General features: G+C 46.0%; 3 protein-coding genes and 1 pseudogene across 7 annotated transcripts in view; 3 read left to right on the top strand and 1 right to left on the bottom strand.

The window, feature by feature from the left end:
* RNASEH2A (ribonuclease H2 subunit A) overlaps positions 1 to 5,829 on the top strand; it is a 31,396-nt gene extending 25,567 nt beyond the window's left edge. The window contains exon 8 of the mRNA XM_040346548.1: positions 4,983 to 5,829. Coding sequence (XP_040202482.1) covers positions 4,983 to 5,115 — 133 coding nt within the window. The 3' untranslated portion in view covers positions 5,116 to 5,829. The remainder of the gene's footprint in view (positions 1 to 4,982) is intronic.
* A 9,991-nt stretch (positions 5,830 to 15,820) lies between these two features.
* Positions 15,821 to 39,682, bottom strand: RTBDN (retbindin). The gene is made up of 6 exons (XM_040346547.1): positions 39,551 to 39,682; positions 31,069 to 31,219; positions 26,174 to 26,255; positions 22,691 to 22,819; positions 19,951 to 20,038; positions 15,821 to 16,498 (listed from the first exon to the last, which is right to left on the bottom strand). Exons 2-6 carry the CDS (start codon positions 31,211 to 31,213, stop codon positions 16,211 to 16,213), a joined length of 732 nt encoding a protein of 243 aa, XP_040202481.1. The 5' UTR covers positions 31,214 to 31,219; positions 39,551 to 39,682; the 3' UTR covers positions 15,821 to 16,210.
* Positions 39,683 to 69,266: 29,584 nt separating this feature from the next.
* On the top strand, positions 69,267 to 69,476 carry LOC120933921 (annotated as a pseudogene).
* Positions 69,477 to 92,350: 22,874 nt separating this feature from the next.
* MAST1 (microtubule associated serine/threonine kinase 1) lies at positions 92,351 to 257,558 on the top strand. Of its 5 annotated transcripts, XM_040346544.1 has the most exons (28): positions 92,355 to 92,421; positions 131,366 to 131,394; positions 159,993 to 160,084; positions 168,700 to 168,775; positions 181,451 to 181,532; positions 182,566 to 182,726; positions 198,732 to 198,807; positions 198,955 to 199,164; positions 199,359 to 199,460; positions 201,259 to 201,388; positions 203,639 to 203,703; positions 205,051 to 205,139; positions 206,983 to 207,191; positions 209,964 to 210,102; positions 213,512 to 213,644; positions 214,061 to 214,226; positions 214,478 to 214,579; positions 224,279 to 224,401; positions 225,535 to 225,644; positions 231,474 to 231,634; positions 231,739 to 231,926; positions 235,087 to 235,269; positions 238,431 to 238,660; positions 241,732 to 241,854; positions 241,946 to 242,082; positions 247,703 to 247,887; positions 254,488 to 255,885; positions 255,982 to 257,558. In XM_040346544.1, the coding sequence occupies exons 1-28, from the start codon at positions 92,383 to 92,385 to the stop codon at positions 256,884 to 256,886; spliced, it is 5,643 nt and encodes a 1,880-aa protein (XP_040202478.1). In that variant the 5' UTR covers positions 92,355 to 92,382; the 3' UTR covers positions 256,887 to 257,558. The 5 variants fall into 5 exon arrangements, with proteins under 5 accessions (XP_040202479.1, XP_040202478.1, XP_040202476.1 ...); XM_040346542.1 differs by having other exon boundaries at positions 181,454 to 181,532; positions 254,488 to 257,558; XM_040346541.1 differs by having other exon boundaries at positions 254,488 to 257,558.
* The last annotated feature ends 4,942 nt before the right edge of the window (positions 257,559 to 262,500 follow it).

Raw genomic sequence — 262,500 nt, 5'->3', positions numbered from 1 at the left:
ATATATATATATATATTAAATAAATAAATGAATGTGTATGTATGAACACTTTTTATTTATTTATTTTTTTTTGTTCCATATTTCCTTTTTTAATAGGATTTTTTTACCTGTACTGTTAGGCCTTAATCCACCAACAGGGGGCAGTAGCAGTGGGTAAGAATATCCACAGGGCCTTTCTCATCTATCTGCATGCAGTTACTGTAACGGTAGGTCATGGATTTCTGCCGAAGCTGGCCTTGGTTGGTAGTAACATTGGCGCTAATTAGCAGTGTCAGATTATGCCGGCTGCTGGAGGGGGGGGGGGGAGGAGGTCAGACAGACCTTGTGTTGTAAAGAGGATTTTCCTGCACGTCTTCTTCTCTCCATCCCCCATCCCTACTCACACGTCTAATTATCCACTTGTAAAATCACCGCAGATCCTTGAGTGTTTTCTGTGCCTCTAATTCAGGTCTCGGCTTCCTGTGGCCTTCTGTTTGATGGGAAGCTACATCTGCTCAGGCATTTATATGATCAGATGGGTCGGGCAAAAGTTTAATGTCTGTCGGCATCAGAAGACTCCACTTACTGATGGTGCTAGTGGGGAGAGATCATCCAAACGGGTTTGATAAATCTTTGCTGTTCACCCAAGATAATATGGTGACACATTTCTGCATGTGTCTTCATAGTATAAACTTGCCTCAAATCTGTCAAAAATGACTTTCCTGGTAGCTGGATTCTTCCACGTTGATTGGCAATCTTGAAGGTGCCCATAGATGTCTTTTCAACCATTTCTTGCCCATAATCAGCCTATATGAATAGGAATGTGATTGGCCAAAGACCCCCATTGGTACATATTTTAATCACTCCCGTTGTGCCTGCTTAGGGGCAACTATTGAGTAAATAGAGAACTCCGCGCTATGGTAATGTGAAATATATTAAGGAAGCTGCTCCCCTAAAGTGGTGTGAAAACAACTTTAGCAATGTGGGGGGTGTATAGTAATAAGGGGGCGCTAATAGTAGGTGATAAATTCCAAATTCTGGCGTTAAACAATATGTTAACTATAAGGTCAACAATGCAATAGTGGTTTAACCCTTTCATGCCTAAGTCTATTTATGACATTTGGTGTATACAAGTTAAAATCCGTATTTTTGGCTAGAAAATTACTTGGAACCCCAAACATTACATATATATTTTTTTAGCAGAGAATCTAGAGAATAAAATGGCGATTGTTGCAATATTTTATGTCACACGGTATTTGTGCAGCGGTGTTTTAAACGCAACTTTTTGGGAATTTTTTTTTTTTGAAAAAGTAAAGTTTGTCCAATTTTTTTACATAATGTGAAAGATGATGTTACGCCGAGTAAATAGATACCAAGCATGTAACGCTTTATAATTGCACACACTCATGGAATGGTGAAAAACGACGGTACCTAAAAATCTCCATAGGCGACGTTTTAAATTTTTTTTTTTTTTTTTTTTTTTTATATGGTTACCAGGTTAGAGTTACAGAGGGTCTAGTGCTAGAGTTATTGCTCTCGCTCTGATGATAGCTGCAATACCTCACATGTGTGATTTGAGGACCGTTTTCATATGCAGGTGCGACTTCCGTATGCGTTTTTCTTTGTTGTGCAAGCTCGCGGGGAGGGGGGCGCTTTAACATTTTTTTTTTTTTTTCTTATTTTATTTTTATAATTTTTTTATACATTTTGATCACTTTTATTGCTGTCACAAGGAATGTAAACATCCCTTGTGACAGTAATAAGTGGTGACAGGTACTCTTTATGGAGGGATCGGGGGTCTAAAAGATCCGAAAACGGCGATTCTGAATACTGTGTAATTTTTTTAATCCGGCGCCATTGGCAGCCGAGAAACCCGGAAGTGAAGTCATGACGTCGCTTCCGTGTTTACATTGCGGAGACTGAATCAAAGCCGTTTACAGCTTAGTTTCAGTCTGCTCCTGGACACTGGAGGCGCCGGATCGAGGATCGGGTCTTCCGGTGGGACGCGAGTCCCGGTCAGAGAGGCGGCGGGAGGATGTCCCCTCCCGCTACTCCGGCATAACAACCGAGGGGCTTTTAGCCGCATCGGTTGTTATGTCCGGATAGCCAAAAAAGGATCAGGTGGAGCTTTAGTACAGTTGGTGGCCTAAGGTCTGTACTGGTACCTGGATGGGACTGGCCAGGAATGGACTCCAGCAGAAGAAATTGCCATGGATAAAATGAAGAAAAACTGGCCATAGTGAAGTTCCGCGATTTATTATAAAACAGGTTAAAAACAAAAGCCAACTGGCCGCTTGCTTGTGCAAGTGCCGAGACCTTGGCACTAAGGAATCAAGCGTGTTACAGCTAGGTGTGACGTGGAGCACCAGGCGCACTGTGTCTCACTCTCGTGGGTAGGTGTAGCGTGCGTTCCACCGCCTCTCTGTGCCAAATCCGGAAGTAGCTGAACGTGACCAGGAACGCCTCTATTAGCACCCCCTTATTACTACACACCCCCCACATAGGGGCAACTATTGCCTGTCCATGCCACCATCTGGTATAGTTACTGGTCATATGTCAAATATACTGAAGATTGAGCTGTCTGCAGGGGGGGTCTGGTCTGCCCATATATGGACAGTTTTTAGACCGACCAGGGGTTCTCAACTTTTTTTGTTTTTGTTTTTTGGAGACCAGGGCCCAGTAAATTCTTCTAAAACCTTCCATACCCTAACAGCACAAAATAACGTTTTATACTCTCACAATAAAAGTATGGGAATGTAAAACCTTTATTGTAATGCTGGATGGGGTTTACTGTGGGGAGATGTGTGTTAGGGGACTCTGCAGCAGAGTTGGTGGCCCTGTAGGGAATGGTTTCTGGAGGTAGCTGGGGGCACGGTGGGAGGTTGATGGGCATTGTAAATAACTGGAGGTTCTGCAGCACAAAGATTTCCCAGCACACTTGCCAGCCGGCCTGCAAAGCTACCCACTTGACCTTGTTTAACAATTCACTTAAAAACAGAGGCTTTTGTTTGCACACATTTTCAAATATATGCGTATGCTGCAGTGCCCATGTCAAGGCTTCTCTGTGTACTGCGGTCCTAACGCTATAATTTTTAGAGTCTCCCAAGTTGGAGCACATATAGTAGTGGATAGATTAAGGGCATCTTTGCTTCTATAACAAACTGTGGCCCAGAGGCTGGATGCAGCCCTTTGCATGCCTTTTATGCGGCCCTTGGGGCACTAGTCCTTCCACTGACACCAACAATGGGGCATAATTCCTACCATGACACCTAAAATCGGGTACTATGCCTCCCCAAAATCAAAGATGGGGCACTGTTTACTCCCACCAGGACAATTGTTACCCTCACTGGTCACACAGTAAACTGGTCCTTTTTTTGTTTAGAGAGTTTGGAGACCCCTGCACATTCAAAGTCAGAAGCTGATTGGCTGCTGTGGACCACCAAGACACTACTTTTTGACAATTACATGTTTAAATTTGGTCTCATCCTTCTAGCCCCCAGTCAATCCCCTAGAGCAGGGGGGTCTCCAAAAATTCTAAACAAAGGGCCAGTTTATTGTCCTTCAAAATTTTGGGGGGCCGGACCATGGCCATTGGGAGTAGAAAATGTCCAGGTGTCCAGCGGGAGTAAACAATACCATATTGTTGGTGTTGGTGGGAGGACTAGTGCCCCAACGTTGGTGTCGGTGGGAGGACTAGTGCCCCAACGTTGGTGTCGGTGGGAGGACTAGTGCCCCAACATTGGTGTCGGTGGGAGGACTGGTGCCCCAACGTTGGTGTCGGTGGGAGGACTAGTGCCCCAGCGTTGGTGTCGGTGGGAGGACTAGTGCCCCAGCGTTGGTGTCGGTGGGAGGACTAGTGCCCCAACATTGGTGTCGGTGGGAGGACTGGTGCCCCAACGTTGGTGTCGGTGGGAGGACTAGTGCCCCAGCGTTGGTGTCGGTGGGAGGACTAGTGCCCCAGCGTTGGTGTCGGTGGGAGGACTAGTGCCCCAACGTTGGTGTCGGTGGGAGGACTAGTGCCCCAACATTGGTGTCGGTGGGAGGACTAGTGCCCCAGCGTTGGTGTCGGTGGGAGGACTAGTGCCCCAGCGTTGGTGTCGGTGGGAGGACTAGTGCCCCAACGTTGGTGTCGGTGGGAGGACTAGTGCCACAAGGGCCAGATAAAGGCGTGCAAAGGGTCGCATCTGGCCCCAGGGCTGCAGTTTGTAGATCCCTGCCCTAGAGGGGGGTGTTTATTAAAAAAAAATAAAAAAAAAACATGTACTTGCCTTTTTCAGAAATTTCCTTTCAAGTCATTTGACACTTCTCATGGTTGGCTCATTTCATCCTTGTATGTATGCAGGGTGCTGTAGTGATGCCCCCTTAGGGGAACCCATGACGCCCTGTACTCACAGGATCTCTGTGATTGAATAACACTGAGTGTCATGGAATCTGGGAAGACGGAGGACATCTTTTGGGTTCAGGACTTCACTGGGGATGTGATTTATCCCGTGAGACTGGTGGCAAGAAACCACAGCAAAGGGACAGCTCTGAAAAAAGGGATATATTACAACCAGGGTCTTTTTTTTTTAATGTAAATAGCTGATTTTGCCTTTATCGACTTCTGATAATCCATTGCTCAGCAGCACTCAGGCTGGGTGGTGGGGGAGCAGTGAGGGGAGACAATCCGTTGTGCTGTAATGCTTCTTGGCAAAAAACACATAGCAACAGAGAGCGAGCAGAGTGATCTCATGGAGGATTCGTGGTCTGCTGCTGTTTTCATTGTCCAATCACAGGCTAAGGGCAGGGAGGGGGCTGGGCTGTATTGCCTACCTGCAGCAGAGCAAAGGCAGGCCAGCAACCTGGCTGTACTGCCTGTCTGTGTATATCTATGGACTGGATAGACAGAAATCCTTTTTTGCAGGTAAAGCACCTTTCATATATGCATATCAATGGTATATTATACTGTTTCTCTGAAGTTCAACTTTTAATATTTAAATCTTGTTTTGGTATCTCTTTTGCAGGGATGATGAAGAGGAAGACGCAGATAAGTCATCTAAGTCGCTACTGTCGTTCTTCTCTGGAACAAAGGAATCCAAACCGCAGAGGCACCGATTCTTTCTGGAGAGACACCTGGAGCCTATGACTGATTTATAGGAGGGATCAGCCCAACGTAACCGATATTAACTAGTTTTATAGATCATCAATACCGCTGGACAGATAGCAGAGCGAGTCCTCCAAACACAGCTGCGTCCTTCAGACAGATATACCAAAATGGCATCCCTAATAACAAACACACTTTTTTTTTTTTCTTGTGATCCAGTCTGCACTTGGAAGTTCCTTGTTTTGTTGCCTAAAAGATTGTATTTTTTATTTTATTTTTTCTTAATTGAATTTTGAGAAAAAGTCGAGGGGGGAAAAAAAAAAATGTACAGCAGTTTTTGAAGTTCTATTTACTCTTCCATGTGTAGATTAGATCAGAAATGACAATTTTAATTGTGATTTGTATTGGTATTTTTTTTAATTTTATTACTCCAACGCTTTAAAATCAAACCACCTTCACACTGTGGTAAAATGCACTTGTTACCACAACACATGGTAATCTGCAAAGGGTGGTGGTGTTCTGCAAAGGGTGGTGGTGTTAATTTTGAATTGCACTTTTTAAGCGGTGTTACAATAGCGGGCAATGCACCTGCACTGCACATGCTCTGTGTTTGTGGTGCGTTGTGTTAAAAAAAAAAAAAAAAAAAGGGGGTCATGTTTGACTTTTCGTGTGTCAGGTTAGGCTGCCAGGCCATTCAAAATCAGCAGGCTGCCTCAACTCTCTGCACCTTAAAGAGGAAGTAAACCCTCTAGAGATGTTCGTGGGGGGGGGGGGGGGGAAACTGCAAGAGAAAAGTATATTGAGCTAGTATGCATAGCATACTAGCTCATTATGAATGACTTACCTGAGATCGACACGCTCCTTGTTCCCCCTCCTCTGAGTGCCTTCTGTGTATCGCCGCTCTGGCGGTGTGACTGGCTAGAGCGGCGATGACGTCACTCCTGCACATGCGCGCAAGACCGGCAGATCACAGTCAAGACCCGGCACGCTCAGTGCGCCTGCGCCGTTGTCTACGGCGCGCATGCACCGTAGACATCAGAGCAATCTTTTTGACAAATATCTCCTAAACCGTGTAGGTTTAGGAGATATTGCAAACACCTTACAGGTAAGCTTTAATCTAGGCTTGCCTGTAGGTAAAAGTAGCCAGAGAGGGTTTACAACCACTTTAAAGTGTAACTATACGCATTGATTTAACTGTTTACCAAAGCCTCAGGGAGGCTGCTTATTGTAATGGGCCAGTAGGATTGTGCAGGCGTGTTCATTCCATGGAACTGTGCTGGATCATACACCCTTAAGAGAAAACACTTTTTTAAACTAGAAAAGGAACTCTGCTTTGTCCTAGTTAACTCGTTTATCAGTAAGTTACGTTTTTCTTTCTGTGCTTCTTTTAAAAGTAAGCCTTTAGGAACATTAAACTTATTATTTTGTAAATGCTTGTTGTGTTTTTTTATTTTAGAAATGTGTGACTAGAGGCTAAGGGAGTAAGGCAAGGGCATACACTGTGCAAATTTCTTTCCTGCAACCACGAGTCCCCCATCAACACACAGTGCTGACAGGGGTATCTCTCCTGCAGAGACATTGCTGCTGGCAGAACTGGCTAAGAATTGAACATTTTATACAATTTTCTTATTCAATTTCCTTTAGATTTACCTTCACCTATGTAGTGCAAGGGCCTGCCTGATTGCATACAAATTTAAAGTGTTTAGGTTTCACCTCATATTTATATGGTTATGGCAAATCTAAAGGAAAATTGTATAATGAATGGCCAGCCTAAAGCTGGATTTCTTCCCTTTTGCATGTTTGCTTGTTGCATTTTCAAATGAAGTACCGTATTTATCGGCGTATAACACACACCTTAATTTTAAGAGGGAAGATTCAGAAAAAAGTATATTTTTAAAATAAACAGCTTTGAAGCAATTTTAGGGTCAGTGCCCATCAATGTCCCCAGTGCAGCCAGACCACTGTCCCCAGTGCAGCCAGACCACTGTCCCCAGTGCAGCCAGACCACTGTCCCCAGTGCAGCCAGACCACTGTCCCCAGTGCAGCCAGACCACTGTCCCCAGTGCAGCCAGACCACTGTCCCCAGTGCAGCCAGACCACTGTCCCCAGTGCAGCCAGACCACTGTCCCCAGTGCAGCCAGACCACTGTCCCCAGTGCAGCCAGACCACTGTCCCCAGTGCAGCCAGACCACTGTCGCCAATGCAGCCAGACCACTGTCGCCAATGCAGCCAGACCACTGTCGCCAATGCAGCCTCACCTGCAGTCTCAATCAGGAAATCACGAGCTGTCATCTCCTCTCCATTCATCTCTCACGTTACACACGCACAGTCCCGCCTCCGCCATCGGCATTGGACCAGCTACTGTGATAGGCAGAACACTGGTCCAATGCCGGGGCGGAGGCGGTAGTGTGTGTGTGCGACGTGGGAGCCGAGGAGGCAAGTGGAGAGGAGATGAGGGCTCGATGAGGTACGCTATCGGCGTATAACACGCACCCCTGGTTTGCCCCCGATTTTCAGGGGAAAAAAAGTGCGTGTTATATGCCGATAAATACGGTAGATGGAAGCCAAATGTTTAGATCAGGGATCCTCCAGCTGTTGTGGAACTACACATCCCATGAGGCATTGTAAAACTGACATTCACAGACATGACTAGGCTTTATGGTAATTGTAGTTCCTGAACAACTGGAGGGCCGTAGTTTGAAGACCCCTGGTTTAGATGCTTGACGGTGCATGTGAAGAGACACGTTCATGCATTAATACGCCTTGATGTGTGTTATGCATGTAGACATTAAGTGTATTGCAAATGTGCAATAATGCAGATTAAAATATTTTGACATGAGTTTTGATGGCGTTTCCATTGAAAATATATTGGAAGGGAAGAACACATAGGTGTGAAACCAGCCTAAAGTGACATTGCTAATGGTTTAAATTAGGGATGTCCCGATACCGATACTAGTATCGGTATCGGTACCGATACCGAGCATTTCCCCGAGTACTTGTACTCGGGGGAAATGCTCCGATGCCTCACCCGATACCTGGGCAGGCAGGGGAGTTGCAAGTCTTCTCCCCCATGCTGTCTTTCCCCCATGCTCGTCTTCTCTCCCCCCCCCCCGCTCCGTGACAAGCTTCTCTCCCCCCGCTCCTCCGTGACCGGCTTCTCTCCCCCCCCGCTCCTCCGTGACCGGCTTCTCTCCCCCCGCTCCTCCGTGACAGGCTTCTCTCCTCCGTGACCGGCTTCTCTCCCCCCGCTCCTCCGTGACAGGCTTCTCTCCCCCCGCTCCTCCGTGACAGGTCTCCCCCCCCTCCTCCGTGACAGGCTTCTCTCCCCCGCTCCTCCGTGACAGGCTTCTCTCCCCCGCTCCTCCGTGACAGGCTTCTCTCCTCCGTGACAGGCTTCTCTCCCCCCGCTCCTCCGTGACAGGCTTCTCTCCTCCGTGACAGGCTTCTCTCCCCCCGCTCCTCCGTGACAGGTCTCCCCCCGCTCCTCTGTGACAGGCTTCTCTTCCCCGCTCCGTGCCCGGCTTCTCTCCCCCCTCAATCTGTCAGGATGGAGAGCGGCGGTAGGAGCCGCTAAACCGCTAAACCCGGCTCCTACCTTTTCAGAATGAACAGAGTCAGTGATCACTGACTCTGTCCATTCATATAACTGAGCATCGTAAACTGTGTTTACGATGCTTCAGTTTATGAATGGATAGGAGCCTCTGTCTCCTGTCCATTCATTTCCAGTGCAGCTGAGAAAGGGACTGGGGATCTGTGACCTTAGTCCCTTTCTCTGTCTTAAAGGGGAGACGTCAGAGGTCTGTTAAGACCCCTGATATCTCTCCAAAGACCCCCCAACAGGGCTGATTAAAAAATTGCAATAAATATTTAAAAAAAAATAATGTAAAAAGAAAAAAAAAAAAACACACTGACAATCCCCCTAAAAATAAATAAAAAATCACTGTAAAAAAAAAAAATAATAAAAAAAAATACTGCCACTGTCACATAACATTAAAAAAAAAAAGTATCGGTATTCGGTATCGGCGAGTACTTGAAAAAAAGTATCGGTACTTGTACTCGGTCTCAAAAAAGTGGTATCGGGACAACCCTAGTTTAAATTATTTATCACAATTAGGGCTGCAACTAACGATTATCTTCATAATCGATTAGTTGGCCGATTATTATTTGGATTAATCGGATAATAGCCTTAAAAAAAAAAATTGCATTTTTACATTTTTTTTAAGCCAATTTGTTGCCGGGCAGATTACAAAACACAAATTGCCACAAAAACACATTACTTGCTTTTCTGCAGCTTCTCCATTGGAGTATATTGAACCAAAAGAAAAAAAATAGCACCGTTATGCGTTAAAAACTCCTTGCCCTTTCCAAATACGCAGCAGCTGAAAAAAAATCATGGATGTGAACAAGTCCCATAGGAAAACATGTAAATGAACTGTAGTGTGTTTCTGCAAAAAGCACCAAAAAACAGGTGTGAACCCAGGCCTGAGAAGTTTAGTAACATAATGGAGGGTAAAAAAACAAAAAGTACAAAAAGAGCAAATAATCGCTACTGTAAGGGGTTCATTTTTCTCCCTCGTCTTCCAGGACGGCACGCTGAGAGTAGACTGGCCACCTGACAGGAAACACAATCAAAAAAAGAGGTTAAAAGGCCCCACCCTTCCCGTGTGCCTCAGTTTCTGATTGTGTTTCCCCTACAGCGAAACAGTTTTTTATTTTTCACCTGACCTAAGGCCTGGGGCTGGTGGTCCCCCCCCCCGGAGTCTAGACCACAGGTACTGGGTGCTTTTGGGTCCGGTCAAGGTGCTTGCACTTTCCCGGGGGGGTATCCCTTCTTTTTGGTCTAGGGAGGCTGAAAGTGCTAACTAAGAAGAGTGCCTCCCTGGACGCCAGAGCCTCCTAGCTAGCAGGGCTTCCCTAGTGCTCTGAGGCGGCCGTTCCTCTCTCCCCCCCCCCCCGTCTTCCCTCCTACCTTACAGGGAGACTTCCCCTCTGCAGCGTGGTGTCGGCTGGGCTGGGCGCCGCTCCGAGCGGCGCCGTCACTTGCTGGGCGCGTATTGATGACGCGCACGATGGCGTGACGTCACTCCGCCCCTACAAGATGGCGGCCTCCACCGACGGATGCCACATTTCGCTGCAGAGCACAGCAGAGGCAGAGCAACACGCAGCCGGGGAGAGAGAAGGGCCGGGCGCCCTCATCATGGAGGACCGTCTGACAGACCTGGCTGCTGAGGAGTCCACCCGGGGTGAGTCCTCCTTGTGTTCGGGGGTGGGGAGTTCCCCCCCCCCCCCCTCTTGTTGTAAACCCTCAGCTGTGAGAGTATGTTGCTAATGGGCCTTTCTATTTTACATTATGTTTTAGGAGAGGACCCTTCTGCCCAGGGGGAAGCCAGTAGATCTTCTAAGCCCCTTAAAAAAATTAAGAAATGTGGGAATTGTAATGATAAGCTCCCGACAGACTATAACAAACCCTTTTGCTCCAAGTGTATCCTTAAACTAGCTGGGAAAGAGACCTCGCAAATCATGAAGGATTTTCTCTCTGTGCAGTCGGAAATGCTCGCCACTCTCAAGGATTTTAAATCTTCCTTGAAAAGTAGGGAGTCTGATCCCCCTGTGCCTGGTCCTTCGTCTCAGGAGGGATCCACTTCTGCGCGGCTGGCCCGCCAGCGAACTAGGAAGGCTCCTTCCTCTGACTCCGAGGATTCTGAGGTCACTCTTCAGGACGAGGGCCTGGTGGAAAGCCAGGCGGAGGAAGAGGACGAGGATGCCAGGTCTGGAAAATATATATTTTCCGCAGATGATATGGAGGGTCTTCTCGCAGCCATTTACGCCTCTGAGCAGATCCAACATCCAGCGGAGCAGGTTTCAGCCCAGGACAGGATGTATTTGGGTTTAATTAAGCCTCAGTCTAAGACTATCCCAGTGCATCAATCCCTCAAGGATATTATCCGGAGGGAATGGGCTGAGCCAGAAAAGAAACTTCCCAAGTTTAAGACCTGGAAACGCCGCTGCCCCTTTAAAGATGAGGTGGAAGATACCTTTTTTAAAGTTCCTCGTCTTGACGCATCTTTAGCTCAGGTCTCTAGACAATCCGATCTCTCTTTTGAGGATGCAGGGAGTTTAAGGGATGCCATGGATAGGCGTGCTGATACCTCCCTCCGTAGAGCCTGGGAAGCCAATGCAGCCGCTTTGGGTCCTGCGTTAGCTTCAGCATGCGTCGCAAGGAACACTGCCGCTTGGACTTCCAGGCTGTTAGATCATCTAGCAAGTTCTTCCAAGTCTAGAGAAACTCAAGAGTCCCTCCAGGTGATCGGCAGTGCGGTAGCCTATTTGGCAGACGCAGCTATTGAGACGGTTCGCGCTTCAGCCAAGACTGGAGCACTTATCAATGCTTCTAGGAGAGCTGTCTGGCTGAAAACTTGGAGGGGCGACCTTGCGTCAAAAAACCGCTTGTGTGCGATTCCGTTTGAGGGTTCCCTCCTGTTCGGCACCGCATTAGATCAGGCCCTAGCGAGATCCTCTGAAAAAGGAAATAAATTTCCCTCCAGACCTAGAGCAAATAGGGGGAAGTTTTTTCGTCCCAACCAGAGGAAAAACCCCCCCCCAGGGAAGAAATCGGCGCCCGGCAGGCGCTGGGGGTTTGGAAAGGATAAGCCAAAGAGTGGGATCCTTTTTTCCAGCCCCAAGCCTGGTGAAAAGGATCCCAAGTGACGAGAGGGTAGGGGGCAGGCTCTTCAGGTTCCTTTCCGCTTGGGAGGAGATAACCAGGAGTCCTCACGTCCTTCAGATCATCAGGGAAGGTTACAGGCTAGAATTCCGCCAGTTTCCTCCCCCCATTTTTCTCCTCACACACCTACCAGACGATCCCCGCAAAGCCGCTGGACTTTCCCAGAACGTTGCCAGCCTGGCCGAACAGGGAGTCATAGTCCCAGTCCCTCCAAATCAAGAGGGCCAGGGGGTATACTCCCATATTTTTGTCGTTCCCAAACCACTCGGGAAATTCAGATTGATCATCAATCTCAGACCCCTAAACGTTCATCTTCAATACAAAAAATTTCGTATGGAGAATGTTTACAGTCTCAGGGGCCTCTTGTTAGAAGGCGTGTTCATGGTGACAATAGACTTGAGGGATGCTTACCTTCACGTTCCTATTTGTCCGGATCACCAGAGATTCCTCAGATTCGCCCTCACCTCTGCCCAAGGAGTTCAGCACTGGCAGTTCTCGGCCCTCCCCTTCGGACTGGCTTCCAGTCCGAGGGTGTTTACGAAGGTCCTGGCAGAGGTGATGGCTTTTCTACATTTAAAGGGGATCTCCCTCGTCCCTTACTTGGACGACCTTTTGCTCTTCAACCTGAGTCGGGATCAGCTCCTTCTGGACCTGGCCACTGTCATAACCACCCTGGAATCCCTTGGTTGGATCGTGAACAAGGAGAAGTCTTCTCTCCTTCCAGAACAAAGGAAGATGTACCTAGGTTTTCTTATAGACTCCCTAGAAAGGAAGCTTGTCTTATCCCAAGACAAAGCACAGGGTCTTATGACAGCGGTCAGGTCCCTAGTAGCGGCTGTAGATTCCTCTTTCAGAGAAATCATGAGGTTGTTGGGACGGATGACTTCGTGCATCCCGGCAGTTCCTTGGGCACAACTCCACTCAAGGCCCCTGCAGGCCTTCCTTCTCTCATCTTGGGGGGGAACGGAAGAGACGTTGGATACCAGGGTCAGTATCCCGGTTCCAGTAAAAGACACCTTACAGTGGTGGCTGTTTCCCCAGAACCTTTTAAAGGGTCGTCTGTGGAGTCAGGTCAACCCGATCAAAGTCACTACAGATGCCAGCAGCTGGGGGTGGGGAGCCCATACGGAGGAACTTCGAGCCCAGGGTTCTTGGAACCCCCAGCAAAGGCGGGCGTCTTCCAACTACCGGGAGTTATTGGCGGTTGGGGAGGCTCTGGAAGCCTTCGAGGAGAGAATTCAGGGCCGAGAGGTCCTAGTCCTCTCCGACAACGCGACTACGATCGCCTTTCTCAACCGGCAGGGGGGCACCAGGTCACACTCTCTCCTAGCCCTCTCCCTGAGGATCCTAAGTTGGGTAGAACAGAGGGTGCCCTCTCTTCTAGCGGTCCATATAAGAGGGACCCTCAATCTGGAGGCCGATTTTCTGAGCCGCCAGCCCATCCTTCAGGGGGAATGGGAATTATGCCCGGAGACCTTCAGCTGGGTTTGCCAACAGCTCGGTCGCCCAGAAGTAGACCTCTTTGCGTGCAAGGGGAACAAAAAGGTGAACAGGTTCTTTTCCCTCTCCCGAGAGCAGGGTTCACTGGGGGTGGATGCGTTGGCTCAACCCTGGAGATTCCGGTTGGCCTACGCCTTTCCTCCCTTGAATCTCATCCCAAGGGTTCTGCAAAAATTGAATGCCTCAGACACCAACCTGATTTTAATCGCTCCTTGGTGGCCCAAGAGGTCCTGGTTCCCCACCCTGAAACATTGGGCTCTAGCTCCCCCGCTTCCTCTCCCTCCCCGGGCGGGTCTTCTGCGGCAGGGGCCGGTCTCTCATCCGAACCCAGAATTCTTCAGCCTGACGGCATGGCTCTTGAGAGGTGGAACCTGCAGCAGAGAGGCTGTTCGGAAAAGGTGATAGGAACCCTGTTGGCTAGTCGCAAGAAAGTCACCAGACTCATCTATGCAAGAATTTGGGGGGTCTTTTCGCGCTGGTGCTCCGCGAAACAGATCTCCTACCCTGACATCCCCGTCATCCTGGATTTCCTCCAGGATGGGGTGGAACTAGGCTTAGCCACTAAGACCTTGAGAGTCCAAGTTACGGCCTTGTCCTATTTTTTGGACAGGAGCCTTTCTGGGGATCCTCTTATTAGGAGGTTTCTGACAGCTAGGGACAGACTTTCCCCTATAAAAGTGTCTAGAGTTCCCCCTTGGGACCTCTCCCTAGTCTTGAATCAGCTATCTAAGGCACCATTCGAACCTATAGATAGTATTCCAATTAAATTACTTTCTTTTAAATTTACTTTTTTGTTGGCTATCACGTCTGCCAAAAGAGTTGGAGACATGCATGCTTTTTCCATTAAGGAACCCTTTCTTCGGGTTTTTGAAGACAGGGTGGTACTGAGTCAGGATCCTCTGTACCTGCCCAAAGTGGCAACTAAATTCCACAGATCCCAGGAGGTAGTCCTCCCTTCGTTTTGCGCAGATCCCAAGAATGAGAAGGAGGCTACTTTTCATTGCTTGGACGTAAGACGTTGTCTTTTGATTTATTTAGAGAGGGTAAGTGAGTTTAGGAATTCCCCTCATCTTTTGGTTAATTTTTCTGGTCAGAAAAAGGGTCAGCAGGCAACGAAAGCTTCTATATCCAGATGGATCAGGCAGGCTATCTCTTTATCCTACACCTTAGCGGGTAGACCAGTTCCTGTTATCAAGGCCCATTCCACCCGATCACTGGCAGCCTCCTGGGCAGAAAGAGCAGGAGCTTCCATAGAACAAATATGTAAAGCGGCGACCTGGTCAAGCCAGAATACGTTCGTCAGACATTAGAGTCGAACTGCTGTCACCGCAAGATCTGATGTTTGGTAGGAAGGTCCTACAGACGGTGGTCCCGCCCTAAGGTAGGCCCGAAGATTGCTTGTTTTTCTCTCAGCGTGCCGTCCTGGAAGACGAGGGAGAAATGACCAGTTACACTTACCGGTAGCTGGATTTCTACGATGTCTTACAGGACGGCAGGCCTACTTCCCTCCCTGTTATTTACTGCTATTCGGAGTTATTTTTTTGTTAGGTCCTAGGACCGTGTTCTAATAGCGGTTACTTATCTACAAACTGAGGCACACGGGAAGGGTGGGGCCTTTTAACCTCTTTTTTTGATTGTGTTTCCTGTCAGGTGGCCAGTCTACTCTCAGCGTGCCGTCCTGTAAGACATCGTAGAAATCCAGCTACCGGTAAGTGTAACTGGTCATTTTTACTGTGGGACAGTGAAAGTAATATTTACAGTAGCGATTTGCTTTTTTTGTACTATAAAGGGCCAATTTTAGTTTTTTTTAACCCCATTATGTTACTGGCCGATTAATCGATTATGAAAATTGTAATCGATTAATCGACAACTAATCGATTATGAAATTAATCGATTAGTTGTTTCGGCCCTAATCACAATCTGGGAAATTACAAGAAAACAACAGGGTTCAGTTGCAATGGCTGCAACTTACCGTATTTTCCGGCGTATAAGACTACCTTTTGGACGCAAAAAAATTTTTGGGCTGCTTTTGCTGATTTCGTGTTGGTAAAAGTTTGTTGAGAGACGATTCGCGCTTTTCAGTCTGTTCCAGCGTGATGCATGTGCTATCTCCATTACAAATGCTCGTTTTACCAGAACGAGCACTCCCGTCTCATAACTTCTGAGCATGCATGTTTTTTCCCGTCGGTCAAGCCTACACACGACCGTTTTTTTTTTTTCACGACGAGAAAAATTAGAGCATGTTATACATTTTTAATGCCCATTTTTCACGTTGAGAAAAATGCTCTGGAACCCACACACAATCGTAATTAATGACCAATTTAAAAAAATTGCATTTTTCACGTCATGAAAAATGGTCGTGTGTACGGCATAACGTTTGGCTTGAGTTCCATGTTGCTCTAGCTCTGCAACTGTTCTATGTTATCCAGAATCCAGTCAGGACTAGGCAACTTCATAACATTTCTGCATCAGACCCCCTAATCCCATCGTTCTTTTTGGATACACACACGTTTACAAAAAAGAAAACTCAGGGATTACACTTTAATATATAGATTTATTTTCTTTGTATTGTTGGGGGGTACGTAACCAGCAAGAGTTTTGCTTCCCAACCAACAGCTTTGTTTCAAGTGCCCACATGCTGGTGAGAAGTTTAAAAATACTGCATTTATAAAGGGCAGAGTAAAATCATTGTAAAAGACACTTTATTAGTGTAGCAGTGTCATGAAAGATTATAAGCTCTTTGGCTCAGCTTGTGCTTGCGTATCTTGTTTCTGCTGTAGCTTGATCACCTGCTGGTTATAACTTTGGTTATATGGGCACTTTTAAAGGGTAGGCATTATGGGAGGGAGGGAAAGAGGTGGGGTAGCTTGTCAGAGGAGGGAGGAAGGTGGTTAGCACGAGTAAGAAAGGTTGCTGTGCTTCTATTATGCCCCCATGCCGCTGCCACTCCCTTCACCGTCTAAGTGGGCATGCCTCTTCCACACAGCTCTTCTCATCCTTCTCTTATGTGGGATTTTGTGGGGATCCTGGGCACACATCTCTGGGTATCCTGATGAGCCCTCCTGGGCAGCATCTAGCTCTGCGTGGGCGTGATCCTCTTGTAAAATATCCGCCCCTTCTTCTAGAGGGGTGATGCAGAAGCACTCCTCAGTTACTGCTGCAAAGGAGTGCCTCCAGATTGTGTCACACAGCTGTTCTCCCGATCCAAATTTCTGTAAGGCAATTGCAGATCATTAAACGAGCATGAAACTTTTTCAAAGGGGTTTGTAAAGGTACAATTTTTTGCATCCTTCGATTTTGCTTTTAAATGTCCTTATTTCTTCTGAGAAATCCTCACTTCCTGTTCTGTCTGTAACTCCACACAATAATGCAAGGCTTTCTCCCTGGTGTGTAGTGTTGTGCTTGCCCCTCCCTTGTACTACAGGAGAGTCAGGTCACTCTATGTTGCAGATAGAGAAAGGAGCTGTGTGTTAGTGGGTGTCCTGACTCTCCTGTGCTGTAAGGAGAGAAGCACTGTAAACCCCCCCCCCCCCCCCCCCCCATCGTTTTCAGCCAAGGAAGCTGCCATCTTTGCCTCTGTGTAATCTACAACTGCCATGCCGCTGCACATGTGATCAGTTATGACGCCAGCCATGGGACAGTTTGATAGTTTGGTTAAGAGCACAACCAATGGGAGTGTTACATTTCTGGCATGCGCCGGAAACAAAACTATTTTATGGATGAGTATACTTCCGTTTTAAATGACTTATAATAAAGAAAGAAAGTCACCGCTCAAGGATACTGATAATGAACCTGTTCACTCAATCTGAAGCCACGGGTGCTGGCAATGCATAAGATGATGCAAGGATAAAGGAGGGATGTCTGGACAGCCGCACTCCAAAAAAAGATATTGCTTTTATTGTAAAAGTAAAATAACAGGATACATGCCACAGCTAACCGGGAACAAGCTGACACGTTTCACACTAAGACTTGGCGCTTAATTATAGCTATCAGGGATCCTCAAACTACGGCCCTCCAGCTGTTGCGGAACTACACATCCCATGAGGCATTGTAAACCTCTGACATTCACAGACATGACTAGGAATGATCGGAATTGTAGTTCCTGAACAACTGGTGGGCCGTAGTTTGAAGACCCCTGGTTTAGATCAAAGCATATTCATGTGTTAGAATGGCCCAGTCAAAGTCCAGACCTAAATCCCATTGAGAATCTGTGGCAAGACTTGAAAATTGCTGATCACAGACGCTCCCCATCCAATCTGACAGAGCTTGAGATATTTTCCAAAGAAGAATGGGCAAAAATGTCCCTCTCTAGATGTGTAAAGCTGGTAGAGACATCCCCAAAAAGACTTGCAGCTGTAATTGCAGAGAAAGGCGGTTCTACAAAGTATTGACTATACAAATGTACCCCCCCCACTTTTCTCATATTTATTTGTAAAAAAAAAAATTGAAAACAATTTATAGTTTTCCTTCCACTTCACAATTATGTGCCACTTTGTGTTGGTCTATCACATAAAATCCCAATAAAATACATTTACATTTTCGGTTGTAACATGAATGGAAAAGTTCAAGGGGTATGAATACTTTTTCAAGGCAGATGGTGGATGTAAACCCTCACACACATATACCCAGTGAAGTGTCTGGCCACAGAGATGAAACAAATCCTCCTACATAATTTGGACCTCTCTATCTGCTGATAACCCTGTATAAGCTAATGCCACTAAACATGTAAAGTGCAGAAGGCGAGGCAGTCAGAGAGCCTTCACATTGATGGGATAAAAGGGTCTTGTAAGCCATTATTCCCAGAAGGTAAGAGGATCAATGTACCGTTCTCCCCTCCCCCACCTTGGGATAATTGAATCTTCACTAAAGGATTTCTGTAGTATAATTGGATAATGCAAAACCTTGTATATGATTGGGGTAAAAGCAATGAAATCCCCACTGCAGCTCCTGTCAATACACTAATTCCTCTGCCTCATTTATCCTCTTAGTTTTTTTTTAAGGGACATTGCAGGTGTCATCAGTGAGCTCATATGTTTTAGCTGATTCAGCTTTAGACTTATTATTTAAAGTGGAGGTTCCACCTGAAAAAAAATATTCCACCAAAAATGAAAAAAAAAATAAAAAATGAAAAAAAAAATTGTTTTTTACTCACCCTTAATAGCTGTTGCTATGCGAAAGTGCCGAATCTGCCTCTTCATCCTCCGCGGTGGATTCTCTTCCTCCTCCTACACTCGGTTTCTTCTTGTGAATGGGGCGCGCTGCCTTTTTGTCCCAGAAAGCAGCCGGCCCATTCACAAAGCGCCGCGCTGCTCGCGCATGTGCAGTAGGAAATGGGCAGTGACGCCGTACGGCTTCACTGCCTGTAACCCTTACTGTGGATGGCGGCGCTTGGAGCTGCTAGGATCGGCCTCGGCGATGGCCGACATCGCTGGTGGCTAGGACAGGTAAGTATCCTTATTAAAAGTCAGCAGCTACAGTGTTAGTAGCTGCTGACTTTTATTTTTATTTTTTTTTGTAATGGAACAACTGCTTTAACATGTCAATGCACAGCTAAGTAAAAAAGGAGCCTTTATGACACACTATATAATGTAGTGACAGATTTGCTTCAAGAAAAGATTAACCACTTCAGCTCTGGGAGGTTTTACCCCCTTCATGACCGGGCCATTTTTTTGCTCTTCCGCAGTGTGCTACTTTAACCACTTAAGGACCGCCTCCTGCACATATACGTCAGCAGAATGGCACGGCTGGGCACAAGCATGTACCTGTACGTCCCTCTTTAAGTGCCCAGCCGTGGGTCGCGGGCGTGCGCCCGCGACCCGGTCCGGAGCTCCGTGACCACGGCCGCGGGACCCGCGGACCCGATTGCCGCGATCGGTCCCCGGAGCTGAAGAACGAGGAGAGCTGTGTGTAAACACAGCTTCCTCGTTCTTCACTGTGGCGCTGTCATTGATCGTGTGTTCCCTGATATATGGAAGCACGATCAATGATGTCACACGTCCAGCCCCGCCCCCCTACAGTTAGAAACACATATGAGGTCACACGTAACCCTGATCACAGTGTAAACAGGAAGAGACGTTTATCGGCTTTTCCTCACTCATGTCTGACAGACACGAGTAGAGGAGAGCCATTTGATGGCTCTTCTGATGGGGGGGCCTGCGCTGATTATCAGAGCAGCCCCCCCCCGCTGATGCCCACACTGGACCACCAGGGATGCCCACCCGGTATGCCACCCTGGACCACCAGGGATGCCAATCAGTGCCCATCAGCAATACCTGCCAGTACCATCTATCAGTGCAGCCTTTCAGTGCCCATCACTGTAACCTATTAATGACCATCAGTGCTGCATATCAGTGCCCATCAATTAAGGAGAAAACTTATTTACAAAATGTATACCAGAAACAAAGAAAAACTTCTTATTTTTTTTTTTACTTTCGGTCTTCTTTTTTACTTGTTTAGCAAAAAAAAAAAAGCAGAGGTGATCAAATTCCACCAAAAGAAAGCTCTGTTTGTGGGAACAAAATTATTAAAAATGTTGTTTGGGTACAGTGTAGCATGACTGCGCAATTGTCATGACAGCGCTGAAAGCTGAAGATTGGCTTGGGCAGGAGGGAGGGGAAGTACCTGGCATTGAAGTGGTAAAATGAAGATTGAATGGGGCACTCACCTGTCTGTAAGTTATACAGCCTTTGCTGCAGTTGCTTTCAGTGCTTGTGTATCCAGAGCATATTAAATCCTCTTTACATGCGTCAAACCTGTGAAGACAATGTTAGTACAGTTATGTTTATGCATACATGTTAGTACAGTTATGTTTATGCATACATGTTAGTACAGTTATGTTTATGCATACATGTTAGTACAGTTACGTTTATGCATACATAACACAATCCTGAACCCTGCATTCTGTGTATAGCACACTCTTGAACTCTGTACGTAGCACACCCCAGATACAACTGGCCCTTTGAAGGCAACCATACTGATGATGGCTGCCAGCAAAGAAGCTTAACCCCCCCTGATCTACTAGGTACAAGGAGCTTCATTATAGATTATGCCTTCTGGTGCCTACACATAAAGACCATCTAAGATGGCCATTTTTATCAAATAGGTCCCATAAAATCCCAATTTCTAACAAGGCTTGTAAAATATTTAAAGGGTACCTCCTGGGCTCATTGGCATTATTAAAAATGGGAAGATGCCACTTTGTCCATTCTCTTGAATGCCCCACCCCTTCTCTTTCCAGCTGATACTCACCTTCCCTTTAGTCCCCCGCTGCTACATTCACCTGTGGGAGCCCTTGGAAATACCCGGTGTCCTGGGTCTATGGCAGCATTTGACCTTCTTTTACTCCTCCCAGGGTGCAGTGCTTGAGTCTGAGCAGGCCTAAATACTGTCTCATGGGGGGAAGGGAGCAGGTTGTTAATCCTGTGTAAGCTCTGATACAGAACCCTGCATTGCAGAATGATGCACTGCTGTCTTCTCTCAGTGCCGCCATGCCAAGCTGTTTACCTGAAGAGGAACTACACGGCATCTGAGCACCAAAAACCAAAGAGTGATATACGGTCCCTCAATACTTTTATCATTGAAAGATATGAGCCGGCAACTAGGTGGACTCAAACGTTGAAAATCGTTATTGGCTACATCCAGTAAAACAATACCAATGTGTTTCGTCTGCTGTGGCCTTACTCATCACTTCATTGCTATGAGTAGGGCCATGGCGGTTCCTTGCAGTGGTAGGTTTACAAGTTTTCCTCTGTAGCACACAGTCATCTTTCCTTTTGCTCCTCCGATGTTCTTTTCAGCAGCAAAAGAAACATCCGGTACTTCAATATATGAAGGAGCATGTGACTCACTCCATGTGACAGTGCTGGGCCAATTAGCTCTGTCAAAGGGGAGCCCATAACACTCTGTAAGCTACCACGCCAGCTACTCCCATCCAAAACAAGCAGAGGAGGAGCAAAAGATGGGTAGCTTAATAGAAAATGGCCACCTACATAGGGTGCTTCTGTCATGTCACACTCACAAGGTGGCCTACATTTTGTTATAGGACACAAAACAGCTATATTAATTGTGCTTAACCACTTAAGGACCGGACCAATATGCAGCTAAATGACCCAAGGGGTTTTTACAATTCGGCACTGCGTCGCTTTAACAGACAATTGCGCGGTCGTGCGACGTGGCTCCCAAACAAAATTGGCGTCCTTTTTTTCCCACAAATAGAGCTTTCTTTTGGTGGTATTTGATCACCGGTTGCTGCGGTTTTTATTTTTTTCGCTATAAACAAAAATAGAGCGACAATTTTGAAAAAAAATGCAATATTTTTTACTTTTTGCTATAATAAATATCCCCCAAAAACATATCTAAAAAAAATTTTTTTCTCAGTTTAGGCCGATACGTATTCGTTTACCTATTTTTGGTAAAAAAAATCGCAATAAGCGTTTATTGGTTGGTTTGTGCAAAATTTATAGCGTTTACAAAATAGGGGATAGTTTTATTGCATTTTTATACATTTTTTTTTTTTTACTACTAATGGCGGCGATCAGCGATTTTTTTCGTGACTGCGACATTATGGCGGACAATTTTGACAAATTTTTGGGACCACTGTCATTTTCACAGCAAAAAATGCATTGTTTATTGTGAAAATGACAGTTGCAGTTTGGGAGTTAACCACAGGGGGCGCTGTAGGAGTTAGTGTTCACTTTGTGTGTGTTTACAACTGTAGGGGGGTGTGGCTATAGGACTGATGTCATCGATCGAGTCTCCCTTATATAAGGGATCACTCGATCGATACGCCGCCACAGTGAAGCACGGGGAAGCCGTGTTTACACACATCCTTCCCCGTTCTTCAGCTCCGGGGAGCGATCGCGATGGAGCGGCTATAAACGAATAGCTGCGCCGTCGTCCCGGATCGCTCCCCTAGGGGATCCAACCGCCGCATGTAGCGGGGGGGGGGTCCCGATCGGACCCCCGACCCACGTCTAGGCAGGCACGTACATGTACGTTGATGTGCCTGTCCGTGCCATTCTGCCGACGTATATCTACATGAGGCGGTCGGGAAGGGGTTAAGAAAAACAGGTGTATAGGTGGTGCAACCTTCCCACATAACAGCTCTGCCCGCTGCTCAGACCTCAAGGCTGCCGACACCTCCAACGTACCAGAATAAGAAAAAGGATTGCTTGGCACTCAGGATGACATGACAAAAGCAGCCTACTCATTTTGGATATTAGTCCTTAGTCATGACTAAGGACCCATATCCGAAACGCGTAGACTGTTTTACAGCGTTGTACATGTCTTTTCAACAAAGGAATACATTTTTTTTGGATGTCATCCTGAGTGCCAACCATCCCTTTCCATATCAATTGTGTTTACATCTCCTCTACAGTAATAGCAGACCATAAGTGCATTCTTACCATTGGTCACAAAATCTGTCACAGAGGGGCAGCTCGTGTATCCCAGCGAGCGATCCAGGCAGACCCCACTTGGCGATGTGCGGGGAGCAGAGATACATACACTGCACACGGTTCACGTATTCTTCACACCTTGGAAAAATGAAGGGCAGAGTTTTGGTTGGGTTGTGTTCACCGGAGGGTACTGTAATTGTTGTCTCTAGTAACTAATTGGATTTTTTTTTTTTTTTAACAATAGATTTTTATTGAAAGTATTTACTTAACAGTACAGATTAAAATTGTCACATTGGGCCAGATCCACAAATATCGGGCGTAACTTAACTTTTCCCATTTAAGTTACACTGCCGCAAATTGGCCAAGTTAGTGCCCGATCCACAAAGCACTTACCTTGAAATTTGCGGCGGTGTAACTTAAATGTGTCCGGCGCAAGGCGTGCCGAATCTAATGGGGCGAGTCCCATTTAAATTAGGCGCGCTCCCGCGCCGGATGTACTGCGCATGCTCCGTCGGGTAACTTACCCGACGTGCATTGCGCTAACGGACGTCGCTCCGACGTCATTTTCTTAGACAGTAACGTAAATGGCGTCCAGCGCCATTCACGGACGTCTTACGCAAACGACGTAGAGTTTGAATTTTCGACGCGGGAACGACGGCCATACTTAATAGGGCTTAGTCAAATAGGACTCAGCCCTATTTTTACACGGCGTAACTCGACGTAAACGACGTAGATTTAGAGCGACGGGCCCGTCGGAGCGTTCGTGGATCGCCGTAAGTGTTCATTTGCATATTCTACGTCGGCCGCAATGGCCTCGCCACCTAGCGGCCGGCCTAGAATTGCATCCTTAAGATCCGACAGTGTAATTCAATTACACCTGTCGGATCTTCTGCCTATCTATGAGAAACTGATTCTGTGGATCAGTTCCATAGATAGAAACAGGGATACGACGGCGTATCAGTAGATACGCCGTCGTATCTCTTTTGAGGATATGGCCCTTTAATCCTTAGTAACCAACCGAGTTACCTTGGTTCATAAGATTGTTCTTATAACAGTACAGTACTTGGCATAGGTGTGCGCACAGGGTGTGCCAGGTGTGCCTGGGCACACCCTAATCACCCTGTGTGGTACAGATTCCCCCGAAATATACTGCGTTAAACCTGCACTAATGCACAGAAAAATACTGCATTAAACGGCACATAACACACTGAAATATACAACGTTAAACGTGCACTAACGCGCAGAAATATGCTGCATTAAACGTGCAGTAACACACTGGAATATACTGCGTTAAACATGCAGTAATACACAGAAATATACTGCGTTAAGCGTGCAGTAACTCACAGAAATAGACCCCTGATATTTCACCAAAGCTCCCTAATGGGGCTCCTAAAATAAAGTAAATATATAATAAAAATAAAAAACTACTGACACTGCCCACTGTCCTACTGACACCATCAGTATACTGTATATACACATGCAAATATGTTTGAGCTTTGGGGTGCACACCCTAATGCAATAGGCTGCGCACACCTATGGTACTTGGTAGCCTGTACCTGCCTACCCCTATCGGGTTCAATCTGTAGGCATGGCTAGGCCCCCAATTGAGTTAACTATTTGTATATCGAAAATCATAAATAAACAGAAAATGTATACACATACAGTATATACATGTTCTGCAGTTGAAGAACAAATAGGATCTGGTTTGATTTAGACCAGCCTTTCTCAACCAGGGTTCCTCCAGAGGTTCCTGGAGCAATGAGCAATTTCTGCTTCTTAGATAAGTAATCACTGACAGTATTGATCTCTTTAGCTATCTGTAAGAGGGGATTCTTCCCAATGATCACAAATGTAAGGAGTGTTCCTCCAAGTGACCATACCACTAATGAACATTAGCTGCAGATGGACTACTTATTTGCAGGGGTTCCTTGAGACCAGAAAGTATTTTTCAAGAGTTTTTCCCATGCTAAAAAGATTGAGAGAGGCTGATTTTGTGTCAGGAGCGTATGCGCTCCTGCTCCGTCATAGCTTCTGGTTCCAGCATCCTGGTTTTGGCTGTGGTATTCTCCTTGACAGGGCTTTTTTTCAGCAGGAACGCGGGGGAACGCAGTTCCGGCACCTCCCAAACTGAATGTATGTAATGGAAAGAGGTTCTGGGGTGTGCTGGAGATTCTATTGATGCTGGCTGCTGGGGGATCTATTGTTGCTGGAGGGGATATATTTTGCGAAGGAAGGGAGTCTGTTGTTGCTGGGGAATTCTTCTGTTGCTCGTGGGGGATCTATTGTTGCTGGGGGGTCAGTCATTGCTAGGGAGGGATGTACTGTTGAGGGAGGGGTCTTTTTTGCTGGCTGCTAGAGGGTCTATTGATGCTGGCTACTGGGGAATCTATTGTTGCTGGAGGGGATCTATTTTTGAAAGGGGGGGTCTGTTGTTGCTGGTGGGGGATCTATTGTTGCTAGGGGTGGGTCTTATGTTGCAGCAGGTCAATCGTTGCTGGGAGAGATCTGCTGGCTGCTTGAGGGTCTATTGATGCTGGCTACTAGGGAACCTATTGTTGCTGGAGGGGATCTATTTTTGCAGGGGGGGTCTTATGATGCTGGTGGGGGGGATCTATTGTTGATGGGATTGGGTCTTATGTTTCAGGGGGTCAATTGTTGCTGGGAGGGATCTGCTGGCTGCTGGAGGGTCTAATAATGCTGGCTGTTGGGAGTTCATTGTTGCTGGGGTGGATCTATTGTCACTGGGGTGTCCATTGTTGCTAGATCTATTTTACTTGTTATCCATAAATTCCATACAAAATACTTAGCACCACAAAAGGATACTTGTTTCTGTATTCTCTAAAAGGGGTGGTACTGAGGAGGTGAGTAAGGGGTGTAACCAAGGAATGGTGCTCGGAGGTGGGTGGAGTCAAGGGTGACTTGGAAGGGAGGAGTTCCTGCACCTATTCTATGAGAAAACACGCCCTGCTCCTTGACTGTCTGTTCACTTGCAAGGTGATTTATTGTGGCCAGGCTATGGGTGGAGACCAAACCTGATAAGCTAGCCAAGCATGCAGTCTCATGCTTGTGATAGTGTGTGAAAAGACTTGATCAAGATGCCTTTTTGTCTGTCCTGCTCTGCTGGATTGGATTTCCCTGTCTATGACCTTGGATCGGCTATCAGCTATTGTCTGAACTCTGCCTGCCTTTTACTTGGAATATCATTGAACCACTTTGCCTGTATGCCAACTGCAAGTACCTGTTTGCTTTGCTCAGTTTCTGCCTGCCCTGGCGTGGTGGCCAGGCACTATAGCATTGTGAATAAAACCTGGGGGCAACCGAGTACCGGTTGGCATGCTTGCCTTATTGCAAAGGGGGCTTCTATAGGTGAGGAACACAATAGCCAGCTATAAGTTCTGACCACCTGTGTTAGGAGTAAATGTGACATCTAGACAATTGAAAATAAATACTCTTTTGGACAATAAGATCAATCATATTCTTAGGAAATATCACCTGGGACTGAGGGTTCCACATCCTTCCCATGGGTAAGGGGCAAATGGTGGGGCATCTATGTGTTTCTGAGAGCAGCAGGAATCTGGAAACAAAAGGAAAAACATTAGATGATGGAGGCTATCATTTTTATTGCCTCTACTTAAAAGCGTATTGGGATTGTATATGTGTTTAAGGGAATTCCTCTCACTGCCTGTAGAAGTGACAGCGGAACAGGCAGCGAGGGGAAGTTTCCCCAACAGGAACACAGCAAGCAGTAAGTATGTTGAACTATTTTTATGTCTTAATAAAATATTTACATAGCCATTATTTTTTTTTCTTTATAAAATTGTAAATATCAATTTATAAGAATAGCTTGCTATGTATAAAAAATAATTGTAACCACTTTGCGCCCAGAGGCCATCATATGACGTCCTGGGCTTTGAGTGGGTGTATCTGAATGATGCCTGCAGCTACAGGCATCATTCAGATATCGGCAATTTTAGCCGGCGAATGATCATAGCGGCTGTTCCACTGCTTGATCGTTCTTACGGGCGGCGAAAGGGGACAACCCCCCCCCCCTCCCGCTGCCCTCCGGAAAGGCAATTTGCAACAATATAAGTGAAGATGGCGATGCTTTGGTCTGTGAAACCTAGTCTACAAGTCACAAATAAAATGGTCCCTTTTGGAAGTCAAGGAATTCAAGAAGTTTAAAGTCAGAATGAAGATGGAGACGACCAATCTCCAAGGCTAGGATCAGGGGCGGACTGACAACTCATGGGACCCCCGGGCAATAGGAGATTATGGGGCCCCCGGGCAATAGAAGATTATGGGGCCCCCGGGCAATAGGAGATTATGGGGCCCCCGGGCAATAGGAGATTATGGGGACCCCAGGCAATAGATTATGGGGCCACACAGTATACACACACACACATATAGTATACACAGTATACACACAGACACACAATATACATACACAATATACACACACACACAGTGGGCCATATTCTCAGAGAAGTTACGATGGAGTAAGTCAGATACTCCATCGTAACTCCCTTTTTTGGCCAGTGTATCTATGCTCCTGATTCTCAGAATCATTTTTGCATAGATACACTTAAGATCCGCCATCTGTAAGTCACTTACACTGGCGGATCTTAAATGCAATGACGCCGGCCGCCGCTAGATGGCATTTACGTGAAGGAGTCATTTGCATATGCAAATGATCCTTCTACGCCGATTCCCGAACGAGTTCGCGTCGCGTAACCGTCGCTAACGTCGTTTGCGTAAGCGGAAACTTACCCCTGCTATATGAGGGGTAAGTTTCCGCAAGTCTCGCGTAGGCCATGTTACGGATGGCGTCGGGTCCCCGTCGTGTTTTTTCGTCGGATACGTCGTTTACGTAAGTCGTTCTTGAATACGACTTTACGTCAATGACGCACACGTCGGCGTCATTGACGTTTTCCGCCGAGAACTGGAGCATGCGCACTGGGCTTTTTGCAGCCCGGCGCATGCCCAGTTCTTTTGCATCGGGGGCGCGCTTCATTTGAATAGAAGACGCCCCCTTGGAGATCCGCCAGGCTACGCCGGGACACTTACACTCCGCTGTCCCAACTTATGGAGCAAGTGGTTGGGGAATACAACACCTGCTCCAGTAAGTTGGGACAGCGGAGTGTAAGTGCCCTAAGCGAAGCAGGCGGAGATTCTTTGAGAATATGGCCCAGTATACTTATAGTATACATACACAGTATACACACACAGACACACAATATACCCACACAGTATACATACACACAGAATACACACTGAAAAGGTACTGGAGAGGCGGGGCAGCTACAATCTTGGGATTTAAAAAAAGAACACTTAGGCCCAGATTCTGAAAGGGCTTACGACGGCGCAACGCCATGTGCGCCGTCGTAAGTCCTGATCTGGGCCGTCGTATCTACGCGACTGATTCTTAGAATCAGTTACGCATAGATAACCATTAGATCCGACAGGCGTAAGGCTCTTACACTGTCGGATCTTAAATGCAATTTTTTTTTCGTTGCTAGGTGTCGCCTCCGTCGTTTTCCCGATCGAGTATGCAAATTAGCAAAATACGCGACTTCCCGAACGTACGCGCGGTCGACGCAGTGAAGACGACGTTTACGTTAGATTTGCGACGCGTAAAGTTGCCCCTGCTATATGAGGAGCAACCAATGTTAAGTATGGCCGTCGTTCCCGCGTCGAAATTAAAAATTTTACGTCGTTTGCGTAAGTCATCCGTGAATGGGGCTGGACGCCATTTACGTTCACGTCGAAACCAATGACGTCCTTGCGACGTCATTTAGCGCAATGCACGTCGGGAAATTTTAGGGACGGCACATGCGCAGTACGTTCGGCGCGGGAACGCGCCTAATTCAAATGATCCACGCCCCCTACCCGGATCATTTGAATTAGGTGGGCTTGCGCCGGGGGATTTACAGGCAACTACTTTGTGAATCAAGCACTTGCCCGTGAAACTTGCGGCGGCGTAACGTAAATGAGATATGTTACGCCGCCGCAGAGATGCGGCGATCTACGAGAATCTGACCCTTATTTTTTACATACTGTCCCCGGTTTTACTGAGGCTGGCAGCCCTGATGGGGGCCCCTAGTAGGATGGGGCCCTCGGACAATGCCCAAGTGCCCAAATGGTCAGACCGCCCCTGTCTAGGATGCTTTATGGAAAATGAAGATGGCTGAAAAAGTATGGATAAAGATGGGATCGGACCAATCCCTGCTGACTCATTTTCAAGTCCTCATTTGCATGGCTACGAGGCCCTGAAGGAGAACTACATGTACTTTACAATTGACCAATAGGAAAGCGGTTGTTGGGGGTGGGATGTTCCAAATTCTGTATAAAAGTGTGTTGTGTGCTTCCAATAAAGGTCTTCCGGTTTGCCTGGTGTTTGTTCTAATGGATTCCGAACGGCACATAGCTGTAGTTCGGATCCCGGAGCCTTGGATGACCGAACCATCAGACGTTGCGATCTGCAAGCTGACTCAATAGTAGCAGAGGAGTGTCGGGAGAGCGGAAGCGAGCGAGCAAGGGTCTCGTTACAATGTCCTAATGAAGAAAATGACTGATGGTTGGGTGTTTACCAATCTATAGCCAAGGCTAGAGCTGATGAATGTTTAGGTGGGGGGGACCCCTCTGCAAGTCTAGAAATTAAGATGCAGATTCCTGTTGCAGAAATAGACTACAGATTATTTGGAAGGCTATATGGCCAAATGAGAATGCTGTGATATAAGTAATAAAGCTGGGGATATGCAAAAAAGATATAAGATCAAAGGGCCAGATTCACAGAAGAAGTACGCCGGAGTATCTGCTGATACTCCGGCGTACTTTCAAATTTCCCGCGTCGTATCTTTAGTTTGAATCCTCAAACCAAGATACGACGGCTTCTGGCTTCGATCCGACAGGCGTACGGCTTCGTACGCCTTCGGATCGTAGGTGTAATACTTTGGCGCCCGCTGGGTGGAGTTCGCATAGTTTTCCTCGTCGGGTATGCAAATTAGCTATTTCCGACGATCCACGAACGTACGCGCGGCCGTCGCATTCTCTTACGTCGTCTCTAGTCGGCTTTTTCCGACGTATAGTTAAAGCTGCTTTTTTGCGACGTATAGTTAGATTTGCCATGTTAAGTATGGCCGTCGTTCCCGCGTCGAAATTTGAATTTTTGATTTTTTTTGCGTAAGTCGTCCGTGAATTGGGATGGACGTAAGTCACGTCTAAGTTTAAAAAATGACGTCCTTGCGGGAAATTTAGGGACGGCGCATGCGTGGTTCCTTCGGCGCGGGGACGCGCTTCATTTAAATGAAACACGCCCCCTACTCGCCGATTTGAATTAGGCGCCCTTACGCCGCAAGAGATACACTACGCCGCCGTAACTTACGGCGCAAATTCTTTGAGGATTCGAAGTTTAAAAATGTAAGTTACAGCGGCGTAGCGTATCTCCCATACGCTGCGCCCGTGTAGATCTCTGTGAATCTACCCCAAAATGTTTAAGTCAAAATAGGCCAATCTACAAATTCAGGCTGGAGCTGCTGGGTGTTAGGAGAAGGATAGCCACATGTTATGATCCGTACACACGATCGGAAATTTCTGATGGAAAAAGTCAGATGGACTTTTTCCATTGGAAATTCCGACCATGTGTATGCCCCATTGGATTATTTCCATCGGAAATTCCGAGGGATTCCGTCGGGGTTTAGATGTGATTTTGGTCGGACGAAGGCACGGCCGTGTGTACGGGGTTTTAAACTAGAGATGCTTGTTTCTTTAGTAAAAACCTGTTAAAGCGGGAGTTCACCCAATGAAGTTTTTTTTTCTCTTTTCCCCTTAGATTCCTGCTCGTTCGGTCTAGGGGAATCGGCTAGTTGTTTTAAAATATGAGCCGTACTTACCATTTTCGAGATGCATCTTCTCCGTCGCTTCCGGGTATGGGTCTTCGGGAGCGGGCGTTCCTTCTTGATTGACAGTCTTCCAAAAAGCTTCCGACGGTCGCATCCATCGCGTCACTAGTAGCCGAAAAAAGCCGAATGTCGGTGCGGCTCTATACTGCGCCTGCGCACCGACGTTCGGCTTCTTTCGGAAAATCGTGACGCGATGGATGCGACCGTCGGAAGCCTCTCGGAAGACTGTCAATCAAAATAGGAATTAGCAATAGCAATCTAAGGGAAAAAAGTGTCATGTACGGGTGAACCTCCGCTTTAAGAACCTGCTTCAGTAGAAGCCAATGATTAAATAGTTTGAGAAGGGTCCAGGACATATCTGAGCAGCAAAGGTTACAGATTTACAATAATAGATCAGCGGTGATATGACATCAATTCTGGCGTGCACAACATTAGTGACAACCCGCCACCAACACTCCTCCGTCTCCTAGCGCTACAGATCACACTCACGGCTAGAATACTGCTGGCACTTTGTTAGTCCGGATTCTGCGCTGGCAGCCGCCTTCTGCTTCCTCTCTACAAGACATCTGTCATGGTGTCCCCAAGATGTGGAGAATAGGAGAAAGGGGAGAAGGGAAAGTAGCAATGGTGACATCCTACCCTAATAGAGAAAGAAAAAAACAAAATAATTGTCTGGGATTAACAAGAAATTGCTTTCAGTTTTCTGTTTATTACAGTAACTATCTCCAGAATGTCTTTGTACCCTTTTACATCCTATTACAGTAACCCGGCTCCTGAGTGTCTTATTACCCCTGTAATATCTTATTACAGTAACCCAGCTCCTGAGTGTCTTATTACCCCTGTAATATCTTATTACAGTAACCCAGCTCCTGAGTGTCTTATTACCCCTGTAATATCTTATAGTAACCCAGCTCCCGAGTGTCTTATTACCCCAGTAATATCTTATTACAGTAACCCAGCTCCCGAGTGTCTTATTACCCCAGTAATATCTTATTACAGTAACCCAGCTCCTGAGTGTCTTATTACCCCTGTAATATCTTATTACAGTAACCCGGCTCCTGAGTGTCTTATTACCCCTGTAATATCTTATTACAGTAACCCGGCTCCCGAGTGTCTTATTACCCCTATAATATCTTATCACAGTAACCCAGCTCCTGAGTGTCTTATTACCCCTGTAATATCTTATTACAGTAACCCAGCTCCTGAGTGTCTTATTACCCCTGTAATATCTTATTACAGTAACCCAGCTCCTGAGTGTCTTATTACCCCTGTAATATCTTATTACAGTAACCCAGCTCCTGAGTGTCTTATTACCCCCCGTAATATCTTATTACAGTAACCCGGCTCCCGAGTGTCTTATTACCCCTGTAATATCTCATTACAGTAACCCAACTCCTGAGTGTCTTATTACCCCTGTAATATATTATTACAGTAACCCAGCTCCTGAGTGTCTTATTACCCCTGTAATATATTATTACAGTAACCCGGCTCCTGAGTGTCTTATTACCCCTGTAATATATTATTAGAGTAAGCCGGCTCCTGAGTGTCTTATTACCCCTATAATATCTTATTACAGTAACCCGGCTTCTGAGTGTCTTATTACCCCTGTAATATCTTATTACAGTAACCCGGCTCCTGAGTGTCTCATTACCCCTGTAATATCTTATTACAGTAACCCAGCTCCTGAGTGTCTTATTACCCCTGTAATATCTTATAGTAACCCAGCTCCCGAGTGTCTTATTACCCCAGTAATATCTTATTACAGTAACCCAGCTCCCGAGTGTCTTATTACCCCAGTAATATCTTATTACAGTAACCCAGCTCCTGAGTGTCTTATTACCCCTGTAATATCTTATTACAGTAACCCGGCTCCTGAGTGTCTTATTACCCCTGTAATATCTTATTACAGTAACCCGGCTCCCGAGTGTCTTATTACCCCTATAATATCTTATCACAGTAACCCAGCTCCTGAGTGTCTTATTACCCCTGTAATATCTTATTACAGTAACCCAGCTCCTGAGTGTCTTATTACCCCTGTAATATCTTATTACAGTAACCCAGCTCCTGAGTGTCTTATTACCCCTGTAATATCTTATTACAGTAACCCAGCTCCTGAGTGTCTTATTACCCCCCGTAATATCTTATTACAGTAACCCGGCTCCCGAGTGTCTTATTACCCCTGTAATATCTCATTACAGTAACCCAACTCCTGAGTGTCTTATTACCCCTGTAATATATTATTACAGTAACCCAGCTCCTGAGTGTCTTATTACCCCTGTAATATATTATTACAGTAACCCGGCTCCTGAGTGTCTTATTACCCCTGTAATATATTATTAGAGTAAGCCGGCTCCTGAGTGTCTTATTACCCCTATAATATCTTATTACAGTAACCCGGCTTCTGAGTGTCTTATTACCCCTGTAATATCTTATTACAGTAACCCGGCTCCTGAGTGTCTCATTACCCCTGTAATATCTTATTACAGTAACCCAGCTCCTGAGTGTCTTATTACCCCTGTAATATCTTATTACAGTAACCCAGCTCCTGAGTGTCTTATTACCCCCCGTAATATCTTATTACAGTAACCCGGCTCCCGAGTGTCTTATTACCCCTGTAATATCTCATTACAGTAACCCAACTCCTGAGTGTCTTATTACCCCTGTAATATATTATTACAGTAACCCAGCTCCTGAGTGTCTTATTACCCCTGTAATATATTATTACAGTAACCCGGCTCCTGAGTGTCTTATTACCCCTGTAATATATTATTACAGTAAGCCGGCTCCTGAGTGTCTTATTACCCCTATAATATCTTATTACAGTAACCCGGCTTCTGAGTGTCTTATTACCCCTGTAATATCTTATTACAGTAACCCGGCTCCTGAGTGTCTCATTACCCCTGTAATATCTTATTACAGTAACCAGACTCCCGAGTCTTATTACTCCTGTAATATCTTATTACAGTAACCCGGCTCCTGAGCTTAACCTGTTGCTCCTTATTGAGGCTTTATCCTGCAGATTAGCCTAGATATATTTATACTTAACCCTTTTCCTGTCTGCTCAGCTAGACACTCCATCTGCTCCTCAGTCAGACACACAACTCAGATTCCGCCAAATACAGGAAAAAAAATAAAAAATCCCCAGCGACTGCCAATATTCACCTACCCTTCTCTTCCCTAAAACTCTGTTTAGCCATCAGGGATGAAAAGAAAAACCCGGCACTTCCGGATTTTGAAGTGCATATGACAGGACAGCCCTGCATTCTGACCAGATCAATAGGTATTTCCTTGCACTTATCGCATACCTCCCAACATTTTGAGATGGGAATGCGGGACACCTACTAGCAAACGTATGTAGGCATGGGACACACCCATTGTCACACCCCCTTAAAGGAGAATTAAAGGGGTTGTAAAGGTAAAAAAAAATCCCCTAAATAGCTTCCTTTACCTTAGTGCAGTCCTCCTTCACTTACCTCATCCTTCCATTTTGCTTTTAAATGTCCTTATTTCTTCTGAGAAATCCTCACTTCCTGTTCTTCTGTCTGTAACTCCACACCGTAACGCGAGGCTTTCTCCCTGGTGTGGAGTGTCGTGCTCGTCCCCTCCCTTGGACTATAGGAGAGTCAGGATGCCCACTAACACACAGCTCCTTTCTCTATCTGCAACATAGAGAGTGTCCTGACTCTCCTGTAGTCCAAGGGAGGGGGGCGAGCACGACACTCCACACCAGGGAGAAAGCCTCACATTACGGTGTGGAGTTACAGTGAGAAGAACAGGAAGTGAGGATTTCTCAGAAGAAATAAGGACATTTAAAAGCAAAATGGAAGGATGAGGTAAGTGAAGGAGGACTGCACTAAGGTAAAGGAAGCGATTTAGGATTTTTTTTTTTTTTACCTTTCCACCCCCTTTAACCATGAAAAAGGTTAATTTAATCCGCAAGGGTTTTTTTTTTTTTAACCACTACTATTTCCTAATATTGGCTTTTAAAATTTACAAATGCAGCAATTTAGAATTTGTCTGAAAGAATTAGCACTGTGAAACTCTTTTTCAAAGATAAACAAATGCATTTTATGTACAACTATATGGATCAGACTAAAATGAGGGACAAATGAGGAGGAATGAGGGACAAGTGAGGAGGAATGAGGGACAAGTGAGGAGGAATGAGGGACAAGTGAGGAGGAATGAGGGACAAGTGAGGAGGAATGAGGGACAAGTGAGGAGGAATGAGGGACAAGTGAGGAGGAATGAGGGACAAATGAGGAGGAATGAGGGACAAATGCGGAGGAATGAGGGACAAATGCGGAGGAATGAGGGACAAGTGAGGAGGAATGAGGGACAAGTGAGGAGGAATGAGGGACAAATGAGGAGGAATGAGGGACAAGTGAGGAGGAAAGAGGGACAAGTGAGGAGGAATGAGGGACAAATGAGGAGGAATGAGGGACAAGTGAGGAGGAATGAGGGACAAATGAGGAGGAATGAGGGACAAATGAGGAGGAATGAGGGACAAGTGAGAAGGAATGAGGGACAAATGAGGAGGAATGAGGGACAAGTGAGGAGGAATGAGGGACAAATGAGGAGGTATGAGGGACAAATGAGGAGGAATGAGGGACAAGTGAGGAGGAATGAGGGACAAATGAGGAGGTATGAGGGACAAATGAGGAGGAATGAGGGACAAGTGAGAAGGAATGAGGGACAAATGAGGAGGAATGAGGGACAAGTGAGGAGGAATGAGGGACAAGTGAGGAGGAATGAGGGACGGTTGAGGAGGAATGAGGGACAAATGAGGAGGAATGAGGGACAAATGAGGAGGAATGAGGGACAAATGAGGAGGAATGAGGGACAAGTGAGGAGGAATGAGGGACAAATGAGGAGGAAAGAGGGACAGAGGGACATTGCTCCAAATCGGGGACAGTCCTTTGAAATCAGGGACAGTTGGGAGCTATGTTATCGGACAGATATAATGAAACACATTCAATGGTATATTTAATAGACCACAAAGCAGGAAATAAGAGAAGTACATTGTTAGGCTTTACATACACATTAACAGCCATTGAGATACAATATCAGCCACACGGGCAGAGCGTTGTTTTCCCTTGTGCAGCACTGCAAAGTAGGAATCAGGGACTGAGCACGTAATGAGCAAATACAGCTGTCCCCCAGGCACACAGTGTATATAATTAAAGGAGAAGTACAGCCAAAGCTTGTTTGGCTGTGCTTCTCCTGTGAATCACAGGAGTACATTTTGTTCTGCACTCATGTGACCCATTTTCAGCAGACAGCGGACTGAAGCCCACTGTCGGCTGACGTCACAGAGCCGGTGCCGGCTGGGGCAAGATCGTGACAATCAAGTCGGGATCCGCCTACAACCCTGGACTGGCACCTGGCTTAGCCTCTCAGCGGGGTGGGGGGTGAGTCACCTGCTCTCTGCTCAAGGGGCTCTGAGAACCGAGCAATCAGAGGTCTTTAAACGCTCGGTTCTCAGTCTTAGAGCTGGCGGGGGACATAAGCAATAATGTATTATTTACATCAGGTCCGACGTCCGTCTGTGGCTTCGGTGGTGTCCTCCTCGTCGGGTCCGGCGTCCTTCTGCGGCCACCGTGGTGTCCTCCCCGCTCGATCCTCACTTCCCGCGCTGAGTTTGAACCACTGCGCCAGCATATACCGAGCGCAGTACACTCGGGTATAGTCGGGCAGGCTCGGCTCCTCTCGCGGTCACATCCTGTGCGTCCTGTACGCCCAGGACGTGACCGCGAGAGGAGCCGAGCCTGCCCGACTATACCCGAGTGTACTGCGCTCGGTATATGCCGGCGCAGTGGTTCAAACTCGGCGCGGGTATCGGCGTATATTGCGCACCCACGATTTTGCCCTGATTTTCAGGGCAAAAAAGTGCGCGGTATACGCCGATAAATACGGTAGTAGAAGGAATAGTATCCAATCAAAGTTAGTGTGGAAGTAATGGTGCCCCACTGTTGATGAGGAGGAATTGTGCCTCATATTAGTGGGAGTAATAAAGGGATAAAGGCAAGCAAAGGGCCACATTTGGCCCTCGGGCCGCAGTTTGGAGACCACTGATCTATAGCAAAGGCTATAGGAGCAAATTTATAAAAGCGCGAGTGTTAAATCCATCAAATATTTATTGATGGTGAATTACTTTTTAGTATGTTACAACACATTCAATAGGATGATTCACCCGCATCAGATGTTTGGTGAATGGCACATTTGCTGCTTTATAAATATGCCCTATCGATACTATTTAAAGTGGATTGCAAGCTTTTGGGATCAGGGCCCTCCTAACCCTTTCATTTAAATTGTATTAGAACTGTACTATCGCCCTTTATTTTGTAAAGTGCAAACTGTTGGCGCTTTATAGTTACATATTTAATCAGGTTGAAAAAAGACACAAGTCCACCTAGTTCAACCATAAAGTAAATAAAATAACAAACACAGTACAATCCCATATACCCAATCCTTCACCCACAGTTGATCCAGAGGAAGGCGAAAAACCCCAGCAGAGCATGATCCAATTTGCTACAGCAGGGGGGAAAATTCCTTCCTGATCCCCCGAGAGGCAATCGGATTTTCCCTGGATCAACTTTACCTATGAATGTTAGTACTCAGTTATTTTATGTACATTTAGGAAAGTATCCAGGCCTTTCTTAAAGCAATCTACTGAGCTGGCCAGAACCACGTCTGCAGGGAGTCTGTTCCACATTTTCACAGCTCTTACTGCGAAGAAACCTTTCCGTATTTGGAGACTCTAGACGTAAAGAGTGCCCCCTTGTCCTCAGTGTTGTCCGTAAAGTGAATAACTCAACACCAAGTTCACTATATGGACCTCTTATATATTTGTACATGTTGATCATATCCCCCCTTATTCTCCTCTTCTCAAGAGTGAATAGATTTAGTTCCTCTAATCTTCCCTCATAGCTGAGCTCCTCCATGCCTCTTATCAGTTTGGTTGACCTTCTCTGCACTTTCTCCAGTCCCCCGATATCCATTTTGAGAACTGGGGCCCAAAACTGAACTGCATATTCCAGATGAGGTCTTACTAATAAATCCTGTATAACAGTAATAAACATAATACAAAAAAGTAGCTGGGAAAGCTACAGCAACTGCAGATCACGGATTGGCACCACAATGCTATCCAAGCTGTTGAAAAATTCGGCAGCCAGATACTTTTCCTATTGGGGGGGGGTTTTCTTGCAGTCACGTGACCGTTCAGCCTCCCTGCGTAGCCGATGAGTTGGGACTCTGCATCCTCCTCCCGCATAGGATTACATCTCCACAGGGCCAAATCACCTTGGGGGAGAGCTGACAACGCTGCCGCGGTCCCATCAAAGGTCTTGCAGCGTTGTCAGCCCTTTGTAAAGGAAGTGATTGTGTCTTGGAGAGAACGGGCAGGATCAACAGCGAGCATCTAATGATTTCCACACCTTATTGATGTGCAATATAAACATTTGCCTGGGGTATACACTTTAAATTTACAATAAGTTTTCCTGTAATTTCTACGCATTTCACATTATCCTGCAATTTTAAAACCTTTAACTACTTGCCGACCAGCCGCCGTCGTTTTACGGCGGCAGGTCTGCTCCCCTGCGCGAGAGCCCGTAGCTCTACGTCGGCTCTCTCGCAGGCCACTAGGGCTGCACACGCGCCGCCGGAGGCACGTGCCCCGCGCTCGCCCCCGACTCCCGTGCCCAGCGGGCGCGATCGCCGCCGGGCACACGCGATCGCTCGTTACAGAGCGGGGACCGGGAGCTGTGTGTGTTAACACAGCTCCCGGTCCTGTAAAGGGGGGGAAAATGCTGATCTTCTGTTCATACAATGTATGAACAGAAGATCAGTGATTTCCCCTAGTGAGGCCACCCCCCCTACAGTTAGAACACACCCAGGGACATACTTAACCCCTTCCCCGCCCCCTAGTGTTAACCCCTTCACTGCCAGTGGCATTTTTATAGTAATCCAATGCATTTTTATAGCACTGATCACTCTAAAAATGCCAATGGTCCCAAAAATGTGTCAAAAGTGTCCGCCATAATGTCGCAGTACCGAAAAAAAATCGCTAATCACCGCCAGTACTAGTAAAAAAAATATTAATAAAAATGCCATAAAAATACCCCCTATTTTTTAAACGCTATAACTTTTGCGCAAACCAATCAACAAACGCTTATTGCGATTTTTTTTACGGAAAATATGTAGAAGACTACGTATCGGCCTTAACTGAGGAAAAAAAACGTTTTTTTTTATATATTTTTGGGGGGATATATATTACAGCAAAAAGTAAAAAATATTATTATTTTTTTTCAAAATTGTCGCTCTATTTTTGTTTATAGCGCAAAAACTAAAAACCGCAGAGGCGATCAAATACCACCAAAAGAAAGCTCTATTTGTGGGGAAAAAGGACGCCAATTATGTTTGGGAGCCACGTCGCACGACCGCGCAATTGTCAGTTAAAGCGACGCAAAAAGTGCTCTGGTCTTTGGGCAGCAATATGGTCCGGGGGTTAAGTGGTTAAACACCCCATTCTGGAATAGCAAGCAAGCCATGGCTTAGTGGGGTAGTAGACCTGTCTAAGATCGAAGGGAAACACTGCGGCAGATAGAATGCGATGCTGCCATATATGGCTGGAAATTGACCCATATAGGTTTGAAGACTGCAGTGCAGTTACACTTATATCTGGTCCTCTTCAACCTGTTGATCCCTCTCTCTCTCTCACTCTCTCTCTCTCCCTCTCTGTCTCTCTCTCTGTCTCTCTCTCTCCCTCTCTCTCTCTCTGTCTCTCTGTCTCGGTGTCAGTCCTCTGCAATCTCATTGCCTTTTCCGCATACAAAATCCCAGACCAGCATCACCTTTCCTGCTTCTGTATCACTTTCTCCCATTATCTGCATCCTCCTCCCACCTGATCAATACACATTGCATCCCCTGCTTACAATCACCCATTATAATATATTTCATCCTAATATTCTCTTACCTATAACGCTGTGTTTCTGGGCCTGCGATTGTCACCTGGCTCCGTCACTGTGTGTTGTGTCTCCCTGTTGCAGTGATGCTGATGCTACGGATGTAAAGATTTCCTCTGATTCCCCCCCTCCTTCTTCTTCTCCTCCATCATATCTCATTATCTCCTCCCTGCGCCTCCCAGCCTTCCTCCCCCCCATAGGATTGGTCACTCCAAGTCATTGTGATTAGCAGCGCAAATGTTCCACCGTGGACACGCAGGTGACCTCCGAGCAATCTACGTCAATTGTACCAATAAAGAAATGCCGAATCTATTCCATGCTCTGATACAGCCGTACAACACGCCAATTATAACGCAGACGTAGCAGGAATCAAGAAGCGTCTTTTTTGTTTATGGTTGTTAATCTGTTGCTGCTTTTATTTTAAATACAATTCAGAGAACAGATTCGATTTTTTATTTTATTTTGGACACATTGGGCCAGATTCAGAAAGACTTACGACGGGCGTATCTGTAGATACGCCGTCGTAAGTTCGAATCTGGGCCGTCGCAACTCAAACTGAGATACTCTTAAATGTTGCTAAGATACGACCGGCGTAAGTCTCCTACTCCTTAACTGCATATTTACGCTGGCCGCTAGGGGCGTGTACGCTGATTTACGCCTAGAATATGTAAATCAGCTAGATACGCCTATTCACGAACGTACGCCCGGCCGACACAGTACAGATACGCCGTTTACGTTAGGCTTTTTCCGGCGTAAAGTTACCCCTGCTATATGGGGCGCAGCCAATGTTAAGTATGGACGTCGGGCCAGCGTCAATTTTTCCGTCGATTACGTCGTTTGCGTAAGTCGTTTGCGAATAGGGCTGGACGTCATTTACGTGCATGCGCCGTTCGGAAAAAGCGTCATTTACGTGGGGTCACAATACATTTACATAATACACGCCCACATCTTCCACATTTAAATTAGGCGGGATTACGCCGGCCTATTTACGCTAAGCCGCCGCCCCAGGAGAAGATGGAGAACTACAAGTCCCAGCAGGTTATAATATAAGGCTCTGAGGTGGATGGGTGTCCAGACATCCATCCACCTCGGAGCCTAATATTATAACCTGCTGGGACTTGTCGTTCTCCATCTTCTCCTGGGGCTGAGGTGCATGCAATCCACCATCTTTGTCCAGTTTTTCTCTCACTGCTGGGACTTGTAGTTCTCCATCTTCTCCTGGGGCTCAGGTGCATGAAATCCACCATCTATAGGACTACAAGTCCCAGCAGTGAGAGAAAAACTGGACAAAGATGGTGGATTGCATGCACCTGGGCCCCGGGAGACGATGGAGAACTACAAGTCCCAGCAGGTTATAATATAATGCTCCGAGGTGGATGGGTGTCCAGACGTCCATCCACCTCGGAGCCTTATATTATAACCTGCTGGGACTTGTAGTTCCCCATCTTCTCCTGGGGCTCAGGTGCATGCAATCCACACCCATCCACCTCAGAGCCTTATTGTATGTATAACCTGCTGGGATTTGTAGTTCTCCATCTTCTCCTGGGGCTCAGGTGCATGCAATCCACCATCTATGGGACTACAAGTCCCAGCAGTGAGAGAAAAACTGGACAAAGATGGTGGATTGCATGCACCTGAGCCCCAGGAGAAGATGAAGAACTACAAGTCCCAGCAGTCTAACTACAATAACAGGCTCCAAGGTGGATGGGTGGGGATAACTCCAGGACCAGTGCACTGCTGATGACTTTGGGGTCGATCAGAGTCAGACACTACAGAATTCCAATCAGTATTATGAATGAACCATGAGGCAGCTCTGCTTACCTTGGCAGCTCCACTCGGGCAGTGTAAAGAGCGGAGCTGCCGCGTAACGTCACGTCCGATTTTCGTCTATAAGACGAAACCCGTAAGTAACAGCAATAGCAATGCTCCCGGCACCCATAGTGGATCCGGACGCACGGGAAGCTAATCGGCGCTTTGCAATGCGCCGCAAGGCGGGATAAAAGCCTGCAAATGAAGCGCCACGTCTGCAATCTTGTGATTGCATTGACGTGGCGCTACCTAGGGCACTGGTGTCCGGCGCCTAATCTGATTTTATTAAAGAACATTTTTTTTTTCCTTAAAGGGGCCATTTAAAAAAAAATATATATATATATATATATATATATATATATATATATATATATTTTGTGCCTGCAGGAGGGGGGACGGCGCCGGGCGCCCCCTATGGGCGGGCTGCCACTGGGTTAGAGGATGATGCACAGAGAGGGTGATAAGAAGGGTGGGGGGCAATTACAGAAACCAATCCCCTGTGTGTCTCTCCCTGCAGCAGCTGAAAGTCAGCAGGAGGGAGAGGAGGAGAGGCCAGCTTTCAACTGATGCAGGGAGACACACACACAGGGGGTCAGTTCCTATATTTGCACTCCTGCTGCATCAATCACCCCCTATCCTGCCCACATCTGATTTCCCTGACGCTTGTCTCCCCCCCCCCCCCCCCCCCACTGATCCAGGCCCAGTGCACAGGAGGACTGGTGCTACCTCCTTATCAGGGGCCCTGATTACTTGTATTGGTGTGATGCAGCGCTGTTCACTTTGAATAGAACCCCAGCGCAACCTGCTGACAGACATGTATTACTGTGCAGCGCAATGAGCGGCAACGCACTAGTGCGAGGTGCACTGCAGAAAAGGTGTAGGTCTGTTTTCTGGGACATTGAGGTGTGTTGCCGGCCCATTTATTATAATACATACAAATAAAATAAAAGCATGTCCATTAAAGTGGTTGTAAACCCTTTACAACCACTTTTCACTACAGGTAAGCCTATAATAAAGCTTACCTGTAGCTACCGTGAATATCTCCTAAACCTACACGGTTTAGGAGATCGTTTTTTTTTTGTGGGTTTACAACCACTTTAATACAACATGCCTCAGCAGGAACTTGTAAACCTAGCTTTAGGCCTGGCCTTTTGCAGAAACACACTACGGTCCATTTAACATGGTTTCCTATGGGTCAGGTTCACATCTGTGCATTTTATGGAAAGGGACAGGGGCCCGGATTTAAGTAGCAATTGCGCCTGTGTAACCATAGGTTACACAGCGCAATTGCTTACTTGCCCCGGCGTTACGAATGCTCCTGATTCAGGAACATCGTAACACCGACTGCAGCCTAAAATCTGCGTGGCATAAGGCTCTTATGCCACGCATATCTTAGGCTGCATTCTAGCGATGACCGCTAGGGGGCGCTCCCATTGTGCTCAGTGTATAGTATGCAAATCACATACTAACACCGATTCACAATGTTGCGCGAGCCCTGAGTACACAATTTACGTTGTTTCCGTACGGCGTGTTTAGCGTAAGGCTGCCCTTTCTAATAGCAGGGGCAGCCAATGCTAAAGTATACCCGTCGTTCCGGCGTCGCGACGTTCGAATTTTACGTAATTTGCGTAAGTGATTCGTGAACGTGAATAGCGTCCAGCGCCATTCACGTTCACTTTGAAGCAAATGACGTCCTTGCGACGTCATTTGCCGCAATGCACGTCGGGAAAGTTTCCCGACGGAGCATGCGCTCTACGCTCGGCGTGGGAGCGCGCCTAATTTAAATGATTCCCGCCCCCTACGGGATCATTTACATTAGGCGCCCTTACGCAGGGCAAGTTTACACAGCGCACACGCAATTTACGGAGCTACTGCTCCGTGAATCGCGGGTAGCGCAGTAAATTTGCGGGGGCGCAGGGCAAAAACGCTGCCCTGCGCCTCCGCAAATAAGGGGCAAATCTACCTGAATCCGGGCCAGGGACTTTTTTCTGGTTTTTGGTTCCATAGACTTCAATGGATCAAAAGCGTGTATTTTCAATACCTGAAATATGCAAACTGTAATCGGGGCAGCCATGACAAATGTTGGGGCCCCTTACACAGCTTTAGGCAGGGCCCCCTGGAGCAGAGTACCGGGGGGGGCTCCTCACTCCTGCTGCGAGATAAGCAGGGGGGGGGGGGGGTTGTGGTAACGAAAGGGTCATCTCTTCTCTTCTCTCTCCTGCCGCAAGATGATAAGCGGGACGGGGAGGGTTGGTGCTGACGAACAAAACGACGTCAAGTCTTCTCTTCACTCTCCTGCCGCGAGTTGCTAAAGTCAGACAAAAACGGGGGGGGGGGGTTGAGTGGCCCCTGCCGCGAGTTGCTAAAGGTGGGGGGTGTTAGACAAAAAAAAAACGTCCGGGCCCCTTACAGGTGTAATACCTGTACCCCCCTGATGGCGGCCCTGACTGCAACCTGCATGGGTGGGAACCAGGCCTGAGTGTACATTTCCACACACGTAAAACAAAATCTGAAGGCTAAAGTGTAACTCCAGGTAAAATATATTGTCCCGGATTCACGTAGATGCGCGTATCTTTGTGCGGGCGTAACGTATCCTATTTACGTTACGCCTCGCAACTTTGACAGGCAAGTGCCGTATTCTCAAACCAAAGTTGCGGTGGCGTAGCGTAAATAGGCCGGCGTAAGCCCGCCTAATTCAAATGTGGTAGATGTGGGCGTGTGTTATGTAAATTTTATGTGACCCCACGTAAATGACGCTTTTTACGAACGGCGCATGCGCCGTCCGTGAAAGTATCCCAGTGCGCATGCTCCAAATTAACCCGCAAGAAGCCAATGCTTTCGACGTGAACGTAAATGACGCCCAGCCCTATTCGCGAACGACTTACGCAAACGACGTAAAACTTTCTAAATTCGACGCGGGAACCACGTCCATACTTAACATTGGTACGCCGCATCTACGCCTCATATAGCAGGGGTAACTTTACGCCGGGAAAAGCCTAACGTAAACGGCGTATATGTACTGCGTCGCTGCCGGGCGTACGTTCGTGAATTCGCGTACACGTCCCTAGCGGCCAGCGTAAATATGCAGTTAAGATACGACGGCGTAAGAGACTTACGCCAGTCGGATCTAATATAAATCTATGCGTAACTGATTCTAAGAATCAGGCGCATAGATACGACGGCTCGGACTCGTTCAAGATTCCGGGCCTCTGACTTTTTTTGTCATCAATGGCAACTCTCATTATTATCTCAGTATAGATTTCATGTAAGCCAAACTATTTAGTAAATGAGCACAGTGCTTAGCATGTCTGGTGTCACCGGTGATTGGCTCTTAGGCCGGGTACACACGAGAGGATTTATCCGCGGAAACCGTTCGGGGAACCGCTTCCGCGGATAAATCCTCTGGCGGATTTTGATCTCATGGTTGTACTAACCATGAGATCAAAATCCCAGCGGAATTCCGTCCGCGGTGACGTGTCGCGCCGTCGCCGCGATGATGACGCGGCGACGTGCGCGACGCTGTCATATAAGGAATTCCACGCATGCGTCGAATCATTACGACGCATGCGGGGGATGGATTCGGACGGATTGATCCGGTGAGTCTGTACAGACCAGCGGATCAATCCGTTGGAATGGATTCCAGCGGATCGATTTCTTAGCATGTCAAGAAATTTTGATCCGCTGGAAATCCATCCCCGGGGACAAAAATCCGCGGAAACAGATCCGCTGGATCGTACACACCAGGGGATCTATCCGCTGGAGCCGGTCCGCGGATCAATTCCAGCGGATCGATCCTCTCGTGTGTACGGGGCCTTAGCCTCCGGACACTTCAATCACAGAGCGCGCCCGCTGCAGAAGAGCGTTCACGAGAACCCATCGTATTGCGTCGTCCCAGAACTAGACGACCGCGGTGTAGCTGTCATTCGGCTATAGCGCGATCAGCAAGTGGTTAAAACTCTTATTAGCAAAATTGCCCTTGTAGTTCTTTTATATGTTCTCGGAAATCCGTGTAACATTATAATCTGGGATCTGTACAGCATGATTCTCTATTGGAACATGGAGCACAAATAATAACAATGCCAGTGTGCTAGAATGTAATAAATGGTACATTGTCACCACTTCACCAAGAAAAATGCTGATGAAGGGTACAGCAAGAAATATTGTTGCCACGCGAGGAATGTTCATGAAACGTGATTTATATAATATTGTGGAATGTAATCTTTCAGTGACAGATTTAGTCAGCTATGTAACTCCATCATTTAAAGCAGTGGCCTCCAAACTGTGGCCCTTTGCTTGCTTTTATTGGGTCTTTGGGGCACGTTTCCTCTCACTGACACCATCAATGGGGCATAATTCATGTTACTGACATCAACAATGGGGCACTATTTCTCCCAGGGACGCCAACAATGAGGCACTGTTCTTCCACTGATATCAGCAATGAGGCACTATTCCTCCCACTGACACCAACAATGGTGCACACGCTCGTGGAATGGCGCCAAACTTCGGTACTTAAAAATCCCCATAGGCGACGCTTTACATTTTTTTACTGGTTACATGTTTTGAGTTACAGAGGAGGTCTAGGGCTAGAATTATTGCTCTCGCTCTAACGTTCACGGCAACACCTCACATGTGTGGTTTGAACACGGTTTTCATATGTGGGCGGGACTTACGGATGCGTTCGCTTCAGGGGCACTTTAAAAAATAAAATAAAATTATTGTTAATTTTACTTCCTTTTTTTATTTTGACACTTTAAAAAAAAAAAATTTTGATCACTTTTATTCCTATTACAAGGAATGTAAACATCCCTTGTAATAGGAATATGACATGATCGGACCTCTTTACAGTGATATATGGGGTCAATAAGACCCCACATCTCACCGCTAGGCTGGGAAGCCTAAAAAAAAAAAAGCCCCAAAAAAAAAAAGAATAAGAAAAAATGATCACCGCTTCCTAGCTGAAGCGGCGCCGGTTTTTTTTTATGCAGAGGCCGGGCGTGACGTCATAACATCGCGCCCAGCCTCCGACGATCATAGAGACTCCGGCGACCATCTGGTCTGCCGGAAATCTCTATGGTCAATAACCGGGGCTGGCGGATCCTCTTCATCGATCCCTCAGGTGAGTCGGTAGAAGCACCAGAGGGCGGGAGCTGTCCCCTCTCGCCACCTGTAAGAACGATCAAGCGGTGAAATAGCCGCTATGATCGTTCTTATGGTGTAGGGAATCGCCGGCCGAAAACGGCAATATCTGAATGATGCCTGTAGCTGCACCCATCATTCAGATATCCTCACAAAGCCGAGGACGTCTATAGACATCCAGCCGTCGGCAAGTGGTTTATTTATTACAGGTACCAATATAGCACCATCAATTTACATATATATTATATATTCACATCAGTCCCTGCTCTCAATCTAAGGTCCCTAACTTACATACATATACTAGAGCAAATTGACCAATCAGCATGTCTAAGGAAACCAGAGTACCTGCAGTAAACCAACACAGGAACATGGAGCACATGCAAACTCCAGGCAGGTAGTGCTGTGGTTGGCATTTGAACCGGCAACCCAAGTGCTGTTAGGTGGAAGTGCTAACCACTTAGCCACTGTGCTGTCCAATTTATGCAAATAATCATGAAGTTTGTAAACCTACCGTATTTATCGGCGTATACCGCGCACTTTTTTGCCCTGAAAATCAGGGCAAAATCGTGGGTGCGCGGTATACACCGATACCCGCTTTCCCGCGCCGAGTTTTGAATACTGCGCCGACATATACCGAGCGCAGTACACTCGGGTATAGTCGGGCAGTCTCGGGTTCTTCCGCGCTCACGTCCTGAACGTACAGGACGTCAGCGCGAGAGTTGCCGAGCATTGCCGAAATACACGAGTGTACTGCGCTCTGTATATGTCGGCGCAGTATTCAAACTCGGCGCGGGAAACGAGCGGGGAGGACGCGAGGACGCCGCAGAAGGACGGCGGACCCGACGAAGAGGACACCCGAAGCCGCAGAAGGACGCCGAACCCGACGAAGAGGATACCCGAAGCCGCAGAAGGATGCCGGACCCGACGAGGCCGCTGATGGACGCCGCGCAAGACACCAAAACTGTAAGTACAAAAAAAACTTTTTTCCACAGGTTTGAGGGCGCGGTATACACGGGAGCGCGTTATACCGCGATAAATACGGTACTTTGTGAAGATCCCTCACATTTACTTCCCTGAATTCTGTGACACGTAGTCACTATGCCCTGTGAGTAGGCACTGCTGCTTTACAGATTTCATACCAGTGGACAGCAGCATTCAAGAAAACCCCTGCCCATTGGCTGAGGTACCCCATATACCCATAACCTGACCTTGAGTTGTATTTCTCATATCTAGTACCACCAAGTGCCCGGCCACCTAGAAGAAGAAGAGAAAAGTACAACAAGGCCAAACTTAGGGAGAAATCAATGGATCTCTAACAATTTAACTATGGTAGTTACCCCTGACAAGGAATTTGGGGAGGATCTCCCTGACTAAACCCCCAGGATGCTACACAGTAAACTGTTTTTTTTCCCCTTTTGGGATACAGGTTTTACATTAATTAATAAAAACTGACCATTGTAAGCACCCCTGTCAATAGTAAGTCTCAAACCTTTAACTGCCACTTTTGCTTGACAGCTTAGCCTGTTAAAGGAAGTTGAAAAATAACAGCATCTATTCTTCTTCTTGTTTAAGCTGGTGCCATGACTGCTGCCCCAGTTTTCCTGTGTCAGGGTGGCCACTTATTCTTGCAGTATCATATGGTGCCAGTGGTGGAACTACCAGGGTCGCAGGGGACACACTTGTAACCAGGCCCTGGCATCCAGCCACTCTTGGCCGGGGGCAGCGGGGTTGCTCAACCAGCTCTGAGCTGAGAGCTTCTCTCTCATACAGCTCAGAGCCTGCACTGACTCCCCTCTCCCCTCCTCCCTTGCATGCCTGGGAGACAAGAGAGACAATCTGCTCCTTCTCCCCCCCCCCTCCTCTTGTGTGCACACGCAGGAAGCGTGAAAAACATGAGTTGAATGATCAAATTCAGCTGCTGGGCTTCACACTGTAGTAGATGGTGTCAGTAGGTCAGTGGATGGTGTCAATAGTTTAATTTTTATGTTTTTTTTTTTACAATTTAATTTGTTTAAAAAAAAAATTCACAATGCTTTTTGGGAGGGAGGGGGTTGGGACTGTGGACAGCGTCAGTAGGGCAGGGTGGTGTCAGGCTTTGGTGAAATATCAGGGGTCTAAACAGACATATCAGGGGTCTAAACAGAAAAGGAAGGGTCGGTAAATGCATATTTGCCGCTCTCCATCCTGACAGGAGGGAGGCCGGCTGCGGGGGGGGGGGGGGGTGGAGGAGGAGCACACAGCGGGCCGGATGACACAGGAGCTGGAGGAGGCGGACATGGCAGATCGGGATAATGATCAGTGTGGCACTACGGCAGGGGGACAGCTGTGAGCACTGATCTCCCTGTATGGCATTTCAGCTGACTGCCGCAGGAGGTAGAGGAGGAGAAGCAGCTGTCTGAAAAGCCATAAAGGGAGATCGGTCCTTGCAACTGTCCCCCCACTGCACCGATCATCCCCGGCTGTCAAGGGATAATTATCCATGTGTGCAGGGTGGGTCACAGTGCCCTTTTTGGGGGCCTGTGTGCAGTGAACACCCTGCACACATGGATGATACGCCACTGGACCGCTGTGATTTGGCCCTTTACCATGATCTGTGATCAGCTGTGTCCGAAGGAGGATTCTGGGAGGATGTCCATGGATGCCCTCCCAGAAATAGAAGGAGGGGGGCCCTACACCAGGGCCCTGAAGGTTCTTGTTACGCCTCTGTCTGGAACCAACCTTGCACTAGAGTTGTGTCTCCCTACACTGGGTCCAGGGGAGGAAAAAAAAGAGAGGTGTGGGAGGAAACAAAACATTTTTTCATTGCGGTCAGAGTAAGGAAGGGTTATAACCCCTTTCATTTTTTTGCCATCTGTGTCCCACTGGGGAGATTTCCCTTCACTTCCTGTCCCATAGCCAAAACAGGAAGTGAAAGGAAATCCATGCAAAATGAGGAAATCCCTGGTTGTTACCAGAACTAGTGTCCCCATTGGAAGATTTCTCCTCTATTCCTGTTCTGGTGACAACCCAACATTTGGGATTTTCTTCACTTACACTTTCAGTTATAATGGCAAACAAGACAAATAGAGACGATGGATGAACCTCCCTAATGGGGATCTAGACAGTAATAAAAACCTGACAGGTGTTCCATTATATGGTTGTCGTCATCAGCTGCACCAGTACAGGCTAGTGCTACAAGAGCGTGCTGCGACTTGAAGCTTTATTACAAATACTGTATATGATTACAGGAACACAAGTAACATCACCCACAATTTTATATGTATTCTGACTGCCACCTGGTGGATACATGTGGAACAGAAGCCAAAGCTGCAATTTAACCACTTGCTGTCCTGGGCAAATTTTTTTTTTTTCCCACACGCATTTTAATAAGCGTATTTTTGTTTTGCTAGAAAGTTATTTAAAAACCCCAAACATAATGGCCCGGATTCACAAAGCACTTACGCCGACGTATCTCGAGATACGCCGCATAAGTGTAAATATGCGCCGTCGTATCTATGCGCCATGCCCATAAACTGAGATACGCCTGAAAATAGGCTTCATTCGACCGACGTAACTTTCCTACGCCGGCGTATCGTGGGCGCATATTTACGTTGGCCGCAAGTGGCGCTCCCATTGATTTCCTATTCAAATATGGAAATGAGGGAGATACGTCGATTCACGAACGTACTTGCGCCCGGCGCATAATATACGCGGTTTGCGTAAGTCGTACGTCCGGCGTAAAGTTATTCCCCATATATGAGGCGCAACTCATGCTAAGGTATGGACCAGGGAACACAGCCGTCGTATTTTACGTTGTTTACGTAGTACGTGAATAGGGCTGGGCGTAGGTTACGTTCACGACGTAGGCAGTGATCCGTCGTATCTTAGGGAGTAGTTCCGACATGATTCTGAGCATGCGCACTGGGATACGTCCACGGAACGGCGCATGCGCCGTTCGTTTTAAGTACTTGTATGGCACTCTGCCCATCATTTGCATGGGGTCACGCCTCATTAGCATGGCTCACGCCCACTTCCACGTACGACGGCTTACGCCGAGGGAACCCAGCGCAGTTTGGGAGGCAAGTGCTTTGTGAATTCGGTGCTTGCCTCTCTGCGCTACGTCGGCGTAGCGTATATTAGATACGCTACGCCGGCATAAATATGCGCCAATGTATGTGAATCCGGGCCTATATATTTTCTAAAAAGCAGAGCCCCTGGAGAATAAAATGTTTATGTTGCACAAAATGTGCACACTTGTTTATCGAACTCAAATTACTGTGAAAAAAATACACTAAATAATTTTAGCGCGAAAAAAATATAATATCCAGTATTTTTATTTAAATATAAAAGATGATGTTGCATCCAGTAAATAGATACCAAACATGTAGGTACTTAACCGCTTCCATACCGGGCTTGTATACACACATCCATACCAGGCCTATTCTGGCACTTCTCTCCTACATGTACAAATCATAATTTTTTTGCTAGAAAATTACGCAGAACCCCCAAACATTATATATGTTTTTTTAGCAGACACCCTAGGGAATAAAACGACGGTCATTGAAACGTTTTATCTTGCACGGTATTTGCGCAATAATTTTTCAAACGCCTTTTTTTTGGAAAAAAATTGTTTCATGAATTAAAAAAATAACAAAACAGTAAAGTTAGCCCAATTTTTTTGTAAAATATGAAAGAGGATGTTACACCGAGTAAATAGATACCTAACATGTCACGCTTTAAAATTGCGCACACTCATGGAATGGCGCCAAACTTTGGTACTTAAAAATCTCCATAGACAACGCTTTGAAATTTTTTACAGGTTACCAGTTTAGATTTACAGAGGAGATCTAGTGCTAGAATTGTTGCAGGCACTCTAACGCACGCGGCGATACCTCACATATGTGGTTTAAACGGCGTTTACATATGTCTGCGGGACTTGCGTGAGCGTTCGCTTCTGCGCGCGAGCTACTGGGGACAGCGGCGTTTTTTTTTTTTTTTTTACATATTTATTTATTTTTTTACACTTTTTTTTTAATTTTATTTTTTTTATTATCACTTTTATTCCTATTACAAGGAATGTAAACATCCCTTGTAATAGGAATGTGTGTGACAGGTCCTCTTTATGGAGAGATGCGGGGTCAATAAGACCCCACATCTCTCCTCCAGGCTGGAAAGCATGAAATCGGTGAAAAAAAATTCACCGATCTCATGATCAGTGTTGCTTAGCAGCCGCAATTGCGGCTTTGTTTACTTACGGGGACCCGGGCGTGTCTGACTCTCTAAAATGAGAGTCCACTATCTCTGGCTCTCTAAGAAGCTCTTTTTAGCCTCGTACACGCGACCGGTTTTCCCGGCAGGAAAACTGCGTGGAGAGCATTTGGCCGGGAATCCCGTCTGTGTGTTAGCTCCCTAGCAGTTTTCCTGTCAGGAAAACACCCGGGAATCCCGACAGGACAATATAGAGAACCCGGCTCTCTATTTTCTCGTTGGGATTCCCGGCAGAGTGTTTCCTGACGAGAAAACTGGTCGTCTGTATGCTTACCTGTGCGAAGGTAAACCCGCGCATGCTCGATAAGCCTTCGACACATGCATGGTAGCATACAAGGCATAGTGTAGGGTGTAGCAAGATGGCGGCGACGGCATCGTTGATGACGTCACCGCGTTCTTGCCATTCAAAAGAACGGCAGTTCTTTTGAATGGCCGTCTGTATGCACGGCTAGGCAAGCCAAGCTTACCAAAAATCCCGTCAGGAAAAACCAACGTTTTTTTTTCCTAACAGGATTCCCAGCCGTGTGTACAGGGCTTCTATGCCCAATCCCAATGTTACTGACCTGTTGCCAATTAAAGTCCTTCTAAAAGCAGAAGGTTTTTTATCTTAGCCACTTAAAGCGGAGTTCCGGCCACAATTTCACTTTTTAAATATAAATACCCCTGTAATACACAAGCTTAATGTATTCTAGTAAAGTTAGTCTGTAAACTAAGGTCTGTTTTGTTAGGTTGTTACAGCATTTAGACACTTTATAAAATAGAAATTGACTCGGGCCATCTTAAGTGTGGGCATCATGAAGCCAGACTGTATGACTTCCTGGATTTCAGCCTTGCAGATCACGCACATGCTCAGTGCTGCACAAGCAGTGTAATAGGTTTCAGATCAGGTTTCAGCACCTGTACTGTCCAAGTCACATGATTCTTCGAGACTTAGGAGTGCACAGACTCCTGGAAAGTTACACCCACTACATTCCCAGGAGTCTGTGCGGTGTAGGTTAGGAAGCTTAAGCACCTAGGTGCAGGAAGTGGGAAGATTAACTATTCTGCCTAGCAACAACACTTTGAAGGCATCTAAAAAAAATATTTTTTTTTCTTAAAGGACTAATGACATTTTTTTAAAACTACTGATGTAATGTTATATTTATGGGTGGAACTCCACTTTAAGGACTCCTTCACGCTGATATACGTCGGCAGAATGGCACGGCTGGGCACATCAACGTATATGTACGTTGTCCTTTAAGCCCAGCCATGGGGGTCGCGCCATCTCAATTCAGTGATTGCACAAGAGCCTCCCTCGACTCTCTGGGACTCTCCCTCTTGATTGGCTGAGACACACAGCGGGCTCCATTGGCTCCTGCTGCTGTCAATCAAAGTCAATGAGCAGAGAGAGAGGACAGGGCCGAGCTATGGCTCCATGTCTGAATGGACACACAGAGCAGCGGCTTGACTCGGGTGCCCCCATAGCAAGCCGCTTGCTATGGGGGCACTTGGCAAGAGGGAGGGGCCAGGAGCACCGTCAGGGGACCCCAGAAAAAAAGGATCTGGGCTGCTCTTTGCAAAACCATTACACAGAGCAGGTAAGTATAACATGTTTGTTATTTTTAAACAAAAAAAAAACGGAGTCTTTACTATCACTTTAACTTAATTAGTTGCAAAATATTAATGAGGGAGTGAGGGCAAAGGGAGCCCTGGATAGCAGTAAAAATCTGCCAGAAGTTCTAATCCTTTCCTATTCATGTCAAAACCAGAGAAAATGTTTTGGTCTGAAATACACTTTAATGGTACATCACGGCATATGAATTTTTCATTAAAAAGGTGCAGGTTTTACTTTGATGCATCCTTCAAGGTTGAGCTCATTACAGCAGCTAATAACGACTGCTTACATCCACCAACAATTCTGTCTAGGAAGAAATGTATACTGTATATAGAAAATTGAATCTAGAATTCTATAACTATGTTTATATATATCTCTGTTAACTGAAACGTGATCATTATCGATGTGCGGGGAGGTGCAGTGTGGTGTGATACAGTAAACACTCAGAGTCCAGGTGCAGAGAACAGAATTGTATTGAAAATGTAGTTCAGTAATGCGCAACATGTTCCTGCATTTTCCCTACTTATCTGAAATCCCTCCCTGATGCTAAGCACTGTCCCTGACAGATGGGTAACCTGTCCCTACACTACCCACATGCGAAATGTGTGCCAAACCTGGGAGCCAGGGTCTTAAATAGCCTCTGCCTGACCCAAGATGGCCAGTAATGTCACATGAGAAATTATAGAGGAATGAGGCTCCTCTCGACTTCCTCCTCCACTTGCATTGCCGCTTTGGTTGAGAGCCACCTGCAGTAGAGAAAATAGACTGCACCTGTCTACACTCCCCTTCTCTTTGACAGATGCTGTCCTGGCATCGCAACACAGGAAAGAACAATGGAAACTGCAATAAACATGGTTAAGGCAATGGCAACAATGTTTCAAACAACATAATTAGAGTACTTTACAGGAAGCTGACCATGGTCAGACTGCTTGGGGAAGCGAGCTTCAGTGTCTACCGTGGAATTTCCATTTGCATAGTCTTCTTCAGTAATTCCAGAGCTTCGGGTAGATGGAGGTTGTTAGGCGCAGCAACACTACCTTCACACAAGCTTGAAGCTGGCTCCTTGAAAGAGCCTAGACGGTCAGTTGGGCCTGCAGGGGCCTCGGGGATGTCTACAGACACTTCTTTCTTCTGAGTCTACTAGGGCTGGAGGCTCTAGCACGAGAGAAGGCAGGTACCATTCGTCGGGAACTTCTTGTACTGGTAAGACAGCCAAGGAGTCTGAGACTTCTCTATCTTTGGCAGGTTTGGAAGAACAATCATCACAGGGTTGCAACAGGTTGCGGTGAAGCCGTCTCTTGATAGAGTTGGGCCACTTCTCAACCTGATAGAGAGTGCTTTCCCACTTGGGATCTAATTTACCGCCTCTTTCGCTTTTGGTATTCTTCACCAGCACCCGGAACAGATGTTTGACATGTTTCTCAAAGGTTTTGGAGAAAACTATGATATTGTCCAAGTAGACTAACTCAGTCTCAAAGTTAAGATCTCCCAGGCATCTCTCCATTAGGTACTGGAACATACTGGAGGCATTACTCCCCGGTTAAACTTGAATAGTCCCAGGGGTGTGATAAAGGCAGTCTTTTCACAGTCTTGATCTCTCACTGGGACTTGGCAGTAGCCACTTGACAAGTCAAGGGTGGAAAAATACTTAGCTTAGTCCAATGCCATGAGCGACTCCTCCACCTGGGGTATAGGGTAGTCACCCCGATGAGTAACCTGCGGTAGTCCACACAGAATTACAGTCTTCTGCATAGGTGTGCGCAGCCTATTGCATTAGGCTGTGCACCCCAAAGCTCAAACATATTTGCATGTGTATATACAGTATACTGATGGTGTCGGCAGAGCGGGGGAAGGTGTCAGTAGGGCAGAGATTGGTGTCAGTAGGGCAGTGGACAGTGTAAGTAGTTTTTTATTTTTATTATATATTTATTTTAGGAGCCCCATTAGGGAGCTTTGGTGAAATATCAGGGGTCTATTTCTGTGCATTACTGCACACTTAACGCAGTATATTTCTGTGCATTACGACATGTTTAACGCAGTATATTCCAGTGTATTACTGCACTTTTATTGCAGCATATTTCTGTGCATTAGTGCACGTTTAACATGGTATATTTTGGTGTGTTATGTGCCGTTTAATGCTGTATTTTTCTGTGCGTTAGTGCACGTTTAATGCAGTATATTCCAGTGTGTTACTGCACGTTTAATGCAGTATATTCCAGTGTGTTACTGCATGCTTAATGCAGTATATTCCAGTGTGTTACTGCATGTTTAATGCAGTATATTCCAGTGTGTTACTGCACGTTTAATGCAGTATATTCCAGTGTGTTACTGCACTTTTAATGCAGTATATTCCAGTGTGTTACTGCATGCTTAATGCAGTATATACCAGTGTGTTACTGCACGTTTAATGCAGTATATTTCAGTGTGTTACTGCATGCTTAATGCAGTATATTTCAGTGTGTTACTGCACGCTTAATGCAGTATATTTCAGTGTGTTACTGCACGTTTAATGCAGTATATTCCAGTGTGTTACTGCACATTTAATGCAGCATATTTCTGTCTGTTAGTGCACGTTTAACGCAGTATATTTTGATGCAATCTGCACCACACGGTGTGATTAGGGTGTGCCCAGGCACACCTGGCACACCCTGTGCGCACGCCTATGGTCTTCTGTCTTTCACACCAGAACCTTGGGAGCAGTCCATGGGCTACGGTTCTATTGAATCGCCCTGCTCTGTAGCATATTGTGGAGCAAGTCCTTGACCTCCTGGCACAGGGGTGGGGGAATGTGTCAGTACCGCTCTAGGATAGGTGGAGAGTGTCCCCCATATGAATTTGGTAGGCAATGGCCTCTGTACAACATAGTCTTCTGGGCCGGTGGCAAAGACCAGTAGGTGTTTCTTTAGTAGTTGGGGAAGCAGCTGCTGTTGAGGTAGAGAATAGCCCTGGAAGGGGATGGCCAGCGGTTCTGGCAGTAGTTTGTATTGTGACTCATCTAACGAGGCCATGGCTGCTTGTAGTGCGGCGCAAATTACTTCTACCCCTGGTTGAGCCTTCAAGATGCAGTGATGGGGTACCACGTAAAGGTCTTCTATGGTAGCATGGTTGAAGAGTGAAATTGGGGTTATCCCCAGGTTGATGAGTTGTTCCAACACCTTCGCTTTGTGGACCTTGAATAAGGCAACCAGCCACTCTCCTGGCGTCACTTTCAGGGTTCCACCATTATTGTGACGCTTTGAAGCTTCTTGTAAGACCAGACTACCTCTTGGAGGGGTGTAAGGAGTAATTTTTGCTTGGGATGCACATTTACAGGATGCACAGTGATGCATAGTAGCAGTAGGTCCCCCAGGTGTGCCAACAGCATCTCTTTCAAGGGGCAGAATACGACTTGGCTGGTCTGTACCCAAGTAGGGAGGCTTCCAGGAAGGATGGCGTGTCTCTGCACTTTCCCTACTCATCTAGAACCTCTCCCTGGCACTAAGGGAACCATGATCTTGCCTGACCCAAGATAACTGCCAAAGTCACATGAGACGCCAGCACCTAATCGGATACTGCCTCTCTGTGACCAAGGAGATCATAGAGGAAGGAACAAGGCTGCTTTCGACTTCCTCCTCCACCTACATTGCCACTACAGTTGAGAGCCACCTGCAGTGGGGGAAATAGACTGCACCTGCCTACAGGTGTATATATACTTATAGCTGGATTCAGGTAGAGTTAGGTCGGCGTATCAGTAGATAAGCCGACCTAACTCAGAATCTACGCCGACCTATGTTTAAGTGTATTCTCAAACAGAGATATGCTTAAACATATCTAAGATACGACGGCTTGCGTCGTCCTATCTTAGGTTGCAATATTTCTGCTGGCCGCTAGGTGGCGCTTCCATTGCGGTCGGCGTAGAATATGCAAATCAGTAGATATGCCTATTCACGAACGTACGCCCGGCCGCCGCAGTACATTTACGCCGTTTACGTAAGAGATAGGCCGCCTAAAGTTATTCCATCAAATAGATGGAATAGTAATGTTAAGTATGGCCGCCGTTCCCACGTGGAAATTCGAAAATTTTACGTTGTTTGCATAAGTTGTCCGTGAATAGGGATTTACGTCGTTTACGTCCACGTCGAAATCAATAGGCCCGTGCGGCGGACGTAGCCGCAATGCACACTGGGAAATGTAGGCGCACGGCGCATGCACAGTTAAAAAAAACGTCAAAAAAGTCAGGTCAAGCCCCATTAACATAAAACACGCCCCCTTAGCTAAATTTGAATTAGGCGCCATTACGCCCGCCCGCTTTAGGCTACGCCGCCGTAACTTAGCAGGCAAGTACATTGTGAATCATGTACTTGCCTCGCTAACTTACGGTGGCGTAGCTTAAATGCCTTAAGCTACGCCGCCTTAAAGTTACGGGCATCTACGTGAATCTGGCTATTAGTATCATTATACAGTGCGGTGTGATCATTATCTGTGTATATATACTCGGTATCATTATACGGTGCGGTGTGATCATTATCTGTGTATATATACTCGGTATCATTATACAGTGCGGTGTGATCATTATCGGTGTATATATACTCGGTATCATTATACGGTGAGATCATTATCGGTGTATATATACTCGGTATCATTATACAGTGCGGTGTGATCATTATCGGTGTATATACACTCGGTATCATTTTACGGTGAGATGTGATCATTATCTGTGTATATATACTCGGTATTATTATACGGTGCGGTGTGATCATTATCGGTGTATATATACTCGGTATCATTATACGGTGTGATCATTATCGGTGTATATATACTCGGTATCATTATACGGTGTGATCATTATCGGTGTATATATACTCGGTATCATTATACGGTGCGGTGTGATCATTATCGGTGTATATATACTCGGTATCATTATACAGTGCGGTGTGATCATTATCGGTGTATATATACTCGGTATCATTATACGGTGAGGTGTGATCATTATCGGTGTATATATACTCGGTATCATTATACGGTGAGGTGTGATCATTATCGGTGTATATATACTCGGTATCATTATACAGTGCGGTGTGATCATTATCGGTGTATATATACTCGGTATCATTATACGGTGTGATCATTATCGGTGTATATATACTCATTATACGGTGAGGTGTGATCATTATCGGTGTATATATACTCGGTATCATTATACGGTGCGGTGTGATCATTATCGGTGTATATATACTCGGTATCATTATACGGTGAGGTGTGATCATTATCGGTGTATATATACTCGGTATCATTATACGGTGAGGTGTGATCATTATCGGTGTATATATACTCGGTATCATTATACAGTGCGGTGTGATCATTATCGGTGTATATATACTCGGTATCATTATACGGTGTGGTGTGATCATTATCGGTGTATATATACTCGGTATCATTATACAGTGCGGTGTGATCATTGTCGGTGTATATATACTCGGTATCATTATACGGTGAGGTGTGATCATTATCGGTGTATATATACTCGGTATCATTATACGGTGAGGTGTGATCATTATCGGTGTATATATACTTGGTATCATTATACGGTGTGGTTATTATCGGTGTACAGTATATAGTATACTCTGCATCATTATCTATCACTCTGCCTGGTTTCTTTATGTTCGTGTCAAATAGTAGTTATTTATATCATCACTTCCATCCTATAGCCAACAAAGGGGGGTGATTATTCCTCATTTATTTCCCATAGGAGAACCCAACCATGCAATTCCTTTATGCCTCAGTGACCTGCTAGAAATGCAGACGCTCTCCTCTGTAGCTCCGCCATGCAGCACTGTGTACAGTATATGTGTAGTCAGCACCATGGACAGCTCCATAATGACACTCGGGATAAATGCTGTAATGACTTGTGTCATGGCTCCAACCCAATCCCTCCGTCCCTCTTTCTTCTTCAGTTGTTCCTTTTTTTTATCTGATGTATTGACCTTTATAAAAAAAACAATATTTAATTACTAAAAATGTTTTGCTGGCACAAAATGTTTCATTCCAAGTCAAAATTTTTGCATTTGTTATTTTGAAAATCCAGAGGAGAGGTTATGGTAGAAAAAAAAAAGCCCTTGTGGGTTTAGCCAATCATTTTGCCTATGAATTCTTCAGGACCCATTTACACTATTGTGTTGCCTTAAAGCGGGAGTTCACCCGAAATTTTTTTTTAACATTAGATTGATGCTCATTTTGTCTAGGGGAATCGGGTAGTTTTTTTAAAAACGAAGCAGTACTTACGGTTTTAGAGAGCGATCTTCTCCGCCGCTTCCGGGTATGGTCTTCGGGACTGGGCGTTCCTATTTGATTGACAGTCTTCGAACAGGCTTCCGACAGTCGCATACATCGCGTCACGAGTAGCCGATAGAAGCCGAACGTCGGTGCGGCTCTATACGGCGCTTGCGCACCGACGTTCGGCTACTTTCGGAAAATCGTGACGCGATAGATGCGACCGTCGGAAGACTGTCAAGCAAATAGGAACGCCCAGTCCCGCAGCACATACCCGGAAGCGGCGGAGAAGATCGCTCTCTAAAACGGTAAGTACTGCTTACATTTAAAAAAAAACTTCCCGATTCCCCTAGACAAAATGAGCATGAATCTAAGGTTAAAAATTAACATTTCCCGGGTGAACCTCCACTTTAATGCATGTGCCACCACATGCCCTACCACCACTCGTTACATGCATTGGCGTAATGTGACGCCATTCATTTGAATGGCACTCCAATGCATCTTGCTGACGGGCATGCACCATTTTGTAGGCAGTGCACCGTGTGCCACATTAGTGCTTTGACAAGCAATGCATTGCACTGTAATGTCTGTACATTGCAAGGTGTGTTGGGTGGCATTCAGAATAAATGCAACCTCCTTGCAGTAACATATTTTAAAGAGGATCTTTAGTGGTCCCCCCCCCCCCCCAAAAAAAATCTAAATGCTACAAATGCTGTAGCTGATGACTTTTAACCACTTCAGCTCCGGAAAATTTTACCCCCTTCATAACCAGGCCAGTTTTTGCTATTTAGCACTGCGATATTATATTATTATTATTATTATTATTAATTTGGTTGCATTGATCAAAAGTGTTTTTTTTATTTTTGTGATCTAAACAAAAAAAGACTGAAAATTAAAAAAAAAAAAACTATATTTTTTACTCTCTGCTATAAAAAAAATCGAATTTCTTCATAAATTGTGTCCAAAATGTATTCTTCTACCTGTTTTTGATAAAAAAAAATCCTAATAAGTGTATTTTGATTGGTTTGTGTGAAAGTTTTAGCACCTACAAACTATGGTATATATGGTGTAGTGAGTAGCACTCTTGCCTAGCAGTAAAAAGGGTCACTGGTTTGAATCCCAACCATGACACAACCTGCCTGGAGTTTGCATGTTCTCCCTGTGCTTGTGTGGGTTTCCTCTGGGTACTCTGGATTCCTCCCACACTCCAAAGACATGCTGGTAGGTCAATTGGCTTCTGCCTAAATTGGCCCTAGTATATGAATGTGAGTTAGGGACCTTAGATTGTAAGCTCCTTGAGGGTAGGGACTCATGTGAATGTACATTGTATATGTAAAGCGCTGTGTAAATTGACGGTGCTATAGTACCTAAATAATAATATACTGTAATAAAAAAAAAAAATGATACTACTAATGGCAGCGATCAGTAACTTATAATGGGACTGCGATAGTGTGGCATTTAATCTGACACTAACTGATGTTGGTGGGAACTGGCTAACTGCCAGTGACATTAGATCAGTGATAATATTAAACACGGTCGCTTTAATGACACTGGCTGGGAAGGGGTTAACATCTAGGACGATCAAGGGGTTTAATGTGTGCTTAATTATGCGTAATGTAAAGTGTGCTGCTTTTTCTAATGGTTTGCAGGGATGAGAAACAGAGAGATCGTTCTCTCTTTACAGAGCTCTGTGTTGATTATCAACACAGAGCTGTGGGCTGTGATTGTACGCAGCCAATCAGCATGTCTCTGCCGTGATTCATTGGCCAGGACTAAGAGGCTCCCACTGTGTACAATCACAGCGGGTGTCGGGCGGTAGGTGCACATTGCTAGGGCCCTAAACCCGGAAGTAGACGGGTACGTCACTTTGCCTACACCAGCCGCCCGTCTGTAGTACATTGGAAAGTGGTTAATATAAGGAAACTAACCTGTCCAAGGATCAAGCGCTGTCCTAACCCAAGCCGGTTCTTCACCAGTCTTTGGGTCCCTTTCACGTTTACTCATGGAAGCCAACTGTGAGTCCTAGCGGCTTCACAGCTGGGTGCCTACTGCGCATGTAGAAGTTGCGCTGCACCTTGTAAATGGTCACATAGCTTTCTGGGACCTGTAAACATGACCTAGAACAATATGCCCTTAGAATGCCTAGGCAATCTGAGTGAAAGTGGGAGAGGGTACCTGTCAAAACTAGGCACCCCCCAAAAGTGAGAGGGTGGTATCGGTGGGTGCGAAGGATGCCGAAAAGCAGAACTTCCCCTTTTGGGTGAAGTTCTGCTTTAAGTGCATTGCATGTTGCAGCAAAGTGCGCATTACCACAACTCAATGCACTTCTGCTGGTGTTAAATTGACCCCTCATGGTCTGTGTAATTGGCAGAGGAGCATGAGGTTGTCCTTTGCTCACATACTTCCTGCTAAACAGTGTGCCTCACTTTTATCTAAGGAGATTGAAGGGTGTGCTGGTATGTGTAGCATGTCCGTCCAGCTGTAGAACGTCTAAAAGTGTCATTGCGGCCTCCCAGCCACCCTGAGACCTGTAGCTTCCCAACTGGAGGCTGCAACATAGAGCGCTCTCTGGGACTCATTTCTAAATCTGTGACCTAAGAGAAAACAGTCTGTTGTCATAGCAACCAGGCAGATGCTTGCCTTTGATTACGGGCCTGCTTTAGTTCGGTGCTGTGGGAATATCTTTAAAGGGATAGTTGACATTTACCACAAAACTGCCTGAGCAGATAAAGGGCATCTGTAGATAAAAATGAACTGTGCAGCTCTGACTAAAGAATAAAGCCCTTGCTATAGGTGTAGGCCATTTACATGCCTTATGAAGCCTGACTAGAATACTCCTAGGACGTTGCTAAGTACTACTAGGACGTTGCTAAGTACTCCTAGGACGTTGCTAAGTACTCCTAGGACGTTGCTAAGTACTCCTAGGACGTTGGACGTTGCTAAGTACTCCTAGGACGTTGCTAAGTATTCCTAGGACGTTGCTAAGTACTCCTAGGACGTTGCTAAGTACTCCCAGGACCAGCGCCGCCCCCTCTCGCACCACCACTGTATACAATACATAGATTATTCATGCATTGCATGAATCTATGTATTGCCGCTGCCGCCGACTATTCAGATGGCCGGCCCCCTGGCGAGCGCGGGCCATCTGAATAACGGCAGCTGGTTGGCTGTGGAAGTGCCTATCAGAGCCAGCGACTTACAGATGCTTATCCAAGGGACGCACGGGGGGTGCGTTCCTTGGATAAGACTGACAGGCGTCTCAGCCGGTAACCTGATTGGCTGAAGCATCATCAAGGGTGGGAGAAGACATTAAGGGATGGTAGAAGCAGGATGGCTGACCCCAGAAAGGTAAGTGCTAGGCAGGGGGGGGGGGGCATTTTACAGGGCACAGTGGCAGAATTTTACAGGGAACAGTGGCGAAAATTGATGGGCACAGTGGCGAAAATTGATGGGCACAGTGGCGACAATATTGCTGGGCACAGTGGCGACAATATTACTGGGCACAGTGGCGACAATATTACTGGGCACAGTGGCTGCATTTGTTGGGCACAGTGTCTGCATTTGATGGGCAGAGTATGTGAGGGCCTAACTCCCAACTTTTTGAGATGGGAATGAGGGACACCTATCAGCAAAAGCATGCAAGCTTGCATTGAATACACACATTCAGTCAAAAAAACGCTCGACCAAAGCACGGTGACTACCAACACATACGACGGCACTATAAAGGGAACGTTTCATTCAAACGGCGCCACCCTTTGGGCTGCTTTTGCTGATCCTCGTGTTGGTAAAGGTTTGGTGAGAGACGATTCGCGCTTTTCAGTCTTCGTGCTTTTAAGTCTGTTGCAGCGTGACGAATGTGATATCTCCATTACGAACGCTAGTTTTACCAGAACGAGCGCTCCTGTCTCATACTTGATTCTGAGCATGCGCGTTTTTTCCCCCCCTCGGAAAAGCATACACACGAGCGGTTTTCGCGACGGGAAAAAATAGAGCAGCTTCGAATTTTTTTGCAGGCAGTTTTCTCATTGGGAAAACTTCTATGGAGCATACATACGACCAGTTTTCCCGTCCAATCTAAAAAAAATAATTTTCCCGTCGGGAAAACCGGTCATGTGTACGAGGCATAGGAGCAATAGTCACAATTTTATTCAATGAATGATGAAGTGTTGAATCCACTGCAAAGCCTTTAGGTGGCCACAAGAGGCAGAAAAGGACCAGATTAAATTAAACTGTGTAAGGAAATGACAGCGGGGGGGGGGGGGGGGGCAGGGACCACAGAGAGGGTTGGTTCAGGTATTAGACTACAGCAGATCCTGTGGGCTGCGTGTGTCCCTGCATGTCTCCAGCCAAAGACATGCAGGGACACATGCAGCCCACAGGATCTGCTAGTAATATCTGAACCAACCCTCTCTGTGGTCCCTGCCCCCCGCTGTCATTTCCTTACACAGTTTAATTTAATCTGGTCCGTGTCTGCCTCTTGTGGCCACCTGCAAGCTTTGCAGTGGATTCAGCACGTCATCATTCATTGAATACAATTTTGACTATTGCTCTAAGTGTTATTTCAGGAATACAGGAAGGCTGAGACCCCAAGCGGATAACATCTCTTGAAGAAGCCCAATACATAGGGAGAAACATGTCTGGATTCAATTCCATGCCCTCGAAACAGTTCACGGACCACATTTATGGGTTTATTGAAGAGGAGGTCCGGGAAAAAAATAATTAAAAGCCAGCAGCTACACATACTGCAGCTGCTGGCTTTTAATAAATGGACACTTACCTGTTCTGCTGCCCCTCTATGTAGGGTTCCCGGCTTGAAGCCGAAAGGCTACACTGCCGCTGCCATTGCGGGTAAGGGAACCCGTCAGTGTAGCCTTTCGGCTTCACACTGGGAACCCTACTGCGCATGCGCCGCTCCTCTCTCCAATTAGCCCGGCTGCCAGGGGAGGAGGAGGGAGCCCCGCGGTGATGTCACTGCCGCATCACGGCCGCGGCTGGACTCCCGAAAGTGTAAAAGGATACCTGTCAAAGAGAGGTATCCTGTTCCCCTCCCCTGAAAGGTGCCAATTGTGGCACCGGAGGGGGGGAGGAATCCAATGAGCGTAAGTTCCACTTTAGGGTGGAGCTCCGCTTTAACATTCATCATATGGTTTTGAAATAGATTACCTCCTTTATCATCAGCGCCATCTAGTGGCCAAAATAAGCTATATTTTTTCATTTAGGTATTTAAAAATCTAGGCCCGGATTCACGTAGAGCGGCGTACATTTGTGCGGGCGTAGCGCATCTCATATGCCGACGTAACATAGAGAGGCAAGAACAGTATTCACAAAGCACTTGCTCCCTACGTTGCGCTGGCGTAGCGTAAATCGGTCGGCGTAAGCCCGCCTAATTCAAAGTAGGAAGGAAGTGGGCGTGATCCATTTAAATAAAGCGTGACCCCATGCAAATAAAGGGCCGAACGAACGGCGCATGCTCAGAATCACGTCGAATATACTCCCTAAGATACGACAGCTCAATGCCTACGACGTGAACGTAACCTACGTAACCTACGCCCAGCCCCATTCACGTACGACTTACGTAAACAACGTAAAATACGACGGCTGTTCCCTGGTCCATACCCTGGTCCATACCCTAACATGACTTACACCTGCTTTATGAGGCTTAACTTTACGCCGGACGTACGCCTTACGTAAACGGCGTAGATTACTGCAACGGGCGTAAGTACGTTCGTGAATCGGCGTATCTTACTCATTTACATATTGAACGCGTAAATCAATGGAAGCGCCCCTTGCGGCCAGCGTAAATATGTGCCCAAGATACGACGGCGTAGGAAACTGACGTCGGTCGTATGAAGCCAAAATTCAGGCGTATCTTACTTGCAGAATCAGGCCCATAGATACGACGCCGCATCCGTGCACTTACGCAGCGTATCAGTAGATACGTCGGCGTAAGTGCTTTAAGAATCCGGGCCCTATACATCATTTGGCCACTAGAACTAGAACCTGATGATACATGAGCTAATCTATTTGAAAACACATGGTGAAATTTAGTTCAGCTTGCACGATTGTTTATGACCATAATCTGGGCTAGATTCAGGTAGGGGCGCGCATTGTTACGGCGGCGCAGTGTATCGTATTTACGATACGCCGCCGTAAGTTAGAGAGGCAAGTGCTGTATTCACAAAGCACTTGCCTCCTAAGTTACGGCGGCGTAGCGTAAATGGGGCCGGCATAAGCGCGCGTAATTCAAATGAGGATGAGGGGGCATGTTTTATGTTAATTCTTGGTGACCCGACGTGATTGACGTTTTTCCCGAACGCCGCATGCGCCGTCCGTGGAATTTCCCAGTGTGCATTGCTCCAAAGTACGCCGAAAGGACGTCATTAGTTTCGACGTGAACGTAAATTGCGTCCAGCCCCATTCACGAACGAGTTACGCAAACGACGTAAATTTTTTAAATTTCGACGCGGGAACGACGGCCATACTTAACATTGCGTGCGCCTCCTAATAGCAGGAGTAACCTTACGCCAAAAAAGCCTAACGTAAACAACGTAAAAAAATAGCGCCGGGCGTACGTAAATTTGTGAATCGGCGTATCTAGGTCATTTGCATATTCTACACCGAAAACGACGGAAGCGCCACCTTGCGGCCAGTGTAAATATGCACCCTAAGATACGACGGTGTAAGAGACTTACGCCAGTCGGATCTTAGGCTAATGTCGGCATATCTTGCTTTCTGAATACAGAAAAAAGATACGCCGGCACAGCTTTGAATTTACGCGGCGTATCTATAGATACGCCAGCGTAATTCAATGCTGAATCTGGCCCACTGTCTTTATGTGCTGTAGCGTAAAAGCATATCTAAAATGTCAGCTAACATAGAGCAATAGGATGCAGAGAAAATGTGCATGAATGTCAAATATCAACATTTCTGTACTGGTATATATGCATATTTGTAAATTCCATGGCCTGCTCTTTTTCTGTTTTTTTTTTGTTACTATTTTGTTAAATGAGGAATTAATCAATTGTGAAACAGCTAAACCTCCTAGTAATATAGGATAGGATAGATAGGGAGGGAATGTTTAGTGCTGCTGGAGCATTGCAGAGTGTGAGGGATTACAAATATAAAAGAAGTAATTTAGCAGCAGATGACAGGGCTGAATAAGCAGAAATTGTCTGCTATGGATGGTCTCCCCCCTTTCCGCCGCTGTCCTTGTCACTGACCCCTCCAGCCATACAATGCTGGGGGGGGGGGGGGGGAAGACAGATAGGGGTCTGACCTTCTTTTGTCCTTTTAATGGCTGGGTCAAGAGTTGGTGGTCCATGACAGTTAGCTTTTTGGTATCATTCACTGGGCTTTGTGTGCTGCATTTATATATATATATATATATATATATATATATATATATATATATTGTATAATGTTAAGGCCCATATACACGATCGGATTTTCCGACAACAATGGTCCGACGGACGTGTTTTATTGGACAATCCGACCGTCTGTATGCTCCATCGAACAATTGTTGTCGGAATTTCCGCCAACAAATGTTGGCTGTGCATGCTCTCAAATTTTCCGTCAACAAATGTGTTACATCGGATCATCCAATCGTGTGTACACAAATCCAAAGTACAAACACGCATGCTCAGAACGAATGCTATGAGCAGACAAAAATAGCAGAAGTTGCCCAAAGGGTGGCGGAAAAGAGCTGAAAAAACACATGATTTGGTGTATAATGGATGAAAAAGTTCTGCCGTCTGTATGCAGAACAAGTTCATGGCCAACGCCCTTCGGACAAAAATCCACGGATTTGTCCGATGGCAGTCCGATCGTGTGTACGAGGCTTAACACATATTGCAGTGCAGAGTATGTAGGACCATTCACCTCCTATCATCACAGCAGCTAATGCCCTGTACACACGATCGGTTCATCCGATGAAAACGGACCGATGGATTTTTTCATCGGATATCCGATGAAGCTGACTTTCTTCAGTCTTGCCTACGTGTCAGAACGCGGTGACGTAAAACACAACGACGTGCTGAGAAAAATGAAGTTCAATGCTTCCGAGCATGCGTCGACTTGATTCTGAGAATGCGTTGATTTTTAACCGATGGATTTCCCCACAGACAATCGTTTTTTTTCGATCGTTTTTTTAACCATCAGATAATTTTAAAATAGGTTCTAAGTTTTTTCACCAATGGGAAAAAAACTGATGGGGCCCACACACGATCGGTTCGTCTGATGAAAACGGTCCATCAGACCACATTACAGTTGAAATCACATCTGCTGACTTGTTCTGTTCCAATGATAACTCAAATTCTGAATTTCCCATCATTTTCTCCCAACTTTGTGAGATGAAAGGGACATCCTTTATCACAAAGTACATATCCAAAGTACACACCTGCTGTCAGGCCCCAATTACCCTGAAAAATAATAATAGTTGGCGTTTAATCTTCTTATAGTTTGCCAGTGATATCATTGAGGCTGATCTGAGCTCTGAAGGTACAGGAATTGGGGCTGATCTAAGGTCTGAAGGTGTAGGGACTTGGGCTGATCTGAGATCTGAAGGTGCAGGTATTGGGGCTAATCTAATGTGTGAAATTGCAGGAATTAGGGAAAATTTGGAGTCTGAAGGTGCAGGATTGGGGCTGATCAGAGGGTGCAGGAATTGGGGATTATCTAAGGTCTGCAGGTGCAATAATTAGGGCTGGCCAGATGTATGAAAGTGCAGGAACGATGGCAGATCAGGGGTCTGAAGGTGCAGGAATTGCAGCTGATCTGAGGTCTGACGGTGCAGGAATTGGGCGTGGTCTGAGGTATGAAGGTGCATGAATTGGGCGTGGTCTGAGGTATGAAGGTACATGAATTGGGCATGGTCTTGGGTCTGAAGGTGCATGAAGTAGGCATGATCTGAGGTATGAAGGTGCATGAAGTAGGCATGATCTGAGGTATGAGGGTGCATGAACTAAGCATGATCTGAGGTATGAAGGTGCATGAAATGGGCGTGGTCTGAGGTATTAAGGTGCATGAATTGGGCGTGGTCTGCGGTATTAAGGCACATGAATTGAGCGTGGTCTGAGGTATGAAGGCGCATGAATTGGGCGTGGTCTGGGGTCTGAAGGTGCATGAAGTAGGCAAGATCTGAGGTATGAAGGTGCATGAATTGGGCGTGGCCTGAGGTATTAAGGTGCATGAATTGGGCGTGGTCTGAGGTATGAAGGTGCATGAATTGGGCGTGGTCTGAGGTATGAAGGTGCATGAATTGGGCGTGGTGTGAGGTATGAAGGTGCATGAATTGATACTGATCTGAAGTGTGAAGGTGCAGGAATTGGGGCGGATCTGAGGTGTGAAGGTGCATGAAATGGGCGTGGTCTGGGGTTTGAAGGTGCATGAATTGGGGATGAACTAAATATAATCATGATTTGTGTTTGCACCAGTTAATATATTAACTAATGAGTTTAACTTGGCAGTAGAACTGAGTGCAAAAATTGAAAACAAACTATGACTACAGCAGGCTATTGTTCACTGGCACGCAGGTTGTCTAATGCAGTGTTTCCTAAACAGGGTGCGGCGGGTTCCATGGGCTGCCATGATGTGATGTGAGGACTGTGGTGATGGGGGACCACTGACATGATGTTAATTTCATCGAGGTGGTTGTGTGCATCATCCCGCTTTCAGTTTTACCATTGATAAGTAGCATCGCTTCTCAGCTTTTTGGCTAAGATCAAGTGTAGTATCTGTTCTTATTAGTCATTAGGGAAAGAACCATGACCCCCTTCGCCAATTTGGGGGGGCCAGTTCTTTTTTCCTTGATGTAATTAGGTGGGTATGGTGGAAGGGTCCTTTTTCCTCCTGTGTTGATTCTGGCCTTGTGCACAAGGCTTGTCCCCAGTTGTAGGCAAGGCTATTCCCAAGCTCTCTTGGTAAGGATGGGGCTGCACTGATCTGGCCGAGGGCAGGGCTCTGAAAGAAGCCCGTGGTGTATGTCCAGGGGTGCCATAATTCTCAGTGTATGGGGTACACTTTGAGTTTATTGGCGTCATAATTGCTGCACTACCACACTTTTTTTGCACCTGCCTCTAGGGCTGGGCATTTTGGCTGAGACCTGAGGAATTTTTGATTCCTGGTGGTATTGCACCATCGCACTTTGCACTTATCCCCTTTCATTTCCCCTTTTTTATGTGTTTGTCACATTTTTCACGGTATACTTTCCCAGCATGATTAGCAGGGTGTGGGTCGCTGGTAGGGTTGCCACCTCATCCCTTTAAAAAGGAACACATCTGAATTACACAGATTCTGAGGCTAATTTAATGCAGATAAGGCACCAAGTGAGTTTAATTACCACCTTAATCAGCCACAGAACCTGTGTAATTCAGATGTGTTCCTTTTTAAAGGGATGAGGTGGCAACCCTAGTCGCTGGGCCTGCCCTGAAAGTCTTGGGAGGGGTGGATATGGCCTTCTGGCTTGGTTCGCCATCTCTCATGGGGTCTCCCTTTGGGGGAGCCCCACCTAGTACTTGGGGTTGGTCTGTTTTGGCAGACCTCCCAGAGGTCCGCCTGGTTTTGACTAGGTGGGCCAGTGAGTACCTCAGTCCCTGTTAGGTGCCTTGCGCCCCCGGGGGGTCAGGGTAAGGAAGGGTCCTTCCTCTTCAGAGGAGGTCCATGTGTACACCCTTTGCACTTTTTTGTGTTTTTACATTTTGTGTGTGCACTCTCTTTTGCATGGGTGTTAGTCTGAGTGTTTCACACACCACGGGCTTAAAAAATAAAAAATGTATTGATAAGTACCGTATTTATCGTATAACGCGCACCCCAAGTTTGAAAGGTAGTTTAAGAAAAAAAAAAGAAAACTTACATTTTTGCCCTGCGTCCATCGGCGGCCTTGTCTGGCGTCCGTCTGCGGCCTTGCGTGGGGTCCGTCCAGCCTTGTGGGTGTCCGTCTGCGGCTTCCTTGCGTGGGGTCCGTCCAGCCTTGTGGGTGTCCGTCTGCGGCTTTGGAGGTGTCCGTCTGCGGCCTCCATCCAGGTGTCTGTCTCCGTCCAGCGTGTCCATCTGCGAGTCCATCCGCACCTTGCCCGGGGTTGCAGTGGTGTTTGTTTTTTGGATTTGGCGCCTCGGCCGAGCCAAGAGGAGCCGGATTTCCTGTGTGTTCGGCTCCTCTCGCGTGGCTGCGGGGGGAGCCGAGCCTAACTGAGTGCGCAGTACACTCGGCTCTAGGCTGCAGCAGGCGGAGCCGAGCGTGGCCGAGCCTAGCCGAGTGCGCAGTACACTCGGCTTGGCTCTAGGCTGAGGCGCTCAGACAGCGGGGATTGGCGTATATCGCGCACCCACGATTTCCCCCTGATTTTAAGGGGAAAAAAGTGCGCGTTATACGCCGATAAATACGGTAACATTTACAATTTTTACATTTCAGACTGGGGTGCCTCAAGATTTTGCATACTTTTAAAGGGTACCAAAAAGATTAAGAATTGTTGATCTAAATGCTTTAAAAAATTACACTTATTGTTGCTGAAAATTTTCCATTTCTATCCAAAACTAAAAATTTTGGCTTGAGATACATTTTAAATTATAATAAGATAACCTTGCCTTTCCTCACTGCTACGTTCAACCTACGTTTTCTTCTAAATCATAACAGTTTGCCATGGATGGTTATGATAGAGAAGTCGGTGGTGAAAATTGGTGAAATAGAGAACAAAGAAGAATAAATTGTGCCACCTAGTGGGGTGTCCCATCTTCACCTTCTCTGAACTGATAGAATGCATTAGGCCAGATTTACAAGTGTTGTAAGTGATCAGCAACATTTTTGCTGACAAAACAATGTGAAATCTATAAAATAGACATCACTGGACTACTGAATGAGTGGAGGGTGCTGAGAACACAGGAAATACAGACAATTGATACAAAGGTAAGCTTAGTCGGAAAATGTATTACGAGATTTGCTCATCTTTACCTATATATATGGTTCAGCTTCTGAAGCCAGGACACATGGTTATATAAAATGTTAACAAGACCCATTGCTTAGAGTGAAACTCCACACAAAACATATATACATACACTATGGCCCAGATTCACAGAGAGCAAGGCGCACATTACGCCGCCATAGAGCAAACACTGTACGCTACGCCAACGTAGCGCGGAGAGGCAAGCATTCAATTCAGCAAGCCAGTGCTCCCAACGCTGCGCCAGCGTAGCATGATTTTCGGAGGCGCACACCGGCGTAGGTGGAAGTGGGCGTGAACCCATGCAAATGAGGGGTGACCCCATGCAAATGATAGGCCGAGCGCCAGACAGGTACGTATCACGAACTGCGCATGCGCCGTGACGTGGACGCAAGCACAGCACCCTCCTGCGCCTGCTCACAACCACGCCGGCACAACTGCCTAAGCTACGCCGGATCACTGCGTACGCCGTGAACATAACGTACGCCCAGCCAGACACACGTCCAACGCACAATACGCCGGCTTGTGTTCCCTGGTGCAGACCTGTGCATGTCTGTTGCCGGGTTGCACCTCATTTATGGGGAATAACTTTACCCCGGACGTACAACTTACGCGCATCTCGCGTAGCATGCGCCGGGCACACGCACGTTCGTGAATCGGCGTATTTCCCTCATTTGCATGTTTGAATAGCTAATCAATGGGAGCCGCACCATGCGCCCAGCCCATATGTGCGCCTACCCTACGCCGGCATGTGCAAGCTACGTCGGCGGGGTGTAGCCTGTTTTTAGGCGCATGTTGGTTTGTGGGTCTGCCGCACACATACGCTGGCGCACATTTGCACTTACGTCGGCGTAACGTGTTATACGTCGGTGTAAGTGCTTTGTGAATCTGAGCCAATATTTTCAAAAGTATTGGGACACCTTTACATGCACATGAAGTTAATGGCATCCCAGTCTTAGGCCCAGATTCTCATACATTAGCGCTGCTCCTGGGCAGCGTAATGTATGAGCTCTACGTTTCACCGCCGCAGGTCTACAGGTTTAAATCCTGATTCTCAGAACACTTACCTGTAAACTTGCGGCGGTGAATCGTTAGATTGCTCGGCGCAAGCCCGCCCAATTCAAATGGGGCGGGCACCATTTAAATTAGGCGTGCTCCCGCGCCGAGCGTACTGCGCATGCTCCGTCGGGTAAATTACCCGACGTGCATTGCGCTAAATGACGTTGCCCCGACGTCATTTGCCTAGATGTATACGTAAATGGCGTCCAGCGCCATTCACAGACGTCTTACGCAAACGACTTAATTTTTATTCAATTCGACGCGGGAACGACGGCCATAGTTAACATTGGTTGCGCCTGCTAATTAGCAGGGGCAACATTACGCGTCGGGTACGCTACGCAAACGACATTAATTCGCTGCGTCGACCTCGCGTATGTTCGGGAATTGCCGTACTTACCTCATTTGCATAGACGACGGGGAAAAGCGACGATGCGACACCTAGCGGCGGGGAAAAAAATTACTTTTAAGATCTGACAGCGTAACAGCCTTACGCTTGTCAGATCTAATGGGTACCTATGCGCAACTGATTCTAAGAATCAGTCGCATAGATACCCGGGGCCAGATGAGGAGTTACGACGGCGCTAATGGTGTTGCGCCGTCGTAACGCCTTCGAGAATCTGGGCCTATGTCTGTAGGGTTCAAAAGACAGCTTCAACTCTTCTGGGAAGGCTGTCCACAAGGTTTAGGAGTGTGTCTATGGGAATGTTTGATCATTCTTCCAGAAGCTCATTTGTGGGGTCAGGCACTGATGTGGACGAGAAGGCCTGGCTCGCAGTCTTCAGTCTACTTCATCCAAAAGTGCAGGCCAGTTATATTCCTCCACCCTGAACTCACTTATCCATGCAGGGCCGTCTTTACTGCGGGGCAAAAGGGGCCCAGTAATTGTTGGGGGGCCCAAAGCAGCTGCCCCTTTAATTCTGCGGTGCCCGCCAGGGTTTTGTTTCAGCCGGTGTTCAGCCACCTCCGGCGCTGCTCAGTTCTGTCACTTGTAAATACAGAAGGCGCTGCCTCTGCATTTACAAGTGACAGTGCTCCTCCCCCCGCGACCGCTCAAACCCCTCCCTCCTCTATACATCGATCTCTATGAGAGAGCAGAGGAGAAAGGGGCGGGGTAATCTACACAAGCGCCGAACGCTATAGGTGAGCAGAGGAGAGAGGGGCGGGGAATATACACAAGCGCCGAACTCTATAGGAGAGCAGCTCCAGTCTGAAATTTTCTAGGTGGTGGGAGAGGAACTGGGGGGGAGCTCTGAACTGGGGAAGAGAGCTTTGTACTGTGGGATGGGGGGGGGGAGAGATGTACACAGGCACCCCTCTGCGCACAGTACACCACTCAGCCCTGCACTCCGCACATAGTGCACCATTCAGCCGTGCATTCCACGCACAGCGAACCCCTCAGGCCTGCACTCCACGCACAGCACACCCCTCATCCCTGCACTCCATGCAAAGCGCACTCCACTCACAGCGCACCCCTCAACCCTGCACTCCTCAAACCTGCACTCCATGCACAGCGCATCCCTCAACCCTGCACTCCTCAAACCTGCACTCCATGCACAGCGCATCCCTCAACCCTGCACTCCTCAAACCTGCACTCCATGCACAGCGCACCCCTCAACCCTGCACTCCTCAAACCTGCACTCCATGCACAGCGCATCCCTCAACCCTGCACTCCTCAAACCTGCACTCCATGCACAGCGCATCCCTCAACCCTGCACTCCTCAAACCTGCACTCCATGCACAGCGCACCCCTCAACCCTGCACTCCTCAAACCTGCACTCCATGCACAGCGCATCGTACACACGATCGATGTTTTTTCCAACTTCATCATTAAAACGACGTTGCCTACACACGATCGTTTAAAAAAAAATGCTCTAGCAAAGCGCGGTGATGTACAACACGTACGACAGCACTATAAAGGGGAAGTTCCATTTGAATGGCGCCACCCTTGGGGTTGCTTTAGCTGATTCCGTGTTAGTAAAAGACGATTCGCGCTTTTCTGTCTGTTACAGTGTGATGAATTTGCTAACTCAATGACGAACAGTAGTTTTACCAGAACAAGAGCTCCCGTCTCATAACTTGCTTCTAAGCATGCGCGGGTTTTTCACATAGTTTTAGCCCACATATGATTGTTTTTTACAACCAGAAAAACGACATAGTTTAAAACGTCGTTAAAAAATGCAGCATGTTCGAATTGTTTTTTGTCGTTTTTCAGAACCCGAAAAATGATGTGAAGCCCACACACGATCATTTTAAATGACATTTTTTAAAAACTTTGTTTTTTAAATGCCGAAAAATGATCGTGTGTACGCGGCAAGAGTCTCCAATGTTGGAGCACATATAGCAGTAGGATAGATTAGGGCAGGTTTGCCTGGAAGGAGCCCACCCCTTTTTAAAGGCACAGGGACGGTGTTTTTCTGCAGCCAGAGTCACAGGTGGTGCGTACAGCCGGCCAGGGCCGCCATCAGGGGGGTACAGGCAGTACACCTGTAAGGGGCCCGGAGGTCCCCAGGGGCCCGGATGGCAACCCCCTCTAAAAAAAAAAAGTCCGGAGGTCCCCAGGGGCCCGGAGGCCTACAGGGCCCCAGGTGGCAACTCCCCTTTTTTTTATTTATTTTTTATTAAATAAAAAAAAAAAATGAATGAAAATGAAAAATGAAAAATTTTTTTTTTTTAGAGGTCCGGAGGTCCTTTTTTTTTTATTTATTTTATATGGATGGCAACCCCCCCTTTTTTTTTTATAAATGTTTATTTTATTTTTTTTATATATATTTTTTTATTTATATTTATTAAAGGGCTCAGAGGTTTCTTTTTTATTATTATTATTAAAGGGCCCAAATGGCCCGGATTGCGACCCCCCTTTTTTGTAATTTCTTTTTATAAAAAAAATAATAATAATTTGTATATATATATTTTTTTTTTATTTTTTTTATTAAAGGGCCCAGAGGTCCCCAGGGCCCCGGATGGCTACCCCCTTTTCTTATATATATTTTCCTTTAGTTCTTCTTTTTTTGTAAAGGTTCCCCCCCCCCCCGCTTCTCAATTTCAGGCAGCAGCACCCCTCCCCCCCCCCCCACCCCGGTTCTCTGCTCCAGGGGGCCCATGCCTGAATGAAGCTGTGTAAGGGGCCCAATAATTCCTGATGGCTGCCCTGCAGCCGGCCATAGAAGTACACGGCTGTAGACGCTTGTACCTGTGTACACGCTGATGATCTTTTGTATCTGCATGTACTGTGTATGTGCAGATGACGTATGTGCCCAAATGTGGGATGCAAAAGAGCACCAGAATTTACATGATTAAAATAATGGACAAGACACTTTAAAGGCTGGCTGTATGGATTACCTGCGACTCTCTGGCATGGGAAAACACCGGGGGCTCCTTTCACGCTCCATGTGCATGTGCCCTAGTATATTGTAGTTTTTAAGAACGTTTTTTTGCTACCACCAGGACATGCTGGAACTTCCCCTGCATTAAAGTGGACCTTTTCTTTAAGGCTACTTTCACACCGGAGCGTTGCACCGTTGGCAGTAAAGTGCCACTATTTTTAGCGGCACTTTACTGTCACTTATGCGGCGCTATTTGGCCGCTGGCGGGTCGCTTTTAACCTCCGCTAGTGCTGCTGCAGCGGCGCTCTGCCAGCAGTTCGGCGGTGCTGCCCATTGATTTCAATAGACAGCGCCTCAAAGATGCGGCTGGCAGGACATTTTTGAGCGTCCTGCCAGCGCACCACTCCAGTATGAAGGCCTGTGGAGAGCAGGGGAACGGGAGGCCGCGGCCAAGCAGGGGAAGCCATCGGTGAAGCGATGGGGTAAGTGCTACCGGGGGGTTGGGGGGTGTCGGTGGCATACTGCCTCCCCAAAAGAATTACCACATGCCAAAACTGGGTCCGGTGCGTCCCTGTTCTCCATTTCAGAAACAAATCAGGCCTGGATTTTTGCCTGAATTTGGACCTGAAATGGAGCCAAAGACACACAGGGGCCCCTGTGCAATTTGCTCCGCAGCCGCCCCAGAGATGTGTGACCCGGCTACATTTAGAGCCGGGCACACTATCCTGTCTTGCAAATTGGATGCGGAGAAACTCACATCCAATTCGCATAATTGTGAACCCAGCCTTACTGTAGACTTGGCCTTGTGGGCATGTGTGAAGCTCAATAAGGGAAAATTTATATCAAATACTTACCGTAATTTTCCTTTCCTGATGGACTCCATGGCAGCCTACGTGTGGGTTAATCCCGCCTCTCATACCTCATAGGACCCTACTCCCATAAATCTTTGCTTCTAGCCAGAGACCGTGTTCCGTAATATAGCCTACTCCAGCAAGGGAGGGAACTCCTGCTGCCATGGAGTCCATCAGGAAAGGAAAATTACGGTAAGTATTTGATATAAATTTTCCCTTTTCCTGACAGACTCCATGGCAGCCTACGTGTGGGAAATGACTAGCCATACACACCCGGGTGGGCAGTTGCTGGTTAAAGAAAAAAAGATTTAATTGACATTGTCAAACAGATAAAACATGTAAACCAAAATTAACCGACGATAAGGAGGCCGGTTCTACGCAATAATGCGTCATGAATGTATTTAAGGACGACCATGCAGCCGCTTTACAAATCACTTCCGGGGAGACGTGACGGGCAGCCGCCCATGATGTGGAGATGCTTCGAGTGGAGTGTGCAGTCACCACTTCTGGAGGAGCCAACCCCTTTGCTCTGTAGGCCATTTGGATGGCTTGGACGATCCACCTTGCAATAGTCCTGGAGGAAGCACGCATTCCTTTATTTTTCCCTTGAAAGGTGACAAGTAGATGATCTGATTGCCGGAAAGAAGTAGTAGCTTCAAGGTATTGTTTCAGAACTTCTCCAACATCCAGAGGATGAACACTAGAGTCCTCAGATGAACAAAAGGTTGGAAGGACGATCTCTTGATTCTCGTGAAAGACAGATGTTACCTTTGGGTTAGAACCCAACATAGGAATTAACACGACCCGATCCGGGAAGAAGGTGAGAAACGGTTCTTTGGAACCTAGAGAACCAATTTCAGACACTCTTTTAGCTGATGTGACGGCAATAAGGAAGGCCACCTTGAGGGAGAGATCCTTGATTGACAAAAGATTCACATGACTTTCTGAGAAAAAATCCAGAACCATAGGAAGATCCCACTTAGAGAACCTTGGTTTTCTTTGAGGTCTAAGTCTCACAGCACCCTTAAAGAATTGCCTGACAAGGGTGTGTCTTGCCCAGGATATGCCTGTGAAGGCGGAAATGGCTGAAATCTGTACTCTCAAAGAACTGACAGATAATGGTAAGTCAAGACCTGTCTGGAGGAACCCTAGAACATCTTGGATTTGGGGATCATCGAGAGAACCATTCACGGAAGAAATGAAATCTGAAAATTTAGACCAAATTTTCTGATAAACTTTATTGGTGCTTGATCTTCTGGCATTTAACAAAGTTGGAACAACTTTACTTGGGCACCCTAGCGCTTCCAGCCTTGCCCTCTCAAAAACCAAGCCATCAGATGGAGGTGTGTTGGACAAGGGTGAGGAGTTGATCCTTGTAGTAGAAGATCTGGCCTGGTTGGAAGCTGAATTGGATTCCGGAAGCTTAGTTGCACTAGTAATGGGAACCATGGTCTGTTGGGCCAGTATGGAATTATTGCTACTATCTCGACTCTCTCCCATCTGAGTCTCGCAAGAAAACGAAGAATGACAGGCGTTGGGGGAAAGGCATATGCTTTCTGGAACCTCCACTGGTCCGTCAGGGCGTCCACACCGAAGGCTTGAGGGCAACGACATCTTGTGTAGTACCTCTTTAGTTTGAAGTTGCACGTGGATGCGAATAGATCTACCTCTGGCGAAATCCCTAGAGATAGAACCCAATTGAAGACTTCGCTGTGGAGAGACCACTCGTTGTTGTCGAGCGTCTTTCTTGAAAGGAAATCCGCCTGAGAGTTCTGAACCCCGGGAAGATATACAGCTGTCAAGTTCATTAGGTGTGCTTGAGCCCAAGACATGATCGGATCCACTTCCTTCAGTAGGGAAAGACTGCGAGTGCCCCCTTGTCTCTTGATATAAGACACTGCTGATGTGTTGTCGAGTCTCAGGAGGACTGAGGACCCCTTTACCAAGTGAACGAATGCTTGTAGAGCGTTGAAAGCTGCTCGGAGTTCCAGGACATTGGACACTATTCTTTGGGATGGAAAGACCCACTTCCCTTGAGCTACCTCCTTCAGACAGAGTGCTCCCCAGCCTCTGTTGCTGGCATCCGTGGTAATCGTGATCCATGAAATGGGGGCTATCGAATGACAGTTGAGAAGGTTCTTCCGCAGAAGCCACCAAGGGAGACTTTCCCGCATTGATGGAGTTATCCGAACGAAATGATCTCGGGACTTCGGATCCCATTGCTGGAGAAACCCTTTCTGAAAGGGCCGCATCTTCCACTGAGCCCATTTCACCATGGGCGCTGTAGATACCATGGTGCCTATTATTTTGAGGCACTGCGAGGCTCTGAGGAGAGGAGAAGACAATGCAAGGTGAATCCTGTCTCGGATTACTGGGATTTTCTCCAGTGGTAGGGAGATTGTGCTCTCTACTGTATTGAATTGAGCTCCAAGAAAGATCAGGGATTGAGTGGGCTCGAGATGACTTTTCTCTAGATTCAGGAGCCACCCGAACTCCGTCAGGGTGGAGATAACTAGAGACCGATGTAATAACAGCTGCTCCCTGGACTGGGAAAGTAACAGCAGATCGTCCAGATAATGGTGTAAATGGATTCCCTTGGTCCTGATCAAGGCCACAATAGCCAGTAAGAGCTTTGAAAATACCCGAGGCGATGTTGTAAGCCCGAACGGGAGACATATGAATTGGAGATGAATGTTGTCTACCGCAAACCGGAGATATTTCTGGAACTCTACTGCAATTGGAACATGAAAGTACGCATCTTTCAGGTCTATGGAGACTAGCCAATCGTCTGGTTGGACTGTCTGACTTATTGTGAGTAATGACTCCATTTTGAACCTCTCCTTTTTTATGAATGTATTTAGGTGCGTGAGATCTATAACTGGTCTCCAAGAGCCGGACTTCTTTTGAACCATGAACAAAGGTGAGTATATCCCTTGGAACCTTTCGAGTGTTGGAACTTGTATGGCAGCGCCCTGGTTTATTAGGGAATCTGTGTAAGAAAGAAGAATCTGTCTTTTCTCCACCGCGCAGGGTAGGACTGTGGGTACAAACTGAAGTATTGGTGGTTTGATAAACGTCCAGGAGTGACCTGAAGAGATCGTTTTGACTGTCCAGTAATCCTTTATTGAGGCTGCCCAGACATGCCGGAACCCGAGTAACCTGGCCCCGACTTGAACCGTCTGAGCCGACCCTATATCAAAAGGATTTAGGGGCTTCACGACCCCCGGAAGGAGCTGCTTTGGAGGGTTTCTGCCCTGATGGCTGGTTTCTTCTCCAGTTTCGTCTAAAATCACGACCAGGCCTATAGCTACGAGCCTCTCTTGCCCGATCCTGATTATGTCTGGGTTGAAATCTCTTCTGACTCAGAAGGCGACGATCTTGGGGAAGGAACCCTGACTTACCGCCCGTGGCACGGGTAATGGCATTGTCAAGCTTATTCCCGAACAGAGAAGAACCCTGAAAGGGAATTCGGCACCATGCCTGTTTAGAGGCAGGATCCGCTAGCCAAGGGCGAAAACAACAAGGCCCGCTTGGCCGTCACAGAGGAGAGCATGACACGAGCCACCAGGCGAATAATGTCAAGGGAGGCTTCCCCCAAGAAGACTGATGCCATTTTCAGTTCATGAAGCGGCATGCTCCCGGCTAAATCTTCAGAAATGCTTGACACGGAAGAATCAATCTCGTCTGACCAGGTCTCCATTGCTTTGGATAAAGCTGCAAGGGCTAGAGCTGGCTTGCAAGTCATGCCCGCTGTGATATATATACGCTTGAGGTCAGTATCTATCTTCCTCTCTAATCCGTCTTTGAAAGAAACGGTATCTTCCAAAGGGAGTGTGACATGTTTCACTAATCTCATTAGAGCTGCATCGACCAGAGGGGCAGATTCCAGATGTTTCACATCTTCGCTCTTGAATGGATACATCTTTGCCACCTTTGAAAGTAGAGAATTTTTCCTTTCAACTCCAGTCCATTCGTCTGAAAAAATACCCCCGAGTTCTTCTAGAAAAGGAAAACTGGGGCGCTCCTTCTTAAGTTGTTTAAAATATTTCCTTTGTTTAGAAGGAGCCTCAACAGGTTCTTCCCACTTTAAGGCATCTTTCACTGCCTTAACTAGATTTGGTATTAAGGCAAAATCAAAACCAGATGTAGCGTTAGAATCTTCTACCTCGCACAGAGAGGATTCACTAGCGGAGCGGTAAAGTCTGGAGGGACCCGGAGCTTCAGCATCCGTTTGCATGGGAACTGGTGCTGGGTCAGTTGGAGGAGCAACTGGAGCAATGGGTTCAGATATATTTAAGGACTCTTGGACCACCTTTCTGACCATAGCCTCTACTTGAAGACTTTCATCCCCATTCTCTCTTATGGCCCGGGCATAGCATGGTTCACAGAGAGATTTTCCTTCTGGAATCTGGGTTTTACACCCCCAGCAGACTCTGCTTCTAGAGTGGCTGGTATGGCCGTGAGAGTGGTGCCCAGACCTGGACTCTCTACTATGATGTCTAGAGGCAGATCTTGGCCGTCTAGAACTTGAAGAGGAATGATGTTTTGATTTAACATTAGTATTATCTTCACATGCTGAATGCCTAGATTCAGACCTAGAAGGACTGTGGAAAAAAAGAAATAGAAAACACATCAACCAAGCTGAAAGAAAAAAAAGGGCACCCAATACCAAGCAGAAGGAAAATAATCCTACCTGCAGCGCAAGGGTTGGCCACAGGGGGGCGGTGAGACATCCATAACCTAAGGCTTGGTAGCTGTAAAAAAAAAAACAAATACAAAGTTCACCTATAGGGAATACAGATAGTCATCAGAGGAGGAAAAGGCAGCATAGCTTCCTACCTTAGCAGACACGATCGCAGGCACCGGGAGGCTGCTTGTCAATCCTGCAGGGCATCCCAAGCTTTAGCTGAATCTGACAGCTATTTAAAGCTTGGCGCCGCTGATGACGTCACCGCGCCCCCCTGGCGTACGTACGGCGTAGCCGACGTCGCCCAGCGGAGCCCGCGCGCCGCCGTGTCCGGGACTGCGCATGCGCGAAACCAAGCCTCGTTCTCGGACGAGGCACGCAGCTGTGCAGACACCCGGAAGACGCGGCAGGCTGAGACGCAATGCGCTCCAGCCGCCATAGAGGACAGACAAGTACAGACAGACAAAAATAAACACTGCTGCCATTAGAGGAATAAATATTTCATACGATACCAACAGTAAGGACTTGATCCAGCCTGGAATCTTGAGCCATCGCTGCACAGTCTGGGCGCATTTCAATAGGGAAGGGCCTCCTGCTAGTAGCTAGGACGTTTGGCCAAACTGCCGCTTGCCTGCCAATGGTCAGGACTGTAAGCTCTTCATGGCACCATAGAATGCCGCCCGAATCCACCCTGCTAATAACAGAGATTGCTGGACTTCAGGTAAGATTGAACCTTCATCACCATTTGTGCGTCAGGCTGAAAAATCTTCATCAGATGAGAAAAAACTTCTTGGTCCTAGGAGGAGGACAAAAAAAGGAACACGGTCTCTGGCTAGAAGCAAAGATTTATGGGAGTAGGGTCCTATGAGGTATGAGAGGCGGGATTAACCCACACGTAGGCTGCCATGGAGTCTGTCAGGAAAATACTTTTTCATTGATGTTGGCAGGTGTTGGAGCCTGGAGCTAGTGGTTATGTTGTGACAGTGCTTAGGCCTAGTCATTGGAGTTCTTCTTTAATAATGCAGATGAAAGGCCCTGCAAGAGAGTTTTTATTGTTCCCTCTCCAGTGGCCTATCTTCCTTCCATTTCAGAATGGAACACTTCAGTCATTTTAGATGAATAGGTCTCCCACTGTGCTCTGTGGTTCCTTCCTCGGACTCCACATCACTTCTGTACTACTATCCCTTACCTGGAACCACCATACAAGTAAGGACCTGTGACTTTACTCTGATTTTAAAGGGATGCATACCTGTTCACTGAAATAAAGAGGAAGTAAACCCATCCATAGAACAGTTTAATTTCCGTCATGTGCCGGAAATGTGAGGCCTCGTACACACGACAGAGATTCTCGGCAGAATTCGCCGAGAAACTCGGTCAAAACCCGGATTCTGCCGAGAATCTCTGTCGTCTGTACAGTTTTGGCTCGATGGAGCCGCCGAGGAGCTCGACGAGAAAATAGAGAACATGTTCTCTATTTTCTCGTTGGCCGCGTTGTTCTATAGGAGAAGGCGGCCCGCCGAGCTCCTCGGCGGCTTCATCCCAAAACGAGACGAGGAACTCGACGTGCCAAGCACGTCGAGTTCCTCTGTCGTGTGTACGGGGCCTCATACTCCTATTGGTTGTGCTCTCAACCAAACTGTCAACACCATCCAATTGCTGGTGTCATAAATTATCACATGTGCAGCATCATGGCAGCTGTAGATTGAACAGAGGCAAAGATGGTTTACTTACACTTTAAAGAGGAAGTAAACACTACCTCTTCTTTCTTTTTGGTCACCTGCAAATTAAAGGCATAGGGGCAGATTCCCGTAGATGGGCGTAAATTTGGGCGGGCGTAACGTATCTGTTTTACGTTACGCCCCGGAATTCAAATTCGGCGGGTAGGGGGCGTGTTTCATTTAAATGAAGCGCGTCCCTGCGCACAACGAACTGCGCATGCGCCGTCCCTGAAATATCCCGGCGTGCATTGCTCTAAATGACGTCGCAAGGACGTCATTGGTTTTGACATGGACGTAAATTACGTCCAGCACCATTCACGAACGACTTACGCAAACGACGTAAATTTTTTAATTTTCGACGCGGGAACGAAGGCCATACTTAAACATTGACTGCGCCTCATAGACCCAGGGGCAACTTTACGCCAGGCAAAGCCTAACGTAAACGTCGTAACTTTACTGCGTCGGCCGCGCGTACGTTCAGGAATTTGCGTATCTAGCTAATTTGCATACTCAACGGGGAAATCGCCGGAAGCGCCAGAGTGGGGCGATGTTGCCTGCCGTCCATGCCAGTTTGTGCTTGTGGCCCGAGAAAGGTGTGTGCGCTGCCTCCGTGTGCCCCCAATTTCCACCTTCCTTCCCCCCCTCTTTCCTCTACTCATTCTTCCCTCCCCTTCCCGCCCTTTCCCATTTCCTTCCCCCTTCTCTTTGTTTTGTTGCTTTCTCTCTCTGTTTCTATATGTTTGGGTATGTGGGGTCCCATGTGCTGCCCCCATACACCTGTACTGTTCTGTTATTTCTCAAAATTTTAAAACGGGGGCGGGATTCAGAGGAAGATACTTTTTGTCCCAGCTGGGGAAGGGGTTGACTGCAATCAATTAGGGCCCTTTCACACGTACGGACCGTATGTCTGCATTTTCATCCGTCCGTTTGCGGATGAAAACAGGACATACATGGGTCCCTATGTGATTACGGGTGTCAGCGGATGACCATCCGCTGACACCCAGAATTTGTCCGCCTCCGCAAAGATCCGCATTTTCGGACGGAAGAAAACCCTATTTTTCTTCCGTCTGCCGGATCGGATGAACACGGACATACGGTCCGTGTTCATCCGATTCCCCATAGGGGAGAGCTGAGGAAAGAAAGGGCGGTCCCTGCACAGTGTGCGGGGACCGCCCTGTCAGCTGCCAGCTCAGCGGGGATTTTACGGAGGATCCCCGCTGAGCTGTATGGACACACGGAGCGGATCATTACTGATCCGCCCCGTGTGAAAGGGCCCTAAGTCTCTCCAACTTGGAGATGTTGATGTTGAAGGTGGGTAAGATTATCGGTTCAAGTGTTTTCTCTTTTGTACTTTGACACCCTATCTATGGCATGTTATGTTGCTCAACTCATCTTACAGCGTTGTATCTTTTTCTTATGTTACCAAAGGATGTTGTATTTCGTGTATCCTTGCCCTTTAACCACGTGCCGACCGCCGCACGCAGATATACGTCGGCAGAATGGCACGGGCACGAAGTGACCTATCACGAAACGCGTCGGGCGGAGCGAGCGGCGTGCTGACGTCATCCCCCTCTATCGCAGTATCTCTACACGAGTGGCTTGCCTGTTAGCGTCCGGCCGGAGCGACAGGCTTTATGCTCAAATATATCAACTGAAATGTGAGTGTTCTGATTTAAAATTTGTCTACAATAAAGTATCCTCTGGTTTTATGCTATGTGAGGCCCTTCTTTTCCTTATATGATCCATGCCACCGAGTGATTTATGTGGTGTGCCTTTGATCTTTGCTCAATCCGGACACAGTTTTAACCAGTTCCCTGCCGGTTTTTCATGCTGTACTTGGTCCATAAGGACCTTTGGCTCTGGTAAGCAGACTTTGTGACTAAAGGTGGCGGATTCACAGTAGTTCTTGGGATAACAAAGCTTTATTAAAGCGGAGTTCCAACCACAATTAGCATTTTTTAAATGTATGTCCTTTCATCCTGCGTTTTTTATAATATAAATCCGGTCACTTACTATTTTACAATCTGCCGCCGATCCGCATAGATATTCAAAAAAGATAGTTTATAAAACTATATCTACACCGTTGTCATTTTGCTTGTGGGCATTGTGAAGCTCACAAGCACTTACTTCCTGGAAGTCTTGGATGGGGAGTGATAATTGGACAGCGCACTGAACTGCACATTTCCCAGGAGCATTAGAGGGAGATGATGTCAGAATCCTAGGTGGTTTCAAAGGCAGATTTTGTGGGACCGCATAGCAACAGGCATTTCCAGATGAGTAAAAAACATTTTTTTTTATTTTTTTTTTACTTTTTTAGGTCTAATGAGCACAATAATGAAAAAAAAAATTTGGGATGGAAACTCCACTTTAACCTTTGGAGTGTGCACGGGTGTATACCAGCTGTTCAACCAAGGACTTTCTATTCTCACTGGGACTTTAATCTTATCTTTATTTTTATTTATCCCTCCTGATTTCAAATTTTTGTACATCAATCCCACCCATCCATCAGATGGACTGGAACTTTTGTTTATATATTCACTAGGTGAAGCAGTGTCATATCTGCCTAATGTGGTGAATTGCACTTAAATGTCTGGCGTTATTTTGTCATTATATCTGAGTGTTTATGCTTTATAGATTTATGTCGTTGCTGTCACTTATATTTATTAACACCAGATCCACGTGGCTCAATCGGGCTAGGTGTTTATCTGATGTGTGTCTTCACTGATAGCACAATATATACATAAACAAAAATAGAGCGACAATTTTGAAAAAAAATTAATATTTTTAACTTTTTGCTATAATAAATATCCCCCAAAAATATATATAAAAAAAATTTGTTTTCCTCAGTTTAGGCCGATACGTATTCTTCTACCTATTTTTGGTAAAAAAAAATCGCAATAAGCGTTTATCGATTGGTTTGCGCAAAATTTATAGCGTTTACAAAATAGGGGATAGTTTTATTGCATTTTTATTCATTTTTTTTTTACTACTAATGGCGGCGATCAGCGATTTTTTTCATGACTGCGACATTATGGCGGACACTTCGGACAATTTTGACACATTTTTGGGACCATTGTCATTTTCACAGCAAAAAATGCATTTAAAATGCATTGTTTACTGTGAAAATGACAATTGCAGTTTGGGAGTTAACCACTGGGGGCACTGAAGGGGTTAAGTGTGACCTCATTTGTGTTTCTAACTGTAGGGGGGTGTGGCTGTAGGTGTGACGTCATTGATTGTGTTTCCCTATAAAAGGGAACACACGATCAATGACGGCGCCACAGTGAAGAATGGGGAAGCTGTGTTTACACACAGCTCTCCCCATTCTTCAGCTCCGGGGACCGATCGCGGGACTCCAGCGGCGATCGTGTCCTCGGGTCCCGCGGTCACGGAGCTTCGGACCGGGGGGCGCGCCCGTGACCCACGACTGGGCAATTAAAGAGGACGTACCTGTACGTGCTTGTGCCCAGCCGTGCCATTCTGCCGACATATATGTGCAGGAGGCGGTCCTTAATTGGTTAAAGCCTATGATAAAGCTTAGATGGTGACACGTGTCGTAACGCGTAGGGATTGGACGGGAGGACGTACACCTGGAGTGACGTATACAGGCGCTTGAAACGCCGCTCGTTTTTGAAATAGTTCCTTGCTGTATATTTTTAGATCACATGTAAGCGCAGCTTTTTCCTCTTTTAATAAATATCGGCTTGTGCTTACTACTTCACGATTGGAGTCCCCTCCTTTGTTTTTGTGTTTCCCCTGCTTTTTCTCCTGGGCACACTGACTGTTTGGATGGATAAGAGGACCCAGTCATGGATATCTAAGGAGGATTAGTGGAACATACATACGGAGGTCTGGTCGAGATACCTATAGTGGATGCACTTGATTGTCTGCGCGGAGGTAAGAGTCCCGGGAGCTCGGGGAGGGATTATTACACCCATCTGTCAACACTTTTTACTGGATTGCTTTGTGATCACATCAGCTACATTTCCTTTGGCAGCCTATGCTTATTTGAAGAATCACTACTAGCACTGGATCACCAGATTTATTTATTTATTTATTCATTTTTCATCCTATGAATGGACACTTTTTCACGGTTATAGACTCCACTATATATATTTATTATACATCTACTGTATATTATTACTATATATTATATATTATATATTTTTATATACATTTTATATATATTATTTATATTTTGATGTTTGGATATTTTCACTCTCTCACCGGATTGGATTGAGCTGTCATTTGCTCTTGTTTGTGATATCACTGATCAGTATTTATATTTATTTATTTATTTATACTTAGCACTTTCACCATGTCTGCGTGCTAGGATGCGCGGAACCCCTCACCTCTTTCATTTATATATTTGTGTATTGTAAACACTTTAGGTTTTGCAGCAACTTATTGATACATTTTGTTTAGGGTTTATTCATTGAGTGTCTATAGTAGCGCATAAGCACTGTCACTCTATGATAAAGCTTACCTGTAGGTACAGTGAATAGATCCTAAGCTTGTGCCATTCAGGAGATATTCGCAATTTGAGCATGCGCATTGCACTCCGCATTGACAGCGCACTGAGGGTCAGATTCAGATAGGTCAGCGGATCTTTAGATCCGCGTAACCTATCTGATTTACGTTACGCCGGCGCAAGTTTTTGAGGCAAGTGCTTTATTCAGAAAGCACTTGCCTCTAAAGTTGCGGCAGCGTATCGTAAATCCCCCGGCGGAATTCAAATTCCGCGGGTAGGGGGTGTGTAACATTTAAATCAGGCGCGTCCCCACGCCGAACGAACTGCGCATTCGCCGTCCGCTAAATTTCCCAGCGTGCATTGCTCCAAATGACGTCGCTAGGACGTCACTGGTTTCGACGTGAACGTAAATCACGTCCATCCATATTCGCGAACGACTTACGCAAAAACGTAAAAAATTCTAAATTCGACCCGGGAACGACAGCCATACTTAACATAGGATACGCCGCATATGGCAGGGGTAACTATACGCCGGAAAAAGCCGAACGCAAACGATGTAAAAAAAAAAAACGCCGGGGGGTCGTTCGTTTCTGAATCAGCGTAACTCCTCATTTGCATATTCCTCGCGTATACAAACGGAAGCGCCACCTAGCGGCCAGCGTGAGATTGCAGCCTAAGATCCGACGGATCTTAGGGAGATCTATGCGGAACCTGATTCTATGAATCAGGCGCATAGATACGACGGCCGGACTCAGAGATACGACGGCGTATCAGGAGATACGCCGTCGTATCTCTATCTGAATCCGGGCCAGAGTGTCTTGCCTGTTTTTTTCCTTCTTTGTTGCATCTCAGCACTGCTGATCTCCTGCAACCTCTTTGCCATCACTTCTGTCTACATGTATTACAGCTTGCATGCCATTTGCAGGGGGGGTTTCCTGATGGTGACAACAGAGGACCATTTCTGTGTAATATGTGTTGAAACAGCCACTTGTAGTCTCTATTGCAAGCCCATGTGACAGAGTGACAACACAAGAAAAGAATTGTGAGTCGGGGACAGAGCGTTGTCACCCTATAACAGAAAAAGCTTTAGCAAGGACCTTTATGGCAGAATCACCAGGTATTCTTTTATTAAAAATTGCAAATAAATAAAAGTGAAAATGAGTTTAACGTGTTAAAGATTATATGACAACTATTAAAAAAAAAAAAAAAAAGATTATACGATATTGGAGATATTTCAAGTTTGTGTTTACCATTGCAGCACAGTGGTGTAGTGAGTAGCACTTTCGCCTAGCAGCAAAAGGTTCGCTGGTTCGAATCCCAACCACGACACCCCTGCTGTAGCAAATTGGATCATGCTCCGCTGGGGTTTTTTGCCTTCCTCTGGATCAACTGTGGGTATGGAGTTGGGTGTATAGGATTTTACTGTGTTTTTTTATTTTTTGTTTTTTGTGGTTGAACTGGATGGACTTGTGTCTTTTTTCAACCTGACTAACTATGTAACTATGTAACTATCTGCCTGGAGTTTGCATGTTCTCCCTGTGTCTGCGTGGGTTTCCTCCGGGTACTCCAGTTTCCTCCCACACTCCAAAGACATGCTGGTAGGTAAATTGGTTCTCGTCCAAATTGGCCAAGTATGTGTGTATGACTGTGTGTCCCTAGTGTGTCATGATCCTACGGGGTAAAAATGACCGCACCAGCCAAGCAGATACTGGCTGGAAAAAGCGCCCAGAGGCAATTCAGTTCGCATGCGTTGCGCTATACAAGTCATTCATTCATTTCGGCTGATTTTCCATTTTTTTTACCAACATTTTGTGAAATGAAAATCTTATTTTTTGCTCACCCATAACCTTCAGAATGGGATTGGCAATGGCCGCCTTTCATGTGTCTTTCAAGAGAGGTCTGCTTCAGGCTGGGTGCAATCCCAGACATCGCATGTAATTCGCAGCGCACGCCTGTGCAAATCACATGCCATGTCTGTGCAGTGCCAATTCAGCCATACACTTTGTATGGCTGAAATCGCATTGCATCCGGACCAAAATGGTGCAAGACCCCCCGCACTGGGATCGAATCGCATGGATGTTCAGACCTATGTGATCGGATTCCATCCTATTTCCCAGTTCGCACTGCGTTCTGCAAACAGATTAACTTTATATTGACACCTGCAGCGGTTCCCTTAGAGCAGTGTGAACTGCCTGCGAGTCAGATGCGACGTGGGAACCCGCACAGGAATCGCTGTGGTTCCCGCATCGCACCGGTGTGAACCCAGCCTTAGTGCACTTTCACTGGGGCGGGGAGGGGATCGCCGGCTGTAAAGCGCTGCTATTTTTAGCGGCACTTTACCATCGTCTTAGTGGCACATTTTGGCCGCTAGCAGGGCGCTTTTAACCCTCGCTAGCAGCTGAACAAGGGTTAAAAGCGTTTGCAAAGCGCTGCTGCCGGTGCTTCGGCAGCGCTGGCCATTGATTTCATGGTGTATTCACCGCTCCCGCAACACCCCAAAGATTCTGCTTGCAGCACTTTTTTTCCTGTCCGGGCTTTCACACTGGGGTGGCAGGAGAGGCGTTTTTCAGGCGCTTTACAGCTGCTATTTTTGGCCCTTTAGCGCCTGAAAAACGCCTCAGTGTGAAAGTAGCCTGAGGCTACGGGGGGGCGTTAGCGGTAAAGCGCAGAGAGTTTTAGCGGCGCTTTACCATTGTTTTAGAGGTGCTTTACAGACGCTATTTTTGGCCCTTTAGTGCCTGAAAAACGCCTCAGTGTGAAAGTAGCCTGAGGCTACGGGGGGGGGGGGGGGGCGTTAGCGGTAAAGCGCAGATAGTTTTAGCGGCACTTTACCATCGTTTTAGAGGCGCTTTACAGCCACTATTGGGGAGCTTTAAATCTCCCCCACTGTGTTTTAAATTGAAGGTCTCATTCACATTAGGGTTGCCACCCAGGACACCTTTGGGTGCCCCAGGGAGAGTAGTAATGCAGTGCGCTATGTGGCAAACAGTGGGTGTGGCCAAATTGCTCTTGCTGACATCATCGCCCCTGTCCATAGACAGACTCCCGCAGCTCCTGGATGGCAACAGATTTGTGTGTGACTATCTTGGTTACTTGGGGAGCCACAACCCGGTCTGAATAATGTGTCCGGTTTCAGGCAGACTGAAACCCGGACACATGATTCAAATCTTTGACTGTCCGGGTGAATCCTGGAAAGGTGCCAACCCTAATTCACATGTGCATACCTATCTGTTCAGTTCAAACATGTGAAGGGTCATCTTTACCTGCACAGGGGCTGCAGACAGTCCCATTCATGCCTATTGGGATGCATTGGCTGCACTGACACAGCTGCTAGTCCCAATTTGACAGCCGCGTGAGTGCGCGTCCTCGAATGCACACTGTACCCATAAAATAGGGAGCAGCATCTCCATGCAGCCATTGGGCCAGATTCACAAAGAGTTACGCCGGCGTATCAGTAGATACGCCGACGTAACTCCGAATCTAAGCCCGTCGTATGTCTAAATGTATTCTCAAACTGAGATACACTTAAACATGCCTAAGATACGACGGCCTGCGCCATCGTATCTTAGGGTGCAATATTTACGTTGGCCGCTAGGTGGCGCGTCCATTGAGGTCGGTGTAGAATATGGTAATGAGTAGTTACGCCGATTCACGAACGTACGCTTGCCCGTCGCAGTAAAGATACACCGTTTCCGTAAGCGATACACGGCGTAAAGATAAACATGCCCCCTAGGTGGCGTATCCTATGTTAAGTATGGCCGTCGTTCCCGCGTCGAAATTTTGAAATTTAACGTCGTTTGGGTAACTCGTCCGTGAATAGGGCTGGACGTCAATTAAGCTTCAGGTCGAAACCAATGACGTCCTTGCGACGTCATTTAGCGCAATGCACGTCGTAAAATTTAAGGGACAGCGCATGCGCATTAGGTTCGGTGCCGGCAAGTGCTTTGTGAATCAAGCGCTTGCCCGTAAAATCAAGCGCTTGCCCGTAAAACTTGCGGCGGCGTAACGTAAATGCGATACGTTACGCCGCCGCAGATCTACGTGAATCTGGCCTATTATGTGCAAATAGAAATGAATAGGACTGCCTGTATGCGGATGCACAGACACCTGTCTATCCGGGTGTGGGCAAGGATGGCCCTTCTCGTGGCGGATGGGCACGCCTGTGTGAATGAGGCCTAAAGGTGGAATAACTATAGGGCTTGCCTACGCCTGATGGTTCAAGGTGTGTAGTCATGCAGGCCAACATCAACAGCAAATACAAGTCTGAATCCACAAAGCAAAAACACCAGGATAGCGATCCTTATTTAATAATAATAATAAAAAAAATGACAGTTATTTTCAGCTGCCATCCGACGAGATTGGAAAATGGCAGTCAAACGGGTAAAATAAGGATCTTTATCCTCGGTGTTAAAGCTTTGCCAATTGACTGGTAAATTTGTGGCCTCTTCATGCATCCTCCAAACAGCTGTCCTGTCGATCTTCCCTCGAAGGGTACCGTTTGATGTTGCCCATTTGTGCGGCCTGCCCACAATGGTCTTTTACCTGCCCTGTATTCCGGTAATGGCCCTGTGGGTTTGGTCGTCCATCCTCCCCCTCCTCCCTGTGTGCTAGTAAAAGGTAGCTGAGCCTTTGTGTTGATGTATTAAAGTGTAGCTGTGTGCAGCCTCCCTCCTCCTCCTCCTCCTCCTCCTCGTCCTCCTCGCCTCCCTTTCTCTCTCTCTCCCCCTCCCTGTCTGATCCTCTGTGTTCTGCACTCTCCATATGACATGGATGACTCTGCCATCATCAGACGCAGGAGGCTGCAGGTATGGTGCCACCTCTTCTGTGCCCTGGTCCCCCCCCTCCTACCCCCAGCAGTGTGCCCTATGCTCATCTTTTCTGTGCCACCCCTGTCCTGGCCCCGCTACATTATTCCTGTCTCATGGCATGTCTTAGCTTTCTCTATAAGATCCCCACTTCCTCCCTTCTCTCCCATTATCCTGTCTCTGTTTCTATAGCAGAAGCCTTCTACATCTTCTATAGCAACCTAACCCATACTCCAGATAACGTTTTCCCCCTATCACACCCCTTATTGCTCCGTGCCGATGTAGGAAAGCTGGAGCAAAAGTGCAGCTGTTGCCCATAGCAACCGTCCCTTAGAAAAAGGAAATGTGTAATCTGGTTGCTATGGGAACTGCTCCATGCTGCCCCTGTCATTTAACTGACGATATCGGACTAGTTCCTACGGGCAACAGCTGCCCTCTTTTTGCCATCTTCTGCCTTGTGTTTCCTGTGGGTTACTCCCTGTTTAACCCTTCTAAATGCTATAGCGACTCCTAACATTGCTCCAATTTAAATTTAAAGCGGGAGTTCACCCGAAATTTTTTTTTTAACATTAGATTGATGCTCATTTTGTCTAGGGGAATCGGGTAGTTTTTTTAAAAATGAAGCAGTACTTACCGTTTTAGAGAGCGATCTTCTCCGCCGCTTCCGGGTATGGTCTTCGGGACTGGGCGTTCCTCTTCCGACGGTCGCATGCATCGCGTCACGAGTAGCCGAAAGAAGCCGAACGTCGGCGCGGCTCTATACGGCGCCTGCGCAACGACATTCGGCTACTTTCGGAAAATCGTGACGCGATAGATGCGACCGTCGGAAGACTGTCAATCAAATAGGAACGCCCAGTCCCGCAGCCCATACCCGGAAGCGGCGGAGAAGATCGCTCTCTAAAACGGTAAGCACTGCTTCGTTTTTTTTAAAAAACTACCCGATTCCCCTAGACAAAATGAGCAGCAATCTAATCTTAAAAAATAACATTTCCGGGTGAACCTCCACTTTAATACTGTTGGGGCCAGATTCTCGTACAGCGGCGTATCTATAGGCGGGCGTAACGTATCCGATTTACGTTACGCCTCCGCAACTTAGACGGGCAAGTGCAGTATTCTCAAAGCACTTGCTCCGTAAGTTGCGGCGGCGTAGCGTAAATCGGCCGGCGTAAGCCCGCCTAATTCAAATGTGGAACAGGGGGGTGTGTTTTATGTAAAATAACCATGACCCGACGCGATTGACGTTTTTCACGAACGGCGCATGCGCCGTCCGTGAACATATCCCAGTGTGCGTTGCTCCAAATAGGACGACTTAGGCAAACGACGTAAAATATTCAAAATTCGACACGGGAACGACGTCCATACTTAACATTGGTACGCCGCATGTATGCCACCATATAGCAGGGGTAACTTTACGCTTTACGGCGTATCTGTACTGCGTCAGCCGGGCGTACGTTCGTGAATTCGCTTATCTAGCTGATTTACATATTTCTAGGCGTAAATCAGCGTACACGCCCCTAGCGGCCAGCGTAAATATGCAGTTACGATCCGACGGCGTAAGAGACTTACGCCGGTCGGATCTAATAGAAATCTATGCTTAACTGATTCTAAGAATCAGGCGCATTGATACAACGGCACAACTCAGAGATACGACGGCACAACTCAGAGATACGACGGCACAACTCAGAGATACGACGGCGTATCTGGAGATACGCCGTCGTATCTCCTTTGTGAATCTGGGCCTTAGTTCTAATAGGACAAACTGCAGTAAGCCATAGCAGCCAATCATAATACATTATGATTGACCTGACTTGATTAAAATCTCATTGGTTCCTATAGGCTACAGCGATATGTAAACAAAGAAATAGTTTGAAGCAGCTATTCTCAACCTTTTCACCATGGAGGAACCCTTGAAATACGTTTAAGGTCTCAGGGGACCCCTGGCAACAATGACTATATCTACAGCTCAAAGTACATTTGTTTGTACCCAATAATACCCATTGGTCAGTGGGGAGAATGCTCTTTACATTGGTGGTCAGTGGGAAGAGTACTTCTTACATTGGTGGTCAGTGAGAAGAATGCACTTTGCTCTGGTTGTCAGTGAGGAGCATGCTCCTTGCATTGATGGTCAATGGGAAGAATACTTCTTACATTGGTGGTTAGCGGGAAAATGCTCCCTTATATTGGTGGTGGTAAGAATGCATATATTATAATGGGAAGAATGTTTCTTAAATTGACGGTGAGTGGGAAGAATGCTCCTTGCATTGGTGGTCAGTGGGAAGAATACTCCTCACACTGGTGGTCAATGGGAAAAATGCTTCTTACATTGCTGGTTAGTGGGAAGAATGCCCCTTACATTGGTGGCCAGTGGGAGGAATGCCCCTTACATTGGTGGTCAGTGGGAGGAATGCTCCTTACATTGGTGGTCAGTGGGAGGAATGATCCTTACATTGGTAGTCAGTGGGAAAATGTTCCTTACATTGGTGGTCAATGGGAAGAATGCCCCTTATTTTGGTGGTCAGTGGGAAGAATGCTCCTTACATTGGTGGTCAAAGGGAGGAATGTCCCCTTATTTTGGTGGTCAGTGGGAAGAATGCTCCCTTACTTTGGTGGTCAGTGGGAAGAATGCTTCTTACATTGGTGGTCGGTGGGAAGATTGCCCATTACATTTGTAGTTAGTGGGAAAGTGTTTCTTATGTTGGGGGTCAATAGGAATAATGCTCCTTACATTGGTGGTCAATGGGAAGAATGTCCCCTTATTTTGGTGGTCAGTGAGAAGAATGCTTCTTACAGTGTTGGTCGGTGGGGAGAATGCCCCTTACATAGGTGGCCGGTGGAAGAATGCTCCTTACATTGGTAGTCAGTGGGAAAATGTTCCTTACGTTGGTGGCCAATAGGAAGAATACTCCTTACATTGGTGGTCAGTAGGAAGAATACTCCATACAATGGTTGTCAATAGGAAGAATACTCCATACAATGGTTGTCAATAGGAAGAATACTCAATACAATGGTGGTCAATAGGAAGAATACTCCATACATTGGCGGTCAATGAGAAGAATGCTCCTTACATTGGTAGTCAGTGGGAAAATGTTCCTTACATTGGTGGTCAATAGGAAGAATACTCCATACAATGGTGGTCAATAGGAAGAATACTCCATACTTTGATGGTCAATGAGAAGAATGCTTCTCACATTGGTGATCAGCGGAAAAGAATGCTCCTTGGATTGTGGTCAGTGTGAAATATTTCCCTTTACAAATAGCGAAAATGATCATTGGTGTCAGTGGTTATGTATCTGAGTGCCAGAAGTCGCTCCTTGCTCAAGAATCCCCTAGCAACCTCCGAAGGATACCTAGGGCTCCATTGACTGCTGGTTGAGAATATATATAAACCCAAAGTAGATTATATTTAGTTTGCTAAAGCAGCGTGTATCATAGACAGCTGCCAATTTTTATTAAAAATGTTCACGTTTTTTCATCCTTTGTGTGATCTCAGTGCTGCTGATCTGCTACAGCCCCTTGCAGCCACTGCTCATACACCTTCACTCCAGCGATGGCTGTATGGTATTTCTTAGGGCGGGTATCCTGATGGCGACAACAGTGGACTATGCTTTTGTGATCTGCATTGGCGTGGTCACTTGTAATGCCAATTGGCAGAGAGAATGAACAATTGGGAGACAGTTTTGGGTCTCTGTAGCAGGATGTGTCTGCATGAGGACCCCTTCATTGTAGGATTTCCATACATTATTTTAATGAAATTTCAATTTGAAAGTATTATTAATGACTTTTGAAATTACTTTAGGTTGAGGCTACGTGCACACAGGTAGTTTGGCCCCTCAGCATCAAATCCTGGCATTTTTGGGTACCTGGGAGGCACAGGTGGAGCATCCAGCCTGCTACCAAGAATTCAGAATTTGGAGTATACATCCCTGAACATATATGGCCCTAAAAGCTTGGTACAGCTTTTGACAGGTTGCTGGGCTAGAATCTGCACCTGAGCCATCCTGGTGCCCAAAAAGTCTGAATTTGACACCAATGGGCTAAATGCCTGTATTCATGACAGTGCCGGGGCAAGGGCATCCAGCGCCCAGGGCAAGGATGCCAAACTGCGCCCCCCCCTTCCCTTAGGGTTAGGTCAGGGCGCCCCCCCACCTCTGCAATAAACCATTACGCCCGGGGCAGCCGTCCCTCCTGCCCACCCCTTGTCCCTGCCCTGATTCATGATGTCTTTCACTGACTATAACACAATATACTATATATTACACTGCCTATAACTGCTAGACAGTGGTAAGTAGAATAGCACTATGCTACACTCAACCCCACTTAAAATCGCGGTCCCTGGGAAGTTTGCAGACTAAAGTTGTCCTGTGCAAAGCATTCAATAGGTCTACTGACATTGGGTCTCTGGGAGCACATCAGGAGTCTTGGCTCCAGATTTTAGGAAACAATGCAACGTGTCTCTGCCTATAGGCGTGTCAGTGGATGATGGTTTAGAGGGCTTCACAGCAGATGCATGGACCTAAGATGGGAGGCCAGTGTGTAACATTTTGCAGGATCCATGGCTTCTCCTGGTGGTCTTTGAGAAGGGGGACGAGACATCCCCGGTTTACGGGGACAGTCCTCGGATTGAGGACACTGTCCCCGAACCAAGTCTGTCCCTGGTTTCGTCCCTGGATTGAGTTTGAACAGGGGGTAGGGCAATTTGAAAGACGATCGGTGCAGAATAAAAACACCACCCGCTCCACTGCTCATACTAGGGGGTGTATTTTTTTCCATTATCTGTGCCCCTTTTTGATGATCATGTGCTGGTCCGAGCGGAGGGAATATTTCTTCAGTTTCGGGTGCATGCCCATTTAGCTCCGCTCGTATGTTCTTCTGCCTTGGCTCAAGTCCCCGCCAGTCGCCTGCCTATCTCCTTGCCTTCCTTGGTGGAGTAATCTTCCTCCGCTCCCCACCCAGTAGCCGGAGCCCCGAAGAGTAAGACTTAAAGTGATTGTAAAGGATCGTTTTTTTTTATAACAAACATATCATACTTTCCTCCACTGTGCAGCTCATTTTTGCACAGAGTGGCCCCCGAACACCGACTTCTGGGTTCCCTTGGCGGCTCCTCCCTGCATCAGATAACCCCCCCTAGGAAAAGCGATCTCCCGGGGGGTTACCTTGTGGGCACGCTCCCGAGTCATTCATTCGTGTCCATAGCCGCCGAATGTATGACTCGGGCCCACCCCCCGGCTCCCGCATCATAGGTTTTGATTGACAGCAGCGGGAGCCAATGGCTGCGCTGCTATCAATCTAGCCAATCAAGAGCCTGAGACCATGTGGAGAAATGGACGGCGTATCCCCCGCTGAGGTAATTTCGGGGCTCAGGTAAGTAAAATGGGGGACTAGGGGGGTGGTCACTGCAAGGTATTTTTTTTACCTTAAAGGAGTTGTAAATGAAAAAAAAAATTCACCTTAATGCAATCTATACATTAAGGTGAAAAAACATTGCATAACGCCGATTTTTCAATTATTAAGTTATAAAAGCTCATCGCAATGCAATACATATATATATATATCCCCCAAAAACGAGGCCTGCAAATACCTTTTTTAGGATGGTTTCGTTCTCTGTATTTCCGGGTATCTCAATCGCCATTCGTACTGCTGTTATGTGATTCCAATTATGACGTCGCTTACTGTGTCCCTGTTGGTAATCTCGCGCATGCGCCGTAGCTATTCATTGCTGTGTCTGTGGCTGCTTTTTTATTTCACTCCCCTTTTGTGACGTCTTCTTTAGTCACATGGGGGAGTATCAGGAAGAGTGGAGGGAGCTAAACACTGCAAGACTTCTCCTCTGTGCCGGACAGAGGAGAAGTTCTCACAGACTGCATTCTGGCAAGCTTTAAATGCCAGTTTAGAGGGGCTAATGTGCGCAAGCGCGGTGACGTCATGCAAATGATCAGCTGCCTGTGTTATGGGCTATTTTTTAAGACAATGTTGTTCCGAGGGTTTACATTACAACCACTTTAAATGACTGGCATATTATTGAAAAAACGTAAACGTAAGGGGCCCCTTATTGGGCAGGGCCCATGGGCTTGAGCCCAGTCAAGCCCAATGGTAAGTCCGGCCCTGCATAGGCCCCTCTGTGGTTCTCGACATGCTTGAAGAGCTTATGGTATAGGGGCCCTGTTTTTCTCGAGTACCTTCTCTCTGGATATCATAGACAGTCATATTTGGAAAAGGCTGTTATAAGACAACTCCAGAGAGGTCCTCCAATGGTGTTTGCACTTTTCCTTTCTCGTGTACATCTTTGCGTCAGGCTAGTCTCCAGGCTGTATGTTAATATTTGATAATTCTGACTCCCCTCGCTCCACCCATGACCAGTCATTAACAAACTGTTGGACTTCAGACGTTGTTTCCATTTTCAAATCCAAGAAGTCGGAGCGTGTTTTAGTTCTTCTGTGGGGACTGTGGCTCAAAAGTCTTTGGGCCTCTCTAGAGTGCAGACAAAAATACCAAGGTACCTCATCGTGGAATGCACCACATGGTTGTATTACCAACCGCCAGCCAATTAATAGGTCCATTTCCTTTATTTTCCATGAGCTAGGACTCTCAGCAGGTGTCAGGGCTGGCCTGGGACAAAAATTTGGCCCTGGACTTCATCCAGACCGGCCCACTTTAATTCAATAAAATTCTGCCCCCCCCCGAAAAATCACGCCCACCAAAAGGGCCCTACATCCATTATTGTATATCATGAGAGGGTGAGAGAGAGGGGAATGAGAGCGAGAGAGAGGGAGGGTTGAGGGAAGTGAGTGTAAGAAAAAGAGAGTGAGTGTAAAAGAGAGGGAGTGAGTGTAGGACCCCTTTCACACTGAAGCGGTTTTTAGGCGCTTTTGGGCTAAAAATTGCGCCTGTAAACTGACTGAAAAATGCCTCCGCTGCAGTCCCAGTGTGAAAGCTTGAGTGCTTTCACACTGGGGCGCTTCCTGGGCGTTAAAAGTCCTCCAAGCAGCGTCTTTGGGGGCGGTGGAGGAGCAATGTACAAACGGCTCCTGCCCATTGAAATTAATGGCCACCGCAGCTGAAGCGCCTGCAAAGCACTTTCGGCAGCAGCGCTACATGGGCGCATTTAACCTTGAATTCGGCTGCTAGTGGGGGTTAAAAGCGCCTGCTAGACGCCGAATAGTGCAGCTAAAACGACGTTAAAGTGCTGCTAAAACTAACAGTGTTTTACCGTCAATGCCCACCCCAGTGTGAAAGCAGCCTAAGAGTCAGGGAGTGAATGAGACAGAAGAGGGAGCTAAGAGACAGAGGGGGGGGGAGCTGAGAGACAGAGGGGGGGAGCTGAGAGACAGAGGGGGGGGGGTCTGAGAGACAGAGGGGGCTGAGAGACAGAGGAGGGGGCTAAAAGAGGGGTGGACTGAGAGACACGGGGACTGAGAGACAGAGGGGGGGGGACTGAGAGACAGAGGGGGGGACTAAGAGACAGGGGGGTCTAAGAGAGTCTCCGTTTTAAAAAACTGCCCACTGAGCCATCGGCCCACCGGGAAACTTCCTGTAGTCCCTATGGCCAGTCCATCCCTGGCGGGTGTATCAGGGTGTGGCTGAACCTCTCACATTACTTTGTGGGTGGTACAGGGTAGTATGTGACTTCTCAATGCCTAGTGAGGGCACAATTCTTGGAAGAACTCACTTTAAACATGGGGTCCTTGGTCTTAATTCATCTTCTGCAGACATTCATAAGAAAGGCAGAAGTGGCGGTCTGGTCAGTAACTGCCACTGCAAACTTGGTAAAGTGGTCCATCAAAACTAGAACAAGATGATATCTATCTTCTGAGATGTTGAACATAAGAAAGACGATGGTCAGTACTGCCAGTGGGTTAAATGTATGCCAAGTCGGAATTTCCGACAACAAATGTTGGGCTGTGCATGCTCTCAAATTGTCCGACAACAAATGTGTTCCGTCTGATTATCTGATCGCGTGTACACAAATCCGTTGGACTAAAATCTAAAGTACAAACACGCATGCTCCAAACCAATGCTAACCATAAGACAACATTAGCAGAAGTTGCCCAAAGGGTGGCGCTAAAGAGCAGAAAAACCACGTAGTTTCGTGAATGTTGGCTGAAAACAGTTCTGCCGTCTGTATGCAGAACAAGTTCACGGCCAACGCCCCCTCGGACAAAAAACCACAGATTTGTCCGATGGAAGTCCAATCGTGTGTATGAGGCTTTACTGTGAAGAAACCTTTCCGTACATGGAGGTTAAATCTTTTTCCTCGAAACATAAATAGTCGTTTTTATTTAGACAAAATAATGTTAAAAAGTCAGCCAATCGTTTACCACTTGCCCTTACGAAGGGAAAGTTTTGAGCCCCCAAAACATGTTGGCTCTTGTTGATTACTGTGTGGTTAACCCAAAAATTCTTACTTACCGAATCATGCTTTTTTGTATTGTCATGCTTATAATGGTCTACATATTATACTGCCTATAATCCCCTTTGCTCTATTGGCGTACTTAGGGGATTGCAGCACACACTGGGTACTGGCAGTCCGGGGGTGGCGGCTGGCTACCCAAATTCATTTTTTAATTATTTATTTAGTGGAATGCATCGAAATTAAAAAAAAACATGACTCGACATACAGATCGGGTATAGACAGACCAGAGCCAAGGGGAGGCTCCTCCTTGGCTCCGGTCACATGAAGCAGCCAAGAGGAGGACTTCCCCGTACTCTAATATCCCGCTGCCTCTGGTAGGGAGGTCTGCACTGAAGGAGGGTCTGTTCAGAGGGAGGGGGGTCTGTTCTGAGGTGGTCTGTACTAGGGAGTATCTTTACATAGAATTGTCTGCACTGGGGGGGTCTATACTGGGAGGGAGTGTCGGTATTAAGGGGGTTTGTTCCAAGGGGTGTCTGTGCTGGGCATGTCTGTACTTTGGGGTGTCTGTACTGCGGGGTCTATATAAGGGGAGGGACCAGGGCCGATCCCAGGGTCACAGATGCCTGGGTGCAGAAATATTTCTGGCGCCCCACATGGGCGTGGTCATCTTACGAACTCCTCCCCTTTACAAATGTTTCTATGGCTACGATTCAAACAGAGATGCTCCCCCAAGAAGTCTTCATTAGTGTCCCCCCATCAGAGTCCCCCCCCAGCAGGTGTACCCCATCAGAGCACCCCCCCAGCAGGTGTCCCCCATCAGAGCACCCCCACAGCAGGTGTCCCCCATCAGAGCACCCCCACAGCAGGTGTCCCCCATCAGAGCCCCCCACATCAGGTGTCCCCATAGATCAGTACTTGTCCAATAGATCCCTGTAGCTTGGGAGCCCTGGGAGCAGAAGTACATTACAGGGGGGGCGGGGCATATGTGGCATCTTTGGTCACTTGGAGGGTGGCACTCGGAGAGCATTTCTGGGAGTGTACGGGATGATTGGCAGCAGCTCCGGCCAACCCAGAAGCCTCTTATCACACCACCTATGGGAGAAGAGCCGACACACGCAGAGGGGGTGGGGCAGACAGGAGACTGGACAGAATTAATTAGTGGAGCCTAGTACCGGAACGTGTTCCGGTACTAGACTCCGCTGTGGTGCCCAGCCCAAATTCCGAGTATGCGCTCTTGTCAGTTGCCAGCGGAGAGAGCAAGCGGGATGGGGAACATGCGCTCCGCCTCTGGACACAGACAAGGAGGAGGGAGGGGAGCACTTTGGAGCTTCGGCACCCCCACCTCTGCGGCGCCTGGGTGCGGAGTACCCCGTGCACCTGCCTAGGATCGGCCCTGGGAGGGACAGTACTGGAGGATGCCTGTATTGGGGGCTCTCTGTATGGGGGAGTCTTTACCAAGGGGGTCTGTACTGAGGAGATAGGCTGAGATCTGTACTATGGGGGCGATATTTGTACTGACATATTTGGTTGTATTTTATGTAGTGGCCTGTGCACTATGCACTTCTGAGCCTCAGGTGCTAGATAAGCAAGGTGTAATGCTGCGTACACACGGCCGTTTTTCGGGATGTAAAAAATAAAAATTTTAATGGTCTAGAAAAAACGACGTTTTTTTCAACCAGATTGTTAAACCGGCCTTGCCTACACACGATTGTGAAAAAAAAATGCTCTAGCAAAGCGCGGTGACGTACAACACGTACGACGGCACTATAAAGGGGAAGTTCCATGCGGATGACGCCACCCTTGGGGCTGCTTTTGCTGATTTCGTGTTAGTAAAAGACGATTTGTGCTTTTTTAGTCTGTTACAGCGTGATGAATGTGCTTACTCCATTACGAACGCTAGTTTTACCAGAAGGAGCGCTCCCGTCTCATAACTTGCTTCTGAGCATGCACGTTTTTTTTCACGTTAAAAACGAGAAAGTTAAAAACGACATGAACATTTTTTAATGCCCATTTTTTACATCGTGAAAAATGCTCTGGAGCCCACACACAATCGTTTTTAATGACATAAAAAAAAAAACGTAATTTTTTACAACCTGAAAAACGGTCGTGTGTATGCGGCATAAGACCCCTTTCACACTGGTGCGTTTTTCAGGAGGTGCTTTAGCTTTAAATAAAGCACCTGTAAAACGCCTGAAAGAAGCCTCATCTGCAATCCCAATGTGAAAACCCTAGTGCTTTCACACTGAGGCGCTGCGCTGGCAGGGCGTCCAAAAAAGTCTTCTTTGAAATCAATGAGAAGCGCCTGCAAAGCACCTTGGCAGCAGTGCTTTGTGGGCGCTTTTAACACTTTATTCGGCCACTAGCAGGGGGTTAAAAGCGCCCTGCTAGCGCTTGAAAAATGCTGTTAAAGCGCCGCTAGTTTTAGCGGCGCTTTACCAGCGTTTTTTTAAGGCTCTGCCAGTGTGAAAAGGATTTTAAAGCACTCAGGCTTTCACATTGGGAGATGCAGATGAAGCTTCTTTCACGTGCTTTTTTTAGCGCTAAAGCGCCGGAAAAACGCCCCAGTGTGAAAGGGGTCTTAAACTCCCCATAACTCCTTCTATTGCTTCATATTACACAGTTCTTCCTAATTATCCCGGCTTTAACCCCTCCTACTCCAAATTTCTCCCCCCACTATAACTCGATATAACCTTTGATTACAGTTGCACATATGGCAGTGGACTTTTTGTAAGAGAACGGAAGGGGTGAGCGCCAATAAGAATACTGCCCTTGTTTCCCTATAGCAGTTTAAAGCGGGGGTTCACCCTATAAACCCAAAAAATAAAAAAAAAATTTCTTCTACCATAAAATTAGGCATTGTAGCGCGAGCTACAGTATGCCTGTCCCGATTTTTTTATCCCCGTACTCACCGTGTACTCGTACATCGAAGATACCGACTCCCCTCGGGGAATGGGCGTGCCTATGGAGACGGAGGATGATTGACGGCCGGCTCTGGCGCGTCACGCTTCTCCGGAAATAGCCGAAATAGGCTTGGCTCTTCACGGCGCCTGCGCATAGCCTGTGCGCAGGCGCCGTGAAGAGCCGAGACCTACTCCGGCTGTCTTCGGGGAGAGTGACGTGCCAGGGCCGGCCGTCAATCATCCTCCCTCTCCATAGGCACGCCCATTCCCCGCGGGAGCCGAAATCTATAATGTACGAGTACACAGTGAGTACGGGGGTAAAAAAATCGCGACAGGCATACTGTAGCTCGCGCTACAATGCCTGTCTCGATGGTAAAATCGTGTCACTGAGGGTGAACCACCGCTTTAACCACTTGCTTACTGGGCACATAAACCCCCTTCGTTCCCAGGCGAAATTTCAGCTTCCGGCACTGCGTCGCTTTAACTGACATTTGCGCGGTCGTGCGACGTGGCTCCCAAACAAAATTGACGTCCTTTTTCCCCCACAAATAGAGCTTTATTTTGGTGGTATTTGATCACCTCTGCGGTTTTTATTTTTTGCGCTATAAACAAAAAAGAGCGACAATTTAAAAAAAATATATATTTTTTTTACTTGTTGCTATAATAAATATCCCAATTTTTTTTTTTTTTTCTCAGTTAAGGCCGATACGTATTTTTTGACGTATTTTTGTAAAAAAAAAAACGCAATAAGCGACTGGTTTGCGCAAAAGTTATAGCGCCTACAAAATGGGGAACAGAATTATGATTTTTTTTATTATTTTTTGTTTTACTAGTAATGGCGGCGATCTGCGATTTTTCTTGGGACTGGGATATTGCGGTGGACGTATCGGACACTTTTGACACAAATTTGGGACCATTTACATTTATACAGCGATCAGTGCTATAAAAATGCACTAATTACTGTATAAATGTGACTGGCAGGGAAGGGGTTAACACTAGGGGGTGAGGAAGGGGTTAAATGTGTATCCTGGGTGTGTTCTAACTGTGTGGGGGGAGGGGGGTGACTGGGGGAGGTGACCGATGCTGTGTCCCTATGTACAAGGGACACAGATCGGTCTCCTCTCCTCTGACAGCACATGGAGCTCTGTGTTTACACACAGAGCTCCACGTCCCTGCTGTGTTACCGACGATCGCGTGTACCCGGCGGACATCGCGGCCGCCAGCTACACGCATCGGCTTCCCAGCGATGCGCCGGGACAGTGTTTACCCGCTGCGCGCCCCCCAGAGGCGCGCGCGGGTAATGCACTTTAAATGACGCCCAAAGACGTCCAGTTGGCACCTGAGAGCCGCGCTGTTGACATCTTTTGTCAATAGCGCGGGTCTCAAGTGGATAATAAAGGAAAACACCTCCCTAGTAGTTTTAAGTAACACACATTTCTTCCCTTGTCTTTGATATACAAGCCAAGATTCCACCATTACTTGTATCAGTTCCATCAATATGGTACATCTTTTGATTCTGTATCTGTTTCTAGGCAACCCCTGCATCATGACCCATGCCTGGCAGTGATGCCGCTGTGCATTATGGGCCTTGTAGTTCTTATTTCTGGGCTTGCAAAGCATTTTGGTGACATCCGTTTTCATATTTTCCTCGTGTCACAGTGCTTGCGGTAATGTGTACATAACTCCCTCCCCCCCTCACGTGCTTGCAATGAATAATGGGTAGCGGTAGCCTATCCCTCTTATTCATTGTGAAGAGCAAGGATCCTGTGATGTACAGTAAAATCAGCAGAAATACTGCAGGGTGTGTTGAGAAAAAAATAAATGAAAAGCAACTGCTAGTGTGTGTTTTATTACAAAAAAAGTAATTGCATGAGTTTTCCGTATTTTCAGAAATGTCTCAGTATTCGGTTTTAGCTCAGCAGTCTGTTGACGGTCATTTGCAGTGCATTGTGGGTGTTGCAGTCTTGCGCTCAGAAATGGTCAGCATGCTTTCTGCAGACTGCTCAGACTGGTGTCAATCCAATTTCCTCGGCTTTGTGACGTCGCCGGTGCTGTATGAGCTTATGGCTGTAGAATATATTTATGTTGTGCGCTAAAAGGGCCGCACTGCATTATGGATGGGGGCTGCGCTCCAGCTATTGATTAAATAATTGCTTTAACGGGTTGAATTAAATGAGACATGATAGCATAGACTCACCAGTCATTGTGATACTAAAAGTTCCAGCATGCCCTGAATCAGTTATTTAGAGGGGAGCTGCAGTCTTCTTTAGATATGGAGAGAGATACAGATGAACCGTAAAGGTTTCGCGGTTGCAGGCAATATTAAAGCGGAACTCCACTTTCCTTTTGTTGAACTGTTTACTCCAGGCCCTTCCTCCCACCTTTAAGACATTTGTAAACTATATTTAACCATATATTTTTTTTTTGGGGGGGGAGGGGGTAGCAAGTACCTTGGCCTTTTGGCTAAGATCAAGTGTAGTATGTTCTTATTAGTGTCCAGTAGGGGTGTTGTCCTATCATACTGGCTTTTTGACTAGGATGGCTGGCTATATGTTATCCCTGCTAGTATGATGGGGGTTCTGGGGGATCTTCCTTGTGGGAAAGAAACCAAATTAAGTGTGTACTGGGTAAGGTGGGGGTCAGGAAAATGTTGCCTGGTGTGGAGGATTGAAAGGGGCCCAGTGCCTCCTTAATTGAGTGGTGGTACCTGCTCTTGTTGAGGGCTGAGAAGGCAGACTGCCTGCAATGCCAAATGCCCCCTGGAAGTGGTGACCCAGGAGTGCCAGAACAGCACTATAGGTTTGGGGACCACACTGGAGGGCAGAAGCTGGATATCCATTTTAAGAACACTTGTCTGCAAATTGCTTGTATATGCACATAAGGGCAGCCATATTGCCAGGGCTCAAGTCCTGCGGGAACGTGTGGGAATGGAGTCCCTGCACTTTTTTCACAGCAGGAACGCAGTTCCCTTTGCAGGACTAGAGCAGCCAAGCTGCCAGGAGCCAATCCTTCACTAAGCGGCGATGTCCAGCTTGAGTCACTGTCAGGGGCAGGCGAACCTTAGTAATCCTTTATGTTACTGGCCGCTTCCTGTATATGGATTCATCGGGTAGTGTGCGGGGGTTCCGTCACTTCCTCGATGCCGCAATGTCTCCTGGGAGCTTTTGTCATTGTTCCCAGGAGACATTGCGGAGGTCTGCCACGAGTTATCATTTAAAGTTAACTTAAAGTTCTAAGTCCCGCGATAACTCGCGGCAGACCTCCGCAATGTCTCCTGGGAACAATGACATAAGCTCCCAGGAGACATTGCGGCATCGAGGAAGTGATGTTTTTTTTTTTTTTTCGATCCACTGTACCTTAGTAATCCTTTATGTTACTGGCCGCTTCCTGTATATGGATTCATCAGGTAGTGTGCGGACACTACCTGATGAATCCATATACAGGAAGCGGCCAGTAACATAAAGGATTACTAAGGTACAGTGGATCGAAAAAAAAAAAAAACATGCGGTTTAGTAATTATGCATATGAGCGTATCATTTTTTTTTTTTTTTGTGGGGGAGTGGATCTTGGGTGGGAGTTCCCACACTTTTTTTCCCAGGACTTGACCCCTGGCATATTGCCCATTACATTTGCAGGTTCAGCTTCCTACTTGGCGGTGCAGCACAGTGGTTGTACCTTGCTGAGCCTCTTATCTCACTAGTATTGTATAACAATGACAATGCTCCTGGTAGGCAGTGTTGAAAAGCTGCTGCAGATATGATTCTTACCAATCAAGATGGTGCTGGACACATGGCTGAGCCCTTCTTGCTTTGTTGGAAAACAACAAGAACACAGAGACAGGAAATTACATCATAACCACGTAGTTCCATTAGGGAGAATAATACATTATATAAGGATTAAACATAACACACACACTGCCTGTACATGTCCATGTACAGCAGGGGTCTCAAACTCAAATTACCTGAGGGCCACAAGACAAGTTTTCATATGCCATGGGGGGCCGCATGCAAACTTTCAAACTTCAAAAACAACCGTACTGGTGTCAGCGAACACATTATTAACCCCCAGCACTGGTGTCAGCGAGCGCATTATTACCACCAGCACTGGTGTAAGTCAGGGTTTGACAAATTTGCTTGGAATCTAGGAGCCAGCTAAAAAAGTTAGGAGCCAGAAAACGCACCCCGTCCCGACGAGCTTGCGCGCAGAAGCGAACACATACGTGAGCAGCGCCCGCATATGTAAACGGTGTTCAAACCACACATGTGAGGTATCGCCGCGATTGGTAGAGTGAGAGCAATAATTCTAGCTCCTCTGTAACTTAAAACATGCAACATGTAGATTTTTTTAAACATCGCCTATGAAGATTTTAAAGGGTAAAAAAGTTTGTCGGCATTCCACAAGCGGACACAATTTTGAAGCGTGACATGTTGGGTATGAATTTACTCGGCGTAACATTATCTTTCATAATATTAAAAAAAATGGGGATAACTTTACTGTTGTCTTATTTTTTAATTAAAAAAAGTGTATTTTTTTTCCCAAAAAAGTGCGCTTGTAAGACCGCTGCGCAAATACGGCGTAACAGAAAGTATTGCAATGATCGCTATTTTATTCTCTAGGGTGTTAGGATAAAAAATATATATAATGTTTGGGGGTTCTAATTAGAGGGAAGAATATGGCAGTGAAAATAGTGTAAAATGACATTAGAATTGCTGTTTAACTTGTAATGCTTAACTTGTAATACCAACGGCCACCACCAGATGGCGCCAGCTCATATCTGGTGGTAATAACTTGTAATACCAACGGCTCACCACCAGATGGCACCAGCTCAAAAAAAAAAAAATTTTTTTTTTTTTTTTTTTTTTTGCTCCCCTCACTTCCACCCTGTCTGAGGGCCATTTATAACTGGTCCGCGGGCCGCAAATGGCCCGCGGGCCGGTACTTTGAGACCACTGATGTACAGTATAGAATGACTAAGCATCTATCCATGATGTGAAACATGTTGGCTTTTTTGTCTCCTGTGTCCACTTTCTACCATTGATTGCAGTGTTGCATGAATTGTTGGATGTTATACAGCTTTGGATTTTATCCTTTGTTCATTTTGTTTCAATAAATCGCCTATCAGAGTGCGGCAGTCCAGGAACATTTCTTTTTTCTACAGTATAGAATGCACGCAATACTTGGTCGGGGCTCCTTTCGCATTAATTACTGCATCAATGGGGCGTGGCATGGAGGCAAACAGCCTGTGGAACTGCTGAGGTGTTATGGAAGCCCAAGTTGCTTTGATAGCGGCCTTCAGCTTGTCTACATTGTTGGGTCTGGTGTCTCTCATCTTGCTCTTGACAATACCCCACAGATTCCCTATGGGGTTTAGGTCAGGCGAGTTTGCTGGCCAATCAAGCACAGTGATACCATGATCATTAAACCAGGTATTGGTACTCTTGACAGTGTGGACAGGTGCCGGGTCCTGCTGGAAAATTAAATCAGCATCTCCATATAGCTGGTCAGCAAAGGGAAGCATGAAGTGCTCTAGAATTTCCTGGTAGAGGGCTGTGCTGATTGTGGACTTCATAAAACACAGTGGACCAACACCAGTGTCACAAATGTCACGTCTACCCCAACACAGGTGGTCAGACACTATAGCTGGTTACGATGCATTTCACCTATAGCAGCACCCTTTCCCTTAAGACAAGCAGGCCTACCGGTACTTGGTTGCCCCCAGGACTTAAACACAATGCTATAGAATCTGGCCAAGCCCACCCAGGTAGACGTGAACAGAGCAAACATATTACTTGCAGTTTAGCAGATAGCGTGGTTCTAAAACGGTCCAGGTAATAAGGCAGGTGGAGTTCTGGGATGGTCCGATATCCGATCCGGGTCATACACAGGGAGATCTAACAGCAAAGTAGTGCAGGCAAATGGAAGGCTTGATCAGAACAATGCAGGTCTCTATCTATATCACAAGTGAGGGATAGAGTGTTCAGTTTGCTTATATCAGGTGACTGACCAGATCAATCAGTCAATAGGTGAACACAGACAGGGAGGAAAAGCAACAGCCAACACCCGGGTGCTTGAATGAGGAACAGGGGCACTAAGTGATCATGAGAACCAGCAGATGACATGGCTCCCCAAATCATCATTGACTGTGGAAACTTCACACTGGACCTCATGCAACTTGGGAACTGTGCCCCTCCACTCTTCCTCCTGACTCTGGGACCTTCATTTCCAAATGAAATGCAAAATTTTCGACAGGCCATGAGATTTGGGGAGCCATGTCATCTGCTGGTGTTCGGTACACTGTGTTTTATCAAGTCCAAAGTCAGCGCAGCCATCTATGAGGAAATTCTAGAGCACTTCATGATTCCCTCTGCTGACCAGCTTTATGGAGATGCTGATTTCATTTTCCAGCAGGACTTGGAACCTGTCCATACTGCCAAAAGTACCAATACCTGGTTTAATGATTATGGTATCACTGTGCTTGAGTGGTCAGCAAACTCGCCTGACCTAAACCCCATAGAGAATCTGTGGGGTATTGTAAAGAGGAAGATGAGAGACACCAGAACTAACAATGCAGATGAGCGGAAAGCCACTATCAAAGCAACCTGGGCTTCCATAACACCTCAGCAGTGCCACAGGCTGATTCTCTCCATACCACGCCACATTGATGCAGTAATTCATGCAAAAGCAGCCCTGACCAAGTATTGAGTGCATTCTATACTGTACATGAATATACTTTTCTTTAAGCCAACATTTCTGTATTAATCCTTTTTTTTTATTTGTCTTATGTAATATTCAAATTTTCAGAGACACTGAATTTTGGGTTTTCACTAGCTATAAGCTGTAATCAACAAAATTAAAATAAATGCTTGAAATATATCACTCTGCGTGTAACACATCTATAAAAAATATATGAGTTTCACTTTTTTAATTGAATTACTGATTCATTGCATTTTATGAGATGCATCCATATGAGAATGGTTGTTGCACCTATCTCTGTGTTAACAGTGGGCTAGCTCAGAGATTGCGTGATCTTGTCTGCCTAGGCCAGGGGTGTCCAAACTTTTTTCAAAGAGGGCCACATTTGATGAAGTGAACTTGCTCGAGGGCCGACCATTTTGCCTGACATTCTTTGAACCATTAAAATTTGATCTAAGTGTGTTTGCCCGAGCACTAATACACTGCCCGACAATAATTATCTTGCCTTTGTAGCTGTGTGTGGTGAAGAGATGAGCTCAGGCATGTTATTTGGATATACTGTATATATCTCTTTTGTGGCCCCAACGAATCCCAGAGCGCTGCTCATGACTGAGGTTGAGCTTGGGCGTGTTATTTGTATATACCGTATTTATCAGCGTATAACACGCACAGGCTTACCATTGCCATGAATGCAGCCTCACCATTGCCATGAATGCAGCCTCATCATTGCCATGAATGCAGCCTTACCATTGCAATCAATGCAGCCTTACCATTGCAATCAATGCAGCCTCACATGTGCCATGAATGCAGCCTTAACATTGCTATCAGTGCAGCCTGATCGATGCCCATCTGCAGCCTCGGAGGGGACAGGGAGGGGGAGGGACGTCAGATTACAAACAGCAGAATTTCTTGTTTACTCCTGGCCTCTTTAATACAAAGTCCCGCCTCCTATGATAAACAGAACAGTCATCCAATGGCATCCCAGGAAACGGGACTTCCTATTACAGACGCCGCCGAGTAAACAGGAGATTCTCTTTATGTAATCTGACGGCGCACGTCCTGTCCCCTCTGAGGCAGCGCTGATAAATAGGGTATATATCTATTGTGCCCCCCAGGGCACAGGGCACATGTGAGGCTGCAATGGCTATATATATCCAAATCCCCAGGAGGGCCATATTAAATCACCAGGGGGCCGCAATTGGCCCCCGGGCCGGACTTTGGACATGCCTGGCCTAGGCGTTGGGAAACAGAAACAGGTTTGTATACATGGCAAGAAAGAGTAAATATTAATTTACAAAATGTGATTTGGTAATGCCGACATGTGCCATGCTGAAATGTGTTTAAGTGATAGTTATGGGAGGTGTTGAACATGGCTGTGCTTTTCGCCAGTATTTACCAAGAAAATCCCTGAGGTGCTCTAAAGGGCTGGTCTGCAACAAAAACAATAACAAAAAAACTGGTGTACACCTATTATTAGGGTTGTGTGCAGGTGTAAATGTATACTGTTATTTAATCGAATACTCTTCAATGCCTCCCTCCCTAGTAGTACAGGTAGTACTCACTTTTTACTTCACTCCCCACCTCTCTATTGAGACATCAGAAGCAAAGAAATTACCCAGGACTTCTAGGTATGGAGGAACATGTGAGGCCTCGTACACACGACCGAGGAACTCGTCGGGCGAGACACATCGTTTTCCTCGACGAGTTCCTTGTTAGGCTTGTCGAGGAACTCGACAAGCTTGCTTTGCGTACACACGCTCAAGACAAAATCTCCTCGTTCTCAAACGCGGTGACGTACAACACATACAATGGCAGGGGAAGTTCGATTCCACTGGCGCCAGCCTTGGGGCTGCTTTTGCTAATCTCATGTTACTGCGTGTTAAGTAAAAGTTTGGTAAGAGACAATTTGCACTTTTCAGTCTGTTACAGCGTGACAAATGTGTTATCTCCATTGCAAACGCTAATTTTACCGAAGGTGCGCGGGTTTCTTAGCATACACACACTCGTCGAAAACCAGCCCGACGAGGAACACGACGAGGAAATTGAGACTCCCGTCGAGGAAAAAGAGAACTTGTTCTCCTTTTTTCTCGTCGAGTTCCTTGACAGTTTCCTCGATGAAAAACGTACACACAACCGTTTTCCTCGGCAAAAAAGCTTCCCCACCAAGTTTCTTGATGGATTCTGTCGAGTTCTCGGTCGTGTGTACGAGGCCTAACTCAATCAACATGACAGAGTTGGTACTTTCGGATCGGCCCATTGGAGTCCCATTGGGGTTTGGAGAGTCCTTAGTAAAATGCATGCTGCAACTGGAGCAACATAGAGCTAGCTCAGGGCTTCTTCTTCACACAGCCAGTGGTGGAATGAATCAGTAAGGAAGTTTAGGAGAACTGAGAATGTGCTGCTAGTAAGAGGGGATTAAAGTGAACCTGATGCTTTTCTGTGAATGTACAAGACACTCCAGGAAAACACGGTTAAATCTAGTCTAGGCATGGCCAAAAATACCCATTCATGCAACGCTGTATCTTGGCCTAGGCCAACAAGCCCCAGGCCTAGGGCAGCACTTTGCAGGGGGGCAGCATGAAAAGAGTCCCCACTGGCTTGGGACGGCTGTGGCCTAGTCTTATGAGGTGGACAGGACCACAAGACAAATCGTTCTGGTGCCCCCATAAAGCGGCCGCACTGCTGCCGGTTTGATAGGTATGGTGCAGACACAAGGGTCACTGACATGGTCACATATACCTGTCAGGTAGGTAGTAGGACTCTCCTGCCTCCTTTGCTTGTGTCAGTTGTACATATTAAAGAATCTTAAAGGGGAGTTCCAGCCATTTGTATGTTTATTAAAAGTCAGCAGCAACAAAAAGTGTTGCTGCTGGCTTTTAATAAACAGGCACTTACCTGCTCCAGCGCTCCAGCGACGCGCCGGCCGGGGCTCCGCTCCTCTCCCCCCCTCCCCGGCCGGCGTCTTCATCTTCAGTGTGGGCACCCGGCCGTGACAGCTTTCGGCTTCACGGCCGGGCACCCACTGCGCATGCGCGAGCGCGAGCGGCGCGGCACTGCGCATGCGCGAGCGGCGCGGCCCGGCGCCGCGCCGTGTAATTGGCCAGGAGATCGCCTAGGACCTGTGACGTGTCCTAGGCGATCGCCTACAGCAGCCACTTCCTGAAGGCGACTAAGCTTAGTCGCCTACAGGAAGGAGGAAGTGGGACAGGAAGTCCCACTCGTGCTGAAGCCCCCACTCCCCCCCCAAAAAAATTACATGCCAAATGTGGCATGTAAGGGGGAGAGGAGTGGATTGAGAGGAAGTTCCAAATTTGGGTGGAACTCCTCTTTAATTTTATTTCTGTTGATTACTGCTGAGAAAAATAAACGGATGTATTTATTTGTTCCTGCCTTCAATCCTTCTTTTGCTCACCGCCTGGACCACATACAGTACCTTCATCACAGTGCTTTGTTTTCTGCTGCACCACTGGCATGGTTATATCCTCTTAGTCCTCCATAGATTTTGCAGAAATTTGTGCTCAAAGTAGAACTATAGGCAACACTTTTTTTTCCATAAGTAAGGGATGGTTATATTTTTTTTAGCCATCCGTTCATTTCTCTTTATTTCCTGCCCCATAGCCAAACAGGAAGTGAGAGGAAATCTCTGCAAATTAATGGAAACTCTCCCCCCCCTCCCAAGGCCCTCAGAACTAGTGTTTCCACTGGAAAAAAAGGTCTTAAACAGGAAGGGGTGTGGCCTTGACAGGAAGGGGTGGGTCATATTTAAATTGGAGGTTGCACGAGTTTAGTCAGGCCTAGGGCAGCACAAAACCTAAATACACTACTACATTCATGTGTCCACCTGCCTTTTCTCCCTGTTCTCCAATGGCTCCTCATGATATTTGTAGTGATCACCATACTGCAGTCTATGGTGTTTAACCACTTAAGACCCGGACCTTTAGGCAGCTACATTATGACTGCGACATTATGGCGGACACTTCGAACAATTTTGACACATTTTTGGGACCATTGTCATTTTCACAGCAAAAAATGCATGTTTACACACAGCTTCTTACACACAGTAAGGAGTCCTGAAAAAAACAACCGTTTTTAAAACTTTTTTTCCATTGATACATGTTCCCTGGAGCAAGACCCGGGTTCTCAAAGACGTTTTCACAGGCATACTATAGACACCCAGCAGTTACAATATTTAAAGGAATTTTTCATTTTTTTTTTTTTTTTATTTAACCACTTCCAGCCCAAGGACGTCATATGACATCCTGGACTTTCAGTGGGGATATCTGAAAGATGCCTGCAGCCACAGGCATCATTCAGATATCCATCTCTTTAGCCGACGAATCCCTGCACCATAAGAACGATCATAGCGGCGGTTCCGCCGCTTGATCGTTCTTATAGGCGGTGGGAGGGGACGCCCCCCCTCCCACCGCCATCCGGTGCTTCTCCAGGCTCTCCTTTGCCATCGGAGACCCGGAGAAACGATCCGCCGGCGTCCTATGGAAACCATAGAGTAGACTGGGAGTCATCTCTATGATCGTCAGAGGCCCGGGCACGATGTTATGACGTCACGCCCGGGTCCTGGAATGTAAACACAGCTGCAATCGCGGCTGAAAGCATTAGATCGGTGAATTTTTTTTCACGATCTAATGCTTTCCAGCCTGGAGGAGAGATGTGGGGTCTTATTGACCCCGCATCTCTCCATAAAGAGTACCTGTCACGAACCATTCCTATTACAAGGGATGTTTACATTCCTTGTAATAGGAATAAAAGTGATCAAAAAAAAAATGTCAAAATAAGTGTAAAAATAAAATTGAGTAAAATAAAAAATAAAATAATAAAAACATTTTTTTTAAATGCCCCTATCTCCGGTAGCTCTTAAGTACTGACATTTGGCGCCATTCCATGAGTGTGTGCAATTTTAAAGCGTGACATGTTGGGTATCTATTTACTCGGCGTAACTTCATCTTTCACATTATACAAAAAAATTGGGCTAACTTTACTGTTTTGTTATTTTTTAATTCACAAAACCATTTTTTCCCCCAAAAAAGGCGTTTGAAAAATTATTGCGCAAATACTGTGCGAGATAAAAAGTTGCAATGGCCGGCATTTTATTCCCTAGGGTGTCTGCTAAAAAAACATATATATATAGTGTTTGGGGGTTCTGAGTAATTTTCTAACAAAAAAATTATGATTTATGCATGTAGGAGAGAAGTGACAAAATAGGCCCGGTATGGAAGTGGTTAAGCATCATTAAAATCACTGCTCCTGAAAAAACAAAAATTTTTAAAACTTTTTTTTCCATTGATACATGTTCCCTGGGGCAAGACCCGGGTTCTCAAAGACGTTTTATGACAATAACTTGCATATTAGGCTTTAAAATGAGCACTTTTGAATTCGAACGTTCGCGTCCCATAGACGTCAATGGGGTTTTAAATGTTCTCGCGGATGTTCGGTCCGGTCGAAGGTTCTGGTGCGAACCGAACGGGGGGGGGGGGGGGGGTGTTCGGCTAATCCCTAGTCTCTAGTAAGTGGATAGGCGGTGTTCTCATGAATATAACGGGTCTCTGTAATCTCACTGGTCTTTAGTAAGTGGATAGGTCGTGTTGTCATGACTATGAAGGTCTCAGTGATGTCACTGGTCTCTAGTGAATGGATAAGCTATATTCTCATAAATATGAAGGTCTCTGTGATGTCACTGGTCTCTAGTGAATAGATGGGCTATGTTTTCATGTATATGAAGGTCTCAGTGATGTCACTGGTCTCTAGTGATTGGATAGGCTGTGTTTTCATGAATATGAAGGTCTCAGTGATGTCACTGGTCTCTAATGAATGGATAAGCTGTGTTCTCTGATAAGGAGATAGTGCCCCTGGAGTGGCAGTCCAGGGGTGCCATACATTGCACGAGTGTGTGAGAGGCACTCATCATTTGGCACCATGGTCACGATCTCCACAAACACATTTTTTAACACCTGCCTCTAGGGCCGAGCCTTTTGGCTAGGACCAGAGGAATTTTTGTTCCTGGCCGGAGGGCCGGCCATCGTATTGCACGGTGGCCACTTTCCACTCACCATTCCCACCTTCCTTTTCCCCCACTTTATTTTTTATTTTACCCCCGTTTGTCACGTTTGTCTTCTTTTTGTTTGGTACACTGCACTTTTAGTGTGATGAGTAGGGTGCTGGTCCTCGGGCCTGCTCTGAAAGTCTTGGGAGTGGGTGGACATGGCCTTCTGGCTTAGTTCGCCTGCTCTCATGGGGTCTCCCTTCGGGGGGAGCCTCACCGAGGAGGGTTCTGTTTCGGCAGTCCCTCCGAGGATGTTGGGTCCTTGTGGCTTTGGCTGCTTGGGCCATGGTGGGTCCATGTGGCTTCGGCTGCATTGGCCACAGTTTACTCTTTTCCCTGCCAGGAGCCTAACGCCCCGGGGGATCAGAGCTGGGCCCTTTTCGGAGGGCCACTTGACGATGCACCTGTCACAGTTTTTTTGTGTTTCACTCTTTATATGTGTGCACATTTTTTCCTGCACCGGGTGAAGTTTTTGGGTTGTGTTATGCACGCCACAGGCTTTTCAATTGAGCTGTGTTCTCATGAATATGAAGGTCTTAGTGATGGCACTGGTCTCTAGTAATTGGACAGGCTATTCTATCATGACTATGAAGGGTCTCAGTGATGTCACTGGTCTCTAGTGAATGGATAGGTTGTGTTCTCATGAATATGAAGGTCTTAGTGATGGCACTGGTCTCTAGTAATTGGACAGGCTATTCTATCATGACTATGAAGGGTCTCAGTGATGTCACTGGTCTCTAGTGAATGGATAGGTTGTGTTCTCATGAATATGAAGGTCTCAGTGATGTCACTGGTCTCTAGAGAATGGATAGGCTGTGTCCTCATGAATATGAAGGTCTTGTGATGTCACTGGTCTCTAGTGAATGGATAGGTTGTGTTCTCATGAATATGAAGGTCTCAGTGATGTCACTGGTCTCTAGTGAATGGATGGGCTGTGTTCTCATGAATTTGAAGGTCTCAGTGATGTCACTGATCTCTAGAGAATGGATAGGCTGTGTTCTCATGATTATGAAGGTCTCAGTGATGTCACTGGTCTCTAATGAATGGATAAGCTGTGTTCTCATGATTATGAAGGTCTCAGTGATGTCACTGGTCTCTAATGAATGGATAAGATGTGTTCTCATGATTATGAAGTATCTCAGTAGTGTCACTGATCTCCAGTTAATGACTAGGCTGTATTCTCGTGATTCTGAAGTGTAGCGTTGGAACACTACAGCCCTACAGGGGGAGCTCCTCTGAGCAGGGTAAGTTGGTTTGAGCTTTTTGGTGCATAATTTCTGTTGAGAAAACTGGCAAGGAAGAGATATCATTGGCAAATGTGTGCACACTGCACAGGCTGCCAGCTAAATCTCTCTAGTCACTTGTCAAAAAAAAAAAAGGAAGAGTTGTCTTGGAGATGACGATAACTAAGAAATGATGACTCTGTGGAGATTGCTGGCTTTCTGCTACAAGAGAGGAATAACCCATGAGGGTTACGTATTAACACTGCTGAAATGCGATTTAGCCATTATCTGAATTACGTAGTGAGTTACCTGCTCTCCTTGGGCCTTGCATCCAAAAACCAAACGAGCAGGCTCCATCTATCAGTTTTCTTCTGCAGGTCGGAAAGTGAAAAGAGGAATCCTATTGGCATTTAAATCCACTTCACAGTACAAATGGTACCACACCAGAGGGCCATGATGTTTTAACATGTTATATACAGTCTTTATAGTAACCCTTAGGAGATGTACGGGGATCCTTAAAGGGGATGTCATTATCCTGGTGGCCTGCTGTCTTCCTGATTGGTGAAGCACACCAGCGTATGTGGCATAGTGTCATATTGAAGTACAGTGTGCAAGGTTATGTCCGGGTGGGCTCCCGAGCAGTTGGTGGATTAGAAGGCACCATGGTGTATAGCATTGCTGGCTGTGTTTTCCACTTTGGAGTTGAGGCTTGTAGCAAAGATACTGGATTCTATATGTGGAGTAATAAGCCTTGGAGCCTTGGAGAAGGACTGTCTTACTATAATGTAAGACGGTCCTTCCTCTTGAAGGTAAGGTGTCACTGATATTGAGCAAAAACACATTGGGTATGTAGCGCCACCCCCGAAGGAGCCGCTGGTTGATTTTGGGATCGGCCTGCTAAGTCACCTTGGCAATGTCTAGGGGTGCAATTTGTGTGAGTGGAGGTCCAGACATTCAATAAAGAATTTTCAATGCTTTATTGCTCAGGCCAAACACGGCCAACATCAAGACAATTCAGGAAGGTCAAAGTTGATGAAGGAAGAAAGTAGAACCATGCGGTATCAGGCCTGGATGTAGAACTGAGCAATTCTCTGCTCTGCATTGAACCGATTATAGAACACACCGCCACTCGGAGTGGGTAAAGTGCCCCCAGACTGACCCCTATGGTAGGCCTGGCAGCCGGAGCGTCACTCTGAATACTACTGGGAGGAACAGGTCTCTCACGCAGACCTGTCTTTAGGCCTCTATCACAGGCCAACTTCAATAGAGAAACTTTAGTGAAATAAGAACACTCCCAGTAGACTGATTTAAAGAAGGTCCCCGGATGACAGCAAGCATACCTGTCAGCTGCCCGGACACCCGATCCCAAACAAGGATCCCGTCAATAGGTCTTGGAACCCAACGGAGCGCTGAGATTCTCCTTCTCAGCAGGATGAGGTCCCCTGCAAGGTTCGGTCCTGGCCAGGTGGGCCACGCTGGCGGGGTCCATGGATGCGCGTACCCTGAAGGTGGGTACCGCACCTGGAACGGGGACCCTGTGGGAAAAAGCACCCCGAACACCTGACCTCCCTCACGAATATACCCTCTTCCAGCATGCCCCGCGAGGGAAAACGTCCTCTGATTGGCCGCTGGAAGAAGATCTGCTCCGCCAGAACCCCTCTGGCGCCAACTGCTGACAAAAGGTGGTACTGCACTCCCTGACCACAGATTGACCCAGTGGACTTCTGAAACGACAGAGGTCCCAAATTTACCAAACTCTCAGAAGGGAGCAAAGTAACTCTCCCTTCTCCACTAAATTTAGGCGTAGTGCCCATGCTGAAAGCAAGGGGGCGATACAGGTAGGTTTACTAATAGACTAGGCACTTTACAAGTGCAGTTACTCCAGTATTTAGTAAATAAGAGGTAGCTCTGCTGACTTCCATCATCCAATCGCGTGTAAGCAAAAATATTTCTTTTTTCCTTGCATATGATTGGGTATTCTTTGCAAAGTGAAGCCTCGCCTCATTAACTAAGCTCTAGAGCTTAGGTCTCCAAACTATGGCCCTCCAGATGTTCAGGAACTACAATTCCCATCATGCCTAGTCATGTCTGTGAATGTCAGAGTTTTACAATGCCTCATGGGATGTGTAGTTCCGCAACACCCGGATGGCCGTAGTTTGGAGATTTTGAGCAACTGCATTTGGAGTTTGACCAGAGGCTACATGACTATAATACAACAGAGTTGTCTAGAGCTCCCAACATAGTGGTTCCAGGTCTGGTCTTTTAGAGGCTGACTACCTACCTGGCTCAAACACAACAAGGTCACTGGATTTTCTGATGCATGATCCAGACAGGAAACCCATTAACACTGCTGGGCGAGCTGACTCTCCTTGTCGCGTACCTGGTACCGTAGGAGTCTGAAATGATGAAGTTGGCCTCCCTTGTATGTCCAGCCCAAACCCCACTGGAGGTGGAACAGATGGTGGCTAGGGTCAGGAGGAACATGAGTGCCTGTAAGTGTTGTGTGCAGAACTTGTAAATGGAGTTGGAGGTGCAGGTAGAGCATTCGGTAAGGAGCTGGACCCAGGGAAGCTGAGAGGATGGACAGCCGGCATAGGCACTCTGAGACAGCGTTGAGCCAATCAGGAGACCGGAGCAAGGTCACAGGGATAGCTGGGTTCAGTAACAGGCAGGCAGCGAGGTAATCAATGTATAAGCAGAAGCAAGGTCAGATGGGAAGCCAGGATTAGGAACCAGTAATCAGAGTAATCAGAGTCCAAAAGCAGAGTCGTGGAAAGCCAAAGTTCAGCAACAGGAATCAAGCCAGGTTTAACAGGGTTCAGAATATCGGGACACAGCTGAAGACCAGTCAGCACTTGTCAGAAGTCAGAGCAACCTTTAAATAGGCCATCTGGCGCCAATTGTGGCCGGGGGGGGCGCTCCTGTGCGTGTACGCAGTGCGATGCGCATGCGCATTGGCACGTATGGGAATCTGCCGTTGCCTGTAAGTGTGCGCATTCATTTGAATAGCTGTAGTCTTTCCCACTGCGCCGCGTATAGACACTCCCCCTTGCTCGGGTGAACTGTCCAATCCCGAGCAAAGGGGAGTGTCTATACGCAGCGCGAATCATTACAGCTATTCAAATGAAAGCTGTGATGTTCCCCGCGCGTATTAACCAGTCGGCGGCAGCGGGGATGCGGCCGGATGCAGGTAAGGGGGACATGGCTGCATATGGGGGACATGGCTGGATATGGGAGACATGGCTGCATGGGGGGGGGGACATGGCTGGATATGGGGGGAGACACGGCTGGATATGGGGGGAGACACGGCTGCATATGGGGGGGACATGGCTGGATATGGGGGGGATGGGGGGGACATGGCTGGATATGGGGGAGACATGGCTGGATATGGGGGGAGACATGGCTGCATATGGGGGGACATAGCTGGATATGGGGGGGACATGGCTGCATATGGGGGGACATGGCTGGATATGGGGGGGACATGGCTGGATATGGGGGGGACATGGCTGCATATGGGGGGGACATGGCTGCATATGGGGGGGACATGGCTGGATATGGGGGGACATGGCTGGATATGGGGGAGGACATGGCTGGATATATGTGGGGGGACATGGCTGGATATATGTGGGGGGACATGGCTGGATATATGTGGGGGGACATGGCTGGATATATGTGGGGGACATGGCTGCATATGGGGGGGACATGGCTGGATATGGGGGGACATGGCTGGATATGGGGGGGGACATGGCTGGATATGGGGGGGGGGACATGGCTGCATATATGGGGGGGACATGGCTGGATATGGGGGAGGACATGGCTGGATATATGTGGGGGGACATGGCTGGATATATGTGGGGGGACATGGCTGGATATATGTGGGGGGACATGGCTGCATTTGAGGGGGGACATGGCTGCATTTGGGGACCCATTTAAAAAAAGTATCGGTATTCGGTATTGGCGAGTACTTGAAAAAAAGTATAGGTACTCGTACTCGTTCCTAAAAAAGTGGTATCCGGACAACCCTACCCCAGACCCAACATGAGCACCAAAGGGGTCCCGCAAGCGTACCAAAAGCCATGACCTGTAAAGAGGACCTGTCATCCTTAAAACCCCACCAACTTCAGTGGCCACTACTAAGCCAAGTAACAATGTTGTACCTTTTTTCATAATGTAGAATAAGCAAATTATTAGGGGTCCCTTTGTTACACATTGACCCCCTTTGTTATGGTCTAAAGACAGAAAAGTATGAGACCAACAAGAGATAGAATCTACCAGCCTGAAATCAAGGATTGCGTTTAGTTTAATGAATGTCATCACAGACTGTAGATGACATTATCCCTTATTTGATGTACAGGTAACAATGGATTTCCGCAGTTGCTGGGCTTTACTCTCTTAGCCGTCTGCCAAATTCTATTTGTTGCTGTCTTACCCCAGCCAGCTCAGTTTACCAGGAAGTAGCCAAAAGAGGTGTCTGTATTGTGACTAATTAGCCTGTGCCCATATTGTCTGTGCATCTCAATGAGTCTCGTGTATAAAAACGTGAATGAAAAACTGGATATGTGTCATAAAGAAATTCTACAGATGCCTGCTTTTAAGTGCACCTGGATTATAGTAGCAAACATCATAACGGGAATAGGAAGGCGGATGCTGCATTTGGCTCTTTCACTAAAGTATGCTTTATTCAATAAATAGCATACCAACGCATCACAATTTCCTACAATGAAGCTAGAGCAGTAACATTTGGAATATGGTTGTTATTGAATAAATGTGTTAGTACATTGTTTAGCCCGGCTACTGATTGTTCACATGTGTGGGCGGGTTGTAAAGCCAGGTTGTTGAGTAGCGGTAATGGTTTTACTGCCCTCTGAATAGAGCTGCACGATGCTGGGAAAAATTAGATTCTTTTGCATATAATGAAGATCACGATTCTCAAAAAAATTAATTTATTTAAAGTTATTTTCAACACAAAACGGAGCTTATGTGCTTAAATACAGTGGGCCATATTCTCAGTGAAGTTACGATGGAGTAAGTCAGATACTCCATCGTAACTCCCTTTTTTGGCCAGTGTATCTATGCTCCTGATTCTCAGAATCATTTTTGCATAGATACACTTAAAGTGGAGGTTCCACCTATCTAACAACTTAACCTTAAACACAAGGGCACAGTTAGCCTAAAAACCGTTCGCCAAACAAAAATTTTTAAAACGTTTGTTTACCTTTCTTTATGGTCTGTGAAGCAGGCACTTCCTGGTCTGTCTGAGTGGGGCTGGGTGTGTCTATTTCTTTCCAGCATAGGGCTTCAGAATGCCAGGAGCTAAGATGGAAACGTCCATCGCTGTATTTTATAACGTTTACTTTCTGATGAATTAAGAATGCTGGTGCCTAGATTCCTGGGACGGGTGAGTACATTATTGTACATGTACTAAGCGGGAGAAAGGATTTTTTTAAAAAAAATGAATTTCGGGGGAACCACCCCTTTAAGATCCGCCATCTGTAAGTCACTTACACTGGCGGATCTTAAATGCAATGACGCCGGCCGCCGCTAGATGGCATTTACGTGAAGGAGTCATTTGCGTATGCAAATGATCCTTCTACGCCGATTCCCGAACGAGTTTGCGTCGCGTAACCGTCGCTAACGTCGTTTGCGTAAGCGGAAACTTACTCCTGCTATATGAGGGGTAAGTTTCCGCAAGTCTCGCGTAGGCCATGTTACGGATGGCGTCGGGTCCCCGTCGTGTTTTTTCGTCGGGTACGTCGTTTACGTAAGTCGTTCTTGAATACGACTTTACGTCAATGACACACACGTCGGCGTCATTGGCGTTTTCCGCCGAGAACTGGAGCATGCGCACTGGGCTTTTTGCAGCCCGGCGCATGCCCAGTTCTTTCGCATCGGGGGTGCGCTTCATTTGAATAGAAGACGCCCCCTTTGGAGATCCGCCAGGCTACGCCGGGACACTTACACTCCGCTGTCCCAACTTATGGAGCAAGTGTTTGGGGAATACAACACCTGCTCCAGTAAGTTGGGACAGCGGAGTGTAAGTGCCCTAAGCGCAGCAGGCGGATATTTAGAGAGAATATGGCCCAGAATATGTAAATCTGACGGACTGTTTACATGTTCAATTTTAAAAGCAGCAGCAAACCTTACATATGCTTGCTAATGTGAAAGAACAGCTCTGATTTTCACATTTAACTAAATATGAAAATCAGAGGTGTTCTGTCACATTAGCAAGCATATGTAAGGTTTGCTGCTGCTTTTAAAATGTAACATGTAAACAGTCCGTCAGATTTACATATACTGTATTTAAGCACATAAGCTCCGTTTTGTGTTGAAAATAACTGTGAAACTCTGTTGGGTGTAACAAGATGACCGCTTGCTCCCTTCTCACTAACATTACTGTGCATGAGTGTGGGGTGGAGCAAGATGGCAGCGACGAAACGTCACTTCCTGACAAGACAGCCGCCGCCGGGTGTACCAAGATGGCCGCCGACCAGGAGCTAGGCCAAAGTCGGGGACTTTCCTATGGCCGCACCTGAAAATCGCTGGTCATCCAGCCTGGAGATCGTGCGGGGGGTGAATCAAGATTGCGATGTTTTTGCGATTAATCGTGCAGCTCTACCCCTGAACCCTAACATACAGCCGCTCTCAGCTGTACACATACTTAACCCCCATGTTGCTTTTTTGGGGGGTGATGCTTCTGCCAAACGCAAATAGTGCAGTTGTATGGGGTTGCCCTGCAATTGCAGTGCGGTGGAATGGCAGTTATCGGGTTAAATAAGGCAATGAGGAGGCGTCATATGACTGCTCAGGACAACAGATACCAGAGTTTGACCATGCTGCACAGTACACTCCCTGCTGTCAGAATACAATAGTTTAGTGATTGAACGAAAAAAAAAAAAAAAGACTTCCCCATCTACATACTCAAGGTGGATGGGGGAATCCCTTCCACTGTGCTACTGTAATCTAAGAGCAGGGAAACTTCCCTGCTGTCGGAATACACCCATCCCATCAGCACCGCTGGCTATAGCCAACAGTGCTGATTGAGCAAGAATTTTCCATCAGGCTGGTTTTACAAGAGTTGATCAAGAGATCCGTAGAGGATCAAAATTCATCCGATCCCTGCTGAACTTGCCAAATTTCGATCCATATATAGCCGGCTTTACAGTGCCGAAGTGCAGATCTTCTGATGAGGGAGAAATTAGTTCCCTTGCAGCAGAGTTTGACCTGTCACCTCTCCTGCTTTCATTTTCTCCCTTCTTAATCTTCCCTTAGTACAGTTTGTGCTTATAATGGTAAAATTCACCGTTATAAGCAATCATAGTGTGTAAAAAAAGGAATATATATATATATGTGTGTATATACTGTATATATATATATATATATATATATATATCCTGATCACCAGCGTACGGTGATACGGTGTTACTATTGTCACTGTATGTAAAAAAAAAATAAAGAAAATGTAATAAATTATTTTTTTCTTTACATACTGTCACCAATCAGTGTCCCCGGTCACCGCCACACCAGTTTTATGATGATTATGTACTGCACTGGTGACAGTATGTAAAAAATTGTGAAAAAAAAATATATTTTTTTTGATGTCATATTTTTTTTTTAAATTGTGACAATAAAATTACAACATTGGAATGCCTACTTTACTAAAAGGGGTCATTTGGGGGGTATTTGTACTGTCCTGGCATTTTCGGGCCCCAAGCAATAAGTACATCAGGATTGATCGATTTTCAGATATTTATAACATCTCTGGACTCTAACTGTACTACAGACCAAAAATTATGCTCTGATTTTATATTGATACTTTTTACCTAAGAACATTTTGGCCTAACGTTATGAAGAAAGATTATATATTTGCAAAATGTTGTAACTGAAATGAAAAAAATAAATAAAACATTGTGGTGATTAAATAGTACCAAAAGAAAGCTCTATTTGTGTGAAAATAATTATGAAAATTTAATTTGGGTACAGTGTTGCAAGACAGCGCAATCGTCATTCAAAGTCTGACAGCGCTGAAAGCTGAAAATTGGCCTGGGCAGGAAGAGAGTAAACAGAGGAAGGTGGTATTGAAGTGGTTAACCACTTCCTGCCCGCTGTATGCAGAATGACAGCCGCAGAGTGGCTCCGTTGTCCTGACTGGGCGCCATATGATGTCCAGCAGGATAAGCCTCTCACGCTCGCAGCACGGCGATCAGTAGCGCGGTGTGTCGCTCTGACACACTGCATCTCTGATCTTGGTAAAGAGCCTATGACGTAGGCTCCTTACCATGTTATCAGCTGTGTCCAATCTCAGCTGGTCACATATTCAGGAAGTGCCAGCAAGGCACAAATAGAGGAGAGCCGATCAGCTGCTCTCCTGACGGGAGGGTCTGCGCTGATAATCAGCGCATTGATTATCAGTGCAGACCCATCAAGGATGCCAGCCCGTGCCCACCAGGGATGCCAACCCATGCCAATCAGGGCCGTCTTAATAGCATCATGGGCCCCTGGGCAAAGTAATGCTCTGGGGCCCCTACAATGATGACAGTGCAGGTAAATAGACATTAAGGGGCAGATCCACAAAGCGAGTACGCCGGCGTATCTACTGATACGCCAGCGTACTTTCAAATTTCCCGCGTCGTATCTTTGTTTTGAATCCTCAAAACAAGATACGACGGCATCTGGGTTAGATACGTCTTCGTACGCCTTCAAATCTAAGATGCAATTCTTCGGCGTCCGCTGGGTGGCGTTCCCGTCGTTTTCCGCGTTGAGTATGCAAATTAGCTATTTCCGACGATCCACGAACGTACGAGCGTCCGTCGCATTCTTTTACGTCGTCTCTAGTCGGCTTTTTTTGGCGTTTAGTTAAAGCTGCTGTTTGGTGGCGTACTTAATGTTAAGTATGGTCGTCGTTCTCGCGTATCATTTAAAAAAAAAAAAATTTGTTTGTGTGCATCGTTGTTTGCGTGTTCGTCCGTGAATCGGGCTGGACGTAATTTACGTCCACGTCAAAACAATGACGTCCTTGCGAAATTTAGGGACGGCGCATGCGCAGTTCGTTCGGCGCGGGGACACGCTTCATTTAAATGACACACGCCCCCCTACTCGCCGATTTGAATTAGGCGACGTTACGCCGCGAGAGATACACTACGCCGCCGTAACTTACGGTGCAAATTCTTCCAGGATTCAAACCAAAAAAAGTAAGTTACGGCGGCGTAGCGTATCTCAGATACGCTGTGCCGGGGCAGATCTTTGTGAATCTGCCCCTAAGTAGATAGGAGGCAGACTGCCTCCCCTTTGCATCACTCTCAGTGCCATCATGGGGCCCCCAATTTCAGGGCAGTGTGGGCTCAAGGACCAGCTGCTTTTGGGAAAGTGCATGGGTCCCCCATGCAGCTGGGGCCCCTGGGCAGTGCCCAGGTGTGCCCTCTCATTAAGACAGCCCTGATGCCAATCAGTACACATCAAGGATGCCAATCAGTGCCCATTAGGGATGCCAATCAGTGTCCATCAGTAATATCTGTCAGTGCCTCTTCATCAGTGCTGCCCATCAGTGCCGCCTATCGGTGCCCATTAGTGCCACCTATAAGTGAGCATCAGTGCCACCTATGAGTGCCCATCAGTGCTGCATATTAGTGCCCATTAGTGCTTTATACCCGTGTCTCATCATCAGTGTGACCTCATCAGTTCTCGTCGGCGAAGGAGTACATTTTATAACAGAAACAAAGAAAAACGTTAATTTTATTTTAAAAATGTCAGTATTTTTTTATTTGTTTAGCAAAAGATAAAAAACCCAGAGGTGATCAAATACCACTGAAATAAAGCTCTGTTTGTGGGACGAAAATGAATGGTTTGGGTACAATGTTGCATGACCGCGGAATTGTCATATAAAGTGAGACAGCGCTGAAAATCAGTAAAGAATCAGTAAAGAATGTAAAAGAAAAGATTTTTTTTCGGTCATATATGATGTCTATATGTAGTATACGCTGTTTAAAATGAGATGTTTATTGGGGCCATTCCTGATAGGCAGCTGTCTGTACAGGAGAAGATATACAGTATAATCGTTTTCCAGATGTTATTACACGTAACATGGCAACATAGCCCTGATTGGCTGTGCTGTGCGCCGGGCCTGCGCCTTCCTCCAGAGTATATCAGCATTTTCCTCGTTGCTGTCTGGTCTCCGTAGTAACTGAGCTCCAATGCAGGGAGGTAAGGGAATTGAGGAGAGAATTTAGCATTAGAAGGGAGTGTGCTCCGCGTCTACACAGACAGATACCACAACTGTTCTTTCCCCTGACCGCGCTTGTAGGAACTGCCTGTGTTGCCTTCAATGACCAATCCGCTTCCCCTATTTCTAATATGAATAGCTGATCTCATTTGTGTGTGAAATAAGAACTCTCTATAGTGCCTAAAAGCCACCAATCAGATTAGAGCCTGCACTGGAAGGGAGGTCGGAGACTAAGGCCCAGATTCTCGTAGATCGGGCGTATCTCTGCGGCGGCGTAACGTATGTCATTTACGTTACGCCGCCGCAAGTTTTTCATGCAAGTGCTTTATTCACAAAGCACTTGCGTGTAAAGTTGCGGCGGCGTAGCGTAAATCACGCGGCCTAAGGCTGCGTAATTCAAATTCGGCAGGTAGGGGACATGTTTCATTTAAATGAAGCGCGTCCCCGCGCCGAACGAACTGCGCATGCGCCATCCGTAAAAAATCCCAGGGTGCATTGCTCCAAATGACGTCGCAAGGACGTCATTGTTTTCGACGTGAACGTAAATGGCGTCCAGCCCCATTCACGGACGACTTACGCAAACGACGTAACTTTTCAAATTTCGACGCAGGAACGACGGCCATACTTACCATTGGCTACGCCTCATATAGCAGGGGCAACTTTACGCTGGGAAAAGCCTAACGTAAACGTCTTAACTTTACTGCGTCGGCCGCACGTACGTTCGGGAATGCGCGTATATAGCTAATTTGCATACTCGACGGGGAAAACGACCGAAGCGCCACCTAGCTGGCAAAAAAAAAATTGCAGTTAAATCCGACGGCGTAAGAGCCTTACACCTGTCGGATCTAATGGGTATCTATGCGTAACTGATTCTAAGAATCAGGCGCATAGATACGACGGGCCAGATTAGGACTTACGACGGCGTACATGGCGTTGCGCCGTCGTAAGCCCTTTGAGAATCTGGGCCTAAAATTTTAGAAGTAATGATGACTGTGGAAGAAATCTTAGGACTCTTTCACTTGGGGCTGCTGGGGGGGGGGCAGTAAAAATAGGTAGCTGAGCTGCAGTTTTACCATCCACTTGGTCACCCACCAAAATTTGAATATTACAGCCAGACAGGGCTGTACACATGCAAAGTGTTGTGGCAACTTTAACGGGAGCATGCCTCAAAACCACAAGCCAAATTCTCGCTTTGCGGTTGCGGTGTGGTATTTTAATACAAAATCCCCCTTGGGATTAATAAAAATAATAATAAAATAAAGGATCACCTCCTGAATATTTGCCAGTTACTGCAATACCGTCTTCTGAAAAGCTATCGATCACTTGTAGGCAGCTGCAGTCTACTTTCTATCCTGCAGGTGGCACTCTTCCACAGCGACACTATTGTTGGAGAGGAAGTCAAGAGAAACTGAGTTCCTCTATGGTTTCCTAGGTCACTGGGGAGGCATCCAATTGAATGCTGCCGCCCCATGTGACTCTGACAGCCATCTTGGGTCAGGCAAAGCCTTTTTAAGACCCTTGTTTGCAGGTTTGGTGCACTTTTGCGAGTTAGTAAAGTAGGGACAGGTTCCTTGCCTGCTAGGGACAGTACTAGCGGTAAGGTAAGGGCTCCTGACGAGGAGAGAAGGCATAGGGACGTATCTTCTTTGGACTTCACACCGTTTGGGCACAAGACGACCAGGCCGCATTCTGCTCTTAACAGACGCTCTCAGTCCTATTGGTACCTTCCCTCTTCACATTACTGGAAACCGTGAGTGTACCCTGTTAGGCAGCCTTCCTGTTGGGTTTGTTGTGAATTGTTGCTGTACTATTTCCACTTCTTCACTGCACCTGACTGTGCGAATTATTATTGCCGCACCATGCTGCAACACTTTTCAGGGGATGGTGAGCACTGCCGCCTTTGTGAAAGAGCTCTAAGACTGGCCATAAACAGATCAGTTTTTCTTATATAGGCCAGAGAAATAGCGCTATATCGACCATAAAAGGTAAAAAAAAGCACTTGTGGCTTCAACCAATCTTATTTTTTTTGTACAATTCTCCTTTAAGGGGGTGTGACAAGGGGTGTGTCCTATGCCTGCATACTTTTGCTGATAGGTGTCCCTCATTCCCATCTCAGAAAGTTGGGAGGTATGCTCTACTGCTGATCATCTGCCTTGCCCAGTGGTGGTCCATGATCATCTGCCTGCTCACTTCCAACCACAGGTGCTGGCTCACCCAGTGGTGGTCCATGATCATCCCCTTAACCACAGGCAAACCACCTCTACCTCTGTCCTCTAACGCATACAATTGGCTTATTCAAAGAGACTAATGGTAGCACGGAATCTTATTCATGATGTCATTGTTTATTGCCCTGGAGTGTGTGGCTCTTTGGTACTTGTTGTGAGGTCCTCAGACCTCATCAGTCTGGGAGCATTGAAATGTAAAGGGGGAATATCAGTCATTTCTATTAGCCACGTGAAACACGTCTTTAATCTCTGATTGTCTCTTGCAGCATGTATCCAGTCTCCATCCAAGCCTATAGAATATCCACAGTCTTTGACTATCATTCCTTTAGTATGTCTGCAGTCTCTGACCATCATTCCTCTAGCATGACTGCAGTCTCTGACCATCATTCCTCTAGTATGTCTGCAGTCTCTGACCACCATTCCCCTAGTATGTCTGTAGTCTCTGACCATAATTTCTCTAGTATGTCGGCAGTCTCTGACCATCATTCCTCTAATATGTCTGCAGCCTCTGACCATCATTCCTCTAGCATGTCTGCAGTCTCTGACCATCATTCCTCTAATATGTCTGCAGCCTTTGACCATCATTCCTCTAGTATGTCTGCAGCCTCTGACTATCATTCCTCTAGTATGTCTGCAGTCTCTGACCATCATTCCTCTAATATGTCTGCAGCCTCTGGCCATCATTCCTCTAGTATGTCTGCAGTCTCTGACTATCATTCCTTTAGTATGTCTGCAGTCTCTGACCATCATTCCCCTAGTATGTCTGCAGTCTCTGACCATCATTCCTCTAGTATGTCTGCAGTCTCTGACCATCATTCCTCTAATATGTCTGCAGCCTCTGACCATCATTCCTCTAGCATGTCTGCAGTCTCTGACCATCATTCCTCTAGTATGTCTGCAGTCTCTGACCATCATTCCTCTAATATGTCTGCAGCCTCTGACCATCATTCCTCTAGTATAGTGATGGCAAAACTTGGCACCAAAGATGTTTTAGAACTACATTTCCCATGATGCTCAACTACACTGCAGAGTGGATGAGCATCATGGAAAATATAGTTCCAAAACATCTGGGGGTGCCAAGGTTCGCCATCTGCAGTCTCTGACAGTCCTCTCTAGAATTTTATATGCTGAACATTATTTGTGTTATGTGAGCCCCACTATGACACACAAGTTGTCAACCAGTGGTTTATGGTCATTACATGATTGATAATGGTTGTCTTGTTTTATCCCTGTTAGCTGGATTTTGGCTGGTCCTAACGGCTTTTCTTTGTTTTAACAGGATCTGCCCCTGCCCAGGAAGAGCAGTGGGTAAGTATTATTCATGTTTTGTAACCTATCCTTCTGTTCTCTGCGGATGCACACTTCCTGGCTCTTCAAAAAATCCTGCTGTCTCAACGTGTTTGTCCAGTTCTAGCTTATGTCTGTAGATGGTTATGAAAGTAAAGAACATGCTGTACTTTCTTGTTAAAAAATAAGAACATGCTGTATCTTGGGTGTACAGAGCCTAAAGCATTTAGAGATGGAAAGATTGGAAATATTGACTTAAGATAGATCTTGGGTAGCTTACATGGCAGTGGCGGCCCGTCCATAAGGGCCGCCCGGGCACCGCCCCCCCCCCCCCCCTCCTGTAGTCACAATAAAAAAAAGAAACGGGCCCTTTAAGAATTTTTATTTCGCTTAACCACTTAAGCCCCGGACATTTAGGCAGCTAAATGCCCAGGCCAGGTTTTGCGTTTCGGCACTGCGTCGCTTTAACAGACAATTGCGTGGTCGTGCGACGTGGCTCCCAAACAAAATTGGCGTCCTTTTTTCCCCACAAATAGAGCTTTCTTTTGGAGGTATTTGATCACCTCTGCGGTTTTTATTTTTTGCGCTATAAACAAAAATAGAGCGACAATTTTGAAATTTTTGCTATAATAAATATCCCCCAAAAACATATATAAAACAATTTTTTTCCTCAGTTTAGGCCGATACGTATTCTTCTACCTATTTTTGGTAAAAAAAATCACAATAAGTGTTTATCGATTGGTTTGCGCAAAATTTATAGCGTTTACAAAATAGGGGATAGTTTTATTGCATTTTTATTAATTATTATTTTTTTACTACTATTGGCGGCGATCAGCGATTTTTTTCGTGACTGCGACATTATGGTGGACACTTCATACAATTTTGACACATTTTTGGGACCATTGTCATTTTCACAGCAAAAAATGCATTTAAATTGCATTGTTTATTGTGAAAATGACAGTTGCAGTTTGGGAGTTAACCACAGGGGGCGCTGAAGGAGTTAGGGTTCACCTAGTGTGTGTTTACAACTGTAGGGGGGTGTGGCTGTAGGACTGACGTCATCAGGCCCGGACTGGCCATAGGGCACACCGGGCATATGCCCGGTGGGCCTCGGCAGCCAGGCCGACAGTTAACATGTCCCCATGCTCAGCTGCTTGGCCGGCCTCTCTGCGCTAAAATCGCGGCCGAATTCGCGGCCGATTTCCGCGGAGACGGCCGCATTTCTATTAGGCAGGTGTCCGGCCGGGTCCCCCCCCACACTCTGAGGCAGCGTCTGGGCTTCTCCCTGTGCTGGCATGGCTGCGCCGCTCACCACGGCAGGCTCCACAGCCGCCTCCACGGCCGCCGGCCAGCCTTCTGTTCTAGGCTTAGAAGGAAGGAGCAAGAAGGGCTTCAATACGTCAGGCCGGTCATGTGACTGTGAAGGGGGAGGATCTGCTGGAGGAGGCCTGGTGTCTTAAAGGGAGCTCGACGTCTAGAAAGGTAAGTGACACAGTATGGCAGCCTGCCAATGTTTTTTTTTTTTTTTTTAATAGCTTGCCTGTCAATGTTTTTAATAAGCAGTTAAATAAAAATGCCTAAACGACCCTGAAATCTGATTGGCAGCTGTGGAGAAATACCTCCTGCTAGTAAATATATATTTAATTTCATTGATATCATGAGACTTTCAGACTTCATCAGCTTCTTCTTGCTAGTTGGATCACTAGCAAGAAGAAGCTGATAAAGTCTGCCAGTCTCATGATATCAATGAAATTATATATATATTTACTAGCAGGAGGTATTTCTCCACAGCTGCCAATCAGAACTTGCTACTATCACACTGGATCGGTGCGCTGTCGGCGGTAAAACGCCGCTGTTATTAGCGGCGCTTTACTGTCCTTTTTGTGGCGTTATTCGGCCGCTAGCGGGGCACTTTTAACCACCGCTATCAGCCAAAAAAGGGTTAAAACCGCCAATGGGCAGGAGCGCTTTAGGAGCGGTGGATACACCGCTCCTACAGCGCCTCAAAAGATGCAGCTGGCAGGACTTTTTTGAGCGTGCTTCCAGCACACCGCTACAGTGTGAAAGCCCTGGGAGACGCTTTTTCAGGGCGCTTTGCAGGCGCTATTTTTAGCTCTTTAGCGCCCTCAAAGCACCCCAGTGTGAAAGAAGCCTAAGTGCAGAATCATGAAATCTGGTTGTTACAGGTTACGAAACTCTCCAAACCAACCAGCAATGCTCTTGTACCCCTTTCACACTGGGTTACTTTGCAGGCACTATACCGCTAAAACTAGCACCTGCAAAGCGCCCTGAAAGAGCCGTTCCTTTCACTCCAATGTGAAAGCCAGAGGGCTTTCACACTGGAGCGGTGCACTGCCACTCCTTACAGCGCCTCAAAGATGCTGCTAGCAGGACACCGCTCCTAAAGTTCCCTTGACCATTGAAATCAAAGGGGCAGCGCTTTGCGGCCGGTTTTAACCCTTCCGCGGCCGCTAGCGGGGGTTAAAAGCACCCTACTAGCACTTTTCAGGCACTATTTTTAGTTCTAAAATGCCTGAAAAGGGCTGAAAAGCGCCTCTAGTGTAAAAGGGGCAAAGTGATGGTGTCAGAGATTGTGTGAGAGAAGGACAGTTCTTGTACCCAAAAGGCGTCCTGCATTCACATTGGGCCGATTTGGCATGCGATTTGACATGTCAAATCGCATACCAAATCAGCGGCTATAGCCGGCAATAGCACTGTCCGAATCAGTGTGTCATCGACTTTGCAGCGCCGCACCAATTCCCAAAAGAAGTTCCTGTACTACTTTTGCTGACTTCGGGGGCAATTTGAATAGACAAATCTTCCCCCAAAGTCAGACTGCATTGCCGGTTTGAAATTGTGCGAGTTCATCTGAACTCGCATGATTTCAAACCGGCAATGCAATGCAGTCCGACTTTGGGACACCTTTTGGGTATATATATATATATATATATATATATATATTATATATACACACACACATACATATACACACATATATATACCCCCTCCCACCGCCGCCTTCACCAGGCTCTCCTGTGTGAGTGGGCAACCCAGTAAGGATGCAACTGGTGGCATCCAGCTCTAGGCACACAGTGAGAGGAACTGATCTTATTCCTCTTACCTTGTGACGTCAGAAACAAGGAGCGAGGGTTTAGTCGCTTCCTGTTCTGGCTCTTTGGTTACCTGGCCATTACCAATCAGACTGATTGGCTCCATTGGAGGCCAGAGGACAGATTTGATGTCTAATAGACCCCAGATCTCTCCATAAAAGAGGAACTGTCACGGCCCATGCTATTACAAGGGATGTTGTTCATGCCTTTGTAATGCCATTTTAACAGCAATATAGTTGATCAAAAAAAAAAAGTTGAAAAAATGACAAAAGGAAAAATAAATAAATGCCAATAGCACCACACATGTAAGGTATCGCCGCAAACATAGTGAGAGCAATCATTCTAGCACCAGACCTCCTGTGTAACTCTAAACTGGTAACTGTAAAGACTTTAAAAGCGTTGCCTATGGAGATTTATAGGTACTGTAATTTGGCCGTGTTCAATAGGCGGACGCAGGGAAATTGCCACTCCCGAGAGAAATTAGTTTTAGTTGCGGAATTTGGCACCAGAGAGTCTGAGCGGGCGGTTCAGCAGTGAGTGAGAGTCAGAGAGTGGGCGGTCAGCTGGTCGGCTCTGTGGGTGTGTGGGTGGCTGGCCAATCAACAAGCCAGCGGCCGGGGGAGCAGAGAGATGACATCATCTCTCACCGCCCCGTGCCCGCCTTGCATACCGGCAGTAATTTTCGACCCTCACTGTGCAGGCAGCAGGGAGATTACATCATCTCTCTGCTACCTGACTCTGACAAGCAAAACACCACCTTAGCAAGTGACAATCCGCAAGGTGTGGCAGGTGAGGTGGCAAGTGACAATCTGCATCTGGTGGCAGGCAAGTGACATTCCGCAAATTGTGGCAAGTGACAATCAGCAACAAGTGGCAGGTGACATGGCAAGTGACAATCCGCAACATGTGGCAGGTGACGTGGCAAGTGACAATCAGCAACAAGTGGCAGGTCACATGGCAAGTGACAATCCGCAACATGTGGCAGGTGACGTGGCAAGTGACAATCCGCAACTTGTGGCAGGTGACGTGGCAAGTGGCAATCCACAATGTGTGGCAGGTGATGTAGTAAGTGACAATCCGCAACTTGTGGCAAGTGACATGAAAGGGACAATCTGCAACTTGTGGCAGGTGATGTGGCAAGTGACAATCCGCAACTTGTGGCAGGTGACGTGGCAAGTGACAATCCGCAACGTGTGGCAGGTGATGTGGCAAGTGACAATCCGCAACTTGTGGCAGGTGACGTGGCAAGTGACAATCCACAATGTGTGGCAGGTGATGTGGTAAGTGACAATCCGCAACTTTTGGCAGGTGACATGAAAGGGACAATCTGCAACTTGTGGCAGGTGATGTGGCAAGTGACAATCCGCAATGTGTGGCAGGTGATGTGGCAAGTAAAAATCCGCAACTTGTGACAGGTGATGTGGCAAGTAACAATCCGCAACTTGTGGCAGGTGACGTGGCAAGTGACAATCTGCAACGTGTGGCAGGTGACGTGGCAAGTGACAATCCGCAACATGTGGCAAGTGATGTGGCAAGTAACAATCCGCAACTTGTGGCAGGTGACGTGGCAAGTGACAATCCGCAACGTGTGGCAGGTGATGTGGCAAGTAACAATCTGGAACTTGTGGCAGGTGACGTGGCAAGTGACAATCCGCAACGTGTGGCAGGTGATGTGGCAAGTGACAATCTGCAACTTGTGGCAGGTGACGTGAAAAGGACAATCTGCAACTTGTGGCAGGTGATGTGAAAGGGACAATCTGCAATGTGTGGCAGGTGACGTGAAAGGGATAATCTGCAACTTGTGGCAGGTGACGTGGCAAGTGATAATCCGCAATGTGTGGCAGGTGATGTGGCAAGTAACAATCAGCAACTTGTGGCAGGTGACGTGGCAAGTGACAATCCGCAACTTGTGGCAAGTGACGTGGCAAGTGGCACACTCGGGGCTCCCACTGATTCGATATTATGGTGAGTTGAACCAATTAATTTTATATTACAAGGTAATAATAGAAATAATGCTCTTCAATCATCCTGATACCATAACAACCATGGTGCCATGATCATTGAAGCGCTAACATTAGTAATTTCCCTGATAAATTGCCCCCCCAATTTTGGTTTTTAACAAAATGGGCTGCTCAGCTTAGAATGCCCGGGCCTATTTTTTGTCCCAGTCCGGGCCTGGACGTCATCGATCGAGTCTCCCTATAAAATGGATGACTCGATCGATACGCCGGCACAGTGAAGCACGGGGAAGCCGTGTTTACATACGGCTCTCCCGTTCTTCAGCTCCGGGGAGCGATCGCGACAGAGCGGCTATAAACGAATAGCCGCGCCGTCATCCCGGATCATTCCCCGAGGTAAGCCGCCCGCCGCACGCAGCGGGGGGGGGGTCCCGATCGGACCCCCCACCCGCTAGAAGGCAAGGACGTATATATACGCCCATCTGCCTGTACGTGCCATTCTGTAGACGTAAATAGGCGTGCGGCGGGCGTTAAGTGGTTAAAATGTATTTTTTAATTTTTAACTGCAGTGATGGCGGCCGTCTATAGAGAGCGCTGCAGCGCCACCCCCTCTCGCAAATAACATACATTCATGCATTGTATTGCACGAATGTATGTTATTGTTGGTTGCCAGCTGCCGCTGGTCTATTCAGATAACCGGACCTTGGGCGCCGGTTACCTGAATAAAGGCAGCTGGTTGGCTGAGCGGAAGTGCCTATCAGAGCCAGCGGCACAGTGGCAACAATTAAAGGGCACAGCACAGTGACAACAATGGGCACAGTGGCAACAATTAAAGGGCACAGCACAGTGGCATGCACAGTGGCAACAATGGGCACAGTGGTGACAATTGGCACAGTGGCTGCGTTTGATGGCATGGCACAGTGGTGACAATTGATGGCACAGCGGCTGCGTTTGATGGCATGGCACAGTGGTGACAATTGATGGCACAGTGACTGCATTTGATGGCATGGCACAGTGGTGACAATTGATGGCACAGCGGCTGCGTTTGATAGCATGGCACAGTGGTGACAATTGATGGCACAGTGACTGCATTTGATGGCATGGCACAGTGGTGACAATTGATGGCACAGTGACTGCGTTTGATGGCATGGCACAGTGGTGACAATTGATGGCACAGTGAATGTGTTTTATGGCATGGCACAGTGGTGACAATTGATGGCACAATGACTGCATTTGATGGCATGGCACAGTGGTGACAATTGATGGCACAGTGACTGCGTTTGATGACATGGCACAGTGGTGACAATTGATGGCACCGTGGCTGCATTTGATAGGCACAGTGAGGCTGCAATTATTTTATTTGTTTTCATTTGCGCCCCCCCAAAAAAGGTTGAGCACCAGCCGCCACTGTTACATGGCCTGGTACATACTAACAGTTTTATGGTTCAACCCTGCAGGCTGAATAAAAAAAAACTGTTTAGGAGCTGCTGTACTAACTATCTGACATCAGTACAGCAACCATGCTCGCTGAGCTATTGTGTTCTGGCAGGGGCATGCCCCCCCACCAGAACATTGGCTGAGAGCACTGATTGGGACTCGGGAGTCGATCGGCAGACCTTTTTTTGGTCATGCCCCTTCGACAGAAGCCAGCCACGGCCGGTGTTTTGATGAGAAAGGTCCCCCGTTGAATAATGCCCGCCCTGTACTGCGCAGGCGCAGCCCTTGCGCAGTACGAAGCACTACGGTGCCGCCGAAAGGCTCCGAACCTGAACAGATGTACATGGCGTCTGCGCACAGCAGACAACTTTGTGCCATTCGCTCCCGCACGCTCCCGATGCTCACAGGGCGGATATAATGTTGATTAAAGCGTGTGAGGGGCGGATGCCTACAGAAGAGGCCGTATTTAATAAAGATGGGCAGGAGCTGATAAATTGGGGGTGGATTTCTCAGTAAACTACACGGGCTTCTCAATAATACATCCGCCCCTTTGAGAAATCCACCCCCATCATATGAGCTCTGCCCATCATGATACAATACGGTCTCTTCTGTATGCATCCGCCCCTTGCAGAGTTCAATGAATAATACACCCGCCCCTTGCAGAGTTGCACGAGCATCGGGAGCGTGCGGCAGCGCGTGGCACAATGTCGTCTTCATTGTGCAGCCGCCGTGTGCAGCTGATCAACAGCTGTTCATGTTTGGAGACTTTCGGCGGCTCCGTTGCGCTCCGTACTGCGCCTACGCAGCACAGGGCTCGCATTATTCGACGGGAGACCTTTCTCGGCAGAACACCGGCGTCTGTCGGACTAGCTGCCTACACACGTGCCAAATGTCATCTAGTTTCTAATAAACCGGCCGTTGCCACCTGACATTCGGCCTGTGTGTACGGCCCTTTAGCATATTATGTCTAGAGATGGATGTGCAGTACAGAGCTTATCAGAGCATATTGTGTCGAGGTTGGTAGGCTGCACAGCTTATCATATCTAGAGATAGATATATAGCACAGAGCTTATCATCATGTAGGGACAACCGACAAAGGGGTCACTGGAATTAAATTGGGTTCCCCTTACCTGTCCAGAAACTTCCTGTCTGTTAAGAGATCGGAATGCGGCCTGGCCGTCTTGTGCCCAAACGGGGTAAAGTCCAAAGAAGATGCATCCCTATGCTTTCTCTCCTCATCAGGAGCCTTTCCCTTACCGCTAGTACTGTCCCCAGCAGGCCCGGGAACCTGTCCCTACTCTACCTACCCACAAAAGCACACCAAACCTGGGAGCCAGGGCCTTAAAAGGGCTCTGCCTGACCCAAGATGGCTGTCAGAGTCACATTTGGCAGCATCCAATTGGATGCCTCCCCAGTGACCTACGAAACCATAGAGGAACTTTGTTCCTCTTGACTTCCTCTCCAACAATAGTGCTGCTGTGGAAGAGTGCCACCTGCAGGATAGAAAGTAGACTGCAGCTGCCTACAAGTGATCCGCGGTGGATAGCTTTTCAGAGGAAGGTATAGCAGCAACTGGCAAATATTCAGGAGGTGATCCTTTTTTTAAATAATTTTTATTAATCCCAAGGGGGATTTTGTATTAAAATACCACACCGTAACCGCAAACCAAGGATTTGGCTTGTGGTTTTGGGGCGTGCTCCTGTTGACCTCAATGAGTAAGTTTAAATTGCCATTGCCGCAACACTTTGCATGTGTACAGCCCTGTCTGGCTGTAATGTTAGCATTTTAGTGGGCTGCCAAGTGGCGGTAAAACTTCAGCACAGCTACCTATTTTTACTGCCCCCCAGCCGCCCAAGTGAAAAAGTCTTTAGACTTCTTCCACAGTCATAACTACCTCTAAACTTTTAGGGCCGGATTCAGATACAATGGCGTATCTGTCCGGCATATCTCCGATACGTTACGCCGCTCTAACTTTGGGCGCAAGTTCTTTATTCAGAAAGAACTTGCGCCCTTAGTTACGGCGGCGTAACGTATGTGTTGCGGCGTAAGGCCGCGTAATTCAAATGGGGATGTAGGGGGCGTGTATTATTTAAATCTAACTTGACCCCGCGCTTTTGACGTATTATTTGAACGGCACATGCACCGTCCGTAAAATATCCCAGTGTGCATTGCTATAAATGACGTCGCACGTGAACGTAAATTACGTCCAGCCGTATTCGCGAACGACTTACGCAAACGACGTAAAATTTCAAAACTCGGCGCGGGAACGACGGCCATACTTAACATTAGCTACCCCTCATATAGCAGGGGTAACTATACGCCGGAAAAAGCAGAACGCAAACGACGTAAAAAAAAAGCGCCGGCGGTCATTCTTTCCTCAAAAGCCTCAAAAATAATGCAGAGGGGACAGATAGTATATCCAAGACCCTTTGAGACCCTATGAGAGCAGTCAGTCCTTAAAGTGGAAGTAAACCCTCCTATCGTTTTCAACCAAGGAAGCTGCCATCTTGGCCTCTATTTAATTTGCAACTGCCATGATGCTGCACATGTGATCAGTTATGACACCAGCCATTGGATGGTTTGACAGTTTGGATGAGAGCACAACCAATGTGACAGCTAGCATTTCCGGCATGCCGGGAATGTTAACTGTCTTTTGAAACTATCAAATCGATGGGTTTACTTCCGCTTTAAGCAGCAAGCAACCTCTGGCGTCCGTCTCTTCCTCAAGAAGGACTTCCACACCTGGAGCCACAATCGAAAAAGCGCCATCCTCCCCAGCCAAGCTTCCACAAGCCAATCTCTTTCAAGTAAGTCTTCAGGCCCTCAGCCCATAGCACATGCTGAGGCCTAGTAGCAATAATTTCCAGGAGGTGAGAGCTCTGATCAGATCCTCCAAAATATTTATCTTCTCCCTAGCCACATCTTCTGGGCCAGCCTCCCAAGGATTGGATAAGATCAGATAATTATTCATAATCCACTGACTGATCCTCCCACACTATTTCTGGAACATGCAATCAATCAATCACCAGGTTTAGGGACAAACCTGATCGAACCTAAAAAGTAAATTGTAGCTTAGCTAACTAAAGCAGAGCTACAACCTAAATTTAGCCAGCTCAGGACAGAGGCTCTTTAATTTCCAGAGGTACAGTATATTTATGGTGCAAAGTTTATTATGTCTAGAAGCGAATATAGGATGCATAGCTTAACATGTCTAGAGGTGGATATAGGGTACAGAGCTTATGATTTGTAGAGGTGTACTGTACATATGGCACAGAGCTTATCATGTGTAGAGGTGTACTGTACATATGGCACAGAGCTTATCATGTGTAGAGGTGTACTGTACATATGGCACAGAGCTTATCATGTGTAGAGGTGTATTGTACATATGGTACAGAGCTTATCATGTCTATAGGTGTTTATAGGTTACAGAGTTTATGTCTAGAGATATATATAGGGTACAGAGATTACCACGTCTAGAGGTAAAATAAGAGGATTTGGAGCTCAATGTGTTTGAATATGGATATAGAATGCAGAGCTTACACTATCCAGAATAGATGGAGTATAGGGTACAGAACCTATTTTGTCTACGTGACTACAGAATTTATGATATCTATGGGGTACAGATCTTAAGGTGTATATGGGATATCAGAATACAGATATAGATATAAGGGATAGAGAGTTAAGTGTGTCTAGAAATGGATATGAGGGTGCATAGCCTATAATGTCTAACAGTATATATAATATGAACTACAGAACATATGTCTAGAGGTGGATATGAGGTACAGAGATTACTAGGTCTAGAGGTGGATATAGGGGTACAGAGATTACTAGGACTAGAGGTGGATATGGGGTACAGAGATTACTAGGTCTAGAGGTGGATATGAGGTACAGAGATTACTAGGACTAGAGGTGGATATGGGGTACAGAGATTACTAGGTCTAGAGGTGGATATGAGGTACAGGGATTACTAGGTCTAGAGGTGGATATAGGGGTACAGAGATTACTAGGTCTAGAGGTGGATATGGGGGTACAGAGATTACTAGGTCTAGAGGTGGATATGGGGGTACAGAGATTACTAGGTCTAGAGGTGGATATGGGGTACAGAGATTACTAGGTCTAGAGGTGCATATGGGGTACAGAGATTACTAGGTCTAGAGGTGCATATGGGGTACAGAGATTACTAGGTCTAGAGGTGGATATGGGGTACAGAGATTACTAGGTCTAGAGGTGGATATGGGGTACAGCGATTACTAGGTCTAGAGGTGGATATGGGGGTACAGAGATTACTAGGTCTAGAGGTGGATATGGGGTACAGAGATTACTAGGTCTAGAGGTGGATATGGGGGTACAGAGATTACTAGGCCTAGAGGTGGATATGGGGTACAGAGATTACTAGGTCTAGAGGTGGATATGGGGTACAGAGATTACTAGGTCTAGAGGTGGATATGGGGTACAGAGATTACTAGGTCTAGAGGTGGATATGAGGTACAGAGATTACTAGGTCTAGAGGTGGATATGAGGTACAGAGATTACTAGGTCTAGAGGTGGATATGAGGTACAGAGATTACTAGGTCTAGAGGTGCATATGGGGTACAGAGATTACTAGGTCTAGAGGTGGATATGGGGTACAGAGATTACTAGGTCTAGAGGTGCATATGGGGTACAGAGATTACTAGGTCTAGAGGTGGATATGGGGTACAGAGATTACTAGGTCTAGAGGTGGATATGAGGTACAGAGATTACTAGGTCTAGAGGTGGATATGGGGGTACAGAGATTACTAGGTCTAGAGGTGGATATGGGGTACAGAGATTGCTAGGTCTAGAGGTGGATATGGGAACAGAGATTACTAGGTCTAGAGGTGCATATGGGGGTACAGAGATTACTAGGTCTAGAGGTGGATATGGGGTACAGAGATTACTAGGTCTAGAGGTGCATATGGGGTACAGAGATTACTAGGTCTAGAGGTGGATATGGGGTACAGAGATTACTAGGTCTAGAGGTGGATATGGGGGTACAGAGATTACTAGGTCTAGAGGTGGATATGGGGGTACAGAGATTACTAGGTCTAGAGGTGGATATGGGGGTACAGAGATTACTAGGTCTAGAGGTGGATATGGGGGTACAGAGATTACTAGGTCTAGAGGTGGATATGGGGTACAGAGATTACTAGGTCTAGAGGTGCATATGGGGTACAGAGATTACTAGGTCTAGAGGTGGATATGGTATACAGAGATTACTAGGTCTAGAGGTGGATATGGTGTACAGAGATTACTAGGTCTAGAGGTGGATATGGGGTACAGAGATTACTAGGTCTAGAGGTGGATATGGGGTACAGAGATTACTAGGTCTAGAGGTGGATATGGTGTACAGAGATTACTAGGTCTAGAGGTGGATATGGGGTACAGAGATTACTAGGTCTAGAGGTGGATATGGGGTACAGAGATTACTAGGTCTAGAGGTGGATATGGGGTACAGAGATTACTAGGTCTAGAGGTGGATATGGTGTACAGAGATTACTAGGTCTAGAGGTGGATATGGGGTACAGAGATTACTAGGTCTAAGGGTGGATATGAAGATTTGGAATTTATTGTATCTAGAGATAGATATAAGCGTGCACAGCCTATAATGTCATGAGTATGTCTTATCATGTCTAGAGGTGGATAAAAGATACAGAATTTATCATGTTTACCAGTGATATAGAGTACAGAGCTTATCGTATCTAGAGGTGGATCTAGGGTGCAGAGCTTATCATATCTAGAGGTGGATATAGGAAGCAGAGCTTATCATATCTAGAGGTGGATATAGGATGCAGAGCTTATCATATCTAGAGGTGGATATAGGATGCAGTGCTTATCATATGTAGAGGTGGATATAGGAAGCAGAGCTTATCATATCTAGAGGTGGATATAGGGTGCAGAGCTTATCATATCTAGAGGTGGATATAGGAAGCAGAGCTTATCATATCTAGAGGTGGATATAGGAAGCAGAGCTTATCATATCTAGAGGTGGATATAGGATGCAGAGCTTATCATATCTAGAGGTGGATATAGGATGCAGTGCTTATCATATGTAGAGGTGGATATAGGAAGCAGAGCTTATCATATCTAGAGGTGGATATAGGGTGCAGAGCTTATCATATCTAGAGGTGGATATAGGGTACAGAGCTTATCATATCTAGAGGTGGATATAGGAAGCAGAGCTTATCATATCTAGAGGTGGATATAGGGTGCAGAGCTTATCATATCTAGAGGTGGATATAGGGTGCAGAGCTTATCATATCTAGAGGTGGATATAGGATGCAGAGCTTATCATGTCTAGAGGTGGATGTAGGGTACAGAGTTTATCATATCTAGAGTTGGATATAGGGTGCAGAACCTATCATATTTGAAGATGGATATAGGATGCAGAGCTTATATTTAAAGGTGGATATAGGATGTAGAGCTACTCATGTCTAGCTGTGGATATGGGGTACAGACAGGGCTGCTGATAGAAATCGCAGGGCCCCTTACAGACTACCGACAGCGGTGCCCTGCCCCCCGAAAATATTAAAGCTATATTTTGCTAAAAATACAATAAAAGCATTATTAGCAGACACAAATACAACATAACTCACAGAATTCCTGTTAAATCTTAAAGATAAAACTGAGTTAAGAAATAAAAATGAAGATAAGATACAAAAAATATGCAGGCCGGGCAGTTGAAAGCTCCGGGATCAGAGAAACCGAGGGAGAGAAACAAACTCAGGTGCACAGCTAACATTAGAGCCAGCCCTGGTAAGGGGACACATAGGGAGGGAGATTAGTGAGCAGATAAAAGCTTGCAGCAGGGAGAGGGGGAGAGACCAGCTTTTAGCTGCTGGAGGAAGAGTTCTGTAATTGTCGTCCATTAATAATCCCCCTCCCTGTGTGGGCACCCCTTGTGCTCGGGCCCCCTACAAGAGGACCGGTGGTCCACCTCTATCAGCGGCCCTGGGTACAAAGCTTATTACATCTAGAGATAGATATGAGGGAAAAGAGTATCTAAAGGTAGATATTAGGATAAGGAGCTTTTATTATGTTTTAGAAACATAAATGGCTGTACAGAACTTATCACATTGAAAGTAGATGCGGTATACTCAAAGCTTATGAAGCAGAGAGATGCATATGGCAAATACAGACCTTTCTGTGCATAAAGATGGATATGGGACACTGAGCTTTTCTAGGCTAGAGGTGAATAAAGGATATAAAGCTTATAACAGTATCTCACAAAAGTGAGTACACCCCTCACATTTTTGTAAATATTTTATTATATTGTGACAATACTGAAGAAATTACACTTTGCTACAATGTAAAGTAGTGAGTGTACAGCTTGTATAACAGAAAATTTGCTGTCCCATCAAAATAACTCAACACACAGCCATTAATGTCAAAACCGCTGGCAACAAAAGTGAGTACACCCCTAAGTGAAAATGTCCAAATTGGGCCCAATTAGCCATTTTCCTCCCTGGTGTCAAGTGACTCATTCGTTTTACAAGGTCTCAGGTGCGAATGGGGAGCAGGTGTGTAAGGCCCCGTACACACGAGAGGATCCATCCGCTGGAATTGATCCACGGACCGGCTCCAGCGGATAGATCCTATGGTGTGTACAATCCAGCGGATCTGTTTCCGCGGATTTTTATCCCCTGGGATGGATTTCCAGCGGATAAAAATTTTAAGACATGCTTTAAAATCTATCCGCTTGAATCCATCCCAACGGATTGATCCGCTGGTCTGTACAGACTCACCGGATCAATCCGTCCGAATCAATCCCCCGCATGCGTCGTAATGATTCGACGCATGCGTGGAATTCTTTATATGACAGTGTCGTGCACGTCGCCGCGTCATCATCGCGGCGACGGCGCGACACGTCATCGCGATGGGATTTCGGCGCGGATTTCGATCCGATGGTGAGTACACTCCATCGGATCAAAATCCGCGCAAATCCTCGAGAGGATTTATCCGCGGAAACGGTCCGGTGGACCGTATCCGCGGATAAATCCTCTTGTGTGTACTAGGCCTTACATTTGGTGTTATCGCTCTCACTCTCTCATACTGGTCACTGAAAGTTCAACATGGCACCACATGGCAAAGAACTTTCTGAGGATCTGAAAAAAAGAATTTTTGCTCTACATAAAGATGTTCTAGGCTATAAGAAGATTGCCAAGACCCTAAAACTGAGCTGCAGCACGGTGGCCAAGACCATACAGGGGTTTAACAGGACAGGTTCCACTCAGAACAGGCCTCGCCATGGTCGACCAAAGAAGTTGGGTGCACATGCTCAGCATCATGTCCAGAGGTTGTCTTTGGGAAATAAACATATGAGTGCTGCCAGCATTTCTGCAGAGGTTGAACGGGTGGGGGGTCAGCCTGTTAGTGCTCAGACCATAAGCTGCACACTGCATTAAATTGGTCTGCATGACTGTCATCCCAGAAGGAAGCTTCTTCTAAAGATGATGCACAAGAAAGCCCGCAAACAGTTTGCTGAAGACAAGCAGACTAAGTACATGGATTACTGGAACCATGTCCTGTGGTCTGATGAGACCAAGATTAACTTATCTGGTTTAGATGGTGTCAAGCGTGTGTGGCGGCAACCAGGTGAGGAGAACAAAGACAAGTGTATGTTGCCTACAGTCAAGCATGGTGGTGGGAGTGTCATGGTCTGGGGCTGCATGAGTGCTGTCGGCTCTGGGGAGCTACAGTTTATTGAGGGAACCATGAATGCCAACATGTACTGTGACATACTGAAGCAGAGCATGATCCCCTCCCTTCAGAGACTGGGCCACAGGGCAGTATTTAAAACATGATAACGACCCCAAACACGTCTCCAAGATGGCCACTGCTGTGCTAAAGAAGCTCAGGGTAAAGGTGATGGACTGGCCAAGCATGTCTCTAGACCTAAACCCTATTGAGCATCTGTGGGGCATCCTCAAATGGAAGGTGGAGGAGCGCAAGGTCTCTAACATCCACCAGCTCTGTGATGTCATCATGCAGGAGTGGAAGAGGACTCCAGTGGCAACATATGAAGCTCTGGTGAACTGCAGAAGGTTAAGGCAGTGCTGGAAAAGAATGGTTGCCACACAAAATATTGACACTTTGGGCCAAATTTTTACATTTTCACTTAGGGGTGTACTCACTTTTGTTGCCAGCGGTTTAGACATTAATGGCTGTGTGTTGAGTTATTTTGAGGGGAAGGCAAATTTACACTGTTATACAAGCTATACACTCACTACTTTATATTGTAGCAAAGTGTCATTTCTTCAGTGTTGTCACATGAAAAGATAGAATAAAATATTTACATAAATATGAGGGGTGTACTTACTTGTGTTAGATACGCCGGTATATCTAGAAGGTGGAAATGGGGTACAAAGCTTCCAGTGTCTAGAGGTGGATTTAGGCATAAGGAGCTTACTTTGTCTAGAGAAGGATATAAAGGTGTGCATACCTTTGTCTACATCAGATATGTGGTATACAAAGCTCATGAAGTTTAGAGGAAGATATGGGAATTGCATAGCTCTGAGATGGATATGGGGGTACACAATTAATGTCAAGATGGAAGGGGTTCATAGATTATCATGGACACAGGTGGATATAGCACTGTGTAGAGATGGACTTGGGCAGGGCCGCTGACAGGGGGGGGGGGGGGGCACCAGTCCTCCTGTAGTGGGCCCTGGCACACAGAGGGAGAGAAACCAGCTTTCAGCTGCTGCAGAGAGCCACATGGATCATCTTTCTGAAATTGCCTCTCCGCCCAACCACACTGATTCCCCCTGCTGTTTGGGCCCCTCTGTGTGCCAGGGCCCCCTACAGGAGGACTGGTGGTCCCCCCTTGTCAGGCATAAGGAGCTTACTTTGTCTAGAGAAGGATATAAAGGTGTGCATACCTTTGTCTACAGCAGATGTGGTATACAAAGCTCATGAAGTTTAGAGAAAGATAAGGGAATTGCATAGCTCTGAGATGGATATGGGGGTACACGATTAATGTCAAGATGGAAGGGGTTCATAGATTATCATGGACACAGGTGGATATAGCACTGTGTAGAGATGGAGTTGGGCAGGGCCGCTGACAGAGGGGGGGGACCACCAGTCCTCCTGTAGGGGGCCCTGGCACACAGAGGGGCCCCAACAACAGGGGGAATCGGTGTGACCGGGCGGAGGGGCAATTTCAGAAAGATGCCCCATGTGGCTCTCTGCAGCAGCTGAAAGCTGCTTTCTGTCCCTCCCACCAGCTTTCAGCTGCTGCAGGGAGAGACACAGGGAATTGTTGCTGTAATTGCTTCCCTTGTACTGATCCCCCTTCCTGTTCTATTATAAAAGGGCTCACTTACACAGGTTCTCTTATATGTTTGTGTCCACTAATAATGATTTTAGTGTATTTTTTGTGGTAGGCTGTACGGGGCCCTGGGATTTTGGGTATATTTGCCATAATCTGTTATCCTCGGGATCCATTTCCTGGGGTTGTCTGCTGACAGTCCCCGTAGGCCGCCTGATTATCACCTGATTCTGCCAAAACCGGCATGATTGGATGACGGTTACCTAATGCTCTCTGGGCATCTTAATGTACATGTGCAGTGACACAAATCTACACACCTATAGAGGCGTGCTAACTTACAGGCATGACAGAGCCGGTTATCGTCATCCACACACGTGTAGTTGACGTGTCACACAGATGCACACTCATGCTGAGCAGTAAAGGACACAGCTGCAGTCTCTCACTGGTTCAATCTCGCTGTCTGCTCGCCCCCTCCTGTCTGCAGTTCTTTTTGCTGCTTCCTTTCCCCTCATAATATCCTTGTCATCCTTCCCTGTCTCCTCTCCCCCTGGATCTCCAGCATCTCTCCCTCTACTGTCTCCTAAGCTCTGCCTTTGTCTTTTCCTCCCTCTGTCTTTTCACCAATCCCTCCTCCAGCTGCCCTCCCTCTCTCCATCGCTCATTCCTTGTCACCTTCTCCGCCGTCTACCTATATATCACATCGGTACCCGGCTCCTTCTCCTGTCCCATTTTCTTTGTCCATCTATCTCTGTCTCTATCTCTGTCTCTATCTCTGTCCATTTTTGTCCCTTGGTCGCTCTCTTCTCTACCTCCTCCTCTATTGTCTTGCTCTCTAACCTTCTACAGTCTCTTCCCATCTCACCTCTGCTGTGGTTCCTCTATTTTTATCCTGTCATCGTCCTTTCCTCAACACCCAGCTGGTCCCTTTCCAGTCTCCGCTAATGACCATGTCTTTCCTGGAGTTTCTCTGATCACCTTCTGACAACCACTTCATCACTGACAACCCCCAGCACACCTGGCCGAGGTCACCTACCCCCTCCAGCCATGTTCAGGCGCACCAAGAGGTAACATTGCTGCTTGTAGAAAGGGGCAGGCAAGATGGGATTTTAATGGGAGATTAAGGTCTGCTATGTGTACCTCCCAAATATGGGGATTTCGTTTTATTAGCTGCAGCGGATGATGTCTGTGAGCAGCTGTGTGATGACATTGCTGTATGATCTTTGCCCTATTATCTATCTGTCTATCTATCTGTCTATCTATCTATCTCTCTCTCTCTCTCTCTCTATCTATCTATCTATCTATCTATCTCTCTCTATCTATCTATCTATCTATCTATCTATCTATCTATCTATCTATCTATCTATCTATCTATCTATCTATCTATCTATCTATCTATCTATCTCTCTCGCTCTTTCTTTCTCTCTCTCTCTCTCTCTCTCTCTATCTCTCTCTCTCTCTCTATCTATATCTATCTATATCTATCTATATCTCTCTATCTCTCTATCTCTCTCTATCTATCTATCTTTCTATCTATCTATCTATCTTTCTATCTATCTCTCTATCTATCTCTCTATCTATCTATCTATCTATCTATCTATCTATCTATCTATCTATCTATCTATCTATCTATCTATCTATCTATCTATCTTTTTTTTCCAGCTCGGCATATTCCTTTTCTATTCATCTGTCTAGTTATCTATCCCGTCTATCTATAGCTTGGCCTATTTACTTTATCTCTTTACCTTGGCTTCTCCAGAGCAAGTAGAATACAGTTCCCCATTTACTGTAATAAGACAATTATCACCATTTCCACCGCTGGGCAAATTGATTATTTACAGTAAGAGCCTGTGAAGTCATAAATAAAAAGAGAACCTACAAGGGCATGTGTGATGAGGGCATGGTGATAGGCCTACAAGGGCATGTGTGATGAGGGTATGAAGATAGACCTACAAGGGCATGTGTAATGAGAGAATAAAGACATGTGTGATGAGGGTATGAAGATAGATCTACGAGGGTATGAAGATAGACCCTTGAGGGCATGTATGATGAGGGCATGTATGATGAGGGCATGAAGATAAACCTATTAGGACATGTGTGATGAGGGCATGTAGATACCTATTGTATGATGAGGGCATGAAGATAAACCTATTAGGACATGTGTGATGAGGGCATGTAGATACCTATGAGGGAATGTGTGATGAGGGCATGAAGATACCTATGAGGGCATGTATGATGAGTGCATTAAGATAGACCTATGAAGGCATGTGTGATGAGGGCATGAAAATACCTATGAGGGCATGTATGATGGGGGTATGAAGATACCTATGAGGGCATGTATGATGAGGGCATGAAGATAGACCTATTAGGACATGTGTGATGAGGGCATGTAGATACCTATGAGGGCATGTGTGATGAGGGCATGAACATTCCTATGAGGGCATGTATGATGAGTGCATGAAGATAGACCTATGAAGGCATGTGTGATGAGGGCATGAAAATACCTATGAGGGCATGTATGATGGGGGTATGAAGATAGACCTATTAGAGCATCTGTGATGAGGGCATGAAGATATCTATGAGGGCATGTGTGATGAGGACATGAAGATAGACCAACTAAGACATTTGTGGTGAGGGCATGAATATAGACCCTTTGAGGGCATGAAGATACCTATGAGGCATGTGTGATGAGGACATGAAGATAAACCCACAAAGGCATTTGTGATGAGGGCATGAAGAAAGACCTATGAGGGCATGTGTGATGAGGGCATGAAGATACCTATGAGGGCATGTATGATGAGGGTATGAAGATAGACCTATTAGAGCATCTGTGATGAGGGCATGAAGATATCTATGAGGGCATGTGTGATGAGGGTATGAAGATAGACCTACTAAGACATTTGTGGTGAGGGCATGAAGATAGACCCTTTGAGGGCATGTGTGATGAGGGCATGAAGATACCTATGAGGCATGTGTGATGAGGACATGAAGATAGACCCACAAAGGCATTTGTGATGAGGGCATGAAGAAAGACCTATGAGGACATGTGTGATGAGGGCATGAAGATACCTATGAGGGCATGTATGATGAGGGTTTGAAGATAGACCTATTAGAGCATCTGTGATAAGGGTGGCATGAAGATACCTATGAGGGCATGTGTGATGAGGGCATCAAGATAGACCTACAAGAGCATGCAGATAGACCTACATGGGCATGTGTGATGGGGAACAGGCTATGCACTCCTAAACAGGCACAGTCGGCTTGGCTGAGCAATCCTGTTAAGTCATTGGAAAGGAGAGTGACGCTGGTAAATGCTGTCAGTGCCACTTATCACCGGGAGTTAGACTAGTCATTGGAAAGGAGAGTGACGCTGGTAAATGCTGTCAGTGCCACTTATCACCGGGAGTTAGACTAGTCATTGGAAAGGAGAGTGACGCTGGTAAATGCTGTCAGTGCCACTTATCACCGGGAGTTAGACTAGTCATTGGAAAGGAGAGTGACGCTGGTAAATGCTGTCAGTGCCACTTATCACCGGGAGTTAGACTAGTCATTGGAAAGGAGAATGACGCTGGTAAATGCTGTCAGTGCCACTTATCACCGGGAGTTAGACTAGTCATTGGAAAGGAGAATGACGCTGGTAAATGCTGTCAGTGCCACTTATCACCGGGAGTTAGACTAGTCATTGGAAAGGAGAATGACGCTGGTAAATGCTGTCAGTGCCACTTATCACCGGGAGTTAGACTAGAGCTAAGGACAAGTCCTCTAACCTGATCAATACTTCCTCCTGGAATAGGTTGGCTGACATTCTTATTTGGGGCCTGTAGACAGGAGACTTGCCTATTTAGCTAGACATAGCTGAATCCATCAACTGCCACGTCATGCCGTTGAGTGGCTAAAGTATGCCTTTTTGTAATGGAAAGATGACCTAATATATATCTGACATTAATTGTCCCCAATACAATGATCACATGAGTAACGCACTGTTTATGGGTTGACCTTGGGGGGAAAAAAACAATTCCTTAAAGTGGAGTTCCACCCATAAATTTAACATTACATCAGTAGTTTTAAAAAAATGTCATTAGTCCTTTACGAATTTTTTTTTTTTTTTAGATGCCTTCAAAGTGTTGTTGCTAGGCAGAATAGTTAATCTTCCCACTTCCTGCACCTAGGTGCTTAATGCTTCCTAACCTACACCGCACAGACTCCTGGGAATGTAGTGGGTGTAACTTTCCAGAAGTCTGTGCACTCCCCAGTCTCAAAGAATCATGTGACTTGGACAGTACAGGTGCTGAAACCTGATCTGACACTGCTTGTGCAGCACTGAGCATGTGCGAGGTCTGCAAGGCTGAAATCCAGGAAGTCATACAGTCTGGCTTCATGATGCCCACACTTAAGATGGCCCCAGTCAATTTCTATTTTATAAAGTGTCTAAATGCTCTAACAACCTAACAAAACGGACCTTAGTTTACAGACTAACTTTACTAGAATACATTAAGCTTGTGTATTACAGGGGTATTTATATTTAAAAAGTGAAATTGTGGGTGGAACTCCGCTTTAAGAGGCCAAAAGTATCATTACTACTAACAATGGTTTGCTGAACGAACTAACTAACCTTTCCCTATTTTCTCTGAGTAGTGAATATAAAATTTCTCCATCAGACGTTCCCCGAGAACAATGCCCCATCTAAGGCCAGCCTAAAGAACAGGTCCTGTATCTTGGAAAATGGGATTCTAGCCTCCAGAGTTTAACACAGGCCCTGTATATATAATGTATGCAGATGAGACAGACGCCTAGGGCACCACCGAGCAGGAGCCTTCTTGGATTTTCTTTTTTTTTATTCAGTGGACATAATTAGCATGGAAAATTGGAGCAAATGGGAGAGAGGTTATTTGCCAAAGTAAGCTCTAAAAACATCTGCTAACCTGCTCTAAAAAAAATTGTTATTGGACTGGATGCTATGCAGAAGCCTCCAACACCAGGTATAAACAGGCTTTAAAGGGGTTGTAAAGGTTTGTTTTTTATTTTCTAAATAGGTTCCTTTAAGCTTGTGCATTGTTGGTTCACTTACCTTTTCCCTCCATTTCCCTTCTAAATGTTTTTATTTTTTTGTCTGAATTTCTCACTTCCTGTTTCTCCTCAGTAAGCTTGCCCCCATCATCCGAGCTGTTCTGGCTGGGGGTTAGTTAGCGTGCTCGCACCCTTCCTTGGGACTATGCTGACTAACCCCCAGCCAGAACAGCTCGGATGATGCTAGTTCCGAGGAAGGGGGCGAGCATGCTGACTAACCCCCAGCCAGAACAGCTCGAATGATGGTAGTCCCAAGGGAGGGGGCGAGCACGCTGACTAACCCCCAGCCAGAACAGCTCGGATGATGCTAGTCCCGAGGGAGGGGGCGAGCATGCTGACTAACCCCCAGCCAGAACAGCTCGGATGATGCTAGTCCCGAGGGAGGGGGCGAGCACGCTGACTAACCCCCAGCCAGAACAGCTCGGATGATGCTAGTCCCGAGGGAGGGGGCGAGCATGCTGACTAACCCCCAGCCAGAACAGCTCGGATGATGCTAGTCCCGAGGGAGGGGGCGAGCACGCTGACTAACCCCCAGCCAGAACAGCTCGGATGATGCTAGTCTCGAGGGAGGGGGCGAGCACGCTGACTAACCCCCAGCCAGAACAGCTCGGATGATGCTAGTCCCAAGGGAGGGGGCGAGCACGCTGACTAACCCCCAGCCAGAACAGCTCGGATGATGCTAGTCCCGAGGGAGGGGGCGAGCATGCTGACTAACCCCCAGCCAGAACAGCTCGGATGATGCGGGCAAGGTTACTGAGGAGGAACAGGAAGTGAGAAATTCAGACAAAGAAAAAAAAGATTTAGAAGGTAAATGGAAGGAAAAGGTAAGTGAACCAACAATGCACTAGCCTAAAGGAACCTATATAGAAAATAAAAAACAAACCTTTACAACCCCTTTAACTGCTTGCCGACCAGCCGCCACAGTTCTACGGCGGCAGGTCGGCTCCCCTGCGCGAGAGAGCCCGTAGCTCTACGTCGGCTCTAAAAGCGGCCACTAGGGGTGCGTGTCCCCGACTCCCGTGCGCGTGCCCGGTGGGCATTGTGGCCATTAACTGCTTGCCGACCAGCAACTTTATAACGGCAGGTCGGCTCCCCTGCGCGAGAGCCCATAGCTCTACGTCGGCTCTCGCGCAGGCCACTAGGGGCGCGATCGCCGCCGGGCACACGCGATCGCTCGTTACAGAGCGAGGACCGGGAGCTGTGTGTGTAAACACACAGCTCCCGGTCCTGTCAGGGAGAGAAATGCTGATCTTCTGTTCATACAATGTATGAACAGAAGATCAATAATTTCCCCATGTCAGTCCACCCCCCCCTACAGTTAGAACACACCCAGGGAACATACTTAACCCCTTCCCCGCCCCCTAGTGTTAACCCCTTCATGGCCAGTGGCATTTTTAAAGTAATCCAATGCATTTTTAATGCACTGATCGCTATAAAAATGCCAATGGTCCCAAAAATGTGTCAAAAGTGTCCGAAGTGTCCGCCATAATGTCGCAGTACCGAAAAAAATCACTGATCGCCGCCATTACTAGTAAAAATATTAATAAAAATGCCATAAAAATACCCCCTATTTTGTAAACGCTATACCTTTTGCGCAAACCAATCAATAAATGCTTATTGCGATTTTTTTAATGAAAAATATATAGAAGACTACGTATTGGCCTAAACTGAGGAAAAAAAAGTTTCTTTATATATTTTTGGGGGATATTTATTACAGCAAAAAGTAAAAAATATTATTTTTTTTCAAAATTGTCGCTCTATTTTTGTTTATAGCGCAAAAACTAAAAACCGCAGAGGTGATCAAATACCACCAAAAGAAAGCTCTATTTGTGGGGAAAAAAAGACGCCAATTTTGTTTGGGAGCCACGTCGTACGACCGCGCAATTGTCAGTTAAAATGAGCCAGAGCCGAATCGCAAAAAGTGCTCTGGTCTTTGACCAGCAATATGGTCCGGGGGTTAAGTGGTTAACATAAACAGGCTGTGCAGATCTTTTTTGGGTGATGGGAACTTCAACAACACTTAGGCCTCGTACACACGACCGAGTTTCTCGGCAAAAACCAGCAAGAAACTTGCTGGGAGATATGTTTTTGCCGAGGAAACCGGTCGTGTGTACATTTTCTGTCGAGAAACTCGACGAGCCAAAAAGAGAGCATGTTCTCTATTTCCTCGACGGGAATGGAAAAAATTGGCTTGTCGAGTTCCTCGACAGCCTAACAAGGAACTCGACGAGGAAAACGATGTGTTTCGCCCGTCGAGTTCCTCGGTCGTGTGTATGAGGCTTTAGAGTCAATGCTGAGATTCAAAGCATGGGGTACATACACAAGTTTCTGTACTCAAGTGGAGGTTTGATGCTGGATGGAAATGCATTGTATGTAATGGCTAGTTTGTTGTCTGGAGCACCCAGAAGTCCGGCTCTTTTTCCTTCTCCAGACCCAAAAGATTTGTTTTCCTTTAACCACTTCCGGACCGCCGCATGTACATTTACGTCGGCAGAATGGCACGGACAGGCACATTGGCGTACCTGTACGCCCCTGCCTAGACGTGGGTCGGGGGTCTGATCGGGACCCCCCCGGGAAATGCGGCGGTTCCCGTGGCTTCAGGAGCGATCCGGGAAGAGGGCGCGGCTATTCGTTTCTAGTGCGCCCCCTCGTGATCGCTCCCCGGAGCTGAAGAACGGGGAGAACCGTATGTAAACATGGCTTCCCCGTGCTTCACTGTGGCGGCTGCATCGATCGAGTGATCCCTTTTATAGGGAGACTCGATTGATGACGTCAGACCTACAGCCACACCCCCCTACAGTTGTAAACACACACTAGGTGAACCCTAACTCCTACAGCGCCCCTGTGGTTAACTCCCAAACTGCAACTGTCATTTTCACAGTAAACAATGCAATTTAAATGCATTTTTTGCTGTGAAAATGACAATGGTCCCAAAAATGTGTCAAAATTGTCCGAAGTGTCCGCCATAATGTCGCAGTCACGAAAAAAATCGCTGATCGCCGCCATTAGTAGTAAAAAAAATAAAAATAATAAAACTATTCCCTATTTTGTAAACGCTATAAATTTTGCTCAAACCAATCGATAAACGCTTATTGCGATTTTTTTTACCAAAAATAGGTAGAAGAATACGTATCGGCCTAAACTGAGGGAAAAAAAAATGTTATATGTTTTTGGGGGATATTTATTATAGCAAATAGTAAAAAATATTGCATTTTTTTCAAAATTGTCGCTCTATTTCTGTTTATAGTGCAAAAAAAAAAACCGCAGAGGTGATCAAATACCACCAAAAGAAAGCTCTATTTGTGGGGGAAAAAAGGACGCCAATTTTGTTTGGGAGCCACGTCGCACGACCGCGCAATTGTCTGTTAAAGCGACGCAGTGCCGAATTGTAAAAACCCCTTCGGTCATTTAGCAGCATATTGGTCCGGTCCTTAAGTGGTTACAATTTTGCATCCAAAATCAAGTGGAAACATGGTTTAAAGAGTCAGTGGCGCTATAAATGATATTAATAGTTTGGTGGATGTTGAAAAGTTAAACCAGCTAGAAACTTCACATATCTTGGAGCTCAATTGGTGAGATCTTGGTGCTGAATTTTTATTTATTTTATATTATGGAGAATGAAACAGACCCCTGCTTGTCCCCCCCCCCCCCCCCCCAGCCATGATCTGCTTGCATTGCATGGAGAAGCACAGAAATGTAAAGTGCGTTAGTACAGGTTGAGGGAAAGCTAACAATGCTGGGTCTGAAGATGAACATTTGGAGACACTTAATGGAATGACGATTGGGCTAGTACAGTAGGTAGCGGGAAAAATGAAGGTGAGGAGGCCCCCGGTATTAGATCAATAGAGTAAGTGTGATTCAATTTAAGTGGGAGTTAGAATGTCAATTGGATGATTATTAGTTAGGAGTCTGAACTGATACCATTGAGTAAATTGGAAGCATTACACTATTGATTGTTGGGTTTCTGCGTGCAAGGTTTGGATGAAAACTTCCAAATATCAATTTCGAACCCATAATTCCCTTTTGCAAAAGATGTAGGATAAATTATCTCTAAATAAATAGATAGTGGGGGGGTTCTGGGTAGATCCACTTATGTAAAATAAATGTTCATGCTACAAGGTTTATGATATTAACCACTTCATTACTGGGCACTTAAACCCCCTTCGTGTCCAGACCAATTTTCAGCTTTCAGCGCTGACGCATTTTGAATGACAATTGCGCGGTCATACAACACTGTACCCAAATTATATTTTTATCATTTTTTTCCCCACACATAGAGCTTTCTTTTGGTGGTATTTGATCATCTCTGCGATTTTTATTTTTTGCGCTATAAACAGAAAAAGACAGAACATTTTGAAAAAAAACACAATATTTTTTAATTTTTGTTCTAATAATATCCCATTTAAAAAAAAAAAAAAATTTCCTCCGTTTAGGCCGATACGTATTCTTCTACATATTTTTGTTAAAAAAAAATCGCAATAAGCGTTTATTGATTGGTTTGCGCAAAAGTTATAGCGCCTACAAAATAGGGGATAGATTTATGATTTATTTTTTATTTTTTACTAGTAATGGCGGCGATCTGCGATTTTTTTTTTTGTGTCAGGCCTGCGATATTGCGGCGGACATATCGGACACTTTTGACACAATTTTGGGACCATTCACATTTATACAGCGATCAGTGCTATAAAAATGCACTAATTACTGTATAAATGTGACTGGTAGGGAAGGGGTTAACACTAGGGGGTGAGGAAGGGGTTAAATGTGTATCCTGGGTGTGTTCTAACTGTGTGGGGGGAGGGGGGTGACTGGGGGAGGTGACCGATGCTGTGTCCCTATGTACAAGGGACACAGATCGGTCTCCTCTCCTCTGACAGCACGTGGAGCTCTGTGTTTACACACAGAGCTCCACGTCCCTGCTGTGTTCCCGCCGATCGCGTGTACCCGGCGGACATCGCGGCCGCCAGGTATACGCATCGGCTTCCCAACGATGCGCCGGGACAGTGTTTACCCGCTGCGCGCCCCCCAGTGGCGCGCGCGGGTAATGCAAACAATAGGACGTCTGAAGACGTCCACTCGCCACTTCAGGTCCGCGCTGCAGACGTCTTTTGTCTATAGCGCGGATCTGTAGTGGTTAAGGAGTTGCATTTTCAACTGGGTTAGGATATCCCAGAAGCATATCCATGGTATTTCCCCAGTAACTTTTGAGAAAATGTGAATAGAGACAATTTTAGTTGCCACCGCTTAAGAGTGGGAAGGCCATGAGGTTTGCGTTCCATAGGGGAAGTAAAAGAGATACGTGGCTGTTTAGTAGGCAATGTGTGCGCATTTTGTGTATAAGAGGGGATTCGCAGACACCTCTATGGGTAGAAGTTCTTTATGTACGTAGCGCAACCTCTGAATGGGCTGTTGATTGATAATGTTAACCACTTAAGACCCGGACCTTTAGGCGGCTAAAGGACCCAGCCAGGTTTTGCGATTCGGCACTGCGTCGCTTTAACTGACAATTGTGCGGCCGTGCGACGTGGCTCCCAAACAAAATTGACGTCCTTTTTTCCCCACAAATAGGGCTTTCTTTTGGTGGTATTTAATAACCTCTGCAGTTTTTATTTTTTTGCGCTATAAACAAAAATAGAGCGACAATTTTGAAAAAAATGCAATATTTTCTTTTTGCTATAATAAATATCCCCCAAAAATATATAAAAAAAGACATTTTTTTTCCTCAGTTTAGGCCGATATGTATTCTTCCAGCTATTTTTGGTAAAAAATCGCAATAAGCGTTTATCGGTTGGTTTGCGCAAAATTTATAGCGTTTACAAAATAGGGGATAGTTTTATTGCATTTTTATTTTTATGAATTTTTTTTTTTACTACTAATAGCGGCGATCAGCGAATTTTTTTCATGACTGCGACATTATGGCGGACACTTCGGACAATTTTTACACATTTTTGGGACCATTGTCATTTTCACAGCAAAAAATCTTGGTTTGTGGGCCCAGCGCACAGATACGCCGGCGCATATTTGCACTTACGTGGCGTATCTTGAGATACGTCGCCGCAAGTGCTTTGTGAATCCGGGCCTTTATATATTTTTTTTTATTTGCTATTTTTTCCCACAAAAGTGGATTTACCCTTTAAATACGCATAAAACAGAATGCTACGTGGATTTTTGTGCAGTTATCATTCATTTTAGTGTCATTGCTTGATAATTAGCATACCCTATAATTTAATTAAACACTAAGCCAATCTGCCATGCATAGGTGTGAACTAGCCACATGGAAATGAATGGAATATCATGCATTGAATGCAGGAATGTAAAATATTTGTAAATTGTTATAAAAAAATAGACAAATGTGAACCCAAAACAGAATAAAAAAAAATACAATAGGTTGAAGTCAAGCGATAGGGCTTATCAGACCCCGTTCTTCGGAGCTGACACTCTATTAAAGAAAGTATGTCAGGCATAATAGAGTAGGTAGGCAGCGCACACATCATCTATTATTCAGGAGCGTCTGTCTGAGGTTGTATGTTCCGTGTAGCACATATGTGTGTGTACATGTACTGCCTCTCCCTAGAGGTGTCACGCTGCCTCTCTTATCTGCCAGCTGAGCCTTCTTGTCTTGGATTCCAGACTCACTGTCTGCACTGATCTCCAGGCAGTGTCTGTCCATCAGATGCGGTCTCTCTTCCTGTACAGAATAAAGTGTACCTGTTCCCCTAGATGACATGCATATTTATATCTGTCTCTTGTGTTTGTGTCTTGCAGTTGCAGAAGCAGCAACAGGAAGAGCCTGATCCTGACAAGCAGCAGCTCTCCGACGCTTCCCCGGCCACATTCTCCTCTGCCGGGGCACATAGGTAAGCTCTTGGGAAACACAGGGAAATTAACCACTTCCACACCGCGCCTATTCTGACCCTCATCTCCTACAAGTAAAAAATCATAATTTATTTCTAGAAAATTACTCAGTACCCCCAAACATTATGGGCCAGATTCTCGTAGATTCCGGCGTAAGCTATTTACACTACGCCGCCGCAACTTAGTGGAGCAAATGCCGTATTCTCAAAGCACTTGCTCCTTTAATTTGCGGCGGCGTGGTGAAAATTGCCCGGCGTATCCCTGTGTAATTCAAAGGGGGCGGCTTGTATTTAAATTAAGCGCGCCCCCGTGCCGAACGAACTGCGCATGCGCCGGCCTTAAACGTAGCCTAGTGCGCATGCTCCGTAGTACGCCGCAAATACATTGGTTTCGACGTTAACGTAATTAACGCACAGCCCTATTCGCGACGAGTTATGTAAACGACGGAAAAACCCGACGCTGTCCCGACAGCCATACTTAACATGGCATACGACGGACCTTCGTAAACTTACCCCTCATATAGCAGGGGTAAGTTTACGCTTACGGAAACGACGTAAACGACGATGAGGCGGCGCAAAAACGTTCGGGAATCGGCGTATCAGGCTCATTTGCATAGACAAATGAGAAATCGTTGTAAACGCCATCTAGCGGCCAGCGTGGAATTACATCTAAGATCCGACGGTGTAAGTGACTTACGCCAGTCGGATCTACGCCGTATCTATGCGTAAATGATTCTAAGAATCACTCGCATAGATACCCGAGCTCAGAAACAGAGATACGACGGTGTATCTGGAGATACACCGTTGTATCTCTTTTGAGAATCTGGCCCTATATATATGTTTTTTTTTTTTTAGCAGACACCCTAGGGAATAAAATGGCGGTCATTGCAACTTTTTATCTCGCATGGTATTTGCGCAATCATTTTTCAAACGCCAAAAGTTTGATGAATTAAAAAAAAAAAAAACTGTAAACTAAAGCCTCGTACACACGATCGGATATCTGATGGAATCTAGATCTGGATTCTTTCGTCGGATATCCGATGAAGCTGACTTTCATCAGTCTGGTCTACACGCCATCACTCAAAAATCCGACCGTGCCAAAACGCGGTGACGTAAAACACTACGACGTGCTGAAAAAAATGAAGTTCAATGCTTCCGAGCATGCGTCGACTTGATTCTGAGCATGCTTGGATTTTTGACCGATGGACTTCCACACAGACGATCGTTTTTTTCTATCGGTTTTTTATCCATAGGAAAAATGTAAAACATGTTCTATTTTTTTTCACCAATGGAAAAAAGACCGCACACGATCGGTTTGTCCGATGAAAACAATCCATTGGTCTGTTTTGATTGGACAAACCGATCGTGTGTACAAGGCTTTTTAATTTTTTTGTCAAATATGAAAGATGATGTTACGCAGAGTAAATAGATACCCACCATGTCACGCTTTAAAAATTTGCACACTCGGAATGGCGCCACACTTCGGTACTTAAAAATCTCCATAGGCAACGCTTTATTTATTTTTTACAGGTTGCCAGTTTAGCGTTACAGAGGAGGTCTAGTGCTAGAATTAATAGATAATGTCCTTCGCGCTACTGTGAGTAATAAGTGAATATCTCAAATACAAGTTACAATACACCAAAATAGAATACTGTATGCATTGCATACTAGTTCATTATGAATTACTTACCTTACACCGAAGCCGTCCTCGATCACCTCCTCCACCACCGTCATCTCTCCCGGAGTGAGTTCCGGGTATCGCTGCTCCGGAGCTGTGACTGGCTGGAGTAACGATGACGTCACTCCCCTGCATTAGCTCAGTGCGCCTGCGTCGTTGTCTACGGCGTGCATGCGCCTTAGACATCGGTGCCCCTTTTTTGGAAAATATCACCTTAACCGTGTAGGGTTGAGGTCAAACTGAGTTCCTCCACACCAAGCTCATCAAGCGATGTCTTTATGGAGCTGTGGGTGTTCAGAATCACAGTCATGCTAAAAAAGAAAAGGGTCTTTCTCAAACTGTATCTACAAGGTTGGCAAATGTCTTTGTATGCTGTAGTATTAACAGTACCCTTCACTGGAAACACCTGAATCCCATATTTCATATACCCGTAGAGTGGGACAGGGGCTGGTAAGACCTTGTATAGTAAAATAGGCACCAATAACACCTAGCATAGTGTAACAGGGGCCAGTAACACCTTGTTTAGGTGATCAGGGGCCATTAAGGACCTTATATAGTGGAACAGGACTCAGTAGGAGCTTGTATAGTGGAACAGGGGTCAGTAGGACCTTGTATAGTGGAACAGGGGTCAGTAGGACCTTGTATAGTGGAACAGGGGCCGGTAAGACCTTATATAGTGGAACAGGGGTCAGTAGGACCTTGTATAGTGGAACAGGGGTCAGTAGGACCTTGTATAGTGGAACAGGGGTCAGTAGGAGCTTGTATAGTGGAACAGGGGTCAGTAGGAGCTTGTATAGTGGAACAGGGGCCAGTAAGACCTTGTATAGTGGAACATGGGTCAGTATGAGCTTGTATAGTGGAACAGGGGTCAGTAGGAGCTTGTATAGTGGAACAGGGGCCGGTAAGACCTTCTATAGTGGAACAGGGGCCGGTAAGACCTTATATAGTGGAACAGGGGTCAGTAGGAGCTTGTATAGTGGAACAGGGGCCGGTAAGACCTTGTATAGTGGAACAGGAGCCAGTAAGACCTTGTATAGTGGAACAGGGGTCAGTAGGAGCTTGTATAGTGGAACAGGGGCCAGTAAGACCTTGTATAGTGGAACAGGGGTCAGTAGGAGCTTGTATAGTGGAACAGGGGTCAGTAGGAGCTTGTATAGTGGAACAGGGGCCGGTAAGACCTTGTATAGTGGAACAGGAGCCAGTAAGACCTTGTATAGTGGAACAGGGGTCAGTAGGAGCTTGTATAGTGGAACAGGGGCCAGTAAGACCTTGTATAGTGGAACAGGGGTCAGTAGGAGCTTGTATAATGGAACAGGGGTCAGTAGGAGCTTGTATAGTGGAACAGGGGCCGGTAAGACCTTGTATAGTGGAACAGGGGCCGGTAAGACCTTATATAGTGGAACAGGGGTCAGTAGGAGCTTGTATAGTGGAACAGGGGTCAGTAGGACCTTGTATAGTGGAACAGGGGCCGGTAAGACCTTATATAGTGGAACAGGGGTCAGTAGGACCTTGTATAGTGGAACAGGGGTCAGTAGGAGCTTGTATAGTGGAACAGGGGTCAGTAGGAGCTTGTATAGTGGAACAGGGGTCAGTAGGAGCTTGTATAGTGGAACAGGGGTCAGTAGGAGCTTGTATAGTAGAACAGGGGTCAGTAGGAGCTTGTATAGTGGAACAGGGGTCAGTAGGAGCTTGTATAGTGGAACAGGGGCCGGTAAGACCTTATATAGTGGAACAGGGGCCAGTAATACCTTGTTTAGTGGAACAGGGGCCAGTAATACCTTGTTTAGTGGAACAGGGCCCATAAACGCAAGAATCCTCGAGTTAAGCCTTGCTACAAAACTGCATAGAGTGCTAAAAAAAAAAAAGAAAAACAGGGTTGAAACATTTATTGAGCAAGATTAAAAGCCTCTAACCGGGTTCGGAACAGGGGTCAGTAGGAGCTTGTATAGTGGAACAGGGGTCAGTAGGAGCTTGTATAGTGGAACAGGGGTCAGTAGGAGCTTGTATAGTGGAACAGGGGCCGGTAAGACCTTGTATAGTGGAACAGGAGCCAGTAAGACCTTGTATAGTGGAACAGGGGTCAGTAGGAGCTTGTATAGTGGAACAGGGGCCAGTAAGACCTTGTATAGTGGAACAGGGGTCAGTAGGAGCTTGTATAGTGGAACAGGGGTCAGTAGGAGCTTGTATAGTGGAACAGGGGCCGGTAAGACCTTGTATAGTGGAACAGGGGCCGGTAAGACCTTATATAGTGGAACAGGGGTCAGTAGGAGCTTGTATAGTGGAACAGGGGTCAGTAGGACCTTGTATAGTGGAACAGGGGCCGGTAAGACCTTATATAGTAGAACAGGGGTCAGTAGGACCTTGTATAGTGGAACAGGGGTCAGTAGGAGCTTGTATAGTGGAACAGGGGTCAGTAGGAGCTTGTATAGTGGAACAGGGGTCAGTAGGAGCTTGTATAGTGGAACAGGGGTCAGTAGGAGCTTGTATAGTAGAACAGGGGTCAGTAGGAGCTTGTATAGTGGAACAGGGGTCAGTAGGAGCTTGTATAGTGGAACAGGGGTCAGTAGGAGCTTGTATAGTAGAACAGGGGTCAGTAGGAGCTTGTATAGTGGAACAGGGGTCAGTAGGAGCTTGTATAGTGGAACAGGGGCCGGTAAGACCTTATATAGTGGAACAGGGGCCAGTAATACCTTGTTTAGTGGAACAGGGCCCATAAACGCAAGAATCCTCGAGTTAAGCCTTGCTACAAAACTGCATAGAGTGCTAAAAAAAAAAAGAAAAACAGGGTTGAAACATTTATTGAGCAAGATTCAAAGCCTCTAACCGGGTTCGGCAAGGTCATCATCTGTCACACCAAGCTGTGTTCCTGATTTTGATCAGACAGGCACACTGTTCACAAAGTAGGTGACTTCCCTCGATTAAACATATAGCAGTGAGTTATGGAGCTTTTCCTGCCTACTGCAGCGTAAGAAACAGCCCGGCACCCTCCATGAGAATGTTGGCTTCTACAGATCTCCATTGTTTAACATCTCAACAACCAGAGGTCATTTCATTCTAGATGTGCAAACCAAATTTAGAGGAATTTGACCCCCTCCTACCTTAATTATTTTTTTTATATTATAATTTTTTCTGGGTTGTCTTTAAAAAATATGCTCACCCACCCATCAAATGCAGCATTGAGTACCCACACAAAAAAGTTCTTCATCAAATGTTTTCATTTTTGTAAGTGTCCATTTATACTTTTGAGTTGCCGTAACAAAGCACTGCACTTTGCACTGTGCTTTGCAGTGCCATTTATTTTGAATGTCACCCCAATGCAATAGGGCAACACATGCGGTGAAACCTGCATCCAATTCGCAATAGTGTGAACCCAGCCTGAAGTGACAAAAAATGCTTTGTGCCAGAAACATGATTATTGTGTCTTTGTAAAAAGGAAAAACTTACAGAATTAATGTTGTAGTTAACCCTAATTGTTTTTTAACCCTAAAAATTGCAGTAAAAATTCTAGCTAACCCTGATTATTTTTATTAACTTCTTATCCCTTGCCTTAGGTTTTTTTTTTTAAGTGTTACTAAATCCCTAACAGTAAAAGTCTGTATATGCAGTAAAGCATGCTTGGTATACTCACTGTGGAACCTAAGAGGTTAATCCTGTGCATTGTGTAAGAGCTGTTTTATCCTGTCTTCTCTGATCCCTCCCCTTCTTCCACTGTCCCCAATCTATCTGCCGATAGAACAGAGCCTTGGGGGCACCCTGCACATGCTCAGTTTGGTGTGTATTGCTAGAGAGCTTTTTTCTTTGGAGATTGTGATGATGTGATCAGCATAGGGCCAATCAGCAGTATCCAGACAGAGGGTAAGGGGTCCTGCACCCTCATAGGACAATTAGGAGAGAATGAAAACTCCTCCTACAAGCTTTAACCAGACACTGATAGAAGTCACAAGACTGCTGATGAGAAAAGGCATTTAGCAGTTTATATTTGCTAAAATAATTGCATTTCCATGTACTGTGGAGGACCAGATATAGTGAATGCCCGGGTTTAGTAACACTTTAACTGTTTATGATTAGTTTTTGTAGCAGTGAACTTAAATGTTGTGCATGAAATAAATAAATAAAAAAACATTTGTAGATTTTTTTTTTTTTTTACTGACCTTTAAATGGCTGTTGCTATGCGGTCCCTCGAAATCTTCCTCCTTCATCGCCAAGGCTACTTTCGTCACTTCCCTCGGCTCCTCTCCTTACTGCTCCTGGGAGACCTGTGACATCATTTCCCAGGAGTCAGTGGGCAGCGTCGAGGGCTAGGTTGCCATAACAACGGGACGGGCCCTTCCGCCGCCCATTGTTATGGCAACCTGTATACTTTACAGCGTCGCTACAGCGCATTGCTGCGCATGCGCGAGAATGGGGCACAGTATCCCGGGAACTAAATGCTTGTGGGCTTCATATTCCCACAAGCAAAATGACAACGGGCAGAGCACAGTCATCAAAGTTTTTTAAAAAGATGAAACCAGACATCGGGGGACAATTTCAATAGGAGACGCGAGTGTTATAATAACATTGTAGATGCTTGTGAAAAGTTCTAAAAAAAAAAAAAATGTATATTGTAGTTGGAACTCCGCTTTAAGAGTTAGGGGAAAAGGGGGTGGGTTAACCTTTAATATATTTGTTTACTCCTCATTTCCTTCCTCTAGATTTTTGTTTATCGTTTTAGATTTGTAACACAGAATTAAAGGGGTTGTAAAGGTAAAAAAAAATTCCCTAAATAGCTTCCTTTACCTTAGTGCAGTCCTCCATCACTTACCTCATCCTTCCATTTTGCTTTTAAATGTCCTTATTTCTTCTGAGAAATCCTCACTTCCTGTTCTTCTGTCTGTAACTCACCACCGTAATGCAAGGCTTTCTCCCTGGTGTGGAGAAAGCCTCTTGAGGTGGGAGGGGGCGAGCAGGAGAGTCAGGACGCCCACTAACACACAACTCCTTTCTCTATCTGCAAAGTAGAGAGTGTCCTGACTTGCCTGCTCGCCCCCTCATGAGGCTTTCTCCACACCAGGAAGAAAGCCTTGCATTACTGTGTGGAGTTACAGACAGAAGAACAGGAAGTGAGGATTTCTCAGAAGAAATAAGGACATTTAAAAGCAAAATGGAAGGATGAGGTAAGTGAAGGAGGACTGCACTAAGGTAAAGGAAGCTATTTAGGGAAAAAAAAAATTGTACCTTTACAACCCCTTTAAGGATGTTGAGGACCATGGCTGCCAGATGACCTTGTTCCTTGACTCTGGTGGCCATTGTAAATACTGCAACAGTCTTTCTTTTTTCACTGTGAGGCCTCATGCACACGGTACTTAAAAAAAAAGACCACACATAGACATTTACAGGTGTATTTAAATAGGAGAGTGTACAGGCCAAGGAGAATACACTTAGGCTCCATTCACACCTAGGCGTTTTTACGCCTGTAGCGCGACGCGCACAAACGCCAGAGGGACGAAAAGTAATGAAAGGCAATGGGGATGGTTCACATCTCAACGCCTAAACGCCTGTAGCCTGTAGCCTGTAGCTCAAAAAAGTTCCGGACCCTTTTTTGTCGCTCCTAGCGCGCGATATGCGCGTATTTGAGCGTTTTTTTTTTACATTGAAGTCAATGTAAAACGCCTGATACGCGCGTATTGCGCGTAAACACGCGCTTGTACAAGCGTTTTGACGCCTGTGTTGCTGAAATCCAGAAGAGGTATATTCACCCAGGAAGAGGAATAAAAAATTCCTAGGAGAGCAACAAGTGATGTCAGGGATGATCATTTTTCTTATTGGCTAATATGGAAAAAGACAAAGTACAAAAACGTCGAACGCCACTGTGCGAAAACGCGCGCAAACGCGCATATACGCGCGACAAAAACGTCGGTAAAAATCGCCTGTAAAAACGCCTGTACGCCCTACGCCTAGGTGTGAATGCAGCCTAAAGGTGGGTTCTGAGAGGAGCTTTTGAGCAGAAGAACACGCATGTGCATGTAAACGACTCTATAAGGGCCAGATTCTCGTAGAATCGGCGTAGTGTAAGCCATTTACACTACGCCACCGCAACTTACTGGAGCAAGTGCCCTATTCTCCAAGCACTTGCTCCGTAATTTGCGGCGGCGTAGTGTAAATGGCCCGGCGTATGGCCGCGTATTTCAAAAGGGGCGGCTTGTATTCAAATTAAGCGCGCCCCCGCACCGATTGAACTGCGCATGCGCCGGGCTGAAAAATAGCTCATGACGGAAAACGTCAATGACGCCGACGTGAGCGTCATTGACGTAAAGTCCTATTCAAGGACGACTTAGGAAAACGACGTAACCGACGGAAAAATACGACGCGTACCCGACGCCATACTTAACATGGCATACGGCGGACTGGCGTAAGGTTACCCCTCATATAGCAGGGGTAACCTTACGCTTGCGGAAACGACATAAACGACGAGTACGCGACGCAAATTTGTTCGGGAATCGGCCTATCAGGCTCATTTGCATAGTCAAATGAGACCTGAACGTAAACGCCACCTAGCGGTCAGCGTTGTATTGCATTTAGGATCCGACGGTGTAAGTGACTTACACCGGTCGGATCCTAGCCTAATTCCCGCGTATCTTGGTTTGCGAATAAAAAACAATGATACGCCGGCGGGAATTTCGAATTACGCCGGTGTATCAGTAGATACACCGGCGTAACTCTTTTGAGAATCTGGCCCTAAATGCTCAAAAACATGTGCGTATGCGTGTAAATGTATTCCAATGGCCAGGATAAATGAACACTCTGGGCAGTAGAATGCCTTTACGCTCAAACACAATACATATTGTAGCGTTTGAGGCGTTTTTTTTTCTGACAGAAAAATTTTGCTTATATTCATAAGCCTGTGTGCATGAGGCCTTCATTTATTTACTTTAACCCTCTTTGCCTTTTTTTTTACATTTAGGGGGAAGCCCTATGGACAGCCCTCGAAATTTCTCTCCGAGTGCCGCTGCTCATTTCTCCTTTGCATCATCACGCAGGTAACATAACATTCACATCTACCTTTTTGCAGCTGGCTTAGAAAAGCAAGAAAAAACACTAATGTACCAAGCAAGCTAAGAACCCAAGGACAGCCAGTCCATGAACTCCATGTGGATACTGAATAAATATTCACAACAAATGCGTGTATTATATATACAGTGGGGAAAATAATCATTTGATCCCCTGCAGATTTTGTAAATTTTACTTACAAAAAATGAAGGGTCTATAATTTTTTATCATAGGTGTATTTTAAATGAGAGAGGCAGAATATCAACCAAAAATCCAGAAAAAAACACACAATACAAATGTTATAGATTGAGTTGCAGTTCAGTGAGTAAAATAAGTATTTGATTCCCAAAAACATGACTTAGTACTTGGTGGAGAAACCCTTGATGGCAAGCACAGAGGTAAGATGTTTCTTGTACTTGGTTACTGGGTTTACACACATCTCAGGAGGGATTTTGGTCCACTTTGCTTTTCAGATCTTCTCTAAATTCTTAAGGTTTCTTGGCTGTCGCTTGGCAACTCAGTTTCAGCTCCCTCCATAAATTTTCCATAGGATTAAGGTCTGGAGACTGGCTAGGCCACTCCATGACCTTAATGTGCTTCTTCTTGAGCCACTCCTTTGTTGCCTTGGCGATATGTTTTGGGTCATTGTCATGCTGGAAGACCCATCTTTAGTGTTCTGGCTGAGGGAAGAAGGTTCTTGTGACGGAATGACCCGGGACAAACAGAGACTTTGCAAGGATGAGGGGTACTCCTGTACCGGCGTCACCAAGGAGTCTTATGTTTAGGGTCACCTTATGTCCAATAAGTCCATAGGGTGACTGAGAAATTATGTCCTAAATTACAGGACAGGGGACATCACTGATAGTTCATATTGCAGGATTTTGAGATACTGCAAGATGTTGGTTAATTGTGACCCAACCAGTCAATAGTGACTCATTTCTATGATTAGCCCTGGCTAGTGACATGCTAATTGAGTCAGGCTCCTGGAAGACCTTGCATTGGGTGATAACACTGCGTTAAGCCTATTAATGCCCAGGTGTGACTACCTGTCTGTCGGAGACAGAACGTCTGTCTAGGGATGTGGATTAAGAAGAGATCATTGTGTGATGGTGTTTTGTTTGAGTTCTGTTAATGAAGGAATGTGCAGTGATTGGATCATGATAATTATAGGCCGGCGCCGACATGTCTAGAATGTTTAGTAATTGGCTCAAAGAATGTGATTGAAGCCCCCCACGGTGTGATGTGTGGGTGGGGAGTTGATTGTTCCTTTCATGCCTTGTACTGTATATTAGACTGAAAGTTACCATTAAAAGTTGTCTTCATTTTGGAACAAGTACAGTACAGAGCTGCGTGTCTCGTCTTATTCTGGGGAATTGATGTGGATCGGGTCCTGTTGGTTGGAGTGTCGATAAGCTGTCTTGGATGTGATGTAAGGTCGTAAACGGTGGTGACCCTAACAGTTCTCATTCCAAGATTTTACAAAACATGCCCCCATCCATTGGCCCCTCAATGCGGCAAAGTCGTCTTGCACCTTTAGCAGAGAAACAGCTCCAGAGCATTTTGTTTCCACCTCTGTGCTTGACTGTAGGGATGGTGTCCTTAGGGTCATAGTCAGCAATTTTCTTCCTCCAAACATGGCAAATTGAGTTAATGCCAAAGAGCTAAATTTTGGTCTCATCTGACCACAGCACTTTCTCCCAATTCTTCTCTGAATCATTTATATGTTCATTGGAAAACTTCAGACAGGCTGTACATGTGCCTTGTTGAGGAGGGGGATTGGCGCATTGTGTTACCAATGGTTTGTCTGGTGAGATCATTCACAATCTCCTCCTGTGAAATTCTGGGCTGATCCCTCACTTTTCCCATGATCCTCCTCACCCCATAAGGCGAAATATTCCATGGAGCTCCAGACAGATGACCAATGATGGTTATTTTGTATTTCTTCCAATTGCAAATAATCACTCAAACAGTTGTCTTCTCACCAAGCTTCTTGCTGATGGTCTTGAAGCCCATTCCAGCCTTGTGCAGGTCTGCAGTCTTATCCCTGACGCCCTTGGACAGCTCTTTGGTCTTGCCCATGATGTTGAAGTTTGAATGGAAGAAAGATTCTGTGGACAGGCGTCTTTTATAAACATAACGAGTTATCATTAGCAGCACCTTACAGGACTAATCTATGTACCACGTGAGCACATACTGTATCCAGGCTGTGGGAACCAGAATTATTGTTGGTTGGTAGGGGATCAAATACTTATTTTACTCACTGAACTGCAACTCAATTTATAACATTTGTATTGTGCATTTTTTCTGCATTTTTGGTTGATTTTCTGTCTCTATTATCAAATGTAATATACAGTATGTCAGCGTATCAGTATACCAGTCCATAGGTGGTATCTGTGTTACTTTTCATCTTTCTGGATTTATTCTTTGTTTTTCACCTGGTGATTCTTCCAGTAACGCCCTTTTTGTCCTACGGTGACAAAATTCAGTCACTATTCTGTATCTATGGAGGAGCAGCATTGTCACCATGGGGTTGATTTACTAAGACTGAAGAGTGCAAAATCTAGTGCAGCTCTGCATAGAAACCAATCCGCTTCCAGGTTTTATTGTCAAAGCTTAAAGTGGATGTAAACCCTCCATACACCCATTCATTCTAATTGTGGGCACCCGGCCGTGGCAGCTTTTGGCTTCACGGCCGGGCACCCACTGCGCATGCGCGAGCGGCACTGCGCATGCGCGAGCAGCGCTGCGCCATCTGATTGGACAGGCGATCACCTGGGACCTGTCACGTGTCCCAGGCGATCGCCTACAGGGAGGGGCTGCCAAAAGGCGATCTGACTATTCGCCTTAGCAGCCCCTCGGCGGAAGGAGGAAGTGGGACAGGAACTCCTCCTGAAGCCCCCACTCCCCCCCCCCCAAAAAATACATGCCAAATGTGGCATGTAAGAGGGCGAGGAGTGGATTAAGCGGAAGTTGCACTTTTGGGTGGAACTCCGCTTTAACACTGGCCACCCCCCTAGCTTGTCATTTTCACTCCCCCTAATTTTAACCCTATAGTGCAGTAACTGGCTGCCTAGTCATGCCAACCCTAAGTTGAAAGCTAATTGTCTCCCATTCACAGCGGGACCAGATTTTGCACTCTCCAGTTTTAGTAAATCAATATGATTGAAAATGTGTAAGGACTATAGAACAACTCCCCTCTCCTCATCTTCTTAATATAGAGTGGTGTTCTGTAGTATAAAAAAATGAGCATGACTGGATAATATTGTATAAGATAACACTACAGAGTACACAGGACAGCAATAGATGGTTGGCAGGTATTTTTTGGACTCATTTAGCAGATACAACAAAATGCTTCCAAGGGTATACTTAATGGACAAAAATGGAGAAAATAAAAGAAGCTCATTGTTAAGGTCTACATATACTTTTATTACTCAACTATGGGAGGAGATTTCTTCTTTGGTTTCCATCTGGTGCCAGTGATAGGTATTACTGTTAATACATTGGTCATGTGATCTTAGCCAAAGAAGCTTAGAGATTGATAACCAGTCAGCAGCTCTATCCAAACACAGATTCTGCCCCCTAAGATGACATAGTATGACGAGTGCCTCCAGGACCGGCCTTAGGTGTTCAGGCGCCCTGTGCGAGCTAATCCTGTGGCACCCCCCCATCTTCACCCCTCGCCCCCTGGTCACCTCAACATACACAAAGAGGAAAAAAATGCCACCGCGGGTGTAATACAATCGCGCAGGGGGGTGCCGGTCTGACACCCCCCCCATTGTGTGGTACCCGGGGGCGGCTCACCTCCCTTAGTACGCCTCTGGGTGGCCGCACGGCGCCCCTGTTGCCCATGTCGCCCTGTGCGGACGCACAGCTCGCACACCCCAAAGGCCGGCCCTGAGTGCTTTGGCATCTGGTCACTTGATGATTGCTAGAAGAGTGCCAGAAGTGCATGAAGAATGGTATGATTTAATTGGTATTGCAGAATTGTGGCTTGATTCTTTATGTGAATGGGCTGCTAATTTTCCTGGCTATGCTCATTTTTGGAGGGACAAGGTTAACAGAAAAGGTGATATAAAAGTAAATAAAAAAATTATTTTGTTGATGCAGAGTGTAATAGTTTTTTTTTTTTTTTTTTTTACGAAAAGTCTGCATTTGGTAGAATACAGAAATACTACTTTTGCTGAAACACTCACCTTCTCTTGGGTGCTGTCCCCTCTGCTCTGGATGGAATGATACCTAGCATCATACAATGCTCTTCCTATGGGTCCAGGCCATCTCCTGGTGGTGCTTAAAGCGGAGGTTCACCCTAAAAAACATCTATATACCATTACATCCAGCATACTTCTGACATGTACAGTATGCTGGTATTTTTTTTTTTTCGCTGTACATACCGTCTTATAGTTCTTTTTCACCCGAGTTCTTACTCCCGCGGGGAAGAGGCGTTCCTATGAAGAGGCGTAGATGATTGACGTGCGAATAAGGCGCGTCACGTGTTCCAAAAATTTCCGAACTGGGACTCGGCTCTATATGCAGCGCTATACGGCACCTGCGCACAGACTAGGAGCCGTGTAGAGCTGACTGCGCAGGCGCCGTATAGAGCCGAGTCCCAGTTCGGATATTTTCGGAACGTGTGACGCGCCTTATCCGCACGTCAATCATCTACGCCTCTTCATAGGAACGCCTACTCCCGGCGGTAGTGAGAACCCGGAAGCCGGGTGAAAAAGAACTATAAGACGGTATGTACAGCGAAAAAAAAAGCATACTGTACATGTCGGAAGTATGCTGGATGTAATGGTGTATAATTGTTTTAGGGTGAACCTCCACTTTAATCATGTTGGCCAGTCATCAAAGCAGCATGCTGCAGAGAACAGTGCAGTTCTCTGCAGAATATGCAGAATAGAGGGTTGGCAGATGCCACCACAGGGGGAAGAGGCCTTGAGATGTCATGTGACCAGTCAGAAGACAACGGGAAAAAAGGTGTGTATGCAAAAAAATTATAAAAACTTACGTGTGTATGTGCTTGTGTGTGGTGCTTCAGTGGGGGGGACCGCCCAACCTGGAGCATAGCTTCAGTTATTGATGTATGTTACAGATCCCCAAGCAGGGATGTATCTTGGCCTAGGCTGACAAGGCCTAGGCCTAGGGCAGCACTTGGCGGGGGGCGGCACGGCCAGGCACCAAAACCGCCCCTGCACGAAAAAAAAAAGACCCCCGATTTGTCCTTTTATTTAATTGGCTCCCGCAGCCGCCTTCCAGCTCCCTCATAAATTTAGCCTTGGCGCGGCGGCCTGTAGCGTAGTACTTGGCCAGGGGGAGGGAGGGACTGACGCAGTGACGCCCACATTAAACGGCCGGTGATTGGCCAGACCGGGTGCATGTCATACCAGAGAAGGGCTCCGCCTCTGGTATGACATGCACCCGGTCTGGCCAATCAGACCGGGGTGCAGGGAGAGGGAACAGAGGTATGAGGAGGGTACAGAGGTGCGGGGAGGGTACAGAGGTCACATCAGTCCCTGCCCTCAAGGAGCTTACAATCTAAAGTCCCTAACTCGCATTCATATATACACATGGTAAGGGCAACAATTTAGACAGGAGCCAACTGGATTGATTGATGTAAGTATGGAGTGAATGGTGCGTTAGTGTGCTAATGTACAGAGAGGAAGAGGTGGAGCTCTAACAGGAAAAGGTGGAGCCTAAAGTGGAAGGGGTGTGGTTTACAGGTTATAGGGCGTGTCTTAAACAGGAAGGGGTGGATCATATTTAAATTAGGGGGCGCATGAGTTTAGTCAGGCCTAGGGCAGCACAAAACCTAAATACACCTCTGTCCCCAAGTAATAGCAAGCTCCTTACTCCTAATTCCAGGCTGAACCTAACTAGTCTTAATAATGCTCTTCCCCCCTTTCTAACACCTATGCTTACTAATGTGTGTAAAAAAAGATATATATGCCAATTTTCAGCCTGCTCTAGTCCAGTCATGTGATCTCCCCTGTGACAGTGGAAGCTGCAGAAGAGGACACTGGGAACTCTGGGAGCGGTGTCCTCACCCATAGGCTAACATATCATACTTACTTCCACTGTGCAGTTTGTTTTGCACAGAGTGGCCCCGATCCTCGACTTATGGGGGTCCCTCTGCGGCTCTCCCGGCTCCTCCCCACATTGTATAACTCCCTAGGAGAAGCGATTTCCCGGGGGCTACCTTCCATAGACTCCGAATGTAGGATTCGGCCCCGCGCCCACGTCATTGGATTTGATTGACAGCAGTGGGAGACAATGGCTACACTGCTATCAATCTATCCAATCAAGAGCTGAGAACCCCTGGCAGAGGAAGAACGCGTCTCTGCCGTGGGAAATTCCAGGGCTCAGGTAAGTAAAACGGGGAGGATGCATTAATGTGAAAAAACACAAGGGTTTACAACCCCTTTAAGTTTAGCCTGGAATTCTACTTTACTACCCTCAAACTGACTATTACAAGGGTACTACTGGAACAATAAAAGGGAAATGTAAAAACATATGATAAGGCAATTTTATGGGATTGTGACCCAAAAAGACAAAATTTAGGTGCCTCTCAGGTATGAATGAATGACTTGTATAGCGCTACACATGCGAACTGAATCGCATCTAGGCGCTTTTTCCAGCCAGTGACTGCTTGGCTGGTGCGGTCATTTTACCCCGTAGGATTTTGACACGCTTGAGGTAGAGAGGTGAAATCCAACTAGAATGCTGTGAGTGCAGGCAGGGAGCTCGTCCTAGCTCTAAACTGCAGCAATGTCAAAGGAAAAGTTCCATAAACCTCACATCATGAAGCAGATCCATGTGCATGAAGTGAGATGAACGGCAGCCTCAGCCAGGCCACACCCTCAACGCGTTTCGCTCGGAACCTTGGAGCTTAATCATGGGGAACCCGTAATCCCCATGTTTAAGCTCAAAGGGGCGGAGAAAACACATTGGGGGTGTAGCTTGGCTGGAGGCTGCCATTCATCTCACGCCATGCACATGGGTCTGCTTCATGACGTGGACTTATGTATCTTTTCCTTTGCCAATTTTATGGGATTGTTGTGAAAAGTTTCAGCTAGAAATGATGCTCTTCTTGAAATGTTAATGTCAAACATTGCAGAGCTTAATACAGATGTTCATATAAGGCAGTAATGGCGAACCTTGGCTACCCAGATGTTTTGAAACTACCGTATTTATCGCGGTATAATGCGCTCCTGCGTATACCGCGCACCCCTAAAGTTGCCCCGAATCCTGTGGAAAAAAAGTTTTTTTGTACTTACAGTTTTGGTGTCTTGTGCGGCGTCCATCGGCGGCCTCGTCGGGTCCGGCATCCTTCTGCGGCTTCGGGTGTCCTCTTCGTCGGGTCGGGCGTCCTTCTGCGGCTTCGGGTGTCCTCTTCGTCGGGTTCGGCGTCCTTCTGCGGCTTCGGGTGTCCTCTTCGTCGGGTCCGGCGTCCTTCTGCGGCTTCGGGTGTCCTCTTCGTCGGGTCCGGCGTCCTTCTGCGGCTTCGGGTGTCCTCTTCGTCGGGTCCGGCATCCTTCTGGGGCGTCCTCGCGTCCTCCCCGCTCGTTTCCGGCGCCGAGTTTGAATACTGCGCCGACATATACAGAGCGCAGTACACTCGTGTATTGTCGGCAATGCTCGGCAACTCTCGCGCTGACGTCCTGTGCGTCCAGGACGTGAGCGCGGAAGGAGCCGAGACTGCCCGACTATACCCGAGTGTACTGCGCTCGGTATATGTCTGCGCAGTATTCAAAACCCCGGGCGGGAAAGCAGGTTTCGGCGTATACCGCGCACCCACGATTTTGCCCTGATTTTCAGGGCAAAAAAGTGCGCGGTATACGCCGATAAATACGGTACATTTCCCATGATGCTCAACTACAGAACTACAGCGCAGAGTGCATGAGCATTGTGGGAAATGTAGTTCCAAAACATTTGGGATGCCAAGGTTCGCCATCACTAATATGAGGCAAAGTCTAGGTAGCACCAACCATAACATTTAATTCGCTCTAAGCTGTAAACAACTAACATATAACAGAAAGACAACAACACTCATTTAAAAAGCACAGAACAAAAATAGTTGTGTTTAAAATTGATCCTCTGGTAGTGTTTAAAACTGATTCCATGTCAACACATTGCAACATTTGTTCCCCTGGGCAATACATTGCAAAGGCTAAAAACAAAACCTATTTGGCTTTCGACTAGTGTTAAAAGGCCATAAACAATTAGAAAAGAGTAACTAAAATAAAACTCAAAGACTTTTTTTTGAATAAAGCAAAAACTGAAAAAGTGAAGTTAGGTTTACAAATATTCAAAATGAACAACATGTTACTAAACATTCTTTAAAGCGTATGCAAAGGCCAATTTTTGTGAGAACTCTTGTCAGGTTTTCATTACTGCCTTGTGTCCCTGTTAAATATGGTGACCATTGAAGTTTGGGGCTTCAAGTGAGAGAAAAGCCAGAACAAGCGTAGAGAGCAAATCTTCTGATGGTGACAGCTGTCTAATGTCCTGTACACACGATCGGAATTTCTGATGGAAAAAGTCAGACGGAATTTTTTCATTGGATATTCCCACCGTGTGTGGGCCCCATCTGACTTTTTTTGTCGGAGTTTAAAAAAAGAACATGTTTTATTTTTTCCGATGGAAAAAATTCCTATTGGAAATTCCGATCGTCTGTGTGGAAATTTTTCTCGGCTCGTTGTAGTCTTTTACGTCACCGCGTTTTGGACGGTCGAAAAACCTTGGATGGTTTTTCCGACAGAATTTCGCTCAAGCTTGGCTTGCATATACACGATCACACTCTCTGAACTTTCGACCGTCAAGAACGCGGTGACATACAACACTACAATGAGTCGAGAAAATTAAGTTCAATGTTTCCGAGCATGCGTCAAATTGTTTCCGAGCATGCTTCGCAATTTTGCGCGTCGGAATTGTAATACGATTTTTTTCCGTCTGAAAATTTTAGAACCAGCTCTCAATCTTTTGTTGGCGAAAATTCCGACAGCAAAAGTCCGATGGAGCCTACAATCGGTCGGAATTTCCGTTCAAGAGCTAACATCTGACTTTTGCTGTCGGAATTTGCGATCGTGTGTACGGGGCATTAGGCTTTAAAGCAGCAAGATACGTTCTTGTATTAAAAAAAGGTATAGGCTCTAGAGAAGGAGACATAGGCCCGGATTCACAGAGACTTACGCCAACGTATCTACTGATACACCATCGTAAGTCCAAATGAGCGCCGTCGTATCTATGCGCTGATTCTTTAAATGAGATATGCCTGAATTTTGCCAAGATACGACCGACGTAAGTCTCCTACGCCATCGTATCTTGGGTGCATATTTACGCTGGCCGCTAGGGGCGCTTCCGTTGATTTATGCGTCAAATTTGTAAATGAGCAAGATACGCCGATTCACGAACGTACTTGCGCCCGTCGCTGTAATCTATGTCGTTTACGTAAGGCGTTTTTCCGGCGTAAAGTTAAACCACCAAAAAGCTGGTCTAAGTCGTTTAGGGTATGGACGTCGGAACTGCCGTTGGATTTTACGACGTTTACGTAAGTCGTACGTGAATGGGGCTGGGCGTAAGTTACGTTCACGTCGTACGCATTGAGCCGTCGTATCTTAGGGATTATTTGCGACAAGATTCTTAGCATGCGCGCGCATGTGCCGTTCGTTCGGCCATGCATTTACTTGGGGTCACGCTTCATTATAATACTACACGCCCACTGCCTTGCTACCTTGAATTAGGCGGGCTTACACCGGCCATTTTGTGTTACGCCGGCGCAAGAAAGGGAGCAAGTGCTTTGTGAATACAGTATGAGCCTCTCTATGTTACGTCGGCGTAGCGCATATGAGATGCGCTACGCCGCTCTAAAGATACGCCGATCTCTCTGAATCTGACCCATAATCTTTCCCCCAATTAAGGATTATGAAGACCTCTTCTTGAGTTTGCAGTTCAGTTTTAGGTACCGGTTTACAGAGATAATGTTGTGAACCTGAAAAGAGTGCAGAGAAGGACAATTAAACTAATAAGGGACAAGAAGGAGCTTACCGGTAGTTAAAGGAAAGATTAACTGAATTTAGTCTCCCTTGAGAAGCGGTGGCTAGGTATAAATACTCCATATAGTATATTAGCCGGACAGTTATTCACTTTAAGGTCACTGATAAAGACACAAGGACACTCTATGGCTAGGCCTACAAGGATTGGCCTTGAATTAAGAAACTTGAGATTACACATAATCAGATGGATAATACAGTATTTAACTATCTTTAAGAGAATAAGGATTGCAGATGGGGGATCTGCTAAACTGATATTCTATCATTAAATATATTTAAATATTAAATATTATTAATAATATATATATATATATATATATATATATATATATATATATATATATATATATATATATATATATATATATATATATATATATATATTAGAGTGAGCAATAAATATTTATAAATTATTAATAATATGGAACATAAATAATGGGTAGGAAGTCTCTCTCTTCCACCCTTTCTGCCGCTGTGTGCTGCTTTTGGTTCCTGGGTCCTCTTTTCCCAGGAACTCTGCTATGCGCGTCGGGACCCTTCAGGGTAAGACCACGCTATATTAAGATACCTCTCAACTCAACTCAACTCAAGTCCCTGCTGGTTACTGCTTACAATCTATTATCACATGGTTTCTTTGCTCACTGCTCTGGTTGTCTCTCAAATGGAAATTTGTTTTAAATTTTACTTTTTTTTTTGTTAGATCTTTGCTGTGAATGCATAAAACATAATGGATGGGTTGAATGAAATACCTTTCCCGGATAAAATGCAATTCCAACCTCCTTTTAGTTCTGAGTGGAGGCCTGAGCATATTACCTTTACTGATGGGTCCGAGCAGAGTTCAGGTCTGGCAGCTCTACGCTTTAAGATCACATGACCAAGTGCCTAGGCTTTCAAACATGTGGCCAAGGCTAAAGGGAAGTAGGAGGAGCTTTTACCAGTTCCACTTACCATGTTTATCAGAGAGGAAAAGAATTGTGTCTACAATCCAGTTGGTAACAAATATGGGAAGAACTTTTTTTCAGGGCTGACCACATGTGTTTCTCGGCAAAAACCAGCAAGAAACTTGCTGGGATTTTTTTTTTGCCAAGGAAACTGGTCGTGTGTACATTTTTCGACGAGGAAACTGTCGAAGGATCCCGTCGAGCCAAAAAGAGAGCATGTTTTCTTTTTCCTCGACGGGAATGGAGAAACTTGCCTTGTCGAGTTCCTCCACAGCCTAACAAGGAACTCGACGAGGAAAACGATGTGTTTCGCCCGTCGAGTTCCTCGGTCGTGTGTACGAGGCTTCAGCATATGATCTTTACCTACGCTAGATTGTCAAAAGTATTTTGACGCTTGCCTTTACACGCACATGAACTTTAATGTCATCCCAGTCAGTCTTAGTCCAGTAGGGTTCAATATTGAGTTGGCCCACCCTTTGCAGCTATAACAGCTTCAACTCTTCTGGGAAGGCTGCCCATAAGGTTTAGGAGTGTGTCTATGGGAATGTTTGACCATTCCTCCAGAAGTGCATCTGTGAGGTCATGTCATGCAGATTCTTGGACTTAACTCTTATAGGTAGATTCAGTAAGAGTTAGGCCGACTTATCAGTAGATAAGTCGACCTAACTCAGAATCTACACCGATCTATGTTTAAGCGTATGCTCAAACAGAGATACGCTTAAACATATCTAAGATAGAACGGCTTGCGCAGTCCTATCTTAGATTGCAATTTTTCGGATGTCCACTAGGTGGCGCTTCCATTGCGGTCGGCGTAGATTATGCAAATTAGGAGATACGCCGATTCACGAAAGTGCGGCCGGCCGACACAGTACTTTTACGCCGTTTACGTAAGAGATAGGCCTCGTAAAGTTAGAGCTAGGCCCTAGTTGGAATAGTAATGTTAAGTATGGCCGCCGTTCCCGCCGCGAAATTCTAATTTTTACGTCGTTTGCGTAAGTCGTCCGCAAATCGGGATTTACGTCGTTTACGTCCACGTCAAAATCAATAGGCCCGTGCGGCGTACTTAGCCGCAATGCACCCTGGGAAATGTAGGCGCCCGGCTCATGCGCATTAAAAAAAAAACTTTAAAAACGTGAGGTCAAGCCTCATTACCATACAACACGCCCCCCTCCAAGACATTTGAATTCGGCGCCCTTACGCCCGCCCGCTTTAGGCTACGCCGCCGTATATTAGCAGGCAAGTACATTGAGAATCATTACTTGCCTAGCTAACTTACGGCGGCGTAGCCTAAACAGGCTAAGCTACGCCGCCGCAAGTTTACACCCAGGTACCTGAATCTGGCTAATAGTCTGCCTTCACTTTTTACAAAGTGGCTGAATTCCTGTAATTCAGCTTTAATGACAAAGGAGAACATTGAGGTCACCTGTCTGACTATGCTCTTTGGCAGGGATGTCTGTGTCAGAAGAGTTGCGTAACAGAATTATAAATCATTTGGTACAGTTAATGTACAGTATATGCATTTAAGCTCTGTGTTTAGCTGTTTGCCCGGTGTTCATCTCTACGTTCTGTTGGCTTTGTTTATGCCTTTTGTGTAATCAGGCATCATGTCTCCTAATATGCTCTAGGTATGCTGTCTCTCAGTAATACATGGGTAAATGCTCTTACTTTTTTTTAGCAGGACAGATGGCCGTCGTTGGTCCCTTGCCTCCCTTCCATCATCAGGATATGGAACAAATACCCCAAGCTCCACTGTGTCAGTGAGTAATAAATCCTTTTAAAGTGGACCTAAAGTCTAACCTTATGCTCACATTTACACCTCTTTCACAACTTTTGTTCCTGGCACACAAGCACGGCTTAAGCAGTGCATTACATGGCCACTTCAATAGGTGACATAAAGGTAGAGCCAGCCAGTAGGTACTGAATACTCACCCTGCCATTTGACCGAGCCCATGTTTCCAACCACTACAGATGAGTTGCAGTCAGGCCCGTTGGAACCCGACAGGCAAAGCAAGCATTTGCCTGGGGCCCCCGAGCTGGCCAGGGGCCCCAGCAGGGAGGGCCCTTGCCGCACCGCTACATCCTCCTGCAGTCCGGTCGGCCGTGTACCATAACCCCCCGGTACAGGAGAATCAGGTTCCTGTTCACGGCCGGACTGACAGGAAGTACACACACTTAGTGTTTACTTCCTTTCAGTCTGGGCCCGGGAACAGCAAACTGAATCTCCTGTACCGCGCGGTTATGGTACACGGCCGACTGGACTGCAGGAGGACGCAGCGATGCGGCAAGGGCCCTCCCTGCTGGGGCCCCTGTGCGGACACCAACATATGCCGGCGTGTGCTTGTGAGGCGAAGGATAGAGGTAAGACGCCAACCCCTCCCCCCCCCCCCGCTTCTCAACTTGAAATGTCACTTTTTTTTTTTTTTGCTTGGGGCCCCCAAATGTCTTCGAACGGCCCTGGTTGCAGTACCAGAAACCAGATGTACAGAAATATGTTGACAGAGCATGGAAACCAACCAAAAGGATTTTTATTAAAGGACATCTGTTGTGAAAGAAATAACATTGAAGGTTCCTAGTCTGCCTGCTTGTGCTCAATCAGAGACTCTGAAGTCAAAGAATCCTCTTGACAGCCAAATTACTTTTATTTTTGGAAAGGCAATGGTAGTCTAAACTTACCGATAGACAACAGATTGCATTAGAAGGATCCAATCAACACACAATTATTTTGTAAGGAAGTTGGATTTTAAATGTTTCTCTTGGTTCCTTATTTTTTTCTTTCTTTCTTCTTTGAAGTCCTCCTCATCATCTCAAGAACGTCTGCACCAGCTTCCCTTCCAACCCACCCTGGATGAGCTTCATTTCCTCTCCAAACATTTTGGCAGCACTGAGAGCATCCCTGATGATGATGGGGGTCGAAGGTCCCCTGCGGTGAGACCACGGTCTCGAAGCCTGAGGTCAGTTGGTGGTTTAAAGATGTTTTTCTGCTCTTATTTCTTGTCAGTCTTCAGTGTACTGTGAAGGTTCCCTTAAAGGGTTCGTAAAGGAAAACTTTTGGCCCGATCCACGTCTTCTGGGGTTCCTCGGCGGCTGTCTCTGGGCCTCCCCGGAAGAACTCCACACATTCATGCAAGCTCCCTTGCATAGTGTGGAATCTTTGTGGACGCGCTCCCGTGATACAGCGAGCGGCCATAGCCGTTCGCTGTATCACTCGGCCCAGCTTCTCGGCGCGCCACGTAGGGTGACCACGTGTCATGGATTGCCCGGGACAGTCCCGCATTTTGCAGGTCTGTCCCGGGCACATTCATTCCAGGACAATACAGTGTCCCGGAATGAAACTGACACAGCCACCCCCCGGGCCAATCTGATGCCCCCAAAAAAGGCCACCACATCACGGATTTACCCACTGACAGTACTTGTCCTGCCCGGGAATGCCTGCAGGAGCACAATCCTGCCCCCTGCTTGTGATTGGAGAAATCATAAATCCCGCCTCTTGTGTCCAATCACTGTGTTGTGATTCGTTGCAGCACAAGCTAATTTTTGGGAAGGGAGGGTGTCCCTGAATGGTAGTTTGGAAATGTGGTCACCCTAGCGCCACGTCATTGGATGTGATTGACAGCAGCGCCAGCCAATGGCTGTGCTGCTTTCAATCCATCCACTCTAGCTAATCAACGGCCAGGCTGAGTGGCGAAGAGGATTTTGGGGCCGAGCGCGGGACTTTCGAGGGCTCAGGTAAGTATAACAGGGGGGCCGGTATACTCAGAAGTTTTTTTACAACCCCTTTAAGCTTATTTATGGTAAGCTAGTCTGACTCAAAGTGACCCAAATCGGGGGTTCATGGCTTTTTCACTTTATTAGCTTTAATGATCATTGTACCCTATGAGAAAACACCCAAAGTACACATCTTTGATTTATTTATTTTAAAGTCTAACTAAAGGCAATTCACTATGGATAGAGCAAGGGAGGGTTATAACTAGAGTTGCCACCTCATCCCTTTAAAACCAAATCCATATTATTTACACAGGTTCTGTGGCCAATTAAGGTGTTATCTAAACTCAGTTGGTGCCTTATCTGCATTAAAGTGGAGTTCCACCCATAAATATAACATTACATCAGTAGTTTTAAAAAAATGTCATTAGTCCTTTAAGAATTTTTTTTTTTTTTTTTTAGATGCCTTCAAAGTGTTGTTGCTAGGCAGAATAGTTAATCTTCCCACTTCCTGCACCTAGGTGCTTAAGCTTCCTAACCTACACCGCACAGACTCCTGGGAATGTAGTGGGTGTAACTTTCCAGGAGTCTGTGCACTCCCCAGTCTCGAAGAATCATGTGACTTGGACAGTACAGGTGCTGAAACCTGATCTGAAACCTGTTACACTGCTTGTGCAGCACTGAGCATGTGCGAGATCTGCAAGGCTGAAATCCAGGAAGTCATACAGTCTGGCTTCATGATGCCCACACTTAAGATGGCCCCAGTCAATTTCTATTTTATAAAGTGTCTAAATGCTGTAACAACCTAACAAAACGGACCTTAGTTTACAGACTAACTTTACTAGAATACATTAAGCTTGTGTATTACAGGGGTATTTATATTTAAAAAAGTGAAATTGTGGCCGGAACTCAGCTTTAAATTAGCCTTAGAACCTGTGTAATTATTATGTGTTTGGGTTTAAAGGAATAAGGGGGCAACCATAGTTATAACCCCCCATCAGTTTTTTTGTTTGCCATCTATGTCCCATTGATAAGACTTCCCCTCACTTCCTGTCCTATAGCTTAAGCAGGACGTGAGATGAAATCCCTCCAAAGTGAGGGAATCATGGTCTGTCACCAAGGCCCCCAGAACTAGTGTCCCCATTGGAAGATTTCCCCTCTATTAGTGTTCTGATGTCAACCCACAATTTGATATTTTCTTTACTTTCATTTTCAATGCTAAGGCTGCATTCACACCTGAGTGTAGCGTTTTGCTGCGTTTTTTACCGCGATTTGTCGCGACAAAACGCATCGTTTTTTACCGCGATTTTGTACAGGTCTAGGGTCACCAAACGCCCAAATTCGAGCGACAAAAAAGGGTCCAGAACTTGTTTGAGCTTCAGGCGTTCGGCTTCAGGCGTTTTGTAGTGGAGATGTGAACCATCTCCATAGAGTATAATATATTTTTTCCCCTCTAGCGTTTTGGGGCGTCGCGCTTCAGGAGACAAAACGCTCAGGTGTGAATGCAGCCTAACAGCTGTTCTAATCCCTCACCACCCTATCCAAAACTAACAAGGAAAGATTTTGGGAACACTCATCGTAGATTTCAATGAACTCTGAAGGGAGCAAGTAGGAGGGCCACTCCAGATCCCATCTGGGCTGTTCTGAGTATAGCTAGAAACAGCTAGGGCTCAGGTGCTGTGCTAGGGCCCATCTATTCCAACTCCTAAAATGGCAGTGCAAAGCTACAAAGTTTAGCTACAAAAAAACAACCAGTACTTTAGTGGAAGATAAATTCTGAACGGTTGTTTTATTGAAGAAGCCTTATAGAAACCTGTGGTCTTTTGAAGGACAGTGACCTCTTATAACCAACCAAATGATCACTAGACATGTGCAATTTGTTCCAAATTAGTTTTTTTATAAAAAAAATTACAAATTTTGTTAATTCCAAAATTTCAGAATTTCAGGATTTTTCAATTTCCGGATTTCTGAAATTTAGAATTTTCGAAGTTTTGAATTTCCGAGATTTCTGAAATTTAAAATGTTAGAATTTCAGAAATCTGGAATTTCGGAAATCCGGATTTTCTGAAATTCGAAAATTCGAAGTTAGGAAATTCGGAAATTCCGGATATCGAAATTTCAGAAATTTGGAAATTCAAAAATTCAAAATTAGGAAATTCTAAATGTCGAAAATTCGACATTTTAGAAATGTGGAAATGCGAAAATTCATAAATGAAAATCTCAAAATTATTTGAGAATGAAAATCCGACGATTCAAAAACACGAAAATCTGGAATAACAACTAACTAATAATAGCTATTTTTGGAACTATCCAAAATAACGAATGCTGCATCTAAACGAATGGAACATAATGATCTAATAATAATAATAAATAATAGTAAAAACTTTTTATTATTATTTATTATTAATTTGTTCCGTTCCATTTGTTTAACTTCAGATAAATTTGTATTCGTTACATTCATTAACCACTTAAGACCCGGACCATTATGCAGGTAAAGGACCAGGCCCCTTTTTGTGGTACGGCACTGCGTCGCTTTAACTGACAATTGCGCGGACGTGCGACGTGGCTCCCAAACAAAATTGGCGTCCTTTTTCCCCCACAAATAGAGCTTTCTGTTAGTGGTATTTGATCACCTCTGCGTGCGCGCGACCCACGGATGGGTACTTAAAGGGCAATGTACCTGTACGTGCCTGTGCCCAGTTGTGCCATTCTGCCGACATATATCGGCGTTAGGCGGTCCTTAAGTGGTTAACAGCCAAATTTGAAAGGAAATTCCAATACCTATAGTTTAATAGTTATTATTAGTTTTACTAATTCTCAGATTTAAAAAAAAATTTAATTTGAAATTCTAAAATCGCAAATTCAAAAGTCGGAAATCAGAAATTCGAAAATTCAAATATTGGATTTTCAAATTTCCGAATGTGCGATTTTTCTGAATTATGAATTTTCAAATTTCCGAATTCCGAATTTTTTTAATTTACGGATTTCCGAAAAAAGCAAAAAACGAATGAAACGAAAACAAACACATTTTTCAGGAGTGCACATGTCTAATGATCACTTTAATATTGTGCTATGTGGAACAAAGAAAGGGAGAACTTCTGATACGGACACCAGGAACAGTCCTTCCTTCTTTTAAGTGTTTTCAATGACAAGCCTCTCTGCACTTGATTTAAAAAAATGTATTCATACAGCCAAGAGTAGTGTTTTGTAATCCACAGAAGCCAATGACTAACCAGCGTTAATTAGTGTAAAATAACATATTTCTGAATTATTCTTATAGGTTGCTGCACCTCATTCCACCTTTCAGTAGAAAAATAACAGATACAGTGTTTTCTGATGATTACCAATAAAGTAATGTCAGATCACTTATTGTGATGACGGGTTAACACAGGGTGAAGTATCAGGATCGGGAATCATATGACTTTCTGTGTCACTGGTTTGCCAATCTGACTCAAGATGTGTCTTTATTTTGATCTTAAGCAATTCACCACCTCGTCAGGAAATCTGGCCAGAATCTCAACGAGAAAAATAGAGATCCTGCTTTCTATTTTCTCATTGGGATTCTTGTCGGCCTGTTTCCCGACGAGAAACCTGAGCGTCTGTATACTTACCTCTCGCCGTGGAAACCCGCGCATGCTCAAAATGACTGTGACGCATGCGCGGTAGCTTCCACAGCATAGGTAGGGTGAAGCAAGATGGCGGCGAAGGCATCGAATGTGACGAGCGGATGCTCGTCGTACGCGATGACGTCACCGCGTTCTTGCCTTTCAAAAGAACCGCGGTTCTTTTGAAAGGAGTGTGTGTACACTCGGGCGTCAGGAGATTCTTGCCAAGAATCTCGTCAGGAAAAACAACGTTTTTTTCCTGACGAGATTCTGGCCCGTGTGTACGAGGCTTGAGTCTAACACTGCTTATTTAGCATTATTAACCTCCATTCCTGGCTCTACCAATGGTATATTATAACAGATATGGGTGGTTTCAGTGGGTGCTGCCCATAATTATTATTAAAGTGAAACTCAAACCAAATTAATTTTTTTTAGTTTTAGGAGTGGAGAAATGTTAGATTTGTATTGTTATCTCCATTAGAGATTAATTTTTACTTTCTTTTCTGGTGATACTCTGTCACGCAATGGCACAGGGAAAGAAAAAAAGGAAGGGCCAGATTCATAAAGAATTGCGGCGGCGTAACGTATCGTCTTTACGTTACACCGTCGCAAGTTTTCAGCGCAAGTGCCTGATTCACCAAGCACTTGCGTGTAAACTTACGGCGGTGTAACGTAAAGCCGTCCGGCGCAAGCCCGCCTAATTCAAATGGGGCGTGTACCATTTAAATTAGGCGCGTTCCCACGCCGAACGTACCTCGCATGCTCAGTTTTGAAATTTCCCGCCGTGCTTTGCACGAAATGACGTCGCCCCGACGTAATGTTTTGAATGGCGACGTGCGTAACGTACTTTCGTATTCCCGGACGACTTACGCAAAAAAAAAAAATTGAAATTCGACGCGGGAACGACGGCCATACATGGGCTGTCTATTGTTACACCACCTCAATAGCAGCCGTAACTTTGCGACGCAAAAAGACGACTAGCGACGACGTAACAAACGCACGTACCTTCGTGGATCGCCGTAAACAGCTAATTAGCATACCTGACACGGAAAACGACGCGATCTCCACCCAGCGGCGGCCGAAGTATTGCATCCTAAGATCCGAAGGCGTATGAAGCCGTACGCCTGTCGGATCTTAGCCAAATGCCGTTGTATCTTGTTTGTGAATTACAAATTAAGATACGACGCTGCAAATTTGAAAGTACGCCGGAGTATCAGCAGATACTCCGGCGTACTTATTCTGTGAATCTGGCCCGAAGTCTCCACAATGTGGATAGCAATAAAAAAGATTTTAATCCTTCATCACAATATCCAAAACAAACAAAACAAAAATTTGACAAACCAATTTCACCGACAGTAGGAAAAATAATGGGATGCATAAGCACACCTACACAATAACATCTTCCAAGTAGATATCTCTTGGCCTAGAAAGTCAACAATGGGCCTATAAAGCCTCGTACACAAAATCGGATTTTCCGACGGGAATTTGGTGATGACAGGGTGTTGGCAGAAAATCCGATCGGGTGTACGCACACATTTATAGTAAGCACACATTTATTGTGTGAGGCAGCATAGTTAGTAATTCAATAAAAAAAGGTAGCTCATGTATGAAGGCATGTGGTTGCCATCATCCCTTGTATCAATTGGAAAAACTGAATACCTCCATATGGGTGGGATTTTTAAGGCAACAAAATTGTATGACAAAAATAGTCATAAAAAATTATGGGCCAAATTCTCAAAAGAGATACGCAGGCGGAACTGCTGTTCAGCCTGCTTATCTCTGTGCCTAACTTTGGAAACGATCCTCAAAAGGCTTTTTCCAAAGTTAGGCAGAAGATCTGACATGTGTAAGACACTTACACGGTCAGATCTTAGGATGCAGTACCGCATCCGCCGCTGGGGGCATTTCTCATTGAAATGCAGCTTTGAGTATGCAAATGAGGACTTAAGCAGATCCACAACGCTTTTCAGCATTGTGATTTCTGCGTAAGTTCCGATTTGCTTGCGCAAAACTAGGGCTGGTTTTACAATGTGAAAAGTTAGTCACACCATGTAAAAGCCCATTCAAGCGACGGCATTTGGTATGCATTCCCGAGGGAGAACTCCACGGCTATTTGTAAAATCAAAACCGACATGGGTTCCCCCCCCCAGGAGCATACCAGGCCCTTAGGTCTGGTATGGGTTGTAAGGAGACCCCCCCTACGCCGAAAATTCGACATAGGGGGTCCCCCTACAATCCATACCAGACCCGTATCCAAAGCACGCTACCCGGCCGGTCAGGAAAGGGAGTGGGGACGAGCGAGCGCCCCCCCCCCCCTCCTGAGCCGTGCCAGGCCGCATGCCCTCAACATGGGGGGGTTGGGTGCTCTGGGGCAGGGGGGCGCACTGCGGGCCCCCCCACCCCAGAGCACCCTGTCCCCATGTTGATGAGGACAGGACCTCTTCCCGACAACCCTTGCCGTTGGTTGTCGGGGTCTGCGGGCGGGGGCTTATCGGAATCTGGGAGTCCCCTCAAATAAGGGGGCCCCCAGATACCGGCCCCCCACCCTAAGTGAATGGATATGGGGTACATCGTACCCCTACCCATTCACCTGGAGGCAAAAAGTTAAAGTTATTAAACACACAACACAAGGGTTTTTAAAATAATTTATTAGTCTGTTCCGGCGGCCCCCCCTGTCTTCTTTATTAGCTCTAATACCAGGGGGGCTTCTTCTTCCACTCTCCATGGGTCTTCTCCGCTCTCCGGGGGGGGTTTCTTCTTCCGCTCTCCGGGGGTCTTCTCCGCTCTCCGGGGGTCTTCTTCTATCTTCGCCGCTCTCCGCTGTTGACTCGGCGCACCCCGGTTCTTCTGCAGCTGTCCGGTGCCTTCTTCTTCAGCGCTGGCTGCCTGCTATCTTCGTGTGTTAGCTCAATTACTAACAGGCAGCCAGCGCGGTCTTCTGTGACGTCATGTTCTTCTGCTCCCTTCTTCCGATGTTGACACGTCGCCTCTTCTCACTGCAATGATGGAAGCGCGCCTTGCATCCCATTTATATAGGCATCACCGTCCCATCATGCTCCGGTAGGTACCCACGTGGTGGGTGCCTACCCACGTGCACCCACCACGTGGATAACACACGAAGATAGCAGCCAGCGCTGAAGAAGAAGGCACCGGACAGCTGCAGAAGAACCGGGGTGCGCCGAGTTAACAGCGGAGAGCGGCGAAGATAGAAGAAGACCCCCGGAGAGCGGAGAAGACCCCCGGAGAGCGGAGAAGATCCCCGGAGAGTGGAAGAAGAAGCCCCCCCTGGTATTAGAGCTAATAAAGAAGACAGGGGGGGCCTCCGGAGCAGACTAATAAATTATTTTAAAAACCCTTGTGTTGTGTGTTTAATAACTTTAACTTTTTGCCTCCAGGTGAATGGGTAGGGGTACGATGTACCCCATATCCATTCACTTAGGGTGGGGGGCCGGTATCTGGGGGCCCCCTTATTTGAGGGGACTCCCAGATTCCGATAAGCCCCCGCCCGCAGACCCCGACAACCAACGGCAAGGGTTGTCGGGAAGAGGTCCTGTCCTCATCAACATGGGGACAGGGTGCTCTGGGGTGGGGGGGCCCGCAGTGCGCCCCCCTGCCCCAGAGCACCCAACCCCCCCATGTTGAGGGCATGCGGCCTGGCACGGCTCAGGAGGGGGGGGGCGCTCGCTCGTCCCCACTCCCTTTCCTGACCGGCCGGGTAGCGTGCTTTGGATACAGGTCTGGTATGGATTGTAGGGGGACCCCCTACGTCGAATTTTCGGCGTAGGGGGGGTCTCCTTACAACCCATACCAGACCTAAGGGCCTGGTATGCTCCTGGGGGGGAACCCATGCCGTTTTTTTCTTTGAAAATTGGCATGGAGTTCTCCCTCTCAGGAATGCATGCCGAGCGACGCTGACAATTTTTCTTTTTTGTTTTTGTTTTCCCGGCGCTTTTTTTTTTTTTTCACCCGTCGCAACTTTAGCGTCCCGTCGCAATCCACAAAGCCCGGCGTAAATTACGTTCGCACGCTGCACGTCGGGAAAATTACGTCACACGCATGCGCAGTACGGCCGGCGCGGGAGCGCGCCTCATTTAAATAGTAATCGCCCCCCGGAGAGGAGGACCGCCTTGCGACGGAGGCACTTAAGTTACACGGCGTGTAATTTCTAGGTAAGTGCTTTGTGGATCGGGTAGAAATTTTAAGTCAGTGTAACTTAACTGCTGAAATTTAAGTTAGGCTACGTTTTTGAGAATTTGGCCCTATATTTATTGTTACAATACATAATTATACAAAAGTATCAAAAAGCAGACATAAAAAGACATAAAAACTGGGGCGTGGCTTGGCGCGCAACGGGCATGGACGCAGAGTAGAGGAGCTCTGATACTCGGGAGATCTCGGCGGACAAAATACCCAGCTAACGGCCGAATATGTCCACACAAATCAAGAGGGGTACACACAACAGATCCCTGCGCTCGACCGGCACCCCTAAAGGAAAAATCTCTCCAGCAAATCTGAGTAAATTCAGATTTAACGCCGACAGCAAAAGATCCAAGATGGCGCCGACGGCTCATGCGGCGCTGGAAGGAGACATGGAGGATGATGAGCTTTCACTGCCGGCCTCGGAAGACTCATCCAGAGGTAACATTGCCAGTGACCATCCCCTGAATTATGCCATTATGATGGAAATAGCAAATGACATAAAAAGTTCATTCACAGCCGCGATCACGGACATTAAATCAGAGCTAGTGAAACTATCTGAGCAAATGGCGGTGGGGGAGAGAGCAGGAAAGAGGAGGGATAGAGCCCTGGTCAGATTAGACAACATAGTGGTTGATCATTCACAACATCTGATCGATATGAACAGACATTTAGAAGATTTGGACAATAGGGGAAGGAGAAATAATATCAGGGTAAGGGGGGTTCCGGAATCAGTCACCCCTGAGCATATCAAGCCTGCCCTCTCCACCATCTTTAATGGCCTCCTAGACAGACCTGAAGCATCCCCTATTGAGTACGACAGAGCTCATAGGGCTCTGAGACCGCGAGCCCCTGACAACAACCCCCCTAGGGATATTATATGCTGTCTCCCAAATTTTGTTCTCAAAGAAGAGATCCTACAAAAAGCCAGACAGAGCGACCAGATTGCATTCAATGGTACGCACGTGCAGCTCTTCCAGGACCTATCCCCCATAACACTGAGAAACAGAAGAGCCCTGAGACCGCTACTAGAAGTCCTAAAGGAGAAAGGAATCACATACCGTTGGAAATTTCCGTTTGCCCTGCAAGCATCCTTTAATGGCAGACAGCACTTTCTGAGAGTCCCTGAAGACATATTAAAATTCTGTGAGAATTTGCAGATAGCCCCAGTAGACCTGCCAGAGTGGTATGCTGATTTCCGCATGCCCCCCGCAATTAACAATGTACCATTCAAGCAAGGTCCCTCACCCGCCAAGTCACCGTATAATATGGGGCATCCACGCAAGAGCTCTGAGAGATTTAACTTCAATTCACCGGCTGCCAAAGGCTCCAGGATGATGAACTCTGGGCAATAATTGACCTCCTCGTCAGCAAGACTAATAAATATGAGTCATAGTACAGTTCATAACTACTACAATAACGGGAAATAAACAACCGAAGTGCCAACAATTCATCCATAATTTTTTTTCATCTTTTTTTTTTATCCCCCCCTTTTTTTTTTATTATTATTATTTTTTATATCCCTTCCCCCTTTTTTTTTTTTTCTCTCAGACCTCTCCTTATATATTTGCTCCATCGGTGATAATCTTCTCCCCCCTTTCATTCTTTTTTGTGTATAATTCCTCTACCTAATACACTCCCTCCATTCATTTTTATTGCAGCAGAACTTGTCTCATCCTACAAAATGATTGCTGACTGTTTTTCTCCTTCGTCCACTAGATGGTGCTCTAAGACCATTTTCAACAACCACCATTACACTTACTGTAAAAATTTAATTCCTCCACTAGATGGTGCCCTAAGACCACCAAATGAAAACACCATTATCTCATAAGAAAACGTGAGTACAAACAAACAATGCCCACGAAAGCTATAATAACCAACGGATGTGAAAGATCATATGAATAGGATCACAGTAAGGTTGAGATGGATTATTAATGCACACCCATTACATGTCAATTTAACAGAGAAGAGACACACTGAATTCCTATCCCTCACACCATTCTGTGCTATGACTTATGTATTTAATCTCCTCAGCAGTGCTCCGCACCGCCACCCATAAATGGTAAGAACTCACTACAAACTCACGAACAGCTGCCACGGATCGACTTAACAGTGAGTAACTACTGCTAAACAACTTCACCAGATGAATAAGATGCTTTTTCCAGAAGGAGAAGGAGAGAACGGACCCCCCCTTAATTTTTTTTTTTTTTTTTTTTTTTTTTTTTCTTTTTTGGAACTGAATACGACACACCCAGGCTTGGGTGTCTCACCTCGATTGTTAATGTTAATGTTAAATATATATGCATTTAAATGATATACTAATTCAGGTTGTTTGAACTATGACCATACTGTTTAAATGGCATTAATAGGTAAGGCATTTTGGTAAAATATACAATTGAAGGCATATTAGATTCCTGATGATAGTCCACGTAGGACTATAGATTACTATGATGTCCTCCTCTGTTTTAGTTTTTTTTTTCTTATGCCACCCTTTCCTGTTATTATATTGTTAAGTTTCCAGCATTTGGATGTTTAAAAATTACTTGATACCCAATATCTTCCCAGTAAGGAAGTTGGGTCTAACAAATATTATTATAGTTGGGTACAGCAATCACAACAACAGAAGCACATATATACGAGATTCTCCCGAGTACTACTTCATCTGTAGAATCCCCCTCTACTATTTTCATACTTTCAAATTTATAAATTCTCTCAATTTATTCGATTACTATATTTTTCCTTTATTTGACTCATTACAAATATCCACGCACGGACGCGTCTCCCACCCACCCCCAAGAGTCGACAAAGGGGTAGTCTACATTACGACTACCGCCAACTCAGTCTGTACGGTTATAGACTCAGAGACGAGACTCCTATAAGGTACCTCAATACCTTCCCCTTCACCCCAACTCTCCATCACCCTACACCCCATCCTCTCACACCCCCCTTCCTAAAGTGGTATCAAAAATTTAAACTCAAAATGACATACTCTTTCCTAGGCAAATCCCCTACCATCATTTCACACAACGTAAATGGCCTTAATATACCAGAGAAACGCACAAAATTCCTAAAAGAGATCAAAAAAGTTAACCCATCAATAGTGTTCATACAAGAAACACACTTCAAGAACCGCGACATACCAAAAATCACTGACAATATTTTCACTACGGCATATCACGCCACGAACCCAATAGCAAAAACAAAAGGTGTTACAATTTTACTGAACAAAAACACACCGTTCAAATTTAAACAACAACTGTCAGACCCAGAGGGACGCTATGTCTTCCTGAAAGGAACATGGGAGGGATCTCCCATTACTCTGGCGAATGTATATTTCCCCAACAAAGCACACATAACATTCTGCAACACTGTCATCTCCGAACTAAAATGGTTTGCGGAGGGTTGCATAGTTTTGGGAGGTGACTTCAACATACCCCTCGCCCCTCTCCAAGACACCTCCACAGGTTACTCACATGTTTCTTTTAAAATTCTGAAAAGGATCAAGACGTTGCTACAATCCTTAGCACTAGTAGACACCTGGAGAACCACACACAGCTCAGAGAAAGACTTCACATTCTTTTCCGCACCCCATAGGAGGTACTCTAGAATAGACCTAATCTTCATTTCACAGAGAGACCTGTCAAACCTCACCAGAGCAGAAATTGGAGTGATTGCCCTTTCAGACCACGCTCCCATAGCTATAACCCTAAAAAGTAGACTATCCCACAAAACTGTTTTCAACTGGAGGCTCAACGCCGCCCTTTTGACAGACCAATCTATCAGAGATGATATACAAAAATCCATATCCACATATTTCTGCAATAACGTTGACTCTGACACAGACCCCCTTAACAATTGGGAAGCACACAAAAGCGTAATAAGGGGAGAGCTGATAAAATGGGGTTCAAGAAGGAAAAAAGAAAGAAATAAAGAAATTAACTCACTAATAGACACAATAGCTAAACTAGAAACAATGCACAAGCGTTCTCTTGCGATCAAGGTTGAGGAAGACCTCATCCGCGCTAGAAATTCCTTGAAACAGATACTAAATCTACAAACACAAAAATCTCTTCTCTTTAAGAGAAGTATATTCTACGAACATGGTGACAAGAGTGGAAAACTGCTTGCCAGAGCCCTAAAGGATGCCACAATTGCCAACCATGTCCACGCTATACGAGACCGCAGGGGGACGCTTGAACATACACCAGAAAAGATAGCAAAAATTTTCCACGATTTCTACGGAAAACTATACAATCTTCCAGAACAACACAAACCACTACACCTGTTGACATCTAGAGAGGAGACGATTAAACAATTCCTAAAAGACAGCAAAATCCCCTCCCTTGTCAAAGAAGAAACCCTGATTCTTGAGAAACCCATAACTTCCACAGAGCTGCAACTAGCAATAGCAGATTTAAAAACAGGGAAGAGCCCAGGTCCTGATGGATTCACCTCGCAATACTACAAAACATTCCCACAACTACTAACCACACCACTATTAAAAGCATTTAACTATCTGGCCGGGAATAAACATAATTCTACGTCCCTCTTGGAAGCCCACATAGCAGTAGTACCCAAACCTGACAAAGACCATTCAGATTGTGCAAACTTTAGACCCATCTCTCTACTCAATGTAGATATCAAATTGCTAGCAAAAATATTATCAAATAGAATCAAACCCCTGCTCCATAAAATAATTGGCCCAGAACAAGTAGGCTTCATGCCAGGCCGTGAAGCCAGAGATAATATAACTAAAGCGCTAAACCTAATCCACCTAGCCCGAGAATCGAACCTGAAGGGCCTTCTCCTGTCTACTGATGCGGAGAAGGCCTTCGACAGGGTTTCGTGGGACTACATGTCGTCCACCTGCTCCCACATAGGCCTGGGCAACAACATGATGAATTGGATAGAAGCACTATACCAAAATCCTCATGCACGAATAAAAATTAACTCCACCCTTTCCGATACCATCAAGATTAAGAACGGTACGAGACAAGGCTGCCCCCTCTCGCCATTACTCTTTATCCTCTCACTTGAACCCCTAATCAGGACCATAAATTTGTCACCAGATGTAAGAGGCTTCAAAATTAACAACAGGGAATACAAAATTGCTGCCTATGCAGACGACCTGCTCTTTTTTGTTACTAACCCCCACATCTCTATACCTAACCTTAGTAAGATATTTAAAACATTTGGATACATCACCAACTTTAAAGTAAATCACTCTAAATCTGAAGCCTTAAACCTCAATTTGCCCCAAGACACTTACAATCTACTCAAAAGTAATCACAAATTTAAATGGGAACATACAACACTTAAATACCTGGGAATAAAATTAACATCTTCCATTGACACATTATTTTCAGCCAACTTCACACCCCTACTAACCGCCATAACCAAAGACCTACGGAAGTGGACATCTAGACCCTTCTCATGGTTCGGGAGAGCGTCAATTCTCAAGATGACAATCCTCCCACGACTGTTGTATTTTTTTAATGCATTGCCGATCTTGATCCCTAACTACTTTTTCACTAAGTTACAAAAAATACAGAGGGAATTTCTCTGGAATAAGAAAAAACCTAGGCTAAGCCTTAGAATACTATCCCTTCCCAAACCAGCAGGAGGCATAAACTTACCGGACTTTAAAAAATACTATCAGGCTACACATATTACAAGGGTAATAGATTGGCACTGCCATGAACAAAATAAGGACTGGGTTAAACTAGAAGATAATCATAACAACCTCCACCTCTCCTACCTCCCATGGACCATTTATTCTAAGTCCCGTAGATGCTCACAAAATCCCATGGTGTCAACAACCTTAAAAATATGGCACCAAATTGCCACACGATACAAACTAGCTTCCATCCCAGGCCCTCTCACTCCTATTATCAACAATCCTGATTTCTTACCAGGCCAGAACCAGAGAATCTTCCCTATCCCAAAACACACTTCCAAATTCCTAGTCTCTCACTGCATAGCAGACGGTAAAATTAAATCTTTAGACACACTTAAATCAGAATATGGGAACTCCTCTCCAAACCCTTGGTTCTACTTACAACTTAAAAACTTCCTAATGAACAATAAACACAAGGAAGCATTCATTCAAAACACATCCCCGTTAGAAAAAATCTGTCTGAATAGGAGACCGACCTTGAAAACCACTTCCATCGCTTATACCTGGCTACAACAATACACACATAAAGACTCTGCCCATCATAAAGAAAGATGGGAGAAAGACCTAGGCACTACAATTAGCGAAACACAATGGGAAAGAGCATGTATTCTCACACATAAATGCTCGATCAGCACGAGATACCAGGAGATATCGTACAAAGTATTAACCCAATGGTATCACACCCCACACAAAATCAAACAGTGGACCCCAACGGAAACCGATCTCTGTTGGCGCTGCAATAGAGACATTGGAACCTTCCTACATATATGGTGGGAATGCCCACCAATCTCTGACTACTGGTCACAAATCATACTCTGGATTAAACACATAACAGAGACTGAGATAAACCTAAACGCTGCTGCATGTTTACTCCATATAAATTCTTACTCCTTAAGCAAATATAAGAATTCTTTAACCAGACACCTTCTGCTTGCTGCCAAGACTCTCATTCCATTGCACTGGAAAACAACACATTCCCCGTCGATCAGAGATTGGCTAGACAGGGTTAATTACATTTATAGACTAGAAGAAATCACAGCAATGAAGAAAGAAATTGGACAGACTTTCAATAACACATGGAAACATTGGTTAATATTCATACACTCCAAAGAGTATCAGACTCTTATCTCTCCAGAGACATAAGAAATATAAGTGACCATAAATAAATCATAAACTGTATTCTTTGCTGTTTTAACAACTTTCCAAGTAACTTATATACCAAAGATATGAAAGAGGCATGTTATAATGTGATATACCACTTCCCTATTTATCTCTCTTCCTTATCCCACCCTACTTCCTCTCCCCCCCCTTCTTTCTCCCTCCGCACTTTATATTTTAAATCATAACCTCGTAATACCTCTAAGATCAGTTCTTACACTCCCTAACTCGAAACTATAATTAATGATTATCACAATGCATAGTTCTTCATTTATATGAGCGCAATGTCAATATTATGTTATAACAAGATAACTGTTATCTTTTCATGTTACAAAAGTTCGTTCAACATGTAACTATGCTATCTTTTTCTCAATAAAACCATTTGATTGTGAAAAAAAAAAAAAAAAAAAAACTATAACAACAATACTGTATGTCACCGCATGGCCAAAGGTTGGGCTGAGAGCGTGCAGGACAATTATCCAATGCGTTTCAAATGGTATACATCCTTCTTCAGGGAAAGTTTGTACAGTATTAATTTCTATAAGGAATAAAAGACAAAATAAATAATCAAGAATAACATTGACAAATACTTAATGACCTTGTCCATTCTTTTACAGCCCTGGCCGGTCGCCCTCATCTTACGACAATGAAATAGTGATGATGAATCATGTCTATAAGGAGAGATTCCCTAAGGTAAGGATATTGTTTCATCACATAGCCATCTTCTAGGAGAAGTTCTGTATCACTGTTATGTCTATGGAACCAACTGTATCCTCGATTAAATGTCTTCTCCACTTAGTCATTGCTACCTAATGAGATCATCAACTTTTGTCTTCTCAGGCCACGGCGCAGATGGAAGATCGACTTCGGGTTTTCATCTCAAACTTCTCTCCAGAGAATGTTCTACCGCTGGCCGATGGGGTCCTTAACTTCATCCACCACCAGATTGTGGAGCTGGCCAGGGATTGTCTGACCCGGAGCACTGAGGGCATGATCACCAGTACCTACTTCTATCAGCTGCAGGATAACTTGGACAAATTGCTACTGGATGTAATTATCAGAGACAAAGGGGTAGACTAGGCTGGCACCGTAAAGTTATTTGTTCACCTTGCTGGACTGGCTCCCTCTATGGTTACAGTCCAGCCATTATTGTAGCCTCTCTTACTAGCTATCAGAAAAATCATCAGTCATTTAAGATTCTTGAAGTGAGTAACCGATCATGTAACCATGCTTCTCTTCTGCAGGCCGTGGAACGATCTGAATGCTCCGAGGTGGCTTTTATCGCCCAGTTGATGAAGAATCTTCTCATTATTATCTCTCGGCCAGCTCGTCTGCTAGAGTGCCTGGTTCGTAGTTAATTTTTTGGGGAAACCAAAGCCAAACCGGGTCTAATGTATACATACCCTAGTTTATAGTTTTTTAATGGAACAAGCATCATCACTAAAGCCAAAAACTTCACCAAAATCCAATGTCCTCATTTTCTTTTTCCTAAAACCATGCCTCCTTAGATCTAGTATACAGGATCATATGGGATACCATAACATCAATGGGTGTGAGCTAAGAACATCTTTATAACCCTGATGCCGCGTACACATGATCGGAAATTCCAACAGCAAAACCGTGGATTTTTTTTCGACGGAATGTTGGCTGTGTTGCATACACACAGTCACACACATGTCTATAATTCCGAACGTCAAGAACGCGGCGACGTAAAACACGTACGACGAGCCGAGAAATATTAAGTTCAATAGGCAGTGGGACTCTTCTGCTTGATTCTGAGCATGCATGGATTATTGTTTGTCTGAATTTCCGTCAAGAACTTTTGTTGTTAGAAAATTTGAGAACCAGCTCTCAACTTTTTGTTGTCGGAAATTCTGACAGCAAATGTCCGATGGAGCCTACACACCGTCGGAATTTCCAACAAAAAGCTCACATCGAACATTTGTTGTCGTAATTTCCGATCGTGTGTACGCGGCATGAGCCTCCCAACTGCCCCATGGATGACTGGAATGATCTAGGTAGGTGCACAACTACTGCCTCAGATCGTTTGACTTCAGACAAACAGATGTCTGGTAGACAGTATAGAGTGCACCTGGCTTCACTGAATGTGGAGTTGACAGAAGAGCATGCACCTCCAGTCTATTGGCCAGATTCAGAAACAGTTACGCCGGCGTATCAGTAGATACGCCGTCGTAACTCTGAATCTACGCCGTCGTAAATTTAAGCGTATTCTGGAAACCAGATACGCTTAAATTAGGCTAAGATACGAGCGGCGTAAGTCTCCTACGCCGTCGTATCTTAGGGTGCATATTTACGCTGGCCGCTAGGTGGCGCTTCCGTTGAGTTCGGCGTAGAATATGCAAATGACTAGATACGCCGATTCACGAACGTACGTGCTCCCGTCGCAGTAAAGATACGCCGTTTCTGTAAGGCGTTTTCCGCCGTAAAGTTATTCCAACAAATAGCTGGCCTAGCCAATGTTAAGTATGGCCGTCGTTCCCGCGTCAAAATTGTAAAATTTTACGTTGTTTGCGTAAGTCGTCCGTGAATGGGGCTGGACGTAATTTACGTTCACGGCGAAACCAATACGTCCTTGCGGCGTACTTTGGAGCAATGCACATTGGGATATGTACACGGACGGCGCATGCGCCGTTCGGAAAAAAGTCAATCACGTCGGGTCACCACCCATTTACATAAAACACGCCCCCTCATCCTCATTTGAATTAGGCGCGCTTACGCCGGCCCCATTTACGCTACGCCGCCGTAACTTAGGAGGCAAGTGCTTTGTGAATACAGCACTTGCCTCTCTAACTTATGGCGGCGTAGCGTAAATACGATACGCTACGCCGCCGGAAAGATGTGCCGCCCTACCTGAATCTGGCTATATGCGTCCCATAGTATCTGTACAAACAGCAGTAGTAGTCATCTTACGAGTGTGCAAAGTTGTAATTTTAATATACTACAACTTGTCTGTTCAGATACAAAGCCAAGACCATTTTTTTGAGAGTTATGGGGAATGTTTTTACTCATGCTTATACCGGTATGTTTTTAAATTGTGAGAAAAAAAACTGCAGAAACATTTAGGGACATGCAAAGAGACCATCTATCGTTTTTTAGGCAAATTTATTTCTATTTTGTTTGTAGGAGTTTAACCCTGAGGAATTCTATCACTTACTGGAAGCGGCTGAAGACCAGGTGAAGGAGGGCAATCTGAAGACCGATATACCCCAATATATCCTTCGTCAGCTGGGACTCACCAGGGACCCTTATCCAGGTAAGCCACTCTTAGATTCCAAGTAGACTGGGGTTGTGCCTGGACCCCTGCAGGGTTTTGGAGCCAAGAAACGTTATGTCATGAGCATGATAGAAATACAGAGCAGAGCAAGAATAGAAACATGGGAATAGCGCAGACATACAACATTGCAAGGACATGGTCAGAACACACAAACAAAAGCATACCACATTGCCAGCTGATGATAAATAGCTCTCAATGGAGTGCACTTAAGTTAGGTGAATGTACAGATAGACTTGCAACAGGATAAACGTCAGATAGGCACAGACAGAGTTCCAGTACACAGCATACAGCCAGTAACTGAGTTGGAACTGAGAGCAACAGGATACATATTTAAACAGACAGAATCAAAAGCAGTGGGGTAGATTCAGAAAGCAATTGCGTCTGCGTAACCATAGTTACGCAGCGCAATTGCTTAGTTGCGCCGGCAAATCGACTGCTCCTGATTCAGAGAGCTCGATATGCCGACTGCAGCCTAAGGCTCTTATGCCGTCGTATCGTAGGCTGCATTCTTACGCTGGCCGCTAGGTGGCGTTCCCGTAGTGGTCAGCGTAGAGTATGCAAATTGCATACTAACGCCGATTCACAACTGTACACGCGCCCTACGTACGAAGTTTACGTTCGTCGGGTTCCGCGTAAGGCTGCTCCTGCTATTAGCAGGGGCAGCCAATGCTAAGTATACCCGTCGTTCCCGTGTCGCGATGTTTGAAAATTACGTTGTTTGCGTAAGTGAATCGTGAATGGTGCTAGACGACATTTACGTTCACGTTGAAGCAAATGACGTCCTTGCGACGTCATTTGATGCAATGCACGTCGGGAAAGTTTCCAGACGAAGCATGCGCACTACGTTCCGCGCGGGAACGTGCCTAATTTAAATGATCCACGCCCCCTACGGGATCATTTAAATTACGCGCCCTTACGCCGGGCATTTTCAAGGAGCGCCCGCGCAAATTACGTAGCTACTGCTTCATGAATGAAGCGTAGCGCACGTAATTTACGGAGGCGCAGCGTTAAAACGGTACGCTGCGCCTCCGTAAGAGGGCGCAAAAGGTACCTGAATCTACCCCAATGACTACTACTGTCTAAATGACATTTTAGCCGAATAAAAGTTCTTAAAGGGCCCGTTTTTTTTTTATTTATTTATTTTTTTGTTTTTTTTTGTGACTGTGGGAGGGGGGGCGGCGCCCGTGCGTCCCTATGGACGGGCCGCCACTGGTACCTATAGCAGTAACAGGACTACCACTGAACAGCAGGATGGGTACACAGGCAGTCACCCTGTCAGATGACGCGGGCTCACCTGAGGTGCGGAGTCTAAGTACTAATCAGTGTTCACCAGAGCTCCTTATGGTGAAGATTTGGCTGTGTGTTAGTCCTGCGTTGCGGTCCTCAGCATCGCCCCACCAGGACGTGAGCAAGCCGGGGGCCCAGAAGTGGATAAGCAGGTAAAGATCAAACAGAAGCGTAGTCAGTATAACAAGCCAAAGGTCAGTAATGAGTAGTTGCAGGTTGGGATCAGGCGAAAGCATAGTTGAGGAACAAGCCAAGGGTCAATAACGAGTGGTAGCAAAATATGGATGGTAGCAGGGAAGATGGGAGCAAGATAATGCCTGAAGGGAGCACAATAATCTGGCAAACAGGAAGTGCAGAGGCATGGCTTAAATCAGGAAGTTCATAGGAGGAGCAAAGAGTTCAAGGTTCAGAAGAAGTAAAGACACAAGGCCGGGTTGTCCAAAGGATCAGACAGGCTGCCGTGCTAGGTAGTTTTCTCCAGTTACCAATCCACACTCTAAGGCCTCGTACACACGACCGAGTTTCTCGGCAAAAAACAGCAAGAAACTTGCTGGGATTTATTTTTTGCCGAGGAAACCGGTCGTGTGTACATTTTTCGATGAGGAAACTGTCGAGGATAACGTCGAGCCAAAAAGAGAGCATGTCTTCTTTTTCCTCGACGGGAATGGAGAAACTTGCCTTGTCGAGTTCCTCGACAGCCTAACGAGGAAAACGATGTTTTTCGCCCGTCGAGTTCCTCGGTCGTGTGTACGAGGCTTAATACTAATAAAGGAATGGGACATAAAACAGAAAGTCTGGTACTGTGCCATAACTTTCCACAACAGCGTTGACCTTGCATTCTTTGAGGTATCATTGTCCATGTCTGAATTTAGTTCCATAGGGTTGCTGTGATTGTAATGAGAAGAAAAGCCTAACTCTTAATTTGCTGCTGTATTTGCATAGAGGAAGCTGATGAGGAGCCGGTCAGTGTGGAGACGCACACACCAGAAAGCGAGGACATCATAGAGGTGAGATGGATATCCATCAGCTTTGTAATTCTTGATTAAAAAGAATATTGCTGCAGAGACTCTACATTGTAACACCGTACTAACAGCAGTGGAGTGATTCATTTTTTTCATTCAACCAGCGTTCATGAGAGTTGAATGAAAAAAAAAAAAATTAACCCATTCCCCCATCCACACATTCCACACTCCTGCTGAGCTATTGTATTCCACCAGCAGGGAGCCTTCCCCGACAGCCGAATACAATAATCGGTGTTGCGAATATGGCCGACAACCTGCTAGCCCATACAGGGATCGAAATTGGTCCAGTCCCTGCTGAATTGGATACATTTTGATTCATGCATGGCTTGCTTAAGCATCACAAGACACCTGGGGCCAGATCCACGTACCTCGGCGCATATATAGGCCGGCGTAGCGTATCTCAGATACACTACGCCGCCGTAACTTAGAGCGGAGGTTCCTTATCCACAAAGAATTTGCGCCGTAAGTTACGGCGGCGTAGTGTAAATGTGTCGGCATAAGGGCGCGAAATTCAAATGACGAAGATGTGGGCGTGTTTTATGTTAATTCAACTTGACCCCACGTAAATTACGTTTTTTTTGAACGGCGCATGCCCCGTCCGTGGGGGTATCCCAGTGCGCATGCTCAAAATCACGTCGCAAATAGTCAATGCTTTCGACGTGAACGTAATTTACGCAAAGCCCTATTCGCGATCGTTTTACGCAAACGACGGAAAATTCAACGCTGGCCCGACGTCCATACTTAACATTGCGTACGCCTCATATAGCAGGGGTAACTATACGCCGGAAAAAGCCTTACGCAAACTACATAAAAAATGCGCTGGGCGGACGTACGTTCTGAGAATCGGCGTATCTAGCTAATTTGCATACTCCACGTGGAAATCAACGGAAGCGCCACCTAGCGGCCAGCGTAAATATGCACCTAAGATCCGACGGCGTACTAAGACGTACGTCAGTCGGATCGAGCCCACATTCAGGCGTATCTTGTTTTGTGAATACAAAACAAAGATACGCCGGCGCATCGTAGAACTTACGCGGCGTATCAATAGATACGCCGCCGTAAGTTCTTTGTGGATCTGGGCCCTGCTCTTCTATTGTTAGCATTAACTTGGTTGATTTAATCTGATCATTGATATATATTTCTAGAGCACTATTCTTGGATGGCCAGACAGTGATACCCAGTTTCATCTGCAGATGGCGTTTTTTTTTTTCTTTACATACTGTAGGAAATGTGTTTGTTAATTTTGCAGTTTTTCTAACTTTTCTTGCACATATTATATCTCAGCGTATCTTAGTTGATTTACCTTAGGCTTATCTGTGAACCTTGTTTTAGGGAAAAGGAGGTGCTGTCTCAAAACCCATAAAACCGCCAGAGGAGAGCGACTTTGAAACCATTAAGCTGATCAGTAATGGGGCCTATGGGTGAGTGTACCTTCTCAAATGCAACACTTTTGCAGTCAAAAAGAACATGAGCAATAGGCCTCTGCATAAGGTTTGGGGAACACTTTTTACCGACAAGTTGGTTTCAATGCTTAAAGGGGTTGTAAAGGTTTGTTTTTTATTTTCTAAATAGGTTCCTGTTGGTTCACATACCTTTTCCTTCGATTTCTCTTCTAAATGTTTTTTTCTTTGTTTTCTTTGTCTGAATTTCTCACTTCCTGTTCCTCCTCAGTAAGGTGTTCAGTAAGCTGTTCTAAATGACTTTCCACCACTCGGATGATGGTGGAAAGCTTACTGAGGAGAAACTGGAAGTGAGAAATTCTAACAAAGAGAAAAAACATTTAGAAGGGAAATCGAAGGAAAGGGTAAGTGAACCAACAATGCACTAGCTTAAAGGGTTAGTAAATGAAAATGTTTTTTTTTCTTTAAAATAACAAACATCTTATCTTATACTTACCTCCACTGTGCAGTTCGTTTTGCACAGAGTGGCCCCGATCCACGTCTTCCGGGGTCCCTCGGCTTGCGGTCTCTGGTCCTCCCTGCAAGAACTGACCACAGTCATGCGAGAGAGCTCGCATGGTGGTGAGTAATTGCGGGCAAGCTCCTGTATCTCGGCCCCGCCCCTGGGCGCGCCGTGTCACTGGATGTGATTGACAGCAGCGCCAGCCAATGGCTGCGCTGCTCTCAATCCATCCACTCTAGCCAATTAGTTCCCTGCATCTTGCACAGAGCTTGAAGTCAAAAAGGCAGTCTGTTGCATGGTGGATACAGTCGATCCACGAAATGAGGAGATAAGAGAAAAAAAAAAGTAAAAATAGTGGAAGAAAATTTGAAGAACTATTGCCCTTAATGACCAGTTAAAGTGGATGTAAACCCCAAAAAGTTTTTTATTTTTTTTTATGTCACAATGTAGAGTATAAGACTTCCTATCATGTGTACCCAGTCTCGCCACACAGAGTTAATCCAGCTCTGAGCAGTCATCTTTTATTGTTCAGTGAAATACAACAGACTTCCAGATAAAAACCAAAGTCCTTGCTCCTGAAAAAAAGTGCACAATTCACATCCCCTCCCCTGTGTTTTGATTAAATGTTTTCAAAATATGGGGTGAGTCACAGTTCAGTGCCATGAGAAAATGCAACAGCCATCAGAATATACATAGAGCTGGAGGGAAGAGGGGAGGGGGATGTGAATTGAGCACTTTTTACAGAAGCTGTGCATGTCTGCAAGCAGTACACGAGATATGTAAATAACCTGTCACTCAAGCAAGGACTTTGGTCTTTATCTGGAAGTCTGTTTTATTTCCCTGAACAATAAAAAGAGGTGGATTAACTCTGTGTGGCAAGACTGGGCACAGATGATAGGAAATCTTATTATCTACATTGTGACATCAAAACAATTTTTTGGGGGTTTACATCCACTTTAAATAAAATGTAAACCCTGATTGGTTGCTGTGGAAAAATACTCCAATGAACTTCATGAATCAGTCCTACTGTTCTACACAAAGTTCTATGGTTTACTTCACAAACTAGAAGTTGCAAGCCTTCAGAGATGTCGTTGATGCAATGTTTCTTATTACAACACCAGGGCTGATCCTGTGATTATATTTTAAGTACTTCCCACTAAGAAACTATTCTGGAAGTTGTGAGCAAGTACACTGACCAGGCCTATCTTAAAATCTACAGAAGCAGGTTAGACCATGCCATGACGTTTGCGTACGACGTTGTCCAATGTACAGTATATATTCAATATACAGAATTTAACTTGAAAGGGCTAACCTATACGTTTCAAAGACATTTTTAAATGTTGTGTGGTCCCCTCATTTCAGGGCTGTATATTTGGTAAGACACCGGGAGACCCGACAAAGGTTTGCTATGAAGAAAATCAACAAGCAGAACCTTCTCCTGAGGAACCAGGTCCATCAGGCCTTCGTAGAGAGGGACATCCTAACTTTTGCACAGAACCCTTTTGTGGTCAGTATGTTCTGCTCCTTTCAGACCCGCCGGCACCTCTGTATGGTCATGGAGTATGTAGAAGGTGAGGCTCAAGATACAGTTAAATAAAAGCTTTCAACCAGGGGTGGACTGACAACTCATGGGGCCCCCGGGCAATAGAAGATTATGGGGCCCCCGGGCTTACAGATGGCCACCATGCCAGGAGGCAGTGCAGAGGCAGGTCAGCTAAAATCAAAAGCATGTTGGTTTCAGACATATCAGGGACAGATTTTTACATACTGTCCCTGGTTTTATTGAGCCTGGCAACCCTAAAGGGGCACTCTAGTGGAATGGGGCCCTCGGGCAGTGCCCGAGAGACCCAATGGTCAGTCCGCTTTATTCAAATGTTAATGTAGATCTAAATGCCACCTTTCTCCATGCCCCGGGTGGCAATGGCAGGTGTGTGAGGGGGTCCTCCCACACAGCCCGCCCTACCTGCTCCGCTTTGAAGCCCAACGGGGCAGAGGGACTCCCTATAAGGGAGTGAGAGGATCTAGCCCGCTCAACCAGCCCCGTTAGTCCTTCGCCTCTCTTTTTAGAGACCGCGTGGTCAAAGTGCGTGCATGTTAACCCAATTTCGAGTGCATGTAAGTGTGGTGGTTTTTGTGGGAGGGGGGTGGGCGTACTAAGCGCAGGCTTACCTCGCATAGCACACCCACCGGGAGCCGGGCTGAGACCACCAAACTCAATTCACATGTAGCCGAGACCGGGATCCGAACCCCTAGCTGCAGAGGTGAATGGCTTGTCAGCGTAGTGCCAATCGCATTGAGCCACCGCAGCTCCCCAGATGTAGTGGTTTTGTACATACTTAATTTATTATTTTTGGTCAGGACTACCAAAAAAATACGATATTAAAATCATTTTTTTTTTTTCAGTAGAATGCCAGGATTGTTATTTTAAATTTTTATGCTCCTCCTCCTGTACAAAAAAAATAGCGCCATTCTTCACACACCTTCTCCACTCTCCAGCGCTGTCCCTAACGCCCTGTCATCCTGTCCTTTTTCTTGTGAGGCTAGCTTGTTGTTTATACTCACCCCTAGGGAGTACATCATCACCTTGGCTGGGATCACAGTACTCCAGGACTCGGCAGCATTTGCATGTCATTATATGAACGCTGCTCAGTCCTGGAGTTATGCCCACCTCCTTGCCGTCACCTGAGAGGTTCTGGTGACATTACTGGATCAGGTTTATTTAAAAAAAAAAAAAAAACTTGGGAGGATTGAAGGATGAGGGAGGGTTACCAGGCCTAGAGTTCTACTTTAAGTCAGATTAAGATAACATAGTTACATAGGGCCAGATTCACAGCGGAGATACGACGGAGTATCTCAGATACTCCGTCGTATCTCTCAGAGTATCTATGCGACTGATTCATAGAATCAGTTACGCATAGATATCCCTTTGATCCGACAGGTGTAATTGTTTTACACTGTCGGATCTTAGGATGCAATACCGCGGCCGCCGCTGGGGGGAGTTCTGGTAGGCAAATTAGCAGTTACGGCGGATCCCCGACGGATTTTCGCGTTCGCTACGTTGTCCGTAGTCAAGTTTCCTGTCGCAATTTTAGTTGTTATTTTACCTGCCCTAACTTTAGTCAGCAATCGTATTGCTGTCTAAAGTATGGCCGTCGTTCCCGCGTCGAAATTCAAAATTTAACGTCGTTTGCGTAAGCCGTCCGGGAATACGGAAGTACGCTACGCGCGTCGCCGTTCAAAGAAATGATGTCACGGCGCGCAAAGCACGGCGGGAGTTAAGAAACGGAGCATGCGCAGTAGGTCCGGCGCGGGAGCGCGCCTAATTTAAATGACACACGCCCATTTAAATTGGCCCGCCTTGCGCCGGAGGCCGCCGGCATAGTTTTGATTGCAAGTGCTTGGTGAATCAGGCACTTGCGATGAAAACTTGCGGCGGTGTAACGTATCTACGATACGTTACGCCGCCGCGATTCTACGTGAATCTGGCCCATAGTTACATAGTTAGTCAGGTTCAAAAAAGTCCATCAAGTTCAACCACATATTGCACATTGATATTTTGTATTCTTCTTTTGAGCCTGTGGAGCTTTACGCTTCTTTGCATGTACATTCCAGTATCTTCTTCTGTCAAAAAAAACCCTACAGAACTCCGCAGGTCAGGTTGTAAGAGAACCTAATGTATTGGCTACGTGGAGCATAGCAACAGGTTCCCTGTAATACTGATCCACTTATCTTCTTTTTTGTATGTTGCTGCATATTCCTTATACCAGATTGTAGCTGATGATACATGTTTTTAGGTTTTATTAATATTTATGTGGAAATAAATGTTTTTATTTTTTTTATTTTTATTTTGGCACGTAAATCCCCTTTCTCTTCCCATTGCCCCCTGTTGGGAGTACGGTGTATGGGAAGTTTCTATTCTCCACTTTAGTAATACCCCACCATAATACTGCACATGTTTACCTCTCGTGCAGTATATAATAATGCAAAAATAGTGTAAAAGCTTAGAAACATAAAAAAAATTATCCACAGCTGCTATGTAGGTATTACTATTGAGCTGTGCCATAAGAGAGCAATAAAGAGCTTACGACTGCCTCTTTGCACATGTACTGTTACTGTATATGGGATAACAAAATAAAAGCATGGGTCACTTTAAAATAACTTAAGCTTTATGTTTAGGTATCAGTCCTCTATGACGTATTTAGAATCCCAGCCTGCCTCCTTTGCAATTTGTTTCTTAAAGACTACCAGTTTGCCTTCTGATTCCTGATTTATGTGGTGTTTGTATAATTTTTGTATTAAGTGTTTTCTGTACTCTTCCTGATGCTGTGTTCTGTACCCGGCAGGGGGTGACTGTGCCACACTTCTGAAGCACATTGGTGCCCTTCCACTGGAGATGGCACGGCTATATTTCGCTGAGACTGTATTGGCTTTGGAGTACTTGCACAATTATGGGATAGTTCACCGTGATCTGAAACCTGACAAGTGAGGACCAGTCTGTTCATACATTATAATTGTGTACAAGGAACAGTGGATTCTTTTTTAAATACCCCTCACCCACCCATATGCAAGGGTCAAACTGTGGCGTACTTGGCAAACTGCAAAAAACATGGGAAAAGTAATGGGGTCGCTTGAACGACAGACCTGCTAGAAAATTGATTTATTAATATAGTGTTTGAAACAGACGTGAGTTGACAACTTGCAGGAAAATAAATGGCAGGGCTGACAATTCATGAGCTACAAATGGGCAATCACTTAGTGTATGTAGGCAACAAATGGGCAACCGTTATAAAAATTGTAGTTTTGTACCTACCTTAAAATCGTTTTCTCAACGTTCAATGAAGGGCACAGCACCCTCCTCTCTGATTGAAGGGCACAGCACCCTCCTCTCTGATTGAAGGGCACAGCACCCTCCTCTCTGATTGAAGGGCACAACACCCTCCTCTCTGATTGAAGGGCACAGCACCCTCCTCTCTGATTGAAGGGCACAGCACCCTCCTCTCTGAATAAAAAACACAGCACCCTCCTCTCTGATTGAAGGGCACAACACCCTCCTCTCTGATTGAAGGGCACAACACCCTCCTCTCTGATTGAAGGGCACAGCACCCTCCCCTCTAAATGAAGGGCACAGCACCCTCCCCTCTGATTGAAGGGCACAGCACCATCCTCTCTGATTGAAAGGCACAACACTCTCCTCTCTGATTGAAGGGCACAACACCCTCCTCTCTGATTGAAGGACACAGCACCCTCCTCTCTCATTGAAGGGCACAGCACCATCCTCTCTGATTGAAAGGCACAACACTCTCCCTTCTCATTGAAGGACACAGCACCCTCCCTTCTCATTGAAGGACACAGCACCCTCCCTTCTCATTGAAGGACACAGCACCCTCCTCTCTCATTGAAGGACACAGCACCCTCCTCTCTCATTGAAGGACACAGCACCCTCCCTTCTCATTGAAGGACACAGCACCCTCCCCTCTCATTGAAGGACACAGCACCCTCCCTTCTCATTGAAGGACACAGCACCCTCCCTTCTCATTGAAGGACACAGCACCCTCCTCTCTCATTGAAGGACACAGCACCCTCCCTTCTCATTGAAGGACACAGCACCCTCCCCTCTCATTGAAGGACACAGCACCCTCCCCTCTCATTGAAGGATACAGCACCCTCCCTTCTCATTGAAGGACACAGCACCCTCCCTTCTCATTGAATGACACAGCACCATCTCTTCTCATTGAAGGACACAGCACCCTCCCTTCTCATTGAAGGACACAGCACCCTCCCTTCTCATTGAAGGACACAGCACCCTCCCCTCTCATTGAAGGACACAGCACCCTCCCATCTGCTTTGTTTGTTACCAGTTGTTCTACTGCTTTTTGATTAACTGAGCTGCCTCTAGCATATGGGGTGTTTGACCACCATCAGTTGCTGCCCCTAGGCTGTGTTTTTGGTTTTTGCTTAGTGCCATACTCCTGAAGATCTTGGCTGTGCCCTTCAATAAATGAAAAAAGAAACGCAGACAGCAAACGGGCAATAATTACAATGTGAGCAACAAATCGGTAAAGTGACAATATTTGGTCATATCTCCCAACGCCAAATCCGCCACCCCTATCCAGCAAAAACCGACTTTTAGCAAACATATTCCACCTACCCACCATGCAAAAAATGTATCGGACCTCAAAAGCAGAGCGGTGCATAGTGCAAAACAAGGAGAAGTCCTCCCAACATCCCTCTCATTTGTGTCATGTGACACATCAGAACCAAGGAGGAGCCTACAAGGGGTTCCCTCTTCTCTGCAGGGGTATACACAGAGCAGGCACACTACTATGGTGGTTGTTCTTGCCGAGTTGCGGACAAGGAAAACTTTGACATTACCGGGAACCCCAAAGTGTTAATGTGCAGGGGCGGCATTTCTGACCCAGGTCACTTGCCCCCTGCCTACTCTTATAGAGCACTCTTCAGCTGGCTGTACCCAGGGCAAAGAACATCGGCCACCCTGCCGTTGCTATACCACTGCACTAGTGTTGTTATAGTCATGAATATAGCAAAGGTGTTGCAAAACTCTAGTGGTCTCAATTATAATGTAATGGGTAAGAACCACCTACAGTACACACATTATACACATACCTACTATACATATTATGGCCCGGATTCACATACATCGGCGCATATTTATGCCGCCGTAGCGTATCTCTTTTACGCTACGCCGGCGCAGCGCACAGAGGCAAACACTGGATTCACAAAGCACTTGCTCCCACTCGCTGTTAAAGATACGCTGGGTTTCTTGGATGAAAAGAGGTCCTGGACTGCCGCACTCCTTAAAACGATATCTTTATTCAGCAAGTGAAATCCCCAAAATAAAACAACCAACAATGTTGCAGTCAAAAAGAAGTGAACAAAAGGATGGCTGACATGTTTCACATTGTGTGATGCTTACTCGTAACTCTTTTTACCTGCTCAAAACATACTTTTGCCTGCACCTCTTTTTCCATACGCTGGGTTTCCTCTGCGTTAGCCAGCGTAGGTGGAAGTGGGCGTGAGCCATGCTAATGAGGCGTGACCCCATGCAAATGATGGCCCAAGCATCATAGAAGTACTTAAAATGAACGGCGCATGCGCCGTCCCGTGGCCGCATCCCTGTGCGCATGCTCAGAATCACGTCGGAACTACTCCCTAAGATACGTCGGATCACTGCCTACGACGTGAACGTAACCTACGCCTAGTCATATTCACGTACAACGTAAACGACAAAAGATACAACGGCTTGTGTTGCCTGGTCCATACCTTTGCATAAGTTGCGCCTCCTATATGGGGAATAAATTTACGCCGGACGTAAGTCTTACACAAACCGCGTATATTATGCGCCGGGCGCAACTACGTTCGTGATTCGCCGTATTTCACTCATTTGCATATTTGAATCTAAAATCAATGGGAGCGCCAGCGTAAATATGCGTCCACGATACGTTGGCGTAGGAAAGTTACGTAGGTCGGATGCAGCCTATTTTCAGGCATATCTTGGTTTCTGGTTCGGCGCATAGATACGACGGTGCACATTTGTACTTACGACGGCGTATCTCGAGATACGTCGGCGTAAGTGCTTTGTGAATCCGGGCCTTAGTGTTTACACAGCCTAACACATTTGTGGATATAAAGGCATCTTCAAGATCACACATTGTTTAATGCTTCTAGCGGTATAATGAGTAAAGAAAGACATGTAGACAAAAGACAAGGCTGGACCCTCTCCATAGGTCAGGCCCAGTAGTTGATGTTCGCACTGAAACCCTTTGCTTCCACAGTGGTATATATCAGTATGTATAATCTGTGTCTTTCTCTGTTAATGTCTGACTTAAAGTATCTTTACTCCTTTCTGTCTCTGTTCTTTTTCTCACTTCAGTCTTTTGATTACTTCCATGGGGCACGTAAAACTAACTGATTTTGGCTTATCCAAAATGGGGCTTATGAATCTCACCACCAATTTATATGAAGGACATATCGAGAGTGAGGCCAGAGAATTCCTGGACAAACAGGTGATAATAAAGGGTTACTTTAAATTGTCAATGTTACCCTGTGGTATGAGGGACGCGCTCCATGATACACATAGCTTCCCTTGTCTGTGTCACCCTGTGGTGGGAGGGACAGACTCCATGTCGCAATGCTTCTCCTGTCTGTGCCACCCTGTGGTGGGAGGGACAGACTCCATGTCACAATGCTTCTCCTGTCTGTGCCACCCTGTGGTGGGAGGGACAGACTCCATGTCACAATGCTAGTCCTGTCTGTGCCACCCTGTGGTGGGAGGGACAGACTCCATGTCACAATGCTTCTCCTGTCTGTGCCACCCTGTGGTTGTAGAGACAGACTTCATGGGTGGGAAAGACTTTTCACATAGTCTGTTTTATAATGGAAAGGTAACAACTAGAGGAACCTATTTTTTCTTGTATCCTAGGTTTGTGGGACCCCAGAATACATTGCTCCAGAGGTAATCCTACGACAGGGCTATGGAAAGCCTGTGGATTGGTGGGCAATGGGCATTATACTATATGAGTTCCTGGTGGGCTGTGTCCCTTTCTTTGGCGACACCCCTGAAGAGCTGTTTGGTCAGGTGATTAGTGGTGAGTATCTCTTATCCTCATGTCTATCATATGTTTGGCCATCTCATCTGTACATTTCTCTGCTGTCCCTGTCTGATATATTGTCATATTTTGATGATTTCAATGTAGTCTGGCAGACTAGTTCAGCATTTGAGCAGATAGGGGGTTTTGATGGACTTGTAGTTAAACGTGTTTGATTTCCTAAAAAATGTGTTAATAGATATGTCATGCTTACTTCTCTTGTTTAATTCTCCTTATTTCTTCTCTTCCAGATGACATAGTCTGGCCGGAGGGGGAGGAAGCACTTCCAGCTGATGCCCAACATCTTATTTCTAGTCTTCTGCAGACAGATCCCTTACTCAGACTAGGCACAGGTTAGACATATTGGGGGAGATTTACTAAAATTGGAGCAGTCAAAATCTGGAGCAGCTGTGCATTGTAGCCAGGGCCGTTTGAAGGAATTTGGGGGCCCCAAGCAAAATGGGGGCCCCCAAGCACCCCCCTGCATGCAAAGCCTACGTTAGCGATACACAAATTTTTTTTTCTGTTCTTACCTCCCCTTCTTCCCTGTAGGCTGCCACGGTAGCGTGGCCGAGCTCCTCTTCCCCCTGCCTCTTCCCCAGTCCCCTATCAGATAGTGCACTTCCTGTCAGTCCGGCCGGGAACAGGAAACTGAATATCCTGTACCACGGGCGGTACCCGGCCGGACTGACAGGACTCCAGGTGGAAGGAAGAGGAGCTCTGCTACATCCTGGGAAGGGGAAGTTGGGGACCCCAAGCAATTGTTTGTTTTGCCTGTCCTGTAGTGACGGGCCTGATTGTAGCCGATCTGCTCTCCCGCGGGCTGTGGGGGTTAATCTGTCAGGATGGAGAGCGGAGGAAAGGACCGGTATATGTGTTATTTACCGGTCCTTTCCTTTTCTGAATGGGACATAGAGAGCGTTCGTTACCGAACGCTCTCTCTATGTCTTGCGATAACTGAGCAGAGTAACCTGTGTGTTACTCTGCTTCAGTTTATGAATTGAGAGTAGCCTGTCTCCCTTCCATTCATCTTCAGTGTGAGAAAGGGAGGGGGGAATCTGTGACCTCACTCCCGTTCTCTGTCTCAAAGGGGAGATGTCAGGGCTCGTTTTGACCCCTGACATCTCACCAAAGCCCCACAACAGAGCTCATAAAAAAAGAAAACTGCAATGAATATTAAAAAAAATAATTGTAGAAAAAAGATAAAAAAAAGAAAAAAAAGTACTGACCACATAATATGATTGTGAAAAAAAAAATTAAGAACAAATTAAATTGTTAAAAAAAAAACATAAAAAAAAACTATTGACACCGTCCACTACCCCACTGACGCCGTCCACTGACACCGTCCACTGGCACCGTCCGCTGACACCGTCCGCTGACACCATCCGCTGACACCGACCACTGACACTGTCCACTGACACCGTCCATCCGAAATCGCATCACATTCGGACCAAACAAGCACAGGACCCTTTTTTTGGTCCGCACCAGAATCGCATGGGTGTTCACACCTATGCGATCCGATTCATGTCTAAACTGTCAGTTCGCAGTGCGATATGCAAGCTGAAATGGGGGTGTCATTACCATTGTTTGACACTCCCCAGCAGTTCGCATATGGCAGTGTGAACTGCCGTGCTAGTCGGGTGCGATGTGGGAACCCGCAGTGGATTCGCAGGGTTCCCGATTGGCACCAGTGTGAATCAAGCCTCAATGCATACAGCCTACAAATGTCACCTGACTGCTCCCACCAAGGCTCGGTTCACACTGGTGCGATTCGGGAACCCTGCGAATCCACTGCGGGTTCCCACATCGCACCCGAATCGCACAGCAGTTCACACTGCCATATGCGAACTGCTGGGGAGTGTCATACAATGGTAATGACACCCCCATTACAGCTCACATATCGCACTGCGAACTGACAGTTAGGACATGAGTCGTATGGTATGGGTGTGAACACCTATGCGATTCTGGTGTGGACCAAAAAAAGGGTCCTGTGCGTGTTTGGTCCAAATGAGATGCGATTTCAGCCATACAGTTTGTATGGCTGAAATCGCATAGCACAGATATCGCATGTGATCTAAACAGCAGTGCGGTGCAAATCACTTGCGATCTCGCACAGCGCACTAATGTGAACCAGCCCTAAGTTCATTCAGCCTTACTGGGTGTAAGTATAAAAAGTGAGAAATCCACCCCTCCCCCACATAACACATTCTGGTAATATAGGAATGTTGCATATGTGATTAGGTGACCTCAGACACACACACTGCAATATAACAATAATAAGAAGATCACTCAAGCTCGGACTACATATATCTCCCCTAATCACTTGTCTATGTATATTCTGATGGCTGTTCACTGCAGCATTTTCTCATCACACTGAACTGGGGATCACACCCCATATTATGAAAACATCTAGTCAAAACACAGGAAAGGCAGCCAATCCTGGGAGAGCTGGAGGGGAGGGGAGAGGAGAGGAGGGGAGGGGGATGTGAATCGTGAACTTTTTACACAGGCTGTGCATGTCTGCAAGCTAGTGCATGAGATATGTAAATAACCAGTCACTCGAAGCATGGGGGCGGAAAGGACTTTGGTTTTTCTCTACAAGTCTTTTTATTTTCACTCAACAATAAAAAGAGGATTGCTCAGAGCTGGATTATCTCTGTGTGCCAAGACTGGGCACAAATGATAGGAAATCTTATTCTCTACATTGTGACATCAAAAAAACCTGGAAGCTGATTGGTTTCTATGCAGAGCTACACCAGATTTTGCTCTCTCTAGTTTTAGTAATTCAACCCAATTGGGTCAATGTTCCTAGTAAACTGGCTTTGCTCTCCACAGTCCTAAATAACAATTTATATAACTAGTTTTTCTAGAAGCCAAACTACACATATTCTACAATACACTACATTCTCAAATTCTCAGTTCACGTGTCTTGGTTCATTGCAGGATTTTTCCAAATGCATATTAACAGTTACACAGTTACACAGTTTGTGAGGATGAAAAAAGACACAAGTCCATCAAGTCCAACCCGTGTGTGTGTTTTTGTGTCAGTATTACATTGTATATCCCTGTATGTTGTGGTCGCTCAGGTGTCTATCTATTTTTTTTTTTATTATCTAAGCAGCCTGCTAAAACCAATGCCTGTGGAATCCTTACCGCTATTACAGTAAATAACAATCTATGCAGTTTAACCACTTCCCGCCCGGTCAATAGGAGATTGACGTCCGGGAAGGGGTTGTGAAATCCTGACTGGACGTCTATTGACGTCCTGCAGGATTTCATGCCGGCGCGCCCGTGGGGGCACGCAGCGCGGCGATCAGTGATGCGGGGTGTCAGTCTGACACCCTGCATCTCCGATCTCGGTAAAGAGCGGAGGCTCTTTACCACGTGATCAGCCGTGTCCAATCACGGCTGATCACGATGTAAACAGGAAGAGCCGTTGACCGGCTCTTCCTCACTCGCGTCTGACAGACGCGAGTAGAGGAGAGCTGATCGGCGGCTCTCCTGACAGGGGGGGTTCGCGCCGATTGTTTATCAGCACAGCCCCCCCTCGGATCCTCACACTGGACCACCAGGGAGTGCCACCCCACTGCTCAATAGAGCACAAATAGATATGAAAAACAATATTTCTCTTTCGTTCATAGACGGACACAGCATTCTTTGACATTAGGGTTATATCCGCTTTCACTAGGAGAGTTTAGGCAGAAAAAAAGCACTTAAAGTGTTAACAAACACAAACCTCAGTGCAGCTCCTCCCAGGGGGCGTGGCCCCCCCGGTATAACCCACACCCTGCTCTAACAGCCTCAGTTTTTTCCTGCCTAACGTCAGGAGAGTCAGGCACTCTGGAGTTCCTGTACTCTGGAGATTTTTTTCTTGCGATTTTCTCGCTTTTTATTATTTTGTTCCTGCATTTTTTGGAATCCTGTGATTCTTCTATCAACAGCCGACTGGGTGACAGGCTGGGTCCTCGGCCCTTGTAGTCCCCCCATGTTCGGCCTTCGAGCGTGTGCCGGCCCTTAGCTCAGCTTTGGGACGTCCACGACAGGCCCCATTGCTCCAGGGGCGGCCGGGGAACTTCGGTTCTAGGGCACACATATGACCGGTCTCTATGGCTTTGTCACAGTGTGTCTGGCCGACAGCCATGCCGTTTAGCGGACGTTGGATCTGTCTGGGATACCTCCAGCCGGTGGTCGCAGGACGGGTAAGTAGTGGCCTCTTGCTCAGGTAAGTGGTCTGGCTGGAATTTTCCCCTGGGGAGGTCGACTGAGGGTTTGCCCTGCTTTCCTCTCTCCCTTTTTTCCTCTCCCTCCTTCCCAGTTTCTGGGTGACGGCCGTGAGGTGGGGGCCCCGCTTGGGGGGCTCAGTCTGACCTGGGGGCTGCTACTGCTGTGGGTGCTGTGTTTTTCTGGGCTGCCATATGTGCGGAGGGGGTCCTGTGGGCCTGTGTACTGCGTGTGTCACTGGGGCTTTGCTGTGTGTTTTTTTGAAAAAAACGCCGTTTTCGGGCGCCATTTTGCCGCTGACGGCGGTGTTTTATGGCGCAGTTGTAATTGCGGCGGCCATTTTCTCGGAGCCCGCAGACATATCGGCGGCCATCTTGATACAGCTCTTGTGCCTAGGATGACGGCACGTACGGCTCTGCACATTTTCCTTTTGGATGGCGCGGCACAGGCAGCGTTTTTGGCTCTCGGCAGCGGCGGTCTGGTCGGACGGTGAGTCCTCCGGGGGGGGGGGGTTTCCCTGTTCTCTGTGGCGGCTGGGGGGATGTCCTGTGGAGCCTGCCAGTACTAGGGGATGTTAACCCTTAGTGTCCCTGTTCCTGCGGCCTCCAGGGATGCTGTGCTGGCAGTCCCTGAGGCGTTTTGGGTCAGGATGGGAGTGTTGGAGGGATGTGGGAATTGCACTTGTTCCCCCCTCTGCCTCTCTCTGGGTATTTTTTCTGACAGGGAATCAGGCCTCGCTGAGGCGTCTGGTTTTGTTTTTTTGTCAGTAGCTGCTGGCTGAAGTCCACACGGACTGTGAGGATGGCCCTGTTTCAGGGTCAGCACTTGATGGTGCTGTTGTTGGGGCTCTTAACACTGCGGTGCGGGTTACCATGGTTAGCTATGGTGGTTTCGGAGGTGGCATCAGTGGTGTCAGTCCCTTTTGGGTTCCGTGCCGCCCCGCACCGCAATATGTGTTTTTTCCTTGTGTTCCATGTCTGGAATATGTTGTGCAAGGATTGGGATCAGTCGCAGGGTACAAAATGCTTTGCTGTCTGTCCCCTCTTTTTTGGGGAGGATTCCTGTATCAGGGTGTCTCTCTCTCTCCCCCCCCCCGCCCCCTGTGTTCAGCTGGGTAGCTTGTTTTTGAAACAAGGCTGCCACATTACCTGGGGAAGGGGCTCCCGCTTTTGGGGACCCCGCTGATAGGGGTGCTGTGAATGTGGTCGCTCCATATTCACAGCGGGGGGGGGGGGGGGGGGGTGGTGAGTCCGGTTTTGGCCGGGACTCTGGTGTCGCAGACGTTTCCCGGACGGGGAGCTGGAGGCGCAGAATGCTTCTATGACCTGCGTGGTCCTGACCGACCAGTTGGTACTAGGTCAGATATTTGTCTGTGTGTCGACCCCGGATATGCTCCCCTTGCTCTCCAGGGCATCCGCCTGCGCCATGTTTTCTGCCCTGCCTTGTATGGCTGGGGGTTGGTCTGCGGACGGTCTTTTCAGTAGTCCCTGGTGGTATTGCCCTGTGGGGGTGTACGCAGGGGTGTCTCTGATTGTCATCATAAAGGATGCCACGGGCGGTGTGAGCACTCTGCTCCCGCAATCTAAAAAAGGGTAGGTGCCTCACTGTAGGCGAGGGCCCTCATTTGCTGTTCCCCATGCGTTTTTTGGTTTTCGCCCGCCAAGTGCGGCAGGAAAACATTTTCAGGGGGCTAGGACGTCCACTGAGGACACAGGCGCCCCGGGTGCCGCAAGCCCAGCAAGCCTGCTTCCGCTTGGAGGTTTGCCTCCGCTCGCATCTCGGGTGGGGGGCTGGCTCCGCGAATTCGCGGCTCGGTGGAGGTCTCTCCTCTCTGACTGTTGGGGTTGCGAGGTAGTTTCCTCTGAGTGTGAGACAGGATTTCTCTCTTGTCTACCAAACGGGTTTTTTCCCTCCATCCTCTGGCTCGCCGGTTGGCTCTGTCAGGGGCTGTCCAGGATCTTTTGGTCAGGGCAGTGATTGTGCCAGTTCCCTCGTGGAACAGGCTCCGTGGTTTTTCGCCAATCTGTTTTGGGGTCCCCAAAGGAGGACGGGGTCCGTCCAATCCTGGGCCTCAGGCCTTTGTTTGTTTTTTTGTAAAAGTGCAAACTTTAAGGATGAGGTTTTTCTGGCGTCCTTGGATGCCGTGAACGCGTACCTGCATGTTCCCATATGCTCAAAGCACCAGAGTTTCTGGACTTTGCTGTCAGGGAGGACCATTTTTCATTGTGGCCCTCCCGCTCGGCTTGGTGTCGACACCACAGATTTTCACCGAGGTGCTGGTTCCGATACTGGCCCGGCTGTGGCAGCGGGGGTTTGTTATTGTGGGATGTCTGTACGACATTCTCCTACGAGCTTCCTCGAGCTCTGAATTAGTGGAGCCATGTCTGTCACGTGTCAGACTCTCCAAGAGTTTGGCTGACTTCTGTTTTGTCCAGAAGTCAGTGTTGGTCCCGTCTCAGGGACTGGAATTCCTGGGACTAGTCCTGGATTCCGCCGGGGCGAAAAAATTTTCTCCTAACGGAAAGAATTCAGACTCTGCAATCTGCTGGGCAGCAGTTGTCGACCTAGTAGTGGTCATCTCTGCGATTCTGCATGAGGGTTCTGGGTCTGACGATGGCCTCTGTCGAGGCGGTTCCGTATGCCAAATTCCACGCCAGGGTGCTACAGAGGGAACTGCTGTCTCGTGGGGACAAGCTTCCGTCATCCCTGGATTACCAGGTTCAGTTGAGTCACCTGGTCTCTGGTGTGGTGGCTGTCTTTTCCGGTGCTTTGGGCTGGAAAGGCATTTCTGCCATGTCACTGGACGGTGGTCGCGACGGATGCCAGCCTCTCCGGTTGGGGAGGGTTTTTTTGGGGCACCCAGTCAGCCCTGTGGCGCTGGAGTCAGGTGGAGTCCCACCTACCAATCGGTGTCCTGGATCAGGCTTTGCCTTACCTGGTGGTCCCTGGATCTACAGGGCTGACCATTCAGGACCCTGTCCGACAACGCGGTGGCGTACGTCGACCATCTGGGAAGCACACGGAGTTCTGTTGCAGCGACGAGGGTCGCGCACATCCTTCGGTGGGCTGAAAGGTCCGTTCCAGCTCTATCGGCCGTGTACATTCCGGGAGTATGGAATTGGCGGGCCGACTCCTGAGTCGGACTGCGCTAGACCAAGGAGAGTGGTCTCTCCACCCGTAGGGGTTTTCAGTGTCTGTGCCGAAAGTGGGGCACTCCATGCGTGGACCTTCTAGCGTCCCGCCTCAACCGGAAGGTGCCATGTTTTTTGGCCAGGTCAAGGGACCCATGGGCAGACGCGTCAGGCGCGTTGGTGGCTCCTTGGGGTCACTGTCGCCTACTTTAAACCTTCCCTCCTCGGTAGCTTCTTCCTCGACTGCTGCGCAGAGTGGAAGCCGAGGGAATTCTATCAATCCTGATTGCCCCAGATTGGCCGCGTCGCTCATGGTACGCGGACCTGGTGCGTCTGATGGCAGACACCCCCTAGCGTCTTCCCCTGGGGGTTGATCTTCTGTTACAGGGTCCGATCATCCACCCTGTTTTTTACAGCCACTGGCTTAGCGGCGTGGCAGTTGAGAGCCTGGGGCTGTGGGCCCGAGGCCTATTGGGCTTAGTGGTCTCTACCGTGCTGCCTGCACGGAAGTCTACCTCACGTAGGTTTTACATCATACGTGGAAGGCCTGCATCTCTGTGTGTAAGGAGATGAAGTGGCACCCTCGGACATACGTGGTGTCCAGGATTCTGCTGTTTTTTACAGCAGGGAGTGGATCAGGCTCTCGCCTTAAGTACGGTTAGGAGTCAGTTTTCTGCTCTGGCTGTTACTTTCGATGAGCCTTGGCGTCGCACTCCTTGGTGCGTACGTCTGGTCTGGGGGTCTGGCATGTGGCCCCTCCACTACCCCCATGGGACTTGAATTTAGTCCTTTCGGTTCTTCTGGATGCTCCCTTTGTGGACATTCGGGAGGTTTTTTTGTTGACTGTCACAAAAGGGGAGCAGGTTTAGCTCAGTGCTAGAGTACCTGCCCTTCATGCATTTGACTCTGGGTGCTAGCCCAGGAAGGTCTGCGTCGTCACGTGGCCATGGCTCAGCGTGGGCATTTCCACTGTGATTTTTTCTGGTAGCAATTACCTCGATCAGACGAGTGTTTGTCTGTTCTGGCGGCCTTGTCTTGCAAGGCTCCCTACTTGGTCATCCATAAGGATGAGGTGGTGCTGCGACCGCAGCCGTCTTTTCTCCCCAGGGTCGTTTCGGCCTTTCACGTTGATGATGACATTGTTCTTCCATCCTTATGTCCTTGGCCGAAATGCAGGGAGGCGGCCACTTTACATCCTCTGGATGTGATTCGGGCCCTACGAGTGTACTTATCTGCTACGATTCCGTTCCGAAAGTCGGACTCACTGTTCGCGTCGCTGGCTGGTCCTACAAGGGGGCCTGGTAGTCTCGTCAGCCACCCCTTTTTCGGGATGGATCCGACGAATTGTGCTTCAGGCCTATGCCCTGAAGGGGCTGGCGCCTCCCTTTTGGGTTACGGCGCATTCGACCAGGGCGATCGGAGCCTCTTGGTTTTTCTGGCATCAGGCCTCTGTGTTACAGGGGTATATGGCAGCGACCTGGTCGTCGGTCCACACTTTTTCAAAGTTTTATAAGGTGGATGTGAGTGCATCTTCTGATGCCTCCTTCGGCCGCAGATGTTACAGGCGGCGTTTTATGGTAGGAGTTTCTCCGTTGAGCAACTCCCGGTTTTGTTTGGGGTGTAACCTGTTTTTGCTGTGTTATTTCCCACCCCTCTAATTTTTTGACACTGCTTTGGGACGTCCCTAATGTCAAAGAATGCTGTGTCCGTCTATGAACGAAAGAGAAAATAGGATTTTTATACTCACCGTAAAATCCATTTCTCTGAGTTCATAGACGGACACAGCACCCACCCCTCCTTTGTTTGTACTGCTTGTTACGAACTGAGGCTGTTAGAGCAGGGTGTGGGTTATACCGGGGGGGCCACGCCCCCTGGGAGGAGCTGCACTGAGGTTTGTGTTTGTTAACACTTTAAGTGCTTTTTTTCTGCCTAAACTCTCCTAGTGAAAGCGGATATAACCCTAATGTCAAAGAATGCTGTGTCCGTCTATGAACTCAGAGAAATGGATTTTACGGTGAGTATAAAAATCCTATTTTTTTTTTAATGCAATCGATGCCAATCAGTGCCCACAAATGGGCACTGACTATCAACATGGGCACTGACTGTGCCCAGCAATGCCATCAGTACCACCCCTCAGTGTCACCCAGTGTCCATCGGTGCCACCCAGTGTCCATCAGTGCCACCTCTTAGTGCCCATCTATGCCCAGTGCCCACCTATCAGTGCCCATCTGTGCCACCCATAAGTGCCCATGAGTGCCGCCCATGAGTGCCCATCAGTGCCGCCAAAGAGTGCCCAGTGCGCCTATGAGCTATCTGAACTGAAAGTGATGAGAGAGTTCAGGGTATTACAAACTCTACTTCTCATGTCTATCTATCTATCTCTCATACTTAAATAATATTGTTGTGATCTTTCCGGAGATGCCTCATCAGCTGATAGCAGACAATAGCCCAATATCGGCTTACTCTGGGTCACAGGAGAACAAACAAAGTGTTACACCCGTTACCCTATGAGAAGTATGGCCAACAAACTTTGACCATACTTCTCTTTTTACAGTACTAATTGATGAGGCCCTATCGTGATCAGTAATAATGTCATAGTGAAGGTGCAGGGTTCTATGTATGTATAAAGTATAATAGAACTATATTATAATCATACAATGTATGTGTTTTATGTGTTTTCCTGTCTTCTTGTTATCTCAGGGGGTGCTGTTGAGGTCAAAGCACACAATTTTTTCACAGATTTGGATTGGAATGGGTTACTCAGACAAAAAGCTGAATTTATACCTCATCTGGAGGCTGAAGATGATACTAGCTACTTTGACAGTGAGTATGAAAAAACTTTCATAATAGCAACAAAGGAGGGTAAGGAAACAGGTGATACACTTAGGAACTGGGTTACTATAATAAGATAATACAGGGGTAATAAGACTCTCAGGAGCTGGGTTACTGTAATAAGATATTACAGGGGTAATAAGACACTCAGGAGCCGGGTTACTGTAATGAGATATTACAGGGGAAATAAGACACTCAGGAGCCGGGTTACTGTAATAAGATATTACAGGGGGAATAAGACACTCAGTAGCTGGGTTACCATAATAAGATATTACAGGGGTAATAAGACACTGAGGAGCTGGGTTACTGTAATAAGATATTACATGGGTAATAAGACACTCAGGAGCCGTGTTACTGTAATAAGGTATCACAGGGGTAATAAGAAACTCAGGAGCTGGGTTATTATAATGAGATATTACAGGGGGAATAAGACACTCAGGAGCCGGGTTACTGTAATAAGATATCACAGGGTTAATAAGACACTCAGGAGCCGGGTTATTGTAATAAGATATTACAGGGGTAATAAGACACTCAGGAGCCGGGTTACTGTAATAAGATATCACAGGGTTAATAAGACACTCAGGAGCCAGGTTACTGTAATAAGATATTACAGGGGTAATAAGACACTCAGGAGCCGGGTTACTGTAATAAGATATTACAGGGGTAATAAGACACTCAGGAGCCGGGTTATTGTAATAAGATATTACAGGGGTAATAAGACACTCAGGAGCCGGGTTATTGTAATAAGATATTACAGGGGTAATAAGACACTCAGGAGCCGGGTTATTGTAATAAGATATTACAGGGGTAATAAGACACTCAGGAGCTGGGTTACTGTAATAAGATATTACAGGGGTAATAAGACTCTCAGGAGCTGGGTTACTGTAATAAGATATTGCAGGGGTAATAAGACACTCGGGAGCCGGGTTATTGTAATAAGATATTACAGGGGTAATAAGACACTCAGGAGCTGGGTTACTGTAATAAGATCTTACAGGGGGGTAATAAGACACTCTGGAGCCGGTATTCTGTAATAAGATGCTGGGGGGGGGGGGGGAATATAAATTTAGGAGATGAGGATAATGACATTTCTTTACTATCCTTTAATATTTGTGTCTCTTTAGCTCGATCAGATCGTTATCAGCATATTAACTCTTATGATGAAGATGATACAAATGATGAAGACTCTGTAGAGATCCGTCAGTTCTCATCCTGCACTCCACGGTTCAGTAAGGTAAGCCTAACAATATTTCATAGGTTCAGTATTTCCTAATGTGTAAATGTGCAGAGTGCCATTATCGATAACGGACCAGGATACATAGGTTAGGGTCGTAGTTTGGCATGTTTACCCTGGGCTCTAGGTGCCTCCCCCCCCCCCCGGCACTGATGCTAACCATCCTCAAGCTTCAAGGTTTGCTTCATTACATCTCATCATTTGCCTGTGCTTAGCCAACGTGGTCCGGTATCCTCCAATATTGGCACCAAGGTTGTAGAGTATAGGGTGAAATATTAGTTCACCTTGACTGACTTATCCATACACTGCAATCGCCTTACCAGGGCTAAGAACTGCTACTTATCCTTATGTATACAATTCCTTATTGAACACTGCTCAAGGGCAATGCACATTCATAACATTGTATCCTGAATCAGCTGTCATGAAACATGGCTTTGTATTTAACTCACAATCAGCAACAATGGGCTAGATTCGCATAGATCAGCGGATCTTTAGATCCGCGTGATCTATGTGATTTAAGATCCGCTGGCGCAAGTTTGAGAGGCAAGTGGCTAATTCACTAAACACTTACCTCCAAACTTGCGGCGGCGGATCGTAAATCCCCCGGCGGAATTCGAATTCCGCGGCTAGGGGGAGTGTACTATTTAAATCAGGCGCGTTCCCGCGCTGATTTAAATGCGCCGTCCGCAAATTTTCCCGGCGTGCATTGCTCCCAATGACGTCGCTAGGACGTCATTGGTTTCGACGCTTACGTAAATGACATCCATCCGTATTCGAGAACGAGTTACGCAAACGACGTAAAAAAAAAACAAAAATCGGCGCCAGAACGACGGCTATACTTAACATTGGCTGCGCCTCATAGAAGCAGGGGTAAGTATACGCCGGGAAAACCGATACGGAAACGTCGTAATAACACTGCGTCGGGTCCGCGTACGCTCGTGAATTTCCGTATCTCGCTGATTTACATATTTCTCAGTGTAAATCAGTGAGAACGCCCCGCGGCCATTTTTAAATTGCAGTTAAGATCCGACGGTGTAACACAGTTACACCTGTCGGATCTTAGGCATATCTATGCGTAACTGATTCTATGAATCAGGCGCATAGATACGACCAGCCTAAGTCAGAGATACGACGGCGTATCAGGAGATTCACCGTCGTATCTCTCTGTGAATCTGGCCCTCCGTATTCAATTCACTGTCACTTTGTGTCAGTAATCATATAAACAGACTATTCACCATCCACCTACATGTAATAGCTTTGGTATCATTGCCCACCATATCATATCAGCAGGGGCGGACTGACAACTCATGGGGCCCCCGGGCAATAGGAGATTATAGGGCCCCCGGCAATAGGAGATTATGGGGCCCCACTGGGAATAGGACATTATGAGGCCCCCCAAAAGGTACTGGAGAGGCGGGGCAGCTCTAATCTTGGGATTTAAAAAAAAAAAAAACAATGATTTTTACATGCTGTCCCTGGTTTTACTGAGGCTGGCAACCTTGATGGGGGCCCTCGGCTGTGCCCGAATGGTCAGTCTGCCCCTGCATATCAGTGAGATCATATACTGCTTAGCATCAGCCTTAAGCCCTAGTAGTTCACACCAATGCGATTTCTCATTGCTATTTTACAGTTCAAAATCACACGACAAGTCGCATGACAAGTCATGTCGCATTACAAGACAAGCTTTTTGATTATGTTTATTATTATCCAGTCTTCTCTTTTTTTTTCTCTTTTTTTTTTAGAGCTGCTTTGTGTTCAGCTTTATAGGGAAGCAGCAAAATAAAATGCAGTATTTTATATTACCACAAGATGACAGTGGAGGCTATCTGAACCAATCCACTGCACCAGAGTTTATACTTCATGAGATTATATATATATATATATATATATATATATATATATATATATATATATATATATATATATATATTCACATACATACATACATCCAGACACAGTACTGTGCAAAAGTTTTAGGCAGCTGTGAAGGAATGTTGTAAAGTAAGAATGCTTTCTTTATTTTTTTTTGTTTGTTTACAAAATGCTACAAACCAGCATCAAATTTTACACTTGCACAAAGTTAGTAATTTTGTAGGATTATGCCGCGTACACACAACCGTTTTTTGGGTTGTAAAAAATTAGGTTTTTAAGGGTCTAGAAAAAAAAAGTTTTTTTCAACCGATCATTTAAACGGCCTTGCCTACACACGATTGTGAAAAAAAAATGCTCTAGCAAAGTACGACGGCACTATAAAGGAGAAGTTCCATGCGGATGACGCCACCCTTGGGGCTGCTTTAGCTGATTCCGTGTTAGCAAAAGACGATTTGCGCTTTTCTGTCTGTTACAGCGTGATGAATGTGCTTACTCCATTATGAACGGTAGTTTTACCAGAACGAGCGCTCCCGTCTCATAATTTGCTTCTGAGCAGGGTTTTTTTTTTCACGTCGTTAAAGCCCACACACGACCATTTTTTACGATGTAAAAAACTACAACGTTAAAAAAGACTTGAAAAACTAGAGCATGTTCGAAATTTTTATGCCCATTTTTTACATCGTGAAAAATGCTCTGGAGCCCACACACGATCGTTTTTAACCACTACCCGACGGCCGTACGACTTTATACGGCCGCGGGGTGGTTGTAAATCTCTAACAGGCCGTAAAAACACAGCCTGCGTGCGCATCCAGCGGCGCGGGCGCGTCAGGCGGCGGCGCGCGCGTGCTCGCCGCATCGCTGAGATGCTGATGCGAGTGCCTGGCGGCCGTGATGGCCGCCAAGCACTCGGGATCGGCGGCTACAGGGACAAGACGTGGAGCTCTGTGTGTAAACACAGAGATCCATGTCCTGTCAGGGGACAGAGGAGACCGATCTGTGTCCCTTGTACATGGGGACACAGATCGGTCACCTCCCCCAGTCACCCCCCTTCCCCCACAGTTAGAACACAATTTAGGGAAACACATTTAACCCCTTCCTCACCCCCTAGTGTTAACCCCTTCAATGCCAGTCACATTTATACAGTAATTAGTGCATATTTATAGCACTAATCGCTGTATAAATGTGAATGGCGCCAAAAATGTGTCAAAAGTGTCCGATGTGTCCGCCATAATGTCGCAGTCACAAAAATAATAAAAAATAATAATAATTCTGTCCCCTATTTTGTAAGCGCAATAACTTTTGCGCAAACCAGACGCTTCTTGCGATTTTTATTTTTTTACCAAAAATATGTAGTAGAATACGTATCGCCTAGACTGAGAACATTTTTATTTTTTTAAAAAAATTGGGCTATTTATTACAGCAACAAGTAAAAAATATTGTTTTTTTTTCAAAATTGTCGCTCTATTTTTGTTTATAGCGCAAAAAATAAAAACCGCAGAGGCGATCAAATACCACCAAAAGAAAGCTCTATTTGTGGGGAAAAAAGGACGTCAATTTTGTTTGGGAGCCACGTCGCACGACCGCGCAATTGTCAGTTAAAGTGACGCAGTGCCACAAGCTGAAATTTCACCTGGTCAGGAAGGGGTATATGTGCCCAGTAAGGAAGTGGTTAATGACATTAAAAAAAACGTAATTTTTTACAACCCGAAAAACGGTCGTGTGTACGCGGTATTAGAGTCAGGTCTCTGATTAACCCATTATACCAAGCAGGTGCGGATGATCATCAAGTTCATATGTATGTTAAGGCTGCTTTCACACTGAGGCAGTTTTCAGGTGTTTTAGCACCCATTGAAATGAATAGGCAGCACTGCCCAAACGCCTGCAAAGCGATTTGGCAAGCCCCGAAACACGGGTGCTTTAAACCCTTTCTTCGGCCACTAGTTGGTGTTAAAAGCACCCCGCTAACGGCTGAAAAGCGCCGCTAAAATGATGGTAAAGCGCAGCTAAAACTAGCTGCACTTTTCCCCGAATGCTCGGCACTTTCAGTGTAAAAGTAGCCTAAAACACATTCATTAAAGCGGCGGTCCGCCCACCGCTGCAAAAATAAAAAGCCAGAAGCTGCACATACTGCAGCTGTTGACTTGTAATAATCGGACACTTACCTGTCCTGGAGTACAGTGATGTTTCCATCAGCTGTCGGGTGCTGCTGCCTCCATTGTAAGTAAGGGAACCCAGCAGTGTAGCCTTTCGGCTTCACGCCGAGAACCCTACTGCACATGCGCGAGGCTCTTCTTCTCTCTCCTACTGACCCGGTGACAGGGGGAGGAGGAGGAGGGAGCCCCAACCGTGACATCAATACCCGCAGCTGAGGCTCCCGGAAGTGGGCAAAGCTTACCCCTGAACTGATGGGTCAAAATTTGAAATATTTGGCTGTAGCAGGAGGCAGTTTGTTCACCAGAGGGCTGGAGAACGGCAGGGCGCAAGTCCTGCGGGAACGCGTGGGAACGGAGTCCCTGCACTTTTTTCACAGCGGGAACGCAGTTTCGCCCCCACAGCGCCCTGATCTCAACATTTATGGAGTCTGTCTGGGATTACATAAGGAGACAGAAGGATTTGAGACAGCTTACATCCACATCTATGGTTAGTTCGCCAAGATGTTTGGAACAACCTACCTGCCCAGTTCCTTCAAAAACTGTGCCAGTGTACCTAGAAGATTTGAAGCTGGTTTGAAGGCAAGGGGGGAGTCGCACCAAATATTGATTCTGATTTATCTTCTGTTCATTTACTTTCCATTTTGTTAACTGATAAAAATAAACTATTAACACTTCTATTAGAGAAAGCATTCTTAATTTACAGAATTTTTTTTACACCCGCCTAAAACTTTTGCACAATAGTGTATATATCATGATTATGCCATCAGTTTAAATTAGGGTGGTCCCGATACCACTTTTTTAGGACCGAGTACAAGTACCGATACTTTTTTTCATGTACTCACCGATACCAATTACCGATACTTTTTTTTTTAAATGTGTCCATGTATCCCCAAATGCAGCCGTGTGTCCCCAAATGCAGCCGTGTCTCCCCAAATGCAGCCATGTCTCCCCAAATGCAGCCGTGTCTCTCCCAATGCAGCCGTGTCTCTCCCAATGCAGCCGTGTCTTCCCCAATGCAGCCGTGTCTCCCCCAATGCAGCCGTGTCTCCCCCAATGCAGCCGTGTCTCCCCCAATGCAGCCGTGTCTCCCCCAATGCAGCCGTGTCCCCAGCCAGGTCCCCCGCCCGCAGACTAGTCTAGTGCTTGGGGAACATAACAGCTTTTATTTGAATAGCTGTGTGTTCCCCGCCGCGCTACATCATATATAGCCCCTCCCCCTTGTACGGGCACTTTGATAGACAGATCACCCGTCCAATCCTTGGATGGGTGATCTGTCTATCAAAGTGCCCGAGCAAGCGGGAGGGGCTATATATGATGTAGCGCGGCGGGGAACACACAGCTATTCAAATGAAAGCTGTTATGTTCCCCGAGCGCTGATCAACTAGACGGCGGCGGCGACAGAAGCTCTCCTCTCCTCCGGTGGCATGTTTTACATACCCGAGGACTGCTTTGCTCTCTGCCTCCTCTCCGCCCCCTCTCAGTCTCCTCTCCGACCGCTCTCCGCCCCCTTCTCAGCCCCCTCTCTGCCCCCTCTGTCTCCTCTGCAACCGCTCTCCACCCCCTTCTCCGCCCCCTCTCTGTCTCCTCTGCAACCGCTCTCCACCCGCTCTCAGAGGGTAAAAAAAAAAAGTATCGGTAAAGCATCGGGAGCATTTGCGCGAGTACAAGTACTCGCGCAAATGCTCGGTATCGGTCCCGATACCGATACTAGTATCGGTATCGGGACAACCCTAGTTTAAATGTCTGTTTACCCATTTAAAGTTGTCATTCTGAATTGTGTCCCCATTTTCCAAATGACGCACAGGTGTACAGCAGCATGGAACAGCTTTCTCAGCTAGAGCAGAAGGCTCCCTCTACATCTCAAGACAGCAACAAGCAAGAGAGATCTGAAAGGACAAGCAAGAGAGAGACCCTTGGAGGTGTGACCCTGAGAGATCGCTGCTGGAGGACTGTGTCTCCTGAGATGTAAGTGGGTTCCCCCATTCCCTTGCTTGGCATCCGGTCATTCTTGGCTAATTAGAAGCTGCAAGGTTTGGTATAAAGGTTACAGATGAGGCATCTTGTTGCAGGAAACATTTTTCAGACTCAGTCGATGCTGACTCCAGCCCCCCGCTAGCTGCAAGGCGCCGATTCTCCGCCCTGGTGGACACCGCCCGTTTTGTGGCCCCTCTGGAAGGGGAAGGAGAGAGCAGGGTGAAGGGCAGCAGTGGAACTCAGCACGGCCAAAGTAAAATCCCCCTGGGAGAGCTAGAACCAGGTGAGTCGCCACTGGTGTCATGATATAAGGCTGAAATGGCCAAAGAGGCTAAAAGCTGCTGTGGATGGACTGGGCTGTACACTGCACCAGAGGCGTATTTAGTAAAAATGGCGCCTATGGCAAGCACTGAAACTGTGCCCCTGTCAAAACATTTGAAACCCGTCTCTTAGATAACCTAACGGGGGTGTCGTTAGAGTCTGAAATGAAAGAGGGAAAGAAAGAAGGATGGAAGGACAGCGGGCCCAGATCCTACACCACAATAGCAATATGTGTATTCCAGAAAGTTTAAAGAGGAAGTAAACCCGGATGGTGGCCATATCTCTTGTCATGTGACTGCAGTCAGCTGACACCTGTGAGGGCGGGGCCTTCTGTACCACAGACACTGATTGGCTAGGACACGGTGCAGCCCCTGCTATCTCTGTAGCTGGCTGTTACATCCCTCCCAGCATTCTGAATGGTTCATCTTTTTTTAAGGGGGGGGGGGGGGGATATCACAACTCAGTCCAGTCCATCCCTGCCTAGGACAAAAAATATTTTTTGGGGAAACTACCCAGGACAGCCATAGCCTGGGAATGTCCCAGCAAAATTGTGACTGTTGGCAAGTCTGCCCTGGTAAGTGCCAGCCACTCATGACTGCCCCCTTCAGATGGCGCCCATGGCATTTTCCATATCTGCCATACCCTAGATACGCCACTGCACTGCACCAAATGGTACTAAAGTTTTGGGCAAATTGCGTCCAGCCATGATCACCGCAGGTAATCGCTGGCTGTGCGACCAATTGCGAATTGTTGCAGCTGCCAACAGTCTGTCATTGCACTGTATAGGTTTGGTGGCCGCACCTACCAGCACACAGCTGTCATTCTCATTCGTAAGAAGCAGAAGATTCCTGCCCCTGGGATATGCAGCATGGCTAAATACCCCTGTGAAGGCAGCCTTAGGCCGACTTAGTGATGCATACACAACATACAGCTGAAGGATGCTCCGCAGGAACCCTGACAACTGTTACCAACATCCCTTCTTAAAGAATATGAGATTGCATAATAGAGGCAAAAAACAAAGCCCCATTTTATATATATATATATATATATATATATATATATATATATATAAAATATTTTATACACAAATGTTTTGAGTTTCATTTATATTTTAAACTGGTTTTACAAGGTTTTACAAGGTTCACATATACTTTAATACTATGTTCGTAGTAAATTGTTTGGGACTTCGGGAGATATTGTAACAAAAATATTATCAAATAATTGAAAAAATAAATTGGCAGATGATGGACTTTATAGGCATACCACAGTTAAAAAATGTAAATTTATTGAAAGAGAAGCATACAAATTAGTTAAAAAACATATATAACAATGTTGGCCGTAACTAGAAGGACCTGAGAACACAAAATTTCATAACACACCACCTATAGCCTAAATAATACAATATAATGAAAAGGAGGACACCAAGGTCACTTCCTCAAATAATATAATACATTACCAATTTGAGAATACTATATAATATTCTCAAATATTATTATAATTATAATATTAGTAAATAATATAGAAAAAAACATTATTTTATAGGATATATACTATATAGTGCCAGTAGTTTGTGCAACAATTTACAAAAAAAAGAAAAGAAAAAGAAATTCAATATATTATCAATTACAATCTAAAATGTAAAAAGATTAGTCCAAACATAAGCCCCTCTTAACTGTCTGTACTTTGAATATCATCTCATCCACATAGCAATCATTATTTTTTTTTTTAAATATAATTCTTTATTCAATATTTTTCATTTATAACAAAACATATAAACAATATAATACAATGGCAAGAGAAGGAATAAACCTATATTAAAGTAGAGTACAAATCTAACAAATCTAACCATCCGACCTCCCAAAGAAAAGAAGGAGAGAAAAAAATAAATCCAGCGGCATCTCCTATTAAGTACATAAAATTAGGGATTTAAAGCCACAAAATATACCTGATAATAATAATTATTACTACAATTAGTTAAAGCTAATGTTGTTTTTTTTTCTCTTTTCCCCTTAGATGGATGCTCGTTTTGTCTAGGGGAATCGGCTAGTTGTTTTAAAATATGAGCCGTACTTACCGTTTTCGAGATGCATCTTCTCCGTCGCTTCCGGGTATGGGTCTTCGGGACTGGGCGTTCCTTCTTGATTGACAGTCTTCCGAGAGGCTTCCGACGGTCGCATCCATCGCGTCACTAGTAGCCGAAAGAAGCCGAACGTCGGTGGGGCTCTATACTGCGCCTGCGCACCGACGTTCAGCTTCTTTCGGAAAATCGTGACGCGATGGATGCGACCGTCGGAAGCCTCTCGGAAGACTGTCAATCAAAATAGGAACGCCCAGTCCCGAAGACCCATACCCGGAAGCGGCGGAGAAGATGCATCTCGTAAACGGTAAGTACGGCTCATATTTTAAAACAACTAGCCGATTCCCCTAGACAAAACAAGCATCCATCTAAAGGGGAAAAAGTGTTATGTACGGGTGAACCCCCGCTTTAACTTGGATTGCAATACATCCATATCGCTACTTTAATTCTTCCTTTGTTTATACCTTCTCTTCTCTACTTTCAAATAAAATAAACCTCCCCCTCACTCCTTCCCCTGAAGATCACGTGGGGGGAAAACAGACAAACAAAAACAAAACAAAAAAAAGATAGAAAAAGAAAAAACATTGAGCAAACAAAAAAAAAAATAGTAAATTGTTCGGGACTTCGGGAGATATTGTAACATAAATATTATCAAATAATATAATACATTCCCAATTTGAGAATATAATATTCTCAAATATTATTATAATTATAATATTAGTATATAATATAGGAAAAAAAAACATTATTTTATAGAATATATATACTATATAGTGCCAGCAGTTTGTGCAACAATAAAAAAAAAAGAAATTCAATATATTATCCATTACAATCGAAAATGTAAAAGATAAACATAAGCCCCTCTTACCTCTCTATACTCTGTATATCATCTCATCCACATAGCAATCATTATTTGACAAAGTATAACCAGTTTTTTATTCTTTTCCCTTACCCCCTTTGGTGATGGAGACTTTGCATAAACATCAGTCCGGTGTACACAATCCCTACATCTGGCATCTTGTAACTTACTTCTTCTATCATCTAGGAGACAAGTCGTTAGAATCTCAAGGGCACCAGGATGCAGACTTCTCCCCTCGCGCCACCAATGACCTTGTTCTGCGTAGGGCTCGCCACCAGCATCTATCTGGGGACAGTGATCGGAGGAGAACCGGGGGGAAGGTTATAAAATCGGCTTCCACCACCGCACTCTCTGTGATGATTCCTACAGGTGCCGCTCAACGCTTAAAACCCATCTGCATATATATTTTTTCTTTTTTTTTTATGTGATACCTTTACTATGTGTGTATTTACATTCTGTGCATGTTCAACCTTTTCTTTCAAACACCTGTTGTCCCTTTAAATAGGTCTCTATGCCCAAGGGGAAGGAAGGCCTACCCTGTCATGTGATTGGCTGTCACAGTGGTCACATGATTGTTAGCCTGTTCCGCAACCTTCCCCTGATTACTAGAGACTGGGAGCTGTCTTTAAGGCTTACTTTGAAGGGTAAAGCCATCCAAAACTGATAAAAGATAGTATGACCCCCTGCCATGTTGTTACATGCTTGGTCCTGAGATTTTTAACATTCTAGTCTTTATATCATCATTCTTTCCAAACCTGAGTAACCTCAGAATTGCATGACCACCACCCACCTTGGGATTAATTTACTAAGGGCAAATAGAGGGCACAGACAGGATCTTATCAGTGTGCTGCTTTTCCTTTATTATCCACTCAGCAGGCTGAAGAAGAAAAATTGCTGTATACTTTAAAAAGAAGGCAGTATTACCAGTGGCGGCCTTTCCATAAGGGGTGCCGCCCTCCTAATCCATGCCCCCAGCCCCTAATCTACATGCAGGGCGCTGGACGCATGAATTTCATTTTTTTTTATTTTTAAGCACATGATCTAATTGGCTTTAAAAAAGGGCGGGCTCGGGGCGCAGAGCACTGCGCCCTGAGCCCACCCAGTTGTGTGACATTAGCGAATTAATATTCGCTAATGTCTTCCTGTTTCTACTCCTAGCCAATCAGGAAGCGGGTCCGATTGGCCAGGAGTCCTTAGACCCCATTGGCCAGGAGTCCTTAGACCCCATTGGCCAGGAGTCCAAAAACCCTATTGCCCGAAAGGAGAAGCAGCAACTGCCAGGAGACAGAGGGGGGAAGCTGCAGCCACGAAAATGGATGGGGTAAGTGCCGATCGATTGGCGAGCGAGTGAGCCGGCGACCAGGGGGTTGATGTGAGGTGGTGGTCTGGAGCGACCAGGGGAGGGGGGGTGTGTTAGACGTCTCAGGTTTGTTTGCCGCCCCTCAACCCCCTCTCTTGACCGATGGAGCACCAGCCGCCACTGGGTATTACCCTCCTACAATCACTGCCCAAAGGCTTTTATTGCTGAGAGATCACATCACATAGACAAATGCAATGTTTTGGAGTCGTGTAGGCCCCCCTCGTCAGGCACAAGGGGTCCTGTGCGAATACGAAATGTTGCACTTGTCTTTGTGATGTGATCTCACTGCAATAAAAGCCTTTGGATGGTGATTGTAGATCCATGGTGTGCTGGCGAATATGTACACTTTCTTGATGTCTCCAGGATCCAGCTGGTAATCATTGCAGCACCCACCATTGATGAGCCTTGTTATCCAGGAACGTGTGCGATAGGAATATAGGGCCAGATCCACAAAAGGGATACGACGGCGTATCTACTGATACGCCGTCGTATCCCTGTTTCTATCTATGGAACTGATCCACAGAATCAGTTTCCAAAAGATAGGGAGAAGATCCGACATGTGTAAGGGACTTACACTGTCGAATCTTAGGATGCAGTACCGCATCCGCCGCTGGGGGCATTTCGAGTCGAAATGCCGCTTCGGGTATGCAAATTAGCACTTACGGAGATCCACAAAGCTTTTACGCTTCGTTTTTTCTCCGTAAGTATTAGTTTGCAATCGTAAAATTAGGGCTGCTTTTACAAGGCCTAAACTGTTTAGGCCTTGTAAAAGTAGATCCTTCTATCCCGCGTCGCCGTCTTTTTTTTTTAAAAATTTTTTTTTCCCGCCGCAACTCGAATTTTTTTTTTTACGCCCGTCGCGATTCTCAAAACCCGGCGCAACGTAAAACCGCGCTAAGCACGTCGGGAAAATGACGTTGTGAGCATGCGCAGTACGGCCGGCGCGGGAGTGCGCCTAATTTAAATGGGACTCGCCCCATTTGAATAGGAACGCCTTGCGCCGGCCGGATTTAAGTTACACAGCCGAAAATTTCTAGGTAAGTGCTTTGTGGATCGGGCACTTAGGTAAAAATTTTGCGGCAGTGTAACTTAAATGGCAATATTTAAGTTACGGCGGCTGGCTGTGGATCTGGCCCATAGACAAGAAGGTATTACCCTCCTGGCTGTGTAGTGTGGCAGAAGATTGTGAATCACAAGATTGGCAGAACAGAACTCCTGAGCCCCAGCTTTGCTAGCCTACTGAGCCTCAGCCATTTGGGTCTTGTATTTCTAGTCTTCACTTTTTACTTTCGTGGCCTTACAGTGGCCCTTGAAATATCGATTGGAACGGCCAATTTTTATATTTATTTATGAAGCCCATAGAAAGCCTAAGGCTCCATGCACACCGAAGCTGATAAACTGCAGTTTATTGGCGTTTTGGATTTTTTTTTTTAAAGCCCATAAACTGAACTCTATGTTAGCCTATGTGCCCATGCACACCTTGGGCGTTTTTTAGTGTTAATGAGCTTTGGAGTTTATTTTTTTTTTTTTGAACGCCCGAAATTTGCGGTTAAAGTGCCTTTTTTTGACGGGGAAAAACACTGAAAAACGCAAAACGCTGAAAAACGCTGAAAAACGCTGAAAAACGCTTTTTTAATCCATTGAAAAAAAAAAGCTACACTGAAAAACGCTGATTAAAGCTATTGCCAAAACGCTAAAAAACAATGAAAGGCTCCCTGCAAAGCTACTGGCGTTTTTTTTATAGCTTTTATCAGCTTCAGTGTGCATGGAGCCTAATTCTGTCAATGTCGACAAAGAACCCATTTCTTTGCCAGGGCTTGTAGAAGCTACTGCCACATATGAAGTATTCGGTTTATAAGCAACAAACTGATGCCTAGTCAGCAAATACGAGCTCCAGTCTGCCCCCAAGGACTGAGTTATCCCCCCCAGTTGGACGCTGCTATCTTCCCCCCTGAATATAATAGTGAAGGTGAAGCTAGGATGTTAGTCACAGCCGTCATATCCCAGAGCCCTCTGCCCTTCCTTTCCTGTGTCTCAGCTCTCTGCAGGGTAATAGGAGGCATCACCACTGCAGCCAGTGATATTGGTAGAGTTGATGTTGTATGGCATATATTTATATATTGTATGTATAGTATGAAGCTTACAGTTGATTTCTATCTCTTCAATGCAGTGGAACAGCACAGCAGCTCCCCTCTGGTCAGTCCAATGTCCCCACGCTCGCTGTCATCCAATCCTTCCTCCCGGGACTCCTCACCCAGCCGTGACTACACCCCCGCCGTCAGTAGCATGCGCTCCCCCATCACCATTCAGCGGTCAGGGAAGAAGTATGGCTTCACGCTCAGGGCTATACGAGTCTACATGGGGGAGAGCGATGTGTACAGCGTTCAGCACATTGTCTGGGTGAGTGGGGCACTACTCTTTCAACTGACACCAATGATGGGGCACTTGTATTGCCTAACGTTTATGACCAGGTTGTCTGGTGGGTTTTTTTTTGTATGCTTTTATGTTTGTTGGTTTGTCTTAAACCTAATAAAAATATCTTTAAAAAAAAATGATTGGGCGCTATTCCTCCCACTGACACTGATAGGGCACTATTCCTCCCGCTGACACCATTGATGGGGCACTATTCTTCCCACTTACACCCAGGATGGGGCACTATTCCTCCCATTGGTACTAACGATGGGGCACTGTTATTCCCACTGACACCAATCATAGGGCGCTATTCCTGCTACTGACACCAATGATGGGGCACTATCCCTCCCACCAATACAAAAGATGGGGCATTATTTTTTTCCCTACAGTCTGGCCCTCCAAAAGTTTGAAGGACAGTAAACTGGCCCTTTGTTTAGAGAGTTTGGAGACCCCTGTTTTATCTTAATCCTGTAATGAGGGGCAGATTTTATTTCCTTGTGACATCATCATCAACGCTTAGATGTTTTTTTTCTACATTTTGTCCACATTTTGTCATGTTACAACCAAAAACATAAATGTATTTTAGTGGGATTTTATGTGATAGACCAACACAAAGTGGCACATAATTGTGAAGTGGAAGGAGAATTATAAATGTTTTTTTATCTAGTGGAAACAATTGCCTTCCGAAGGCACCTTCTTAATAGAATACATATGTGTGTAATTTAATCTCAATACAAATACAGCTGTTCTGTGAAGCCCTCAGAGGTTCATCTAAAGAGGGACATTTTTGCCCATTCTTCTTTGCAAAATACCTCAAGCTCTGTCAGATTGGATGGAGAGTGTCTGTGAACAGCAATTTTTAAGTCTTGCCACAGATTCTCAATTGGATTTAGGTCTGGACTTTGACTGGTCCATTCTAACACATGAATATGCTTTGATCTGAACCAGGGATATGCAATTAGCGGACCTCCAGTTGTTGCAGAACTACAAGTCCCATGAGGCATAGCAAGACTCTGACAGCCACAAGCATGACACCCAGAGGCAAAAGCATGATGGGTCTGCTTATTGCAAATAGCTGATCTAAACTATTCCATTGTAGCTCTGGCTGTATGTTCAGGGTCGTTTTACTGCTAGGAAGATGAACCTCCAGTCTCAACTCTTTTGAAGATTCTAACAGATTTTCTTTTAAGATGGCCCTGTATTTGGCTCCATCCATCTTCCCATCAACTCTGACCAGCTTCCCTGTCCCTGCTGAAGAAAAGCATCCTCACAACATGATGCTGCCACCACCATGTTTCACGGTGGGGATGGTTTGTTCAGGGTGAAGTGCAGAATTAGTTTTCTGCCATACATAGCGTTTTGCTTTTAGGCCAAAAATTTGCTGTGTCCCCCACATGGCTTTTCGCAAACTACAGACGGATTTCTTATGGCTTTCTTTCAACAATGGCTTTCTTCTTGCCACTCTTTCATTAAGGCCAGTTTTTTGGAGTGCACCACTAATAGTTGTCCTGTGGACAGATTCTCCCACCTGAGCTGTGGATCTCTGCAGCTCCTCCAGAGTTACCATGGGCCTCTTGGCTGCTTCTCTGATTAATGCTCTCCTTGCCCGGCCTGTCAGTTTAGGTGGGCGGCCATGTCTTGGTAGGTTTGCAGTTGTGCCATAATCTTTCCATTTTCGGATGATGTATTGAACAGAGCTCCGTGAGATGTTCAAAGCTTGGGATATTTTCTTATAACCTAACCCTGTTTTAAACTTCTCTACAACTTTATCCCTGACCTGTCTGGTGTGTTCCTTGGCCTTCGTGATGCTGTTTGTTCACTAAGGTTCTCTAACAAACCTCTGAGGGCTTCACCGAACAGCTGTAATTATACTGAGATTAAATTACACACAGGTGGACTCTATTTACTAATTCGGTGACTTCTGAAGGCAATTGGTTCCACTAAATTTTAGTTTGGGGTATCAGAGTAAAGGGGGCTGAATACAAATATACGCCACACTTTTCAGATATTTATTTGTAAACAATTTTGAAAACCATTTATCATTTTCCCTCCACTTCACATATACGTGTCACTTTGTGTTGGTCTATCACATAAAATCTCAATAAAATACATTTTTGTTGAGTTTTGATTGTAACATGACAAAATGTGGAAAATTTAAAGGGGTATGAATACTTTTTCAAGGCACTGTATGGGCCAGATCCACAAAGAAGTTACGTCGGCGTATCTATTGATACGCCGCGTAACTTCTAGGATGCCCCGTCGTATCTTTGTTTTGTATCCACAAAACAAGATACGACTGCATGGGGGCTAGATCCGACTGACGTATGTCTTAGTACGCCGTCGGATCTTAGGTGCATATTTACGCTGGCCGCTAGGTGGCGCTTCAGTTGATTTCCGCGTAGAGTATGCAAATTAGCTAGATACGCCGATTCTCAGAACGTACGTCCGGCCGGCGCATTTTTTTACGTCGTTTACGTAAGGCTTTTTTCGGCGTAACGTTACCCCTGGGTCTATGAGGCGTACGCAATGTTAAGTATGGACGTCGGGCCAGCGTCGAATTTTCCGTCGTTTGCGTAAAACGTTCGTGAATAGGGCTTTGCGTAAATTACGTTCACGTCGAAAGCATTGACTATTTGCGACGTGATTTCGAGCATGCGCACTGGGATACCCCCACGGCCGGCGCATGCGACGTTAAAAAAAAAACGTCATTTACGTGGGGTCAAGTTGAATTAACATAAAACACGCCCACATCTTTGTCATTTGAATTCCGCTCCCTTACGCCGACACATTTACGCTACGCCGCCGTAACTTTAGACGCAAGTGCTTTGTGAATACAGCACTTGCCTCTCAAAGTAGTGGCGGCGTAGCGTAACTACGATACGCTACACCTGCTTAAAATTACGCCGATCTACGTGGATCTGGCCCTATGTGTCTATCCCACAAATATTTCATAGTTACATTGCATTTCTGTTTTTTGACACTTCAATCTAGTGGGAAAATCCTGCGTCTGTCATTTCCCTGGTATCTGTCTCGGGTAACTCTACCTTTGTTTCCCATAGCATGTTGAAGAAGGTGGTCCCGCCCATGAGGCAGGGCTCTGCGCTGGCGACCTTATCACCCACGTTAATGGCGAGCCGGTTCACGGCTTAGTTCACACCGAGGTGGTGGAACTAATTCTGAAGGTGAGACATTCAGCTCCTCCTTGGTGAAGTAAAGAGAAAGGTCCTCCAGCTTATGCTATAGCGTACTTGACTGCCCACCATCTTTCCACAGAGCGGTAACAAGGTTCTTGTCACCACAACGCCTTTTGAGAACACGTCAATTAGAACTGGTCCAGCTAGGAGAAGCAGCTACCGGTCCAAGATGGCCAGGAGGACCAAGAGGAGCATAGGAAGAGAAGGACAGGAGAGGTAAGCTGGGGAAGATGGAGGGGGCTGTGTGAGTCAATAAAGGTCCCCCGTAAGGAGTTGGCTAGGGTAGGGGTTCCCAGTGAAGGTTTCAGTGTATTTTAACATGCCATATTTAAAGTGGACCCCCTGCCACATATTAAGAATAAAATGGGTCAATAATGAATGTACGTTTCCCTGGGTATTGTTGTTACTGGGACTGAATGTGGGTGATATTCCAAACTGGTGTGGTGAATAGCGCAACGGAATTGTTTCAGTGCAAAGCAATCAGACCATCTCCAAGGTTATATATATATATATATATATATATATATATATATATATATATATATATATATATACAGGGCGTTTTTTCTCATAGAATAGGTGCAGGAACTCCTCCCTTCCAAATCACCCTTGACTCCACCCCCCTACCCACCTCCGAGCACCGTTCCTTGGTTCCACCCCTTACTCACCTCCTCAGTACCTCACCTTTTAGAGAATACAGAAACAAGTATCCTTTTGTGGTGCTAAGTATTTTGTATGGAATTTATGGATAACAAGTAAAATAGATCTAGCAACAATGGACACCCCAGTGACAATAGATCCACCCCAGCAACAATGAACTCCCAACAGCCAGCATTATTAGACCCTCCAGCAGCCAGCAGATCCCTCCCAGCAACAATTGACCCCCTGAAACATAAGACCCAATCCAATCAACAATAGATCCCCCACCAGCATCATAAGACCCCCCCTGCAAAAATAGATCCCCTCCAGCAACAATAGATTCCCTAGTAGCCAGCATCAATAGACCCTCAAGCAGCCAGCAGATCTCTCCCAGCAACGATTGACCTGCTGCAACATAAGACCCACCCCTAGCAACAATAGATCCCCCACCAACAACAACAGACCACCCCTTTCAAAAATAGATCCCCTCCAGCAACAATAGATTCCACAGTAGCCAGCATCAATAGACCCTCTAGCAGCCAGCAAAAAAGACCCCTCCCTCAACAGTACATCCCTCCCTAGCAATGACTAACCCCCCAGCAACAATAGATCCCCCACGAGCAACAGAAGAATTTCCCAGCAACAACAGACTCCCTTCCTTCGCAAAATATATCCCGTCCAGCAACAATAGATCCCCCAGCAGCCAGCATCAATAGACTCTCCAGGACACCCCAGAATCTCTTTCCATTACATACATTCAGTTTGGGAGGTGCCGGAACTGCGTTCCCCCGTGTTCCTGCTGAAAAAAAGCCCTGTGTGTATATATATATATATATTTATTTAAAATAAACATTTTTTTATATTTACCTTCTCTGTGTAATGGCAGGGAGTTCCCTTCCACAACTTTTCACTCCTTCCTTTTGGGTGCCCCCTTAGCAAGCCCTGTGCTAAGGAGGAGGGCATGCTCCTGTGCTTGGCTGTGTGTGTCCATAGACACACACACACAGCACCGGTAAACCCATGGCTCCCGCTGCTGCTTGGTTCTCCTATGAAAGCAGGCAAAGGGGAAGACGGTGCTGCGGCTGGGACATCGCTGTCAGGTAAGTGTTTAGAGAGGGGGTAGGTAGGACAGGTAGTAGTTTTTTTTTCTCCTAATGCAGGGAATGCATTAAAGTAAAAAAAAAAAGCATTTTGAATTTAGAACCACTTCAATTGTGTATTTACAGCTGAATACTTGGTAAAAAGTAAAGGTACGCTATGGGGTTTATTTACTAAAGCTAGAGAAGGTCACACTTCTGCAGAGAAACCAATCAGCTTCTAACCTGAGCTTGTGTCAGGAAAGGTTCCATCCGCTGGTAATATCTATCATTTGGCATGCAGTACTGAGGTCCACCAGCAGGTGTCTCCTGGCAGTTTTGAACTGTCAGGGGAACTTCTCCCTGCTGTTGTTATGTCATCCTTGGGCCGCAGTACTGGCGTCCACCAGCGGATGGATCCTGGCAGTGTGGAGCAGACAGCACCTTATTCGCTCAGGTGTGACTTGAGGCCAATTACAGGCATTCCTATAAATACCCGGCAAGTGCAAACATACCTTGCCCTGGTATCGTCCTCGTGCCCTGATCTGTACCTGCTGCCTGATTATCTGAACCTGTTTCTGAAATCTGCTACCTGAGTTCCTGATCCTGTCTCCCTGTCCTGACCATCCATCCTCTCCCTGTCCTGTGTTCCGTACCCCATCTGCTGATCTCCCTGTGTATGCAGGGCCGCCATCAGGGGGGTACAGGCAGTACACCTGTAAGGGGCCCGGAGGTCCCCAGGGGCCCAGGTGGCAACCCCCCTTTTTTTTATAAAAAAATAAATAAAATTTATAGATTTTTTTATTTCTTTTATTTTTATATATATATATATATATATATAATATTATTATTATTATTATTATTATTAAATGGCCCAGAGGTCCCCAAGGCCCTGGATGGCAACCCCCTTTTTTTTATAAAAAAATATATATATATTTTTTAATATATTATTATTTTATTTTTTATTAAAGGGACAATTTTTTTTTTTAGGGGTCTGGAGGTCCCCAGGGGCCCAGAGATTCCCAGGGCACCGGATGACAACCCCCCTTTTTTTTATAATTTTTTTTTTTTTATATTATTATATTTCTTTTTTCTTTGTATTTCTTTTATATATATATAATTTTTGTTTTTATTAAAGGGCTCAGAGGTCCCCAGGGCCCCATGTTGCAAACCCCTCTTTTTTTTATTTTTTATAAATGTTTATTTTCTTATTTTTGTTTATATATATATATATATATTTTTAATAAAGGGCCCAGAGGTCCTGGATGGCAACCCCCCTTTTCTTTTTTCTTAAATGTTTATTTATTTTTTTGTATATATATTTTTTTATTTTTATTTTTATTAAAGGGCCCAGAGGTTTCTTTTTTAAATTTTTATTAAAGGACCCAGAGGTCTCGGATGGCAACCCCCCTTTTTTTGTAATTTCTTTTTATATATATATATATATATATATATATATATATACCTACATTTTTTATATATATATATATATATATATATATATATATATATAGAATTTTTTTTTTTATTAAAGGGCCCAGAGGTCCCCAGGGCCCCGGATGGCTACTCTCTTTTCTTATATATATTTTTCTTTATTTCCTCTTTTTTTTGTAAAGGGCCCCCCCCCCCCCAGCTTCTCAATTCGCGGCAGCCCCCCCCGCTTCCCAATTTCAGGCAGCAGCACCCCCCCCCCCAGTTCTCTGCTCCAGGGGGCCCATGCCTGAAGCTGTGTAAGGGGCCCCATAATTCCTGATGGCGGCCCTGTGTGTATGACCTTGGCCTGGCTAACGTTTAAGCTTCTGGAATATCCCTTTGTCCATCTGCCGATCTGCTGTGTATGACCCTGGCCTGGCTATTCTTTATGATTCTGGCATTTCCCATTTATTGTACATATCTGTCTGTTTTTATTTGTGGGTCTCTGTTGGTTGGTTGTCATATTGGGGGTGGTTGTATTTATATTATTCACTTACCTCAATAAATCAATATATTTTCACTTATGTGTTTGGTGTTCCTCTGTTGCTAGCCACACAGTTCTGGGCACACCTGATACATGACAGCTTGTTTAATTAAGCTTTGGCAATAAAACGTGGAAACCGATTGGTCTCCCTGCAGAAGTGTGACTCATTTTGCACTCTTTAGCTTTAGTAAATAAACCCCTATGAGGAAAGTCCAAGGAGCTGCATGATATCTTACAGGTTTATTGAAATTTCACAGGTTTATTATTCTGCTGGGGAGATACTCCAGGCATCTACAGCCGCTTTTCCCCTTTGATACCCATTCACAGAAGCCTTTGGGCCAGATCCACGTAGCGGATCATATTTTTATGCAGGCGTAGCGTATCCTAGTAACGCTACGCCGCCGCAACTTTGAGAGGCAAATGCTGTATTCACAAAGCATTTGCCTCTAAAGTTACGGCGGCGTAGCGTAATTCTCCCGGCGTAAGGGCGGGCAATTCAAATCTATGTGATGGGGGCGTGTTTTATTCTAATACGTCGCGACCCAACGTAAATTACTTTTTTTTTTAACGCCGCATGCGCCGTCCGTGGGGGTATCCCAGTGCGCATGCTTGAAATTAAACCAGAACAAGCCAATGCTTACGACGGTGACGTCATTCTACGCAAATCCCTATTCGAGAAACGATTTACGCAAACGACGTAACATTTTCAAAATTCGACGCGGGAACGACGGCCATACTTAAAGCGGGAGTTCACCCATTTATAAAAAAAAAAAATTTCTCCCCTTAGCTTCCTGCTCGTTCGGTCTAGGGGAATCGGCTATTTGTATTAAAATATGATCCGTACTTACCCGTTTTCGAGATGCATCTTCTCCGTCGGCTTCCGGGTATGGGCTTCGGGAATGGGCGTTCCTTCTTGATTGACAGCCTTCCGAGAGGCTTCCGACGGTCGCATCCATCGCGTCACTCGTAGCCGAAAGAAGCCGAACGTCGGTGCGGCTCTATACTGCGCCTGCGCACCGACGTTCGGCTTCTTTCGGAAAATCGTGACGCGATGGATGCGACCGTCGGAAGCCTCTCGGAAGACTGTCAATCAAGAAGGAACGCCCATTCCCGAAGCCCATACCCGGAAGCGACGGAGAGGATGCATCTCGTAAACGGGTAAGTACTGCACATATTTTAAAATAAATAGCCGATTCCCCTAGTAAAAACGAGCAGGAATCTAAGGGGGAAAAGTGCCCTCTAAGGGTGAACCCCCGCTTTAACATAGGATACGCCTCATATAGCAGGGGTAACTATACGCCGGAAAAAGCCGAACGCAAACGACGTAAAAAAATGCGCCGGCCGGACGTACGTGGATCACCGTATCTAGCTAATTTGCATACTCGACGCGGAATTCGACGGAAACGCTACCTAGCGGCCAGCGTAAAAATGCACCTACGATCCGACGGCGTACTAAGACGTACGCCTGTCGGATCGAGCCCAGATTCCGTCGTATCTTGTTTTGTGGATACAAAACAGAGATACGACGCGGGAACTTTGAAATTACGCGGCAAATCCATAGATACGCCGGCGTAATTCGTTTGAGGATCTGGCCCTTTGTATTTTGTGAATAAGTTCCCATAATACCAAGACTTATGTGATTGGGCAGAGCTCAGAAGGATCAGCATTGGGCGTCTCCCGCCATCTTACAGGAGTACTATAAAGATGTAAATAATAGAGCTAAGCCCAGGAGGTGTCATGCACCTTACTGGACTTAACTCATAGTGTGCCTTAATTCTTTTACCAAGGGGCTGAATTCCTGGAATTCAGCTTTAATCATCTAACTGAAGTGCAACTGTATGGAGGGCCATGGCTAAGGAGCTAAAATCACTGAAACCTTCACAACTATAAAGCTTTGTCTTTGTAACAAGGGTGGCATAGAATGTAGAATATGAGAACTTTTGGCATTGCATAAAAGGAGACAGGAGGAATTATGGAATACATAAGGAATGAGACAAGGGACGGGTGTAAATGGAATGAGTGGCAGACAGGCAGAGGGAAGGGTAAATCCATTCAGCATAGGGCAACAGGAAAATCACACAAGCGTATGAATATTATTGAAGGGCTGTCTGTTCCTTTTCCATCCTTTTCTCTTTTCTTTCCTGTCTTGATCTTCCCCTGACAGTAAGAAGCGCAGCTCTCTCTTTCGTAAGATCACCAAGCAGTCCAATCTGCTGCACACCAGCCGCTCTCTTTCCTCTCTCAGCCGCTCTCTATCCTCTAGTGACAGTCTGCCAGGATCTCCCACTCACAGCTTCTCTGCCCGCTCTCCAACCCACAGCTATCGGTCAATGGACTCTGCATACCTAGGTAGGGGTGACAAGTATATAAGTGTGTTTTGTAAAATAGGAATAATATAATTATGTTCCTCATTTGCTGAATTGCTGCTTAGAAATGCCAGATTTGTACAGTGCTGGAGCCGTCCTAACAACAGGGCTGCCATTATAAATCACGGGGGCCCCACACAGCCTAGCTGACAGGTCCTCCCCGAATTACAAAAATCACTATTTAAAAAATATATATATGTTGACATTTTTTTTTTTTTTACAATTTTACAGTATTTTTTTAACATTTTGTTTTTACAATGCTGTTGGGGGGGCTTGGATTAAATATCAGGGGTCTAAACAGACCCCTGACATCTTACCTTTGAGACAGAGAAAGGAATTGAGGACACAGATTCTTCAGTTCCTTTCTCTGTAGCCTCAGCTGCACTGCAGATGAACGAACAGAAGGCTTCTGTTCATTCATAAACTGTACCATAGTAAACATAGTTTACTATGCTCAGTTATCAATGGACACAGGAGCGATCGGTACCGTTTGCTCTCTGTGTCCAATTCAGAAAAGAAAGGAGCTGGTAAATTACATATTTACTAGCCCCCAGGGGCGGATTGACAACTCATGGGGCTCCTGGGCAATAGAAGATTATGGGGCCCCCAGGCAATAGGAGATTATGAGGCCCCCAGGCAATAGGAGATTATGGGGCCCCAAGACAATAGATTATGGGGCCCCAAGACAATAGATTATGGGGCCCCCAGGCAATAGATTATGGGGCCACACAGTATACACACACAGACACACAATATACACACACAGAATACACATACACACACTGAAAAGGTACTGGAAAGGCGGAGCAGCTATAATCTTGGGATTTTTATAACAACACAGATTTTTACATACTGTTCCTGGTTTTACTGAGGCTGGCAACCCTGATGGGGCCCCCTAGTGGCATAGGGCCCTTGAGCAGTGCCCGAGTGCGGGAATGGTCAGTCCGCCCCTGCTAGCCCCCTTCCTCCACTCTCCATCCACCTGTGTTCCCCGGCAGCATCGGAAATCTGGGTGGGGGTGGTTGTTGCCCCCCAGGCACACAGAGGGAATCAGATGTGGGCAGTACGTGGAGGGTGATCAATGCAGCAGGACGAGAGGATAATTTAAGAACAAGGCACAGTGCTTAATTTTGTAATTGTCCTCCATCCCGCTGCACCGATTCCTCTGCTGTCTGGGTCCCCCTGTGTGCCCAGGCCCCCTACAGGAGGCCCAGTGGTACCCGCCCCCGTCTAGCAATGCCATGTCTGTATGAGGTCGGAGCAGTCTTAGCATTGCCAAATCTGTAGAGGGTCAGTGCAATTTTAGCATTGCTGCACTAGATGTCACTTCCCTTTCTATACTGGGTTCACACACACAGGAGAGGTGGGGTAAATTGTATGCAATTCAGACATCGCACCACATTCCTGTTCAAATCACATTCGATTCTTTGCAGTGCAATTTGTGCCCATTCATTTTGTATAGACACAAATTGCAAGGCAACGTATCGGTTTTCGGTATTGGGACCATTTTCACTCGTGAAAATACTCAGTATCGGCACCGATAATGATACCAGTATCAGTGCATCCCAAGTATAAATGGTATGAGAACTGCTCTGTCAACATTGAAATATTTTAAGGAGTTTACCAGGGAATTAAGGAAGAACACCACAAAGCTTTGTCCTTCACTAGAAATGCTGCAGCCACTTCTCCCAGCTGTTCGGTCACTACTGTGCGTGTTCTAGTGCTATTTTGGAACTGAGCTAGTAGCTGACATAGAAGTCTATGTGGCTGACTACAAGATTTAAATAAGGCAGAATGCAGGGAGCAAACTCATGTCTACGTAAAGTGAAGTGCAAGGAGGCCAGAGAATATACTCCAGTGTTTCCGGTGTAGGACACTGCAGAGGCACACTTTATGGCCAAATGTGTGTGGACAACCCTCCCAATGATTGCGTTCAGAGGTTTCCAGTGAAGAGTGCTGTTAACCTCCCTGGCGGTATGATTATTTCAGATTTTAGGTGCTGAAAGCGGTACAATTATTTTGCATGGAAATTTATATTGTAGGCCTGTAATTCTAAGGCCTCGTACAGACGAGAGGATATCCGATGGAAACGGTCCGCCGGACCGTTTCCAGCGGATAAATCCTCTGGCGGATTTGGATCTGATGGCTATACACACCATCAGATCGAAATCCCCGCAGAATACAGGGAGTGCAGAATTATTAGGCAAGTTGTATTTTTGAGGATTAATTTTATTATTGAACAACAACCATGTTCTCAATGAACCCAAAAAACTCATTAATATCAAAGCTGAATATTTTTGGAAGTAGTTTTTAGTTTGTTTTTAGTTTTAGCTATTTTAGGGGGATACCTGTGTGTGCAGGTGACTATTACCGTGCATAATTATTAGGCAACTTAACAAAAAAAAAAATATATACCCATTTCAATTATTTATTTTTACCAGTGAAACCAATATAACATCTCAACATTCACAAATATACATTTCTGACATTCAAAAACAAAACAAAAACAAATCAGTGACCAATATAGCCACCTTTCTTTGCAAGGACACTCAAAAGCCTGCCATCCATGGATTCTGTCAGTGTTTTGATCTGTTCACCATCAACATTGCGTGCAGCAGCAACCACAGCCTCCCAGACACTGTTCAGAGAGGTGTACTGTTTTCCCTCCTTGTAAATCCCACATTTGATGATGGACCACAGGTTCTCAATGGGGTTCAGATCAGGTGAACAAGGAGGCCATGTCATTAGTTTTTCTTCTTTTATACCCTTTCTTGCCAGCCACGCTGTGGAGTACTTGGACACGTGTGATGGAGCATTGTCCTGCATGAAAATCATGTTTTTCTTGAAGGATGCAGACTTCTTCCTGTACCACTGCTTGAAGAAGGTGTCTTCCAGAAACTGGCAGTAGGACTGGGAGTTGAGCTTGACTCCATCCTCAATCCGAAAAGGCCCCACAAGCTCATCTTTGATGATACCAGCCCAAACCAGTACTACACCTCCACCTTGCTGGCGTCTGAGTCGGACTGGAGCTCTCTGCCCTTTACCAATCCAGCCACGGGCCCATCCATCTGGCCCATCAAGACTCACTCACATTTCATCAGTCCATAAAACCTTAGAAAAATCAGTCTTGAGATATTTCTTGGCCCAGTCTTGACGTTTCAGCTTGTGTGTCTTGTTCAGTGGTGGTCGTCTTTCAGCCTTTCTTACCTTGGCCATGTCTCTGAGTATTGCACATCTTGTGCTTTTGGGCACTCCAGTGATGTTGCAGCTCTGAAATATGGCCAATCTTGTGGCAAGTGGCATCTTGGCAGCTGCACGCTTGACTTTTCTCAGTTCATGGGCAGTTATTTTGCGCCTTGGTTTTTCCACACGCTTCTTGAGACCCTGTTGACTATTTTGAATGAAACGCTTGATTGTTCGATGATCACGCTTTAGAAGCTTTGCAATTTTAAGAGTGCTGCATCCCTCTGCAAGATATCTCACTATTTTTGACTTTTCTGAGCCTGTCAAGTCCTTCTTTTGACCCATTTTGCCAAAGGAAAGGAAGTTGCCTAATAATTATGCACACCTGATATAGGGTGTTGATGTCATTAGACCACACACCTTATCATTACAGAGATCCACATCACCTAATATACTTAATTGGTAGTAGGCTTTCGAGCCTATACAGCTTGGAGTAAGACAACATGCATAAAGAGGATGATGTGGTCAAAATACTCATTTGCCTAATAATTCTGCACTCCCTGTACATCCGCGTTGACGTGGCCGCGCCGTCGCCGCGACGATGACGCGGCGACGTGCGCGACCCTGGAAGGTAAATACTTCCACGCATGCGTCGAATCATTACGACGCATGCGAGGGATGGGAGCGGACGGACTGATCCGGTGAGTCTGTACAGACGACCGGATCAGTCCGCTGGCCTGGATTCCAGCAGATAGATTTCTTAGCATGCTAAGAAATTTTTATCCGCTGGGAATCCGTCGGCTGGATTTTTATCCGCTGGGAAATGTCCGCTAGGCTGTACACACGACCGGATCTATCTGCTGTAACTGATCCGTGGATCAATCCCAGCGGATAGATCTGGTCGTGTGTACGGGGCCTAAGGGCTATTTCACATGGGTGGCCCATTCAGGTCCGCCTGCCAGTTTTTTTGGTGGACCTGAACGGGCACTCTGTGCTCCTCTATGGAGCCGCGCATATCAGCGGTGACATGCCCGCTGAAATCCGACCCGCTCCGATCCGCCAAAGTGTGACAGAGGAAAAACCTACTTTTCCATCCGTCTATCGGATCGGGTGAAGAGCGGAGAAAAGACAGGGCGGTCCCTGCACAGTGCGCGGGGACCGCCCTGTCATCCGCCGGCTCAGCGGGGATCAACAGAGCGATCCCCGCTGAGCAAGCAGAGGTTCACGGGGCGGATCATTACTGATCCGCCCCAATAAAATTATGCCTAGATCATTTTATCACAGCACACACCAACATAGCACATTGGTGTGAACAGGCCACATACAAAGCAAGGATTTCTGCCTCGCCCTTGAGTTGAGCCTGCATTGGGCATCTATGCCCAGACACAGCACAACAGACCTGTTGTAAAATCAAGTCAAACATGTATTTTGGGTAATGGAGCCTAAGCAGAATTTTTTTTTTTTAAATATAGTTCCAGTAAACGATAACCCTCTAATGCCCCTGGTAAGCCTTTTTACACCTAAAATGATGGAACAGCAACCCCAAATGCCCCTGGTAAGCCTTTTTACACCTAAAATTATGGAACAGCAACCCCAAATGCCCCTGGTAAGCCTTTTTACACCTAAAATGATGGAACAGCAAAGCATGATGGGCTTTGCAACAAGAGCATTATATGACATAGCATGTTGTTGGTAGGGCTTTACCAAAACTAAAACCATGTCAGATTTACTGGTACTTTAAAGGCTTTGCATACCAAAACAAATATAAGTTTTGCGTAGATTGCTGTTGGGCAATACACTCAAATACTTTTTACATATTTGAAGTAGAACTGGAGCCAGACTATAGACATTCAAATATTTCAATATTCCTAACTAGTACATACACTTAAAGTGGTTGTAAAGGCACAAGGTTTTTTGGAACAGGTGCATCCGATCTACTACCTCCTGTGCACTACCTCCTGTGCAATGCCTGGTGAGCCTCAAGAATACAGCACTCAACCTGTGAATTATCTTTAAATCTTCATGTAATCCATGCAAAAAAGTCAAAAAGGCTGGTGTCATCGAAGTCGGCTAAAAATTTTTTTATTATAGTATGTGAACAACAGTCAAAAAAGCCAACGCGTTTTGGGCATCAGGCCTTAATCGTGGCTCATGCTTCTGTGTGCAGCAGCCACTCCTAATACTTACCTGAGTCCCCTCTGGATCCAGCGATGTCCAGGAGAGACTTGCCTCTCCGGGGACTCGTACACTTGATTGGCTTTTGGCAGCAGCAGGAGCCATTTAGGAGACAGAGAGGGTGGAGCCAAACCATGGTTCCATGTGTGAATGGTCACACTGAGCAGAGGTTCAGGTCGGGTGCCCCCATAGCAAGCTGCTTGCTGTGGGGGCACCCGGCAGGAGGGAGGGGCCAGGAGTGCCAACATGAGATCTGAGAGGAGGATCTGGGCTGCTCTGTGCAAAAACACTGCACAGAGCAGGTAAGTATAACATATATTTTTTTAAATGAAAAACAAGACTTTAATATCACTTTAAAAACAAACCCTAACTGACCTCTGTAGCTGCAGGCACTATGGAGCAAATCATCCTCAGAGTTCACAGAGGAAGCCCTGTCAGGTCTCAGCACTGAGCTCCCCCTTGCTATGCATCAGTTTACATTAGAGATTTGTCACTGCTGGGGAGAGGAAGGAAAAGACACGTTTGAGAAACAATAAAAGTTTTTGCTTTAAACGCTGAGAATTACTCCACAGTACCTGCAGCTACAGTGGTCAGTTAAAATAATCCTTGGTGAGTTTGCTTAACATTAAACACAAGCAACAGCGGTTCGCTATGGAGGACAGATGCAAAAACGTTGGCAGGGAAATTGGATTGCTGGAGGCTCTTGAAAAATAGAAAGTCAAACGTGTCAACTTTTGACCAAAAATATCCAGGAAAATTAATGCTGAATTCATAAATGGGGGTATTTTATATGCTATATATATATAAAATTCTATTTCACAGCAACAACAAAAAATGATGCAAATTAAAAAAAATGTGTTCATTTGTAGGAACAATTTTTACAACTCTTGTACTGCCCCTGAAAGTCAAGAACAGATAGCGTCTATGGAATCCTACTTTGGCTCTCATCCCACTAGCAATCTTTTTTGGGCGTTGGGGAATGAAATTCTTGTGTCTTCCTACAGTTCTGATGTACTTTCTTTTTTTTGCTGGGTCATGGTGTTCTTACTTACATCCTGATGTTCTTGTCTAATCTCAGATTAAAATGTTCTTTCTGCTTGGGAGAAATATTTTACAGAATGGTAGTGTTGAATCAAAGAACAGCAGGCCGTGTAGATTTAAAACAGGCTTCGGGATGAGATTGCTATTCAGATTATTAATACTTCCTCTCGTGTTTTTGTTTCAGGAGCTTCTTCGCAAGGCAGTTCTCCTTCTTCCAGCACTCCCAACTCCCCAGCCCCTCCTCCTCCATCCTCCTCGACGTCCTGTGCTCCAACATCCTCCTCATCCTCCTCATCTGCATCTACCTCTCCTCACATTCGCCCAAGCACACTTCATGGTTTGTCCCCAAAACTGCACCGCCAGTATCGCTCTGCAAGATGCAAGTCTGCCGGTAACATGCCCTTATCCCCACTGGCTCATACACCTTCACCCACTGCAGTTGCCTCACCTCCTCTTCTTCCTAGCCACAGTGTAGGTAGCAGCCTGACCACTCAGAGCTTCCCTCCAAAATTGCACCCCTCCCCTCCTGTTTCCCGTCCACGCCCCAAAAGTGCAGAGCCCCCACGTTCCCCTCTCCTGAAGAGAGTGCAGTCTGCAGAGAAGTTGGGTGGAGGGGGAAGTGGTGGGTCACCAAGAAAACAAGAGCCAGGAGGTGGAACACCAGAGGGAGAAGTGGGAGAAAGCATGGGGGGAAGATCTCAACCAGTTAGAAGAGTAGGCCGACAGGAATCTCCTCGGAGCTTATGTGCAGGAGACCTGTTAGTGGACAGTTTGGAAAGGCTGGAGAGTGATATTGGGATGGGAATATCACAACAGGTTGAGGGGCACAAAGGTGTTGAAGGGAAAGTTCCAGTAGTAGGAAAGATAGGCACTGTTGTTCGAACTCCCACCTCGTTTTCACCCCAGGAACCGCCTTCCATTGTGACGGTTGCTCTACCGACACAAGGTGAGCCTTCTCATGCCATGACAGGAAGATGTCAGGTCAAAACGCTAAGTCCTGTGCAGGAACATGAAGGTAGACGGGGGGAAGGAGAAGAAGGCATCGGGGAAGCTGAAGGCAAAAAGGGAGAAAAAGGAGAGGATGACGAGGAAGAGAGTGGGACCATGAGGGAACGTTGGTATTTAGAAGTGGTTGAAGAGCTGACTACAGTGGGTAAAAGTACTATAAAAAGTAGTCCCTCCAACCACAAAGACTCCCAGTCTTCTCAGGCAAGTTCACACATAATTAAGTCTAAAACTGTTGAACCTGACCCAGTGAAATACCCCACCAGTTCCCTTCAACCTCTCCACTCCGATCACTCTCATGCTACAAAAGAGAAAAACAAAGAGGTTACTCCAATGAAGACAACTGACCCTAAAACTATTAAGCCTTCCTCTCAGCCAACTGAAGAGAAGAAACCAGAAGGCGACCCACCCTTTAGTATAAAGGATGAAAAATTAAACATTGATCATTCAAAATGTCCTTCCCTTTCTCCACCAAGTGCCAAGCTCTCACAGACCTTCCAGTCTACTTCCTCCCACCCTGTTAGAATAAATGAAGTGAAAACCGACCAGGTAAAGGATTCTACCTCCATCCTAAATGGTGAGAAGCCCCCAACTAGCCAGTATAATAATAATGTACCGCCCATGAGGAGCAGTGAAGTAAAATCTGAACTAACAAAAACTTTTATTACCGCAGTGCCCACCATGGAAAACACTAAAGGAAATGGAGCTGCTGTAAAAGATTCCCAAATTGCTGTTCCTGCTTTAGCTACTGTGAAATCTCTCTCCCCAGTAAGCATACAGATAAGCAATGTGGAAAGCACACAGCCACCCCAAGCTTCTACTATGTCAGATAATAGTTCGGTGAATGGAGCAGACAGCGATAAAACAAAAATGCAAGATAAAATAGTTGGAGGAGAAGTACATAAACTGGCAGCCAACCAGAGCCAGTCTAGCAAGACAGAAATTCATCATTCAACAAGCAATACTCAGTTAACTGTCAACAAGGTTAGCAGAGCGGAGAGTGACAAGACGACGGTCACCACTCCTCCGGTAACTGGCCCCGAAGCTGGTTTTAAAAGTCCTACTGAGAACCCCTCAGTAACCGGAGGGCTTTCAGGAACAGCCAGCGACAAGATGAGGGGCACCTCCGATCATCCAAGCGCTTATAATGCTAGCGAGGAAAAAAAAAAAGCCAAATTGCCAACTGCTGCTTCGGATGGTAGCATCAGCAGAATTCTGAGCGACCAGGCCAAAAAGAACTCATTTCCACCAAGTCATGACAAGGTCAACAAGCCTGACGCCAATCAGGTATCAATCAGCCCTTCTTCCTTACCTAATAAGCCTAGTAACGGTGGAGCGGAAACTGACCAAACAAGATTGTCCAGATCTGTTGCTGGAAGCGGCATAGTTGACAGCAAACAGACTAAAGAGACCTCAGTGACTTCTCTTAAGGCCACCAGTCCAGAACAACGTAAGCAGTCTCCTATATCTATTACCGTTAGCGGAGTCCAGAGCGATGGCAAGAGCGGGACCTGTGCACCGCTGAAGTCTCCAAGTTCTCAGACAGCCACCACAGTTAGGAGTCAGCACCCCTCTTAAACAAACAATTCTAGAATGTCAAGGTGTGAAAGGGTCAGAATCACAGTGTTGATATCGTAACTGCAGCCTAGCCCTCTAACGCACGAGGAAGCAAGAAGAAAAACTGGGCCTGGACTTAGTAGCTGCCACCATGGGATTTTTTTTTGTTGCAATGAGCCTTATCGCTCCCCATCCCCTGCAGTCTCTTAAAGAGAAGCGAGGGGCCACACTGGCGTGTATGTGTGTGTCCAATGTGTGTGTGCGTCTGTGTATCTGTGTGTTTGTGCCGTGCCTTAATTGTTTATTAGTCGGGGAAAAAAAAAAGTTACTGCACACACACACACACACCCTTAGTGCTAGAATCTAAAGAGATAACTGGAGGACGTTTGGCCGGACTGGCCAGGAGGAGAAGGAAAAGAAGTGGTATCTGTGCACGACGACCACAGCCATTTTGTCAACCTGTGTATATGAAGTCTAACCGGAACAGGAACTCTTGACTTTCATGTTGACTGTGGCATACTGGACAGGCTTCATACTGTTTGGGGGAACCAGTCACAATTGGGCTTACGGAAGAATGTGAATATTCAGTCTTACTTGAATGCAATTGCTATATACCGTAACTGTATAATATATATATTGGGATTCCTGCCTTTACAAGCACATGAACTTTAATGGCATCCCAGTCTTAGTCCGTAGGGTTCAATGTTGGGTTGGCCCACCCTTTGCAGCTATAACTGCTTTACCTCGTCTGGGAAGGTTGTCCACAAGGTTTAGGAGTGTGTCTATGGGAATGTTTGACCATTCTTCCAGAAGTGCATTTGTGAGGTCAGGCACTGACGTTGGACGAGAAGGCCTGGCTTGCATTCTCTGCTCTAATTAATCCCAAAGGTGTTCTATCGGGTTGAGGTCAGGCCAGTCAAGTTCCTCCACCCAAACTCGCTCATCCATGTCTTTATGGACCTTGTTTGTGCACTGGTGCACAGTCATGTTGGAACAGGAAGGGGCCATCCCCAAACTGTTGATGTGATGAAGTGTAGTGCTTATGCAATTAAATTAGGAAATAAAACCCAATTAGTAAGTAATAATAAGGGGATATACCCCTAAAAGTGATGCGCTCACTGTGACGATAAATAGATAACAATGAATGTGATATCAACATAAAATCTGCAAAAAACACATATGTACAACTTTAAAGTCCATAGATAGAAATCAAATTCCACCGTGTGTCAGCAAAGAAACTGTGAAGGGGGAACATCAACGACTTCAAAATAAATTTGCAAACTTCTATGCAATAAACCGTAGCTCTTGCATAAAATGTGCAGACCCACCACCGGTAAAAGTGTAGGCTTACCAGAAAAATTGAACATACGTCTCCGTGAGCCCAAAAAAGCATGTGTTGTTATAAACCGACAAGGTAAAAACTGAAGAATCCTCGTGGTTGTATCTTATGGCATCAAGACCTCCATAAGGACAGAATTCATGCAATTCACAGAAAGGAATGGTTTAGTAGTACATGATGGAACTCACACCAATGATGTATTAATGGTTCGGGAAAATGAGAGAAGAAGAAAACCACATTGCGTATATTCCGTTTAAAATAATACCAAAAATATTTATTTACAGCTGCTAAACTTACATTTAGCAAAATGGTTTCAAGCGCTTGTATAAAATGAGACCTTCCGACGCGTTTCGTGTCAATACACTTAGTCTGGGGTGGAACAGGAAGGGGCAAACATTTCTTGGTATGCTGATGCCTTAGGAGTTCCCTTCACTGGAACTAAGTGGCCAAAACCAACCCCTGAAAAACAACCCCACACCTTAATCCCCCCTCCACCAAATGATTTGGACCAGTACACAAAGCAAGGTCCATAGAGACACGGATGAACGAGTTTGGAATGGAGGAACCTCACTGGCCTGCACAGAGTTCCGATAGAACACCTTTGGAATAAATTAGCGCAGAGACTGTGAGCCAGGCCTTCTCATACAACATCAGTGCCTGACCTCACAAATGCGCTTCTGGAAGAATGGTCAAACATTCCCATAGACACACTCCTAAACCTTGTGGACGGCCTTCCCAGAAGAGTTGAAGCTGTTATAGCTGCAAAGGGTGGGCCAACTCAATATCGAACCCTACGGACTAAGGGCCAGATTCTGAAAGGACTTACGACGGCGCAGCGCCATGTACGCCGTCGTAAGTCCTAATCCGACCCGTCGTATCTATGCGGCTGATTCTTAGAATCAGTTACGCATAGATATCCATTAGATCCAACAGGCGTAAGTCTCTTACGCCGTCGGATCGTAACTGCATTTTTCCGCTGACCGCTAGGGGCGTGTAAGCTGATTTACGCGTCGAAATATGTAAATCAGCTAGATACGCAAATTCACAAACGTACGCCCGACCGACGCAGTAAAGTTACGACGTTTACGTTAGGCTTTTCCCAGCTTATAGTTGCCCCTGCTATGACGCATAAGTGCGGCGTACCAATGTTAAGTATGGCCGTCGTTCCCGCGTCGAAATTTGAAAAAGTTACTTCGTTTGCGTAAGTCGTCCGTGAATGGGGCTGGACGTCATTTACGTTCACGTCGAAACCAATGACGTCCTTGCGGCGTACTTTGGAGCAATTCACACTGGGAAATTCCACGGACGGCGCATGCGCCATTCGGGAAAAACGTCAATCACGTCGGGTCACAGTAGATTTACATAAAACACGCCCCCCTGATCCAAATTTGAATTAGGCGGGCTTACGCCGCCGATTTACGCTACGCCACCGCAACTTACGGAGCAAGTGCTTTGAGAATACAGCACTTGCCCGTCTAAGTTGCGGAGGCGTAACGTAAATCAGATACGTTGCGCCCGCACAAAATTGCGCGGATGTACGAGAATCTGGCCCTAAGACTTGGATGTCATTAATGTTCTTGTTGGTGTAAAGGCAGGCGTCCCAATACTTTTGGTAATATAGTGTGCGTGCGCGTGTGTGTGTATATATATATATATACACACACAGTACCTTTCCACACAGTTCTAATTACTTTTTCTCAACCTGCTACTTCAACTGGAATGCCGGAGCTGCTGTCTTGTTAATGGCCTGGCCTTAAATACTGTTTTCCATCTCCTGAGATTGCATAATAGAGCCAAAAACAAAGCTCCATAGTTTTTTACATTCTTCTTAACTATGGGTCACTCTCTATGGGAGTTTAGGGAAAATATTTGGGCCTATGCAGATGACAAGGTAGAAAAACTTTCAGACTTCAGACTCAAATAAAACCGGCAAAGGGGACAAATATAATTATTTTATAAATATTCCTGCATCTTTCGGAAATTTTTCTGTGTTATTCTGTGACCAGACTATAGGCATTCAGATGTTTAAAACAAGTCCTCACTGCCCTCTGTAGCTGCAGCTTCTCAGGAGTAAGGCCCCATTCACACTTCATCTTTCACAAACGTGCTTCTTTTTGCATAATTTTCTACGACAGAGTAAGGCATCCCAAAAATGTGCATTTGCTGGCTGTGTTTTGGGTGCCATTACCAAAAATGGCAACGCAAGCATGACTTTTTTACACATTCTGGGAACGCACGTTGTCCTGGAATGCTCAGATGTGAATGCAGCCTAATTCACCCTCAAAGTTTTCAGCTGAAGCTTTCTGCTTTTACTTTAACAAGGTAGCTCAGCTTCCCCAGCCAGCCTTCTAACCTCTAATGTATACACAGAGCATGTACATAGGGAGAGGTGAAAGAGCAAAGTGCTGAGACCCGACCTGAATATTTTCACAACTTTTATTTATAAAATGTTGTAGGTGAGTTTCTCCACAGTGACTGCAGCTACAGAGGTCAGTGATGGGCGTGTTTTAAAGCACATTTATGGCATGTTAAGAATATTTAAATGCCCGTAGCCTGGCCACAGACTCTTTTATGAGCCTAATTGTGAATGGTTCTCTTTAAGGTAACAAAATGGCTACCTAAAGTTTTTACTTGAACAGGACTTTAAGAAGGGGAGGGTCAACAAAGTAATGATCTGCAGGATTCCAACACGCTCCCCTGCATGACATCACTGCCACCACCATTACCCCTTTTCCCCTTCAAGACCTTATTCTGTGCTACAAAAACCTCCAGACCTGTGACATCTCACCCCAGCCTATGATGTCATCAGCCTGTGCCACGTCCGGTGATGTCTTGCATTGCCTTGTCTTACCTACATATAGAAACATACGTCTATACATAATGAAATATATTTATCTGGACACACTATATATATATATAGATCTATATAAATATATAAATATATTGTCTATGGGGCTCCACTATTTCTATGCAAGAAGATTTATGGTCAAATTTAATTCTGTCAGACGCCGAACAGCTATCCCTGTTCACTGTCGGCTCTGCAGAGGTTAGTTTGTGAACTATTGGGTTATTTTTTTTTCTTATTTATTTACTTTTGTGTATTTTTTTAATCAATAAAGCTGTGCCCCTCTATCCTTAAATAACAGAACCATTTCTCTTTTTTTGCTTTTCTCATTTCAAATGCATTTTAACAGAAGAGTACAAATGTTACATATTTTCCAAGGAACATCACACAACCAAGAAAAGACAATTTTATACATTATTCCAGATAGATAGATAGACTCCCTGTACTAGGATGGCAACACTCACTCGTTCACTTTATCTATGAAAGGAACCATAGACTGGACTTCAAGCATGTCTTCTTCTCTTCATCTTCATTACTATGGAGTTGGGGGATTAGCGATTTAGTAGACATGTGCACTGCTGAAAAATGTGTTCATTCTTGTTTTAGTTTCATTCGTTTTTTAGCTTTTTTCGAAAATTCGGAAAATTTGGAAATTCGAAGATTCAGAAATTCATAAATGCAAAAATTTTCGGATTCTGTATTTTTGCATTTCCGATTTTTGAATTTCCGAATTTTCAAATTCTGAATTTTCGAATTTCCAAATTCTGAATTTTCTTATTTCCGATTTTCGAATTTTCAAATTTTAGAAAAAAACTAAAAAACAAATGAAACTAAAATTTCCGAATTTCGAAATTTTTTAATTTCCGAATTTCGAAATGTTTTAATTTCCCGAATTTCGAAATGTTCTAATTTCTGATTTCGAAGTTTTCTAATTTCCGAATTTCGAAATGTTAGAATTTCCGAATTTAGAAATTTTCGAATTTCAAAATTCGGAAATTCTAACATTTCGAAATTCGGAAATTCGAAAATTTCGAAATCGGAAATTAGAAAATTTCGAAATTCAGAAATTAATTTTTTTTAGAATTTCCGAAATTCAAGTTTTAGAATTTCCAAAAGTTCGAACTTCCAAATTTCGAATTTTCCGAAATCTCGAATTTTCACATTTCCGAATTACCGAAATTCCGGAAATTCTAAAATTCGGAATTCAGAAATTTGAAAATTCGGAAATCCGAAGATTCAGAAATGTTAAAATTTGGAAATTCGGAAATTTCGGAATTAACGTTAAAAAACGAATTCGGAACTAAACGAATTGCACATGTCTATTATTTAGGCTAGGTTCAAATTATTGCTAATTGCTCACAAACTCCCATGCGTTCCCAAGCCTGCAGGCAAAACGTGCTACTCTTTAGCAGACGCGTGGGGGTGCCAATGGTTCTTCATGGAAACCCATT

Source organism: Rana temporaria, chromosome 3 (genome assembly GCF_905171775.1).
Source record: "Rana temporaria chromosome 3, aRanTem1.1, whole genome shotgun sequence".
Taxonomy (NCBI): Eukaryota; Metazoa; Chordata; class Amphibia; order Anura; family Ranidae; genus Rana; species Rana temporaria.
This window is presented reverse-complemented; position numbering and strand designations above follow the sequence as displayed.

Bases quoted from the DNA above. Each gene is read 5' to 3' on its own strand.
- RTBDN (XM_040346547.1), bottom strand. From the start codon at position 31,213: ATGTCACCATTGCTACTTTCCCTTCTCCCCTTTCTCCTATTCTCCACA. The intron at 22,820-26,173 runs GTGATATTTCCT...CATTTTTCCAAG, and splicing joins TGTGGAACCCTCAGTCCCAG to GTGTGAAGAATACGTGAACC. The intron at 16,499-19,950 runs GTGAGTGCCCCA...ATTGCCTTACAG, and splicing joins GCTGTATAACTTACAGACAG to AAATTTGGATCGGGAGAACA.
- MAST1 (XM_040346541.1), top strand. From the start codon at position 92,383: ATGGATGACTCTGCCATCATCAGACGCAGGAGGCTGCAG. The intron at 201,389-203,638 runs GTAAGCCACTCT...GTATTTGCATAG, and splicing joins CACCAGGGACCCTTATCCAG to AGGAAGCTGATGAGGAGCCG. The intron at 203,704-205,050 runs GTGAGATGGATA...ACCTTGTTTTAG, and splicing joins AAAGCGAGGACATCATAGAG to GGAAAAGGAGGTGCTGTCTC.